This window comes from Panthera pardus, unplaced genomic scaffold (assembly GCF_024362965.1).
Source record: "Panthera pardus isolate Hobbes unplaced genomic scaffold, ASM2436296v1 HiC_scaffold_2, whole genome shotgun sequence".
NCBI classification, from domain to species: Eukaryota; Metazoa; Chordata; class Mammalia; order Carnivora; family Felidae; genus Panthera; species Panthera pardus.
The window spans coordinates 26,070,806-26,359,163 of NW_026526765.1; the positions used below are offsets into that span (position 1 = coordinate 26,070,806).

At 39.5% G+C, this 288,358-nt stretch overlaps 1 protein-coding gene, 1 long non-coding RNA gene and 1 other non-coding gene across 5 annotated transcripts; 1 reads left to right on the plus strand and 2 right to left on the minus strand.

Moving 5' to 3' along the window:
* Positions 1-38,753: 38,753 nt before the first annotated feature.
* Positions 38,754-38,859, minus strand: LOC128778413 (U6 spliceosomal RNA). The gene has a single exon (XR_008424004.1). It is a non-coding gene; the product is annotated as a U6 spliceosomal RNA (small nuclear RNA).
* Positions 38,860-41,272: 2,413 nt separating this feature from the next.
* Positions 41,273-47,492, minus strand: LOC128778351 (uncharacterized). Its single transcript, XR_008423950.1, has 3 exons — positions 47,367-47,492; positions 43,221-43,332; positions 41,273-41,369 (listed from the first exon to the last, which is right to left on the minus strand). It is a non-coding gene; the product is annotated as an uncharacterized LOC128778351 (long non-coding RNA).
* Positions 47,493-52,607: 5,115 nt separating this feature from the next.
* Positions 52,608-145,889, plus strand: NPR3 (natriuretic peptide receptor 3). Of its 3 annotated transcripts, none has more exons than XM_053906910.1 (8): positions 52,608-53,398; positions 66,757-66,879; positions 77,152-77,318; positions 113,975-114,110; positions 119,840-119,934; positions 121,304-121,439; positions 123,338-123,425; positions 145,079-145,889. In XM_053906910.1, the coding sequence occupies exons 1-8, from the start codon at positions 52,642-52,644 to the stop codon at positions 145,137-145,139; spliced, it is 1,563 nt and encodes a 520-aa protein (XP_053762885.1). In that variant the 5' UTR covers positions 52,608-52,641; the 3' UTR covers positions 145,140-145,889. The 3 variants fall into 3 exon arrangements, with proteins under 3 accessions (XP_053762885.1, XP_019306240.2, XP_019306241.2); XM_019450695.2 differs by lacking the exon at positions 145,079-145,889 and adding an exon at positions 124,449-129,963; XM_019450696.2 differs by lacking the exon at positions 145,079-145,889 and adding an exon at positions 124,449-129,963 and having other exon boundaries at positions 123,341-123,425.
* The last annotated feature ends 142,469 nt before the right edge of the window (positions 145,890-288,358 follow it).

Below are 288,358 nucleotides of genomic sequence, written 5' to 3' on the forward strand. Positions count from 1 at the left end.
AGAAGAACCAAACAGATACTTTCCTTGCTTTTTTTCTACCCTGTTCAGGTTATTTTCAACATTTCTTCATTTTCTTTCCCATTGTTGCTTACCTAGTGAATCTTCCAGTTCGCTTGTTCGTTCATTCATTCATTCATTCACTCATTCACTCATTCTTTATTCTTCACTGAGTCTACCATATGCCAGGCATTGTTGTAGATGCTACAGAAATTATGGTGACCGAGAAAAATAAGGACTCTGCTTTGATTATAGTTGTGCTAGTGTCTTACTAGTTTTTAACAGACTGAAAGAGAAAATTTTAAGTCTTTAAGATTTTCAGAGGCTAACCCTGTTACCTAAAACCTTATATGACATGAACTTTTCCCCTCAGGTGTGGAGATGCTTTAATTATCTGGGGTTCTGAGAAAAAAAGAGCCCAAGATGTTAATATTCTGTAATTTTATTTCCACCAAACAAAATTCCAGACTCTCCTGGCAATTTCCAACGTCTCACAAGTCTCAGACTCAGAAAAGAAGTTATAATCCAGGGCGCACTTCTGAGCCATGCATATGGCAAGGTTTCCTTAACATATGAGGATGTGGGCCGTGACCAGAGCCAAGAATTAAAGGGTGCTTCTCTGCATCTGTGAACTTCTTACATGTGAATTCTCAACTCGGAAACTGGAAATGTTTTCAGGGAAGGATGAAAACCTCTGAAACCCAAACTCAAGTTTCTGCATGTGCTCTGCCCCAGAGTTGCAGGGGCTCCCTGGCATCTGCGATGGGGAGACTTGACCTGCAGGGACTTAGGGCGAAGTATGAGTGCTCACTGGTTAGTGCACAAGTCACGTGTTGACCTCAGTGCATCACGTGGGCCAAACCTGCCTTTCAAAACACTAGCGTGTACTAGAATGCCTTGTAATCCATCCAGATAGCTTCAGTGGTGTTTACTTTCAGAAATGGCTCCATGTTTTGCAAGAGGATGATCCTTGTTTGCTTGGATCCTTGTTTGATTGTCTTCTTTATAATGTCCTCACCATGGCATTAATATAGATGTTGGAGTCAGGTGATGTGGATTACAGTCTTAGATCTGGAAAGATTTGTTAGCATTTGGACCTTTATTAAGTTGCTTAATTTTTCAGAGCCTCAATTTTCTCATCTGTGAAAGGGGATAATATTAGCAATGGTATTGTTGGAGTGAAATGAATATTTTATCATATATGGGCATGCATAGTAAACACTGCATAAGGGTTTATTCTTGCTTTTCTCCCCTGGGAGTTTAGGACAAGACAAGTGGCTCATCAGACTAGCTCATTATGTGATGCAACCAGCCGTACTCACACGCGTACCAGCCTTCACAACCCACTCCTCCTAGTCCATGTTGGTTGCAGGTTGTCTTATAACCGCCCAGAAGGGTTGGAGAGGAGACCGTCCTATTTTAGGAGCAGAAGGAGGCAGTAGGAAAGAGCTCTGGTTGTAAGCATTTTGCTGGAGCCCAAGGACCACAGCCTTCAGAAGACCGCGGCTGCTCAGGTGGAGGAAAAGTAGGCCTGCCTTTGTCGTTTTTCCTCTCTAAGGACCTCTCTCTGCCTAGCGGCTGTCGCCTCTACTGCCATGGCTCCCTGAGCGGTCCCGTCATCCACAGCATCCTAATTAGGCCCTGGACTCTCTCGGGAAAAGCCTTGAGATCAACCTATCGCCCCCCTCTTAGGAATATCGTTTGGCCCTTTCTTTCAAGGGTTTAGTGTGTTTTCTAAGCTGCTCCTGAATACATCCGAGTGCAGTTCAGCTCAGCAAGTGAGGAGGGGACACTGCATCATGTACTAATTACCTTCCATGTTTCCTGACAGATGTCTCCTCTGGTCTGGGCGAAAGCAAGGGGGCCAACAAGTAGAGGAAGAAGGCCCTGAAGATGGGGCACTTCGGTCTGCTTTTACATTCAACATGTGAAGGGCATCTTCGTGACTTTCTGTGTGTTGCTCAGGGGGAGCAGGAGAGACAGGACAAGGGCTTGGGGGCTTGGGCACATTGGGCCTGCTTGGCTTCTCTGCTCAGAAAGGGGAGCGCTTGTGGGAGAGGTGCTAAGGCAAGAGCACCCAGGATGAAGATGCCAGCTCTGACCCCAAGGAAAGGCATGGAGCCACATTTCTCTGTGAGTGACAGGATCTTTCAGTCTTCTCATCTCTCTTGGTCTAGACCAGCACTGTCCAGTTGAACTTTATGCTATTATTTTAAACAATTATGAAAAATTAAATTAAAGAAAAATTTGAAGTCTGTTTTGTGGCCACATGAGCCACATTTCAGGTATTCAGTAGCCACACATGGCTAGTGGCTACCATTTTGGGAGCACAGGTTCTGACCAGCAGCCCTGTGGGGGTGGGATGGGCATTACTGTTGAGCTGCTGGTTGATGTCCTGATGCAGAGAAGAGACCAGAGACTCAGAGACCCTCAGGAGCCCAGCGGGTAAAGAAAGCGAGAGTGGTGGGTGGGTGAGGGGTGGCAGTGGTGGGCGCCAGGCCAAACTGAAGAGTGTGCGTGCACCTTGCCCTGACAGCAGCTGTTACTCGGCTCGGGCTAATTGTTGCCGTTTGGGGATGTGGGTCCAGGGGTGCCACATCTTCCTTTTTTCTTTTTGACATGGAAAATAATGATTTTTAAAAATTCAACATTATTCAGGTTAAAAACAAAAAATCCGAAAAGCCAAAACCTAATCACATTGGAGCCTTGACACAGTCCATGAACCATCAATCTCCAGTTCTACAGATGGATCAAACCCCTGTACCCGAAGCAGATTCCGTGGAGGCAGCTTCATGTAGAGAGACAACACTGTGGGACTGTTGGCTGTGGGAGGCCAGAACTCGGCTGTGAGCTCCTAGAAATGGACAGACTAAAGGAAGGAAATTGTGCCAGGAGTAAAAAGAAAACAAAAAACAAAGCACAAGCTGGTTTTTTTTTTTTTTAAGTTTATTTATTTATTTTGAGAGATTGAGAGAGAGAGAGAGAGAGAGAGAGAGCATGTGTGCACAGGGGAGGGGCAGAGAGAAAGAGAAAGAGACAATCTCAAGCAGGCTCTGTGCTGTCAGTGCAGAGCCCCACATGGGACTTGATCTCAGGAACTGAGAGAACATGACCTGAGCCGAAGTCTGATGCTTAATCAACTGAGCCACCCAAGTGCCCTGATTTTTTTTTTTAAAGGTCAAAAGTCAGAGAAGCCTCCAATATGTCACAGGCTGGGAGAGAAGAATGCTAGGGGTTGGCATCCAGTGATGAAGGATCTCTAATAAGAGGCTGTGATTCCCCCCAGTGATCATAGTGTTCCCCACATCAGCGTGCTGCGGCTCATTCACAGGCAAGGAGGAGAAAAGTGTTTCTGTGCCTCAGTGCACACAGCTGTTTAATTGCCCCCAAATCTTCATCGTAAGGCTCCAAAGTCATAGTATAGGAAAGCATCTCAAAACAACAATACTAACATTTAAGTAAAAGGAATAGATGGTGGGGTGGGGGGAATATTTATTAGTTATAGAGATGTCAATTAATGAATAATTGTCCTGCTCTGTGATGAATGCTATCCATATTCAATTCAATCAGTTGTTTTAACTTATAAGGGTTAGAGATAGCTTTCAAATTATCAAAAGTAAAGAGTATAATACAGAAAGCGTCTGTTTTACAAATTCAACACTGCAAAAAAATTGCTGTCTCTTAAAGTTCCAGTCTCTTCAACCATCTATTTTACTAGATTGTATTTACCATGCATTTTGGTTCAGATACTTCAAGAAAAATGGTTTGTTTGCATTTCAAATTCCTGGATTATGTCTTAGTTATGATTCAAATGTTCTGCTGATTGTATTAACACTGCTGTTTTATAATGCTCTTCTGACATGATGCCAGGAATGTTGCAAAAACCAGATTGAGAAACCTGAGTCAAACTGAGGCAAACATGAACAAACTTCATCCAAACGGAAGTAGGACTAGCAGTTTTCAAACAGCTATTTAAAAGGGCTGCGTTTGGTGGTGGCTGGGTGGCTCAGTCAGTTGAGTGCCCTGTTCTTGGTTTTGGCTCAGGTCATGATCTCACAGTTTGTGGGTTCGAGTCCTGTGTGGGGCTCTGTGCTGATGATGTGGAACCTGCTTGGTATTCTCTCTCTCCATCTCTCTCTGCCCCTCTCTTACTCTCTCTCTCAAAATAAATAAATAAACTTAAAAAAATGGCTGAGTTTTGTTTTGTTAAATTTCACTGTAGCCAACATTTATTGAGTGACTAATTTTTTTTAATGTTTCTTTATTTTTTGAGAGACAGAGAGAGAGAGACAGAGTGCAAGATGGGGAGGGGCAGAGAGAGAGGGAGACACAGAATCTGAAGCAGGTTCCAGGCTCTGAGCTCTCAGCACAGAGCTCAACATGGGGCTTGAACTCACAAACTGTGAGATCATGACCTGAGCTGAAGTTGGGTGCTTAACCCACTGAGGCACCCAGGCACCCCTTGAGTGACTATTGTATACCCTCTCTTAAGTGCTCTAGGGTTGGGATATAAGGATAAATTCAACACTTTCATTCTTGCCCTTAGCAAATTTGAAATTCAGAAATGCAGTCATTGAGGGGCACCTGGGTGGCTCAGTAGGTTAAGCATCCAACGCTTGATTTTGGCTCAGGTCATGATCTCACAATTTGTGAGACTGAGCCTGGCCTTGGGCCCTGCGCTGAGTGTGGAGCCTGCTTGGGATTCTCTCTCTCCCTCTCTCTCTGTCCCTCCCTCTCTCACAAGCGCGCACACACACACACTCTCTCTCTCTCTCTCTCAAAATAAATAAATAAACATTAAAAAAAGAAAAATGCAGTCATTGATATCTTCTTCTGAAGTTCAATGGAAGTTGACCAATGACGACTGAAGGCTTAAGGTATTCCAGGCAACATGCTAAGCATTTGAGTCACTACATGATACAAACAGGAATAAGGAACTTACTGAGTAATGTAAAATACCATCAAGGTGTTTATAGATACAAGAATTAAATTCTCTCTCAGGATGTGGATGTTTCTGGAAAAGGAAATGCTATTAAGTGACAAAGAGGTTATTGCCTTCAGATCATGGAGTCATTTTCTCCTTGGAGCCTTGGACCTTGTACTTTACTGAAGCCCTTAGCAAGTTTGTTGAGATAACCTCTTTCCCCGGAGGCAAAGTCCTCAGAGAACTTGCATCCACGAATACAGTATTTTGACAGGCACTTCAGCAAAGGGCAAAACTGTTCTGGGAGCTAGGGGCCTTGCCTTCTCTATTTGTCTTCTTAGGCTGCCATGGCCAAATACCACAGACCGGGTGGCTTAAGCAACAGATTTTTTTTTCCCCCCACAGTTCTGGAGGCTAGACGTCCAAGGTGAGGTGCTGATGGGGTTGGTTTCTGGTGAATCCTCTCTCCCTGGCTTGTAGACTGCCACTAGGGTGGGCTCACTGGAGACAGATCTCTGGTGTTTCTTCTCCTTCTTGTTCTTCTTGTTCTTAAGTTTATTTATTTATTTTGAGAGAGAAAGAGAAAGAGCAGGGGAGGGGCAGACGGAGAGAGGGAGTGAAGGAGAATCCCAAGCAGGCTCCACATTGTCAGCACAGAGCCCAACACAGGGCTCCAACCCACGAACTGTGAGATCGTGACCTGAGTCAAAATCAAGAGTCGGACTCAACTGACTGAGCCACCAGGCACCCCTCTTCCTCTTCTTATAATGACACCAGTCCTTCCTATAGGATTAGGGTCCCACCCTTATGACTTCATTTGATTATAATTACCTTTTTAAAGGGACTCTCTCCAAATACAGTCAAAATGGGGGTTAGGGTTTTAACATATGAATTTGGGGGGGATAGAAATTAAGCCCATAACAACTTCTTTCGTTTTAGATATCAGATCATTTCATTTAGGAAACAGTAGTGCCTGAAAGTAATGACCCCCACCCCAATTTTATTATAAATAAATAAATAACAACCAGGTCCTTCGAGGTTAACCCTGGAAAGAGAATCTCCCGGAGGGGAGGAATGGCTAGATCCCACAGCCCTGTTTGTCTCCCAAGTTCCACCGACCTGCAGGGGGGATGTCTTGTGCACCCCAGCCACCAGCTCCATGCTGGCTGGGGGTAGTGGTGAGAGTAGCCAGCATCATTTCCCTTTTAACAAAACTGGCCTAACCAGGGAAGCATGGCCTTCCCACACATGACTACAGCACAGCTGAGCCGAGATTACGAGATTATGTCACTTAAGAGAGTTTTCAGAAGAGCTAGGAAGTGACAAAAGGCAGAGAATTACTGACTGCCAACAGGAAGCATAATCATCCCTTTGGCCAAGTGTTCTCTGGGGTCCACTGGAGCGAGCTGTCTTGCATCCTAGTTCCTGGGGTATTAAAGATACCTAACCTTCCAAATTCTATCCCAAGAGACAATTCCTAAGCAACTTTTTTTTTTTTTTTTTTAATTTCCCATTTTCCCCGCTAGCTGGTTACTCCAGCAGTGACCACCCTTCTCCAGGAGAAGTCATGAAGGCAGAACCCCGACACCATAACCGTGCCAGTGTGCCTCTCAGCATTTTGTAACAGGTCAGCCCTTTGTATCCATGCTTGTGGCTAAATGATGAGTCATCTTTATCTTTCTAGTGTTCCAACTTAAGCACCGAGCTGTGCTGGGCACCCTTGGTGGAATAAATTGCTCACATAACATCTTTCTGTTGGGGTGCTAGATGATCTCTATTTCATCCCACCTATTCACCCTTGCAGCTTTCTTCCTTCCAAATGACAGACGTCCAGTGCCCCCGCAAAAAGGAGTTAAATGGGATGAGAAAAAATAATTCTACTGAATCTTGCTGGCAGAGTTTAATTTTCATAATTACTCAACAAGCTCAGACAATATGAAAATCCACCCGAAAATCTCCATAGGCTGGCCCATAGTTGCACAGAAATAATGAAAGGACTAAAGCAACATATTTACATCTAGACATTCTGAGCATCTCATGTTTGTGACAACATTTAAAAAATACTGTTTCCCATACATGCATTTTATCTACCAAGTAAAAATTGATGGCAAATGCTTTCATGTAGTAAATTAGCAGTAAAAACCAAGGTTATTTTCCTAAATCAGTCGAAGCTATAATTCTCAGCCTTCTGCTGTCATTCTTCAAAGCAGGCCCCCAGTCTAAGGTCTGGGAGGCGATGCCAGTTCCCAAATCAGCTCCTGACTCTCAGTGCACAGGATTCCTCTTTGAGCATTCTCTTGAAGAACTAAACCTACTTCCTTAAAGACAACATTATAGAAACTTAGAGCACTGTGTTGTGATCTTAGTTGAGACAAATGTTCGAAAGGATTTCCCTTTTCCTTTAAAAATTTTAAACATGTTTATTTATTTTTGAGAGAGAGAGAGAGAGAGAGAGAGGGAGAGAGAGAGAGAGAAAATATGAGCGGGGGAGGGGCAGAGAGAGAGGGAGACAGAATCCGAAGCAGGCTCCAGGCTCTGAGTTGTCAGTACAGACCCCGATGCAGGGCTTGAACCCATGAACCATGAGATCATGACCTGGACTGAAGTTGGATGCTTAAACAACTGAGCCACCCAGATGCCCCAAAAGGAGTTCCTTTTTTAAAAATTTATTTTAATAATAAAAAAATAGACAATGATAGAAATGACCAGGAAGCCAGACTCAATTTTTCTTTGAGAATGTTTAATTTCCATGTTTCCAATTTTGAGTATTTGGGCAGGATGATAGCCATGAACAGGACCTTTTCAATCCACTGATGACCCTGAATTAAAACAGGTCTCCCAATCATTCATTCATACAGTAAGCATTTAAAGGCCACCAGGTAGGTCTGAGGGGTGCCCAAGTGGGATGTGACACTCTCTTTGCTTTCAAGGGTATATAGTCAGGACCCACAGCGGGGTGAGCGGTCCCCTCAAGCAGGCCACTCAGTAGCACAAGCAGCTTGGTGGCGTTTGTGGGAAGAAGAGTGACTGGGAGGTTTAGGGCAGTTTGGAACAAAATGGAGTCATGTGTCTTTCCACATACACAGTAGGACGTGAGGGGAGACTGTGGCTGCCTGGCTCCCTGGGCTCAGCAGATGTCAGAAAAAAAGTTATGTAGATGACTCAATAAAACGAAAAGATAGGAACCAGGCTTTTGGTCAAATACAGCTTATTTGCAGGAGGATGGGCAGGGAGAGGAGAAAGTGAGGAGAAAACATGCCTACGTGCAGCAGTGCAAATGCCGAAGAGTCTAACGGGCAAGTGCAATTGACTGACCAGAGAACCCCAGGTAAATGGCATGGGGATGAGCTGATGGATGCAGAGGGCGTTAGGACGGTGATCAACATGCTTGCAGCAGCTCTTCTGGAAAAGACTCAAAGGACTTTGTGATAGTTAGAAATTCATTTTCATTGTCTGTAACCCTCTACGATGCTTTTTAATATCTGTGCTCTTCCTTCTCTATTAATCTCGCTCTAGACCATCCATGGGAATTCCCCGCCACCCCTCATTTTGCCTTCCTCTGAGCCTTCAAAGCTTAGCTAATTCCTATTTTATCTGTAAGGTGGCAGTGTCTAACACAGTCAGTAGATGTCACTGTCAAATAGTTAAGGTGTCTACCCAACCAAGCCCTTAGGTCAGAAGCTTCAGGTTCCCTTTGATGGTTTTACTCCCTACTTGGTTGGCTCTGTAAGGTCTAAAATCTGAGCATAGTATTTACTTAAGAGAGTGATGTAGCCACCTCTCCATTTCAGATATGACGTTTGAGACTTGGTGTGCCTGGGGTCTGTGATCACAGGCTGTCACCGGCCTCCAGCCACAGCACATTGCCTCATGCTCTAAGAAGCCACAGTTGCCCTTCAAGGCTGATTCAATGGCATTTAATGGTATCTAACCCTGGCCCATTGCCCTCTGGACTTAGATCTTTAAGTTGTGGCCAAAATCTTAGCTCTGAAGATGGAGACAGGATCAGGTACCACATGGTCCTGAGCGTAGGAGCCAGTCTGAATGTGTCCTGTCACTTGATAGCAGACAGACACTCTTCACCAGCTACTCAGGACTCCAGGCGCCAGGAAGTAAGTTGAGGTCAGGGAGTTTGTTTTATCTACTGATTTGGAAAAATATTTAGCCTCCCTGGAACAGGGATGTGCATTCCGTGTGCCTGAAGCCATGAAATTTGGCAAGTCCTATATCAGATGCCTAAAACCATTATACAACTCAGTCTAATTTTGATTGTAAGGCTGCCAGAAGGAGTCAGGTCTCTTGTTTGGTCCAAAAGTCCCCTGTGACAATTCTTAGGGCCCAACAATCAATACCAACCCACAACAACAACAATAATAATCTTCGTTGCCTAGATTCGATAACATGGCTTTGGATAATCAGAAGCTAGAGTTTGGGCCAGAAGGACATGTGAGAGCTTATGCAATAATTTGGCCCTCCTGCAAATGAAGACAAAGGTATCTGACAGCGTGGATTAGAATGAAAACATCTCCCAAGCTAATGTTTCTTCCAAAATTGGCTCTGGCGACCCAAAAAGAAAAGCCATCTTTCTTATAATTTTTCAAAGAAGAGGCTGTTGCATGTCCGAGATAATTTTTATTCAAAATTGTCTTAAAATTTCATTTCTACTTAATTTTGCATAGTATATATGAATCTGCAAGAGCAAACACTTAAAACTTCATTCCCTGGCAAAGTAACAGAACAGAAAAGCAAACTCAAAACCAGTATGCCTAACACTTACCTTCCAAATGACTGATGACACTTAATGTTGTGTTTGTGATGTGCACGAAACTGTGGAAAGAGCGTACGTTTTAGTTTCAAATAGATCTGGGTTCAACTCATCCCTCAGCATATTCCTCGTCTTCCTCAGCTTTATGTTCTATTCATCACACCAAAGTGTATCCTATGGAATGCTTTTCTATAGGATAAGCATTTGTAGAATAGAAAACAAGGATCTCAGGAAAGAAGAAAAGAAACCCAAGTTAAAAATTAAGTTTGGGGGGGCGCCTGGGTGGCTCAGTCGGTTAAGCGTCCGACTTCAGCCCGGGTCACGATCTCGCGGTCCGTGAGTTCGAGCCCCGCGTCGGACTCTGGGCTGATGGCTCAGAGCCTGGAGCCTGCTTCTGATTCTGTGTCTCCCTCTTTCTCTGCCCTTCCCCCATTCATGCTCTGTCTCTCTCTGTCTCAAAAATAAATAAACGTTAAAAAAAAAATTAAAAAAAAAAATTAAGTTTGGGAAGGCCTAGGTTGAATGAAGTTCAACTGGCTTTTTAGTTGTAGGGTCACTCAGAGCCTTTACTATATTAACACAAAACCAGACTATCAAAGAGGGGAGCTATATAAATGAAAACACAATGGACATCCAATGGTCGCCCAAACTTAGCTATGGAAACTTTTTCTCTTAGAGCATCTCATGGAATCCATGAATTTAGAAAAATCAGGACTACATATCTCAGGACTCTTCAGGTTGCAAATTATAGAGACCAAACACCAGCTGCAATATTTGCTTGAGTAACCAAACCAATGGCAGGACGAGGGTGACAATAGTGTCATGGGCAGCTGGAGTAGCTTATAATAGTTAATATTTATTGTGGGAGGGCCATGTGCCAAGCCAAACACTGTTCAACATGCTTCACATGCGTTAATTCATTCAATCCTCACAACAGCCCCATGAGTTAAATACTATTATTATCTTTTTACAAAAGTGAAACTCAGGTTCAGAGAGGTTCTTTCCCAAGGTTACCCAGGCAGTCTGACTCTGAGCGCACACTTGGAAACACTGTGTGTTGTGCATCTCCAGAGACTTAAATGCTGTCAAAGTTTATTTTCTCAGTGTGATTCTTGTGTCCTTGGGTCTGTTTCATTCTCTTCAACCAGCTTTCCCCATGAGATTGGTGACCTGGCTCTCACCTCTTAGCTTGCCCCTCACCTATTTCCCAGGAAAGGCATCCTCCCATGTAATGCTCTATTGAAAACATTCTGGAGAAGGGCTTTGATTAGCCCGACTTGAGGTCACACTTCCAGTCTTGATGGGCAGGAGGGTGACGTGTGCTAATGAGCTCAGCTCACGGACTGCTACCGTGGCTGGCAGAGTGGAGAACACGATTAGCCACCTCCATTAGATCAACATGGTCTTCATGATAGCATGATGGGGAGCAGGTCTCTGAAAGGAGAAAGCTGTGTTTTCCAGAAGAAAAGGCTTGGGGCATTGGTATTCTGAACTCTGACACACCCTGGGATCTTTTAGGATCGAATGGGATATGTATATAGAGATGCCAGCACAGTTCCTGGCACTGGAATAGGTTGTCAGTTTCTTGTGGCTACTCTTCTATTCAGGTTGCAGGAGAGAAAGACCCTCGTTTTAACAGGGACACTAAACTAAGTAGAGGCAGAACTAGCTGGGAAGTGTGCTTTGAATAAAAATCACAGTTAGTCAGGTCAAGATCTAGGCCTCAGAGGTCAGGCCAACCTGGAGGACAAACAAAACCAGGTCACAAGTCCAGGGAAAGACACACAACAACAAGATCCAGATTTGTCACAGAGCACAGACATGCTCAGATGGGACAGGTCAGGAGTCAACGTCTGGAGGTTTCCCATCTAAGTGAGAGGGTGCAGGCAGGAGTCCAGCCAGGCAGGAGGTCCAGCTCAAAGTGAGGTTAGAGTGTAGGATCCCAGATGGGTGGGGGGAGGGGGGAGGTCAGGGAGCAGCCCTCAGACCTAGAATAGACAGACAAGGCTTCAGATTCCAAAATCAGGGGTTGACTAGGAAGCAAGTGATACCAGAGAGTTTCCTCCAGATCCGGGATGGGAAAGATCACACAAACAACACACTGATTTACCGCAACCCACCGCATCCGCTAAATTGCAGAGGCCATCACTGGCTACTTGCAGGGATGGGCTGCCAAATCCCAAATCCCAATGGGGATATGCACGGAGCTCTTGTGTTGCCTGCCAATGGCTGCAGTCCTGAAGGATGACGGTCTTCTTCAAGTTAGCCTTTGCACTGGCGGCTCTGTTCTCGGATGGGTAGGGTGAGGTGTGCCTCCTTTTCTGTGAGGATCCACAAGGTGGGTCCTCCTCCACCTTTGCTGTTGTTCATTTCATGCCACTGCTGTAATAAATTACCACAAACTCAGCGACTTAACACAAATGTATTACCTCACATTTCTGGAGGCCAGAAGTAAAAGCTGGGCCAAGATCACTGGGTTAAAATCAAGGTGCTGGGAAGGCTGTGTTCCTTCTGGAGGCTCTAAGGGAGGATCCCTTTCCTTGCCCTTTCCAGCTTCTAGAGGCTGCCACATTCCTTGGTTGGTGGCCCCTCCTCCATCTTCAAAGGCTTAGCATCTTCCAGCGTCCAACTCTGACCCTCCTGTCTTCCTCCTTAAGGACCCTTGTGATTACATTGGACCCCATTTCCTTCCAGATAATCCAGGATAGTCACCTCTTCTCAAGGTCCTTAACTTACTCATACCTGCACAGTCCCTTCTGCCAGGTGCGGAAACATATTCACAGGTTTCAGGGATTAGATGTGGAAATCTTTGGTGGGGGGAGGGGGGGCACCATTAATCCGCCCACCACAGCTGTCATTTTCACTGTTAAACCTCCAAACAGCTTTGGCTGTTTGCCACATACATACATCATTTCCACAGTGCTTCCATTGGTCTGTTCCAGGTTTTATAAGCACTAGCCTGGGTACCTTCAGGAGGAAAGCTGCATGCCCTGATGTATTACTAGCTCTCCCCATGGAGGAGGGTGAGGCGGGAAGGTTCCTGCTGTTCGCTGAGGGAGGGGGCTTCTGTAAGAGCCATTGTATATGGTAGAGGCCCAGGTCACCCAGAGAGCCCTCCCTGGCCATTATGTTTTCCTCTGCGAAGGGAAGAATTTCTTGGCAACCTGTAGCTAGCTGCAGCCATATAAATCTGCTATATTTAAGCAACCTTTATGGAAAAGCAAATGGAATGGATAGGCCTCTGGAAAAACTCTCATGCCTGTGCTCCAGGAAAAATGCATGAGACTATTCATCAGAGTCTTGTTTGTAATGGTGAAAAACTGCAAACAACTCAGATTTCCTTCAGTAGCAGAACGGATACATAAACTACTGATACAACCTACAGTAACCAGCACAAATGACTTAGAAGTATGCATATTAACATGGAAGAAATATTAAAAATCTAGTGTTAAGTGAAAAAACCCAAGTTATAGAATTATATGCTTAGGAGGTTAAAGTTTAAAAATATGCTTGGGATAGAAACACTTTGGCTTCAGAGTAGTGGGCTTCTCCGGGCAGGAGGGAGGGAACGACATCGGTAAGGGCTACATAGGCAGCAGCAACCTCACGGAAGGGGTTCATGTCTTTAACAAAAAAATGGGAAGTGAATATGGCAAGGCAAAAATATTTGTTATAGCTAAGTGGTAGGGACCATGTGTTTATTGTATCATTCTCTATACTCCCTTGTGTATTTTGAAATATTTAATAATAAAACAATAATTAATAAAAAAATCTAAGCATAAGACATAACAGAGTTAGATTTTATTTTTTAAAGCAATCTTTTTTTTTTTAAGCAACAATTTTTCTTTTTGTTTTTAATGCTTATTTATATTTGAGATACAGCGCGAGACAGGTAGGGGCAGAGAGAGGGAGACACAGAATCCGAAGCAGGCTCCAGGCTCTGAGCTGACAGCACAGAGCCTGACACGGGGCTCAAACCCACAAACAGTAAGATCATGACCTGAGCTGAAGTTGGACGCTTAACTGACTGAGCCACCCAGGCGCCCCAAAAGCAACATTTAAAAATGTATAATATAATGTTAAAAAGAAATTTGAACTAGTTCCATCATGGGGTCAAACTACATACTAAGCCAGTGAATGATGTGTAGATTTTCAACACTGTACCCTGACTTAGGACTTGAGCTGCAGTTCTTTAATTATAATACAGCTAGTAATCTGCTTGTCTGTCTAAATAGCATGGCCAGGGAGAGTGTATCCTCTTGTTTTACTCTTATACAAAATCCCACTTGAAAAGGGGATAAGGTGTTTGTGTGTGTGTGTGTGTGTGTGTGTGTGTGTGTTTTCTAACACTAACTCTTGCTAAAAAACCTCCAGTATGGTAATTTCAGCATGAACTTGCTTTAGCGGGGTAAAATTAATGTTCCAGATTCGCGCCCCCCCCCAGGGACTTAGGCAGTAGACATGAGTTTTCTCTATGGAACTATGTGCTAGGTAAATATTTTATAATGAACACAGGATTATCTCTTCACCATGATCATATTGAATATTGAATATGACATCATCCAAATGTAAGAAGGCCACTTTACCAGTTCTACATTTCTGCCTTATACGAATGTTACAGGTGAGTTTAAGTGACCACTATTTAGAAATTTGCTGCAATCCTCCTGTGGCCATTCTTTTTCACTCACCTAGTACTTTGTACAGTCTTTACTCTGCAAGTACCATGTTGTCCTATTTCTCCAGTTTTCTCAAATTGCAAGGAGAGGTTCCTGACACTCTGTAATGAAGGAGAATTTATAGCTGAAAAATAAGATTTTAAGGAGTTGAGGTAGTGGAGTCAGAAGTGAACATATAAAAGTTTTTACACCATTTTTTGTTGTTGTTCACTAAGAGAAGTAAAAATAATACATTCATGGATGCTGCTAGGCCATACAGTTCCTCTGTGGAAAACTTAAAATGCATCTCTTTTTCTGGATGGACACAGCCTTAATCAGCCAGGTGCCCTTGTGCACAACTTGACCAACCTACGTGGCAGCTCTGAGAGGGATTATTCATAGCATTTTACACATCTTAAAATAGTCATATGGATATGCTACAAATAATTTAAACGTGCTTGATAGAAACTTTTTTTCTTTAAGTTTACTTATTTATTTCGAGAGACGGAGAGAGGCAGAGAGAGAATCCCAAGCAGGCTCCATGCTATCAGGACAGAACTGTGAGATCATGACCTGAGCTGAAATCAAGAGTCAGATGCTTAACTGGCTGAGCCACCCAGGCTCAGTCTCGACAGAAACTTTATAGGGTCTTTCTTCTGTACTTGAAGCAATATGCATGCAGATAATCTTTGCTGAGATGGCACGTAAGCAATAAGAAACATTTTTCTTCCTCTGCCTCTGTGTGTCCATCCCAAATAGTCAGCAAGTCGGGCTGTTGAGTCATTTCCCACACTCACTGTGGTTCCAAATGTGATGACCCCAGCAGAGCCCAGGGTGGGTGGTGGGAGCAGGCATCTGGAATGCAGTAATGCAGAGGTAAGTTGTTTCAGACACACGGTACCTATGAGGAGAAATAAAATAACTTGAGTGCCAAGCTCTGTCTCCTGTTTTTGCGATGCCCACATGCAGTCCCATCCAGTCAGTTAAAAGTGAGCAGTCCCAGGCAACTGGAATTCTGAAACCGAGGAAAGCATGGCACAGGGAACTTTGTGTGGATGGAAGAAATGATGGATTTCTTTTATTATTTAGTACACCTCCCGATAACTGGCTAGGATTAGAAAATTCCAAAAGGAAAGAACTACAGAAAAGCTGGAAATGTTCTGTTGACTTTTTTTCAGACCACTGACTCTGTTTCAATCAGAATCAAATTAGCATTTCTCATATACTTTTAAAATATATAATTTTGACCAATGACACGGGAAAGTTGCAAGTACAACACAGAACATTTTTACCTCTGAGACGTCTCTATTCCTCTTTGTAATTAGTATTTTGTGGGGAAAGCCTCTAAAACTGTATACACATCCTGTACCTCATTAAACTGACAATTCATTGATTGCTTTTCCAATATGAATATGGGTTCATGTGTTTGGGTAATAATCTGTGACGACTGTAATTTATCTTGATAAACTGTCCCTGTTTTGGCCCCTGCGCAGGCTGGCTTGTGTCCTTTTTGGCATGTCCCCTCATTCTTTGAGTGCTTTTTGCTTTCTGGCATAAGATTCTCCGGGTTCATCTTCTACTTTCCCTGCCCCAGCCTGGGGCGGGTCAGCCATTTCCTCAGGGAGCCCTGGTTCCTTTAATGGCCGGTGGTGTTTAGGATTCAAATCTGGGTGCTGGGTGTATTCACTGTTATCAGAACATTGTTGCTTCCAGGCCCTTTTAGTAGGTAGATTCTTTCTCTGTCTCTCTTCTCTCTTCATATATGCATGTACAGAAACACACACTTAAGTTTATAATAAGTTCTGTATCGGCTATTTATTGAAGCTCTTGACCTCATGCCAATACCTTCAGTCTGAATCCATCACCATGAAAGTTCTTTCCTTCCTTTCTGTATTTGTACCTCTCTTCTGCATGAGAAACCTGGCTCCATTAGCTTTATAGTTGTCTCCCCTTTTGAGAGTTTTCGTTTTCCTTGGTTTCAGTCCAGAAGTAGACGACCTTCCTTCTAACCTATTGTCTGGTCACTAGTAGCCTAATGCTAGGTCACCACACCTCTGTCATTCACCTCACTTCCTCTCATCACCTAGGCATTGTATCATCTCACGTCATTACAAGAAATAGAAGCGTGAGTCCAGTAAGATCTTTTGAGAGAGAGACCACATGCATACAACTATTATTATTACAGTATATTGTTATAATTGTCCTACTTTATTAAAAAAATTTTTTTTAATGTTTATTTATTTTTGAGACAGAGAGAGACAGAGCATGAATGGGAGAGGGTCAGAGAGAGAGGGAGACACAGAATCTGAAGCAGGCTCCAGGCTCTGAGCTGTCAGCACAGAGCCCTACGCGGGGCTCGAACTCACGGACTGTGAGATCATGACCTGAGCCGAAGTCGGCCGCTTGACCGACTGAGCCACCCAGGCGCCCCATAATTGTCCTACTTTATTATTATTGTTGTTAATCTCTTACTGTGCGCAATTTATAAATTAAAGTTTATCATAGATATGTATGTCCAGGAGAAAATATGGTATATATAGGATTGATACTCTCTGTGGTTTCAGGCCTCCACTGGGGGTCTTGGAATGTATCCTCTGCGGATAAAGGAGGGCAACCATAGTTTACTTCTTTGATCACCCAATCTTCCATCTCCGCTGCCAACCCTTCCCCTGCCCAGGTGCTCTCTTCACTCCAGAGTGCTGGTGCCCTTTGCCCCGCTCCCCTCCACAGAGACACCCTTCTCCAGCTTGCCCCAGCACCCCCACCTGGTGCCTCCCAGGTAAGGACACACTCCTCTTGTGCAGAGCTCTGACAAACCCCACCGGGGCACCCCAGTGTGTAGATGGATGCTGCACTCTCCCTGCTTGGCTGACATCCTGTTCTGGGCCACTGTGGCCTCTTCCCTCTTCCTCCCTTTTCCTGCCTCATCTGGTAGCTTTAGGACTGAATGGTTTGAGAAGGAAAGAGGAAAGCAGAAGGAGGAGGAGTTAGACGCACTTTTTAAGAATGAAAGGACCCTAACCTTAACCTCACTAAATAAATGTTGAACCATTTAAAAAAATAGCGTTGATCCGAAGACGTGCCAAATTGTTGGCCTTCTCGGGGCGCCCCGTGTCTCTGCTTGGCCCTGGCTGTCAAGTCTTCTTATCTATGTCTTAGTTCCTTCCTTCTGTACAGTCCCAGAGTACAATCCCAAGGAAGTAGGCTTCTCTCAGTTTCCTTTATCTTCCTGAGTTTTCATTGGAGAAATGCTCTGTGGTTTACCTTCATTTTCTATTTTCAGGCATTCTATTTCCACTTCCATTCTTTCTTTTCTAGAAATGCCCATCAGGGGCGACTTGGGTTTGCTGGCATCAGAGTTCTCAGGCTTGCCAAAGAGATGTATAGCAGTAGGTTTTTTGCTAGAATTGGTTTATCAGGAACTGGTCACTGAATTTCTATACATGTTTATTCCTGAGTCTAGAGCTGTTTTTCTTCTTTGGCTTGTTTGTGTTTTTAAGACTTGGCATTGCACCTGACACCCAAGAGGCAATCATTGCATGTTTGTTGGATTGTAACAAGGGATCCTGACTGATATGTACCCCACAGTGTTTGAACACTTGATGAGCCAAACTTTTCATTTATTTGGTCAGCTGTCCCCTTGTTCTGGGGAAACTAGTCAAGACAGGCCTTTAGTAATGAAAGGAGACGCAAAGGCCTTCTTTTGGAACTGACAGGTATTAGCTAAATGACTTGTCTATGTGCACAGGGACCCACAGGGACAGAGCCGCCTTGCTATCCATTATTTTTGTATTAGTGGGGTTTTTCTAGGGGCGGATCCAGGCCATGATGTTTTGTATGTTAGTGCTCCAAATATTGGTGCAATGTGTATTCTTGCTCCCATATCAGAAGCAGAGACCCTGAAGAGTCTGGGAACACACGCAGTCCCCAGTCTTCTCTTATGCTGGAGGAGAAGCTGTGCCAAGAAACTTTGCTTGGAGCAAAGGGACATGGGTGGGATTTGGCTGACCCCACGTGGTGTTGTTAAAGATTGAATACGTATTTGGGAAACGTATTGATATAGAAATGCGTTCTGATGTCTTTTGGGGCTAAAGAACAATAGTACAGTCCTGGGAGTGGAGGCTGGGAGTTTCCTGTGAAACCACCATCAGTTGTCCTGGAAAGGGGTCTGTCTTGAGGAAGGAGGTGGGAGCATAAGGGGTGGGTCTTTGCAGAGGCAGAGAAGAACTCTTCTTTTGTCTAAGGCCTAAGGTTGGTTAGCCTGGAGTGCTTTGGGAATGATTTCCAGGAAAGCTTTTATTTCACATGCTCTTAGGCTTGCTTTGAGCACTTCATTCCAACTAAAAAACAAAACAAAAACAAAGCCCATTCTTTACCCCACAAGTCTTCATTTTGATCAACATGCTCATGTGTATCATGGTGGCTCACAGCATTTAATTATCTGGCTCATCCAACATGATTGTAAAGAAACAATGAAACTAAAATAAAAGCTAAAATGTCAAAGTGAAAAGGTCAGGGATGATCTAGTTAGTTTCACAAAAGGGCTATGTTGATTTCCTGATGGAACAATTCTTTGTTGTATGGGACTGTCATCCCCACTACAGGGTATTCAGCATTCTTGATTCCCTTAATTTTGGGGACAACCAGAAACCACTCCACACATTTCCAAATGCCCCTGTGGAGAGGAAAGTAACCTTTCCTGTTGAGAACCACTAAAACATTCATTTTTTAGAAGATAGGAGGCTGGACTGGTCATGTGACTGTCCAAATGACAGCGTGAATTAGAGAGCGGGGAAAGAAACCAAGTTCTCTCACTCCTCCAGGTAAGTCTTATCACCCTCTTCCCCTCAAATTATGAAACGAAAGTTCAGAGTGGTTAAGGGCATGCTTTGGATCACACAATTCATAAATGGCAAAGCCTGTAGTCAGACCCAGATTCAAAGTCTAGTTTCAAAGCCCACCCATTACACTTTATCACGCGATGCTCGTAAGCTAGCTCATATCCAGTTTGAAAATGAAGACACTAGCATGATTGACACTTTCTGCAGGATAGTTCCTCCTCCCCCAACTCACAACTAATAAAGGGAGAATCCTAAATTTTTCTGATATTTCTAAAGTGTTCTAATTTTTCTTATAAAACATACTGTAAAAGGTGACATTTTAAAGTGACAGATGATGCAAAAATCTCTAAATTTTTTTTGTTATTTCTCAACAATCAACTCACTTTGAATTGTGCAAATAATTAAACTTGCTCAACCCTGCATTCTTTCAATGTGACCAATTTTATCATGGGAGTTTTCATACAGATAGATGTAAAATGTTGATAAAACATGCTGCTATTAATGTATTACTATTAAAAGCAAATTCTTTGGATTTCTAACTGTGGAGATTAGGGATTATATAGTATAATTTGTGTAAAATGAAACTAAATATTAAGAACATGTTTCTGTATAGCCTCTCTTCGTAAACCTAGCCCATTAACTAGTTCTGTTGATCTATGTAATCAGAATCATTCAGATGATTTGGCATTTGGAACTGGCACACATGAGATTACTTTTTTCCTATATGGACAATATGAGAGCTATTCTTTACTGAAATATTCTCAGTGCTAGTTGTTCATGTTTCCAAGACACTTGTAAAGCAAGGCATAATTATAAATTAAAGAGACCTATGCCACCGGTGATAATTAAATCCTTCTCATTGTTGTAGATGGTCACCCAGATAATCATAACATGCTGATATTAAGCTTTCTGAGATTATTTTATAAATGTAAACGCAAAATTCAAACATTCTTGGAGGACTCTATCTTACATATGAAAGCATTTCCTTTTAGCTATCAGTGCTTTGTTCCTTATTAGGGGGCTGTAATTCTGAGTCTAACTCAGCCATATAATTTAGAATAATTAAAAAAATGTATTTAGAAAGTCAATGCTTGCAAAATTTGGTTGAGTTGATCTTTTTAAATAGAGCAGAATGTCGCTCAGCCTTACTGGATCAGAAACATTTTAAAATAAAGTGCTGTGTTTCACAATCACTGGAAAGCAAAATTCTCCACATGTGCATTTACTCAAAATAGCTAGATAATTATTAGCCATTTCATAACTAGAGGAATGGTCAGAATCTCAACCTCTGCTCAATTAACATGATTTTTTATGCAATTTGACAGACATGTATTACTGTATTCTTAGAAATTGGAGTTTTCACCCACTCCATAGAGATTATCAAGAGGCTGTTAAGTATTTTTTTCTCTTTATATACAGTATGCAGAATATCAAGGGCATAAGAACTATCAGAAGGCATATGGAAATTTTATACAAATACATATCTAGGAATTTATAGCAGCAAATCATTGTAATACCCTTTTCTTTTTTTTTTTTTAACTTTTTTTTTTTTTTTTTTTTTTTTTTTGAGACAGGGAGAGACAGAGCATGAACAGGGGAGGGTCAGAGAGAGGGAGACACTGAATCTGAAACAGGCTCCAGGCTCTGAGCTGTCAGCACAGAGCCTGACGCGGGGCTCAAACCCACGGACCCCAAGATCATGACCTGAGTCGAAGTCGGCCGCTTAACCGACTGAGCCACCCAGGAGCCCCTGTAATACCCTTTTCAAAGGGTTCCTCACACATTTATTCTAAGGATGATGCCATGGCTCTAAACACTGTTTCTCAAACTGGGGTTCACGATCCCTGGGTGCCAAAGGATGCAGTCTCAGATATCCATGAGTTCTCCATAAGAAAGTTTAAAAGTTGCACTTATGTGTCTAAGGTACTCGAAAAACTTTTAATATCAGCATGTTATGGATCACCTGAGCGACCATCTCATAACAGCACTGCCAGGAATTTTTGTGCCTCTACATGCGTTTTTGTTTCTGACTCGTTCACATCAGAGAACAGTACTCTATCCTGGGTTAATAAGAAAAAAGCACAGATATTTTCATGCCAAATGAAGGCCAAGTAAGGACCTGGCCATGCTGTCCCGAGGTTTCCCCGTGGATTGAAGGGATAAAGTGGCGGGAGAATTGAGTCATCAGCAGGCATGCGATAGCACAGCAGTGCTGAACTCCAAAATGCCTGCAGTATAGCTGTCACTACCACCTGCACATCGGGAGCAGAGCAGCTCAGGTTCAGAAAAATGTCCTTTGTCAAGTTCAACTTATGTAAGTAACTTGAATGATAGTGGTTTTGTCATTTTTGTTTGCATTGAATTTTAAAATGTGTTGTGCTTCTCTCAACAATAGCCAAATTATGGAAAGAGCCTAAATGTCCATCAACTGATGAATGGATAAGGAAATTGTGGTTTATATACACAATGGAGTACTACGTGGCAATGAGAAAGAATGAAATATGGCCCTTTGTAGCAACATGGATGGAACTGGAGAGTGTGATGCTAGGTGAATAAGCCATACAGAGAAAGACAGATACTATATGGTTTCACTCTTATGTGGATCCTGAGAAACTTAACAGAAACCCATGGGGGAGGGGAAGGAAAAAAAAAGAGGTTAGAGTGGGAGAGAGCCAAAGCATAAGAGACTTTTAAAAACTGAGAACAAACTGAGGGTTGATGGGGGGTGGGAGGGAGGAGAGGTGGGTGATGGGTATTGAGGAGGGCACCTTTTGGGATGACCACTGGGTGTTGTATGGAAACCAAATTGACAATAAATTTCATATATTGAAAAAAAAATAAAATAAAAAACACCAGGGGGACACCAGGGTGGCTCAGTGGTTAAGCATGGACTTCAACTCAGGAGTGCAGAGCCTGCTTAGGATCCGGTCTCTCTTTCTCAAAAATAAACAAACATTAAAAAAAAATAAATAAATAAAATTTGTTGTGCTTTATAATTTCATAAGTGCTACAAATCCAAGGATTTTTACTCCTGTTTTGATATTTGTACACATCTAAGTAACATTGCAGTAAAAAGTAACTTAAGACGACATTAGATGGTCCATAAAATCTTTTATTTATTTTGGGGCACCTGGATGGCTCAATTGGTTGAGTGTCTGACTCTTGATTTCAGCTCAAGTCATGATCCTAGGGTCGTGGGACCGAGCCCTGCATCGGGCCTCCGTGCTAAGTGTGGAGCCTGCTTGGGATTCTCTCTCCCTCTGCCCCTCTCCCCTGCTCTCTCTCTCTCTCTCTGAAAAATAAAAAAAAATTAAAAAATCTTTTTTTTTTAATTTTGTTAAAAGCGGTCCTTTTGATACATGGTGCTCTAAACATTTTGAACCTTTTCTCTAGGAATAGCCTTTGTTGTGCATTTCTTTGGATATTTTCAGTAGTCCACGTCTTTCTCCTCTGGTCTTGGATGTGTTAAGGTCATTGCAGCAGACATTTTGTTGCCTGCCCAGCACCCACGAAGCCAACCTCTGGTTACTGCCCCTTGATTTTCCTTTCTGGAATGCAGTCTTGGTGGAACTGCCAGTCACAGTGCCCCCTCCCGCCTCCACTCCCATTCCCTGGCCTGGGGCTGGACAGGGGATCCAGATGATGTCAGGCAGACTCTCCCTGGAATCTGAGGCTTGAAGCACAGTGACACAAAGACTGAAAATAGTTGACGCTGATTCATTCCAATGGTGGAGGCCCCAAACAGCCTCCTGCTTATTAATTCCTGCTACTTTATTCCCTGGGTTTGCCTAGATTCTGTCCCTCCCCAAAGTTGCTGATCAGCCATTACTTTAATTCTGTAGGCTAACCTTACCTTTCAATGAATCCCTCTATTTTTGATAAGGTTAGCCAGAGTTGGTTTGTTATATATACACAACCATTGATGGGGCCATAAGGGTAAAGTCTGGTAGAAAGGGTTAGCGATAATGCTAGGAAGTTTTGTCTGGGGTCAACAAAATAATGTGGAAATAAAGCCATATGGATAGCATTTACTGGGGCTCCTCATCTGGCTATTCATTCTATAAACACTACTGAAAGAAACTGTGGAGCTTAGCGGCTTTAGCATCAAATAGAGCTGGTTCTCTGACTTACCAGCTGTGTGTGACCTTGAGCATACTACTTTAACTCTCCAGGCCTGTTTCCTCAGAGGTAAGTTGCAGATAGTAATAGTATAAACCACATGGTATTGTTGTGAAGATTAAATGAGACAAGATACATAAAACTTACAGTAAATACTTACAATATAATGTGCTGTTATTACAGTTTTGATATGTATTATGAGACAGTCATTGAACTACGTGCTGGGGGCGCAGAAGTAGTAAGAGAAAAGAAATTAAATCCACCCATATTTTTCTTGGAAAAAACATTGACTTTGAAGAAGTACATTGATAATCTGCTTCAAGTGCAAAGCAAGGAATTAAGCATCTCCAGGGAAATGCTTAATTAAAAGCCAAGTGAGGATGAGAAAAGAAATTAGCCAAAGAATGACAGATCGGAGATTTTAGAGTAAAAAGTGATGTAATATGACACAGCCTGTGTGAAGTTAGGGGACAGTTGTTATCTGTGGTTTATTTCTGGAGTTCTCTATGGGATTATGGAACTAAGGGATGGCACCCAGCCTATAATTTATATTATACTCCAAAAACAGACCCTTGAAATGGGATTTTGGGATTGGGTTGTGTATATATTCAAGAAGCACAGAGATCACTTGCTTGGTAGGGGAGAAAGCGACATAGATAATTCATGGCATGCAGTGGCATCATGCCTACCCAAATTATCACTGCCTGACAGCAAGAAGTGAAGTGCAGGTGAAGGGCACAGCGTGGAGAGATCAAGTGGCTGTGGGACTTAATTGCTATAGCGATAGTAGTGTTTGTAAGGATCATGGAGTCACCTGGCTCCTTCTGAGAACCCTAGACAGTCCAAGAGAAATGAAAAGCTTTAAAGATAAACTTAAGAATACACACAAGGAGCCAGAAGGCCTCCATGACAGCTTTGAGGGAATCCTTCTTTTTTTGTGACTGCAGGGTTGATATGGCTGAGGGGTAAAGGGTGAAGAGGTACGAAAACGATCAAATGCTTATACCTGCTAGGCTTACCTGGGGTAAGGGCAGTGGTGGGCCTGGAGCGGGACATGAGACGAGGTTGGTTTGAAGACATTTGGGCAGACATGGACAAGGCTGAGAACTTTCAGTCTGTAAATTCCCCTTAACTCCCTTGCCAACTGAGGAAACCCCACCCCTCTTCGAGGGAACAAGCCTTCCTCTTCTATAAAAGTCTTTTATACCTGGCAATTGTCTCCCAAACTAATGTCATCACTCATTGCCTCCAGGCCCATAACAAGAGTTAAAGCCTAGAGAGCCCTGATAGAGAGGCACAAAGGCTGGTCTGGGAAGAGAGAGTTTATACAAAGCCACAAGATGTCACTGATCTGTATTGACAAGAGTCTGGGGAGCAACTGTGAGAGCAGGCTGTAAAGGTGTTAGACAAAAAGGGACACTATTTAAGGCTCTTTTGGTCTGAATTATTAACATTGGAGTGCTCTTCAGGGATTCTACATTTAGTGTATTGACTTTAGTGCCTTAGATTGGCTAACCAAAATCTGTACTCAGCGGCCATGTTGTGACAGATTGTATTTTCCGAAGCTTTTGGAATATATATCCCATCTCATATGCTTAGCCTTAGGCTAAGTCAGTTCTCTTGCTATCACAGTATAGTTTGGAGGAAAATGGTCATTTTGATATCCCGTAGAGGATGGAATTATGCTAATGGGAACTGGTGGTCAGGAGGTAGCAAACCCCTTTGATGTCTTACCAAGAAATGAGTATGCCTTAGGACAAATAGGATCTGGAATAAGAAATGGTTGTGCGGTAAGTCTGGCTGAGATCCCAACTGCCCTGCCCCTTGAACCTTATGACCAGCCGAACCGGCAGTAGGAGAAAATTTCTTTGGGAAAAGAAACTCCAATATAATAAAAATAAAATTTTTATTTTCTCATTTTTATAAAATAATATATGCTTCTTACGAAAAAATTAAAAATTTTAAAAATGTTTATTTAGAAAGAGAGGGGCGCCTGGGTGGCTCAGTCGGTTAAGCGTCCGACTTCAGCTCAGGTCATGATCTCATTGTTCGTGGGTTCGAGCCCCACGTCAGGCTCTGTGCTGACAGCTCGGAGCCTGGAGCCTGCTTCAGATTCTGTGTCTCCCTCTCTCTCTGACCCTCCCCTGCTCATGCTCTCTCTCTGTCTCAAAAATAAATAAAACATTAAAAAAAAAAAAATTAAAAAAAAAAAGAAAGAGAGAGAGAGAGAGAGAGATTGTAAGTGGGGGAGGGACAGAGAGAGAGGGAGACACAGAATCCGAAACAGGCTTCAGGCTGTCGGAACAGAGCCTGATGCACAGCTCGAACTCACAAACTGTTAGGTCATGACCTGAGCCAAAGCCAGATGCTTAACCAACTGAGCCACCCAAGCGCTCCCCCTGCCCTGCTTCTTATGAAAATGTTAAGAATACAAGAAAAAAGAAGAAAATAAGTAAACTATAACCCCACAACCCATATAACTGTGGATTCTATTTTGATGCATCTCCTCTCAGTGTTTTTTTTGTTGCTATTGTTTTTTAAATGCGTATGTCTTTTTCCTCAGAAGAGCAAATTATATAGGACACAGAATTTTATAACTTATTCCATTAAGTATGTTAAAAGCACTTCTTTATTATTCAGTTAAATAATATTTAAACATTATAAAATTTTTTTAATGCTTATTTATTTTTGAGAGAGACAGAGAATGAGAATGGGTTAGGGGCAGAGAGAGAGGGAGACAGAATCTGAAGCAGGCTCCAGGATCTGAGCTGTCAACACAGAGCCCGACGTGGGGCTCAAACTCACAGAGCTGTGAGATCATGACCTGAGCCGAAGTCAGACGCTCAACCCACTGAGCCACCCAGGCTCCTCTAAACATTATTTTAAATACCTGTTTCATGGTTCGTTGTATGGATAGCTCATAATTTACTTAATTTCTTAGCTGTGGATAGTTAGATTGTTTTCAATCTTTAGCTGTTATGACAGGTTTTGCTGATCAACACATTAAAAATTTTATTCTATTAAACTAAAACCACAACCTATAAAAGAAAGAAAGCTATGACCTGAAAAGTAATATTTCTTTAAATAAAAAAATTTATGTGGAAATAATATACATGCATTTGAAATTGGGGAGGAGGAGGGTAAAGCATGCATGTGTCCTTACAACAATGTAAAACTTACTGAACGTAATGCTTTTGTGATTTAGGTGATTAGTTCAGCTCCATATCCTACCGCTTGGAGTGATGTCTGGTACAGAATTATGTGTAAAAGCCACAGTTTGTATACATTTCCTTTTTTTTTTTTTCCATAAGAGCTGATAAATATCAAATAGCACTTCTACATGACATTTCGGTTTTGGTTAATTCCGCCTAAGAACGACTTGCCTAATAGGGGCCTGTATTAATCATGATTTCTATTTTCCATATTTTATGACGTTTGACATCTTGGGAGGCCCTGGCTGGGGAGAGACTGCCCCTCCCAGGGCTGGCTGGTTCCTGGAGCCCCAACAGCTCCCTGGTGAGTGTCATTTTCATACGCACATTAACCCATCCAAAGTCTGACTCTCCAAAGTCTGACTCGCCAGCTACTTCCTTTATTTCACTCACACGCCAAGCCAATGTTTCCCCTGCCCTAAATCAGGTATTGGGCAACTGGAGACCACCCCTCTAGCTTAGAGCCCTGCAAAATTATTCAAACTACTCAATCTTAAACTTGCTCAAATCTGTCAGTCCTGCCTCACCCCTCCCTTCCCCCAGGAACCACAATAAAGACTCTGGGTCATCCTTTCTCCTTTGCTGCTTCTGCCTCCTGGCTTTCCCTTGGGGCCCTGGCCCTGTGTGGTGTGGTGGCCGCATCCACGCCCCCACCTTGGGAAATGTAAGGAATAAACTCTTCTTTCAAAGGCAATTGTCTCTCTGTCACCACCATACTTAACTAAAACAAATCCCTAGTACATCTTAGAACACCTACCTTTTCTCCTTAACCATAAACATTCTAAAGCTGCCTGGGGTCCCAATCCCTTAGCCTTTCCCGGTTTATGGCAATATCCATGCAGGGCTGGTGGTCATCTGAGGTTTTAGGAATGCCCAAACCCTGAAGTTCTATACACTGTGTGGACAAAGTGGTTCCCCCCATAATACAGAATGCCCTTTGTGTATTACAATCTGGGTTTTGTTTTTTACTTTTAACTGGATCTTCATGGTCTTTCCTTGTTCAAAAGAAGAAAATAATCCATTATTTTGCTTCATAATCTTTGAATAGCTGCATGAAACAAGAGGGCCCCTGGATTTTAAATGACAAAAATTTATCTATAGCAAACGGAAATTTTACCCAGTGCGATTCTTTCCCCAAAGCCCAGTAACTGGGCTTGTAAAAGATGTTAACCAAAGCCTCCATTTGATCTCCATAGCTCTGGCAGCTTAAAAATAACTCCTGCTGAGAAACAGAAAAGTGCCGGCAAACAATGAGATGAGGAAACACAGGCGCTTCTAGGAAAACCTGTGATTCAATAGGAAAGTATAAATCAAACAGAAATAGAACCTGAGGGCTTATGTACATATTAAAAAAGACTTTTTTTCCCCTCTGAAAAATAAGCTTGGTAGATAGATTTTTTTAAAAAACGACTTACTTGATGAAATGCTGAATTGAGAAAATGTATAAAATTAACTCAAACATTAAATGCTCACCGAGTAGCACGTTTACACATTGCAGGCTCAGGACAAAAATTGCAAAAGTTCTTAATAACATAATGTGTGGTAATACAATAAAACCTGTCGTACCGAGGAACGATAGAGTCACCACGCCTTAATTCATGGCTTGTCTTCAGTTGGTGGCAATAAGGTATTCCCTTCACTTTCCAGGCCCTCCTCCATCCATGAAATCAAAGAATTGGACTGGCTGAATTCTCCCCGTTCTAAAATTCTGACATATTAATAATTTACTTGAGACTCTTTCTGTGACAATTCCAAGCCCATCTTTAGATCTTCAAATTAGAAAACCCTCTGGTAAAGACCTTTCCTCTTAATTTATTAGCAGGACCAAACACTTCTGATATATGTCAAAATATAGATGCATGTATTTACAATTTATAATAAAGAAATAAAAAAAAAGATTAATGGCTAAAATGGAAAACTCTTTGACAATGATTTCTCAAAGCAAGGAGGGTAGATGGTGTTCAGCACAGTTATGGAGTCCGGAAGCCCACCACATTGGTAGGCTCTGAATCGTTCTTCACTATGAGAGTGACGGTTGACACTGGCAAGTTCGATCCTAGTTCTGGTTGAATCTAAACCCCTTATTTTGCTTGTGGAACACTCCTTAGGAATATGGGCTTTCAAATTAAATAACTGGGTTCGGATCCCAGCCCTGTCACATACCACCTCTGCTACTGCAGACAAATCATTCCATTTTTTTGAAGGCAGTTTCATCATCTCTGAAATGGAGCTGAAATGCCTACTTTGGAGAGTTACTGTGAGGTTTCAATGAGATAATGTATGTAGAGCACTCAACTGTGCTTTGTTCTTGTGGAGCGAGCACTCAAAAAGGAGTTCCTCTTACGGTTCTTCAAAAAACTAAAAACAGAACTACCCTACCACCCAACAATTGCACTACTAGGCAGTTATCCACGGGATACAGGTTTGCTGTTTCGAAGGGACACATGCACCCCCATGTTTATAGCAGCACTATCAACAATAGCCAAAGTATGGAAACAGCCTAAATGTCCATGGATGGATGAATGGATAAAGAAGATGTGGCATATATACACAATGGAGTATTACTCGGCAATCAAAAAGAATGAAATCTTGCCATCTGCAACTACATGGATGGAATTGGAGGGTATTATGCTAAGTGAAATTAGTCAGTCAGAGAAAGACAAAAATCATATGACTTCACTCATATGAGGACTTTAAGAGACAAAACAGGTGAACATAAGTGAAGGGAAACAAAAATAATATAAAAACAGGGAGGGGGACAAAACAGAAGAGACTCATAAATATGGAGAACAAACTGAGGGTTCTGGAGGGGTTGTGGGAGGGAAGATGGGCTAAATGCGTAAGGGGCAGTAAGGAATCTACTCCCGAAATCATTGTTGCACTATATGCTAACTAATTTGGATGTAAATTTTAAAAAATAAAAAATAAAATTAAAAAAAAAGGAGTTCCTCTTATTATGCTATATTGCCTTCTTGGATCTCAATTCTGTGCCCTTATGATCTTGTGAGATTAGGAAAAAAAAAGAAAAAATGAGACATGATTTATAATAATATAAAGGAAGCTGGGGGGAATGGAACATCTAGTATAAAAGAAAGATGAATTGTTTTGCAAATATAGAGAGTAGATCCTAATAGAGTTTACAAAGGGAAATTAAGAAATGACAGATTAAAAAATTTCAGTATCAGATTGGGAAGGAACATGACATTTTTTTAAAAAAGTTTATTTTTGAGAGAGAGAGCGCACACAAGCAGGGGGAGGGGCAGAGAGAGGGAGACACAGAATCTGAAGCAGGCTCCAGGCTCTGAGCTGTCAGCACAGAGCCCGATGCGGGGCTCAAAACCCACGAACCAAACTGTGAGATCATGACCTGAGCCAAAGTCAGATGCCCAACCCACTAAGCAACCCAGGCGCCCTGGGAAGGAACATGACATTTTGACTGTCATAAAGCTTTCATACCACAGACATGTTGATAAGCAGATGGCAAAGGGTGTGATTACTATTTGGGTGGTAACAGCAGAAAACAACCAGTGGCTTCACATCTTCTTCACCCTGGAGACTGAATGAAATACATTCAAGGCCATTAAGTTTTTTTCTGCTTGGAGTAGACATTTGCCTTTTTTTCCCCTGTCTTTTAAGAGTTCAACTTTTTTTGTAAGAGCACCCAGCTCTTGTTACAAGTCTTGATGGGAGGAGACACCCACCTTCCATGTCAGAAGCCAAAGAGAACATTTTCTCCTTTCCAACCAGGCTAGCCCTGGAACTGAGGTCTGCAGACTGGCTCCTCTCAGAGATATGGAGGCATGTGGGCTGGGCTCTCGCTGGGCCTACCCCTGCTGAGTTCTGTGGATTATCTATTTTACGGCTTGGTTGTGAGCTTTGCATTGCCTCCAGTGGCTTCCCAGTGAAATCCCTTTTTTGCTGAAGAAAACCTGTTTGGTGCCCCAGAAGCGGACTCTGAGGAAAGACTTTGAAAGCAAGTAGCTTATTTGGGGGGTGGCAGAAACATTGGTTAGGAGGGTGGTGAAGTGAGATGGGAAGGGAGGCAGCTGATACAAGGTGTATAATCACAGCTACCACTGTGGGCCCCTGAAATGACCCCCCAGCGGAAGGAACTCTTCGAACCTGTGGAAACATGGATCTTTGAGTTAGCTTGCTCACGTGGGGCGGGCATTGGGATCGCGGGCATTGGGATCGTTATGCACTGACTTCTGTTAGTCCTAGCCTGGGGACCGCTCTGGGGCTGCTCACTGTCCCACCGTTCCAGCTGCCCTTAGCACAGGGAGGGCAGGCTTCTCCTGCTCTGGGGAAAGCCTCCAGTTAGAAATGCAGCCAGTGGCCGTTGACTCTGGGCTGCAGCACACAGAGGGGATATAGGTGAGGTGCTGAGAACAGCCAGTCCGAGTTGCTTGAGAATCAGAACCAGGACTGACACATGCCAGAAGCAAGGCTGCAGCCACGCCGGCCGCTCCCGGGTCAGTAATGCCAAGGTCACCTGCCTCTCTGACACGTCCACATCTTCCTAATAGTCTCAGCCCCCCAGGCGCCCCTCCTTCCAGATGACTGGACCTCGGCAAAAAGAGGCCAGGCAGCTGTGTGCTGGCTGGTAGGGAGTGGAAAGAGGAAAGGCTCTCCTTGACCTGATTTCCACAGTGGGAGGCAGAGCACCGAATCCCACCTAGATTGTCCTAAAATTGGGAGGAGTGGGGGTTGGGGAGGCCGTGGGGGAAAAACCCTGATGAATATGCATTGCAGAGATCACTTCGGCATCTCAATTTTCCCCTTCATTGGCATCCCCAAACCATGCAGCCAAACAAGAAAATCACCTGCCTAACATGATGAATTATTCTTCATGTAACTAATATGAAGCCCCCTCAGGATCTACACCCATCTCCTGATCTGGCTATCAGGCCAAAAAGCAGGGTTAAATCACACAGTAAAACTCGGCTGGGGAAGTGCCAACCTGCTAGGGAGGATAGAGGCTGTATGAGGGAACGCACTGACATGCGCTAGCAGCAGCCGGGAGGATAGAGATGGAACTGGATCCTGAGGGTGCCAACTGAAGGGGGATTAGAGCATAATGAAGTAAGAGTTGATCACGGGAGCATTCTTCCATGATATGTGATTTAACACCTTTGGCAACGACCCTGGGAAATGATAGTTCTTGAAAGTCTGAAGAAAGGCAAGGCCCACACCAAGTGAAGTAGAAATTCCAGAACTGCTGTGGCAGATGGTGGAAAAGTAGGTCAGAAAGCTCAGAGAGGAGTGCATGCTGGAATGGACATATAATCGAAGGCCAGAAAGCCCATTCTGGGGAGGGGCCCAGAGAACAGTCCATTTATCAACATATTAAAGAATGCTCTGGTGAGAGGGCACCAGATTCACTCTTTGGTTGTTGTCCCTGTAGTACAGGGCTGACGATAGAACTGGGTTTCCTGATAAGAAGGGGATAAAAGAACTCCAAAATAATAAAAGACCAGCAGGTCTTTAATCATCAGAAGCAATGAGGCTACAAAATTGAAGGGTCATGGGGGTGGGTGGATCTGATGTCTAAGAAGCCTACAGAGTTGGTTAATAGATGTGCTCCCCGGGAGAAAGACAGATGGGCAGGCAACAAAGGTATTGCTTAATTTAAACCATTGAGAGAAATCAAGGATGGATGATAAAAGGGTTGAATGCAGCCAGACCTAAAAGTCATAATCCTTTGCTCAGTTTTCAGACATGAGCTGTTTTAAGACTCCGATACCTTGAGTTTAGGAGCCATGTCTCCAGAAGGAAAGATACTGCAACAATATGACAAGTAGATATAGTAATGTTTCCTCTAGTCCTTTCCCAGAGAGACCTGTGGCCATTTGCTTAGATAACCAACCACTGGGGAAAAGGAATAACCAAACATTTCAAAAACTGTTGGACATAGGGTACAAGTTGACATTGCTATGTTAGAACCCAAAACAGTTTTATGGATCACTGTTACAGCGGGGGCAAATGGGAGGCCAGGTAATAGAGTCTTGACCCAGGTCTATTTCCTAGCGGGTTAGCTGGGTCTATAGAGTGACCAGTGGCCATTTCCCTGGTCCCTAAATTGGTATATGGCAGAACCTCTACATTTGCTCCTGGGCCTGAAAGATAAGAGCACCACAGTGGGAATCCCTGAAGCTCCTTATCCCCTGCCCACTGCCCCAGCCCAGTTAATATTACATCCTCATGGGAAATAGCACAGGCTCATGTTACCCTAAGTGATGTAGGGGGTAGTGGCCCTCATGCATCCCTGTTTAATTCACCGATTTGGCCCCTACAAAATCTAGACTGATCACGGAGGACTACAGAAGATTACCACCACTCAACCAGGTAATATCTTGAACTGCAGCTGTTGTGCCAGATTTGGGCATGTACACAAAGCCTTAGGCACACAGATAGTGGTTAATGAACACTGATGTGAATGAACACTGAAGAACACTGATGAATGTGTTCCTTTCCATTCCTGAAAGGAGGATTAGAACAGTTTGTATTTCACCAGAGGTGGACAATGGTATACATTTATGGTCTGTGAATGCTCTTACCTCGAGCCCCTGCTCTTTCCACATGAAGTGGATGACTAAGTGTTCGGCCCAAAGCTCTGCTCCTTGTGAATACTTCCCTTCACTGCTGTGTTTCAGGGCTGCCCCTGAATTGACTACAGCATGGCAGCAGTCCATTTTCAGCCCTGTGCCCCTTCATCAGTTGGTCAGAAGGGGGCTCTACTCCATACTGCTTTGGGTGTGAGCTGAAAGAGGGAAACATGATAAACCCACCTAGAATGCATTCCTCTGCATTATATTAATGGATTTCTGTCACCTCAACTTTGTTTAACATTGGTCACCTTAGGTTAATATTGGAGAAACCCAAGCTGCCTGAGGTGTCATACCGTGAATCCAGAATCTTAGGTGAAGTTACCTGTATCAGTCTAGGTTCAACCAGAGAAACAGAACCAATGGGAGATATATATTAAAAGATTTATTCCACAGAATTGGCTTAGGTGATTGTGGGGTGGCAAGGCAAGTCCAAAATTTATAAGGCAGGTTTGCAGGAAAGGCAGGTCAGATTTCTTGAGTAAGAGCCTTATCTGCTATCCACGGGTGGAATTTCTTCCTCATGAAAGACTCAGTTCTACTCTTAAAAGCGTTTCAACTGATTTAATCAGGCCTATCCAGGTTATCTATAGTTTCCTTCAGTTAAAGTCAACAGGATTGTGGACTTTATCTACAAAATACCTAGAAACGCCTAGATTAGTGTTTGATTAAATAACTGTAGGACTACAGCTCAACCAAGTTGATGCATAAAAGTGACCATCACAGTACCTACAACATTAAATCCAATCTCATTAAAAAATCAAATCTTGTAATGTATAGCATGGTGACTATAGTGAATATAACTTTATTGCATTTTTGAAAGTTGCTAAGAGAGTAAAGTTCTCATCACAAGAAAAAAATTCTGTAGCTATGTTTGGTGACAGATGTAATCTACACTTAACGGTGGTGATCATTTCCCAGGGTATGCAAATATCTAATCATTATGTTGTACACCTGGAAATAATACATTGTATGTCATTTATACCTTGATAAAAAATCAAATATGAATGTTTTTCATTTCTTTAAAGAAATACTTCATTTTTTTCTTAAGTTTTTATTTAAATTTTAGTTAGTTAACATATAGTATAATATTAGTTTCAGGTATAGAATTTAATGATTCAACACTTCCATACCTCTTTGACATCGGTCATAGCAACACTGCTTACTAAATGTGTCTCCTGAGGCAAGGGAAACAAAAGCAAATATAAACTATTGGAACTTCATCAAAATAATAAGTTTCTTCAGAGCCAATGAAACAATCAACAAAACTAAAAGGCAACCTATGGAATGGGAGAAGATTATTTGCAAGTGATATATCTGATAAAGAGTTGGAATCCCAAATATATAAAGAAGTTATAAAACTCAACACCCAAAATAGGGCAGTTAAGAAATGGGCAGTTAAGGGGCACCTGAGTAGCACAGTCAGTTAAGCGTCCGACTCTTGATCTCGGCTCAGGTCACGATCTCACGGTTTGTGAGTTTAAGTCCCACGTGGGGCTCTGAGATGATGTTGTGGAGCCTGCTTGGGATTCTGTCTCTACTTCTCTCTTACGCTCCCTGCATGTGCTCTCTCTCTCTTTCTCAAAACCAATACACTTAAAAAAATAAAAAGAAATGGGCAGTTAAGAAATGGGCAGAAGATATAAACAGACATTTTTCCAAAGAAGACATCCAGATGTCCAAGAGACACATGAAAAGATGCTCAACGTCACTCATCATCAGGGAAATACAAATCAAAACCACAATAAGATAGCACCTCACACCGGTCAGAATGACTAAAATTAACACAGGAAACAACAGATGTTGGCGAGGATGTGGAAAAAGGGGAACCGTCTTACACTGTTGGTGGGAATGCAAACTGGTGCAGTGACTATGGAAAATAGTATGGAGGTTCCTCAAAAAGTTAAAAATAGAATTACCATACGACCCAGCAATGGCACTACTAGGTATTTATCCAAGAGATTAAAAAAAAAAAAAAAGACTTCTTTTTTAAGGGCAGTTTTAAGTTCATAGCAAAATTAAGAGGAAGGTATAGAGGTTTCCCATATTCTTCTGCTTTCATATGTGTATAATTTCCTCCTAATTATCAATAGCTGACACCAGAATGGTACATTTGTTACAAATGATGAACCTACATTGACACATCATAATCACTGAAAGCCCATGGTTGACATTAGGATTCATTCATGGTGTACATTCTATGGGTTTGGACAAATGTATAATGACACATATCCATCATTATGGTATTAAAAAGATGATTTTCACATGCTCTGTGTTCTTTGTATTCATTTCTGTCCACTCCCCAAACTCTGGTAACCAGTGATCTTTTACTATTTCCATAGCTTTGTCTTTCCAGAATGTCATATAGTTGGAATCGTACAGTATGCAGCCTTTGCAGATTGATTTCTTTCACTTAGTAATATGCATTTAAGGTTCCTTCATGTCTTTTCATGGCTTGACAGCTCATTTATTTTAGTGCTGAATAATATTCCATTGTCTGATGTGCCACAGTTGATTGATCCATTTACCTACTGAAGGACATCTTGATTGCTTCCAAGTTTTGGCAATTATGAATAAAGCTTCTATAAACATCCATGTGCATGTTTTGTATGGGTATAAGTTTTAAATTTCTTTGGGTAAAAACCAAGGAACATGACTGCTGGATCATATAGTAAGAGTATGTTTAGTTTTGTAAGAAAAAGCCAAACTACTGTACCATTTTTCATTCCCATCAGCAATGAACGAGCGTTCCTGTTTCTTCACATCCTCACCAGTATTTGGTGTTGTTAGTGTTTCAGATTTTGGTCATTCTGGTAGGTGTGTTGTGGTTGAATTGTTTTTTGACCAGCAAGTTTTTAGATCTTTCCATTACTTTGTGAGTTATTTGGGAACACTTTTGAATAAAGAGTTCACCAATACCACAACAAATAAAACTGAGTGTTACTGGGTACTAGGCAGGGCACTTTGGATTTTACCCGTATTGTGTCCTTAAATACCATGAGATCAGTACTATTGTTGCCCTCTTTCATTTGTGAGGAAAGTGAGGTTTAGGGAAATTGCCTAAATTCATTCAGCTGGAGTTCAGTCTAGGTCTGATTGACTTCAAGTTTCTGGCTTTTTATTTTAGAACAGTTTTAGATTTACAGAAAAGTTACAAAGATATACAGAGAGTTCCTGTATTCCCAGTGCTATGGACTGAATGTTCTGTCCCAGAGTTCATACGTTGAACCCCAGTATGATGATATTGGGAGGTGTGACCCTTGGGAGGTGATTAGGTAATGAGGGTGGACCCCTAATGCATGGGATGAGTGCCCTTGTAAAAGAGAACCCAGAGAGCTCCCTCACCGCTTCCACAATCTGAGAACACAGTGAGAGATCGGCTCTCTACGAAACAGGAAGTGGGCCATCACCAGACGCTGATTCTTCCAGCACCTTGATCTTGGACTTCCAAGCCTCCAGAACTGTGAGAAATAAACGTTTTTGTTCAAGCCACCCAGTCTATGGTATTTTTGTTACAGCAGCCTGAATGGGCTAACATACTCAGTTTCCCCTAATAATAACATCTATGTAACTATGGTACATTTGCTCAAACTATGAGTTTAATATTGGTACATTACTACTTACTAAGCTCTAGACTTTTCAGATTTCACCAGTTTTCCCACTAATGTCCTTTTTGTATCTCAGGATCCAGTCCAAAATACCAAACTGCATTTAGCAAAGCTTATAGTTTTGTGGTACCTGGGTGGCTCAGTCAGTTGAATGTCCGACTTCAGCTCAGGTCATGATCTCACAGTTTGTGAGTTCGAGCCCTGCATCAAACTCTCTGCTGTCAGCACAGAGCCATCTTCAGATCCTCTGTCTCCCTCTCTCTGCCCCTCCCCTGCTCATGTTCTCTGTCTCTCTCAAAAATAAATAAACATTAATAAAAAATTATAATAAAAAAAGCTTATGGTTTTAACCATTTCACTTGGATTGCCCTATAGAGAAGTTTATAAATCTACAAAAAGGTATACAGTTCCATAATTGTTCTATGGGTCTGGGTGACACAGCTTAATAATGGGACTGTTCAGGTTGAACATTTTTGTTTTCTTTGACTATGTTTGACTGTTCTGATTTTCAGATATACTTTGACTTTGGTATCTGACCTAAAAACTCAGAAACTTTTCCTTAATGCTTTTTGGAATAGGTCTCAGTAACACTTTTTTAGTTTCTTAGTTTTTCAGAGAAACAAGCTCCCTAATAACCATGATAGTGCTACTTAAAACTTTTAAGTCCTCTTGTCCTGATGACTTCCTTCGATATGCTTTTAGTGACCTCTTCCTCTTCCTTTCCATTCCTGTTGCTATCAATTTAGTCCATCCAGGAAAAGACTGTTTCACATCTGGATTATTATAAGAACCCTCAAAGGCTCTTCTAACCTCTAGACTCCCTTCAGTTCCAAACCCATCTTTAATATCATGACCAGACTGACCTTTTAAAATCTTTAGTTTCACCATATTATCCCCCTACCTAGAAAATCCTCAGGCTCTGCTTGATGATTTGGGGAGAAATAATCAGGCTGTAAAATGTTATTAAAACCTTTCTCTATTCTTTTTCCAAACCATAGTCCTATGATTTTTCCAGATGAACCCTTCACCCTAACAAGTCCATTCCTCTGAGTCCATCCAGAACACTGTCACTGACTCAGAGTTCATGCTTATGAGACTACCCTTGTTTGGAATGTCCATTGTCTTCTCTTTTCTGTGTCCAAATATTTTCTATCTTTTAAAGAATGTTCAAGGTTTATCTGATGGCTCTCTAGGATGTATGAAGAATAATTCTCTTCTCTTAGTAATTCAGAACCTCTACTGTTTAAGTTTATCAATGTGTAAAAGTGATGAAGGAAGCCAATTTGTAGTTCTAATTATGACCTTGATGTGTCTTCTCATTTTGTTATTACCACCACCCACCTGTACACAGTCTCTGTCTGGGCAAAATTCTCTTGTCTTGTGCTCCTGGGTACAACTGGAACAAGAACAGAACTTCTAAAGACTTTCTGTAAAACAGAATAAAATGAAAATAAACACCAAATTTCAAGAAGCCACAAATAGCCCAATTTACAAAATATAAATTACTCAATCTACCTTGAGTAGTACTAGTTAGGATTAAGTTCAGATGTATTGGCCAAAAACTCAAACAAAGAATGGCTTAATAATATAGTTTGTTCATTCTTGTAAAAGAAGCCTACCAGTCTGTCACTGAGGACTCAGATATTGATTTTTCTTTTCTTTTTTCAGTCATCACTATAAACATTTATTTTATTAACAATTTTTTTTTCAATGTCCATTTATTTTTGAGAGACAGAGAGAGACAGAGTGTGAGTAGGGAAGGGGCAGAAAGAGAGGGAGACACAAAATTCAAAGCAGGCTCCAGGCTCTGAGCTGTCAGCACAGAGCCCAATGTGGGGCTCGAACCCACGAACCGGGAGATCATGACCTGGGCCGAAGTCAGACACCCAACCAACTGAGCCACCCAGGCACCCCTAAACATTTATTGACATATATCTAGCCACCATTGTTAAAATCTTTTTTTTTTTAATTTTCTATTTTAATCACCCGGTGCTCATCACAAGTGTACTCCTTAATCCACATCACCTAAAAATGTGGAATGCTCACAAATTTGTGTGTCATCCTTGTTCAGGGACCACACTAATCTTCTTTGTATCATTCAAATTTTAGTATATGTGCTGCCAAAGCGAGTGCAGATACTGATTTTTCTACTCCACCATCGTTGGCACAAGGACTCCATTCCCAAGGTCATTTCACAGTCTAATATTACTGCTGGAACTCCAGCCATCATGTACATATTCCAGGGAGGAAGAAGAGAAAAGACCAAGGAGCTCCATATGCCCCCCCCCTTTAAGAGTCTTCCTGGAAATTTTACCCAACAATTAATTTCCACTTACATTTGATTAGTCATATTTATTATTATTTTATTATTTTTTATCCTTTTGGGTTTTTAATTTTATCTTTAAAAAATGCTTATTTATTTTTTGAGAGAGAGAGAGCGAGAGACAGAGAGAGACCATGAATGGGGGAAGGGTATAGAGAGATGGCGACAGAGGATTGGAAGCCGGTTCTGCACTGACAGCAGTGAGCCCAACGCGTGGCTCGAACTCACGAACTGTGAGATCATGACCCTAGGCAAAATCAGATGCTCAACCAACAGCCACCCAGGCGCTCCTCAAGTTTTTATTTAAATTACAGTTTATTAACCTACAGTGTAATCTTAGTTTCAGGTGTAGAATTTAGTGATTCATCCATCATTTAATAAAACACTCAGGGCTCATCACAAGTGCCTTCCTTAATATTCATTACCCATTTAGTCCACCCATCTGTCCACCTCCCCTCCAGTAACTCTCAGTTTGCTCTCTGTAGTTAAAAGTCTGTTTTTGGGGAGCCTGGGTGGCTCAGTCAGTTAAGCGTCCAACTTCAGCTCAGGTCATGATCTCACAGTCCATGAGTTCGAGCCCCGCGTCCGGCTCTGTGCTGACAGCTCAGAGCCTGGAGCCTGCTTCGGATTCTGTGTCTCCCTCTCTCTCTGCCCCTCCCCTGCTCATGCTCTGTCTCTCTCTGTCTCAAAAACAAATAAAAACATTAAAAAAAAGTCTGTTTTCTGGTTTGCGTCTTTTTTCTTTCCCCTATGTTTATATGTTTTGTTAGTTAAATTCCACATATGAGTGAAATGATATGGTATTTCTCTTTCTCTGACTGACTTATATCACTTAACATAATGCTCTCTAGCTCCATCCACATTCTTGCAAATGGCAAGATTTCATTCTTTTTGATGGCTGAGTAATATTCCATTATATGTACCACATCTTCTTAATCCATTCATCAGTCGATGGGCATTTGGGCTCTTTCCATAATTTGGCTATTGTAGATAATGCTGCTATAAACATTGGGGTGCATGTATCCCTCCAAATCAGTATTTTTGTATCCTTTGGGTGAATACTTAATAGTGCAACTGCTGGATAGTAGGGTAGTTCTATTTTTATCTTTTTGAGGAAACTCCATACTGTTTCCCAGAGTGTGATTGGCCATATTTAGTTTCACACTGCCATACTTAGTTTTGAGGGAGGCTGATCAATATAGTTTTTCATTAGAGAAGGTCGTTGCCTTGAATAAAATGGGGTTATGCTAATAAGCACAAAGGGAAGAATGGGTATTGGGTGGACAATTAGCCCTCTCTACCACACATTGCTTCTATGGCTGAGAATCTCTGTTCAGAAGATGTCCTTGCGCTACAAAGCTCGAAGTCACATTGTCTCTTTTGTACTTTGAACTTCTCCCCAGTCTCCATGTAGGGGTGTTGTCTTAGAGCCCATTATGTCAGCATTTCCTCAATCTCCTGGGCTGGCTCACCCCAGAAGAGCCAAATATTTCTCTAGGTTTGTCTTTCTTGGTTTCAGTTTTTGGCCAGTGAGTCCCACCTCTTTCTAGGTGACTCTCATGAAAACACAAGTTTAGTGTAATATGTTGTGGAACTGTCCTCTAGGATAGTAGACTGTAATTTTAATGGCTCCCAATAAAGCATGGATCTGGTACTTACCCCCTATGTGATGCCTTTCCACGTTGATTTTGGATTTGGCCATGTGACACACTTTGGTCAGTGAGACATCAACAAATGTCAAGCCAGAGACCTGATATGTGCTCTTGCACTGAGGCTTGCCTACTTTTATCAGCTCTGTGTAAGAAATGCAGGCCATCTTGTCAGAGAGGCTGCATGGATAAGAATGGAGACATTCCAGCTGGCAGCCCCAGTTGATCTCCAGGCATGTGAGTGAGGCCCTCTTGGATCTTCCAGCCCCAGATAAGCTGCCAGATGATTATAGTCACGTGAGTAATTCTAGACAAAATACCAGAAGAACCACCCAGTTGAGCTCACGTACAGGATCACGAGTAAATAAATGGGTGCTGTTTTAAGCCATTAAGTTTTGAGGTGGTCTTTTATGCAGAAAGAAACCTGAGCCATCTTGGATATTGCTCAGAGATGTTGTGGCTTGGGCTAGGGTTGTGGATGGGTCATACCTGCTAACCACAAGGCTGTGGTTTCAGGAACATATGCTCTAGTAAGCACTTGTTCTCGTCATTCAACATCCTTTCTCCCTCTTTTGGTAACAATACTGGGGTTTTACTTGGGGCCATCAGTTATTCAGTTCTCACATGTGATTGCTTTGGCCACGGTGTTTGGACAGGAAGAGGTAGGTGATCTAATTCAGACAATTAAAAGTCAGGTTTAGGATTTGTTCAAATTCTCTTTTCATCTAGAAGACAGACTCTGCCGTTATGTAGGGTCTGAGGAAACTGGTTCAGCCTTCTTTTTTGGTAATGAAGACACACTAAACAGGCATTAGGAAGTTTTGCTCTAAAGACGTTCCTAAAGGAAACCCTCGTGTAGAGCTTGTGGGGACGTAAACTGATGCTGCCATACTGCAGAGTAATCTGGCCATAATAAATACAAACACATACACCTCTGACCCAGCAACAAATGCCCTAGGGAAACTCTCTAGGGGACACAGATGACCATCTTCATCAGAGCAGTTTCTGGCAGCAGAGAATTAACACTAGTTGAAAGCTAGGAGGATGAACAAGTGAAATATTGTGGAATACTATGCAACATTCAAAAGTAATAATGTAGTTCAGCACCATGGCTGGCTGGAAGATCTTGGCACTCATCTCCCCCACAAAAACAAACAAAAATCCCAGTAAGTAAACAACTACAAACTGGTGAAAACAGCTCTGGGGAAGCTCTGGACTACAATGAAGGAGCAGCAGAACTCTGCAGAGCTAAGAAACTGAGGATGGCTGCATAGAAAAGAGTAGGAAACATTTTACCTGTGCCATCCCCTCCCCCTGTCCAAAACAACTCAGCTCCAAGAAGGATCCCCTTGGAGGGATCCTTTTTCCATGGAGGAAAAAGAGAGCAGAACCCTAGTAAGCCTCACTGCCCTTGCAGCCTTTGCTATTGAGGACACCTGCAGTCCTCACCAATACAGAAACCATCTGATGGAGCTGCCCAGACTCCCCACTGGTCCCCACTGCTATGCTTCTTCCCCATGGCTGGAGCTGTCACTGCACTGACATAATAAGGGCTATTATATGACAAACCCACAGCTAATATTATACTCAATGGTGCAATGTGAAAAGCCTTTCCTTTAAGATTAGGAAAGGTAAAAGGATGTCCATTCTCACCACTTCTATTTATTGGAAGTCCTAGCCATGGAAATTAGGCAAGGAAAAGAAATGAAAGACATCTAAATTGGAAAGGAAGAAGTAATAGTATCTCTTTTGCAGATCAGATGATCCTATATAAAGAAAACCCTGAGAACTCCACTAAAAAACTATTAGAACTAACAAATGAATTCAGTAAAGTTGCAGGATATGTAATCAACATAAAAATCAGTTATAGGTATCTATACGCTAACAATGAAGTATCTGAAAGAGAAAGAAAGGAATCCCATTTATGGTGGCATAAAGAACAATAAAATACTTAGGAATAAAGTTAACCAGGCAAGTGAAAGACCTGTGCACTGAAAACTATAAGACAAATTGAAGAAGACACAAATAAATGGAAAAGATACCCCATGCACTTGGATTATACGAATATTGTTAAAATGTTCACACTACTGAAAGCAATCTACAGATTCAATGCCATCCGTATTAAAATTCCAATGGAATTTTTCAAAGAACAAATACTATCCTAAACTGTTTATGGAACCCTAGAAGACCCCAAGTAGCCAAAACAACACTGAGAAAGAAGAACAAAGCTGAAGTATCACACTTCCTGATTTCAAACTATATTATAAAACTATAGTCAAAACAGTATGGTTTTGGTATAAGAACAGGCACACAAACCAGTGGTCGGAGCTGAGAGCCCAGAAGACCCATGCATATATAGTCAACTAATCTTTGACAAAGGCAACAAGAATGCACAATGGGGAAAGGGTACTCTCTTTAATATGATATTGGGAAAACTGCATATCTACATGCGAAGGAATGAAATTGAACCTGTATCTTACACCACTCACAAAAAATTAAGTTGAAATGAATTAAAGACTTACATGTAAGACCTGAAATCATAAAAATTATAGACAAAATCAGGGAAGAAGCTCTTTGACATTGGTCTTGGTAATGATTCCTTGGATAAGACACCAAAAGCACAGGTGACAAAAGCTGAAAGAAACAAGTGGGGCACATTAAACTAAAGAACTTCTATACAGCCGAAGAAACCATCAGGAAATTGAAAAGGCAGCCTATGGAAGGGGAGAAAATATTTGTAAACCATATGTCTCTCTCTTTCAAAATAAATAAACTTAAAAAAAATAATAGAGTACTGTATACTTGAGTACTTGCTGAGAGTAGATTTTAAGCATTCTCACCAAACACACAAAAAGAGTTAACTATATGAGGTGATGTATGTACTAATTACCTTGACCTTGGTAACTATTCCACAATATATATGTCTATCTCATTATGGCGTTGTACAATGTAAATAAGTGCACTTACGTTTGGGAATTATTCCTTAATAAAGTTAGGAAAAAAAGAGATCACCAGTTTTAAAAATTAAACAAAATTAAACAAAACAAATTAAGGATGTAAAATTTTCACCTAATAGTTAAGATCTATCCATGTCATTCTCTGTGAAAATGAGAAATAGGACAATACAATTTCTATTTTGGAATAACACATGCATGCATGAGAAACACTCTTTTTCAAGAATATAGATGTATCAATGGCATATATTAAACACAGAAAGATGATCCCATGGAGTAAAAGGAATGTGAAGAGAGCAATGAAGGAGAGAAATTAAGAAACTTTCAGATCGATATGTGCCAGATTGAATGTGCCAGGAATTGAGGTTGTGATTAATTAAAAAATTTGTACCTGAGGTTTAAAAAACCCCATAATGATTTATTACAACATGAATGATTTGCAATTTGAGACAATTCATACCTGTAATATACACTTGAATATGAGAAAGTGCCCACGTAGAAAGTCTTCTCCATGTCATACTTTGAGACTTCCAAGAGTCTGCAACGCAATGGATTCTGTTTAAAATAATCTTTACTATTTCCCCCAGGCAGTTAGTAAAGGAAAAAGAGAATATGGGCTGACAAGAGAATATTTTTGTAGGATGGATGAAGAGGAAAGAAGAACATTTAATGCCAAAGGAGTTGTCAACAATTGAAAAGTAACAATGTCAGCTTGAAGAAACAATTTTCTCCACTAGTGTCAGGGCGAAATTTGATGTCACAACATGATCACCAAAAGTATGAGAGGGCAAATGTCAAGAATTTTCCTGATGTTTTCCTCATGGCATTCTATTCTATTTTAGTCTTATGTATCAGCTATCCAAGATTTAATACCTAGTGGAATGTACTTGCTGGAAAGAAATAAAAAATTGCATCTCACAGCATTGAGCATTAGTGTGACAGAAATGTTCCTCATCGACCTTAAATTCCTGTTCATAGCATTACAAAAGATAATGAGCTGATTTCTTTTAGGGTACTGCATTTTTCTCACTGGCAAGAAAATAATCAAGAATTGAGCACGAGTGATGAGATGCTGGTGTATCAGTGTGTTGAGACCTCTTAAAATTGATATTTAGGATTTGTAGCTTATAAGATTATTTGTATACTCAGAAATCCAATATGGTCATATCTGAATGTTCTGAAAATTATGAATTTAGAAGTTTATATATATATGAGTTTGTATCTATGAGCGAATTTCTCTTTGAATTATCTTTTTTCCTTTCATTACTTTACTATTTCTCTTCTAAATTCTGTTTTATGGGAAATTTGTATTCTTTGGATTTATTAATGGTGCGGGATTAAAGAAAAAAATCGCAGCCCTCATGCAGTTTATATTCTAATAGGTTAATGCTTGTTAATTTAGAGTACAAACTGTTCGATACTGTAATGTAATAACACCAGGAAAATTATATTTATGTTTTTGAAATTTGATATAATTTTGTCCTTATAACGTTTCTCCTAAACATAGCATATTCGGCATTATAATGTGATTGCTAGTGCATAGATTTAAGTATAACTTGGGTCAAATCATATCCCCAAATAAAACAAATGACTGTCTGATATGATAGGTTTAAGCTATAGAACACCATTATCCTTGATACACTATAGGGATTTTGAAAGGTTTGCTGAATTGGACAAGAGCATTAAGCCCTGGGCCTGATACTTTTATTACCTGGGTTTTTAGTACATTAGGATACCATTCTATTCTTTTCTCATTATTTATTATAATGTACACAGTCTATAAGTACGTTCCTTGCAGCACAATCCTCTTTGTACTTCCATATAATCTTTCTATTGCTTCCCCATCCTCAAAGTCCTGCCCCTTTGAGCAGCTGCTTCAATTTTTTTCTCTTTTTAAAGAAATCACTCTGTGATGTATCCCTGTCTCCCTTGTTCCTGTTAGTTCTCTGAGGTTGGAGGCAGCCTGGATTTCTGGAGGCTTTTAGATGTTAAGGGCAGCTGTGGGTGGCAAACATCAGCGCCTGCTCTCTTTGCTCCACTGTGCAGAAGGAAGAATATTGAACTAGCTCTTGTCTCAAGCTTACCAGGAAATATCTGAGGTTGGACATCCAGGGCCAATATCACAGTGATTGCCAAAAGCGTTTCCCCCTAGGGAAGCCACTGTCACCAAATAAACATTATTAAGTGAGGTCTGTTGTGATGAGGCAATAGATAGTTCTAAGCAAGTTACACATAAGCCACACCATTTGGGGTTTTGAATTAATTCCTTCATTCCATAAACATTTATTGAACACTTACTTGGTGTAGTACTTTTTTCTTTTTAATTTTTTTTTTTAACGTTTATTTATTTTTGAGACAGAGAGAGACAGAGCATGAACGGGGGAGGGTCAGAGAGAGAGGGAGACACAGAATCTGAAACAGGCTCCAGGCTCTGAGCCATCAGCCCAGAGCCCGACGCGGGGCTCGAACTCACGGACTGTGAGATCGTGACCTGGGCCGAAGTCGGACACCTAACCGACTGAGCTACCCAGGCACCCCTCTAAATTTTTTTTTAATGTTTATTTATTTTTGAGACAGAGGGAGACAGAACATGAGTTGGGGAGGGGCATAGAGAGAGGGAGACACAGAATCTGAAACAGGCTCTGGGCTCTGAGCCATCAGCACAGAGCCTGACGCGGGGCTTGACCTCACGAACCGCGAGATCATGACCTGAGCCGAAGTTGGACGCTTAACCGACTGAGCCACCCAGGCGCCCCTGGTGTAATACTTTTACCAGGCATTGAAAGGAATTTAATAATGAGAGCTGCCATTTATTAATTTCCTCCTGCATACAAAGGGCTGCATCTATTTTTTCTGATCCTTACTCCTACAACTCTATCTACCTATAGATATATTGTTTATATATAAAAATATAATGTTTATAAATATATATAAATACGTATATATTTACAGTATATATACAATATATATAATATATATATTTTTTATTTTATTTTATTATATATATATATATTTTAATGTTTATTTATTTATTTTGGGGGGGAGGGACAGAGAGAAAGGGGGCGAGAGACTCCCAAGCAGGCTCCGCACTGTCAGCACAGAGCCTGAGGTGGGGCTCAATCTCACTATCTTGAGATCATGACCTGAGCTGAAATCAAGAGTTCAATGGTTAATGGACTGAGCCACCCAGGGACCCCAACACCAGAACAATATTATTTTCTCCATTTTAGAAGCAAGAAAATTGAGGCAAGTGGGGAAACTAGCCAAGGAGGTGAGGTGATAGCCTACTGACGTGCTGTGAGGGTTCTACGCATGTGCTGGCTTCCCAGGACGCCACTCTGAAGCCTGGATCCCAGCCCTGATGTGCCTCCCTGGAAATGGAAGTAAAACTGAGTGTGCTCATAACCCTGAGGAGCACGGTGGAAGCTCAGACGGGAGAGGTGGATGTTGCTGAGGTTTGTGGCTGTTAGTAAAGGCTTAAAGGAATAGCACAATCCAAGAGACGAGGACCCAATGGCTGTGGATTTTGCCCTAAGGACATTTTTCCAAATTTCCACTTTATATTTTTATGTGCTTTCACAAATCCTTTCTGGAATAATTCAATGCAATGTACAAGTAATTATACCAACAGAATATAGTCAGTATTGGTATGCATGAAGCTGAGGCATATACACTGTTTTTTGTGAATGAGATACTCTACATTAAATAATTTACTTCTAAATCAATGATAGGAGAATTCTTCATGTGGCTTGCAAATCCTAGGAAACATGTCAGTACTCAGGTTAAATCAGACCAGTTGTATGTTTTTCAGAAGTCTTTCTAACGTCACTTTGTCTCAGGACATCTTCAAAGAAGTGAAAACAGAATGTAGTTAATGGAAACCTGTAGTTAATGGAAACCTGACAGTAATTTAGAAACAAATCTGACCATAAGGAAGAAAATCTGTTAGAGCTGTGTTTTCAAAAGAATCCCTCAAGGCCACCTTTCACTGCAGTTTCTGATGAAATTGAATCATAAATTTAAATAGAAAAAATATGTAATTGCTATTATTTATAGTGCTGGAAAAAATCCTAGATTTGTATAATAGAAGAAAAAGGGTCAATCAATGAATAGGGTCCCTGCTAAAGAAAGCTAAAACCCAGAGGCAAAGTTTTAATTTAATTTTTTGGCATTCACTGATTTCCCTCCCATGTCTTGAATGGTTTCCTCTAAAACATCAAATATATGTTAAAAATAAAACCTCAATACAATACTCATTAAATTACAGAAATGTTGTGAATTGTGTGTAATATTCTTTCATCTTTTCTGCCTCTAGGGGGAAGTGTGTTTTCAACAATTCTGTCCCCAGAAGGTATCTTCTTTGTGGGCTGAAGGCTTCACAGGAATATTCTTTAATGTGACCTCAGGGCTGGCTTCACAAGGGAGATGTTCTCTGCGAAAATCTGGAAGGGCTCTTGCTTTAGAGATTGCCATGGGGATTGTGAGGGAGAAGATCATACAGACGATTAAAACTGGTGGAGAAAATTTCCTTATAGCATTTCTAACACATTTCAAAGAATTACATGTTGAGGTTCCTTAGATAATGCTGTCTTTCCTGGTAGTAGAGGAATTAACATATAGACACTGCTTTCATTTCAAAGAGCTGGCAACCAAACAATTGAATATAGAAAACTGGCCACTTTATTTTAAAGTTAAAAAAATATAGTTTGTGGATATGGATGAAAACATTTCTAAATCCTATAAAAAGTCTATTAGTTTCTGTAATAATCATGTTTAGAGCTAACATTGCCTTTCATTTGGGTAATTTTCTTTTATTTTCCAGGACTTCCCTGTAACTTTCTTTTGTTTTCATTCAGCAATTGTAGCCATAATGTACTAAGTGAAAAGGTTAGCAATCTTCCTCCCCCCCATATCAGTGTTTTACAGAATTAAAAGGAACAGTATTTAAAAACTGAGTCTGAGGGATGAGTTATTTCTATTTGTTTTCTTTTCCCCTCTCTTCTTGGTTTGATTCACTTTTATGATTATAATGCTGCAAAAAATTCTATTATAATCTATTAATAATTATCTTAGTGTGCTGTATATCCTCAAAACTTAGCCACATATAAAATAAAATTTTTATATAAAGACTGTTATTATTTAATGAAAATTAGCTTTGTTTCCAAACCTTTTTTAGATGGTATAATAGGTGGTAATGCTTATTTCTAATTCAATCTCAGGGATGAAGATATATTTAAGTATGTATTTTCTATTCTTTGGCCTTAATGAATGAAAGGTGTCAGGCTGCATGACTTCTAAAATCTTTTCTAGTCCTAAGATTGGAGAACTTCATGATAGTCAAGATATTCACACAGACTTCCAGCTATTTGGAAGAATTTTAATTTGATGGAAAGTAAACTTGTAATATTACAATTCATATACTTAAATTACTTGATGGGGTTTCCTATGATGTGCATATTTTCAGTTAAAGATTTTTCTTCAAAAATCCTAATTTCAAGGGGGTGCCTGGGTGGTTCATTCAGTTGTATCTGACTTTGGCTCAGGTCATGATATCGTGGTTCATGGGTTTGAACCCCCCATCAGGCTCTGTGCTGACAGCTTGGAGCCTGGAGCCTGCTTCAGATTCTGTGTCTCCCTCTTTCTCTGTCCCTCCCCCGCTCATGCCATCTCTCTCCATCTTTCAAGAGTAAATAAATATTAAAAAAAATAAAAATCCTAATTTCTATAAAATAAGTCCTGGGGAGGTAATGTATAGCATGTTGACTATAGTTAAGACTGCATTGCATATTTGAAAGATGCAAAGAGATCTTAAAAGTTCTCATTACAAGAAAAACACTTTTGCAACTATGCATGGTGATGAAAGTTAACTAGACTTATTGTGGTGACCATTTTCCATTATATATAAATATGGAATCATGTTGTATATAAATTATACAACATAATACATATTACAAGACTAATATAATGTTATGTATTAATTACACCTCAATTAAAAATAATCCTAATTTCTGCTCATTGAAAAATTTTAAGGGGTGCTTTGAACACCAGCATGGGCAGTAATGCTGGTTTTTCTGGTTCTGCTGTCTAGTTTGGGGGCTCTTCATTTACACAGGTTGGTTTCTCGGTGCCCTTGAGTAACAGGCTGGAAGTTGAGAGCTCTGATCCAAAGGCCACTGGGAGACTATGATACTCACCCAAACGCAAACGTACTGCCCTGGGCGTGACCTTCGGTGCCGCTGGGGCAGAGGCCTTCACGCCTGGTGCCACTGAAACCCCAGACTCTCCTAATAAACCCACACCACATAGTGTGCAGAATCATATCGCCATTGGCTGGCGTTCCCCAGACACAGGGCACAGAAAGCAGTAATAGGAAACCTTGGTTCCTTCATGTCTCCTGGCAACCAGTTTCAAAATCCATTTAAGACCCAAGGAATTCGTGATATAGTCGTGTTCTCTTTTTTCTTTCTCTTTCTTCCTTCTTTTCTTTCTTTCTTTCTTTCTTTCTTTCTTTCTTTCTTTCTTTCTTTCTTTTTCTTTCTCTTTCCTCCCTCCCTCCCTCCCTCCCTCTTCCTTCCATCCTCTTTCTTCCCAGGAGTTCAGGGAGGATTTAATTGCTGTGAAGTGCTAAATCTAATTTCCAGTATGTGCGAATTACCTCTTTGTGGAATTAAAATTTTATACAGATGCCTCTTTTGCTGCTGATTAGCAGCTCTGATTAAATAAATGAGAGTTCATGCAGGGGTTGGAAGGTCCTACTTGGAAGTTTTAGGGATCATGGTGCATAATCTGAAATCTAAATGACCCAGAGAGCGAAATGTTATCCATAACCACACTTCCGGTGCCAGAAAGAGCGTTAAGGAGGTGCTTTAAATGGCAACAGGCGCTGTTACTTGAAGTTGCCACGTCTCCTTAAGTCCCAGTTTGCCTTTTCACCGTCACAAATAAGAGCGATTGCTGTTTGGGGCCTCCGTGTTTAAAAGAAAGAAAAAAAAAAAAAAAAAAAAGAAAGGACAAAGAGAGAAAAGAAAAGAACAACCAACAACAAACCAACCAAATGCAGCGCCTGGGACGGTGGCACCGGCGATAGCAGTCAGTCGGCTGCAAGTTTCTGCCGAAAGAGGGCGTTGGTCTAAGACTAATAGAAATTCGTGGACACAGACAGTCTAATGAAAGCCCATTTAAAATAATTTTCACCTTATTTTAATTTGTGGCCTTTAAGTATCAGAATTCCCCAGTCCAATGTAGCACGTTCACACTGCAAATGACCTCGGCGTGTTGTCACTTTCAGCGGGTCAAGTTCCATTTGGACCTGCCCTGTAGCGCAGCGGACTTCCGCGAGGCTCCTCTGGCCGCGGACTTCACGGCCGTTTCCATCCTTGTCCCCCCACTGCCGTTGTGGCTGTGACCAGTGGCAAGCCTAGGTCTCCGACACAGGACCTCTCTCGGCAGTGCAGAACCCGGAGCACAGTGTGTCGCGCGCTGGCGAGGAGAAGCGGTTAGAGCGGAGGGTGGTGCTGCTGCACCCAGGGGACCCTCGAGTGACGATTTAGGGAGGTCTCTTTAGTTACCTGGTTTGGCAAACAAAACCCTGAGGACGCTTCGGAGATGCTCTTCAAACTATTCGCCACTTCGAGAAGCGGAACTCTTCGCTCGCCTTTGCGAGCAACAAGTTTCGCTTTTCTGCTTGCAGGGCGCCGGCTGAGGGACTTTGCGCGGGGACACTGGAATCCTGGAAACGCTACGACTCCAGCGCGAACCCGCGTGGCCCAGGGGGAGGACGCGGGCGCTTAGCAGGGGAAAGCGGGGTAGGGAGGGGTGTAAGTAACGCCTCGGCTAGCTGGGAGTTCTGGGTCCTCGATCGAGCCGTCTACCCTGGGACCTTGGTCCCTGTTCCCTGACCTTGCGCCAAGGGACCAGGAAGGTCGGTGCCCGCCCCGAGTTGGAGCGTCAGGAGGGAATTTGGCCGGAGTGAGAAAGAGGTGAGAGCGAGCGGGACCTACGGAGTTTTGCAACGAAACTACAAATTTCTAGGACCACCCCCTTCCTCTAATCCAGTTATTTTTTGCATGGTGTGTGTGTGCCTGTGCGCACTTCTTTACTATCAAACACATTTCCCTGTGTAAAGCCTGGAGCTGGGGAAAGCGCTGCCGCGTGCGCGGCCAGGGTAAGGCGGGGGACCCCAGGGGTGGTGCGGTGTGGTGGGGGCTCCCGCCGGTGCGGACGAGGGCGACTGCGGCTTTAAGGCCAAGGCCGAGGGGTAGCTGGGAGTTGTTGGGGTTAGGGACCCGGGAACGGTGGGAAGGTAGGGGTGCGGGGAGGAGCCCTGATGTAAGAATGTTAATGAGAGGCTCCCCCAGCCCAGCCCCCATCACTCCCCACCCCCACCCACCCCACCCGCTGGAAATACAAACCCAGCCTCGGAGCGCCTTGTGTGGTAACACGCTCCGCCGCTGCCACGCTATTTAAACGCGGACTATGGATCCAGGAACCGGCGCTAATCAATGAGATCAAATGCGGGGGAGATGCACCGTCAATTACAAGCACTTGGACAAGTCTAACTTTTTTTTTCTTTTCTTTTCTTTCCTTTTTTTGTTTTGTTTTGTTTTTTACAAATACGCTTTCAAAAGCAATCTTAGCAACGCCCAAATAAGAAGCCACCTCTAAGTAAAATAGTATATATAAAGGGAGGGCAAATATATATATATTTATAAGTATATATATATATATAAATATATTACAGGCGTACAGGTTTACACGCGGTGAACTTTTTCTTCCTTCTCTCTCTCTCTCTCCCTTTTTTAAACGAGTGACATTGCAAAGGACTCTTCCTCTCTGTCTTTTGTTAAGTTAGTGAAAGGGATATTCTATTTTCTTAGAGCGCCCAAGGGGGCGCAGGGACCTCGCAGAGAAGAGTGGGGAGGAAAGAGGAAGGGTGGGTGGGGGGCAGAGGGCGAGTCGGCAGCGAGGGCAAGCGCTTTCCTGCGGCACGATGCCGTCCCTGCTGGTGCTCACTTTCTCCGAGTGCGTCTTGCTTGTCTGGGCGTTGCTGGTCGGCAGCACCGGTGGCGGTGGCGGCGAGGGCGCCAGCCCGGGCGGAGGGCGCCAGGAAAGAGAGGCGCTGCCGCCGCAGAAGATCGAGGTGCTGGTATTGTTACCCCAGGACGACTCCTACCTGTTCTCCCTGGCCCGGGTGCGGCCGGCCATCGAATACGCGTTGCGCAGCGTGGAGGGCAACGGGACCGAGAGGCGGCTTCTGCCACCCGGCACTCGCTTCCATGTGGCTTATGAAGACTCGGACTGCGGCAACCGCGCACTTTTCAGCCTGGTGGACCGCGTGGCGGCGGCACGCGGCGCCAAGCCGGATCTCATCTTGGGGCCGGTGTGCGAGTACGCGGCAGCGCCGGTGGCCCGGCTTGCGTCGCACTGGGACCTGCCTATGCTGTCGGCAGGGGCACTGGCCGCCGGCTTCCAGCATAAGGACACGGAATACTCGCACCTCACGCGCGTGGCACCCGCATACGCTAAGATGGGTGAGATGATGCTCGCCCTATTTCGCCACCACCAGTGGAGCCGCGCCGCGCTGGTCTACAGCGATGACAAGCTGGAGCGGAACTGCTACTTCACCCTCGAAGGGGTCCACGAAGTCTTCCAGGAGGAGGGCTTGCATACGTCTGCCTACAATTTCGATGAGACCAAAGACTTGGATCTGGACGACATCGTGCGCTACATCCAGGCCAGTGAGCGAGGTGAGCAGGAGCGCGCCCCGGGCTTCCGGCCCTAACCCTACCGCTCTCGGCGGCTCTCCCTACGTACCCGTCCGCTCCTCTGCGGAGTCCACTACCCACTGCTGCACAGAGGACAGGGGGAGATCGCGCACACGGGGATTCGCCGGGGCGTGCGCTGTTTGGCTGCGACAACCTTTGACTATCGCCCTTCCAGGTCTCGGGGTGAATGTGGAGGGCCTGGGGGAGGGGCGTCTGAGCCTGCAGCTCCCGCTTGACCAGGTCCGACAGGTGCTGTCGAACCGCTTGGGCTTTTCTTCCTCCCTCCCCCTTCACCAGCGCCAGTCTAGTGATTGGGGGCGCACTCCGATGCCCTGCTCCAAACATGGTCTGAAAACGTCTCAAGGCCGAAAGAACTTGTTGCCCAGTCGTTTACCGACGTGTCGCCCCCCCACTAGTGCGGAAGCGTATGCGGACTCACTGCTGGCTCGCCGCTATTTGGCTAGCTTGGTTGTCCGTTTTTCCTGGCTGCTCCTTCCACAAATCCCAGCTTTCTTTTAAAGGGTCATTGTTTCGCCCTTCTCATTTCTTCTGTGGCCCTTATAAACGAGCTCCTGCGGTTTCCACCAAGAATGCCTCGTTGTGTCTGGACTCAGGTTCACTTAACACCCCCACCCCCGGTGCGTTCGAAACCGTGGTCTCTAAAGCGTCCTGACTGAGGCTTTGCGCGAGAGAGCGCTGGAGAAGCGGGCGCTGTGCTGCTTTTCCAAGTGTATCCCCCCCCAAGTTTTCTCCCCGGGTCTGTGGAGGTTTGAACAGCCACCTAACTGAACAAAGCTCAAGGTTGAGGATGGCGGCTATGGCTACAGCGAGCGGGTGGAGAAGCGGGTGGTCGCGGATACCTAATTGCAGATGCCCCCAATAAGGCCCCTTTTACAGCAGCGTAGGCTGCGTGAAGGTGGGCTGAGGTCCCAGTAAAGTGCGGTTCCCTCCTTCCGGGTGTCAGGTTTGGGGTGCACGGTGCTCGGGGAATCCCACCTCTGCTCCCCCTCGGCGCGCACGCGCCTGGATTGTCAGTGGTGCAGTCCGGGCAAAGCTGCCCACGACCCCACAACCCCACGACCCCACGCGGGGAAGCTAAAGGGGAGAAGGGCTGAGCCAAACACAGGGCTAGCCCACGACTTGGCAAGGCCAGGCGCCTGGACGCTGGCCGTGGGACAAAGCGCAACCGGAAGCTGGGGGCCTCAGGAACAGGTGAGAGCGGGCAGAGGCTCCACGGAGGATGGCGCTGTGGCAATCCCTTTTTCCCAGGTTGGCCACTCGGACTCGACTCGGGAGTGAACGCACTCTTTAGAGGGAGGAGACGGGAAGTGTTGACAGTGGGGATGCACCGCCAAGTTTTGAGCGTTGAACTCCAGTCTGTCTGCGCCGAATCCCTGCCAGACAAGCAGGCGGGGCGCCGGTTTCGCTGATTATGAAAAAGGGCACTTGTGTCCAACCGCTGCGGACTCGCCACGCCCGGCGGAGAAACCCACGTTTACTTCTTTCCCCTCTCCCTGTCCGCAGGTTACCGCAGACCCCTGCAGACCTCGGGTTTCTCTGTTCTTCGGAACCTGGTTTTTCAGCTCTTGACTTTCGAGGGCCAGGCGTTTCCAGGGCCTGGCTTTCGAGGCCAGGAAGGGCTGGGAATCGGGGGCGTGTTACCCTGCGGGCGCGGGCCGCGATCCTCCTAGGCGCCTATGCTGCCAAAGCCCTGAAGGTCTAAATGCTGGTGGTGGTGAGCCATGTATACATGGCCTGCGATTCCTGGCCTAGCGGAGCGGTCAGCCCGGAGGAGGACAGGCCCCTCAGCCTCACAATGGTGTGGCTGAGGTGGGGTAGAGAGGAACCAGTGCCCTGGTAGGCCTGGGGGCTCAGAGGCCTTGGGCTATAGTCTGGTGCTGGTGCTTGGGCTGGAGGCCCGGAGCCTCAGAGCTGTTCCCAGGTCTTTTTGCTGCTGCTTCTATGTTTTTCTAACACTTTTGAATTTAGTAGTGGAAGTTTGCTGGGCTGAACTGTATGCTTTACAGGTGATAAGGCCACCATGCTTACTCTGAAATACATTTCCAGCAGTGACCTGGTGGAAATATAAATATTCAGAAATATACAACAAAAGTTTCTCTCCTAAGCCTTCACCCCCACCCCCCATTTCTGTACCCTCAGGAGAGAAAGTTGCTTGATAACAAAGCTCTCTTTGGGCACCTTTTTAAAAAATTAAAAAAAATTTTGTTTATTTAATTAAAAAAAATGTTTATTTTAGAGAGAGATAGAGTGTGAGCAGGGCAGGGGCAGAGAGAGGGGGAGACACAGAACCTGAAGCAGGCTCCAGGCTCTGAGGTGTCAGCACAGAGCATGGTGGGGGGCTTGAACTCACAAACCCTGAGGTCATGACCTGAGCAGAAGTCGGAAGCTTGACTGACTGAGCCACCCAGGTGCCCCCAGAATGGTTATTTATTTATTTTGAGACAGAGAGAGCAAGTGGGGGAGGGGCAGAGAGGTGAGGGGGAGAATCCCAAGCAAGCTCCGAGCCATCAGTACAGAGCCCAACTCAGGGCTTGACCCACAGACTGAGAGTTCATGGCTTGAGCCAAAATCATGGCCTGGGCTGCTCAACTGAGCTACCTGGGCGCCCCTTTCTGGGGACATTTTACTAATCACTCTTACTTCTCCGTAAGTGGTTAAAGTACTAATCACTCTTACTTCTCCCAGAGCACCTGCCCTGGCTCAGGCATTCACTGGCAAAACAGGTGGGCTGCTGCTAAACCTCGGTACCTCGGGCTCCTCAGGTCAAGTAGGGGTGGTTGGGGCACCCCATCTTGGGGATGCTGGGAGGGCTAAATGAGCTAACACACGGGATGTGCTGAAGCAGTGCCAGACACACACGGAATGCTCAGCAAATGCGAGGTTTTATTATAGTTATTACTATTTTATGTATGTGATGATAATTGCCCTTGCAGGGGTGAGGCCCTGCTGTGGGGAAAGAACCCTGGGAGGAGAAGCAGGTGCTCTGGCTTTGGCATCTCCACTCAGCTGCTGTGTGGCCGGGCATGGCACTGACTTTCTCTGAGGTGGAATTTCCTCCCCGAAACGGTGAGGTTGGATGAGAATCAGGCCTCTTCACACTGATCCTGGGTTTGGATTTGTGCTCATTCAGGTATGAAACATATGACGGACCACATTTGTGTCCTTGAAAACTCCATGTTAAACCTCAGAGAACTAGAGAGTCTCCCATTTCCCCCCTCTTTTGGAGGTAACATTTTTGGCAGTTTTTTTGATCTTAAATTAATCTTTATTATTTTTTTTAACGCTTATTTATTTTTGAGAGAGAACATGAGCGGGAGAGGGGCAGAGAGAGACAGAGACACAGAATCCGAAGCAGGCTCCAGGCTCTGAGCTGTCAGTACAAAGCCAGATGCAGGGCTTGAACTCATGGACCATGAGGTCATGACCTGAGCTGAAGTCAGGTGCTTAACCGACTGAGCCACCCAGGCGCCCCTGATCTTAAGTCATCTTTAAGATCATATCACAGATGTCTGAATTTCTTAATGGGTAAAAACTGATAATGCCGCCATCTCAAATAATAATATGACTAAAATTTCATTTGGTCATGTGCTGTACTGTAAAATGAAGGGACATTAATCATTCCTTTTAGGGACTTAGCATTGAAATCAATAGTTAAAAATTTCCCCCCTCTTTTATCTTTAACCAACATATATCATCAGCAAAATACACACACCTGAGTATATATTCATAAAAAATAATGATCCATATTTAAAACTGATTCAATTCTAACGCCTACTGCTGCCCTCAGTATTCTATACTCAGCAATAAATTTAGTTTCAAAAAGGCTAGTTTAAAAATAAAGATTTTTTCAAGCAATAGAGGCTAGCAGTTGTTTTGTCTATACATGTTATGAGATGCAGAACGAGAAGTATTACACACACACATTTTTGTGTGAAGAACTATAGTTTTATCCTTTTAGTTATTAATATGTCATTACTCTGGGCCTGCATAACAACTGTAGAGATAACAGTATTTAATCAGTACAAGAGCCATTTATTTTTAGAATTAGCCTGGGGTAAATGACCAAGTGGTGGGTCAGCAGAATTTTTGAGCAAAGAATGCATGTTAAGTGTAAAATAACTAACACACAGCAGGGGAAGAAAGAAGCATTGTAAGTTGTAGTGTAGAAATTCTGAAAGCCTTTGGAGTAGATGGAACTTTGTGAACAACAAAAATAAAAGTGCAATCTCTGTTTTGCAAATGAAACCCATTGTTGTATAGTGTAGGAACAGCCAGAAAGAAGTATTTTTTAAAAATATTAATCTTATGGGAGTTAGTTACACAGTTACATAGTTTAAAAAGTCAGAAGATTGGACGTTTGGGTGGCTCAGTGGGTTAAGCGTCTGACTTTGGCTCAGGTCGTGATCTCACAGTTTGTGAGCTTGAGCCTTGCATCCGGCTCCAGGCTGACAGTGCAGAGCCTGCTTAGGATTCTCTCTCCTTCCCTCTCTCTGCACTTCTCTCTCTCTCTCAAAATAAATAAATAAACTTAAAAAAAATGTAAGATTACCCAAGCCTTATTAGGAACAAGAATTTCCTATCTTGTATTTCCCATTTCTCACTTCCCAGAGGAAAGCTTTTTTTCTTTTCTTTTCCTTTTTTTTGTTGCTGGCAAGTATATTGTTTGAAGCAAAAACAGTATTTGATCAAATCAGCAGCTTTTTCTATCCCCAAATTCTTTCCCTGAGAAAAGAAACAAGTGGTTGCCTTCCATGATGCTAATTTCAAAAGAAATATTAGCCATAACTTCCCATACTAGTGAACTTTTAATTTCATATTTTTTACAGATGTTACCTGTGAATTTATTTATGTAACCTTCCTCAATCTACATACACACACACACACACACACACACACACACACACACACAATTTATTTATTTATTTTTAATTTAATTTATTTTTAAAAATTTATATCCAAGTTAGTTAGGATATAGTGCAACAATGATTTCAGGAGTAGATTCCTTAATGCCCCTTACTCATTTAGCCCATCCCCTCCCACAACCCCTCCAGTAACCCTTTGTTCTTCATATTTAAGTCTCTTATGTTTTGTCCCCCTCCCTGTTTTTATATTATTTTTGCTTACCTTCCCTTATGTTCATCTGTTTTGTATCTTAAAGTTCTCATATGAAGAAGTCCTATGTCTTTGTCTTTGTCTGACTAATTTCTCTTAGCATAATACCCTCTAGTTCCATCCATGTAGTTGCAAATGGCAAGATTTCATTCTTTTTGATTGCCGAGTAATACTCCATTGTATATATGTACCACATCTTCTTTATCCATTCATCCATTGATGGACATTTGGGCTCTTTCCATACTTTGGATATTGTAGATAGTGCTACAATAAACACTGGGGTGCATGTGTCCCTTTGAAACAGCACACCTGTATCCCATGGATACCTAGTAGTACAATTGCTGGGTCGTGGGGTTGTTCTATTTTTAATTTTTTGAGGAACCTCCCTACTGTTTTCCAGACTGGCTGCACCAGCCAGTGCAAAAGAGATCCTCTTTCTCTGCATCCTCGCCAACATCCGTTGTTGCCCGAGTTGTTAATGTTAGCCATTCTGACAGGTGTGAGGTGGTATCTCATTGTGGTTTTGATTTGTATTTCCCTGATGCTGAGTGATGTTGAGCATTTTTTCATGTGTCTATTGGCCATCTGGATGTCCCCTTTGGAGGAGTATCCATGTCTTTCGCCCATTTCTTCACTGGATTACTTGGTTTTTGGGTGTTGAGTTTGATAAGTGCTTTATAGATTTTGGATACTAACCCTTTATCTATTATGTCATTTGCAAATATCTTCTCCCATTCTGTTGGTTGCCTTTTAGTTTTGCTGATTGTTTCCTTCGTTGTGCAGAAGCTTTTCATTTTGGTTCATTTTTGCTTTTGTTTCCTTTGCTTCTGGAGACGTGTTGAGTAAGAAGTTGCTGCGGCCGAGATCAAAGAGGTTTTTGCCTGCTTTCTCCTCGAGGATTTTGATGGCTTCTTGTCTTACATTTAGGTCTTTCATCCATTTTGAGTTTGTTTTTGTGTATGGTGTAAGAAAGTGGTCCAGGTTCATTCTTCTGCATGTCTCTGTCCAGTTTTCCTAGCACCACTTGCTGAAGAGACTATCTTTATTCCATTGCATATTCTTTCCTGCTTTGGTCAGAGATTAGTTGGCCATACATTTGTGGGTCCATTTCTGGGTTCTCTATTCTGTTCCATTGATCTGAGTGTCTGTTTTTGTGCCAGTACCACACTGTTTTGATGATTATAGCTTTGTAATACAGCTTGAAGTCTGGGATTGTGATGCCTCCTGCTTTGGTTTTCTTTTGCAAGATCGCTTTGGCTATTCGGGGTCTTTTCTGGTTCCATACACATTTTAGGATTGTTTGTTCTAGCTCTGTGAACATGCTGGTGTTATTTTGATACGGATTGCATTGATGTAGATTGCTTTGGTTAGTATTGACATTTTAACAACATTTATTCTTCTTATCCAGGAGCATGGGATATTTTATCATTTTGCTGTGTCTTCTTCAACTTCTTTCATAAGCTTTCTATAGTTTTCAGTGTATAGATTTTTCACCTCTTTGGTTAGATTCATTCCGAGGTGTTTTGTCCAGAGGAAAGTATTTTCAACCCTTGCAGCTATTTCTGTAGGTATTTGGTTTCAGACCTCCAGAAAACAGGTTACTTTGATGATTTCAGTTTTTGTTTTTCTCTCTTGCCATCCCAGTGGAAGATGTTAGTTTGGTTCTCTTCTACTGCGTGTTCACCACACACTCAAGGTTTTCCCCGCAGCCATCCTTTCAAGTGGCTGTGTGAAAATTTTTGGTTAGCTCCGCATTCAGTGTCTATATCATTATTGCCTTCTAAATGCTATTTGTAGTTGACCCATATAGGCTATTACAATGATATTTCCTTTATTGCTCTAGTTTTCCTTGGGCTAAAAAAAAGTCTGTTTTTGATTGTTTGCTTAGTGTCCTACGAGCTTATAACTAAATCATCTATCAACTCTATTTTAAGCCCCTGAAATGTTCCGGTTTGGTTATTATCTAAACAGTTTGCGCAGCTGTCAGTCGGGATTCTCTCCCCAACACCCCCCTGTATCTCCCATTGCCTCCCTATCTCTCTCTGTCTAGATCTCTATGCGTTCGTCTTTCTTGGCTTATGCTCTTGTTTTGGTGAGCACATCCTCCAGGAGTTTCTCAGAAAGGGTGGATGAGAGCTAAAGCTTGATACCTTTCATGACTGAAAATGTCTTCATTCTTCCCTTATACATTATTATGGAATTCTAGGTTGGAAATCGTTTTCCCTCAAGATTTGAAGGATTGTCTTCTAAATTCCACTGCTGCTACTAGGAAGCTGAATTGATTTGGATTCTTGACCTGTTATCTGTTATTTTTTTTCCTGAAAAATTTTAGAATTTTCCTTTTGCTCCCAATATTTTAACATTTTTAAAACTTATTTTATTAAAAAAACCTGTTAATGTTTATTTATTTTTGAGAGAGTGAGAGAGAGAGAGAGAGAGAGAGACAGAGCACAAGCAGGGGAGGGGCAGAGAGAGAGGGAGGCACAGAATCCAAAGCAGGCTCCAGGCTCCGAGCTGTCAGCACAGAGCCTGATACGGGGCTCCATCTCATGAACCATGAGATCATGACCTGAGCCGAAGTTGGACGCTTAACTGACTGAGCCACCCAGGCGCCCCTAGAATTGTATTATTTTGATGTTCAATCTAGGCTTCCTGGATCAAAACGTTACTTTTCTTACTCTTTTTCTCCTATTTGCCACCTGTCATTTATTTATTTATTTATTTATTTATTTATTAAATTGAAGTTAGTTAACATAAAGTGTAGTCTTGGCTTCAGGGGTAGAACCCAGGGATTCATTTCTTACATATGACACCCAGTGCTCATCCCAAAGAGTGCCCTCTAACGCCCATCACCCATTGCCCATTTAATCCATCCCCCCACCCACCTCCCCTCCAGCAGTCCTCAGTTTGTTCTCTGTATTTAAGGGGCTTTTATGGTTTGCCTCCCTCTCTGTTTTTATCATATTTTTCCTTCCCTTCCCCTGTGTTCATCTGTTGAGTTTCTCGAATTCCACATATAAGTGAAATCATATGATATCTGTCTTTCTCTAATTTCGCTTAGCATAATACACTCTAGTTCCATCCACGTTGTTGCAAATGGCAAGATTTCATTCTTTTTCATCACTGAGTAGTATTCCACATATTCTTAATCCATTCATTAGTCTTTGACATTTGGGGTCTTTCCATAATTTGGCTATTGTTGATAGTGCTGCTGTAAACATTGGGGTGTAGGTGCCTCTTGGAATCAGCATTAAAAATTTTTTTTAATGTTCATTTTTTGGGGGGGACAGTGTGCGAGTGGGGGAGGGGCAGAGGGAGATGGAGGCTCAGAATCTGAAGCAGGCTCCAACCTGTGGAGCTTGAACCCACAAGCTGTGAGATCATGACCTGAGCCAAAGTCGGACACTTAACTGACTGAGCCACCCAGGTGTCCCTCGAATTAGCATTTTTGTATCCTTTGAATAAATTCCTAGTAGTGCAGTTGCTGGGTCGTAGGGTAGTTCTGTTTTTAATTTTTTGAGGAACTTCCAGAGTGACTGCACAAGTTCGCATTCCCACCAGCAGTGCAAAAGCGTTCCCCTTTCTCCACACTTTGCCAGTCTCTGTTGTTTCCTGGTTTAATTTTAGCCATTCTGACAGTACCACCTGTCTTTTAAAAAGAAGTTCCTCTTCTTTAGATATTCCTTTGACTATGCCCCAGATTTCTATTAAGTTTTGGTTTCTAATTTCTGCTATCATAGTTTTGATTTTCAGCACATGGCATATCTTGCTTCACTTTCATGACATAACATCTCTTTTCCTTTTTTTTTTTAAAGTTTATTAATTTTGAGAGCGAGTGAGCAGGGGAAGAGCATAGAGAGAGAGAGGGAGAAAGATAGAGTCCCAAGCAGGCTCTGCGCTGGCAGCACAGAGCCCGATGCGGGGCTCAAACTCGTGATCCATGAGATCATGACCTGAGCCGAAACCAAGATTCAGATGCTTAACCGAATGAGCCACCCAGGTGCTCTGAAAATATGTTTTTACTGCTGGTAAAACGTATTAGAAAATATGGATTTAGCTTTGTTGCCAAGAGGGCCTATTTGCTATTATTTCTCCCCTAATATGTGCCCTCCACAAGCAGACATGTCCCAAAAAAGGAAGGAAGAAAAGGCTGGGTCCAGCATGCCATTTTTGGTTTTAGACTCACCAATCCAACAATTTAGTCCTTTTCCTCTGGGGTGGGTGGGGGGAGAGGGATAAATGGAGGTCCATTGAGAGATGAGGAGTGTCACTCTCTCAGAGGTTGCTCCAGATGGAAACTTGAGCCGGGGGAAAAGATAGCCTCCTAACTCAGTTATGCTACCTGCTCTGTTTCTGGTTCTCTGAATTGACCTCTGTAGTCACCCCTCTGCACTTCTCTCTCTGCCCTTCTTAGAGTGATTGCAAGAACATATTGTGATCGTGAGAAGTCACTTAAAGAAGACACTGGGAATCAGATGGCGGAGGATGCCATGGAACATCACAAGTTCTTTGGCAAAGAGAAAAATAGAGCAGAATGAAGAACACCCAGAAACTTAGGATCACACTATCATCCCCTCTTTCAGAAATTTAACAATTTGACCAAAAAACTTAGTATTTATATATTTAACTATACTTAAATACAACACAAATTGTCTTAATTGACCTTCATTTAAGCAGCCTGTAGGATTAGCTGAAGGTCTCTTTTTCTCTGTACACTTTATTGACTGTTGGTGAATGTTGGTAGTTGTATACTTCTCCTGAGTATGCCCACACTCTTCTCACACTTGTCCGTGTCCTTTCCAAGAGTTGTTGCCAAATGTGTTTATACCACTTGTACTTATTATCATAAGTATGTAATTTAATTAGTTATATAAACTGATGAAACATGAGTAGGAAGAGAAAGCTATTTTAGTGAAAACTATTTTAAACCTTCCGACAGATTGTATAAAGGCAAGTTGTTAAAAATAGTTGCTGTGGAGTTAGGCATGAATGAAATAGCCGTAAGAGATTAGGGAACAGCCTACAGATCGAGAAGGATTCTTCATTCTCTCTGCTCTGCTGGTGTCTGTGAGTACTTGTTCCAACTTAAACTGGATGATAATGTACATTATGGGTTTGTTTTATGCAAGAAAAAAACAATATCCTGTCCATGGACTTGGAAATTAAGATTTCCTTTTTGAGAGTTTAACTACATGGTCAACACAAAGTGGATGAGGTATAAAATAATCAAAATCGGGGCACTTAGGTGGCTCAGTCGGTTGAGCATCTGACTTTGGCTCAGGTCACGATCTCACAGTCCGTGGGTTCAAGCCCCACATTGGGCTCATTGCTGTCAGTGCAGAGCCTTCTTGGGATCCTCTGTCTCCGTCTCTTTCTGCCCCTCCCCCGCTTGTGCTCTCTCTCTCTCTCTCTCTCTCTCTCTCTCTCTCTCTCAAAAATAAATAAACCTTAAAAAAAATAATCAAAGTCTGCTTACATAGACACGCTGCTGCTGTGGGTCACTCTTGCCCAGCCCAAGCAGGTACTGACATTTTAAGGAAAGAATATGTCTGTCAGAAGGTTTGGTCTTGGTGGTGATAGGAATAGGGAGGAGATGGGCCAGGACTGTAAAAATAGACAAAGAAGTGATAGAGGGGCAGGTGTCGGGCATAGCCTGTCCAGGACTTGGGGAAGCTTGTGCTCTGGCCTAAGGACACAGCCTGCTCGGTCCTGGGCCAGGTATCGCACTTGTATGGCCTGGTGCCTTTGAGTGCCTGAACCCTCCAACTGACGTCCCTGAGTCTGATTTCATCCTCACTAGCATTCTACTACCTTACAATTTGGCTTATCAGTTGGCATGCCCAGGTATATGCTGACACAAATGTGTTCGTGACCACTCTGGTTATCATTGAAATCAAGCGATCTGCATCTCAGGGTACCTAAACACATCTGAGGTAGGGGGTGCCTGGGTGGCTCAGTCAGTTAAGCGTCTGACTTCGGCTCAGGTCATGATCTCATGGTTCATGGGTTCAAGCCCTGCATCAGGCTCTGTGCTGACAGCCCGGAGCCTGAAGCCTGCTTCAGATTCTGTGTCCCCCTCTCTCCCTGCTCCTGCCCCTGCTCACGCTCTGTCTCTCTCTCTCTCAAAAATGAATAACAATTAAAAAAAACCCCGAAACATCTGAGTTAGGTTATTGGGACTCTGCCTCCAAGCAATGACTCTATTTTTTATGTGCTGACAGAATCATGTTCTATATCCAGGGGTTTAGAGCCAAGCTCCAGACTATGATCAGTTGATCAAAAGCTGATAAGGGCTGCTGGACAGTCAGCCAGAGCCTCCCAGGGCCTTCTGCAGATGCCCACTCTTGGAATCTGTGCTTTTCAAACTTGTCCAGCCTCAGCCTTGTCCTTATTGGCTGCTCTGTAGGACTCTATGACTCTTTTGTCATTCCAGGGTCGAGAACTGAATCAGAGCTAAAACAAAGGTCTAGGTCATAATGAGCGATGAAGAGTTTCTTTGAAAGCTTCCTTGCTAAGGCACCTTGGAATTTGACTATTTATTCCAAATATATAACAATATTTCCAGGCACAGATAACGCCTATCCCCACAGTTATAGACCTTTAGGAGTTTTGTATTGTTAAAACTTGTTTTTCAGAGCTTTTAGCCTGCACACAGAGCCCTTTTGTGGTAAGAAATGTCAGAGTCATGATTGAACACTTTGAATTAACATGCACAGTAAACAATATCAAGTGCGTAAACCTTCACGTAGGTTTGTTTTACGTCTTTCAGCACCCATGCTTTTTCAAAGAACGTGTACATCGCGGAGGGCTGCACGCATGGTTATAGCCCCCAGGCCTCTCCAGGCCTTCTGTTTCCATGTATGCAGCAAAACACAGTGGTCTGTGTTTTGATGGACCAGGGCCATCAACAATGATCAAATTAACTAGATAACGGCCAGGTACCCACTTCACTGTTGGCTGATGTAGCTCTTATGTGGCGGGAAACAATGTTCTGGAGCTGTTTAAAGCTTCTCAAGTTTGACAAGTGTGGGTATAAGCTGAGAGAACATGAGGTGGGGCCTGGAATTCTGTTAACTATTTCCTATATACGTTGAGACAGCTTGAGAAAAATGTTTCAAAATTCAGACAGCAGAAAGCTTATACCCCTCACTGAATCCTGATTTGCCAAATGACTGTTCTCCCTCAAACCATTCAGTTTGCTTCTTCAGGAAAATGTATTTTCCATGCTGTTAAGTATTAAAAGCAGTTGACACACTTGACTGGCTTATATTGGGTAAATCTGATGATACATTTGAGGTATTTTTAAAGAACTTTATTTTGAAGTAATTTTACACTTTTGGAAAAGATGTAAGAAAGTATAAAGAACCTTTGCACAGCCTTCATCCAGATTGTTGCCAATTATTAACATTTTGCCACATATGCTTTCATTCCAAATCTCTCCCCTCCTCCTTCTCCTCCTACTCCTCTTCAAACACACACACACACACACACACACACACACACACACACACACACTCACACAATGATCTTTTTATGGACCACTTGAGAAGTAGGGCCATCATGTTCCCTTACCCCTAAATACTTAAGTCTGTGTTTCCTAAGAACAAGGGCATTCACTTACGTAACCACAGTATAAATATGAAAAGCAAAAACTTGAACACAGACGCAACACTGCTATCTAATTTACAGACTTATTCAGATTTCTCCGGTTGTCTCAATAATGCCCTTTATAGCAAAACTTTTTTATTATTTTTTTTGGGATCCAGAATCACACACGGTATTTAATTTTCTGCTCCTAAAAGTCTTTTTAGTTTAGAACATTTCGTCAGGCTGTCTTTGTTTTCATGAAACTGATCGTTTTCATGAGCAGAGGACAACTATTCTATAGACTGTCCCCCAAAGTTGAGTTTTTGGCCTCTCTCCTGATTAGATTTATGTTGCCCATCTGACATTTGGATCCTGGGTGTAGGCTCATGAATGTGTTCCCATGGTTGATGATATTGGCTTCCATCACTTGGTTATGCCGGTGACCGCTTGCTTTCTCCACTGTAAAGTTACTATTCATTCCCTCTGTAATTAGTAAGTAATGAGTGAGGAGATGCTTTAAGGGCTATATTAGTACCCTGTCTCCCTCCCCTGGTTTCCGCGTCCCCACTATCCTCTGGGAAGGGGTGTTTCATGCATGTTGTTTGTTCCTCCTTCCCCAGTGGTGATCATGTGTGCAAGCAGTGACACGGTCCGGGGCATCATGCTGGCAGCGCACAAGCACGGGATGACCAGTGGAGACTACGCCTTCTTCAACATTGAGCTCTTCAACAGCTCTTCCTACGGTAAATGCTTATACCGCTTCTAGTCTCCCCTCCCTTGAAGGTGTCAAAACGAGGTCATGAGAAAGCCAGTAATTTGAATTACCTCAGTAGATCTGGTTCCATAAAAAGGGTTTTAGAAATCTGTGATATTGAACACTCTGGGGACTTCTTGTAAGTTCTCACGCTTTTCTTCTCTGAGAACTCAGCAAGCAGATACCTCATACTGGTGATGGCAACAGACTTGTTTGGGAGTGAGCATAGCTGTCTCCAGTCCTCCAGATGGTTGTAAATCTAGGCCCTAAAGACCCCTCCTCAGTGTGTTTCCAACTGCAGGTTGCCACCATGATTGACTATTGGAAGAATGTTAGTGAGATTTGGGCATAATTTTTAATAGAATAGACTAGAATATATCAACATAATAGAACATGTCAAAGTGTATTACACATTGCATGTGTATTATTTCATAAAACTTTTATTTTGGAAATATAATTGTATGTGTGTATATATTTATGCATGTTACACATGTGTTTGTAATGGGTTATAGTGTGAAAGTAAAACAACTATTACTGTAAATTGAGGTAAAACATTTTAAAAGCTACTGCTCCCAGCCCCTCTTCCTTCCAGATTACTGCCCATTAAGCTTCTCCTTTGTAGAAGTTTGAGATCCACCAACACATATCAGTGAAAGAATATAATTTCTTAAAATGGATCTGGGGAAGTTCCCAGTGTTCCTGTGATGGAGGGTGTTTAAGAAGGCCATGAAGATCACAGATACAAAACATTTTCTCCATATGTGATTAAGGCCCTCTCTGAAGGAGACAGTATAGAGCAATGGCACATTTTCTTAAATACTGCATCTTGACTGCTCAAAGCTGAGCAGTTATAGGGAATCATAAGTGTGCTTATCGCAAATGGTTTGTTTATGCTGAGCTCGATTTCCCAGTTCTTGCTGTTGAGATATGGTTAGACAGGATCTAAACATTGAAGCATCCACCTCAGTTTCCTGCTCTGATACCCTGGCTTATTCAAGCAACCCAAGCAATAGAGCATTGTGCATAAACAGATAATAAAACATAGTTCTCACAGGGATAAACAAAAGTTGATGAAACACAAGTAGCTACTGCTTCCTGTAGTGGATAAGATTGGAGATTTGAGGCTTGTAGGGTAAACACCATGTTTTTCCTCCTTGCTGCCATGGTTATCTTTCCCCTTCTCTTTGCATAAGCGAAGTGCTGCTTTCACTTTTTGACCACAGATCAGAATGTAATTATGTTATTGGCTATAGCATTGAGTTCACTGAGATAGTAGTAGAGACTGGTGAAAAATGAAAAACATTTATCCTGAGTTTTGTAAGTTGGTAATGCAAACACAGTATTTATTTGGAGAAAATGATGTGAATGCACAGTATAAATGGGCCAGGGCAATGCAAATATTAGGTACCGGAATTTCTTGCATCTGCAGGTAAAGCTTGTATTACTTTTCCTTGCTAATTATAATACATGAGTATTAAGGAAATTTGAGAGAAATAGAAAATCACAGGGCAGAAAGTAAGTTACTATAATTCTGCCACCCAGCTAAAAGTATGTTGATAATATGTAGAAGTATGTACGTCTTGCTTATTTTATAAAAAAACATATTTACGAAAATATTTTTTAATAAAGTGTTGATACTGTTTCAAGTGTGGCTACGTAGTATTTTGTAATGCTGATATGCCATCTTTATGTAAATAGTCTGTCATTTTTCAATATTTATGCTGTTCTCAGCTTTTTACTATTAAGAACAGTCCTATATTGAGTGGCTTTGTATGTGCGTGCACACATGCACATACACATAGTTATACATACATATTATCTGTAGGATAAGTTTCTTGAAGTAGAATTTCTGGGTCAAAAGTTTTAAGTTTTGATAGATATTGCCAAGTTGACCTCTAAAGAGGTTTACCACTTTATGCTTTTGCAACAAGCTATGAGATTGTCTGTTTTTCTGCATCCTTACATCATCTAACTTTTAAATTATTTTATATATTTGAACTTCTTTTTATGTCCATAAGCTAAGTTTTTCAGTTTCTTTATTTATATTCTGCACCATTCTTGTTGAGTTCATTCTTAGAGGTTATGTTTTCTGGTTGTTACTATGATGGTGATCATTTCCCATTACATTTTATAATTGTAGTTGTTATGTAGATAAGCTATGAATTTTTATTTATTTATTTTGCAAGAATTCCACATATTAAATCCTCTGTTCCAGTAGTTTTTATATCATTTTCATATAGGAACAAGAGTTTTTCCTTCATTTTGAAGTTGAATATATATTTTTCTTTTCTTATTGCATTGGCAAGAACCTCCAGAATAATATTATTATATATATAATATAATATATATATATATAATATATATATTATATTAATTTTTGACTTCTTGAACTGAAGTACATGTTAAGGTATCCTTTTATTTCTAGTTTCTTAAGTGTGGTTTTAAAAATTGGAAATGAGCAGTGAATGTTATCAAATACACTTGACATATACTTTTAATAAATTTCCTAATATTGAGTCCTTGTAGTATTCTTGGAATTAAGTACATTTTATCATGATGACTTTTTTAGATGCACTGCTGATTTTATGTTTTTAGAATCTTATTTAGGATTTTTGAGTCTATATTCATGAGTGAGATTGGACAGTAGTTTTCTTGCCTTGAGGTGGTATTGCCAGTTTTAATATCAGGTTTATATTAGCTTTATAAAATTAATCGGGACACTTTCCATTGTTTTTGTGCTCTAGAACAGTTTATATACCATAAGAATATTCCTTGAAAGATGGAAACAATTCAACTCTGTATCTGGACCTAACTTCTTTTTAGAGGTAATTTTTGAAAAACTTAAAAAAATAGTTTTGAAATAATTTTAGACTTAAAGAAAATCTGCAAAAATAATATAGAGAGTTCATGTATATCTTTTACCCAGATCCCTCTAATGTTAACAACTTAAATAACCATAGTACAATTATCAAAATAAGAATATTAACATTGGTACAATACTGCTAACTAAACTACAAGTCTTATTTGAAATTTACTACCTTTCCTCCTAATGATCTTTTTCTGTTCCAGGATCCAAACCATTTAGTTGTTGTATCTCCTTAATCTTTACCAATCTGTGATATTTTCTTAATCTTTGTCACTTATGACCTGACACTTCTGATGAGTTTGTTATTTTGTAGAATGTCTCCCAGTTTGGATTTATCTGTTGTTTTCACATGGTAAGATTGAGTTTAAACTTATTTGGCAAGAGTACTACAAAAGCGATGCTGTGTCCTTCTCATTGCATTATATTAGTGTATAATCAGTGTAATTTTGGGTCAACTTTTTAAAACATATTTTTTCCATGAATTCAGTTTTTCTGCTTCTTGAAAATTTAATTGCAGAGTTACACAGTGTACTCTATATAACCTACAAAGTATCCTTGGTGTTTCTGATTAGGTACCCTTTCTTTTTCACCTGATGGTTGTCAGGTTTTGGGCTCTGGCATCAGTCTCTCTGAGGGGCTGTGCTCTTGGCAAGTTGATGCAACCCTGCCCTCCCCTGCAAGTCTTAGTTTCTTCTAATGATAATAATAGTACTTACTTCTTTGTATCAGGCTGAGTAATAAATGAGATAATGTATGTGAGATACATAGCAAACTTCTTGAAATATAATGAATGTTTAATAAATATTAGGTTTATTATTAGTGTTAGTTTGCTTTGATGATTATATATAGTACTCAAAAAATGGTAAGTTCATAAACTTTTCTTGGTATAGTTTTATAGATAAGTTCAGGCCATACATTCCATTAACAAATTAACCAACTTTATCTAATACAGCCTAGGAATGGATGTAGGTGCATTAAGAATTACATCTGCATGCAAGACTCCCACCTATACTGATTTAAACAAATGTAGAGGTTTATCCTTTACAGAGGTGGCAGTTGAGAGCAGAGGTGGTCGTTCCATAATGTCATCAAGGATGCAAACTTCTGTTTTTTGGCACCTTTAATCTTAGTGAACAGTGTCCACCCTCAAGATCACAAGATGGTGGCTAGGACTCCAGGGATTGTGTCTTCAATCTAGGCAAGATGAAGGGGGAAAGAGACCATCTCCGTTGACTCAGTTCTGTTTGAAGGCTCTCTGGAAGCCCCTCTCATTAACTTCTTACATATCATTTGCTACCCCTAGTTGTGAGGGAGGGCAGTAAATGTGTGCTTTCAGCTGGACTCATTGTTGTCCCAAATCAATTTAGGAATTTGTTACTAATGGAGAAAGAAGAATGGATGATGGGAAACAAATGTCCATGTTTGCCACAGACCCTGAAGCCCTTTCCTCCTCAGAGTAGAAGCAGTAGACAGAATCTTATGGCAGGCAGGGGGACCTGGACCAAGATTCTGGTGTCCATTATCAGTAAAGGGTCCTCTCTGAGATTTTGTGCCTGAAGAATCAGATATATGTTCAGGAAAAGTTTTTCAACATCCTCCTCTCCCTGTGCTTCCTCCATACAAGTTCTAGGAAAAGGCTCTCTTTTAATTAATACTTAACTTGCCATTGGATTAAAAAAACATATGGACACTGTGTTCATATTTACTGATTACTGGATTGTTTGGTCTTGATGAGTACTCAAAAAAAATGATCAGATTTGCCCAAATTATATTGTTACAGGAATTCAGAATATACTATGGGGGGTGGGGGATTCAAGTGATGGAAAATAAGACCGAAAGGATAGGTTTAACAAAATCTAGAGAGAAGATGATATATATTGCCTTGTAGAGTTTTTTTTTTTTTGTTTTTTTTTTTTTGAGACAGAGAGAGACAGAGCATGAACGGGGAAGGGTCAGAGAGAGAGGGAGACACAGAATCTGAAACAGGCTCCAGGCTCTGAGCCTGTCAGCACAGAGCCCAACGTGGGGCTTGAACTCACAGACCGTGAGATCATGACCTGAGCCGAAGTCGGATGCTTAACCGACTGAGCCACCCAGGCGCCCCGCCTTGTAGAGTTTTTAATAGCACCTCTTGGCATTCTTATTCATTGGCATTATTGTCTTTGGATGTAAGTTAGGTGGCAGGTTATTTAGGTGATCCTGTCCAGGACTGTAAGATTACTGTAGAGCTTTCTTGACTTCCTGATTAACTCAGAGAGCACCAATTAAGGTGAAGATGAAAGTGAAGTAGAGCTAGGTGATGCACATAAATTGACTTGTTAAAAGTGGAAAAATAGAAACATTGAGGAGAGATTAGATTTATTATGTCTTGCTATAAAAATAGTATATGCCCATTAAAGTCAGTTTGTGACCATGAGAAAAGAAAAAGAACTTTCATACAGTCTTTGAACTGTAACATTTAGACGCTTCCTCCTCTGATCTTTCTCTCTGTGTTACTTTGTTTTTAACATTTTTGTCATCCCATCGCATTGCTCAGTTTTAAAGCTTGGAACACCCCAAACTCTGATGAAATGAAGGCAGAGCAGGTATGGCATGGCACCAGTGTTTGGAGTCTGGCTTGCATTTGAATCCTGCCACTGTTGTTTATTAGCTAAGTGGCTTGGGGCACATTAATTTCCTTGAGCCGCAGTTTCCTTGTCTGGAAGGTGGCAATCATACTTAGATCTTCTTCATGGAGTTTTTATGAAGAATAAAGAATGAAATGCTATAGGAAATGCCATTCACAGTGGAATCACGCAGTAAGTGGTGCTGTTATTACTGATGGGAGGAAGAGTGGACCAGCCTAGCTCATGACAAGCATTTAACACCTAGACATTCGGAGAGGGTAGAGTGAGGCAAGGTCAGTCCAGGTGAACTCCAGGTGAACTCCAGGCATTCATTTCTTGGATGTGATGTTTCAGCTTGTTATCCCAGTGTGGGTACCTTTTGCCAGTTCCAGCTCCCTGGCCACAGGAGGGCTTGATGGTGAGCAGGTTACTTCCTCTTTCACAAATATTCTGTGCTCTTACTCTAAATGCTAGCTTGGTACTCCATGATGTTTAAAACAAAACAAAGCAACACTTTCCTCACTCCTGAACCAACTTCAAAGAATCACCTTCCCTGCCCTACTTTTCACTAGCAGACTTCTTTTTCATCTTCTTGATCCCTTGCTCAGGAGCATTGAAAGAATATGACATTAGTGCTCACCACTCTGAAAGTGCCATCATCAAGGTCACCAATGACCTCACTACCAAAGCCATTGGCCTACCTCAGAACAAGTCTCTGTGCCTCTAAAGCAGTGCTGTCCAGTGAAACTTCTGTGACGCTGCCTCTGTTCTGTTCTGGGTTGCCCAGTATGGTGGCTACTAGCCACACGGAGCCATTGAGCACCTGAAATGTGGCCAAGTGTGACCGAGGAACCAAATTTAAAATTTTATTTAATTTTAATTAATTTAAATGTAAATGGGCACACATGTGGCTGGTGGCTGCTCTATTAGGCAGCACAGCTCTAGAGAATTCTGTATTGTTTCCACCCATTTGTTTCTGGAAATCCTGTTTTTCTTTCTTTCTTTTTTTTTTTTTAAATATAATTTATTGTCAAATTGGTTTCCATACAACACCCAGTGCTCATCCCAACAAGTGCCCTCTTCAATGCCCATCACCCACCTTCTCCTCTTCCCCACTCCCTAACCCTGCTTTTCTTAGTTTTTGTGGCACAGCATTCTTTGGTTCTCTGTTAGCTGTTCTCTGTCTCCTCTTCCTCCTCCTGCCCACTAGAAACAACATCCACAAGGTGTCTGTGCTCAACCCTTCTCCTTCTCTTTCTTATCCAATGTGGTAACTCCCTGGTTTCACTTGAAGCCATTTGGAAATGGCATCCAATACTCTCTAGTGCTCACTCCTTTTTCTGGCTTCAGACTGCTATTTCCAACTCTAGCCTGGTGTTGTCATTTGGGCATTCTGTAGTTAGTCACCTTGGGTTGACCGTGACCCTAACTGAAGTCATTACCATTTCCACCTCATATATCCCTCTTCCGCCATCTGGCTCTGCGCTTTCCTTTAATAACATCCCATTTTCCTTTCCTCTTTGGCGTCATCAGCGACATGCCTCTCTTTTTGTTGTCCCTCACTCCCTAACTCTTCAGAGTCTTGAGATTCCTCTTGCACTGTCCTCTGCTTTTATTCTCAAGGACTCTCCCTCTTACGATTGTAAAAGCAGTAAATATTTTGTATTTATAATTTACTAGATTCAGAAAAATGCAAAGAAAAGAAAAGAAAAGAAAAGAAAATTTTCCTGTAATTCTAACTACCCAAAGAACGATGTTTAGTTTTTTGGTGTGTGACTTCCCATTAGAGCCTCTTGTAACCTCTTGCCTGGATTACTGTGGCTGTGAACCCTCCGTGTCTCCCCATTCTAATCTCATTGCTATTTCCCAAGGCATGATTCTGATCATGTCATTCTTCTGTTACACTCGTAAATCTCTGGAGGCACCCAGTTGTCTACTGAATTAAATTTGTCCTCGCTGATGGGGCATCATGCCAAGCTAACTCTGCTTTTCCAGGGTTCAACACCCTGTGTATGGGAAATGTTACTGACATATTACAATAAGAAATGCCCACAAAAGTGAGAAGTTACAGTACCGATTATGGTTGTGACAAGGGAACTATTTAGTTTGGCTCAGATTTATTTAAGCATTATTGTTTCCATTTTTTTTTTTTTCTAGAAGACAAAACTCTACAGTTATTCCTCTTTGGATTGTGGTAGACAGATTTATTACATTGGATTTCACTTCTTTCAGGAAAGAGTGTTTTCCTATTTCATAACAGAGATAGTTACTGTTTCCAGTTGTATATGTATTTTCTAATTCCACAGAATAAAACCATTTAGGGTTAAGTATTTTCTTTCTTATGTGTCTGGAGAATACTCTTTCCCGGAGCTTAGAAACTCTGACCCTCTTTGCCTACAAAATACCATTCCTGTTGAGTCTTGGTATCTCAAATCAATTATAAATGAATCAATAAGTATTGATTGCATGCTTATAAGAAATGGGTTCCTCCTTGGGATGAAGAATGTTCTGGACATTCTTAGAATTGGGGGTCTTCCTGGCAAATGGATCTGGCTCCTTAACAGAGACTGTGTTGCCTGGGTCTTGAGCACCCCGCTGGGTCCCCTGGCTGGTGGCAGTGGCTGTAACTCACTCACTACGGGCACAGCTGCCGTGCATGTTGCAGCTTCCTTGGTGTTTGGGAGGTTTCATATGAAGGAGGAGGACTTTGTCAAGTTTTGTTTGGTGGCTTGAAATTTAATCTGTGCTCATTGAGAGCGGATCTAGTCCTTAATGAATTCTGTCCTCAGCTCTGTCTTATTTATCTTTTAACAGCTCCCTGGCACAGAGTAAGCAATTAATAAATGGTTGCTATTAATAGGATTATGGTTATACAGATGCCCCCACAAATAAATTCTTTGCCTCTGCCTTTTCTCATGCTCTAGACTGAGGCTCCCAGCTGCCTACTTGATGTCATACACATTTGCACCTTTGCCTGTGCCACAGGCTCTGCCAAGCACGCCTTTCCATCCTGTTCTCCTTCTATTAAAATCCTATTCACACATTTAGGACCAGCCGATACCTGCTCCTCCACCTCCCTCGAAACCATCCCCCTTAAGAGTGTGGGAGCCTCTTGCCTCTTCCTCTACCCTCTGCATTGTTTCTTTGTATTCCCCCACCTCCTGCTATAGTAAGCTAACTGTTACCCTGTAATAACTTCAGTTATTTACGTGTCTATTTCTGAATCCCTCTTTTTTTTTTTTTTTTTTTTTGAGAGAGAGAGAGAGCGAGAGCGAGCGAGCATGGGTTGGGGAGGGGCAGAGAGAGAGAGAGAGAGAAGGGGAGAGAGGATCCCAAGCAGGTGCCACACCCAGTGTGGAGCTTAACGGGGGGCTTAATCTTATAGCTGTGAGATCATGACCTGAGCTGAAACCAAGAGTCAGATGCCCAGCTGACTGAGCCACCCAGGTGCCCCTCTAAACCCCTCTGTGATGGTGGTGGAGACTGTTCAAGACATTCATGATGTGTCCTGTGCTGGCTATCACAGAACCTTGTGTGTGGTATACAGTTAGTTAATGTTTGTCTGATTTAAGCTGTGGTAGAAGTTCCAGAGCCACCGACTCTTTATGGAGCTTTGTCTATAAGAGCAGAGTGAGTGGCCCGAGCCCTGGCTGCACACTCCCCAGGCATCCTCACTGCTTAGCTGCTGGGCTCCACGTGTCCACTGTGGACTAGGGGCTTGGTGTGAACAACTGACTTTGATGTTGAACTCTAGCGGGCTGAATTCCTTGTTGTATTTCCAGAGATCTGTAGGGGTCATAATGGTAATTCATAGAAACAACAGTTTATTGCCACATGTTGGAAGCCCATGTTTCCTTTTGGGGTCCTGCAGGCCACATATTTCCTCAAAAATGAAATCATAACGAGAAGAGTAATGATTCTTATCCATGTAATCTGCCTTTGCTTTTGTGAGAGGGAGTGCTGTGAAGCAGGGAGGACCCAGTTTCTCAATGCCTCAGTTTCCTCATCTGCAACATAGGATAATGTGCCCGAATCACAGAGAGTCTTGTAAAGATTCAATGAGTTTATATGTATAAAGTGCTCAATAAACAGAGCTTTTATTGTTATATATGTCCAATAAATGTTAGCAATTTTAATTTTGTTACTATTGATGCACTGACGAATATTGTCCAAAAAATAATTGTTATGGTGCTCCCAACACTACAGAGATATAAACCCTCGTGTTCACTTGAGCTACTTTTATTCTGAAGAGATTCCAGAAATATTTCAAAGAATATCAATAATGTCAAACTTTTCCCTGTGAATGGTGCCAGCTTTATCATACTTGTGCATAAGTCTTGTGCACAAGACTTGTGTTGTCACACATAGACTTTCCTGTCATTCCACATCTACATAACATCAGGCTTGTTGCACAGTAGTAACAACTCGGTTGACCTCCACGGTTGATTGTAGGTATTAAAAAAATGTGAATGGAAAGGAAGACAAATTTACTTCTTACTCCTCCAGTGCTGGATTCTCAGGTGCTGAAAGTACAGTTATGTGGTTGAGGCAGTGAAGTCCACAGTGCTTTTATATTCCTCTCCCATTTCAAAGGAACACGTGTCCAAAAGGCCTTCTTCTCCTTTGAGGATCTTGATGTGGTCATGTTATATCCAAGTGCAGAACTGTGACAATACCGCTTGCCCCAGCTGCCAAAAGTAACATGTAGTGACACGCTGCAGCTGAAGAGGGAGAATGGCCCCTTTATGGTGACTGCCTTGGAATTATAAATATTTTTCTTTCTCTGTAGGAGATGGCTCGTGGAAGAGAGGAGACAAGCATGACTTTGAAGCTAAGCAAGCATACTCATCCCTCCAAACAATCACTCTACTGAGGACAGTGAAACCTGAGTTTGAGAAGTTTTCCATGGAGGTGAAAAGTTCTGTTGAGAAACAAGGACTCAATGAGGAGGATTATGTAAGTGCTTGATTATGAGCCGAGACCTTCAGCATCCCGAAAACAGTCTTCTAATTAAATCAGAGGTGACAGTGTCCTATTCTGAACCATTCAAAAATCCCTAGGTTCACGTCTGAATGTCACTGAACTTTTTGTCTTTTTTTTTCTGACCAGTTCCCCCCTCCTCCATGTCCGTCACCCCAGTTTTCCAACTGCTGCAGGAAGGAGAATTGCTTTTTGTGGGTACTTGTGGCCATGCTGAGCAGATGTCTATAGACTTCCAAGGCTTATTCGACTGGGAGCATGGTGGGGGAGAAGATGGATGAAGGAATGCCACAGTTTTGCATGCCTAATTTTTCCAAAGCTTGATGGCATAAGATATTTTGGGTTTTAGAAGGCTCTTTCTTTCGGCCATCTTTTTGGCGACTCTGCTTTTCTCTCCTATGGTAGCGTCACTTCCCCTTGGGTATTCTCGAGCTTCCCACTCCATTAGTGGTGTCTTACTGATGCATTTTCCGAGAGTGGACTAGGGTCAGAAGCTTTGGCCACACTAAGGATTGAGCAGAGAACTCATCTGAGAGGTGGCACCAAAGACAGCCGGCCACACCTCACTTGGTGCCATTGTTTTGCTGCTTCTGGCGTACTTTGCTATGCGGGCCCTCAAACTCTGTGTCCTTCCAGCAAATTCTTTCTCAGAGCAGGGTGAGCAGTGCACTCCTCAGGCTGGTTGGGGGGTTGTGTGTGTGCCGGTTTTCAAAACTGTTCATTCCACAGTGTCCAAAGTGGAAAAGGAGCACCTTCTTAATCATAGATATATGGCTTTGGATAGTCCTTGCCCAAAGTGGATAATGACCATCTTCGTAAGACGAGCTTCATTTGGTCACTTCCAAACAGGGCCTCTCTCGATTTCCTTATTTGAAGGAGTACAGGGTGCAGACATTGTCCTCAGACAGACCTACATTCAGAGCTTGAGTTGAACACTTTTTAGCAGTGTGATCTGGGGCAAATTGCACAGTCTTTGTCCAAACTACTGCTCCCTGTTGGAAGGATTACAGATAATCTATCTGAAGCTTTTAGTGCTATCCGCATCACAAAGTTGGAGCTCAATAAATGAGGCCTCTTTTATGTTATTATCACATTATACCTGTCTTTGTAAGAATGATTTGCTATCAAATGATGTACAAAAGTTCTCATAAATATATTTATTCATGGCTTAAATGTTATATATGTGTATAATATACATATCATTTAAAGTATATACATATGCATACATACTGGATGGTTCTGATTTAGAAAGCCAAAAGGTGTGTGTGTATGCAAATGTGAGCCATGTATGTAATTTAAAATTTCTAGTAGCTACATTTTTTAAATGATTTCAGGAATAGGATTTAGCGATTTATCACTTACATATAACAGCCAGTGCTCATCCCAACAAGTGCCCTCCTTTTAATGCCTCTTGCCCATTTAGCACGTCCCCCCACCCCACATTCCTCCAGCAGCCGGCAGTTTGGTCTCTGCATTTAAGAGCCTCTTATGGTTTGTCTCCCTCTCTGTTTTTATATTATTTTTGCTTCCCTTCCCTTCCCTTATGTTCATCTGTTTTGTATTTTAAATTCCACATAGAAGTGAAATCATGTGATATTTGTCTTTCTCTGATTTATTTTGCTTAGCATTAATACACTCTAGTTCCATCTGTGTTGTTGCAAATAGCAAGATTTCATTCTTTTTGATCACTGAGTAATATTCCATTGTAAATATATACCGCATCTTCTCTATCCATTTATCAGTCAATGGACATTTGGGCTCTTTCTATAATTTGGCTATTGTTGATAGTGCTGCTATAAACATTGGGGTGCATGTTCCCCTTCAAAACTAGTAGCTACATTTTTAAAAAGTTAAAATAACCAGGTCAAATTAATTTGAATAATACATTTTATTTAACTCACATATAAAATGTTCTTTCAACATTTAATCAATATAAAAATTATGGATGAGATTATATATTCTTTTTTATTATATAAAGTCTTTGAAATTCAGTGTGTGTTTTACCCTAATAGCATATCTAAATTCAGTTCAAATGCTCAGTAGTCATGCGACTAGTGGCTACCATATTGGAGAGTGGGTTCTGAATAATGAAAGAAGTAGAACTTTTGCAATAGAGACCAAGTTGAAGGAAACCTATGATAGTATTGTCATTATCCAAATCCTTTGCCTCAGGAATAGGAAAGAATGTAAAGGTCACTGAGCACATTTTGTTTGGCCTCCTACCTGAGGCTGTTGAAGTTAAGTATTACAGTAGAGGCTGTCCAACATAATGATACTTCTTGGGCAAAAGAAGTATGTATCTTTGTACCTGCTACAAAGATCCATAACATATTCCAAACCATGTGTCAGTGCTTTAGAGATTAGTTGTAGTTGTGGATTTTAATACTGCTTCCCTCTGATGATGGGATCATTAAAACTGACTTTATAAATAAATAAAAATTATGAGTAGAAATTAGAGCTCGTTATAGTAATTTATTCCAGTTCTGAAAATATGTCTACTTTTCATGCTTACGTGTGTTTTAGTTGGGCTCTTTTGAGTTCATCAGGTTAGTTTAGACAGGAGGTTGTGGGGGCTATTGTGGGAGAGGGAGCTGTGGGAGCCAAAGACCCAGGAGCTGGTGCAGCTGGGACTTACAGGTGCGAGACTTTGCTCTAATGCAGCAGGAGATGCTTAGCACAACTAGAAAGACTTAGTGGTCTTCATTCTAGGGCTCAGCTCCTTTCTAGGTCATTCTGCTTCTCTTCTTTGTACTAATGGGTTGTCTTATCTCTTTACTTAGAATTTCAGTTCATGACACTCATCATGGGCTCTTCGGCCTCTACTATCGATTTCAAATCCAGCAACTTTGGTGGAATCTCTTATTAGTTCTAAAATTTACCACTTATTCTTTGAACAATCACATGGCTTGTGGATAGAGACAATTTTCTTTCTTTTCAATTCTTCTCCTAAGTATGCTTGATTGAAGGTATACTTCATTAAATTAAGCATATTAAATTAAGTATATTTTATTAAAAATTTTAATGGCACTGGCTAGGATTCCAGCGCAGAATTGAATATAAGCAGTGATAATGGACATCCCTGCCTTGTTCTTAACTTTACTACAAAGAACATATAACACATTTCATATCTGTTCATATCACTGTTTAAATATAATGTTGAGTGTGAAGTTTTTGGGAGAGTCCTTAGATTATGGAAGTTCCCTTCTATTCTTTGTTGGTGAAGTTTTGTTTTGTTTTGAAAGAATTACATATTTTGTTGGAATAACTGAAACGAAAATAGCATAGCAAGCATCGAAGTTTATATAATGTAGGTTTAAGTTTATATAATATAGGTTAGGGGAAAGGCTTTGGACACAGGTTAAAAAAATTTTTTTTAACGTTTATTTATTTTGAGAGAGAGAGAGAGAGAGAGAGCAAGCAGGGGAGGGGCAGAGAGAGGGAAACAGAATCCCAAGCAGGCTGCACGCTGTCAGTGCAGAGCCCGATGTGAGGCTGGATCTCACAAACTGTGAGATCATGACCTGAGCCGAAATCAAGAGTCAGACACTTAACTGACAGCCACTGGCACCCCCATAACTGACAGCCACTGGCACCCCCAGACACAGTTTTTATTGTAGGCACTGTAAATTGTAATATATCGTTGACACTATGTCATATATGTTAGTGTTGTATTCATCATATTTAGCATGTTGGCAGCATCCCTGGAAGGGTTGTGATATTCTCAAAATGCAAAAATTTGAGGGGCGCCTGAGTAGCTGAGTCAGTTGAACAGTCGATTTCAGGTCAGGTCACGATCTTATAGGTTTGTGAGTTTAAGCATTGTGTCAGGCTCTGTGCTGACAGCTCAGAGCCTGGAGCCTGCTTCAGATTTTGAGTCTCGCTCTTTGTCGCTCCCCCACTGGCTTTCTCTCTGTCTCTCTCAAAAATAAATAAACATTAAAAAAATGAGAAAAATGCAAAAATCTGAAACTTTAAATTTTTATAAGGCTATACTAAAACATTGGGAGGTTGGAATGGCTATGATTTTTTAAGTAAAATTACTATCCTATATTTTTAACTTAACAAATTTTGATGGATTAATGCAATTTTGTTTCCAAAAAATTGATCTCCTTTCTCTTCCTCTCTCCCTTTTCCCCTCCATTTTCACCCTTTGTCCTCTCTTTTTAAATTTGAGCTGTTATTGAGATAATTGCAGAGGTACATGCAGTTTTAAGATGCAATACAGAGAGATCACTTGTATACATTGCCCAATTTCCTCCATTGGTAACATTTTGGAAGATTATATATATATAATCACAATACAGATATTGACACTGACCTTACTCAGCTTTCCTCAGTTTTATTTGTACTCCTGTGTGTGTGTGTGTGTGTGTGTGTGTGTGTGTGTAACATAGTATATGCATATTAAGTTCTATGCAGTTTTATCACCTGTGTAGGTTGGGGGTGTTTGAATTTTATCAAATGCCTTTTCTGTATCTGCTGAGATAATCAGATGGTTTCCTCTTTATTCTATTATAATGTAATGAGTTACATTACTAAATTTTCCTCTTTTCCAGTTTTATTGAGCTATAATTGATATATAACATTGTATAAATTCAATGTTTGATATATGCACATACTGCAAAATGCTTACCACAGTAAGTTTAGTTAATATCCATCACCTTGCATAGTTACAAACTTTTTTCTTGTGATGTGTTTAAAAAAAATTTTTTTAATGTTTATTTATTTTTGAGAGAGAGAGAGAGAGAGAGAGAGAGAGCAAGTGCTAGCGGGGGAGGGGCAGAAAGAGAGGGAGACACAGAATCTGAACTTGGGAATGGCGAGATCATGACCTAAGCCAAAGTTGGACGCTTAAGACTGAGCCACTCAGGCGCCCCTCTTGCGATGAGTTTTAGGGTCTAGTATCTTTGTAACTTTCAAATATACAATACAGGATTGCTAACTATAGTCATCATACTGTACATTAGATTCCCAGAACTTATTTATCCTATAACTGCAAATTTTTGTACCTTTTAATCACCTGCATTACTAGATTTTTCTAATTTTAATAATGTCTGCACTCCTGGCATAACTCTGGTCGCTCTACACTTCAAGACTTTGAGCTTTTCTACTGCCCAGGTCATATAGTGGAGAATAAGAGGCTATTTGCTGCCTGTACATTAGCATCTCTGGGTCAAATACCTACTCTTGTTTCCCTTGTCTTTGGTGGGTGGTTTGGTGGGTGCATGTGTGTGGTATATAGAAAATCAGATTGCTGGGGCACCTGGGTGGCTTAGTCAGTTGTGTCCAGCTTTGGCTCAGGTCATGATCTCTTGGTTCGTGAGTTCAAGCTCCGCATCAGACTCTGTGCTGACAGCTCAGACCCTGGAGCTTGCTTCAAAATCTATGTCTCCCTTTCTCTCAGGTCTTCCCCTGCTCATGCTCTGTCTTTCTCTATCTCAAAAATAAATAAAAACATTTAAAAAGTTAAAAAAGAGGATTATTAAAAAAAAAAGAAAATCAGATTACTTAGGGCTCTTCTATCATTGGGGCTGTGGGTGTTGCATGTACTGTAATGGTCATTAGTACAAGTGTCTTATGATGATATTTCTACCATTCCTATAGGTAATATAAAAATATTTTTAAAAGTACATTTGTTTTCTTACTATTGAACCTACTGGAGACCTGTTCCATTCTGATACATCATGTTTTAGTAGGGCCCCACGGGCACCACTGGAGATGGTGTAACCTGATGGTTAAATATGCAGGCTGGGGGTGTCATAGACCTGGCTCTGTCTCTTACAGTTCTTATCTTGGGCACATTTCTGAAACTCTGTGCATTAGTTTACTGACTCTAAAATGGGGATAATAATTTTTAACTGACAAGGCTGTTGAAAGAACTCAAGGATTGTATATAAATAATACTTAACACAATGTCAGGCATTTAGTAAATATTCAATGGATGATAGCTATTATTTCTCTTACTCTTGTTTCTTATACTCCAGACCAAAGTGTATGATGCTCCTGCATGCCTACCGTAACTAGTACTTGTACTTAACCTTCAGATCTCAGCTCAGATACCATCATCTCCGTATGTGTCTTTCCTGACAGTCCAAACTATCTTATGGCACTCTGATCCTTACCATCATAGCCTCTCAGCTAGGTGGGGAATTTTCTTTTTAAAATTTTTTTGGAATGTTTATTTATTTTTGAAGGAGAGAGAGAGACAGAGCGTAAGCAGAGGAGGAGCAGAGAGACAGGGAGACACAGAAAGTGGGCTCCAGGCTCTGAGCTGTCGGCACAGAGCCCAATGCAGGGCTCGAACCCACAAACCGTGAGATCATGACCTGAACCGAAGTTGGACACCTAACCAACCGACTGAGCCACCCAGGTGCCCCATCAGCTATGTGTGGGATTTTATAATTAAATCTTGTCTCTTCTACCAGACTGTCACCTCTGTGAGAGCAGGAACTATGTCTGTTTCTGTTTATTCTTACATCCTCTTGCTGTATACTTGGCACAAAGGAAGCAGCCAATACACTTAAGCTTTTATTATTATGCTTATTAGTTTAGTTATTATTAAACCAGAAGGACATCAAATTCAACCTACTCCTTGCATGGTGACGGAAAGGTAGAAACTGAGGTCCAGTCAGGTGAGGTGGCCTTTCCAAATGTAACCTGTATGCTGCAATCAACATAGCAATGGTGAGTGTTGAATAAATCCTATGCCTAGACCTTGTTAGGTCCACAAAACCAGGAGTTCAGTTTCACTTGTCCTGTGGGAGATGGTATTGGGAGACAGTAATGGGTTTTCACAATGGGGATTCTGAAGACCCTCTAGCAGTCATTAGAAATCTAAAGTTAGAAGTAAAGCTCTGCTGGAGAGGCCCTCAAGTAGCAAAGGGGCTCCCAGCGTGGCTCAGACAAGTGTTTGCAGAGTGCCTGCCTGGCTTTCTCTAGTGGTTTTATTGTGTTGCCCACATGGGCAGTGGCTCTGACTCAAGGATATCTTAATGGGTGTTTGGCCTTTGCCATGTGAGTGGTTCCAATTCTAGGGCACTGGTATTTGGTTTTAGAATGCACTGTGTGGTGGCCAAGCCAAGATTAGTTGCATCGCCTGAATCCTGGTTCAGTGACTTTCTTTTTCCACTACATCAGTCTGACCCTTTTATTAACAACATGCCCACTATGGGGAGTGAACCCGTGACTTGAAGATTAAGTGTCTCAAGCCCGACAAGTGAGTCTGGCAGGCAACACAGGCTGAAGGACTTCTTTTCTTGCACACTGCCTCCCCAAATATACACTTTTAAAATACCAATTTCTCCTTACTCTTTCACACACTTCACAAAATCTGCTGGGACTCTGTCTCTTCTTCATCAGCAGCAACCTGTATTTCTTGTTTTCTTCTGGAGTGTAAATCATTATTTCTTAGATCATGAGATGTTGTTTACTGAGTGCTCCAGAGAACATGGCTGTGAGCTTGATCTGTGACCATGCGGTGGTCCCATCTGGGGTGAGATCCTCATCACCTACAAATTCTTAAGCAGGTATATAAATATCCATGGCCACGAGCTCTGGAAGCCCACAAGATCTGCATTTCTATGCCAGGATGGATATTAAACATTACGCGCCTCAGTGTAAAGCATTCTCATACACTGATGGTACTCACAGAGATGTGGACCATTTATCTTGTAGCAGACCATATGTGGTGCATATGTGAAAATATCCATGTTTCTAGAGAAATGACATTAAACACAGTGGAGTGGGTTCATTTAGTTCTTTAGTGAGAAGTTCCTTCCAAATTCATCCAAGTTTCCATGACCTCTTTAAGTGGATAATGGTCTCTTGACTTAGTGTGCATTAACTCTATACCTATGTACAAACTTTTGTAAGTGAACATGTGCGTATTTCTAGAGAGAGGGGCCAGTACCCCCCACTTGATTCTTAATGGGTTCAGTGTCACAAAAAAGTAAGAATCATTGAACTAGACGATGGCTAGTCAGCATGCCATTTGCCCAATTATTGTCTGAAGCCCCTTTTATTCTCATGGATAGGGCACAGCATGGTGTATGCACTGCTGCACTGAGAAATCACTCCCCTGGAAGAAAATGAAGAAACACTTAAATGCTTGAATATTTACTAATCTTAAATTTGAAAAACATTAGTTTTATTGCTGAGATGAAAGAGATACCAAGTCATTCCTTCCTTCCTTCATTCTGGGCTAGGGAGTCAGTCTAGTCTTTCCAATTCCTAGTGTTTTCACAGTCTTTAAGAGGTAGACTCAAATTTGTCCTTGCTACTATTTCTCAGTTTAGGCTGAGCCAGTGTTGGAGACATCTCTTCCCCTCTGGCAGCCTGTCTGACTTCTCAGTCGTGTAAATCCCACTCTTGGCCTTGCCCCTTTCTCCCTATTGTGTTTGGCACTTCTGAAGCCCATTCACTGGCTGGCTTCACGAGCTGTTGGCTCTGCCTTTGGGTGAAGCTCACCTTCTTTCCCTGATGTTGTTGTTGTTTAAATCAAAATAATATATGCCATTCTAGATTGACTATAACAAGTGAAAAAAAGAAACAGACTGAATTAAAAATAAATTTATGGTACTGTATGAGTTGTAGACAAACAGGAGTGTCCTGTTCCTCTCTATTCCTGACTTCCATTCCTTAGAGGCAATAATCCTTAATGTTTCTATTGGCTTTTTTCTAGTGTTGCCCTCTGTATTTCTAAAATAGCTTCTTGATATTGCTGTTTTTGATATGAGAAATTTGATATAGCTCATCATTTCCTAAAATGGAAAAAGATTTAGCTCCTTTGCACACTTTCTCTACAAATACGTACTTTTCCTCCCATCCTCCTAATATTTTGTAGCATAGTTTTTACTTACAGGTACATTCATAAAATAAAATTTGAATAATAGCTATCCCCCCTTATTAAGAGCTATTGTTATTATGACCATATATATTGAACCATGTAGCAGAACTGTGTAGTGTTCTATGATTACATTTCCTTTCATGTGTAGCTTTTTTTCTCTGAAGTTAATAATTTCCTTCCTTTTAAAAAATTTGCTTCCATGTAGTTCTGTTTCATTCTCATTCCCTAGAATGATGTTAGTGATTTTTTTTAGCCCTTTGTTTTCCTGCTCTTGTTTAGAGTAATTACTTCCTTTAGTATAAACCTGGAAATTCCTTCAGTTTTCTCCTGTATCAGTTTCCCTTTTTAGTGGATATTAAATCTCCTTCTTAGTTGAATTTTACCTTAGTTTTGAAGAACAAGATGATATGAGTAGAAAATCTTTTGAGACTTTGAATACAGAAAACATTTTGTTTTATTTTTATATATAGTCAGTTATTTAGCTGGGTATAAAATTTTAGTTTGAAGATTAATTTTCCCTCAAATTTTGATGACATTGCTCTATTGTTTTGCAGCTTTTGGTGTTACCATTCTGATTATTTATCTTTTTCATGTTATTTTCTTTTTCTCTATCCCGAAGACTTTAGTATTTTCTTTACATAATGGTGATTGCTTAATCAGAGTCTAGTCTGGAAAAATTAAATACTTCAACAGAAGGAATTTAATTGGAGAAACTAAAGTGTAGAAAGAGCCAAAACACCAAATAGAATAGTAAGGCAAGCCAGAAATTAGCAACAGCAAAAAGCCATTACCACCTCCAGAGCTAGAAAGACCAGGGAAGAAAGAGTTTTACGGGATCAAAGACTTAGAGCTGCTCATAGGAGCTAGCAGCATGGAAGAAATACAACCTCTCCCAGAGATGGTACCTAAGGCGAGGTGAGAGAGAGGAAGACATATCCTGGCTTTCCCCTTACTTCCTGACTCTTCCACCAGTGCTTCTTTTGGCTGAACCAACCAGAAGTCAACTGATAGGGAAATGCAGCCTGGAAGAATCATCTTCCTATGATTTAGAGCAAAGCAAAGCAGGTGTAGGGAGGGAAATGAATTGGAGACCATAAGGCAGACAAGTGGCTCACTGGTGCTCTGATGTTTCACAATGATTTCACCTTGGTGTGTGTCTTTTAAAATCTTTGTGCTGGTCACTTTGCTTGCTCTTTCCAGAAATTTTAAAGTTGGATGTTGGCTCTTGTCAGTCAATTATCTAATTTTTTCTCCCATTTTCCAACTCTGCATTTTTCTTTTCCTTTCTGAGAGATTGCCTCACCTTTATCTTCCAAAGATATTTGGAATTTTTAATTTCTGCTATCATATGTTAAATTTCTAAGAGTTCTCTCTTGTTCTCTGAGTGCCTCTCTTTCTAAAAAGTAGTACCCTGACATTGTTTCCTGGATTCAATATCTTATCTTTCTGCATATATCCTTTCATCAGTTCTAGAACACATTTAACTTACCTGAAGTCGGGATCCATTTCATAACTGGTAGACTGTCATAATTTAGTAAGTAGAATTTTTTTCTAAGGGAACATAAAACAAAGGTGCATTTTATAATTCTGGTATCTTACTTTTGCTGACACAAGGTGTTTTTTGTAAGTTTTCTTTAACTTACATTGCATTTTACTTACATCAGATTCCTTATAAAAATATTGTGATTTCTTTCATATTACAAGGTTTTCTTAAACTGTTGGTAATCCTTAGCTGTCTGTTTATATTTAAGGGTGAGCCATGAAAGAGGCTATCTAGAAGCTCTGTGTGCATGGGAATGTGTCTAGAAGTAGACTTTATTGTAGGGTAATAACATGTTGAGCTAGCTTTTTCAAAGGGTTATCCCAAATATGGTTAGCTGGAGGTTGTATCTCCTAGGCTTATCGGTTTCATTAAAGAATTCTCCTCCAACTGGGCGCCTGGGTGGCTCAGTCGGTTAAGCATCTGACTTCGGCTCAGGACATGATCTCATGGTTTGTTTGTTTGAGCCCTGCAGAGCCCAGCTCTGCACTGACAGTGTGGAACCTGCCTGGGATTCTCTCTCTCTCTCTCTCTCTCTCTCTCTCTCCCCCCCCCCCCGCCCCTCTCCCACCCCTCTCCCACTTGCACACATACTCTTTCTCTCTCTCTCAAAATAAATAAATAAATAAACTTAAAATTTTTTTTGTATATAAGAAAAAAGAATTCTCCAAATCTCTTCTTGAGAATCATAAGCCTTTCCTACATTCTGGGAGCCCATGGTGGGGAAACTTCACCTTTAGGATTGCCGACTTTCCACTCAAACCTGATTTTCAGTTTTATGCTTCACCTGAGCTCCAGATGTGCTTGGTACCTTCCTGTTCAGACCTTTTTTTGTGTCAACACCTTCAGCCAATAAACCTCCTTTTTTCTGCCTGGTTGGGAAGGGGCAATTTTTTTTCTGGGAAAGGTTTGGTGATGGCTGGAAGGTGGGGTGCACTTGAGTTGAAGTGATCCATTATTAGACTTTCAATGAATCCCGCCATTTTCATCTGCAGGGCATCCCTACCTCCAGAGGTAACTAGTGTTTCCAATTCTAGAACCTCTGTACAGGAGTTTTTTGTTTCTTACTGGAGCTGCCTGCCCTGTTCCTGTGCACACTCTAGTTTTAGTTTTTCAGGTCTGTTGAATTGGTTACCCCTTTCCAGCTTCCAAAATTTTGTTGACATTTCTCATCTATTTCCTTCCTGTACTCTTTCCACTTATAAGTTTATACCTTAAAAGATATTTTTATTGTTGTTTTGGTAGGGATTTTGGAGGGAATGTACGTTTTACCAGAGTGGTTTACCAGAAGTCACCCTGGATTGTTGACTCTCAGTACCGTGTAAATGTTCAGAGATGGTGATGGCATCTTGGGTTTTTGTTGTTGTTGTTGTTGTTGTTGTTGTTTGTTTGTTTGTTAGTGCAGGGGTAGGAGGGTAATCTTATATTCAAAGCAAGGAAGAAAGAGAGTGTGTGTGTTGGAGAGAGGGATCTATCATGTTTCTTTTGGCCTCAAATGCTGTAGCTCCTTTAGAAATTCCTATTCAGTTATAGTTTCCCTTCTAGTGGCTACTTTTTCTTGATTTACCAACTTAGTGCTCACTCTTTCCCCCTCACAGACATACCTGCCTTCTGTGATTCTTTAAAAGCAATTATATACAAGTGACATACATTGACAGTAATACTAAGAAAGCGGTTGTCTTTTACAGGTTTGTCATACTGGTGTATGAAGACCTTTTTCTATTTTATGTCTAGGGCTAAACTCCTCTAATACAGCTTATGGACCAGCTTCACTTGTAAGTGATTCCTTTGTATATACACAGGAACATCATCTAGGGATCCTGTTGCCAGTATAAGTAGAAGTTTAGGTTTTAAAGTAGATTTTTTAAAAAGCCAAGTCGACTCAGTTAAAAGTTTGAAGATGGGTTATTTAAATAAAAATAGTGGGAGCTATTTGTATTCTGATATGTTATTTGTAATTTATCACAACGCAGTGGTAGCAATTTAAAACCCTTTCTAGAATCTGCTAGGACTCTTTTATTGTAAAACAAAATATTTCAGAAAAAAAGTTAAAAGACATTTGAAGATGTAAAACATGTTAAGAGGGCCCCATTGTGGGGCTCAGTTACCTTCCTATGCAGGGACTGTCTCCTCTGAATGTGATCCAACCTTTAGTTATCTCCGGGGTTGCAGACAGCATTACTCTAGAGCCAAAGGCAGCCCAGCTGGGAAAGAGCTATAGAAGAGAAGGCAGAGTTCCTGACTGTGAACTAGGGCAGTGAACTTGGGCTGAGAAAGCCTTTGGCCAGGTCCCTTTACCTCTTGGGGCTTCCTCTGTTGTAAAACCAGATATTTGGGCCACCACCTCGAGAAGCATTCCCATTTCCGGGTTTCTGTTATTAACATGTGGAAAGTGTTTTTCTAATTTAGAATTGTCCTTCTCTGGGTATGGAATGTACATATCCCTTACTGAAAAATCACAGTGTAACAATCATCACAAGTGCTCCCCAACCCCCCCACCCCCATTTTTAGGAGACTTTTATGACAATGTACTATTCTGCTGCTTGTAACATTACGTGAGGAAAGTCTCTTGGAAATTTTCATTACTCCAGCTTTAAAAAAACAAAGGACCAACTTTTCTTCAGCTTTGAACTGGTCACTATTCTATGATGTGTAACTGTTTATATATGCATAATTCACCTTTGTATACATGAATTCAGTAATTGTAGTGTTCTGTCTTCAGTTTGCATTAGCAAAGATACAGCTACAAGTGTACTTTTGCAAGCACAAAATTACAGCGTAGTTTTTAAGAATGAATCAGAACTGTTTTTTACTATTTCTCCAGCTAATTTCAGAAATGGCTTTTTGTTGTTGTTAAAGAAAGGTGTTCTAGTTATAAAGAATATGTAGAGTCTTTTTTCTATGAAATAATGCTTCATCCTTAGTGTTTTGGCTTTCAAATTCAGTTTCATGCTTCTTAATGCCACCTCTGTTCTTGACTTGGGGTAGAATTTGGTAACTGCTGTTTTTATTTCTAACCAGGTATTCTGAGCAGGGGGTGATTTTATAACCTTGAATATTTGCTCGTTTGAGGTTACAGGCCACCCATAGCTTGTTTTTTCTCCTTATTTAAAAGTTGGAAATTTAACTAATTAAACAAATATTCCGGCAGTGTTTGGTGCACAACGGTATTGTTAGGGAGGTGGGATATGTATTTGGGCATTTCCTCTCTTCCAGGTTTCCCTCTGACACTCAAAAATGAAAAGGGAAGCTGGAGAGCAGCTGATGTATCTAGCCAAGGTATTTGAACAGAGACAAGTTTAATAAATCATTGTTTAGATAGGCAGACATTACATTTTGGAAAGTCCGAAATGTTGAAAAACAACTCTCAATTCCTTCAATGAGGGGACAGCCTAGCAGTAAAGCTGTCTAAACCAGCTTGTATTTTGACACTGGTTTTGCACAGGAACAGTGTGGGAAGTGACATCAGTTGAAAAGTTATCAGATCATCAATAAAATCTTTGCCAGACACTTCACCCCCTCTTGTCTTAAAATAGTATCATTTAATTGACTCTGCACTCTGATTGAGATTTTTAAAAATTAGCTCTTTGGTGAAAGTAATGTAAGAAAAAACCCACAGTTGATGGATGCAAGCCGTGTTGGCCCCTCTTCTGGTGAGACTGTGCACAGGCAAGTTTTCGTGTCTTCCAGAGATACGTCAGAATGGAGGAGACTCTCCCCCGTGCACCAGCCATCACCCCTTTTTGTCCTCACCCCCTTTCTTTAAAGCCAGCCCGGGAATAATTTGTCCGAATGAAAAGACCCTTTCAGGCACTGGAGAGTTTTGCTAATTGTATTTGAAAGAGTAAAAGCAAACCACAAGTTGGCTTTTAACACCAGAAAAATAATGAGTTCACATGCCAACATATTAATAAGATTAGTTTTATTAGGAAAATGTAATCAGCAGACAGTGGCACTGCAAGAGGAATGGCTTATTAAAAGCCATTCTTTTTTCCAGCTAAAGAAATACCAATTGGCTTTCAGAACACATTTAAATAAAGATGTACTGAAATCTAAAATATAGTTACTTCCCTTGTCTTGAAATACAGAGGAAAAATCCTTTGAAATAGATTATTCTTACAACTTTTAACTCAATTAGTTGTGCCAAATTGGAATGTTTTAAAAAATTGGGAATCTCCCGGTTAAAGTACATTGTTTGATTGTAAATAATTGTCCATTTGCTTGTGATTTTCACATGTTGGCAGGTGTGGATTGCTTAATTGCAAAAAATACTATTTTTTTGCAGAATAGGTGCAATCTGAAAATGTTTAAAGAAGAGCCACAGTACCTATGAGAAAGGACTTTTCCAGGCAGTAGGTTTCATTTTGACCTTTTGAAAGACAATTATTGTTTTTTCCATTTCCATTGTGTACAGTGATGTAATTTCAGTTAGAAAGATATTTTGCAGTAAGGGTGACAATATACTCAAATATGCATGACTAAAATAGCAATGCAGTGTGGAAATGTATTTCACAATTGAAAGGCTAAGCTGTTTTACTTTTTTTTCACATCTATTGTCACTTAATGGAGTAGAGGGCATTTTAGTACATTTGGCCAAATTCTTCACAATGAAAACACAACTTAACTTCTTTTTTTTTGGTGTTTATTTATTTTTGAGAGAGAGAGAGAGAGAGAGAGAGAGAGAGAGAACAAGCAGAGGAGGGCAGAGAGAAGAGGGAGACACAGAATCTGAAGCAGACTCCAGACTCTGAGCTGTTAGCACAGAGCCTGACGCGGGGCTCGAACCCACAAACTGTGAGATCATGACCTGAGCTGAAGTTGGATGCTTACCAGACTGAGCCACCCAGGCGCCCCTTAACTTCTTTTTAGAATTATCAGATCACATAAAATATGGACTGTGGATACATGACCAGTCTAGCTTGCAGAAAGAACATGCATTAGCTCCCACAATTATACTCCTTAGCATAAGTGAAGGAGCACATGGCAAAATTGTAGAGGATGAAAGCTCTGATTTTTTTTTTTTTTTTGCTTTCTCCCCTGGTTCTCCTGGGCGCTCAGGGTCTCAGCATCCGTCTTTTTCTACTTGGTGAAGAACTCATTTACACAAAGATACTGGGGTTCAGCAGATGGGCCTTACCAGGATATCACATTTAAAGGAAGGATCTAGAAAAGGAAGACTCACATAAATGAACCTAAAGGTGGTATTTTGCTGTCAGGAGGAGCCTGACATATGAAAGAGCCTCAGGTGAAAGAACCTCCCATATGTCAGGATTCATTCTTTCTCGGAGAGCTCTGCTCGGGAGACATTGCTTTAGTCAGATCACCCCACGGTTAGAGCAACACAGTGATTTCAGAAACTTCAACTCCGTTACACGAAGCCTTGCTCTATTTCACAAGTAGAGCAAGCAGCAAAAGGACTCTGCATCTCACATAATTTGACAGGAGCCAGAAGAGAATGCCCGGGTGTTCAGCCTTCCAGCTTGGGAGAAGGGAGGCAGAAAGGGTCTGGCCAGCTTTGTTGGCCACTGCGCTAACACAGGACTCTGGTGTTCGATGCTGACAGCAGCCACAGGTTTTTAAAGTCCAAGGGTAGATTTCTAGTTCATGAGGCCTGGCCATTGATGCTGCTGCCCGTGTGGGTGGATGTGGTGGAGGAGCCCAAGGTAGTGGTTCAATAAATATGAATTAATGGGCATTAAAACAATTGGTGACCTTGGGGCATGCCACCTTGTGTGCCAGAGACTTTAATCTGTGAAATGGAGAAAACCGCACTGAGTTGCTCTTGGGAGTTATGAAAAATGATTGTAAAGGGGTTTTATAAGCTTAAGCACTTTGAGTGATAGTGTCCAAGGAAAATAGCCCCAGTAGCTGAGAGCAGAAGATCCCATAGCCCTGCAAGCAGCAGGCAGTAGCAGTTTTAAATGACACCCTTCCTGGGGCCCAGCCAATTGTTAAAAGAGAGGAACTAGAATAATATATTGCTAGGGACTCAGTCCTCTTCCCAGTTGTGAAATTTGAAAGTAGCTCAAGCTGTAAGAAATTATTTTGGATTAGTGTTTATTTTCTGATTCTTTCCCCCCTGGAGTGAATTTGCTTCATTTCGTAAATTTCTGAAAAAAATCTTGCTCCCACGGGCTGTGATTGGAGGCAGGGAGGAGATGAACAGGGGATATCTTTTTTTTTTTGTATAATAAACAATTTGACAATTGGTCTAAATTTGGAGATCTTTATTAATTATTTCCTTTATTCTATCCTTTTCCTGTAATCTCTGTGTGAGGTAATTACCCACTCACCGAAGTCAGATGGCTGTGTTTCTATCCTGTCATAAAGATCTTGAAGATTTGATTTCATTAGCAAATGGCCCTGTGTCAGATTTGCCCAGTGTTGCCATACAAGTTACATGCATTTCAGTTTTAGGACATTTTTCCTTCTCTCTGCTCAGCAGTGACATGTATTTATGTCAACCCTATGTCCAAGAATTTCTTGGGTAGAACAGATTTCAGGTGTAGTTCATATGCTCTCTAGGTGCACATGTATTTTTATTGACCACTTGACCCAGTTTATCACCATGTGTATAGTTAAGCCTGAAGATGGTTATTGTTTGAATCTGTGTGGATACCATCAAGCATTTATCGAGGCCTTCCTTTGGTCAAGGCATTGTGCTGGGTCCAATGAGGACAATTTAGCGTCTGTGTGGGTGTCTCTGGAAGGATAGGTAAGAAGAGATGGGGACAGATGAGCCTCCTAAGTGAAGCTAAGTGACTCCAAGCTTAGAAGTTGGAATGCCATTAGACACATTTAGGGAATAGTGAGCAAAATAACCTGGCTTGACCAGAAGGATTTCACAGGGGAGTAGTTTGGAAAGGTCTCCTTCTGTTTTGAAATTTGCCCCTCCCTTGGCTTCCAAGACACCACCGTCTCCAAGTTCTCTGCCCACTGCGGTCCCCCCTAGTGTCCTTTCATGAATCCTCTTTTCCACCTGCTCCACAAATACTGGTGTTTCCCAGGGTTCTTCCCTTGGCCCTTTTCTCTCTAAACACTACTTCTGGGCAGCACATCCACTTGTCTAGGTGCGATGTTCATCTCTGTGGATAGCACCTAAATTTGTATCTCCAATTGCAACCTCTCTCCTGAGTGGCAGGCCCCGCTTCCAGTTTCCCACTGGCTCCTCCACCTGGATAACACGGTATCTGCCTACCTCATCCTTTTTTTGGGAATTGCTCCATTTCAGCACTTCACTGGAATAAGCATAAAGGGGGTGAGTGAGGATGGAAATTTGAATTCAATGAACTTGTTCTATCCCCAGAAGGAAGTAGGAAGTAGGAGACTATAGTCAATAAGAGATTTTCAAGGATTTTGAAAGTAGAGCAGCTCCAGGTGATGACAAGGTCTAGGGTCTTACTCCTCAAACAGTGGTCATGGAGTAGCTGCATTAGTATCAACTAGGAGATTGTAGAAATGAGGAATGTTGGTGCCCCATTCCTCAAACCTACTGAATCAGAATCTGCATTTGAACAAGATTCCTAGGTGAATTGTATGCACGTTAAAGTCTGAGAAGCATTGGTCTAGGGCATGTGCATGAGAGTGAGTTGAAATTGAGTGCAGATGAAATTTGTCAGATAATGGCAGTCAGGGAACCAAGAGGCTATGGTGTTGGATGAATGAATAATGCACAGGGACATTGAAATCTCCCAGTATGAAGGCAAGAACGTGGGTGGAGAGGAAGAATGTGAGCTGACTGCCAACCTCCTTAATGCATTCATTATGCCCGGGGAGTGGGGGAGGGTCCCTGCATCAGATGACAGTGATATTTGACAGAGAATTTTTGACATCTCAGTTCTTTGAGAACACAGTCTCTAATTAGGACTTTCCCCCTTTAAGTTCCCTGTCTCAGCTCTTAAAATAACATAGCAGGTTCTTAAATGATGATGAATTGGCTTTATGAGCAGTGGACTTAATGAGGCTAAGCCCTTTTTTTCTAGCTTATTTCAATTTACAATTTTTCTTTTCTTTTTCTTCTTCTTTTTTAAAAATTTAAAAATTTATTTTTATTTTTTTAGCAGCCCTAGAGCTCTCTTTAACAATTGAAGAATCTGGTATCCAATATTATTGCCCCCCCTTCCGCCTTGATCCTATTTCCCTGACAATTAAAAACGTGTTTGCTAGGATAAACTTTTGCATTCTTTTTTTTCTTCCTCCTGATATGCAGATAAGGTCTTGGAAATCTTATGTTAGAGAAGTCATGTTAGTCTTTGAAAGAGGCTGATATCCTTGGTGTTCTATCCCTGCGTGTGAATTTGGTCCTTAGGGAAGTGCCTTGCTTGATAAGCAAGTTAACACTGATGATGGTGCTGGTTTGGAGTCTGGAGTCTTTAGTTCTGGTTGTAGCTCCTGATATCTGCGTGACTTCAAGTGAATCAGGCAACAGTTGTGGGCTTCAGTTTCTCATTTACATAATACGCTGGTTGGACTGAAGGAGCTCTAAATTCCCTCATGTTGTGGAATTTTGTAATTCTGTAATTCTTTTGGGCTATACCGGGAATTTCTTCTTTTGTGGCCAATATATTTATTGAGCTTAGTCTTATTCTACCTTTTAAAATATTGGAACTACCGCCATGATTCAAAATCATGACACATCTGCATCTAGAATACTGTCACTGTTTTGGTAACTTTCTTAAGAGTAATGAGTCTCCTCACATTAGCAGAGTGTATGTTAGCTGTACAGATTTTAAGAAAGAAATGGAGTATCTTTTAATTGCTCAAGGGGATAAAAAACTTTTCTTAATGAGATAGACTTAAAAAGACCAGTCTCTTCAAAATGTAAAATAATATGTAGCATGATCCAACCTTGTGAAAACTATGGGCATTTCTTGAAATTTGAAGACTTAACTGAATTCTCAAACTGTAGACCTGAAGGCATACTTTCAGGATAATTACAAGGAATGACTATTTTTCCTGGTAGTTAGTAAGCATATGAAACTCATTATTTGCATAGTTTTCAAAGGCTGTCTTAAAATGTGTTCCAGAATGATTCAGATAAGTTCATTATGATGGATTCCAAATGGGACTGAGAGTGTGGTGATCATTTGGTATGTTGCTCTATTCTTTTAGCATGATATTTAAGATCTATAAATGTCTTTAAAAAAATTATTGATTTAAAATTAAAAAAAATTTTGATTGATGATAGAAGACAAAGAACTAGACTGAACAAAACATGAATGTTGACCTGATTGTTAGTATTTTCATACGTTTTAATCGCACCAACTGTGGAAAATTTCCACTATTTTCCAGGCTGGAGTTGTTCATTAGGGAACTGATTAGTAAAGAAAACTTTTTTTTAAGAGAGAGAGAGGGAGGGAGGGAGAGAGGATCTTAAGCAAGCCCCATCAGTGTGGAGCCTGACACAGGGCTCAACCCCGTGACGCTGGGATCATGACCTGAGTCAAAATTAAGAGTCAGATACTCAACCAGCTGAGCCACCCAGGCACCCCAATAAAGAAAAATTTTTATGTGGGAAATTTAAAATATATATAAAAAGAGGGAGCACGGTGTAGTGAAGCTCCATGCCCCCATCACTCAGCTTCAACAACTCAGTGTAATTTAATCTATAAACTTTCCCCCACCTTCATCCCCAACTCCTGATAATTTTGAAGCAAATCCAAGGTGTCCTCTACTTAATCTGTAAATATTTTAGTTTGTATCTAAAAGATAAGACTCTTTATTATTTTATACAAGTATACAATACAGTATTGGTAACTATAGTCACCATGCTATATATTAGATACCCAGAACATATTCATCTTATAACTGAAAGTTTGTACCTTTTGACCAACATCTCCCCATCCATTTCTCCCATCCTCAGCCCCTGGCAATCACCATTCAACTCAGTTTCGATGAATTTGACTTTCTTAGATTCCACTTAGAGGTGAGATCATAGAGCATTTGTCTTTCTCTGACTTATTTTGCTAGCATAATGCCCTCTAGGTTCACCTATATTGTCACAAATGGCAGGATTTCCTTCTTCTTTATGATTGGATAATATTTCATTGTATATCTACCAGTTTCTTTATTCATTCATCGATGGATACTTAGGTGTTTTTTGTGTCTTGGCTATTGTGAATAATGCTGCAATGAACATGGGTTGGCAGATGTCTCTTCAAGATATTCCTTCAGACATATACCCAAGAAGTGAGATTGCTGGATCATATGGTAGTCATAGTTTTAATTTTTGAGGAATTTCCATACTGTTTCCCATAATGACTGTACTATTTTACAATCCCACATACAGTGCACAAGTGTTCCCTTTTCTCCACATCCTTGACAATATTTATCTCTTGATTTTTGTTTCATTTTTTTACTTTTTATTAAAAAATTAAAAAAAACTTTTAAAATTTATTCTTGAGAGAGAGAGAGAGACAGAGAGCGGAAGAGGGGCAGAGTGAGAGAGGGACACAGAATCCAAAGCAGGCTCCAGGCTCCAAGCTGTCAGCACAGAGCCCGATGCAGGGCCCAAATCCACAAGCGGTGAGATCATGACCTGAGCTGAAGTCGGACACTCAACTGAGTGAGCCACCCAGGTGCCCCATTTACTTTTTATTTTTTAAATGTTTATTTATTTTGAGAGAGAGAGAGAGAGAGAGAGCTCAAGCAGGGGAGGGGCAGAGAAGCCCAAGCAGGCCCCATGCTGTTATCTCAGAGCTCAGTGCAGGGCTTGATCTTAAGAACCATGAGCTGAAACCAAGAGTTGGAGACTTAACTGACTAAGCCACTCAGGCATCCCTTGTTTTGTTTTGTTTTGTTTTATTTGATTTTAATTTTAATTTTACAGTTTATTTATTTTGAGAGAGCGATAGAGAAAAAGAGAGAGAGAGATAGCAAGAACGGGAGAGGGGCTGAGAGAGAGGGAGAGAGAGAATCCCAAGCAGACCCCATGCTGTCAGCACAGAGCCTGAAGTGGGGCTTGATCTCACGAACCATGAGATCATGACCTGAGCCAAAATTAAGAGTCAGGTGCTTAATCCACTGAGCCATGGAGACACCCCTTGTTTTTTAAATAATAACCATTCTAAGAATTGTGAAGTAATATCTCATTGTGGTTTTGATTTACATTTCCCTGATGATTAGTGATGTCGAGTACCTTTTCATTGTACCTGTTGGCCATCTGTATGAACTGTTTGGGAAAAATGTCTATTTGGGTCCTTTGCTCATTTCTAAATTAGATTATTATTATTCTTCTCTGTTGACTTGTATGAGTTCCTTATGTATTTTGAATAGTAACCCCTTAACAGAAAAATGGTTTGCAAATATTTTCTCCAATTCTATATGTTGCCTTTTCATTTTGTCGCTGTTTCCTTTGCTGTGCGGAAGCTTTTTGATGTGATATAGTCTCACTTGTTTGTTTTTGCTTTTGCTGCTTGGGCTTTTGATATTATTGTCATATCCAAAAAAACATTGCCAGGACTAATGTCTACGAACCTTTTTCCTATGTTTTCATCTGGTAGTTTTATGGTTTCAGCCTCACATTTTGAGTTAATCTATTTTGAGTTAATTTTTGTGAGTGTTGTAAGATAGAAACCAATTTCATTTTTTTACATGTGGATATCTGGTTTTCCCAACACCATTTATTAAAGAGACTATCCTTTCTCCATTGTGTATTCTTGGTTCCTTTGCCAAAGATTAGTTGATCATATATGTGTGGGTTTATTTTTAGGCTCTTGATTCTATTGTATTGACTTCTGTGTCTATTTTTATGCTAATACCATACTGTTTTGATTACTATAGTTTTGTAATATGGTTTGAAATCAGGAAGTATGATGCTTCTTGCTTTGTTCCTTTTTCTGAAGACTGCTTTTGCTGTTTGTGATCTTTTCTGGTTCTATACAAATTTTAGGATTTTTTTTTTATTTCTATGAACATTGCCATTGGAATTTTAGTAGACATTGCATTGAATCTATAGCTTGCTTTGGGCAGTATGGGCATTTTAACAATATTGTTTCTTCCTAACCATGAATGGACAGGATATTTTCCATTTATTTGTGTCTTCTTCAGCTTCTTTTTATCAATCTCTTAAAGTGTCCAGTGCACAGATATTTCAGTTCCTTGGTTAAATTTATTCATTCCTAAGTAGTTTATTGTTTTTGATGCAAATACTCTTATTTCTATTATCATAAATTTGTTTTACCTGCTCTTAAACTCATATAGCACATACTATATGAATGGAACCATACAGTGTATACTCTGTGCCTGGCTTCTTTCACTAATATGCCATTTTGGAGATTTTTCATGTTTTATGTATTCACTTTTCTCTTTTTAAAAGTGCTGAGTAATATTTTATTATATAAATATGCCATAATTTTACAATCTATTCTCCTGTTGATGGACCCTTTTTTTCAGGTTGGGACTATTATGACTAAGGCTGCAGTGAGCATTCTTGTACAAGTCTTTTTATGGACATATGCTTTCATTTTCATTGGGTAAATATGTAAGAAAGAAATTGCTGGGTCACAGCATAGGTCTATGTTTAACTTTCTAAAAATCTGCCAAAGTAATATTGTTTTAAATCCCCACTAGCAATGTATGAGAGTTACAGTTGTTTTAAAATCTCATCTACGTTTGGGGTTGTCAACTTTTTACTTTTAGCTATTCTGATGGGTGTAGGATGGTACCTCATTGTGGTTTTTAAACTGTATTCCCGTGGTGACTAGTGATTTTGAGCCTCTTTACATGTGCTTGTTGGCTTACTTTACTTTTGTAACTTGTTTGATGAAGTGTTTTGCCCAGTTTTAAATTGGGTTATTTATTACTTTTGTTATTGAATTTAAAAGCTCTTTTTAAATATTCTGAATGTAAATCAGAAATATGTATAATGAACATTTTCTTTCAACTTTTCACTTCTTGGTATTTTTAATGATACTTTTTGATGGCAGAGGTTTTTTTTTTTTTATATTGATGAAGTCTTTTTTTAATGTGTGTTGCTTTTTTGTATTCTCTTTAATAAAACTTGCTAATCCCAAAGATAAAAAGATATCCTGTTTTCTTTCACAGCTTTATATAGCTTAAAAAAATTTTTTTTAATGTTTATTTATTTTTGAGACAAAGACAGAGTGTGAGCATGGGAGGGGCAGAGATAGAGGGAGACACAGAATCCAAAGCAGGATCCAGGCTCTGAGCTGTCAGCACAGAGCCTGACGTGGGGCTCAAACTCACGAATTGTGAGATCATGACCTGAGCTGAAGTCGGACACTTAACTGACTGAGCCACCCAGGCACCCCTATAGTTTTAGCTTTTATGTTTAGGTCTGTGATCCTTATCAAATGAATTTTTGTATATGCTGAGAGATAGGAATCAAGTTTTAGTTTTTTCCCATATTTTAAAAGTAAATTTGTCCCATTACCGTGTGTTGAAAAAATTCTGTTTTTCCCACTGTGAATGAAATGCCTTGGTCAAAACTCAGATAACGATATTAGTGTGGATTTTGGATTCTATTCTGTTCCTTTAATCTATTTATTTGTATATATACCAATTCTATACTGTCTTGAATACTGTGGCTTTACAGTAAATCTTGAAATCTGATAACACAAGTCCTCTAATTTGCTTTTCTTTTTCAGAGAAGTTTTGCATGTCCTAAGTTCTTTCTTTTTTCTGTATAAATTTTAGAATCAACTTGCCAATTTCTAAAAAAAAGAAAACTTGCTGGGATTTTTTATTTGGATTGTATTGATCTGTAGACCAATTTGGGGAAAAACTGACATCTTAAAAACACTAAATCTTCCAATCTGTGAACATATATCTCTCCATTTATTTGAGTCATCTTTAATTTTTCTCAATAATGTTTGTAGTTTTCTGTGTGGCGGTTTTGCATGTCTTTGGTTAAATTTAGTGCTAATAATTTTATGTCTTCTGATACTGTTGTAAGTAGAATAAAAAATTCATCTTCAGTTTTTTGTTGGTAGAATATACAGTAGAATATACAGAAAGTACAGTTGGGGTCTGTATGTTCACTTTATATAGTTTCTGTTCTTTAGATTGAGATATTTACTATTGATATATCTTTTTTAAAATTAATTAATTTTTATTTATTTGCTTATTTTAATTTTTAATTTTTTTAACATTTATTCATTTTTGAGAGACAGAGATAGAGCACAAGGAGAGGGGTACAGAGAGAGAGGGAGACACAGGACCCGAAGCAAGCTCCAGGCTTTGAGCTGTCAGCACAGAGCCTGAAGCAGGGCTTAAACTCACAAACTGTGAGATCATGACCTGAGCCAAAGTTGGCCGCTTAACTGACTGAGTCACCCAGGAGCCCCACTATTGATATCTTTAAGATCATGGACTCAATTTGCTTTTAAACTTATCCAGTGAATATTTCTTTTTTCAATATTGTACTTTTTAGTTCTAGAATATCCACTTGTTCTTTTTTAAACCTTACATTTCTCCACTGATTTCTCATTTGGTCCTTCTTTTTGGTCATCTTTTTCTTTAAATCTTTGAACATATATAAAGCTGCTTTAAAGTTCTTATCTGCTGATTTCAACATTTGGATCATTTCAGGGTCACTTTTTACTCACTATTTTCTTGACTATAGATGATCTCTCATGCCCCTGAATGTTTACTTTTTTTGAGTTTGTAATGGATGTTGTGGATGATGTTATAGAGAGTGTATTCAGTTATGTTCCCCTGAAGAGTGATTTTTGTTCTAGCAGGCAGTTAAATTACTGACCACCCACTTTGAACTTTTGGAAGCTTGGTTTTATTTTTTATTAAGGTGATTCTGTTTTGGGTTACTTTCAGTTTTAGGATGAATCCTTAGTCTCTTGGTATAGACTTTACTTCTAAGGTGTGGCCCATATGGGGTTTTACCAGAAAGCCTGAGATATTTCTCAAGTTACAAACTCTAGAAGGCAGCAATTTAAATGTTCTTTAGCTTCTTCAGCTTTCCAGCTGTTGCTTTCTACTGGATTCCTTGGTGTCTTTCTTGTATATGTGCAGTTTAGAAATCAATTAAGGACTCGGGGCGCCTGGGTGGCTCAGTCAGTTGAGCATCTGACTCTTGATTTTGGCTCAGGTCATGATCTCACAGTTTGTGAGTTCGAGCCCCACGTCAGGCTCTGTGCTGACTGCATAGGTCCTGCTTGGGATTCTCTTCCTCCATCTCTCTCTTTCTGTCCCTCCTCGGCTTCCTTTCTCTCTCTCTCTTCCAATTTCAAAATAAATAAACATTAAAAAAATCAACTAAGGACAGAAGTTTATGAAACAGGTTGGAATGCTCCCTTCTCTGTGGCTCTCTTCTGCCCGGGATTTACTCCCTCATTGTATGTCCTCAATATCAGCTCTGAACTACACCCTCTGACCTCTAAAGCCAAGAAGGCTGTGACTTTCTGCTTGAGTCCTAGATACCCCAAGACAAGGAGTACCCTTAGAGGAAAACCATATACATTTAGTTTTTATGAAATGTGGTCCATTTTTTCAAGGATCAAATTTCCTCTGTTTTTGGCCTCTTTTTTGGTCACTTCCCATTGTCTTCAATTAGTCCTTTTTAAAACTTTTTGTTTAGAGAGTTTAATTTCTTTTTGAAAAATTAATCTAATACAAATTACTCTGCCAGTACTGGAACTCTTTTTAAAAACACAGCTATAATACTATTATCACACCTGAAATCTTCCAATAATTCCTTAATTTCCTTTAATAAACAGTGTTCAAAATGTGTAGGGAATTAAGCTTCTTGTAGGGGAGATAATATTTAGTTTTATTGTGTGTGTGTGTCTGTGTGTGTGTTTAGCAAACTTGATGGCAAAAAATTTATTAAAAGAAAAAATGTTCGGCAGTGTCCAACTCTTGATTTCGGCTTACATCATGATCTCACAGTTCATGAGTTCAAGCCCTGCATCGGGCTCTGTTCTGACAGTCTGGAGCCTGCTTTGGATTCTCTGTTTCGCTCTCTGTCTGCCCCTCCTGCTCATGCTCTCTCTCTGAAAAGTAAATAAACATAAAAAAAAAAGAAAAGAAAAAAGTTCATTCATTTACTGGCTGAGAATTATTTGTTAGTTTCAGCATGAGAATCCTGTATTGGGTGTCAAAATCTGGAAGTCTTTCTCTTAGAAGTACCTGCTGAATCAATTTTATGGCAATCTCAACTACATTAGACCCAGTCAAAAGCAAAGAGTGTGTGAAAAAGGCTTTTGAGCAGCTAAAGCAAACATCTAATTTATTAATTTTATTATAGGAGAATCTCTCAAATCCTCACTCAGAAACTGTTTACCCCCATTTTAAGTACAGTTATAATGAGCTTTGTGATTTCTTTCTCCAGCTTACAGAACATTAATAGTAGTAAGCCTGAGAGAAGAAGATGGCATCTAGAAGTAGGCACAGTGAAAGTAACAGGTAGTGACAGGTGACAGTGGAGTCAACTCAAGTGAGTACAGTCTCTGTGTTAGATGCAGGGCTAGATTCTAGGAAAACTAAGGTACCTAACATATGGTTTGTGCATTAAGGGGCTTGTGGAATGTCAGGGTATGGAGGCATGCAAAAGAGTAAAATAGACTGGTGAGTGAGATAATATGTGCACTAAGTGTACTTGTGGAAGAAAGGAGGAATTGGGTGGTTCAGGGAAGGATGCAGCAAGAACAAGTTTGAGTGGCTCACAGAAAGTTGATGTGTCCATTAGGATCCTGGGAGGAAATAAAAGACACACTGAAAGGAAATGAAAGAGAACTCAGTAAAGGGACTATTACAAAGGTAAGTGTGGAATTAAGGAAAATCAACAAACAATGGCAAAGAACCTCATGGCCTGCAAATGTGGGAAGCTGTTACAGCCCCTAGACTAGAAGGGGCAAGAGGAGGGAGAGGTTTCTAGCACCCATGAGGTCTGTGGCTGTTGGGGAGAACCACCTGTGGCATCTGGTGGAGGAGTGCAGCCTCTCACATCCTGACCATTATCTCCTTCTACCCTCTCATCTGCTGAACCAACCAGAAACCAGAGGGCAAGGGGACCCAGTTGATGTTGTCCATATATGCCAGCCTCCCAGGGCACAGAGCTGGTTGAAGAAGGGTAGAAGGTGGATCTGGAGAGGGTAATCTGAGAATGTCCAGTAAAGTTGAGTAGGAGTTTGCTTTGGATGAGACAAGACTTATGTGGAGGGCATTCCAAGCCCAGGGGCTAATGTGTAAAGGTACTTCATGGCATGCTCAGAGAATCTAAGAGATTTTGTAAAGAGTAAGGCATAAAGTTCTTTTGGGAGTGTGGCTAATAATAAAGAGTGTTTTTCACCACCCTGAAACATTTAGACTTAGTTCTTTAGCTGTTGAAAACCCTGGAGTCACCAACAGGAATGGCTAGATAAGGAGATGCAGAACAATCAGTAGCCAAGGGAAGGAAGCATTTCAGAAAAGGAAGTGGGTCCCAGCTCATGTTCTATCAGAATGGAAGAAGTGAGAATATCTAGAAACATAGAAGTCTGGTGTCAGCATTGTGTAAAGAGCCCAATACACTTTCCTTTTTTCTTTTCTTTTCTTTTCTTTTCTTTTCTTTTCTTTTCTTTTCTTTTCTTTTCGTTTCTTTTCTTTTCTTTTCGTTTCTCTTCTCTTCTCTTCTCTTCTCTTCTCTTCTCTTCTCTTCTCTTCTCTTCCCTTTAGAGAGAGAAAGTGCACATGTGCACATGGGGACAGGGCAGAGGGAGAGGGAGAATCCCAAGCAGGATTCACACTCTGTGCAGAGCCTGCTGCAAGGGCTCGATCTCATGACCATGAGATCATGACCTGAGCTGAAATCAAGAGCTGGACACTTAAGCGACTGAGCCACCGCCCCCCAGTACACTTTTCAATAGCAATGAAGCCTACTGGACTGGCTATTGTCATAGCCTTACATATGGAGAATTGTAATAAGTTAATATCACATTCAGCATACTTATGCTACCAAGGCAGGAATGTATGTGGCTAATTTTACAGGCACTTCCATCAAAAGTGTTTGTATTATTCAAAAACTTTGATACTTAGAGAAATAATGTTTAAGAACCTGGAAACTTTGCTGATATGAGACGTCTTTTTTTATTTGATGAAACTGGGTAGATGAAGCTTTGCTACATTTATTACTATTACTTATCAAAGTCATCATATTTTGTGTTGTGTGCTAGTTAAAAAAACATCACATTAGTAGATCTTTTATTACATGGTTTGGCTGCTGATGTGCTTGGAACAGACTGGTCTTTGGAGTAGGACCCTCATCCTTAACATCCAGCTTGTTTAGATGCTCCTTTGGCCTTTTTATTGATTGCTGGAACACAGTTAACTTTATCTGAGTCAATGACTTATCAGAACTCCTGATCCACTTGATCTGAGTCATGTTGTATTAGCTCTGGCTTAAAGACTGAATTAAGAAACGAGGGAAAGTTAGCTTGTTGCCTCATGTACCTTCTCCTCCTTTCTTCTTTCATCTTCTGCCATCTCATTCCCTCTCTAGGTGTGGGTTCTATTCTTCCATCACCCTGAAGAACATTGTCTTAGTCTTCTCATTCATAGTCTCTCATTGCTCTTTCCAGTCTATGTACTCAACTTGTAGAGCTACCAAGTCAATTAAAAACACAAAGTAGAGCACAAAGCTTTTTTTCCAGGATTAGTTGGCTGAACATATCAGTAAGATAAATGTCATAACTAGGCAGTTCTGGTTTGGACCCCTACTAAGAGCTTGTCTGCCCCAACATTTTCTGGAATTTTGACCTAATCCATTGACCAAGATATCTCCATTCTGTTAAAGGGTTAGTCAGAGTCTCTTTCAGGGGATAATAACAGGACTTATCTATGAAAGTTTTGTAAGGACTAAATGCAGTAGAACTTAAGTGTTTACATATCTCTTAGCATGTAGGAGATGTTCAGTAAAAGTTAGCTGTTATGATAATTATCTGGCAGTAAAGAGAACTGCTTGACTTTATTCAACCTAGCATTTTATAAACTTATTAGACACATTACTGCTATTTCTAGAGTCATCCATTACATTTTAAAGAATGCTGCCTCTGTGGAATACAGCTTGGGAAACTCTGAATTAAAAATTGAACAAAATTAAGGTGCTGACTGTTCACAGTGATTGAATAAATCAAAAATGCTAGAACTAGGAATTAGGGTTCTGGATCTTAGCTCAGTCCTTACCACATCTTGAAATTGGTTAAAGAAAAAGGGACCGGCTTTATTTTAAGATACAAGACAGAAATGAAAAGAAGTAACTACCACCCCTCCCCCCCAAAAAAAAACCCATCTAAACTTGGATTTTTGCTCATCTCTTCCTTGCCATCGTATCTATAGATGACTCAAGAAATTCAGGAGAAGTGATCTGAAGTTCTCAGGTTGTCTAAAAGGATGTCATCAAGTTGGAGAAATTAGAATTTACATGTTCTTTCTGATTTTGGCCTTTTGGAAATAATGAAGCCAGAAATTGTCCTCTCATGTTTCCTTGTCTCCATCTCCCTTTGACTTGGTCACCCCTTGTACTGGCTTGGGCCTACCTCACTACCTGCTGCATGCCCCAGCCCTTCTCTCATTAGATTTTGGTATACACATTTACCCACTTCAACATTGAGCCTGACAGGACCACAGACCCCTGGGAAGAGAGGCCAGAGAGTGTCTAGAGCAGTCTTGGGGGTTTGGTCACCAAGCCTTCCAGAGGTACATCTGGTCAGGTACTGGTGGAAATCAAGGCCAAGGGCAGACATTGCTCACTTGATCATCTGAAAGCCAGGGACAATTATGTCATTATGTATGTGTATTTCTCAACTAAGCCATCAAGGGTAAGGGTGATGAGAAGCATCTGGATATGACGTGTGTGTGACACATTCAGAGGGTAGATATATCATATGACTGAATTCTCTGCATGAGCAAGGGGAGAGTTTTTAAGTCATTATCATTTGCTTGTGCTCCACATCCACCAATTCCAACAGGCCAATTCCATGGAGTCCTCCTCTACCTTGTTGCTCCCCACCAGCAGGCCCCGCATGCCTTCCTTGCTGAGGTTTGCTTGTGTAAATAAATGAGTGCCACGTATCAGCACTGTGGTGCCTGCATTTAGCCTCCACTGCTGCTGCAGTCATTAAAAGGGCAGCCAGTTGCTGTGGTATGGAAGACAAATGAGGGGTCATAAGTTGACTTAACAATCTTCTCAGGACTGCTTTTGTTTAATGATACATTATGTGTTAGGTGATGAGAGAGAGAAAAAAATCTACCTCTGTTTGTCGGCAGCCACACTCTAGGCTATAAGATCTGAGTTAATCCTAGTAGGTATTGCTATAGGGGTGGAGCTGAGCCCAGGATAGAGATAGTTATTTGGAAAACTTAGGGCAAACCTCAGCACAGGGAGAAAGAAATATGTCAGATATTATGGCAATGCTTCAGCCTAGCACATAACTGGGTTCTGGCTCTCTCCCTGATGTGCTGCCTCACTGTTGTTAATAAGCCACTTGACCTTTGCATTTCCTCAGATTTCAACTAGGATAAGGATTTAGATTTTCAACTTAACTTTCCTCAAGGCTAAAATAAGCAAGTGACCAAGTGTGAATTCCATGAAGGCAGGCCCAGTACAGAAGAGCAGACATTGGGAATGTCTGCCAGTAAGAATGAGAACTCTGCCTTTTGGTGTTGAAGAGGTTGTGATGTCCATTGGCTTATGGAAGTTCTTGCTGTTATCCTAAATTATAGAGTAAAAAAAAAATTAATGTTTATATTTGAGAGGTGAGAGAGGGGCAGAGAGAGAGGAGGCACAGAATCCAAAGCAGGCTCCAGGCTCTGAGCTGTTAGCACAGAGCCCGATGTGAAGATTGAACTCCCGAACCATGAGATCATGACCTGAGCCGAAGTCAGAGACTTAACTGACTGGGCCACCCAGGTGCCCCCTAAATTATAGATTTTTAATTTTTTAATTCAACAGAAAGTTGAATTAAAACAAATAGTATCTCTGTTTTTATTGCATGTAGATCACTTGTAAAGTGTTCATCAAATGTATAATGTTCTCTGACCTTTGGCCTACCCATGTGGCATGCCCAGGCAATTTCTTTCCCCTGTCCATGATCAACAGGGGCCCAGCTGGATAAGTTTCATTTGAGGGTCTTATTACTAATTAGACAAGTTGCCATTGTTCCTGCTATGATGGACCCGTCTCTGGGTGTCCTGGACCCTTCTCTCTTCTTACCTTTTCAGAAAGCCATCAAAATTTCCCTTTACTCCATCTCCCCTTCAACTGAGTGAGAGGTTAAGGGTCATGTCTTTTTCAAAAGACTTTTGAGAAATGTTGCCCAACACTCTCAGCTTTCCTCATTTGCATTACGAACCATTGGTTTGTGGCAAGGAAGATAGAACCACTGTGTGATATGCTTGAGTTATGTGGATACCACAAGCAAAATCCCAGGGCAGCCTAGTCTTAGCATTTAACTTTGGTAGCTTTCTCCCAGTAGCCTCGGTCTGAGAGCTTTAGAGTCTTTCTCAGATATCCAGACATCCCAGGAGCTAGATTACTGCTGTGTTACTCATTCTCACTTTACAGAACAGCTGAGGCATGCAGCATACTTTGCTTACTTGTTTGGAACTCAGGCATTGAAGAATTCATCTATCAATCTCAACTTGCCCCTCCAAAGAGAAATAAGAAAGACTTTGCTCACTGTCACAGATAAGAGCCATGTTATGAATGGCAACTCTATATGCTCAGTTAAAATATAACAAGATTTCTATCCAGCTTTCCCCATGATAGAGGATTAAAAAAAAAATTAAAAAACACTAATGGACATGGCTGACAGGCACTATCAGAGAGGAAGGCCAGTGGCAAAATGGCTATATTTCATTTGGAATATCTGATGCTGGCCAACTAAAAGGGCAAGATCAGGAGGATGGAGATGAAATGATGAGAGAGTTAGTGCCAGCATGCTACCTTGTTCTGGAAAACTTCCCAGAGTGAGTGGAAGATGATGAATGACTTCCATCTTTTTTAAATGATAGATACTTTATTTGATGATACCCAGCACAAATAATTATTACTCTGACTCTTGTCCCTCATTGGTTCATAACTTTCTGCTTCATAACTTTCTAGTATGGAGTTCATCTATGTGTTTTGTGGAACTGTGGGGCTATTTGGTTGAGATTGTAAACTCCCAAGGCTCAAGAACTACATTGTTCTCTCTTTAAAAAAATTTTTTTTAACACTTATTATTGAGAAAGAGACACAGAGCATGAGCAGGGGAGGGGTAGAGAGAGGGGGAGACACAATCTGAAGCAGGCCCCAGGCTCTGAGCTATCAGCACGGAGCCCGATGCGGGGCTCGAACTCACAAACTGCAAGATCATGACCTGAGCCAAGTTGGTCACCTAACCAACTGAGCCACCCAGGCGCCCCAAGAACTACATTGTTCTCTTAACTCTGTTCGGTATCTAGCAGGGGAATGGCTGCATTTAGGAATTTAATTAAGACTTATGCTTAATGACGGTACGGAAGAGCTTTTTGGCTAGAAATGATGCTAAATACTGGAATACTCAGGTAAGGGTATCCTATTTTCTTTGATTAGTAACTATAGCATGATCTGTCATGGATCATGGATTTCGAGGTTCAAATTTTGTTATGACCACAGGCAGGGGGACAGAGCAGATGATCTTGTTCCTTTCAGCCTGGAGGTCGAGTGAAAAATGTTTCAAAGGCAACTTAATACTCTGGCTCTTTTTCTTCCTCATTAAAAAAAATGTTTGCACTTGTGATTTTTAGTGTCTATAATGTGCTGATGGGCTTTCCTCCCATTAAAAAACACATGTGGATGTGAGAATGTTCTCCTCGAGAAAAGACGGTCTCTGGGGTTTTGCTTCTGGCTTGAAGTCCTATGAGGTAGGTGTTATGAAACCTCCTCCGCAGCAGCCCAGGGTGCCAGTGAGCCTCGGAGCAGGTCAGCAGCTCTCCTGCTAATTTTGGCAGGAGAGGGAAACACTCAGCCACTTTGAGAGGAAAGAAGGTAAATTTTGCGATCCATTTGCAAATCAAGATAGAATGAGTTTTCAGACCTGGCCATGTGTTCAGAACCTATCTATTCTCTTCTACCATCAAACCTGTTAGGAAAAGGGTAATCCAAATTCATGTTTCTCAGCCAGATAATCTGCAATTGTAGAAGGGGCAATTTAGAGGGCACAGCAAGAAGGAAGGAAGAGGAGGGGCCAGAAGGTGGTTGATGCTGGGGCGCATGTCCAGTGCTTTGGGTGCCCAATGTCAGCATGGTGGCCCTAGGTTTTGAGCAGGAATCAGGAGGGGGAGGAAGATAAGTGGAGAGCTGATACCCAGTGGCTGGTAATTTACAATTTAACAGGGCTCAGACTAGGCTCCCCAGGAACAAGGAGAGGGAAAACCTTCAATTAGAGAGTGCAGAAAGACTAATGGGGAGTGATGCTCTTTTGGTTCTCAGAGTGCTGAGAGGATTAGACCAGAGTTTTTCTGAGCCACTTTATATTTCCCATAGTCCAGGGCTGTATGACTTCCCTGTGTAGCGATGAGTTTTTTTTTTTTTAATTTTTTTAACGTTTATTTATTTTTGAGACAGAGAGAGACAGAGCATGAACAGGGGAGGGGCAGAGAGAGAGGGAGACACAGAATCTGAAACAGGCTCCAGGCTCTGAGCTGTCAGCACAGAGCCCGATGCGGGGCTCGAACTCACGGACCGTGAGATCATGACCTGAGCCGAAGTCGGACACTTAACCAATCAAGCCACCCAGGCACCCCTGTAGCAGAATGAGTTTTATATAATTATCCCAGGGAAGATAGATTTTTTTGAAAAATGTTTTTACCATGGCCTAAGAAATTACACAGCTAAAGACCACTATGTTATTTTTTTTAAGTTTATTTATTTATTATGAGAGAGAGAGTGCAAGCAGGGGAGGGGCAGAGAGAGAGGGAGAGAAAATCCCAAGCAGGCTCCATGCTGTCACTGCAGAGCCCAATTCAGGGCTCAATCTCATGAACTGTGAGAATGGAGCCAAAATCAAGAGTAGGACACTTAACTGATTGAGTCACCCAGGTGCCCCTAAAGTCCACTTATTAAAATTCATTAACTCATCAGCATGCACACTTTCTTAAGCCATGATGACTTCATGGCTTAAGTGAAAATTTCATATTCCTTTGGAAAATTGAATTAGCATAGCCAAATCAGCAGAAAATCATCTTTGACTAGATGTTATTTGTACATCATTCTTCTTTGCCTAGGAAAATAATGACTCTCTGAGACTTAAGCTGATGGTTAAGAGTGAAAGCCAATGTCTACCATTTGCTTTCTTAGTCCCAGAAACTGTTTCTGATGTTTTATATGCAATCACTAATTCAGTCCCCTGAAGAGCTCTGTGGGATGAGCAGGCACTAAACCCCCATTCAGCCAGTGAGGAAATTTAAGATTAGGGAGATTAAGTAATGTGTCAGGGCTAGGATTAGACTTTGGGCCCTGCAACTAATTCTGAGCTTTTCTGCGATCAGACACCTCTCTTCTCCCAGATGGTCCGTGGAACTGACCAGTGCGGGCTGCACACCTTATGCTTGGGCAGAATTAAGGGTGTGACATTCTGGAAGTAAGAACACTGCTTGGCATGTTAAAGCATGAACAAGGAGCCTTAGTTTCCATTAAGTGTAAAATGGGTCCATAAGATATGTTATACCATAAGTAGAATGCTTATTTTCTGAATACTGCTGTTAGGAATTAAAGGCTAAGCAGGATCCCTAGGTTTATAATTCTCTATATGTAGACAATAACAACAATAAAACCCAACAGTGAGTGCCAACTCTGTTAGGCACTGTTGGAAGTCTTTTACATCTATTAGTTCATTTAAACCTAAGAGCAACTCCACGAGATAAGTACTACTATTTTCCTCATTTTCCAGATAGGGAAAACTGAGGCCCAGAGTTGTGGAGAAACACATCCAGGAAGTGGCAGCTCTGGGTAGTGAGCCCAGGCTCTAGCCATTATTCTAAACAGCCTCTCAGCACTGGACTTTGGCAAATGCAAAACATTTGCTTCTATGACAAAAAACAGGACTCACCATCCTTAAGGATGAGATGAGGCCAAGTAGCACTGGACATTGAGCTGTGTTTTCTATGGATGTTTGTGTATTTGAACTAGGTGATGCAGGTCAGTTGTGGCTCTCTTCCTATGGGAACTTTTTCTAGGAACGAGGCATAGAATGCCTCCTCACAAAGACTTAATGGTGGTCATCTGTGGAATGCTGAATTCATTCTGCTCCACGGCATTCCATTCTTGACAATTTCTCCTGAAATAAAAAGACTTGCTTTTGTGTGTGTGTGGTGTTTTTTTTTTTTTGTACTTTTATACAGAATTTGTAAGCTACTAAATTTCAAGATTGTATTTTCTCATTTCATGTTCAATGGGTTTAAATATGGTACCTGAACTTTCAAATGATGCTTATTGAATGAAACAATGCTCAAAGAAATTAAATGACTTCCCCAAATTCTCATGGAGCTTAAGTTTTTTGAGGGGAAGGGCTATCTTACTTAAGCCAGGACCTGGCTGGGATAAACCAATGGCCCAGCATATTTCCATTCCTGTCCTTAGAACTTGGGGTGGGGAGGGGTAGTCCAGAGGGTGGGTAGAGATGGTCAGATCCACAGGAACAAGTACAAACACAAACTGGAAAGAGAAACTGAGATGCCATTGCTGATGGAAGAGAGGACACAGATGCCAGGCAGGTAGGAATGGCAGTGCCCACAGATGCCAGGCAGGTAGGAATAGCACTCCTCTTTGAATCCTTAACACCAGCACTAGAGTAGGCTTTCAATAGTATCCAAACATGAATGAGTGGATCCCTACTGTTCTTTTAGTCAGTTTTATATTCAGAGCATGGAGAGATCATGGTGACTGATGGAGATGAAAACCTAAAGGGGGAGGTTGGACTTAGGCTGGCTTGAGGTAGAGAGTAGACGTGAGGAAGAAAGAAGGCACCCGTATAGAGGGAACTATGGGCAAGTGTGATGCACCTGGAATACTTAACCTCGTCAACAGGTACAATTTCCTTGACTTGTGTAATATCTTTACTGCTCTCCAAATTCCTAAACCTGGGAAGGATTTTCCTCACTAAGCCAGTACCAGGAAAATCTTGGCATGATTCTTGTTGGCTACACTTTGCCCATCTCTGCCATTGCTTGTGAACCTTGAGTCTAACTTGTTAACCATTTGATTTGCTTACATTATTCATGAACGTTGAGTCATTGGTGTTTGGGCTCACCCAACTGGGGTTTCCTTTTCAGGTTAACATGTTTGTTGAAGGATTCCACGATGCCATCCTCCTCTATGTTCTGGCTTTACATGAAGTACTCAGAGCTGGTTACAGCAAGAAGGATGGAGGGAAAATTATCCAACAGACTTGGAACAGAACATTTGAAGGTGAGGATTTAGTCTATAAGATGACAACACTCTGTAGATGATCAAGCTGCTTCTTCCCTGGTTCTGTTTTTCTTTCTTACGCCTATGGGACTTTGTCAGTTTCCTGTTTTCCTCAGCTGTAAAGTAAGGATAATATGTCAAGTTCAAACTACCTCACAGGCTTGTTGTGAAAATTAAATGAGATAAAGCTTGTGAAAGTGCTTTGAAAGAATCCCACTGAAACAGGAAGTACCTTGTCTCCTTTTGATTGTTAGATAACAACTCTATGCTTCAAATTAAATTTGTCACAAGCCTTATTCACAACAAATAATTAGTTTGTGAAGAGTTCTGTGATCAGTTTTAAATGAAATAATCCCAGATACACATTCATCAATTTAATCATGGGTAGTTTGAGATTATAAGCAAGTCTAATCAAGCCCTCTGTTTTTATTTTATTTCTAAAATGGTGAATATCAGCTGTGGCTTTCTTTAGAACAGAGAAGTATATGAACCACAGCAAAAAAAATGGCCCATAATCTCATCACTCAAGCAACCTCTGTTGACATTTAAAAATTGTACAAGAATGAGACTATTCTTGGCTGGAAAATTTAAACAGTACAAAAATGTACAAAATTAAAAGTGAAAGTTTTCCTTCCCACCCTAGTCTCCTCTCCCTAATGTAACCACTATTAACAATTTCCTATGATTTAGTCTAAAAATATTTTGTGCCTTCTGCCAGCACATATGCATTTATATATCTTATCAAAAAAATTTATACAAAAGGAACCATACAATGAATGTCACTCTTCCATCTCATCTTTTTTTAAAACTTGTATGTCAAGTAAAAAATTTTTCCACATGAGCACTCATGATTCAGCACAGTTTAAAATGATGGTTCTATATTTTTCTACTATATGGTTGTACAAGGATTTCTTTAATCAGTTTCCTATTGACGGATACTTCAGTTGTTTACAGTTTTTGCTGTTATGCAAAATGCTATCTCAAGCATCTTACACATCTTGATGAATTTTTGTGAGTACATCCAATGGGGAATATTTCTAGTCGTGAGATATCCGGGTCCAAAAGTATGTTAGTGCCTTTTAAGGTGCATTAAATATTGCCAAATATCTTCCCAAAAGGTCTCCTGGTCTGAATTCTTGCTAATAGTGTATAGAATTCTGGTTTCCTTTCACTTCACTGACAGTCTCAAAGAAGATTAACATGGGACTCAATGAGAATGACCCAGCTGCTGGAGCCTTGCAGATGTCAATTTTATATTCATGCACCCATTCATTCATCAAATATTCTTGAGCACCTGCTATATGCTAGGCACTGTTCAAAGTGCTGAGGATTCAGCAGTGAGCTAAAGACCCTCCCTGCAATCAGTTGAGCTTTCCAGGTAGTGGAGGGAACTGGTGATAAACAAACAAATACACCATTTCAGGGGCAATAAAATAAAGCAGGGTAGGGAGATAGACAGTGACAGGAGGGGGTGGTGGGAGGACTGCTAATTTAAAGAGTGGCTGGGGAAGGTCTCTGGTACGTTGAAGTTGAGTAGAGACCTGAGTAAAGTGAAAGAAATTATGTAGATGTTTAGGAGGGAACATTCCAGACAGAGCAGCAAACACAGAGACCTTGAGTGTATCTGGCCAGAGAGTGCTGAGTGGCCCCCCTGAAGAGCAAAGAGGCCTGTTGGGCTCAAGCACAGCACGTGAAGGGCAGTGTGATAGGAGCCACAGTCAGAGAGGGAGTGGGGGACAAATCACATGCATCTGGAAGCTGTGCTGGTGACTTTAGTTTCCACCCAGAGTGAGATAGAAAGCCACCAGAAAGTTTTGAGGGACATGATCTTTCTGAAGTCTTTAAAAGGAGTCCTTACGGGGACTATGTGGAAAATAAAGTATAGTATACTGATGGGTATCATTTAAAAACCACTGATATGGAGTACAGATTGCTGGACCAGGAGTTCAGGGAACCTGCATCCTAGCCACTGTCACACTATTTTGGGCTTCTCTGTCATCACCTGTATGAAGGAGTTGGACTAGCTGATGACCGACAAGAGCCCTTTCAGTCCTACATCACACTAACCCCTCCTGTGAGCCCTTTCATACACTGGGCTATGCTTACATCTATTTGCAATTCAATTAATGAAATTTTTCAGTGATGGGAACAAGTACTGCCAAGTCTAGATTTGGAGCGCGCACGCTCACACACACACACAGACATACACACACAGACACACACACACACACACACACACACACACACACACACACATATTCATTTGGGATTTCAATGCACTCCATTGCCTCATCCTGCCCTTGTTTATTAGGAATGGTAGGACAGTGCTGAGAGGTCAAGTTCCAGTTGTCTGGGCAGCAAATATGGTGACAATTGGCTTTAGTTTCTCTGTGGTGGTTTTAGTGAATGTCATGTCTTACTTGACACTAGAGTAGCATCTACGTTAAGTTTAGACAGATTGTAGGACATGACAAACAAATAAGCCTCCAGGATTGTCTTGCTCAACTTGTGACTGCTTCAGTTGAGGAGCTGGAATCCAATCAGATAATTCAGGGGGCATATTAGGACAGAGTCAGATTTCCCAGAAGTTGTGCCCAATACACTGAGAAACTAGTGTGTGTGTGGACACAACCTTGGTAGGCCACATCCCATTTTTAGCTGTTCCTTACTACATGGTGTGGTCATTTGTTCTTGGTCTTCTGAAGGAGGTTGTTAAGGGAAGGGCAGGTGCCCACAAGGGCTGGAATTCAGCATTGTATAGAGGGCATGGACTAAATTTTCCCATAGGTCATCCTGATGCTTCCATTCTAGGGCCAGGTCTACACAGACAATATGAAATGAGTCCTAAAACAATCAACTATATAGTCGAGTCTAAACTTAGACTCTTATTTGTCCAGATATAAAGATAATTGAAGCGAATGTAAGTTTTGGGCTTGAATTATTTGGAAAGCCGATTTTATTTGCTAAACAATGATCAGTCTGAGGGTAGCTCCCAAAAGAACTCTGAGAAATGGTCATTCTGTAAGTGACCATTAAATTGTTAAGGGAAAAATACTCTGGATGTTATTTGACAAATTTGGATTTTATTACTGTGAAACCAATGACCGTCTTTCAAGGCTCTCAATAAATGGCCTGGGAAGAAGCTGAATTTCCTCTCTGTGGGAGAGGTCAGAGTGACAAGGTAAATAGGACTGTGGCTCAAACCTTGAAGTCCACTACAGGCCAATGGAAATGAGGGTGGAAAGTCTCATTACTTATGTACAGGAAAATTCTGCTGTCAGCTTGACAATCTCACCTTATACACAATACTCTCAGGTGAAGTCTCACTTGCTAATTGGCCACCCTGAGGGTTCTCACCCCATTTCTTGGCAGAATTGTAATAGCTTAAAGTGTAATGAGGTCTTGGATTACTAGGGCCACCTTGTCTTATAAAATACTCTACAAAACCCTTAGCAGAACACATCTTTCTTTATAAACACCTCTGAACAGGATAACAAATGGTTTTGGATAGACAATATGTTTGGAGATAAATATGATGTTTTCAAAAGATTTTAAAAAATGTTTATTTACATTTGAGAGAGAGAGAGACTGAGCACGAGCAGGAGAGGGGCAGAGAGAGAGGGAGACACAGAATCTGAAGAGGGCTCCAGGCTCCAAGCTGTCAGCACAGAGCCTGATTTCGGGCTTGAGCCCATGAACTGCGGGATCATGACCTGAGCCGAAGTCGGATGTTTGAGTGAGTGAGCCACCCAGGTGCCCCAAGATAAATATGATGTTTAAAAATGACATATGTGACTTAAACGTTGTATAGGCTGTCAAGAATAAACAAGTTTAAGATAGGTGTATCCTCTGTAACCGGCATATATTAGAAAGACAAAAAAATCAAGATGAATGGTAGCTCCATTCTGTTTGCGGCAAAATAGACCGAAGTCTGGAAAAATCAGTGGGCCCTCAAACCATAACCAAAAGGACAGTAAACCCAAATACTTGCCCTCTCCAAACCACACTAGAGGATGGAACTTTCCCTTGGGATCCCTTTTCCCAGACATTCATTTTACTTCCAGAGAGAATCAAATCAATAGAAACACTAAGAATTACACTGAACTTTAACACAGTTTAAAATGAAAGAAAACAAATTGCCTTAGTTAATTAGAATGTGGCTGACCTATGCATTCTCTTGCTTAGTTAATGAAAATTACAGTATAGACATTTGATATCAACTAATGATACATATTCTCTTTTACTGATTAGCTGTCTAAGCCACTGTTGCTAGCCAAAGCAAATTGAAATCCTTTGTGTGGGCACTCAGGCTTTCCATGCTCTGGCCATCCTATGCCAGCCTTACATCTCACTGCTTCCTTCCACATGCATGGGCTACCTACCCCAGAATGTCATGGTCCCTCTGGTTCCTTTCAGCTTCCATGACTTTGTAAATATGAACAAGTCTGGCCTTTCTGCTTAGAATACTGCTACTTCCTGATGGCTGCTTGTCTAAATCATGGATTTTACTAGTATTCCTATGAAAGATCTGCTCTTTTACTGAATCCTCCTTGAGTCTCCAACTGGATGTGCCAGCTCCTTTTCTGAGTGGTGTGGGCATGGTCAGATGCCCTCTCCCAGATTCCGGGCACAGTAGTGGTGGTATTCCAGGCACAGTAACAGTAGAAGAAAACAACTAACTTCTTTTATACTTGTGGTGGAAGTGTTTTACCTGTTGTAGCTCATTTAATCTTCTCAACAGTCTCTTGGCTGAGAGGTACTATTGTACCTCTTTTACAGTCCTGAAGGTGGAGACCCAGAGGGCTAAGTCCTTACCCAGGGTCACAGAGCTAGTAAATGTGAAAGCTAGGATTAAAATACATGCAGTCAGATTCCAGTGCGAACAAGTGAAATCCTTAGTCCAGGCTGCCCCTGTCTTGAGTGGGGAATGTGTCCAGTTCAGCACCTAGTAACGACCCAGAACTCATGTGGATAAACAACAAGTGACTTCATGTATCTATATGAGATGACAGATGTCAACTAAACTTACTGTAGTGATCATTTCACAATATACCCGAGTCAGACCTTTATGCTGGATGCTTGAAACTCATACAGTGAGGTATGTCAATTATAGCTCAATAAAACTGGGAAAACACCCCCAAAACAAAACACAATAAAAATGAATTAATGAACACAAGTAGGGTGAAGACTAGCTCTTCTTTAGCTCTTGGCTCCCATGGCCTGTGAAGCAGGCCCTCTGCTCTCCTGTACATTGAGTGTGCCTATAGTGATGCACATTCACTGAGTCCTGGGCCTGGAATGACTTCTCTTCTATAATGTTTGGCCAGTGATAACATGAACTCATGACAGGTCTAGGAGTGCACCACACCTCCAGCCTCTCTCTCTTTGCAGTTTTTGTTTGTTTTTAATTAATACAAGACTCTGGGATAAGCATGCTGCTTTCAGGATTAGCCTTAACCTTTTTTTTTCCTAAACATATTCCCCAAAGAGGGTCATTTATTTCTTTTTCTTTTCATTTTTAAATGGAGAAATGTTAAGAATTTAGGAATGCAGACACAGATGAAATTACAATGTCTTTCCAAATGCCAACGAAAATGCTCAGAGTCTGATGAGCTTCCCTGTGGCATGAGTTTGTTTAAAAAATCCTGTCAATTCATTTTCTTGTTTTTGGTGGCAGACAGAGGCCTTTGAAGTCACTAACTTGGAGTTCTTCCCGTCTCATCCTCTAGGTATTGCCGGGCAGGTGTCCATAGATGCCAATGGAGACCGGTACGGGGACTTCTCTGTGATTGCAATGACAGACCCAGAGGCGGGCACCCAGGAGGTGAGCGAATGAGACTGCCTCGGCTGCTCCTTCTGCTTGTTGAGGTTCCAAGGAATGCATTTGTTCTGGTGTCCAAATAGCTGTCCCCAGAGCAGCCTCCAAATAAAAATGAGCTGGAAATCTAGGAGTTTCCAAGTAGAGAGGGCTCCCTTCTGGTTGAGGGGATCCTGGAAGATTTCAAGAAACGGTTCCATGTTTATCCTGAGCGGGGAAATCCTGTTTCCAGTGGCCAAATGTGCTTCTTTGATGGCTCTCATCCAGGGTTGATGTTTCCATAGCACTTGATGTGACCCTGGCCTAAAGGGCTTGCTGCTTTTCTCTTAGTACACATATATGTGGCCTTTGTGGGAGGAGCAGAGCCAGCTGGACCTGACACTTGCTACATGTACTGCATGATTTTTCACCCTTGGAGTGGCCTGAGTCTCATGTGCATTCTAGTCTCTCCCTCTGTAAAGGGAGGATAGTAATAGTCTATTATGGGCTCGTTGTGAGGTTAAAGTACTTGGGACATGCTCCGTACATGCCAGTGATTGTTGTATTTTGGTGATTATCTAGAATTCTTTTTACTATGACATGAGCTAGCCTGTGAGAGCTTGCTGGCCCTCCTTCAGAAGACAGAGGGGGAGATGTCACAGGCCACTCAGGAGCAGTGTGCTGGTGCCCAGGAAAAAAAGAGAAACAGATCCTGAGAACCTGGGTGGGAAGGTACTTCTAGATCAGGGCCCAGGTAGCTGATGGAACATCTGTTTGAACCAGAAACCGTGGGTGAACCTTGAAGTGAGCATCAAAGAAAACTGAACCAAGTGAAAAAAAAGTTGTCTGGAAATGGGGTGCAAATGGGATAAATTCAGCAGAGAGGAGAATGTAACTCTCGAAATCAGGGGATAATCTTCCAAACAGAGGAGGGTGAAACAGGATGTTCCTAAAAGATACTTTTGACCCTTTATGTGCCCAGCTAATTGAGTGGCATGAGGCTGTGTACCTGGACTGGCTTAATCTGGGTATGAGATGCCGGACTCTCTCCCACATCCCTAAAAGTAACTGGGGCCTTACAAATGGCTGCCTGTGTGTGGGCTGCTCTGTGGCAGACGGCAGACGGGTCAAGCAGCACCTCCTCGGATGAGTGAGGGAGGAGCCATGAGTTCCAAGATTATTGTTTTCTGTGTAACCACTTTCCTGCCATGGGGAGCCACAGTTCTCCCTCAATTATGCCTCCTTTGAAAGCACCATCAGTGACCACAAATCCTGACTTACAAAGTCCTCAAAAACACATCACTATAGTCAGTGTCACAGGGGAGCCCACCCTATGCCTCCTTTGGAAACAGATAACTTCGACCTTTCAGTTTGCATGTTTTCTGCTTTTACGTAGGTTATCGGTGATTACTTTGGAAAAGAAGGTCGTTTTGAAATGCGGCCGAATGTCAAATATCCTTGGGGACCTTTAAAACTGAGAATAGATGAAACCAGAATCGTGGAGCACACAAACAGCTCCCCTTGCAAATCATGTAAGTTTAGAGACTTAACTTGTGCTGTGTTTCACCATCTTTAATGTCAGTGTTATGCAAGTTTAAAAGACAGATGTTCTCTAGGAGCTCATGTTCTGAACGTTCAGCTTTCTTTTTCCGATGTGGTAAAACCCAGGGGAACAGTTCACGAACTGGCACCCCACCTTCACCAGAGGTTTCTAGGTCTTTCTTCTCTTTCATCTTTTCCCAAAATGCTAGATGACTTCTTCCTATTACTCCATCTCTTACTATGTATCATCTCTTAGCATCTGGCATTACTAGTTGGGGAAAATAAAAAGATCAAATAGGAAATGTGTAGCAAGTGTCAGTCTGATCTTCAGAGTTTGTTGGTACCTTCCTACCCCTCAGACTTAAACACTCCCAAATTTGCAAATTAGCAAATAAGTGTAAAATATATTATTCATGAGAAGCCTTGTCATAAATATAGAAGCAAGTGGACATTCTTTTATTTTTAATTAAAATTTTTTAGTGTTTATTTATTTTTGAGAGAGAGAGAGAGAGCACGAGTGGGTGAAGGGCAGAGAGAGAAGGAGACACAGAGCACAGAGCCTGGTGTGGGGCTTGAACCCATGAATCATGAGATCATGACCTGAACCAAAGTCAGATGCTTAACTGACTGAGCCACCCAGGTGCCCCAGCAAATGGACATTCTTTTTTTTTTTTTTTAATTTTTTAACATTTATTCATTTTTTGAGAGACAGAGAGCACAAGCCGGGGAGGGGCAGAGAGAGGGGGAGACACAGAATCCAAAGCAGGCTCCCGGCTCTGAGCTGTCAGCACAGAGCCCGATGCAGGGCTTAAACTCATGAAATGCGAGATCATGACCTGAGCTGAAGTCGGACACTTAATGGACTGAGCCACCCAGGCGCCCCACAAGTGGACATTCTTATAAGGAGCTTACAAATAGGAGTCTGTTGGAAATCATTGCTTTAGAGAGACCCTTTGATAAGCTAGTGAGGGAGAACCAAGTGAATATTGATCTTTCGGGCCAGTTGGTCACTTTAGGCTAATGTATTTATGCTTATTATTTTGGGTCCAGCCTTCAAACCATGTTATTTATGTATATGCAATAACTACGGGGAGGAGTAGGGCAGAAGTGTGTTAAGAACATTCTCTGGAGTTACTGGGCATGGGTTTGAAATCCCACCCTTGTCACTTACTGGTTTTGTGACCCTAGGAATATTCCTTTACCTCTTTAAACCTCTGTGTTCCCATATGTAAAATGAAAAAAATGCACCCAACTCTTAGAGCTGTTCTGAGGATTAAATGAGATAATGCATTAAAGGCTGACACTATGCTGTTTATATAAAGCTAGCTTTTTGTCATGTTTATATAATAACTGGGACACTACTGAATTTGATTGTTTCAAGTTGTTATTCCCATCTTTGCAAAGCTATATAGGACATTTTGACATGAAACTCTGGCTCTGGTGAGAGAACATCTAAAAACAGAATATTAACCCAGTGCATTTTTCACCAAATCTTCTAGCACTTTGAAGTGTCATCATCCATCTGTGAAAGTAAGATGTGCTGGGTCAGTCCCATGGTCTGTCCAGTTGTCTTCTCTGACTATGAACTCAGTGTGGATGTGTCTAAAACTTCAGTCCTTGTGCTCCTCAGATACTTTTGGAACCTGCTTTTTCTCATTGTTCTCACTCTCTTCGAGTGGTATGTTCGTCCATCTGGTCCTTTCTTAAATGCTTCTGAAGCTTTGTGCTTAGCAAACAAATGAAGGTGCAGGATCCCCTAGAAAATCTTTCTTAAAAAAAAGGAAAATTTGCCTCAAGTGGGAAATTGAGATACACCTTCCAGTGAATGAAACTTGAGATATTTCTGTTTCTCAAAATGAACTCTGATTATCTATGTTTCTTTTTTAAGCAGGTGGTCTAGAAGAATCGGCAGTGACAGGAATTGTTGTGGGGGCCTTACTAGGAGCTGGTTTGTTAATGGCCTTCTACTTTTTCAGGTGAGAACTGTTTTTATCAAGTTTTAAAATTCACTCTCCTTTATTGCCCTTGTCACTTGCCTTTGCACAGTCCTCCCTATGACTTGTCTATATCTTGGTCTTACCCCCAAAGCATGGTGGTTAAAAGAACTAAGCTGTTCTTCTGTGATGGTCTTTGTGACCCTGGTGGTTTGGTGGTCAGTGGGTTAGCATACTGGGTAGTGGGTCAGGCTTTCTGTTGCATCCCCCTGTCGGCCACAGAGCCACTGCTATCCTTTGATCACAAATATTCTGGCACAAATTCCTACTACCCACCAAATGTGTAAGTAGACAAAGGAGAAACAACTTACCTATTCTTAAGCTTCCTCCAATTCAGAAATAGGTGTCTGAGTTCACCTTCTGAAGAGGAGGAGGTGGCCCTTAATCTACACTCTCAGGCTGGTGTGTGCTCAGTTTGGAGAATCCATGTGCTTAATTATCACTGTGGTTAAGCCCCAAAGCTTGTAAACTTGTAATATTTATGTGTGTTCAAGATACTAATAGTCCCAAATGATGAGGGCGATTCATTCCTTTGTAATCTTTGGTGATTGAGTTTGTGGCTTATTCTCATGTCATTAGACCAAGATTTCTTCATTTCTGTATGGAAATTTAACTCTGGGTGTATGTGATTCTTTGTGGGAACAATTGTATTCCTGTTCCTTTGGTCACAGTATACTTAGTCTGATCTTTATCTAGGGCACATCCTGGGAGTTAGGGAGAGCTTCTGTGGCAGAACAGACAAGACTTAACCCACAAGGCACCCAGGGAAAAAGGGGGAGGTTTGTTCTATGGCATTTCAGAAAGCATGCCAATTTTCCTCCTTGAAGAAGTGCATAATGCCTTGGGGCACACAGCTTTAATCTCTGACCAGGGTTTCATATTCTGTCACTTCTCATTTATCAACCCAAACCCAGATGTCCCTTGAGGGCATTCTTTGTAAGAGAAACCATAGTATTTTGTAGCCAACTGAGGTTTTATTACTGCATTCACTTTCCCTTTACCCAGGAAGAAATACAGAATAACCATTGAGAGGCGAAGCCAGCAAGAAGAAAGTAATGTTGGAAAACATCGAGAGTTACGGGAAGATTCCATCAGATCCCATTTTTCAGTGGCTTAAAAGAAAGCCTTTTCTTTTGCCCTGAGATTCTTTAAGGAGATAGATGGGATGAAAGACATCAACGGAACAGAAGGGGCGCTCTTGAAGAACTCATTCTTTTAAGCAGTTAGTCATTTTGTTGTATAATTTCTTTAGAAGCTCAGGAACTATTATTAATCACCATATGCCTCCTGGCCTTTCATCTCATGACAAGCAAATATGAGAATATAACATCACTCTGTTTAAATAGTCACACTGTTTCAGGGCCTATGATTAGATTTATGTTTTGAAAATGCGATGTCTCCATATCTTGATGGCTTTTGGGGACATTTCACATAAGGCTACAACGTGTGGTTTTCCTAAATGAAATGTTTTATAGCTAGAATAAAATCATTTTTAAAGTAGAATATTCTTGGAAAGAATTTAAGATCCAAAAAGAAGAAAATGTAATGAAAAATCTCAAGGTTGGAAATACAGCATTCCTTTTTCTAGTGCTGCTGGATGGATTTGAGGTTGAGGAATGCTCTGTCCAATGTATATATTCAGGTCCTGATGTCATATCTTGAAAAAGGGTTTCCTGCCTGTCTCCTTCAGTGTCTCATAAAAGCTATTCTGGAAAGTTGTAACTATTAATAAGATAAGAGGATTTATATAAGAAAGGCAAATCTAAAATGTTTCATTTTTTAATGTAAAAAAACCCTATTTCACACTAACATTTTATTTTTAGGTATTTTTAATCTTATATTTTGCTATTAGAAAATGTGTCTATTTTTTCATTTTGAAGATTGAATTTCACTTATATTTTAAAAGCATGGGTAAAGTGTACCACAAAACAACGATGATGAAAGATGCTTCTCTTTTTCTCTGTTTCCCTCTTGCCCTTGGTTATAGCCAAATGCCAATTGCTGCTTTAATTACAGAGACCTAGAATTGTATTCAGATCACAGACTCTACAGGAGTATAACAATTTACCTGTTTTATTTTTTTATTATTATTATTTTTTTAATATGAAATTTATTGTCAAATTGGTTTCCATACAACAACAATTTACCTGTTTTAAATGCAAGTTATTTTCAGGATGGACCTCTTCCAGTTCTGGTCAAATGATGAGTTTCAAGATAAAGGGTGGAATTTATTGGAATTAAGTATGGTTTAAGGCAGCCTTTTCCCTCAACAACTTTATAAAGAGTATTAGAATTTAACAGTAAGCACAGAGATGATAAATTTAAAAAATGCATACATGACGTTTTACTAAAATTCAGTGATGTTTTGGTTAAAAGAGGGAATCTAGATAGCTTTTATATTCCTTTTTAGTTGATTCCACAAAGCTTAATAGTTATCCGCTAATAATCCGTGTAATGGTGGGTTATGGGTGTATATGTAAGGGATTTGAACAGAGTTGGATAGGTATTTGCCGAATACCTACTTTGCACCCAATACTCTGCACAGAGGTTTAAACTCAGGTTGCCATTTTTGCTTATAATTTATGGAGAAAACAGAGAAGAATAGGAAGTTGCCAGATTAGTGTACTATCTTGTAATTATGTCACTAGGGGCTTTCCTCAATAACATTTTGAACATCTGGAAAATAGTTTTAAAAATTATCTTAATGACTATAAAAGACCATGTATAGGGAGGAAAATAGAGGAGTTAGAATAATTCCTTGGTAGTGATGGAGGTCGTAGTTGACACAGGTAATAGTGGAGGCAGAGAGAGTGAAAGCTGTGTGTCTTGGAAGCTGGCCTGAGGTTGCTTCCCAGGAGGAGTCTGCCTCTGTCACTCCTACTTCAACTGGCCAATGGATTATTTCAGTGAATGAATTATTTCTGTGTAAGGCATATTTTCCCTCCACGTTTAAAAAATAGGATTCAGGCAGCTGGAGAGCACATAACAGAATGAGCTATGATCAACCGAAATGACCATACTGTAGTTCTCCATAGTGGATGTGAAGGAAAAAGTGCTGACTTCAAAAAAAGATGGAAAAAGAAAGCAAGAAATGCAAGCTCCAGAAATTCCAATGTAGGAAGAGAGTTTGGGAGGTATAATCTAGAAAAGCAAAACATTTAACAGCTCAGGCTCCTTAAAGTGAAAACATAATGGAAGGTTTGCGTCCATCCTATTTTCGTGAATTGAGAGCTTATTTCTCTCTAATTTTTATTTTTCAATGATATTTTCAATGTGTTTTAGAGATATTCATTTTATACCATCTCGTGTTTGTAAAAAAAAATTAAATTTCAAGCCTATGTGCTTATTACAGGGGAAAAATCACTCTACCTGGTTGTAGTCTTTGGGTATAAATGTTTCTAACCTTTCTGGAATTTATATAGGGGCCCATTAACTCTAACATTTTTAAAGCAAATATCTTTTATTTCTACTTCAAGTAGTAGAATAGTTCTAAACTTAATATTTTACACCCAGATAAAATGGTAGAATTGAGATTTTGAGTCTTTTAAATGTGGTGGAACAAATCATGAGGTTTCTCGTATGTGCATGCCATTCTTTTCCAATCTTAAAGCAGTTCTGATTGCTTCTTTACATGTCTGGTTTCACTTCTTTCCTCCTTGAAATCATCCATGTGTTGCCAAAACTCTGTTAAGTTTTGAAAACTCTATTACATTGGAAAACTTTGCTAAAAGTATAGATGTTTGGCCCAAGCTTACCCTGGGTTAAGACCTCTGGAAATTATAATTTGGGATTTAAGTTCCTAAGTGCTAAACAGCACCTTTGACAACTAGTCATTCATACTCCACCAGAAGCCACATATCATACAGTAAAATGAGTAAGGCTTTAGTTCTTAAATCACCCTATAAATTTTTACCCTGAAATCTAGGGTGTTCAGATTTCAAAAGGGAAACTTCATCAGTATTTTTCATCTGGACAAACAAGCTGATGTTTATATAGGTCAGAATGAGTATATACTTTCTGTATATACTTATGGTGTTGGAAATAAGTATAGGTTTTATGGTCATCATTGTCACCTTCTTAGGGTTTTTTCCCCCCTGGACTCAAAAATAAAAGCCTTCTCCAGATGATCATTTCTATCCAGAAAGAAATTTCTGTATAGAGTGCATATTTTCCCCCAGGCTGATCACAGGTTCCATGAGGAAGCCCCTACAGCATTACATTTCTCCGAACTGTCAGCTTGTCCTTTCCTGAACTACATACATGGTTCCATAGGCTTTAAAATAGTTTATGTATTTTTTTTTTTTTTTTTTTTTTACATTTCAGATGCTATATTTAGTGGAGGGAGAAGAGAAAGGCATGGGAAGATAATGCCCGTTTCTCCTCTTCTCTAAAATTCAGATTTTTACTTTACTCACAGGCTTCTAGAGTTAGCTTATTCCAGGTACCTGTGTCCCCTTTGTACCTAATTTACCACTTTCCTTCTGGTTGGTACTGATTTTGGAAGTGTAAGATATGCCATTGGCAGGGAAATTAAAGCTATTGTATAGACCTCATACAGTGACAATTCAGAAAGTCATTTCCGTGGCATCACCACCTTCTTGTGAGTGAGTATACTGGGCTATTTGTGGAAGTCTGTTTAGGACGCCAAGTAAAATATTATACCACCAGTATTAAGGGGGTGTTTATAAATTGAAAGGAATGCGGACCTATGTTTCTTGGGACACAAAGAACCCAGATCCTGAGTGGGTACAGGATAAAGCCAAACACCAACCAAAATCAGGCCTCTCGATCTGTATTTCATGGGTTTTGTTTAGTTATGCCCTGTTGGTTAGTGCTTCATGGAGAAGCTGAAAATGGGCTGAATTTCTTCTTCACTGGAACAAACTGAAACTGTCTGAAAACATGGAATATATTTTGGGGGCAGTGCAGAAGCATAGAAAATGTGAACGTGCTGTTCAGAAGGATCTGTTTCCTTTTCAGTTGATCTTTAAACTACAGAATACCCAGTAGCTTAGCCCATCTTCAATAGCCAGACTCAGCAAGAAGCTTGGGACACACCCAGCAAGAAAAGTCAAGAGTTTGATCCTCCGAAAGAAACAGAAGAGGGTGGCATTGCAAGCTGCCACTGTCTTTACCACCCCTTTCTCCCCTACTCCCTCTGCCCACCCCTCCAGCATCCATCATGGCTCCAAAGATGCATCGACATCTTGCCCATGCAGGTAGAGACTTGAGTAGGACCTCTGCACTTCCTCAGAGGGAAAGAAGAGAAAACAGTGCTGCCTATAAGAATGTAGCTGGCTTTGGATCAGAACGCTATGCTGACTTGACCACACATGCTCTCGGGGCAGTTCAAGCCTGTGATGTGCGTATATTCCAACAAGCCTGGCTTTGGTTTTCAGCATGTAGATCTCACAAATGTCTCTTGCAGGCATATCCCACAGCTAGACTCTAGGATTAAAATGACTTTCAAAGGGTGCTGGATTGGAGTTTGTTCAAATTTTTCATTAACCACTAACGTTAATTCATACCAAAGGGAAAGCAATTCTAAACCAGCTGATGCTGTTAATGTTCATGTTGTAAACTACTTCAAACACGGTGAAAGGGTTTCAATGGGAGCTGAGTCTCAGAAGTAAAAATCTGTATGTTATAATAGCTCTTTGATGTATCAGGTGTGGAATGATTTCTAGGGGAAAGATTTGAACAAGCAAAATTAAGAGTTAGCAAAGATGCTGTTGCTTTGATTCACATGTTTAAAGATCTAAATTTTATGCACAGGAATAAAGGGCCCTTCCACCAAGGGTGTAAATCATAACATAGACTACCAAATTTTATTTGCTTGGGGAACAAAGCTGTCATGCAATAATTGGGCAGAAAATGTTGAGAAAGAGGAAAATTTGGATTTCAAAACCAGATACTCTATTTATTATTTAATGCCGACATCTGACAAAGTTCAGTGTGGTGTGTCTTACTTATAAGACAGTGATAAGGCGCTCCCAATAACATGCAGATGCTGTGAGTTTGCAGACCTTTTTGCTGGGTCCTGGGAATCTGAGCTTTGTGTCCTGTGTGTGGTGAATGGTTGAAACCAAGAGGACATGGAACAGACACTGTGGAGGATTGCTTTTGTAGCCTTTGTCTTCTGGGCCATTTATTACTCATTGTTATCTTAAATATAGGACTACCAACCAATATTAATCTACCATGAGGATGGTAGAAAAGTAAAATAAGAGCTGCACAAGCTATATACAATTTATTATTCTAATGTAAGTAGAACTATCTGCATATAATGTGATTTAATTTATTGTTTTGTGTGGAAAATGAAAGTTAATGACTGTGGATATAACCCCTGTTTTGTATAATATATTTTTATTTCTGGTGCAAACTGATCATTTAAAGTATCTACTTCATTTGGTGTTTGGATATAAATATGTATGTTCTTGTAAATGTTTCTATTAAGCAAGAATGCCACATGCTCACACTATAACAATGGTGTTCTCATTAAAAATACATCCCAAAGAAACTTTTTCCTGTTTATAATTCAACCAACATACACTGCACATACCCATATTCTCTGGGGACTTTGTTTTCCTAGGGTGAGTTTAAGTAAAGATCAATTAGTAGATGTGATGAATTGTACTGCTTGAATGGTACCCATGAAAGAACTCAAGAATTTCTGCCCAGCAAAGGGAAATTCATAGAAATAAGAAAAAAAATTACTATTATTTTACTTTTTTATATTTTATTATATATAGAAAGAGAGATAGCATGAGTCGGGGAGAGGGGCAGAGGGAGAGAGTGTCCCAAGAAGTCTCCATGCTCAGCATGCAGCCTGACACAGGGCTTGATCCCACAACACAGGGATCATGACCCAAGCCAAAATCAAGAGTTGGATGCTCAACCAAGTCACCCAGGTGCCCTAAGGAAACAATATATTATAATGAGTGGTGAACCTTGAATTGGAGGGTAAGGGAAGAACTCTTCAGAAATCCTATTACCTGCATCTCTACAGCTTGAGAACACTGCACAGCTACACAGTTGGCCTCACTGACTCCTATTGCCCAGTTTGAAGAGGTCCCAAGTCAGTTTTGTCACTAGAGAGTTCTTCAGGTTCTGGTGTACTCATTAGACTGATGAGATTTAAGCATCTCTAGTTTCCTCAAGGTTGTAAAAAGCTGCTTCATTACCTGGAAAATTACTTATGGTTTGTTTTAAGCCAGAGCACCACATAGCGATTTCCCTGGTCTTCCTGCTCCTACCACTGCCATGGAGTCCCCTGACAGCACCACGAATGCCACTCATACTGGGGGCTCCTGTTTGAGAGGATTCTGAGCCGGATGCTGATTCTGGGCTGGAGGTTGGAGTGGGGGCTGGGGGAAGGGTGTGGAAGGGCAAGCCAGAAATGAAGGGCGGGGCCAGGAAACGTCCAGGAAACACAGGCTGTCTTAGTCCACTCAGGCTGTCATACCAAAAATACCAAAGACTGGGGGTCTGAACCAACAAATTTATTTCTCACAGTTATGGAGGCTGCAAGGCCAAGATCAAGATATCTCCCAATTTGGTTCCTGGCGAGGGCTTCTCGGCTTATAGATGGCCGTCTTCTTGCCGTATCCTCACATGTCCTTTCCTGGGTGCATGTGTGCACAGGGAGATAGGCAGATAGAAATGTTGGGAAGCTGGAGCTAGTGTACTGAACTGACAACATGCAGAATCTGATCTGATGAATGAGGAGGCACAAGGCACCTACACAGGGTTGGCAGCTAGCTCCCTTAGCATCAGAGCTCGCACTTTGGGGAAGTAAGAACCCTGGGGTTATTTTGATTGAAGGCACAGTTTCAATATACTCACAGAGAGGAAGTAAAGTCACATTTATTACTTACCAATCCCAGAAATGGCTGTGTGGGGCAGGTAATGCAATGATAGAGATAGAAATAGAGAGAGAGGTAGACAAGTAGAGAGGGAGAGGGACTCTCTCATGTCTCTTCTTTTTAAAATTATTTTTTAATGTTTATTTATTTTTGAGACAGAGACAGAGTGTGAGCAAGGGAGGGGCAGAGAGAGAGGGAGACACAGAATCTGAAACAGGCTCCAGGCTCTGAGCTGTTAGCACAGAACCCAATGTGGGGCTCGAACCCACGAACCATGAGATCACGACCTGAGCCGAAGTCAGGTGCTTAACCGACCGAGCCACCCAGGCGCCTCTCTGGTGTCTCTTCTTATAAGGACACTAATCCTATTAGATCAGACCCCCACCCTTGTGACCTCATTTCCAAATAGAGCCACACTGGGGGATTTGAACTTCAACATATGAATTTTAGGGGGAATACAAATATTCAGTCCATAATGTACAGAGTATTCCTAGTGTTTTCCCATATCACCCTGGGGACCACCCTGGGGACCTGGGCCTTCTTGAATCTCCATCTTGTGTATTACCTCCTCATCCCTCTATGAACTTCTTCATGCATACGCAACATCCCACGAATGGCCAAATATGCTTCATCACTGTGGCTAGTGGGGGCTATGTTCCCCAGAGGAGCTCTACGGAGCTCCAAATACCATTGATTTAGTACCACACTCCTTCCCTAATGCTAAATCATGGGCTTCTGGAGTTGACAGAAATAGGACTACTAATAGGAGAGGTACCAATGGCTGTGTTTTTTTTAAAGAATAGCAATTTAAAAAATCATCTATTAACACCAAACTAGAAGTAAGGAAAAGAATTCCATTTGCAGGCTTTGTGCATCCCTGAGCATCGTTAGCTGCTGAAGCTCTATCATTCCCATTTCATAGATGAGGACACTGTTGGAGCCAGGTTATAACCCGGCTCCATTCTTGTGACTTGCACCCTGTGGTGAGTGGGATTGTCATAGTCCCAACCTCACAACTGCTGTGAAGACTTCAAACTTAGAACCCTGCCTGGCATAGAGTGAGGCATTCAGTAGGACAATTACGATACTCTCCTGTTGCCCTGGATAAGGGGACAAAGCCCCCAGCTTGTCATTTTTGAGGCCTTTCAAGACAATTTGGCTTGGTGACAAGTAGCCCTGCCCTGCTGTAGGAAGAGATGACAGTAAGGAGGAAGAGGTCCCTCTTCTGTACATTGGCCCCCATCCAAAGGGGCCAGACAAGGGCCAGTGTGGGCCAGTGACAGCCCTCAGAGGGTCAGAGAAGTTTCATTCAAATCTGCTTTCTCCTTGGGGTGGAGGCGCCTGCTGGCCTAGAGCATCAGCACTGTCACACACCTGCTTTCTTGCCCTGGCTTATCAGAACCTCTAAGAACTGAAGAACCTAGCATCCCTAAGAACTGCTCCCTGGACGTCATTACCCTGGGGCAATCATGCTAGCAGCTGTCATCTGTCAGAGCAATGACTGCCCTCCCCCCAATATAAAAGACCCTCATGGGTCCCGAAGAACATCTTTCCCACCAGTGCCTGACCTCAGTCCAAGTCTCTCCTGGGAATTCTGGGATTTTTGCAGCACCTCATAAAGGTGTTAGTGGGTGGGTGGGGAGATTGCATAGTGTAGACAAAAGGGATTCTTATTCCACTGCTACCCCAGTGGGCCAAGAGAGACCAGGCATCAGACAGGCTGGTAGAAGATGATTGCATCAAAGCCCTGAAGTTCTTAATACCTATAGGGGTACCTCCCAGGCCCAGGGACACCAGAGACCAGAATAGAGACAACACCTCTCTTCCAGAAGGGCCTCCGATAGTTCAGAATGAGGGTCAAGTAAGACAGGTCTGGGAGACTGCATTCCAGGCTGTGTCACCCCCTCCTTATCCTGTAGTGTGGTGGCCAGTGCTGGGTGCTCTCCATGGAGGGTTTGAAAAAGAACCAGCTATGCAGGAGAGATCTGTGCTCCTCCAGCAGGAGCGTCCTGGGTGGTGTCAAAGGTATTTTATGCTTTTAGGAAAAAATCCAACAAAAGACTAACTAAATGAAACTTGTCACCTGGTGTCTTAACTGTATACCCCTCATGACTGTTCTCAGTATTTAATGAAGAATGAGCAAGAGTGTGTGCCCTTCTCAGTTCAGTAACAGTAGCAAGCTATTGAGAGCTCTTTGCATGCCAAGAGACCTACGCACCTTAAATGGGTTAAGCACCATAAATGGGCTAAGCACCTTAAATAGGTTCATTTTCTGAACAATGTGTCAGTGTCACTCCTATGAAATTCCTATGACACACTATCCATGTGTCACTCTTATGAAGTTCGACTATGGTCACTTTAAAAGTGTGTAAATGGAGGCACAGAAAGTTTGCCCAAGTCCTCCCAGCTACCAAGTAGCAGAGCTGGGGTTTGAAGTCAGGCTGCTGTTTCTAGACAATGACCATGCCAAACGACTTAGTCCAGTAGAGTGGTCATTTTTCATCTTCTGTAAGTAGACCTGGCTTCTTTTTTATCACCTTTCACATCCAGTCAGATTCTCATCCATCTCTCCCTGTCCATCTTCTCTGCCACCAAACAAGGCCTTTATCACCTCAGCCTCAAAGTAGTAGAGAGCAGCCTCCCAACTCCTCAACTCCCCTCTTTTCCTCCTTCTTTTCACTGCCGCCATGTTGGTCTTCCTAAGATGCTGCTTTGACAATGTCACTGTCTTGCTCAGTAACCTCTAATGAGCTCCCCTCTTCCCCATCAGATTCCACACCTGCCTCTGGTGTTCACAGCCCTACGCCCTCAGTCTGGCTTTACTGTCTTACTAGTGGCAAGTCCTTAGGTTCAAATTGTGCTGAATTTGACTTCCTCAAACTGATTTCCTTGTCACACACAAAACATTCCTCACACTTTCCTGACTGCAACTTTTTATCCCTTTTGTTCCTCCTGCCGGGAAAACCCTTGGCTTTCTAGTCGGGTCTGTTTTTCACCACAGGTTCACACCTGCTGCTCTGCAGACCTCCCTGGCCACCCTGGCTTCAGGTGAGCTCTCCCTCATTCTGGGGCATTTATTGTCTCAGTGATTATGATTGGAGCCTCTGCAGATGCATTCTGTTTGGACAGCTAGTGTTTGCAGAAAGAAAAAAAAGGAATTTTAATGCCTTTGATGGGGCAAATACTCTCTAATTTGCTGGGAGCCCTCCACTCCCAATGTTTTTACATCCAGCGTTCTTCACTAATTTACATCAGGTTTTAGGGCTTGCACTCTGTTTTGAACAACCTTGTAGCTTTGTCCCATCTCTTCAGTTGCCACCTTATTTATCCTTTTAACATTATAACCTCCACACTGCTGGTCTTCAAAGAATTCCCTGAAACTTTTCTTTCCTTTTATCTTCTTTGTCAAGTACTAAGTATTCCAAAATAAAACATTTCCTGCACCAGGGGAATTATTACCCAAAGAAACTCTGTATAGTTTTTGTAAGGTTAATACTCCATGATGTTTCTGCTTTGTGAAATTTTGTTAAAACTTAGATTTTCTCAAATGGCCTGCTTAAATCTCTGTGTTTTTGTAAACTAGCTGTGGGGGTCTCAGAAAACCACAGGCCTTTGTTTGCCTCAGTTTGCCCCTTGGTACAATTAGGAGAATAATAAGTCATTTGAAGGGTTCAAGTGGTTCCTGATATGCAGTGGCAGGTCAACAAACGGGGTTGCTACTATTTTAGCACCTCAAGTTCTTGGGCTCCTAGTGTCAAGATTGACCCATAACTGTGGCCCTGGGATCTTTCTTGTATGTGACCTTGTGTGCGGTAGATTCTATCTACTCCTTAACTTCATTTCATAGATGAGGACCCTGAGGTGTGCACAACGTTGTGGGTGGGAGGTTCCCAGCAGAGAGAAGCAATGATGGCTCACACTGGTGGCATCAAACTTCCCAGGACCCTCCAGGGCTAAACTATCTCATGCAGTCCCTGCCACAGCCCTGTGAGGCAGGCACTGCGATCATCTCTGAGACAGAGTCTTACACCTTGCCCTGGTCACCCAGCCAGGAGATGACAAAGCCAGGGCGTGAAATACGGCAGTGGCCACAGTAACAACATGAGATTAGTGTTGTTCACACTCTAAGTATACCTAGATGACCCTCAAAGACCCTCTCACCTTTAATCCTCTGTCGCATACTGCCCTATCAGACATTGATCGTGATGATAAGAAAAAGATGCTACTTTTACAGCAGAATTTAGGACTGCTGCTCAGAGGTTTCCATGTCACATCTTTAGGATGGTTGTCTGTCCAGGAAGCGTTAGCAGTTTGTGCTTTAATAAGAAAAATAAGGACAATAATAGGGAAATGTTTATAAACACTAATTGACTGAATATATAAAGCTTTGTTTGGCTTTTTTTTCCCGTGAGATTACAACTATGATTTTGTGTCTGAGCTGTGAGAATACCTTTTCTATCATCAAATGGTAGTGATAACAGTGGTCCCCCCACCCCCCGCTTTTATGTCTTTACTTGACAGAATTAAACATTGGTAAATGATAGTTGAAATTATGAAATCCATCAGTCTGGAGACATTAGTCTGTTGTTTGATGGGATTACATAATGTCTGCTTGTTTATTCACTGTAACCTGAGAATAGATCCTGGGCCACGCTTCCCCCTTGTTGTATCTCAGTGTCTTAGAGATATCCATCTGTTTAGTAAATCTTTGCTGGCTGATTCTATTAGAGGCCACACAAACCTGTGTCCACCCCAGATTCCTAATAGTTTATCTTTGTCTTCCTTGAGAGATCTCTCACATTCTGACTAGTTGAGTGATTAACAGGCTATTTTTAAACCAAAACTACTGGCAAAATAAACATCTCATGCCTCTGCTCTTTCCTTCAAAGGTTTTCATAACTGTTTCTTAAAACCAGCCTCCAGTGTTAAACTTTTAGTTACATTTACAGGCAGCTCCTATAGTGAAACAGAGCACTAATTATCGGTTTATTATAATAACAACAATAGTGATAGTGATAATAATGCAACAATACACTTGCAAACGATCATGCTGAAACATTTTTTTCTTACTCTATTAAGCATTTTCTATCTGCTTAAAATTTTTTTCTTGAAAAATTTGAGTATAGTTGACACACAATGTTGCATTAGTTTCAGGCCTACTGCATACTGATTCAACCTTTCTATATCTTATGCTGTGTTCACCCCAAGTAGTCCCCGTTTGTCTCCATACAACACTGCCACAGTATCATTGACTATATTCTCTGTGCTGTGCCTTTTATTCCTGTGACTCATTCCATAACTGGAAGCTGGTGTTTCCCACTCCTCTTCACCCATTTTGCCCATCCCTTTACCCCCATTTCCTGTGACAACCATCAGTTTGTTCTCTGTATTTACAGGTCAGATAACGCTTTTTGTCTGTTTATTCATTTGTTTTGTTTTTTAGATTATGAGTGAAATCACATGGTATTTGTGTTTCTTACTTAGTGTATCCTCCAGAAAAGCACATTGAAACATCTTTTTTCTTTTTTGAAACATTTTTTTTCTTACTTTAAGCTTTTTCTAGCTGCTTTGACTTAAGAGAAAAAAAGAAAACCCCCCAAAGCCAAAACCCTGTATATTAGTCTGGATGCTTTTTTTGCATTTTATTCTTAATGTCTACCCATCCAAGATCCTATATCTTCTCATTCAAGTAAGCCTTGGCCCAAAAGATTTCTTAGATCTTATTTAAGAATTAATTGTCATTCTCTGGTTCATCTCTGTCATATAAAGAAAATATGTGTAGAGTTGTGCTGGAGTTGTTTGTACTAGCTTGTGAAAACAATTTATTATAGTTTCAGAAACTTTGTGAGCTGGTTAACAAAGTCATTCTTCAAAGCTAAGTTATATAAGCTTACAATTAAATTCATTTCATTAAAAACAATGGTAATAAATACTCAAAATTTCACTTCAAATTATTTTGCTATTTTCTATGCATTTGAGAGTATTTACATCTATTCTATCTGTAAGGTATCTGTATGGAAATATAAAATAATCATGTAACACACTGTATATATTTTCTTAGCTCCACATTCAGTGACATCAGCTTGAAATTGGTCATGTTTTTCCATTTCTTTGTATATTTTTCAATTTCCTTCATAAGCTTTCTATGGTTTTCAGCATACAGATTTTTACATCTTTGGTTAAGTTCATTCCTAGGTATTTTATGATTCTTGATGCAATTGTGAATGAGATCAGTTTCTTTATTTGTCTTTCTGTTGCTTCATTATTAGTGTATAAAAATACAACTGATTTCTGTACATTGATTTTGTATCCTGCGACTGTGCTAAATTCATGTATCAGTTCTAGGAGACTTTTGGTGGAGTCTATCGGGTTTTCCATAATAATGTCATGTCATCTGCAAAAAGTGAAAGCTTGACTTCATCTTTGCCAATTTTGATGCCTTTGGTTTTCTTTTGTTGTCTGATTGCTGATGCTAGAACTTCCAACACTATGTTAAACAACAGCAATGAGAGTGGACAGCCCTGTCGTGTCCCTGATCTCAGGGGGAAAGCTCTCAGTTTTTCCCCTTTGAGGATGATATTAGCTGTGGGCTTTTCATAAATGGCTTTTATGATGTTTAAGTATGTTCCTTCTATCCCGACTTTATCGAGGGTTTCTTTTTCTTTTAAGAAAGGATGTTGAATTTTGTCAAATGCTTTTTCTGCATTGATTGACAGGATCATATGGTTCTTATCTTTTCTTTTACTAATGTGATATATCACATTGATTGATTTGCAAATACTGAACCAGCCCTGCAGTCTAAGAATGAATCCCACTTGGTCATGGTGAATAATTCTTTTCACATGCTGTTGAATTCGATTTGCTAGTATCTTGTTGAGAATTTTTGCATCCATATTCATCAGGGATATTGGCCTGTAGTTCTCTTCTTTTGCTGGGTCTCTCTCTGGTTTAGGAATCAAAGTAATGCTGGCTTCACAGAATGAGTCTGGAAGTTTTCCTTCCCTTTCTATCTTTTGGAAAAGCTTGAGAAGGATAGGTATTATCTCTGCTTTAAGTGTCTGGTAGAATTCCCCAGGGAAGCCATCACGTCCTGGATTCTTATTTATTTGGATTTTTGATAACTGATTCAATTTCTTCACTCGTTATGGGTCTGTTAAAATTTTCTATTTCTTCCTGTTTGAGTTTTGGAAGGTGTGTGGGTGCTTAGGAATTTGTCCATTTCTTCCAGGTTGTCCAGTTTGTTGGCATATAATTTTCATAGTATTCCCTGATAATTGCTTGTATTTCTGAGGGGTTGGTTGTAATAATTCCATTTTCATTTGTGACTTTATCTATTTGAGTCCTCTCCCTTTTCTTTTTGAGAAGCCTGGCTAGAGGTTTATAAATTTTATTTTTTCAAAACACCAACTCTTGGTTACATTGATCTGCTCTACTTTTTTTTTTAGATTCTATATTGTTTATTTCTGCTTTGATCTTTATTATTTCTCTTCTGGTGGGTTTGGGGTGTTTTTGCTGTTCTGCTTCTATTTCCTTTAGGTGTGCTGTTAGATTCTGTATTTGGGATTTTTCTGTTTCTTGAGATAGGCCTGGATTGCAATGTATTTTCCTCTCAGGACTGCTTTTGCTGCATCCCAAAGCATTTGGATTGTTGTATTTTCATTTTCATTTGTTTCCATATATTTTTTAATGTCTTCTCTAACTGGCTAGTTGACCCACTCATTCTTTAGTAGGTTGTTCTTTAACCTCCATGCTTTTGGAGGTTTTCCAGACTTTTTCCTGTGATTGATTTCAAGTTTCATAGCGTTGTGATCTGAAAATGTGCATTCCATGAACATTGGAAAAATAAATATTGTTAAAATGTCAATACTACCCAAAGCTATCTACACATTCAATGCAATCCCAATCAAAATTGCACCAGCATTCTTCTCAAAACTAGAACAAGCAATCTTAAAATTTGTATGTAACCACAAAACACCCCAAATAGCCAAAGTAATATTGAAGAAGAAGACCAAAGTGGAAGGCATCACAACACCAGACTTTAGCCTCTACTATAAAGCTGTAATCATCAAAACAGCATGGTATTGGCACAAAAACAGACACATAGACCAATGGAATAGAATACAGACACCAGAATTGGACCCACAAATGTATGGCCAACTAATCTTTGACAAAGCAGAAAAGAACATCCAATGGAAAAAAGACAGTCTCTAACAAATGGTGCTGGTAGAACTGGACAGCAACATGCAGAAGAATGAAACTAGACCACTTTCTTACACGATTCACAAAAAATAAACTCAAAATGGATGAAGAACCTGAATGTGAGACAGGAAACCATCAAAACCCTTGAGGAGAAAGCAGGAAAAAACCTCTCTGACCTCAGCCACATCAATTTCTTAATTGACACATCTCCAAAGGCAAGGGGATTAAAAGCAAAAATGAACTATTGGGACCTCATGAAGATAAAAAGCTTCAGCACTGCAAAAGAAACAATCAACAAAACTAAAAGGCAATTGATGGAATGGGAAAAGATATTTTCTTTTTTTTTTCAATATATGAAATTTATTGTCAAATTGGTTTCCATATAACACCCAGTGCTCATCCCAAAAGGTGCCCTCCTCAATACCCATCCCCCACCCTCCCTTCCCTCCCACCCCCCATCAACCCTGTTTGTTCTCAGTTTTTAACAGTCTCTTATGCTTTGGCTGTCTCCCACTCTAACCTCTTTTTTTTTTTTTTTGTTTTCCTTCCCCTCCCCCATGGGTTTCTGTTAAGTTTCTCAGGATCCACATAAGAGTGAAAACATATGGCATCTGTCTTTCTCTGTATGGCTTATTTCACTTAGCATCACACTCTCCAGTTCCATCCACGTTGCTACAAAGGGCCATATTTCGTTCTTTCTCATTGCCATGTAGTACTCCATTGTGTATATAAACCACAATTTCTTTATCCATTCATCAGTTGATGGACATTTAGGCTCTTTCCACATTTTTGGCTATTGTTGAGAGTGCTGCTATAAACATTGGGGTACAAGTGCCCCTATGCATCAGTACTCCTGTATCCCTTGGGTAAATTCCTAGCAGTGCTATTGCTGGGTCAGAGGGTAGGTCTATTTTTAATTTTCTGAGGAACCTCCACACTGTTTTCCAGAGTGGCTGCACCAGTTTGCATTCCCACCAACAGTGCAAGAGGGTTCCCGTTTCTCCACATCCTCTCCAGCATCTATAGTCTCCTGATTTGTTCATTTTGGCCACTCTGACTGGCGTGAGGTGATATCTGAGTGTGGTTTTGATTTGTATTTCCCTGATGAGGAGCGATGTTGAACATCTTTTCATGTGCCTGTTGGCCGTCCGGATGTCTTCTTTAGAGAAGTGTCTATTCATGTTTTCTGCCCATTTCTTCACTGGGTTGTTTTTCGGGTGTGGAGTTTGGTGAGCTCTTTATAGATTTTGGATACTAGCCCTTTGTCCGATATGTCATTTGCAAATATCTTTTCCCATTCCGTTGGTTGCCTTTTAGTTTTGTTGGTTGTTTGCTGTGCAGAAGATTTTTATCTTCATAAGGTCCCAGTAATTCATTTTTGCTTTTAATTCCCTTGCCTTTGGGGATGTGTCGAGTAAGAGATTGCTACAGCTGAGGTCAGAGAGGACTTTTCCTGCTTTCTCCTCTAGGGTTTTGATGGTTTCCTGTCTCACATTCAGGTCCTTTATTCATTTTGAGTTTATTTTTGTGAATGGTGTGAGAAAGTGGTCTAGTTTCAACCTTCTGCATGTTGCTGTCCAGTTCTCCCAGCACCATTTGTTAAAGAGACTGTCTTTTTTCCATTGGATGTTCTTTCCTGCTTTGTCAAAGATGAGTTGGCCATACGTTTGTGGGTCTAGTTCTGGGGTTTCTATTCTATTCCATTGGTCTATGTGTCTGTTTTTGTGCCAATACCATGCTGTCTTGATGATTACAGCTTTATAGTAGAGGCTAAAGTCTGGGACTGTGATGCCTCCTGCTTTGGTCTTCTTCTTCAAAATTACTTTGGCTATTCGGGGCCTTTTGTGGTTCCATATGAATTTTAGAATTGCTTGTTCTAGCTTCGAGAAGAATGCTGGTGCAATTTTGATTGGGATTGCATTGAATGTGTAGATAGCTTTGGGTAGTATTGACATTTTGACAATATTTATTCTTCCAATCCATGAGCAGGGAATGTCTTTCCATTTCTTTATATCTTCTTCAATTACCTTCATAAGCTTTCTATAATTTTCAGCATACAGATCTTTTACATCTTTGGTTAGATTTATTCCTAGGTATTTTATGCTTCTTGGTGCAATTGTGAATGGGATCCGTTTCTTTATTTGTCTTTCTGTTGCTTCATTGTTATTGTATAAGAATGCAACTGATTTCTGTACATTGATTTTGTATCCTGCGACTTTGCGGAATTCATGTATCAGTTCTAGCAGACTTTTGCTGGAGTCTATCGGATTTTCCATGTATAATATCATGTCATCTGCAAAAAGTGAAAGCTTGACTTCATCTTTGCCAATTTGGATGCCTTTGATGGGAAAAGATATTTTCAAATGACATATCGGACGAAGGGATAGTATCCAAAATCTATAAAGAACTCACCAAACTCCACACTCAAAAAACAAATAATCCAGTGAAGAAATGGGCAGAAAACACCAATAGACACTTCTCTAAAGAAGACATCTGGATGGCCAACAGGCACATGAAAAGATGCTCAACATCGCTCCTCATCAGGGAAATACAAATCAAAACCACACTCACCTATCACCTCACGCCGGTCAGAGTGGCTAAAATGAACAAATCAGGAGACTATAGATGCTGGAGAGGATGTGGAGAAACGGGAACCCTTTTGCACTGTTGGTGGGAATGCAAATTGGTGCAGCCACTCTGGAAAACAGTGTGGAGGTTCCTCAAAAAATTAAAAATAGATCTACCCTATGACCCAGCAAAAGCACTGCTAGGAATTTACCCAAGGGATACGGGAGTGCTGATGCATAGGGACACTTGTACCTCAATGTTTATAGCAGCACTCTCAACAATAGCCAAATTGTGGAAAGAGCCTAAATGTCCATCAACTGATGAATGGGTAAAGAAGAAGTGGTTTATATATACAATGGAATACTACGTGGCAATCAGAAAGAATGAAATCTGGCCCTTTGTAGCAACGTGGATGGAACTGGAGAGTGTTATGCTAAGTAAAATGAGTCAGGCAGAGAAAGACAGGCAGAGAACGATACCCTATGTTTTCACTCATATGTTGATCCGGAGAAACTTAACAAAAGACCAAGGGGGAGGGGAAAGGGGAAAAAAAGTTACAGAGAGGGAAGGAGACAAACCATAAGAGACTCTTAAAAACTGAGAACAAACTGAGGGTTGATGGGGGGTGGGGAAGAGGGGAAAATGGGTGATGAACATTGAGGAGGGCACCTGTTGCAATGAGCACTGGGTGTTGTATGGAAACCAATTTGACAATAAATTTCATAAAAATAATAATAAAGAAATTGGTCATGTTATGAGTATTTCCACCACAGAAATCAACAAATGCTATAAATCATGGCACATTCCCTCCGGAGACTTGGCTGTTAAATGCTCACCAACATACCAACTGTTTACCATTCTCCCCTTCCTACTAAGTGAACCCAGAATGCAACCTGTCAATGATGCTTCTCTTTCACAGAAAAAGAAATTGATATTCTGAGAAGTTACATGATCTGTTCAAAGTCTCACGGTTGATAAACAGTAAGCTCAGCACTAGAGCCTAGGGTTTCAAAAGCCTCTAGCCTATGCTAGAGAATGAAGGACCTCAGACTCTAAAAAGAACATCGAATATTAGTATAAACCTCCCAGCTTAATGGCTCTGGAGAAAGTGCTGCCCTGAGGGTCTCCCAAGAGATCAAAGATTTGATTCCTGTGACAGAAATCCCTAAGAGACAAAAATGCTTTTATGGCCACAGCTAGGAGTCCCAAATTGCTTTACAAGAAGCCGTAGATATTTTAGTGAGGTTTGTATGTACATTGGAATTTGGGTGATGGGAAGGGGAGGTCCAAAAGATTGAGAGCCCTTAGGAATATGATAATTGGAAGCCTTGCTTTTGTTGAACTTCTTAGACCCCCCATCTCCTCCTAAATTTACAACTCCCACCCTCACACACCACATACCCATACATAGCACACATAGGGAAGTTGGCAACATGATGAAAAATATAGAAAATAATAGGCTTTCCAAGTAAGATCTCAGTCCATGCTTTTGTATAATACTTTAACTTGTGGCATTTTCAATATTATATTTATGATGTAAAACCAATTAAGCACACTCATAGTACAGCAGAGAAATTTTACAGGCTTCCTCAAGAGTAATGAATATAATTTTCTAAATAGAAGGGGGAATCCAGCATCAGCCTCCTATATAAACTCTCAGAGACCCACCACAATTTTTTAAATTCTCTTATAGGGCAGTGCTTTTAATATTTTTAATTTTATTCCATAAAATCAATAAAATGAATGTAATAATTGAAAGTAAATTAATGGATTGCTTCATCTTTTCAGGTTGTTATTTGCATGGCCCAGCTACTGCCCTTAAAGGACTAGTGTTTTCTTTTTCTACCCTCACTGGCCAAGCATGTTCAATTCCTCTGTAGGCATCGTATCTATGCTTCTGTGATGGTATTTCTGACTCAATATTTGACTTTCAATTTCACACCCAATTTCCCACCACTCAAATTTTATCTTATTTTCTATCTTAGAAACTTAGGTACATTGTAAATACTTCCCTTGACAACCACAATATGTAGTGTTAATAATAGAGTATTTGTCTAGAGACAATGTTATGCTAAATAAAAATGGGCTGGGAATAGTCTCCTTGTCAAGCCATAGACTTAGGTATTCAAATTGCAATGACCCCCTGAAATTTTCAAGTCTGAGTGATGCTTTCTGATATATAAATGAAGGACTGTGAATAAGCAAGAAATGGACACTGAGTGCATCTACTGGCCCTCTAGAGGGTTGGGGATCATTTAGATGTTCACATGATTCTCCTCTTCACTATTATTACATTCAGACAGGATACTGAGAAGTGTAGGAAGCTTATGCTGTTTAGTTTAACATAGAACTTTCAATGGCAAAGAGAGATCTGGGTAACCTTGATAGATTTTTATATCGCTGTGTTTGTATATCATGTAGAAGATACAGAGTCCAGCCATGTCCTATCTCAATTAAAGCCACTCTCTCATTACTTCACTACATTTGGTGAAGAAGATTCCTGATGTGATCTGGGCTTCTCACCCTTTGCTTGAGAAGCCCATGATAACTCAGCTTTACTGTTAAGTCCCCAAGAGCTTCATTCCTTTCAAACATGTACAAGAGACATTCCTGCAGCCTACTTAGGAAACTATTTCTTGAGGTACAGTCATCACATTTCTGAAAAATTATGGTGGCAGCTGATCCAAAATCTTGGCCTTGAACTCCAGCCAATGTTTTCTTGAATCCAAAGTGTCCTGCCAAAACAAAGTAATTGCACAGCTGACAGAACCTCTCTTGTTACCTCTTAGGAATGACCATAATTTACAGCCTGCAATGCCAATGGGGGTCTCCTAGTGAACATGCCACTCTGGGTGCATTTCAGTGAGTCACCTCAAAGCTAATGATCTTCTCATATTTATCTTCTCAGGAAAACACAAAATTCCTCATTTCTTTGAGGAGAATGACATCACTGATAAGGAGCTCTGTTTTTACTGTAACTGTATACTTCTTTTTTCCTTCTAGATGTCTACTGGTTTCCCTACCCAACAGTTTGGTATCATTTCCTGGGACCTCCAATACTTGAGGTGCTGGTTCCAGGCTTGAAGTGGCCATGACCAAAGCTGTCACTACAGAGACTTCTTAAAGGAAAGACATCCCATTTGGCTTTAAAAACAGGCAGGCAGGTGAGGTGGTTCCCAGTGGGGAGGTGGTTAAGGGGTGGGCAGAAGAGATGAAGAAGATTAAGAGGTACAAACTTCAAGTTATAAAATAAATAAGTCACAGAGATGAAAAGTACAGCATAGGGAATAAAGTCGATACTATTGTAATATAATTGTATGGCAACAGATGGTGAATATGGTTATCATGGTGAGTACTGAGTAATGTATAGAACTGTGGAATCAGTAGTTTCAGTACACCTGAAACTAATGTAACATTGTATGTCAATTATACTTCAAAAATGGACTAAAAAAAAAACTAAGCTCCTACAAAATTCAACTTGGGTATGTGACTTGAAGGTTGTTAAAGCAGGAGGAAGCCAGAAAGAGAAGAAAAAAGAAAGTGAGAAAGGCAATGAAGCAGAGAAAGACCATGAGACTGGTCTGTAGGACAGGAAAAAGCCATCCTCTTAGCATGGGATTCCCAATGCAGCACAAAAAATCAATCAATCAATCAATCAATCAATCACCCAGGCTGTTAATGTTCTAAGTACAATTGAGATCACAATTCAGAAAAGACCCCCTTCTGTGCTGAAAGATTGATTATGTGATGTTGTATAAAGGGTTGCAATCATTCATTGTTAATTCAATAAATGTTTTAAGTACTTGTTGCTAGATGTTGGGGACATAATGATTTTTTTAAAAAAGAATGAGATGGCAGAATAGCATGGAAGTTTTTTTTGCATCTCACATCCATGAAATACAGCCAGATCAACACTAAACCATCTGCACACCTAGAAAACTGATTTGATGATTAACACAACAATCTGCACAACATGAACCACAGAATTCAGCAGGTACATGATGTGGAGAGGTGAACTGGGGGAGAGAGAAGCTGCGGAGGGCAGGGAGCTGTTTTTGCTTGTGGAGAGAGGACAGAGATGGGGTGGGGGGGGAGAGTATGGGAAAAGCACCCCCCCCAAAGCAGCTGGAGAGAAAGTGGAAAAGTGGAAACAGCTACAAGGACTGAACTAAAAAGGGAGAAAGGAGAGTGTTTAAATTCCATTAAGAATGTATAAAAGGGGGAGCGCAGAGTCTGAAACTCCACACCTCAATACCTGGCGGTGCTCTTGTGGGAAGGGCGAATCCCCAGAAGCAGAGTGGGGTCTGGAAGGTTCTCCGTCCACATGGGGAAAAGCAGTTCCACTGCCGGAAGGGCATTTGGTAGAGTCTGTGCAGCCACCTAGTCCCAGCAGGTCCCAGAGAACAACCACATTCACTGGTGCTGGAACAAGGTCATTAAGGGTGAAGCCTAGTGCCAAATGTATGTTGTGGTTTTCCATAACCCCTGAAACACTGCTGCTACATGATTGCGTGAACTTTTTCTGGGGCAGGGTGGTGCCCAGCCGTAGTCTCTGGGTGTTGATAGCAGCATGGTCCTGTGAACATTTGTGGGTGCAGCCAGCACCTGGCCATTGCTTGGTGAGACCCTCCCCCAGCAGATCTGAGTGGGTCAAAGCTGCAGTCCCTCAGAAATGAGGGATTGGGAAATACAGTCACATCCGAGAAAAAATTCAGGAGGGAGGTGCTGCTTGGCAACCTGATGGCTTGGTCACAGATAGTATAAAAGCGGGGAGTGGACAGAAGCCAGAGACAAAGGATGGGTGTGTGATTGCTGGTCAGGGAGAGCACAGAGTTCTGATACTAGAGACTGGGTAGCTGGGTGACACCATTTTCACTCCTCCAGCGCATGTGCACACACACCTACAAGCGCCACAAACAATCCACCCCTTTAAGCTAAGCAGCGCCATCTAGTGGAGAGTGGAGCTGTTACACTAAGTCCCGCCCGACCGGGCCAACCTTGCTCTTCAGGAACACCACAAATCTCTCCACCTGCTTAGTTTATGGACTATAAAGTTCTTCACAGTTTGACTCCTAGGGGAAACTAATGTAATTTCAATTGTATTTCAGTCTTTTCTCTGGGTCCATCTATTCAATTTTCTTTCTTTCTCTTTTATTTTTTCTTTTTTGTTTCTTTTCTTTTTCTTGAATACAGAAAGAGAAAAATTATTTTTATTTTCAATTTTCATTAAAAACAATTTTCTTTATTTTTTCTACTATATTTTTTACTTTTTTTGTAAATTTTTCAAATTCTATTTTACTTCCATCATTTCATTTTATTCTATTTCATTGTATTCATTTTCTCAAATTTTCAACCTTTTTCCTTTTTTTTTTCTTCCCCCCCTTTTTTTCTCTAATCTATCAAGCTCTTTTCAATAGCTAGACCAAAACACTCCTAGAATATAACATCATTTATTTGATTTGTGTGTATGTGTGTTTTTAATTTTTTAATTTTAATTTTTTTTACCTTATCAATTCCTTTTCTTCCTTCAAAATGATGAAATGAAGGAATTCACCCCAAAAGAAAGACCAGGAAGAAACGACAGCCAGGGGCTTAATCAACACAGATACAAGCAAGATATCTGAACCAGAATTTAGAATCACAATAATAAGAATACGAGCTGGGGTTGAAAATAGTTTAGAATCCCTCTCTTCAGGGATAAAAGAAGTAAAAGCGTCAGGATGAAATAAAAAATGTTATAACTGAGCTGCAATCTTGAATGGATGCCACGGCAGCAAGGATAGATGAAGCAGAGCAGTAAATCTGCAATATAGAGTACAAACTTATGGAGAATAATGAAGCAGAAAAAAAAGAATGAGACTAAGGCAAAAGAGCACGATTTAAGAATTAGAGAAATCAGTGGCTCCTTAAAAAGGAACACCATCAGAATCATAAGGGTCTCAGAAGATGAAGAGAGATAAATGGGGTAGAAGGGTTTTGTGAATAAATCATAGTGGAAAACTTTCCTAACCTGGGGAAAGACACAGACGTCAAAATCCAGGAAGCACAGAGGATTCCCAATAGATTCAACAAAAACCAACCATCAACAAGGCATAGCCATAGTCAAATTCACAAAATACTCAGGAAAAGAAAGAATCATGAAAGCAACAAGGGAAAAAAAGTCCTTAACCTATAAGGGAGGACAGATCAGGTTTGCAGCAGACTTATCCACAGAAGCTTGGCAGGCCAGAAGGGAGTGGTAGGATATATTCAATGTGCTGAATTGGAAAAATGTGCAGCCAGGAATACTTTACCCAGCAAGGCTGTCATTCAAAATAGAAGGAGAGATGAAAAGTTTCCCAGACAAACAAAAATTAAAGGAGTTCATGACCACTAAACCAGCCCTGCAAGAAATTTTAAGGGGGACTCTCTGAGGGGAGAAAAGACAAAAAAAAAAAAAAAAAAAAAAAAAAGACCAAAAGCAACAAAGACTAGAAAGGACCAGAAAACACTACCAGAACCTCCAACTCTACAAGAAACATAATGGTAATAAACTCATATCTTTCAGTACTCCCTCTAAACATCAATGAACTAAATGCTCCAATCAAAAAACATAGGGTAACAGAATGGATAAGAAAACAATATCCATCAATATGCTGTTCACAAGAGACCAACTTAGATCTAAAGGCACCTTCAGATTGAAAGTAAGGGGATGGAGAATCATCTATCACGCTAATGGTTGACAAAAGAAAGATGGAGTAGCCCATACTTATATCAGACAATCTAGACTTTAAAATAAAGACTGTAACAAGAGATGAAGAAGGGCATTATATCATAATTAAGGGGTATATCCACCAAGAAGACCTAACAATTGTAAACATTTATGCTCCAAATGTGAAGCACCCAAATATATAAATCAATTAATAAGAAACATAAAGAAACTCATTGATTCTAATACCATAATAGTGGGGGACTTCAACACCCACTTACAGCAATGGACAGATCATATAATCAGAAAATCAACAAGGAAACAATGGCTTTGAATGACACACTGGACCAGATGGACTTCACAGATATATTCAGAACATTTCATCCTAAAGCAGCAGAATATACATTCTTCTCCAGTGCACATGGAACATTCTCCAGAATAGATCACATATTGGGACACAAACCAGCCTTCAACAAGTACAAGATCGAGATCATACCATGCATATTTTCAGACCACAATGTCATGAAACTCGAAATCAACCACATGAAAAAATTTGGAAAGAGAACAAATACTTAAAGACTCAAGAACATCCTACTACAGAATGAATGGGCTAACCAAGAGGTTAAAGAGGAAATTAAAAAGTACATGGAAGCCAATGAAAATGATAACACCACAGCCCAAAGCCTCTGGGACACAGCAAAGGCAGTCATAAGAGGGAAGTATATAGCAATCCAGGCCTTCCTAAAGAAGGAAGAAAGGTCTCAGATACACAACCTAACCTTACACCTTAAAGAGCTGGAAAAAGAACAGCAAATAAAACCCAAAACCAGCAGAAGGTAGAAAATAATAAAGATTAGAGCAGAAATCAATGCTTTCGAAATAAAAAAAACCAGATCAATGAAATGAGAAGCTGGTTCTTTGAAAGAATTAACAAAATTGATAAACCACTAGCCAGTTTGATCAAAAAAGAAAAAGGAAAGGACCCAAATAAATAAAATCAAGAATGAAAGAGGAGAGATCACAACCAACACAGAAGAAATAAACACAATAATAAGAGTATATTAGGAGCAATTATACACCAATAAAAAGGGGAATCTGGAAGAAATGGACAAATTCCTAGAAACGTATAAACTACCAAAACTGAAACGGAAGAAATAGAAAATTTGAACAGACCTATAATGAGTAAAGAAATCAAATTAGTAATCAAACATCTCCCCAAAAACAAGAGTCCAGGGCCAGATGGCTTTCCAGTGGAATACTACCAAACATTTAAGGAAGAGTTAACACCTCTTCTCTTGAAGCTGTTCCAAAAAATAGAAACGGAAGGAAAACTTCCAAACTCTTTCATGAAGTCAGCATTACCTTGATTCTAAAACCAGACAAAGACCCCACTAAAAAGGAGAATTATAGACCATTGTCCCTGATGAACATGGATGAAAAAATCTCAATAAGGTATTAGCCAACCAGATCCAACAATACATTAAAAAAATTATTCACCACGACCAAGTGGGATTTATACCTGGGATGCAAGTCTGGTTCAATATCCACAAAACAATCAGTGTGATACATCACATCAATAAAAGAAAGGACAAGAACCACATGATCCTCTCAATAGATGCAGAGAAAGCATTTGACAAAATATAGCATCCTTTCTTGATAAAAAACCCTCAAGAAAGTAGGGATATAAGGATCATACCTTGAGATCATAAAAATCATATATGAAAGACCCAATGCTAATATCAGCCTCAATGGGGAAAAACTGAGAGCTTTCCCCCTAAGGTCAGGAACAAGACAGGGATGTCCACTCTCACCATTGTTATTAAACAAAATATTGGAAGTCTTAGCCTCAGCCATCAGACAACACAGAGATAAAAGGCATCCAAATCAGCAAGGAGGAGGTCAAACTTTCATTCTTCACACATGACATGATACTCCATATGGAAAACCCAAAAAGTTCCACAAAAAAACTTCTAGAACTGATCCATGAATTCAGCAAAGTGGCAGGATATAAAATCAATGCACAGAAATCAGTTGTGTTCCTATACACCAACAATGAAGCAACTGAAAGAGAAATCAAGGAATCGATTCCATTTACAGTTGCATCAAAAACCTAAGATACCTAGGAATAAATCTAACCAAAGAGGTGAAAAATGTATACACTGAAAACTATAGAAATCTTGTGAAAGAAATTGAAGAAGACACACACAAAAAAATGGAAAAAGATTCCATGCTCCTGGATAGGAAGAACAAATATTGTTAAAATGTCAATACTACCCAAAGCAATCTACATATTCAATGCAATCCCTATCAAAATAACACCAGCATTCTTCACAGAGCTAGAACAAACAATCCTAAAATTTGTATGGAACCAGAAAAGATCCTGAATAGCCAAAGCGATCTTGAAGAAGAAAACCAAAACAGGGGACATCACAATCCCAGACTTCAAGCTGTATTACAAAGCTGTAATTATCAAGACAGTATGGTACTGGCACAAGAACAGACACTCAGATCAATGGAAAAGAATAGAGAACCCAGAAGTGGACCCACAAACGTATGGCCAACTAATCTCTGGCAAAGCAGGAAAGAATGTCCAATGGAATAAAGACAGTCTCTTCAGCAAGTGGTGCTGGGAAAACTGGACGGCGACATGCAGAAGAACGAAACTGGACCACTTTCTCACACCATACAAAAATAAACTCAAAATGGATGAAGTGTATGGATAAATGTAAGACAGGAAGCCATCAAAATCCTCAAGTAGAAAGCAGGCAGAAACCTCTTTGGCCTCGGCTGCAGCAACTTCTTACTCAACACATCTCTGGAAGCAAGGGAAACAAAAGCAAAAATGAACTACTGGGACCTCATCAAAATAAAAATCGTCCGCACAGTGAAGGAAACAATCAGCAAAAATAAAAGGCAACTGACAGAATGGGAGAAGATATTTGCAAATGACACATCAGATAAAGGGTTAGTATCCAAAATCTATAAAGCACTTCTCAAACTCAATGCCCAAAAACCAAATAATCCAGTGAAGAAATGGGCAAAAGACATGAATAGACACTTCTCCAAAGAAGACATCCAGATGGCCAACTGACACATGAAAAAATGTTCAACATTACTCAGAATCAGGGAAATACAAATCAAAACCACAATGAGATACCACCTCACACCTGTCAGAATGGCTAACATTAACAACTCAGGCAACAACAGATGTTGGTGAGGATGTGGAGAAAGAGGATCCCTTTTGCACTGCTTGTGGGAATGCAAGCTTGTGCAGCCACTCTGGAAAACAGTATGGGGATTCCTCAAAAAATTAAAAATAGAACTACCCTACGACCCAGCAATTGCACTACTAGGTATTTATCCAAGGGATATAGGTATGCTGTTTTGAAGGGACATATGCACCCCAATGTTTATAGCAGCACTATCTACAACAGCCAAAGTATGGAAAGAGCCCAAACGTCCACTGACAGATGAATGGATAGATGTGGCATTTTTATACAATGGAGTATTACTCAGCAATCAAAAAGAATGAAATCTTGCCATTTGCAGCTACGTGGATGGAACTAGAGGGTATTATGCTAAGCAAAATTGGTCAGTCAGAGAAAGACAAATATCATATGACTTCACTCATATGAGGACTTTAAGATACAAAACAGATGAACATAAGGGAAGGGAAGCAAAAATAACAAAAAATAGAGAGGGGGACAAAAACATAAGAGACTCAGATATGGAGAACAAACAGAGGGTTGCTGGAGGGGTTGTGGGAGGGAGGATGGGCTAAATGTGTAAGGGACATTAAGGAATCTACTCCTGAAATCATTGTTGCACTATATGCTAACTAACTTGGATGTAAATTAAAAAAATGTGTTAAATAAAAATTTAAAAAACCCCAAAACCTAGCTTCCAATGCAAAAAAAAAAAAGAAAGAAACAAAGGAATAAACAAAGAAAGAAAGAAAGAAAAATAAAGAAAGAAAACCTAACTAAACAAACAAACAAAAAACCGGCAAGCTCCCTTCTTCTAAAAGGAATAACTGTTGAATTTTTCTGAAAAAACATTCTAGGCTTCACTGTTCATTTTAAGCCAAGGTAGGTTCTAGGCTCAGGATCCTCTGGGCTATAGATTCTAGAATCCAGGAACCTTGCAATGGGGCAGGCGGGAAGATGGATCCCTCAACTTTGTAAATCTCGGTGAGAAGATTAGAAGCCGAAGGCCTTGGATGACTAAATGCTGCCCATGCTAGAAGACTCTGAGTGTCTCCAGGGTTTGTTACTATACTTAAGAGTCTTCAATGTCTTCTGCTTTCTGATAAAAATATACCCAGAAGAAGCACTGAAGAAAGATCACTATGTCCATCTTTAGGACCAGCCAGTGGGAAGAAAGATTTGGGGGCTGGTTCTGACAAGGAGGCTAGAAGTCCACCAAAGGTCATCCAAGCGAGATACCTAGTCATGGAAAAATTTCTCTAGAACATTCATTCTCTGTTCCTGCATGACTGTTAAAGCCCAAGTCCTGGTTTCTGCAAACTCCCCATCACCCCTTCATGCAAAGGGCAGTGGCGCTTTGGCTTATGCTCTTACTGCTCTGGAGTTTATTCAGTTCCTTCTGCATTTTGGGACCCTGGAGCTTTCCCTTATTTTTTTTTGTGAGCTCAGTTATACATTTACAAGAATGTTTGATACTTTCTCTCTCTCTCTCTCTCTCTCTCTCTCTCTCTCTCTCTCTCTCTCTCCCTCTCTCCAGTATTTCTATCTGCTCAACAGTGTGCAGTGTCCAGGCAATCATATCCCCCATACTGCCAGAAATAAAGTCTTTGCAATCTGATTAAAGGGAATGAAAAGAGATTAAGAAAGAAACAGTGGGTGCCTTTTCTTACTCTTAGTTGGAAGGGTCAAGCACTGGCAAAGTCCTAAATCTGGTTCTTTAGGTGAGATGAGTTTCTGTACAGAATGGTCTGTATTATTCCTGGGAATAGCTCTGTAACAGGGGCATTGGTTACATTTTGCTGCAGGTTTCCTGGGTGTGGCTCCTGGACAACCTAACTGAGTCCCTAAACCTCTGTTAGTCATACTTACTACCTGGGGGATGGAGGCTCCTATTTATGCCTATGGACTGGACTACTGGTCTCTGCTTCTTAAGTTCTGACCCACTGGCTGGTCTTGTTTTTAGTTATTTCTGATCCTGTGGTTTCTCACAGGAATGAGATAAGCCTGAATGTTTTGAATTAATGTCTTGCTCCAACCTAAAGAACTATGTATGCATATCTGCTGGCTTACTTGATCCCCAGGTTTCCCCCCAAGCCCAATCCACTCTTGTGTTTTAGCTCTCAGGATATAAGTACTTTCTTTTAGTCTTCCCCGAACGGATAGGGGCAAATCATATGAAGACTCTTCCTTGACAGTTCAGGCAGTATTTGTTCTAAGAAGAGACTGGGTGGGTCTGTGGTATCAAAAGATACGGATCTATCAAGACATTCAGAATTGAGGAGCCTCAAAGTTGGCAGAAGGGAGGTCTTGCATACATCTCTTCAATCCCTTTTGTATTCTGAGGTTATTATCTCGACTCTATCCTCATTACACTCAATACTTCCCAAGTCACCGGGAAGGACAGGCAAGTCCAGACCCCTTAAAACTTCATTCTTTCTCCCAAACATCTCCTTGTTTTCTGTGAAGAAGTCTCTCACCAAGTTTCTTCTCTAGTTTATTGCCAATGAGATAATTGGAAGTTCTTTTTTTTTTATTGTGATAAAAAGCACATAACACAAAATTTGCCATCTTAGCCATTTTTAAGTTCAGTAGTGTTAAATATATTCACAGTGTTGTGAAACAGATCTTCAGAACTTTTTACTCTTGCCATTCTAAAACTCTATACCCATTAAAAAACAACTCTCCCTCTCCCAGGTAACCACAATTCTTCTATTTCTGTGAATTTGACAAATAGATACCTCATATAAGTGGAATCATACAATATTTGTTTTTCATGACTGGTTTATTTCACTTAGCATAATGTCCTCAGGGTTCATCCATGTTATAGCATGTGGAAAGATCTCCTCCCTTTTTAAGGCCAAATAATATTCTACTGTATGTGTATACATTTTGTTTGCATTCATCTGTCAATGGACATTTGGGTTTCTTACATCTCTTGGCTATTGTTAATAATGCTGCTATAAACATGGATATGCAAATATGGTGCATATTTGCATAAATCAGGTGCATAAATCAGGTCTTTGAGACCCTGATTTAAATTCTTTTGGGTATTGTGAGTGAGATTGCTGGATCATAGGGTAGTTCTATTTTTAATTTTTTAAGGAAACTTCATACTGTTTTCCATAGCAGCTGCAGCATTTTGCATTCCAACAGTGCATAAGGGTTCCAATTTCTCCACATCCTCGCTAATACTCATTTTCTGTTTTTTTATGATAGTAGCCATCCTAATGGGTGTGAGGTGGCAATGTCTTTCTTATACTTCTTCATGAGATACCTGGAATTATGGGTGTTTTGAAAAAATCTGATCAGCTAACCTCTGGTTGCTCAATTCAACTTTCAATGGCAGATGGGGATTCAAATGATCTTCAAAATTCAAAGAAACTGTGACAAATTAAGCATTTTCTGATCAAGAGTGGAAAACATCCAGAACATTTATGTTTGCTTTCCATCCAAAATTATCACTCAATTAATGTTCACCACCAAATTCCACCTGGTTTCGTTACATAAACTTTATAGAGCTCCCCTTACAAGACTTCTGTGTGTTTTCCTAATGATGGAAAGACCACTTCATCTTGGCTTCTGCTTTTCTTCTGTGAGCTCATGCTAGGGTCATTGTGCCGTGTCTTTTATATGTTTGGACTAGACTAGAACTCCAATCCCTCCTGATTCTAAGTCTTGGTCTCTCTTCAAACTGGGGTGGTTGGCTTCTTTTGGAGGTCACAAAGGTCACCTTGGCTACCTCTAAGTAATGACCACAAGCAACATATTTTCACTGTAAATGGCTTTCTTGTTCATCAAATTTTATTTGAGGTTGATATTGGATCAAAACCTGGTGTATTCAGCTTGGCAGCCTGCGTTCCTAAGAGCATCATGCCATTCCCAAGGAGGGTATCTCATGGTGCCTTTCTGCCTGGTGTGCCTCTCTTCTCATGCATGGCTCTAAAACAGTAAATCATATATCTTATATTGCCTTTTATTTCCTAATTATCTCTTGAGTTACAGCCCTGCACCCATTCAGCACAGCAAAGTACATGGCAAGGAGAGAATTTATGACTCACAATTGCTGAATATTTCATCTCATTGCCTGAAGGCAACACAGTGTGCCAACCTATGCTTGACCAAACACTATTAAACATTTCAGTCCAATACAACCGAATGCTTCTGCCCTTGAAACTCACTGACTTTTGGTGCTTTGCAAATAAGTTGGTATGGGACCATAAGTTTTTTGGTCATGTGAACAAAGTGGTGTTTCTCAAACTGTGCACCCTGTTGAGGCAACAGATCCTATGAACCCTATCTACTCTCACTTGAAAATACCTTGCAAAAGTACCCTCATCATAATTAAAGGACACAATAAACTATGTGAAGGATTGATATGGAAAGGAAATTTTTTTCATGACCAAAACTATGGTGAGGATAAATCAGAAATCTCAAAAAAAATTCAATGGTAGAGAAGAAAGATTGAAAGGAAACTGGGTCCCTGATGATGTTAATGATCTATCTGGAGCCAATATTTAAAAGACTTACTGTTAAGTGACATAATTATTACTTAAGCTAGTTGAGTGGGAGTTCTCGGTTATTTGCAATCCAAGGCATCCAAAACCATGAAGCCATGTGTAGGGTTTTAACAATGGGAAGCTGCTAGAGGGTTTTAGCAAAAATATTACGTGGTCATATATGAATTGCAAAAAGATGGTACAGTTTCACTGTTGATAATGGTGTTGTAGGGGTTTAAGGATGAGTGCAGGGGGGAAGTATAAAAGAGGACCAAGTTTGAGAGGGAAAATTATGAGGTACATTTCAGACATGATGGATTTAATAAGCCTTTAAGTTTTCTTAGTGAAGATGCCAAGTGGGCAGTAAAATATATGGAACTTAAGAGTTCCATATTTACCTCTGGAGATAAATTTAAGAGTCAATGATATATATATCAATATATCAATATATATCTATAACTATTGAAGTCCCAGAGACGGATAGATGGTCTTGGGATGAATTCTTGAGGCACTTAAATATTTAAAAATTTTTTAAATGTTTATTTATTTTTGAGAGAGAGAGACAGAGAGTGAATGGGTGAAGGGCAGAGAGAGAGGGAGACAGAATTTGAAGCAGGCTCAGAGCCTGATGCGGGGCTCGAACCCACAAACCATGAGATCATGACCTGAACCAAAGTCAAACGCTCAACTGACTGAGCCATCCAGGTGCCTGGAGGCACTTCAATATTTAATGCCATGATAGGAGAGGATGAATCTCCAAAGGAGACAAAGAAGGATATGAAATGTAGGTCTGAATACCTTAAAGTCAGTCCATGAATTTCTACCTCCCAAGAAACCATCGGGCAGAGGACTGGACTTGATGATTTCTCAGAATTTTTCTTCTTCTGAGATCCTTGATTCTAATATAATTATGATTGCTCCATATTGTGGCATCAATGATAAATACTGTTGAATCTTTTTTTGAATCCTGTCAATTTCAAATAATCCTTCTGCCTTTGAATTTAGATTGCATATTATCTGTATTCCTGTTAGGGCATAATCCTACTTTGTATGGTAGTTGTCTGTGACTATGCCTCATTTCTCTTGCTAGAGAAGGCATTCTTAAAGTCTAGAAACATCTTATTTATGTATTTATCCTTCTCCCCAAACTGCTCTACTGAACAGGCAAGGTGTTTTGAATATAGTAGGACACCAATACATTCTTTGGTGAATTAGTATTTGAGAAGTATTTAAAAATACTGAGTGAAATTGCCAATTTTTAAAACTGAATTCTTGAACACAAACTAGAAAGTCTGACTGAACATAAAGATAAATAAAGATCTCATCCCGGAGAGATCTAAGGGTCATGGAACATTTCTCTGAAGTCCTCTACCTAGTGAGCAGCCAGCTGTCTACTTAAGGTGGTAAGATTATTACCAATCACTGACTTCCAGATTTCTGATTCAATCTAATCATCAAAACATACAGAAGATAAAATAATCCTTACCCTGGCCAGCATTCTTATGCTCCCAAAGCTGATAATTTTTCTATTTTCTATAGTACTACCAAACTGGATCCTTCCTTAGTTGAGGAAGAAAGGAATGCCACATTTAACCAAAGCAGTCTTCAAAAATGGATTTAGCATCAGAGATCGGTATAACCTGCAAGATAGTCAATGTTGTCAGCTTGGTCTTACTATAGTACAGTTCTGTGACTGTGTATTTAACTGGTGTCCACCCAAAATAACACACTTCACATTCAGCTGAGTTCATTACAAAATCTAAAAGTTGGCAAAAAATTGATCTCTTATTATAGGGAAATTGGGTAAAGCATAGAATGGAAGATTAAATGAAACTTACGTTTATTTATATCTTCTATTTGCTGGGATCTTTAACACCGTAATTTCATTTGATAAGAAAAATGAAAGTATATGTGCACTTGTTTTCAGGTCTTACCCATATGTTCCTAAGTAAGTAGAATTTTGAGTATTCTTACACCATTCACAATTATCAATTTGAGATAAAAATTAATTAAATGACTTCTATGTCCGAGGTCTTAAAAAAATCTAGATAGGTACTTTTGCTTTCACATATCTAATAGTCCCTCAAAATTCCCTCTTTTTAAAGCCAGCAACCATTAAGTTACTCTTAAACCCACACTAAGTACTATTTAATACAGGGGACAGAAAGCCAGATAGGTCTGGTTTTTGGTATCAGTAGTGTCTTTGTTGTGGAGAGATGTCAGTTTCCAAATTCTCACTACACTGTACAGACCTGTGTACCTCAGGCAACTTTATAGCTCAAACCCCACTCCCTGGGGACTTATAGCAACTTGTAAATCCATGAGGAATTTTTCAGCAAAGTTCTATTTCTTAGTTTATTCATGGATTAGACTTATAAGGGTAGATTCATTCTAAGGCTCTAATGAGCAGGGTTTTTTTTCACACTGAAAAGAACACTTGCTTCTCTTTTTCCAACATTCAGCTTATGATGGTTTTAGAATTTATGTTCTCAGTTATATCCCCCATTGACTTTGAAATCTTAGAAAATACTCACCGTGGTTCTTCCCAGAATCCAGCACTATTCAAAGCCTTTCTTTATGTAGCATTAGAAAATGGAGACCTACAAAACTATTTCACATGAGTTTGTTGCTCTGGTTTACTTCTAAGAACATTGGCTGTGCTCTTCCGACTAACCAGAACTCATGACAGTGGTCTAATAACTGAGCGATGTCTGTTATTAGGGGTGGAGAACACGAAGCGGATTTCCATATTAAGTTTCTCAGAGTTGGGCTGAGGGTAAGTTCTTTTTTCTTCCACTTGAAAAGATTTGAGCTAGATTTTTTTTTTAAACAAAGAGATGTCTCCAGAATGAAGTCCATAAAACCAATCTGAGAACTACTAATGGTCCCATTGCCCATTTGGTTATATGTGTGAGCACCACATCTGTGACTGGTCTGGATTGTCTCATTTCGTTGACTTCTATGGGGCTAACAGTATATGGGCTTTTAAAAACAGAGCTGAATTTCTTTTATTCTTCAATACTTGCTCATTTCTGTTTTACTATTTCTAAACTTCATTCTTTTCTGTTTCACCTAACTCCAAACGCATTTCAAGGGTATCTTTCTCTTTTTTGGATGATAAGACATAACATTTTTGAGATGAAAGGTCCTTTAGAGTTCACCCACTATAATGTCCTTATTTTACAGATGAGAAAAATGAGTCACAGAGAAGGGAAGGAAATTGCTTGCCATAATTTAATGGGATTTGTCTTAGATCCTAGTTCTTCTGAGTACTGATTCAGGCAGCTGCCTAAAGAGGCAATATAATCTGAATCAGGGATCAGAACTAAGGCACATATCTGAACAGTTTGTTCCCTCACTATATGACTCTGTATTAGTTTTCTACCCTATGTAACAAATTGCCACAAACATAGTGTTTTAAAACAATATACATCTATCTCTTTATTATACCATACTATATGCCCTCAGCTCTCAGAGGCCACCCTCACTCTCTTGACATGTGGGCCTTCTAACATGCTCATTTACTTCTATAAAGCCAGCAAGTCTCTAACAAGATTGAGTCTTATACAACTTAACATAATCAAGGAGAGACATTGAATCACCATTGCCATATTCTATTGGTTAGAAGCAACTCACAAGTACTGCCCAGACTCAAGGGGATGATATTATAGAAAGGCATGACCACCAGAAGATGAGGATCTCTGGGGGTCACTTTAGGGTTTGCACACTACAGCCCCCAAAAATTATTGACTTGGGCTAACATCAGAATGAATTCTAGGCAAGCAATATTTTCACTGTGGATCACCACAAATTTGCAAATATATTTCTAAAGGTATATCTCCAAGATCTATCCTCTACCTTATTCAATAATTTTATCCTTTTTACCAATGACTCCATGAAGATACAAAAGATGAGTTTTTCACATTTATAGGCGAATGAGATCAGGCTAACAAATAATCTGGATGACACAATTAGGTTCTATTTTTATTTCCATGCTAATGTTATGGGGATATTTTTTTGACTTAAAGAAAATGATCTTCATATTTGAATTTCCTTGTATGTGACCTCCTATTCAGCCAGAGACACCCATTTGCTTTGTGGAATATTAGGACTTTTGCAGCAGAAATGCAAGGAAAAAGACAATGCTAAACTTTAAACTCCAAAATGGAAGTTTGGAGTTCACAGACTGACAATATTTTGAAAGACAGACTTTGGTGGTGGAGAATAGATTTTCTAAACTTCTTTAGCTCTTAGTAACAGTTTTGATCATGGAGTTTTAATATAGGTAAAGGGCAGAGGGGACTTAGGTATGATGTCACAGAAGTCATTAAGGAAGGAAGGAAAACTCATCCCTTGCAATCTCAGAGGGCTGTGAGAAGGAGAAAGAAAGCAGAATAGGATATGGAGCTCTGATGTTAGGGCCCTTTGGGTCCTTATTCAAGACCTCCAAATTTAAAGGTGGAGAAGTATTCAGATATGTATATGGAAACCCAGTCATATTGAGATGATTGGTCAGTTTCCCTAGGCATAGCCTGTGGTAACCTGCAAACTTCTGGAATTAGTCTCACAATGGGATGGGCATCCATAGCTTCTAATATGGTGTATTACTGACAGAGAGCCAGCTTGATCAAAGGACTCAAGGCACCACTTCAGCTTCCTGTAATCCATCTGTGTCATTCTCAGAGCCCAGAAATTTTCACATGCCGCAGAGAGGGCACATGAGATGCCTAGAGGGCTTGGATTGGACTGAAAACCAAGGTTCACAGTGACAATGTAGGACCTTACCTGAGCTCTGTGATCCTGGAAGACAAAAGACAGGAAGAAATCCCCCATCTTTTTGTGTTCCAGGAAAGAGCTCATTGCAAAGAACCACCCACCCTCACCCATATGACCTAGATAAGATTCTCCCACACTGCCTGGTTTATCTACAACAAGGCCAGACACACACCTGCTAAATTCCCATTTTGCCTCATAAATCATTAGGTGAACTGCTTTTGTCTATTGACGAATCTGAAAAAAAAAAACTTTTTAATTGAACTTTAGCTAGTTAGGATTCTCTCCTAACTTCAGGTCTCTGAACTTTGGCCTACCCTCAGCCTCAGCCAGCATACAACCCCTCCTAAGAATAGGCTGGCCTCAGAGTAAAATATTCTCTGGTAACTATTCCATCATACCACCCTTTCATCCCACCTCCCCACATCCAGTTATTTTTACTCTTGTTTACTCCTCTCTATAAAAGAACAATTCTTTTTGCTGAACTCTTGAGAAGCGTGCAGACTTCATGCTCAAGACATTCTCCCTATAACAATAGTCCCTAATCCTACTGTTTTTCCCTCTTTTGCAACAATCCTTTTGAATAAAGTCTCCCCTTAGTAAGTCTGGATTTGTTTTTATTTGATAACAGCATACAGCAAGTTTGTAACCAGAGTCAAATGACCAGAGCCACTGATCCAGCTGTGAATGACCCAAGGCTCAGGTGAGGTCATGGACACCTCTGGGATGAGACCAGTTGAGTTATTCCACTGTACAGACCAGCAGGACTAGAGGAAGTCACTTGGATATGAGGTCCATTTGCATCATCATGAAATCTCATGATTCTTTCCTTCAAGTAGTCAACATCTTGGAGAAGAGAGGCTGGAGTGTTCCAAAGGACTAAAAATTTACTGAAAAGAATCAAGTCAGTTTCTTCTGGCCTAAAAGTCTTTTTCTGAGACACTGTTACTGGAAAATTTTTTTTTTCTTGCCACTCAGCAGGGTCTTATGAGGGTGACTAGTTCTGTTACCAAAAGTTTACAGAAGCCACTTTTTCTTAGCACAACTGACAGTAGTGAATACAAATTTGTGACCAGCTACACTAGAATTATGAATCAAATAAAACAAGATGATGTTCCACAGCAGTAAATGTAAGATCCTGCCTTTGAGTTCAAAAACATGTAAGTACAGGATGCGAATATTTGGTTTAGGAACAGCATGGCAACACTCAGGAAGAAAAAATTAGAGGTTGTATTAGTCAGGAATATTTTGGTTGCAACTTACAGAAACCCAACTGAAATTAGGCAAAAGGGCAAAAAGGGAATTTATTGGCTCTCAGAATCCAAGAACAACCAGACTGAGGGAAGCAATGGAGCTGTTGGGTTTCAGGGATAAATGGGGCAAGGGACACAAAAGCCCTGGGGGCTCTCTATTCTAGTCTTGGCTTCTCTTTGGGTGGCATTCTCTCCTTTGGGTTTTCTTCTCTCTCACTACTGATGATCTTTCCACACTAGGCAGTGTTATGCTCCTTAAATGCTTGTGAGTCTTAACCTCTTCTGACTTTTGCTACTGAACTTAAAAGAGGCTCAGAAAATTCTGTGGAAGAATTCTGATAGGGCACCTGGTAAAGGGCTTTCCTGTAGCCAGGGAAACACAATCATGCAAAAAAGGGCGGTTTTCAAAATAGCAATTCAAATGTGCTTATGGGGAGGGGGAAAGAAGAGGGCCATTCCAAAATTTCATGAAGTAAAGAGGGCTTCTGGATAAATAGCCCTAAAGAGTTCAAGTATAAGTGTGTGCCTACATTAATACTAAGTCAGTGAGAGAATGTGTTTCTCAAAGCTTTATGGTAGGAGGCTGCATCTGTAGATGTGAAGTTTAGGGTGCAGCAGTTAACACACCTGAGGCTGAGGTTTTATCATGGTGGTCCTGCTTATAGGAGATTACAGACCACATGGAAGGGACTTCTGGGGAAGCAAGTAGCCTGGTGAAGCAACTCAAACCATTCCATGTTATTGCTGATGCAGCTATCTCGAGGACCCCATGAAAGCACTGAGGATGTTTAGGTTGGAGGAAAAAGCCTAGGAACATGCAGTTGTTGTCAGCTGCTCTTATTCTTTATAAATTGATGCATAGAGACTTCGGGACAACAGACTGATTCAGTATAAGGACTTCCTCATAATGAAAGCTGTCCTGGGGTTGGATGGGTGTGTATGATGAAGTGGTGAGGTAACAATAAATGGCATTATAGGGTTCATTTATTCACTCTTCCATCTCTTCATTCATTCAGCAAGTATTTATTCAGTAACAAATAGACAACAGGGACAAATAGACAACACATTCAATAAGAGCAGCTCATCACTGCACTACATACACCTGGCCCAGTGTACTAGCACTATATTAGTATTTGTTAAATGAATGAAAGATATGAACGAGCGAGGGGGCATGGTCACTGTGCAGGGTACTAGAGATGACCATAGGTTCCTCAAGGAACTGACAATCCAACACTTGATTAACAGGGACGATGCTCTGCATGCATTGTTGCTCTGATGGATGATGTGCAGGTTGCTTTGAAAGGACAAAGGAGTGGTATTGAAAGTGCTCCTGGAGCTCAGAGCAGGGCTGGCAGAGTTGGAAACACTCCTATTGGAAAAGGTGACGAAGGTGGAGGGTAATGGGAAGGACATTCCCAGAGGAAGAAAGAGTGTAGAGAAGGGAAAGAGGTAGGGCCAGATGGTGCTTCTTGCTCCTGGGTTGTTCCCTGGACTGATGGAAGCCCTGCTGCAGGCCCTATGGTGCTGTGGTTCTGTTCCTTCCATTTCTGCGTTGCATTTCCTATTCCTGCCCCATTATATGTGCTGGACTGGAGGGGGGCAGCCAGGGAACTCTAGGTGTGCTTAGGAGGTTTTGGGGTGGGGAGAAAGAAGGAATTGGCTATCTTAGAAAGTGGGTAAAAAGCAGTTTAGGGCATGTGTTCACCTTGGAAATGTTCTATTTAACAACTGGGTCATGCACATCTGGTGTAGAAACTTTTTTCTACCATAAGTGACACCAATAAATGTTTTAAAAAAATGTTAAAAATGTTATTAAAAAAAAGCACCTAGGTTCTCTCCACCTTCATAAGGGAAGAGGGCAAATGTCTAGGATGACCAAGGTACCCTAACCTCCTCAGAAGAAGCCCTTCACTCAGTCCTTCCTCAGAGCATTCTCATTTTCACTGTCACCCCGCCACTCCCTTAACCAAGCTGAACTCTTTTCTCCATTGTGATGTGATGTGATGTAATGTGATGTCATGTAATACTTTCAGTCTCATAAAGGTGTACATGATAGACCAAGTTTAATCTCTTTTACCCATTCATGGTTCATTTACATTTTAATACCAGAGAACATTTTTAGCCAAAGCAATGCCATCCTCAGTGAGAAATTTGAGCATCTTCAATAGAAGTGGGAGGATTTAGAGGAGTTATGACAAAATTAACTTCTTCCCCCACCAACCCCCAGGATTTTTTTTCACACTGGGGGTCATGCATGGGGAAACCAATTTTGTGAGTTGCAGCTAGTCTTTTAAAAAGAATGAAAGAGAATTGAATAGGATGAAATAGAAGAGATAAAAATATCAGAGTTCATAGCATGTAGTAAGAATAAGTGATGCTTCACAAAATGTATTTCAGGTAAATATAAATATGTGTGTATGTGTAAATAATGTAAATTGTATTTTTTGCTGTGGGTTGTAGTAAAGACAAATGTTTGAAAATGCTGCCTTAAACTTATTGTCTAGAAAAGTACAATTTGATGTTGCCTAAATGATTTGGCTTTTTCTTAGATAGAAATAATCTTGGCTAGTCCATCTTGTTTGGTGGTGGGTTCTAAGCAAAATATTTTAATTTACTTTTTTAAGTCTCATATCAGAGGAGTGGAAGTCTCTCAGTTTTTCCAAGTCCCCTCAAGAAAAGATACAAAGTGAAATACCTAACAATTGTTTCCTGCCTACTTAAGCAAATGATTCTTTGCCTGAGATTATAATGCTCCTGGGGGAGCGATGGGAGAGATGAAAACTTAGTGTTTCTAAGAGCCCTTGAGGATTTGAGTCATTGATAATGTGTATCTGCTCTCCATAAGAGTAAATGTGGATTTCCTATTGGACTTTTCTATTTGTTGAAGGCAGAAGAGCCAACGTGGCTTGTTTAAATTAAATAAGGTCACTGTTTGAATAACTAATCTTGAGGAAGAAAAACTAGATCTACTCCTGGTATTGAAATGTTCCTCTGTTCCCAAAGGCCAGCTGTATCCTTGAGTCTACAGCCCCAGGTGATGGGGCAGAAGAAGGCACACAGAAGTGTTTTTAAAGATGATTCCATTTTATGGTAACAGTATATGAAAATGATAGTCTATACAAACATTTTTTCCCCCAGAAAAGTCTCCTGAGCTCTGCAGAGATACATGGAGGGTTCCATTTTATCAAGTCAAAAGGATGACTGAAAGTGCCAAGTCTATTAAGGTGAAATAGATCCCACTGGAAATTCAGGACGTGTGTGAGAGCTTCTGCTCCAGGGAAACCACCCAGAATTGTAACCTAGCTGTTTATGTGATAAAGTTTGCTTAGAGTCTGTGCCACCCAGATACATTAAAAAAAAATGAAAAGAAAAATAAACCTACAATTCTTTGGCTAGATTGATAATGAGTAATGATTAACAAAATGTTCTTTTCCTTGGCCAGACTCCCAGGAGAGAGATTCTGCTTCTCCCAGGTGGTTTAGAGAGGAGCCTGCCTTTGTGTGTTCATCAAGTTACAGAAGGGGAGGCAGACCTAATGCCTCTCCTACAGGTGAAGTTCCTTGCCTTAGGTGGTCTTTATGGGTCAGGCTGCCTTCTCATTACATCGTGATCATTTTACAAGTGAAACTCCAGGAAGCAATGGGCCAGTGAGCAATCCCTCTGACTTCTCAGAACTCTCAGACACACAGGAGTAAGTGGTTACCTTAATGCTATATGCTTCACAAGTTTCAGAACATAGCCTGGATGCTCCCTCCCTGAAACCCCATATGACACTATCCCTGAGGAAAATACAATGTGCTGAGAGAAGTCACCTCCAAGCCTCATATATTATCTAATTTTAGCATGAAAAATTTTTTACTTAAAAGGAATAATAGCTTGGGGAAGGCTGGGAATATCAAATGCTATTAGTATTTCTCTCACATTTGTCCCCAAGCAATTTGAACAGACTTGTTTGTAGTTTAATAAAAAATGTCTATAAAGAAGTGGTGAAATTAAAAGTGGCATGCTGGGTCCTGGTAAGCACAATTTTAGGGAGATATGGATCACCATGATTATCAGAATGAGGGAGGATGGTGCTATTGACAATGCTGCCTGAGAAATGGCAAACGTGATCTTTTAAATAGAGAGCTTTGCTTAGAAATGAATGGTCTGTCTCACGTTCTTGCAAAGTTACAGGAATTATGCCAAATATGATCCAAATTTCACTAGAAATGGCTTATGGACCAGAGAACTATGTTTGGAGAGACAGTTGAAGAAAATTCAGTAAAAGCCATGAAATGTAAATGAAATGTAAGAGGTAGGAGCCTTCTATGAATGCCTGTAAGGAGCCTTTCCCAAGAAGAGTTCTTTTGGGATGAACTTCTCAATTCCCGTTTTCATCACTTGCAGCCTACTATATGTACTTCTCCTCTGAGCGAGCTGGGCATGTGTATACTTGACATCTCCCCTAATCCTCCATATTACTTAGCAGAATGCAAGAGTTTCACAGATAAAGGTTGAAAGGAAGGATGAAAGAAAAGAAAACAGAAAGCTTATAATGAGGAAAATGGAATGAGGGAAAAGAAAGAAAGAAGGAAGAAGAAGCAAATCCTACTAGAGCCTAGAAAACAGAATGCAGACAGAAATAGAGGCAGGCTTCACATATCTTGTTTCTTTTTGTTTTAATGCATTTTTTTAATTTTTGAGAGACAGAGAGAGACAGCGTGAGCAGGGGAGGGGCAGAGAGAGAGGGAGACACAGAATCAGAAGCAGGCTCCAGGCTCCAAGCTGTCAGCACAGAGCCCGATGTGGGGCTTGAACCCATGAACCGTGAGATCATGACCTGAGCTGAAGTTGGACGCCCAGCTGAGCCACTCAGGTGCCCCATCACCTATTTCATAGTCATGCAGTCTCGCTGCAGCCAGGACTGATGTCTGCTTCCTTATTCTGGGAGAAGGGGGGAGTCTTGTCCATTTGGGCTTGGGATATGACCAGGAGTGGGATTCTAGAATAAGCAGCACCCACAAGGCCTCCTAGGAAAGCCAGTCAGATTGAATTGACTTTAGACAAGAGAAAGAGCAAAAGAGAAGAGAAGGAGGGGGCCCAGACGCAGTATACGGGAAAGAACTGGGCAAGTGAGTTTATTTCTGACATACAGCAGAAGCTTTGTATGTTGTGCAAACTAACAGTAGATACATGAGGTTAGTCTTGGCATGGAGTAGGTTCTCAATAAATAGTCACGGGGTGAGGTCTGATAATGGAATCTGGGGGTGGGCAGAGAAGTAGGTGCTAAAAGACTGAAGGGAACAAATGATTTTCAAGCATATTGGAAAGATTTATGTTTCAAATTGATGTGCCAATTATACATCATTTTATTTATTTATTTTTTGGTGAAGCAATTGCCCTAAGGATATCGTTGGCAACATGTGTTGTGTTGTGTTGTGTGTGTGTTTGTTCGTGGTCGTCAAATGGACCACTTCTTAATTCAAGACTCTGAACTATTTTGTTGTGAACTGGAGGCCAAGCCAGAAGCTTATCTCTCTGCAGGCATCACTGTTCCTGTGAGGGGCCACCTTTTCCTCCTCCTGTTTCCTTACTCCTTGTTTCCACCATCATTGCCACTTGGCAAGGACTGGGACCCCCATGTGAACTGTGCACACCTGCTGCTGCTTGCTGATGTTCACTGAAGGCTTAGATTCTGTTGCTGCCAGCACCTCATGTCCCCCACAGAACCCCCTCTCCTTTTTCTGGGATTCCCATATCACTGCTGGGGCTTCTGCAGAGTCCCACAGCTGGACCAGAAGGGAGTGAAGGAGAGTGCTGGCACAGCTTCTGCAGTCCTGAGCTGGAATTTGGGATGTTTTCATTTCAAAAGCAGCTAGCTGCAAGTGGTGATGAGATTTCAAGGCACTATATACATAGTACTGTACTTCGGGAGAAAAATGAGTTAAGGAAGCATCTGGGGGTTGGCTCAGAATCTAACCACAATGTTTCTACAGCAAATTGGCTACTAATTTGCCAATTATCAACTTAGAAATGGCTATTAGAATCAAGACATTCACTGAGAACTAATAGAACTAATATGGTCTAACTATTTTAGATTTAGTACAAAACTCAGATGGACCTAACTTGTTTGAACTAGGGCCTTCAAATAGAGTAGATTGAATACATCCTACTCCAGCAGGCTTGCCTTCATTACAGGCTGATTTTGCCCATAGAGGAAAGTGGCAATAAACTCTGATATTCTGGTGGTACTAACACCTTCTGGATGTTTGTAGAGGGAACAACCTTAGGCCAAGTCAACATGAAAAGAGGAAGTTCCTGAACCACTTGCAAAGGGTTGAGGCTGAAGAACAGATGTCTCTGGGCTGCCCAGACATCTACCACATGACCCAGCAGTGCTACCACTGCCGAAACCCCAAGTCTACAACTCAGGGTGGTCTGGAAGTGAAGGATTGTTTTCTTGAAAGTGGTTTCAAGAATGTAGCTCCTCACCTAATAAAAGGAATGTGCAATGATTAACTGAATCTAATATTAGCATCTGCAAAATAAAGAGCAATTGGGCATGCTATGAAAGAGAACAAGCCTTGCACGCACCCACTGCCAGGTAAAATCTGTTCTTTTTCAGTCATAAATCTTTTTTGGATGCCAGAGAAGAATTTCACTTCCGTCAGAAATACTGGATGAACCAAAGAGAAAGAACATGCTGTTTTGGAGATGAAAGCATCTTGAGTTTAAAGCCCTTGGTGTCTTTTCTGTCTGTTTTGCTGGCTTCTTTCTAATGGTGTCCTTGACTTGACCATGCTTTGCATTATTTTTCATAGGACGAGGCAGCAGTGGGGAAAGGTAAGGATGGGTCATTTGCTTCAGGCATTAGCTTCAGTCAGAGAACTAGCATCTGACATTGACTCTCATTATTCTCCAGAGTAGACCCTTGGTTAAACTTCTTTGAACACCAAACCTTGATAATTCTAAAGAATACATTGATTTTATAGTTTTCCTAAACTCAAGAACACCACTAATTGAGATGCAGAAGTTGAATTAACTCGTTCATCAAATAAGGTTACCACTCTTGCTGAACCAGAGATTCAAATTAGAAGTAGCCACTTTACTTACATGATCTACTTTGTCTTCATGAAATCCTTTGATGTGGGGCAGTGGTTTTCAAAGTATGATCCTCAAAACATCAGCATAACTTGGGAACTTCCTAAAAACATACACTCTTGGGTCCCACCCCAGATTTACTGGGCCAGTAATCCATGTTTTAGTTATGTTTCCCAAGTGTTCTTTTTTTATTTTTATTTTTATTTTAGAGAGAGTGTGAGCAGGGGAGAGGGGCAGAGGGAGAGAGAGAGAATCCTAAGCAGGTTCCAAGCTCAGAACAGAGCTGATGTGGGACTTGATCCTACGATCCTGGGATCATGATCTCAGGTGAAGTCAAGAGTCAGACACCCAACCAATTGAGCCAACCAGGCACTCCTCAAGTGCTTCTAATGCACAATAAAGTTTGGGATCCACTGATGTAGGAAACATTATCACTATGGAATTTATTATATGCCATCTTATCTTGGATCTTTGAAGCCCCTTATAGCTAAAATTTTCAATGTTAAATCCTAGTTTTCTAAAGATCTTTGGTATCAACATTGCAGTTGGTAGTTAATAAATATTTCCTATAGATGGAGCATCTCTAAGGTAGTAAGTCATTTTTACTTTATTCCTTTCCTCCCTCCCTCCCTCTCTTCCTCTGTCCTTCCTTCCTTCCTGCTTTCTTTCCTTCTCCTTCTTTTGTTTTTTGTATGTATGTATGTATATATGTATGTATGTATGTATGTATGTATGTATGTATGTATTTTTTGGACTGGCCCTATACCACTTTAGGAAACATCCTCTTCCCTTTTACATATATTTTAGATGGGGCTGACAATCAAGCAGATCTTATATCACCTGCCACTTGGTGAGCCACTAAGTGGCCAAGCCACTTAACCTAGGCTTACCAGTCATAGTCCTCCACCCTTTGGACACAGTGATTGGTCCAGAGATCCTAGCAGGGCCACTGAGAATCTTTGGAGAGGGAGAGATCACTGTAAACTCTATGAAGGAGAGACTCTCTTTATTTCTGACGTTGTGAGGACCAAGAAACCAGGTAAACTTAAAGCTTTTGGGAGGCATATTTGCTTCCACATGGAGATAGTCTGCCCAGGATTGAAGCCAACTCAGAGGAAGACAAAGCCAAGTTTTGGAGGGAGAGAGGGCAGGGAGCTGATGTCATCTTTTGAAACTTCATGTCTTGAAGCTGGAGTCTGTTTTCTTCCCAAGGAGAGATTCATAATCAACTCAACATTCTTTGTGAATACCTTAAGTTAGGATTTTGGGGACATTCATATTAGTGATTTTTTTCCTTATCACAAAAGTAAGAAATACATATACAAATTTGAATTTAGCAGAACTGTGTCATGTAGAAAGTTAAAGTCCCTTGTGATTACCTCCACTTCATGAAAATCACTGTATATAGTTTTGGGTACATTCCTTTAGATGTTTCTATCAACATACTAACAAAATGGGATGTTAATTTGAGAATTTTCTTAATGTCTATTTTGCTAGAGGCCCATAAAATCAAGAGTAAAAAAATAGGTGTCAACACCTACATTCTAGAGTGAGGTTATCAGACTGTTTATGTAGGATTTGCAAAGTGATTGATCCAGGTCTGCCATTATTAGCTCATATAAGAGGTTATATTTTTCAGAAGGCTATGATTTAATGAGATTGACAAGGCAGATAGGAGCACATTTCTGGAGAATAATTTTGGTGTGGTGGGGATAGCCCCCATCCTGGGGTGGAGTCAGAGACTGACTTCCTTTCACCCTAAGTCAAGTTAAGGAGAAGACTTCAATAAAATAATTCAGAAGACCTTTTATGCATCCCTGAAATTTGGGGGACACGGTATTTGGTGGCTCATTCATCCCTCATTCCTACCTGCAGGGCAGCAGAGGGAAGAGATGAGACTGAACTCATAATGTGATTTGATTTGATTGCTTGCCAACTGTTTCTAATTTGGAACCATTGCAAAACATGAAATCATCCAGGCAGAATGCAACTATTTGTTTTGGTTGACAGTTGAGAAACTTCCCTCCATCACAGCCAATCACAGATTTCTCTTCCAAAGCTATAACCCTTTTTTTTTTTTTTAACGCTTTCCTGAGTCACTGCTTCTATCTTGGGTTGTCTCCACTCAGTAGACTCAGGCACAGCACAAATGAGGTTGTTCTTGTGTGAAGAGATTTTGTAGGGCCAGTTATATGTATAATGACTTTAGTTACGAATGTACAGACAATAGAAGTCTTTACAATAATTTCCAGGTCTATGTCCAAATTAACATCAGAACTTTCTGGAACTATAATTCATTTTCTTGAGGCTGTATCTACCTTTCCAACCCCAGTTTCTTCTTCCTATACCCAAATGAACGCCACTGTATGAAGTTCTTGAATTCTGCCTATGATATCTCCCCTCATTGAATCCCCTCTTTCCTGAGCATCTAGCCTTTAGGTTCTACTGCTTATAAATACTGTAAGAATGTTGTTTATAACAACCACTTATTAACTTTAAATAAGCGTAATTTTTTTGCCACATTACCTCATTTTCACATTATAATATCCCTGTGACATATTATTGTCTTTGTTTTAAAAAGAAAACAGAGGCTCAGAGGGATTGAGTGATTTGCCCAATGTTATAGCAAGTTAGTAGTGGAAGGAGGACAGGAATTCATGTTTTCCTCTTGCAAGGTCTATATTCTTTTCCTTTCAACCCCATCTCCTCAGCTGCCTGCTGTCTGAAGCCACAAAGATTATGCTCAGTTTCACCAGCTTCAGCTTGCTTTCTCTGCTGTGTATCTCCATCATTTCTCTTCAAACTCCCTAAAGCTTCTTCAAACTATTTTAGAAGTTTCTAGTAGTAGAGTTATAGTTCACATATTCTGACCCTGGTCAGATTGATGCTGCTAGTTTACAAAGGAATTTGGGGGAACAAACTGCTCCAGTTAATCAATCCAATGTGAATATTTGAGATTTCTATTCAATTAAGTTTTCTTCAGTGGTGTTTTCTCTTTCTTTCTTTCTTTCTTTCTTTCTTTCTTTCTTTCTTTCTTACTTTTTATTTTTTTTTTTAAGTAAAATGTTTCCCTCCGAACAGAAAAGAATGAAATCCTCATTTGGAAAGACTTCTGAAAAAAAAAAAAAACCCAAGACTTTTCTAAAAAGACAAGGATTTGAGCAAATATCTGAAAAATGTTGGTAAGTTAAAAATTCACTAAAAAATCATTTGTTTCATTATTATCCTGTAGGTATATAACATTTATTTTTACTCTTCCCATATTACTCTTGGCTATCAGCAATTTTTATTAAATCTTTGTTCCGTGTAACAGTGTCTTGGTAACTTTTTGGCTAAAAAGAGAAAAAAGTATAATCTTTAATAATATAATTTGCTTTTGGTATCACATCATTTAAAAATAGTTGACACTGAATAATAATGGAAATAAAGAATTAAACAGATTATTTTTACTTGTATATGGCTGCTTGAACAGACACTAAGTGACTTTTATAACTGATGTCAAAATTTACATCTTCCTTTTTTTAAAAAAAATACTTTCAAGTGTGTTAGGTTTTATCTTAATCTGTTTAAATATTAGGCTTCCTGGTTTATATGTACACTGAAAGTGGCTTGGATTAACAGCATTTATTCTTGGTTCTTGGGAAAAAATGACATAACTTCTTAATTTTATATGTCCCCAAACACAAGTCCCCAAGCAGCATTTACAGTAAATGTTTACATACATAACCTCACTTGACCTTCAAAACAAGCCAGTGAAATGTTATCATTATTTACAAGGTGAGAAGTATAAAGGTCAGAGGCCCCTATTCTATAAATATTAAGGTTTACAGGGCCTATAGGAGGAGAGGTTCACTGGGGCTGTTTGGCCCAATCTGTGATCTTAAGAGGGATTTTTGTTTTGGCTGCTAAGAAGTAGAGATTTTATCTATGGAAACAGGGTTTGCCCTTGTCTCTGATGCCAACTTCAACCTAGATTTATTCTTCTTTTTCAAAAAGCCACATTGCTATCATTTAAGAAACTGTGATGGTCACTTAGGGGTATTAGGAAATGGCAAGCCAGTAGGGTTGCAAGATAAAATACAGGACACTTAGTTAAATTTGAATTACGGGTAAATAATGAATCAATTATTTTTTTATTAAAAATTTTTAAATATTTATTAATTTTTGAGAGAGAGAGACAGAGAGACAGAGCATGAGCGGGGGAGGGGCAGAGAGAGAGGGAGACACAGAGAGAGGGAGAGGGAGAGGGAAAAGGAGAGGGAGAGGCTCCTAAACAGGCTCCAGGCTCTGAGCTGTCAGCACAGAGCCTGATGTGGAGCTCAAACTCATGAGCCGTGAGATCATGACCTGAGCCAAAGTCCGAAGCTTAACTGACTGAGCCACCCAGGTACCCTGATGAATCATATTTTAACATAAGTATGTCCCATGCAATATTGGGACATTGTTATACTAAAAAAAATGTATATTTATCTGAAGTTCAATTTTTAAAAAATTTATTTATTATTTTGAAAGAGAGAGAGAGTGTGTGCATGTGTGAGTCAGGGAGGGGCAGAAAGAGAGGGAGGGAGAGAATCCCAAGCAGGCTCTGCATTGTCAGCACAGAGCCCAGTAAAGGGCTTGAATTCATGAACCATGAGACCATGACCCGAGCCAAAATCAAGAGTCAGCTGCTTAACCAACTGAGCCACCCAGGCACCCCCCGAAGTTCAATTTTAACTGGGCATCCTGTATTTTTAATTTGCTAAATCTGGCAATCCTACGAACTGGCTTCCTAGGCAAGGAGAAGTTGCTGGCCTGGTCCAGGCTTTAAAGAGAGTGAATCCACTAATAACACCATGAGAGGCAGACAAACAGAATTTAAAGCTGGATTGTTTGTTGCTTGGGTTCATATTCTGATTCCACTGTTTACTACCTTACTTCGTCTTCCTGAGTCTTGGTGCCCTCCTCGGCAAGACAGCAGGTAACAGTCTCTATCTCCTTAGGATTGTTGTGAGAATGAAATAAAATAACTCAGAATACTTTTCACATACGAAATGCTTTATAAACTTTGTTTTTATGTTAGTATTCTATATAGTATCTTCTCTTCTCCAAGAACACAGTGATGAAAATACTTTGAATTATCCAGTATATATATCTTTCTGTCTGTCTATGTCTATATCTACATCTATATCTATATGTAGAGTTTCTTACTGGCCAGAATGCTTATATTTAGTATCTGCACTGCCTGGTGAATCTCCTTTAAAAATATATTTTTTTCCCATTTGTAGTGTGTTTTGTGTTAAGTTGCCTATATTTATTATTATTGGTTTCAACTTTGGCTAAGAAAAAGATTAGTATTCAGTTTTAACACGTTTGAAGATATGTTTGACTTCATCTTTTTATTAGCTTCATTTTAATATTTGTAAACTTTTAATGTATAATGTATTGTAAACTCTCTTTCTCTATATATACACAGTTTTATTGCAATTTAAAAACTATTTTTCCATTACATCCTAAATTTCCTGAATTCAGATATTAATTAGGGAACAATTTAGGGGAAAGTGCAACTACTGTATGCTCTGAATAGTGCAGGCATTGCAGTTTTACCAAATGTCATTTTCCTGTATGCATGTGTCTACATAAATATGCCTACACATGTATGCATGTATGTACATATGTAAATAAAACAAATGTTTTTGGATTTAATTAGTTATCTTTTAATTTATGGTTACCATATGATTCTCCCTAAAACTGATAAATCTAGTAATAGCTACACATGATGGATGAGGGACCTGAGCATGTATAAGTTGAATGAATTTTTCTGACGTTTTTAGAAAGTGTGATGACTATGTACCTATCATTGTGCTAGTAAGCATTGTGGGATTACACAAAGCTGCACCAAACCCTAGGGGCTTATGCTTGTTTGAGGACGGAAGAATGGGGAATAAAACACACGTAAAAGTAACCAAGTAAAAGCAGCAAGTGATGAAGGACTTATGATGAATGCTGATAATGCCATGGAACCAGATGTGTGTTTGTCCTATTGCAAGGACAGGTGATGGATCCATCTGGTGCATTTTACGACAATGACTTTAGGTAAGACACTTCCCCACTGAGGTTTAACTTTCCCTTTCCTTTTCTTTTTCTCTTCTTTTCTGCTAGATAGAAACTTGCCCATTAAGATTAACATGAAAGGTGACATTTTATAATACTGTCTGTTGCATCACTAAATAGCATGCTTTAATTTTTAAAACTTTTGATGGGGGCGCCTGGGTGGCTCAGTCGGTTAAGCGGCCGACTTCAGCTCAGGTCATGATCTCGCGGTCCGTGAGTTCCAGCCCCGCATCGGGCTCTGTGCTGACAGCTCAGAGCCTGCACAGCCTGTTTCAGATTCTGTGTCTCCCTCTCTATGACCCTCCCCCGTTCATGCTCTGTCTCTCTCTCTCTCAAAAATAAATAAACGTTAAAAAAAAATTATAAAAAAAAAATAAAAAAAAATAAAACTTTTGATGGTTTTCAAAGTTTCAAAATATTTCAGACATAAAGTACATAAAATAATATTTTAATGAAAATGAAAATAAAAGTAGGTTAACTTTTTTATATTAAATGAACAAAACTATTTACCAACATACTGTGCCCCCCAGTGCCTAAACGGAGGTAGTCAACTTGCTCTGCTAGGGTTTGTGGTGGCACTGGAAGTGACCACAGCCTTCAGCAAAGTAATCCATCAATGTGCATCAAGTGCCCCGACAATGTCTATACTTTCTATACTTTTGTCTCAGTAAATCTGTATCTGAGCAACTAACTTAAGAAATACAGGGAAGAGTCGGTTACACACATATAAATGCACGTGTGTATGTATTCTGTTTATCTAAATCTATATATTTGAGGAAACTCTCACAGTTTTGACCTTCATATCCATATCTCCTGTTTTAGAAGAAAACTGGGCTGGCTTCCTGAGTGGGCAATCGGCACAACTGCACAGGGTCTTATGCTCAGAAAGGGCTTCATACTTGGGGTTTAATGCTCTGTAGTTGTCATCCTGAAATTCTAGATAATTTTATCTTTGAATTTGTGTTTTGTAAGTGAAGTCTGAAGGTTCAATGAAGCTTGCACAGGGGTTTGGAGCCTTGATTTACCTGTGCTCTTATCCACCACCATCTCTTTTGGATGGGTTCTCTGTCTCCCATTCCCTGAGAGTGTTCAGTTATTGTTGCTCTCTTCTACCCCTGGTGGGGCATGGGCATGGATGGGAAGAGGATTGGGGTCAAGCATATGCACCCTACACTGTGGGGTGAGGCCCCAGACACCTGTGAATTCACCTGGAAGCTCCCTGTTGCACTCAAGGGAATGCAACATTAAATAGCAAACAACTCCCCACCTCCACACCACATTTGACAGACTGAAAGACCACAAAAGAAAGGAAAAACTTTATTTCTTGCTTTTGTGGACCAGGATATCACATTTGCGTTTTTCATAGGGTCCCATAAGTTATATAGCTGGCTCTGGAAGAAAAATGCTTGGAAGAAATTCTCTGGAAGAAATTTAGAAGCCTTGGGATTCCAATGCAACTCTAGCAAGAAGTTATTCTAGATAAAATGGGACAAAGACAAACTCTTCCCTTTAGTTTCAGACCCAGGCTGCAGGAATTGAAGCCAGGAAGGGAGAGAATGCAAACAGAGCCCATGTCATTCCTGTGGGCAGAGCTTATGGCTTTTCCCACACTAGTAAGAAAGTGTCTTCAACTCTTGGCCCTGAGAATTATTGCCCTTCTGGGGTGTGTGTGTGTGTGTGTGTGTGTGTGTGTGTGTGTAGGAGGGAGGTGTGGAAGTCATTGCTTCCTGAGTTACTTTCTGCAATATTTTTTGTGACTTTCTTCTTTGTTTCCTTTTTCCCTCCATTTAAAGAAATCATCCCATTATTTGAGATGAAATTTGCCCCAGAGCTTTAATTCTTGTGTGTGAAGATTTGTTTTCAAAGTGAAAAAAAGGAACTAAGGTAGATTCAGCACTGCAGGCAGACTCATCAATCTTGTCTGTAATTGGGTCTGCCATTGGTGAGTAGCCACTTGAGAGGAAATTGCTCACCCATGTGGAGTGAATGAACTCTTTCAGGGCGCTGGGCCTCTACAGAGGGCCGCACCATGGCCTCCTGCCAGACAGTATCCTCGTGTTGCCTGGCTCCGCTGCAGACTCAGTTCAGACCGGGGAGCAGTTTGTTCCTCTGGTCCTGCAGATAAGCATCTGTTTGCTCTAGCTCTTCCTGGTTCAGCAGGGCCGAGGTCCCTTTAGAGAGGCATTGACATTTAAATGCATGAGGGCTTTTGGTGATAGGAATAGGGAAATGGACTCACCAAGATCTTTGAGTCCCTTTGTTTGAAAGAGGGAAGAGCAAGCAATAGTAGTTTCCTGACGTCAAGGTGAAAGCTGATGAGGTCATTTCTGCTTCCAGTCCATTAATCTCTGGCTCATTTGAAGCCAACTGTTTATAAAGAAATGCCAGCTTCATTGGCAGTTTCTCCATAATTGTTCTAAAGAACTGGCATTACTTTTTCTTTCCTCCAACATATTCCAAATAATGCCTTGTTGCAAGAACTCAAGTAAGATAGTTACCCATCCAAATTAACAATGTGAGATCACCTCTTTTAGCCATCAGAGGCATTGGAGATAAATAAATTAAGGCAGTGGAATTCTCGTGTTTATGCTTTCAGATGATTTTACTGAAAGAACATTTAGCTGCCACTCCTTCCTGTTTTGAAAGAACCCTCTGCTTGGGAGGTCAGTGACTGAATTCACATCTTTAATATTTTGCATAGAATCCTTCAAAAAGAAGACCTCTCTTCCTCTTGAATGAATTTCAGGGCACAAAAGCCCATGTGATTCTTAGCTATTATTTGGAATGGCATGGTACCTTAGAGGAGAGGGTAAAAAAAATCTCCCAATGACCTTTATGTTATAGGGACTATACGAGAGCTATAACAGAATAAAGAATTAATGGCTTTGTGTAAAACAGACCTTCTAGGCTCATCCATTAGAAAAAGTAAAGAATAATGTTCTTCTAGAAAGAACCAAACTAAATGAGAGATATTTATAGTTGGGGTATAGTAAGAGTCTAAGAAGATAAAATCACTGAGATGAGCCCATAATTTAGTTGAGGACAAGATTGTTGAAAAATATTCCAAAAGCACTTCGTTCTAAATCTCTTAGCAATAATCACCTTGGATTATGGTTTTGTGTTGGCTTGTTGATCTCTCCCACTTGCCTAAGTTCTCTAGCTTAGTGTCTGGAACAAATACAATCCTTAAAGGCTTAGTGAATGAAACAATGGATGAAAAGACTCATTTCTATATGTTATGAGGTATAGAATAAGGAGGAGCAGTCAGGGTGTGGTGATACCCAGAGAAAAATACTTGATGTGTTGTTAAAGCCTTTGCCTCAAACAAGCCAAAATGAAAACTTACAAGGGGAAAAATGTTCCCTGAAGGGAAGACTGTATTGGCAACACCCATAGTGTCTTAAGCAACATTAAACACTTACAGGTCTTGATAGATGAGCTAGGAATTTGGAGCATATATGCCCATGGGAAATCAGCCAAAAACACTGCATGGCTATATATTTTAAATCTATAGTAACAGCTCAGACAAATTGTTCTCAACTCAGGTTGTTCTCAACTCTGACCCTCACAGGGCTCCTTCCTGGACAAAGCTGCTTTCCTTTCCCCTTGCTGTTCTCATTTTGCTCCCTAGAAGAGAGCAAAATGTTCTTCATGGGATTTTATCTTTAAATTTCTGTGGCCAATGAGGAGAACCCAAGGGCATGTCTCGGGAAAATGGAAGGACCCAGGAGTGCAGCCTCATCTTTTTCACAGTGTGATAAATTTAACACTTTAATAGTCTAAATCAAACGAAGTAAACTTGGAGCCTTTATGTAACTTGGGGAAAAATCATGTTTTGACAAATTTCATACAGTTTAACTGAAATCAAGCCTGCTAACCAGAATCAAAGGCTACCATGCAACTGTCCATAGTATTTCTAAACTGTTGTCTAAATAGACTCGTAAGAAGACAAGGTTATCCAGAGTAACGTTCTTCCACAGGCCAACCTGACATGACAGGAACGTTTATCAAGGAATGAAATTCATGTCAGGCATGAACATGTTCAGCTGTCTCCTTCATTGCTATGATTGAATTTGTCATAGCACAGGACTGTGCTTGCATACCTGGTTTACCCAGATATCTTTTTTGTGTTTGACAGTTACTACTGTGGGATCCTAACGTCCTGCTTCCTCAGAGAAAGGTTAATTGTCTTACGCCAGTTTTACAACATATAGAGTAGAGTATAACTTGTTGGGCTTGGGAAGTGTGGTGGAAGGGCAAAAGCATGAGAATCAGGAATCCTTTCCTCTGGGCATCTTTGATCAGTCTGATTTGCAACCATTACACTGAACAGAATGGAATGGTGGCTTCTTTAGTTCCTCTGAGCTTCCACTAGTCTATATTTGTGCCTCATTCTGAATCCACCCCATAGCGCTGAAACTAGATCTGCCTCTGAAGATAGGATATTTAGTGAACAGCCTTCTGTTGAGCAGACACCTTCTCAATGAGGACATCCTTCAAAGCAGAGAAGAAGGAGCTAAGCAGGGGGAAGGGTTGTATGTGAGCATTGCATAAACAAGGACCAGGCTGAGGAGAACTTGAAACTCACCTTAACCAGGGCCTTCTCAGCCAGGAAAAACCTCAGAAGGAAGGAAATGTTCTGGGAAGTGTTTTATCTTCCTCTACAGTGACTCCCCTTAGCCTCTAGTCTAAAGCTCCAGTCCCTTGACACAGCCTTCCAAGCCTCCCTGATATGGTCTTGCTTACTTTTCCAGCTTAATTTCTTGCCTCTCCAGCCTCAAACTTTATGAACTGACAATCCTTTTTCTTCTTTATGTACCATGCCATACTCAGGCTCTGCCCTTGCATGCTGCATCTCTTCTGTTTGGCTAATTTCTTCTTTAGCCTTTATGATTCAAGTTAAGCATCATCTTATTCAAAATATTTCTTCAAGACTCACAAGACTGGATTAAGGTCCTTTTTTGGGCATCCATAATATTCAGTGCATATCTTCATGGGTGACCTAATGGCATTGTTGTATAATTATTTGTCTCTTCTTTCCCTACCATGAGAGACACTGATCCCTCTTCAGGAATGAAGAACATATTCCCTCAGATGCTGAAAGTGCCACTGGAGACAGCCCTTTGATGTCAGCTCCCCATGGTGATTGCCTTTGTTGCAAAGAGCTGCCTAAGCCAAGTCAGGTCCCTTTTTCTGGGTGGTCAGCATCCAATGATTAACCAGCACAGAGGTTAAAGGCTCAGCCCTTACACCTAGGTGGGTTAAAGTCTGATGCTTACAAGAACTTCAGAACTCTCTGCAGGGTCAACTGCGGCCTCCATTGATACTACATCCTAGCTCAACTTCTCCCTGTGCCTAATCCTGCTTCCTTCCTGCCTTTCTATGGGTGTTGGTTCCAAGAACTCCCTAATTAATTCCCTGCATGTTGTTCTCCACCTCAGAATTGGCTTTTAGTGATCCCAAGGTATGACACCTACCTTCACTTGATCTGAGAAAGTTGAGGACAGAGACAGTGCCTTATTCATCTTTGTATTTCTAGCACTCAGCAAGGTGTCTGGCACAGAGCGTGCTTTCAACCAGTGCTGGTGGGTATGTCTAATAAATGAAATTCAAAGTAAGAGGGGCATTTGGTATAGTTCAAAAAATGAAGGGGATGTCAGGTTTCCTCTAGAAGGCATATAGCTTTATCATACTGATAGCTTTCACAATTAAATAGGGGAAGAGGCCTGCAGTTGGAGTTAACATATCTGGGTGCAAGTCTTGTTCTTCCCCTTACTTGTGAAGTGTGTGCGTTGCTGGGTTCCAGCACCAAACAGAGGGCACACTCAAATGAGATGATCTGGGAATTTAATAAATAAAAGGACTACTTACAATGTGAAGGCCAAGTTCAAGGAAACAAACAGTGCAGTATTTGGGGCTATGAACATGTTACCATCTCTAGGTCTAAAGGGGAATGGTGAAGAGGGCTGAGTCTAGAAGGGAACTGTGGTTTGCTAGGGGAATACAGCTTGTTCACTGAGACTTGGTAAGAAGGGAGTAGGGGAAATAAAGGCCCAGGGCTTATTCTCCACTGGCCTCCCCTCTCCTGCCAGTGTCTACCATTGGCCAAGCCCAGTGAGAAGCCAGAAGCCCAGGGGCTTCTCGCTGCAGGCCAGTGGCTTCACAGGAACAGAGGACAGAGAAGGGGGAGAGGGTGAAGGGAGGATCATGGGTCTGGAGTGACAAACAGAAGATACCCAGCACAGGGACCACACAGGCTCAAGAGTTTAACTAATTTGCCTTTTAATTAGGGAAGGGAGCTCCAGCTAGACCACTGGATGTGTAAGATACATAAACATGTCTTGTTAACTGTAAACTGAAATACCTATATTACATATGGTTTAATTGAAAATATTCACTTAATGTTTCCAAGACTAGGTCTTCATACAATCCAAATCTAGGAAGAGTTGCATCACACAGTGCTACTGATTCAGTAGCAGGAAATCACTCCAATGCCTGCTGGCTATACTGCATTTTAATTCATGGGGACTGGGGTTTGGAAAGGCCAATTTTCTGAATCATGACCTTGTGCCCTGAAATTTTAGTTCTTCTTCGGTTCATACATAAGCATGTAGCACATTTTCTTCTGTGAGGGGCTTCAGAATTATGAGCCACTAAATGCTGCTGGTAGAGTTCAGCATTATTTGGGAGAATGGTGTCTTTGATTTATTTGCTCAATATTCATTAAAATAATCTATATCATAACTTCTCTAACTCCTGCCATAGCTTTCATCCCCATCCAGTGGAAAATGGCAGGATTTCAAATCTTCTGGAGTAAAGAAAATGTGTCCAGACTCAATATCATTTGTGGGAAATGAATTCATAACAGTTGAATTTCGTTTTTAAAAACTACAATTCTTTCATTAAAATTTTTTTTTATTATTTAAAAAATTTTATTGTATTATTTTGTTTGTGTATATATGTGTGTGTATGAAACTGGAGAGTTTGAATTTCCTGTGTCCAAAGCAAAGGGCATTATGGAATGTGTGCTCGTAAAGCAGCTTCAGTGTCACTGTTTAATTTCCTTCTCTCTGTCTCTCTCCCCTCTCTCCTTCTCTCCTTATTTCTTGCACACATTCATGCATGCAGTCACTTCATACATGTTTACTGAATACCTGCTGTGGACCAGTCACTCTTCTAGGCAGTACAGACACAGAAATGAACAAACTGTGAAAAACTGCTGCTTATATTCTAGTGGGGGACAGACAATAAACAAGATATGTAAGTAAAATATATAGTATTTTAGATATTGGCTTGGGAGATGTTGCTTGGGAGAAAAATCAATTAAGAAAGGAAATAGGGGGAGTTGAACTGCAATTTTCAAAGAGTGATCAACATAAAATGAAGTTATACTTTGTATCACAAGCAAACAATTTTGGCTCTAATCCTCTAACGTAAAGACTGGAAAATTCAGTGAGATTCTCTGTGTCCTACGTTTTTCACCTGTGAAGTAACGGAGATGGAATGGGGGCAGAGAACATAGAAATGTTCTAACTTTAGGGAAACTATTTGGTATAATGGCTCCCCTGCTACCACCTTGGTCTGAACCACCATCATGTCTTGTCTGGTTTATTGCAATAAACACCTCATGGCCTCCCAGCTCCTAACTCTACACACATTAGCTAGAGTGAGGTTTTAAAAAGTCAGATCTTGTCACTCTTTTGTTCAAACCCTGCATTGGCTCCCAATCCATACAGGTCCCAATCCATACAGAGAAACTGCTAAAGTCCTTACAGCGGCCTTCAAGGCCCACTTTGATCTTTCCTATAGTTTCTTCCCTCACTCACCCTCCTCTGGCCACAATGGCATCTTCATTCTTTCTTTAATATCAAGAATTTTCTGCCTTTTAGGTCTTTGCTTTATCTTCCTCTCTCTGGAATGCTTTCCCCAACTTATCCACTTTACCAACTCCCTCAAGTCTGCTCAGTTCTCTTCTCAGTGAGGCCTATGTCAACTCCCTAATGAAACTTCTCAACCTCTCTCCTTTACCATTGGCACCCCTGACCCCCATCTCTTGCCCTACTTTCTTATTTCCATGGTACTCATCACTTTTACACATTCGATAACATTTACTAAACAATTGACTTATTATATTTATGTGTGTCTCCAACTGCTAGAAATAACTCCATGAGGGCAGCCCATGTGCCAAGAACAATGCCTGGTCTAGAGCAGAAACTCAATAAGCATTTGTTTAGAAATAATAGCTTCTCATGTACATGTCTGTGCACATACATGTGCACCCCCCCCCCCAATATATACTTTTCCTATATTCTCATTTTCTCTCACACTGTCCTTGGTCTAAAACACTTTCCCACACACTTTTTGGTCATATATCTTGCTGCTATGGGCTGAATGCTTGTGTCTCTCTGCCAGATTCATATGCTGAAGCCCTAACACCCAGGGTGGCTATATTTGGAGATGGGGCCTGGAAGGAAGTATTTAAGGTAATTATTAGTAATTACATACTTAAATGAGGTACTAAAGGTGGGACACTGATCCTATAGTATTAGTCCTTTTAAGAAGAGATGAGAGAGAACTTGCTCTCTTTCTCTATCCTTGCTCATGTACTGAGGAAAGTCCATGTGAGCACACACTGAGAAGGCAGTTATGTATAAGTCAGGAAGAGAGTTCTCACCAGGAACTAAGTCAGCCAGCACCTTGATCTTAGACTTCTAGCTTTCAGATCAGTGAGAAATAAATTCTTGTTATTTAAGCCTCCCAGTAGCTGGTGTTTTGTTATGGCAGTCCTAACAGAATAATACACCTACCCATGTGTTTAGACTCATCTTAAATCTCTCCTCCTCCATTAAGTCATTGCCAAACATATTAGTGCATAAGGACATCCATTTACTGACTTTTGATAGCATTTTTAGGTAAATGACAGTTTTTAGAGTTTGATTATAGTTTGCATTGACTTGTTCTTTGTTTTATGTAGGTGCTTCTGGTCTCCCACATCAAGTATAAGCTACTTTATGAGGGCAGAGGCTGAAGCAAATACAGGTCCCTGGTGCCAGGTTCCCTCTGAGGAAAGCAACTGCATCTTATTCGCAGAGAGGATTATAGCATTATTTTATTGCCCAAGGTCACACAAATGGTTCTGAAACAGAACTGGATTCAGTTCTCATAAAACCCAGATCAGCATTCATTTTTGATAGGTGTTGAATTCATAGATAAATGAAGGCTTTATAAAATATGTTTATGACAAAATGTAGTTTCTAAGGACACCAAAGCATGTCTTCCTGACACCAAACTAAGGAATAAGAAGCAGGGTGCCAGAAATGAAATCTTGGATCTCATCTCAGCTCTCAATTATCTGTAACATTGTGTACCCTCACCTTCATGCTGTGTGGGCAAGCTAGTCAGTGACAGTGGGGCTGAAATAATGAGGAATAATAGGAAACTAAGGGAAGGGGCATGAACTATGTATTCAATGATCAAGCAGGCAGGCAACTGAAAGGGATAAGAGGATAAACACATTTAGATAATTATCCTTGTGGAAAAAAATAAGCAACAACTCTTTGGTGTATCAGATTATGGGAAAGAGGAGGCTGCTATACTGACTTAAATAGGAGCTTCCACAGACTTTGGAGACATTATACGTATACTTTCCCATGTTATACATTTCTACAAACTAACAAACTATTTCTAATTAAAATGGGATTTCAAAAATTCCTTCTCCTAATTACCATAGCATGTTTGGTGGTTGGGTTCTCAGATCAGCCTGCAAAGGTCTTTTTGACATGAAATATTGCAACTTTTGTGTAAAAATGACAAATTGAAAATAACATAATTTACTGCTGATGGTTAAGTTAAAGATATTTAATTTGAGAAGGAGGAGAAAGTGGATACACATTCCTGTAGAATTCTGGAGGAATTTTGGGGGTCTTTCAATCTTTACACTTGATCTTAGCCAAAAGGCTGAGAAGCGATGGGGGTCTTTCAATCTTTGAATAGAGCTGTTTATTCTGTTTATTTTTACTTGTAAAGGCACAACTTTTGTTTTCTTTAATAGGCATCTGCTTAAGTACTACTTTTTTCACATTTAGAACAGGAAAAATAAGAACGAATAAAAAATAAGCCAGACATTTTTATCGGGAAAGCAAGAAGAAGCAAAGAAAAGGGGTTAGAAAAAGTGTGACAGAATGTTCAAAAGACAGCATGCTTGATGAGTGGGCTGGAGGTGTGTAAAAGAAAGGCAGGGGTTGGGTGTGTGGATAATCTAGTGCAAGTTGATGGAAAGAGTGAGGTTTTGGAGTACACCTTGATGTGGACTCGCATTCTGGACAAACTGAATTCTGGATAAATTTCTCCCTAATTTCCTCATATGTAAAATGAGGAAAGTCTTTGCCTCCTAAAATCGGTGTGAGGATTAAATGAGAGAGTGTAGCTAAGACCAAGAGTAAAGGAATCCAAAAATAAGAGTCATCGGTAAGAGTGCTGCTGCAGCCCAGTGGGGTGGCAGTGTGCACATAGGCAATAGGGACAGAGCACTGGCTGTTATTGTCTGGAATGCACTAGAGCAGGAAGGTAAGATGGGAAAGGGCACGGTAGGAGCACTAAGGGAGGAGCAAAGTGTGTGCATGTTCAGCCTATTCTTCTATGCCCCCAGTGGAGGGAATAAATGCATAATGTAATGTATTATACTGTGCTCTGTTCTGCAGTGGAATTTTGTATAGCCTCAATTCTTTTTTTTTCATGGAGAAAGTAGCACAATATCTCTGGGGTCTTTATCTGTAAGCACTATTGGGTTGCTTGTGAATGTTAAAAAGAAATGAAGGTTATAGCCTCAGGGCACTATCTCTGAGTAGCCTTGTGCTGTAGAGGAACAATAGGAGCATTGCTCTGTAAAGCACTGTGTCTATTTATTATTTCCCTTGGAGACTGTTAGAAGGCAACCAAGTCACAGTGAGGTTGCAATAAACAGTAAGGACCTTTTCACATCTTTCTTAGGACTGACTTCCCTCTTTGCTTTGTGTCTAGCTTGGCCAATCCACAGCCTTGTTTTCCCAGGATGACTTTTTCATCTCTCTTTTCTTTTACCACAGGGATTCTCTGTTCGGCTTTAGTGGGCTTTTAGTCCGGGTAGGCTTCCATACCTGGTGCCCCCTTGAGTCCAATCTCTCATTTAGGTGGCTCTTTTCTTACACCTGTACCTGTGGAAACCTCTTTGTAGTCCTCTTCACCTCATACTGCCCAAATTCCCTAAATAATCTCAGGGAGCCAGTTGCATTCAAGGAAGGATGGGCTTATTGGTTAGCTACTTAGATTTTCAAGAAGTAATTGTAGGTAACTGTGCAATTGTTTTAAAACTTCATTAAAAAAAAACCCTGCAAATTAACTATACAAGTCAATCTTCCAATTTCCTGCAGAAGCCAAAATTTATGGGAAAGAATGGAGAATTGGTTTGAGATTTGGTGGTGTTACCAGCACTCTCTGTCCTGAGAAGGGAAAAACAAATCAAAGGATTAGGGACCTGAAGGGACTTTCCAGGCCCTAGGAAACTGCCTAGGGGCCTAGAGTCATGACAATCTTCCCACTCTTATGGATGCCCCACAGTCCAAGACATGACCTAGATATATTGTTTCCAGGCAAAGAAAACTCCACTGGGGTATTGAACAGAATATTCTAAGAATCTTTTAAATCAACAGCTCTGCTGCTTGACCATGAGGAATGTGCCCTCCCTGGGGATGCCTGGAGGAGACGGAATGTGCACCAACAGTGATGCCTTACCTCATCCTCCTCCAGTCTCTGTGGGCCCTTGTTCTGCAACATGATAGCTAGACCTCCCTGCCCTATGCATCTGCACTCTGGGCAAAACTGTGAAGTGGATTAGACTTGCCTTTCTGTTCATCCATTTCATCCTTATGACACTTTATACCCTCATGCTGCCCCCTGGCTGTTCAAAACTTATTTGGGGCGATGCAGTATGTATTGAGGTTTGCAAAAATAGATAGCCTATTTATAGATGTTTTATCTCAAGAGTTTTTTAAATTTTTATTTAGAACTAATTACCAACATTTGGAATTTGAAAAACAAAATCCCAGATTCTCAGCTTTTCATGAAATAATTCCAAATTTCTAGTCTCAACAGACCACATTTCCTCATGTCATAAAGGTATCCCCTTTAGATGGAGTTTGGGCTCTTAATTTTGCTACAGTCTTCACCTCTCCCTTTTAATTTAAATTGATTTGTTTCACTCAATTTAAAAAATGTATAGGCTCATAAATATTGTGGTTTGCTACTTTCCAGTGTAGGAATATGGGTAAGCAATACAGGCATTCATTAGATTTGAACCCCAGCCTGTGTGATGGAGGGCACATTACTTAACTCTAGACATCTTTTTCTCATCTGTGAAATGGGGATAATAATGCTTCTTTCATAATTATCATGGGGAGTATATAAAATGATTTCTACTGTATGCCTACTACATGCCTACTCATAGAAAACTCCCAATTAAGGATGGCTATTTGGGGGAATTCCTCTCAAAAAGTATTTACTGTATGACACTTTCCCTAACCTTTTACCTCAATTCTCCTCTCTCTATGCTTGTTTCCAACTCTTACAAACAAACAAGGAAGCAAGCAAGCAAACAAACAAACACACAAACATTTTTGCCACTCATTCATCAAATATGGATTTAAATATCAACTAAGTGCCAGCCAACATGTCAGGTACTGGAAAAAGCAGGGTGCAGGAAGATATATTTCCAAAATAAGACACAGTCCTATGTCCCAAGGAATTCATGGCCTATTATACAATAATGTCCCACTGTAATTAGTGCTACAATTGAGCTATACATTAGGCCATGATAACATCAAAGAAGGCACAGCAGTAAACACAATTGAAATAATCACTTCCATTTGCAGTCTTACAAATGGCAATGCTCATAACCAGGCTCTCCCAAAAACAGAGAAATAAAAGCCCCTTGTAGTATTTGCCAATTTCCATGGTGTAAATACTCCCACCATGGCTGATCTCAAGCTATCAATAACTAGCAACTAGCTCTTGTGAGCCAGTGGGAGTAGGTCCCAGGACTTGTTTATACAGAACTTTCACCATACAAAGCCCCTTCTTGTGTATCCTCTAAGCAGGCACAGTTTGGATTATTACCCAGTTCAGAAAGAGAAATGAGGCCCAGAGAGTCCTGTAATTTTCCCAAGATCATAGAGGTAGTAAATACAGTATCAAAGAAGAAGGTTTTTGACTCATGTCCAGAATTTTTGCTAACATAGTGTCTTGCACAGTATCCCTTCAACTTTTTCAGACATTCAAAGATTAAAAAAAAATTTACTACTTATCCACCATGTCAGGAAGTTAAAACAGAATGTATTCCACTAAAATGTAGGAGTAACTAAGAGGAAGAACATTATTCAGGGAATAGGGATCCTACACAAGAAAGAGGTGAAGGTAATCCCAAGGATGGTGAAGGGAGTGATGTACCAAGAAGTCATCTTATAGGAATAGCCTTGTAGCAGGCCTAATGTTCAACAATCCAGATTAGAGCATGTCAGAGGCTTTGAGGGAGATTTTTTCTTTTTTTAATATGAAATTTATTATCAAATTGGTTTCCATACAACACCCAGTGCTCATTCCAGCAGGTGCCCTCCTCAATACCCATCATCCACCCTCCTCTCCTTCCCACCCCTCATCAACCCTGTTTGTTCTCAGTTTTTTTTTTAATTTTTTTTAACGTTTATTTATTTTTGAGACAGAGAGAGACAGAGCATGAATGGGGGAGGGGCAGAGAGAGAGGGAGACACAGAATCGGAAGCAGGCTCCAGGCTCTGAGCCATCAGCCCAGAGCCCGACACGGGGCTCGAACCCACGGACCGCGAGATTGTGACCTGAGCTGAAGTCGGACGCTCAACCGACTGAGCCACCCAGGCGCCCCTGTTCTCAGTTTTTAAGAGTCTCTTATAGTTTGGCTCCCTCCCTCTCAAACTTTTTTTTCCCTTCCCCTCCCCCATGGTCTTCTGTTAAGTATCTCAGGATCCACATAAGAGTGACAACGTATGGTATCTGTCGTTCTCTGTCTGCCTGACTGATTTTACTTCACATAATACTCTCCAAGTTCCATCCACGTTGCTACAAATGGCCAGATTTCATTCTTTCTCATTGCCAAGTAGTATTCCATTGTATACTTCCAAGTAGTATTCCATTGGCTGAGGTCAGAGAGGTTTTTTCCTGCTTTCTCCTCAAGGGTTTTGAAGGTTTCCTATCTCACATTCAGGTCCTTTATCCATTTTGAGTTTATTTTTGTGAATGGTGTGAGAAAGTGGTCTAGTTTCAATCTTTTGCATGTTGCTGTCCAGTTCTCCCAGCACCATTTGTTAAAGAGACTGTCTTTTTTCCATTGGATATTCTTTCCTGCTTTGTCAAAGATTAGTTGGCCATACTTTTGTGGGTCTAATTTTGGAGTCTATATTCTATTCCATTGGTCTATGTGTCTGTTTTTGTGCCAGTACCATGCTGTCTTGATGATTACAGCTTTGTAGTAGAGGCTAAAGTCTGGGATTGTGATGCCTCCTGCTTTGGTCTTCTTCTTCAATATTACTTTGGCTATTTGGTGTCTTTTGTGGTTCCATACACATTTTAGGATTGCTTGTTCTAGCTTCGAGAAGAATGCTGGTGCAATTTTGATTGGGATTGCATTGAATGTGTAGATAGCTTTGGGTAGTATTGACATTTTAACAATATTTGTTCTTCTAATCCATGAGCATGGAATGTTTTTCCATTTCTTTATATCTTCTCCAATTTCCTTCATAAGCTTTCTATAGTTTTTAGCATACAGATCTTTTACATCTTTGGTTAGGTTTATTCCTAGGTATTTTATGATTCTTGGTGCAATTGTAAATGGGATCAGTTTCTTTATTTGTCTTTCTGTTGCTTCATTATAAGTGTATAAAAATGCAACTGATTTCTGTACATTGATTTTGCATCCTGCGACTGTGCTAAATTCATGTACCAGTTCTAGGAGACTTTTGGTGGAGTCTATCGGGTTTTCCATGCATAATATCATGTCATCTGCAAAAAGTGAAAGCTTGACTTCATCTTTGCCAATTTTGATGCTTTTGATTTCCTTTTGTTGTCTGATTGCTGAACTTCCAACCCTATGTTAAACAACAGTGGTGACAGTGGACATCCTCTCAGTTTTTCCCCTTTGAGGATGATATTAGCTGTGGGCTTTTCATAAATGGCTTTTATGATGTTTAAGTATGTTCCTTCTATCCCGACTTTATTGAGGGTTTTTTTTTCTCAAGAAAGGATGCTGAATTTTGTCAAATGCTTTTTCTGCATTGATTGACAGGATCATATGGTTCTTATCTTTTCTTTTATTAATGTGATGTATCAAGTTGATTGATTTGCAAATACTGACAGTCCTGCAGCCCAGGAATGAATCCCACTTGGTCATGGTGAATAATTCTTTTTATATGCTGTTGAATTCAATTTGGTAGTATCTTGTTGAGAATTTTTGCATCCATATTCATCAGGGATATTGGCCTATAGTTCTCTTTTTTTGCTGGGTCTCTGTCTGGTTTAGGAATCAAAGTAATGCTGGCTTCACAGAATGAGTCTGGAAGTTTTCCTTCCCTTTCTATTTTTTGGAACAGCTTGAGAAGAATAGGTATTATCTCTGCTTTAAATGTCTGGTAGAATTCCCCAGGGAAGCCATCAGGTCCTGGACTCTTATTTGTTGGGAGATTTTTGATAACTGATTCAATTTCTTCGCTGGTTATGGGTCTGTTCAAGTTTTCTATTTCTTCCTGTTTGAGTTTTGGAAGGTGTGTGGGTGCTTAGGCAGTTGTCCATTTCTTCCAGGTTGTCCAGTTTGTTGGCATATAATTTTTCATAGTATTCCCTGATAATTGCTTGTTTTTCTGAGGGATTGGTTGTAATAATTCCATTTTCATTCATGATTTTATCTGCTTGGGTCCTCTCTCTTTTCTTTTTGAGAAGCCTGGCTAGAGGTTTATCAATTTTGTTTATTTCTTCAAAAAACCAATTCTTGGTTTCACTGATCTGCTGTACAGTTTTTTTAGATTCTATATTTATTTCTGCTCTGATCTTTATTATTTCTCTTCTTCTGCCGGGTTTGGGCTGCCTTTGCTGTTCTGCTTCTATTTCCTTTAGGTGTGCTGTTAGATTTTGTATTTGGGATTTTTCTTTTTTCTTGAGATAGGCCTGGATTGCAATGTATTTTCCTCTCAGGACTGCTTTCGCTGCATCCCAAAGCGTTTGGATTGTTGTATTTTCATTTTCATTTGTTTCCATATATATTTTTAATATCTTCTCTAATTGCCTGGTTGACCCACTCATTCGTTAGTAGGGTGTTCTTTAACCTTCATGCTTTTGGAGGTTTTCCAGACTTTTTCCTGTGGTTGATTTCAAGCTTCATAGCATTGTGGTCTGAAAGTATGCATGGTATGATCTCAATTCTTGTATACTTATGAAGGGCTGTTTTGTGATCCAGTATGTGATCTATCTTGGAGAATGCTCCATTTGCACTCGAGAAGAAAGTATATTCTGTTGCTTTGGGATGCAGAGTTCTAAATATATCTGTCAAGTCCAACTGATCCAATGTATCATTCAGGGCCCTTGTTTCTTTATTGATCCTGTGTCTAGATGATCTATCCATTGTTGTAATTGGGGTATTAAAGTCCCCTGCAATTACCACATTCTTATCAATAAGGTTGCTTATGTTTGTAATTAATCCTTTTTTTATTTGGGGGCTTCCGTGTTCGGTGCATAGACATTTATAATTGTTAGCTCTTCCTGATGGATAGACCCTGTAATTATTATATAATGCCCTTCTTCATCTCTTGTTACAGCCTTTAATTTAAACTCTAGTTTGTCTGATATAAGTATGGCTACTCCAGCTTTCTTTTGACTTCCAGTAGCATGATAGATAGTTCTCCATCCCCTCACTTTCAGTCTGAAGGTGTCCTCAGGTCTAAAATGAGTCTCTTGTAGACAGCAAATAGATGGGTCTTGTTTTTTCATCCATTCTGATACCCTAAGTCTTTTGGCTGGAGCATTTAGTCCATTTACATTTAGTGTTATTATAGAAAGATATGGGTTTAGAGTCATTGTGATGTCTGTAGTTTTCATGCTTGTAGTGATGTCTCTGGTACTTTGTGGTCCTTGCAACATTTCACTCACAGAATCCCCTTTAGGATCTCTTGTAGGGCTGGTTTAGTGGCGGTGAATTCCTTCAGTTTTTGTTTTTTGGGAAGACCTTTATCTCTCCTTCTATTTTGAATGACAGACTTCTGGGTAAAGGATTCTCGGCTGCATATTTTTCTGTTCATCACATTGAAGATTTCCTGCCATTCCTTTCTGGGCTGCCACGTTTCAGTAGATAGGTGCTACTATCCTTATGTGTCTACCTTTGTATGTTAGGGCCTGTTTATCCCTAGTTGCTTTCAGAATTCTCTCTTTATCCTTGTATTTCGCCAGTTTCACTATGATATGTCATGCAGAAGATCAATTCAAGTTACGTCTGAAGGGAGTTCTCTGTGCCTCTTGGATTTCAATGCCTTTTTCCTTCCCCAGATCAGGGAAGTTCTCAGCTATGATTTGTTCAAGTACACCTTCAGCCCCTTTCTCTCGCTCTTCTTCCTCTGGAATTCCTATGATATGGATATTGTTCCGTTTGATTTCATCACCTAGTTCTCTAATTCTCCCCTCATACTCTGGGATTTTTTTTTTATCTCTCTTTTTCTCAGCTTCCTTTTTTTCCATAATTTTATCTTCTAATTCACCTATTCTCTCCTTTGCCTCTTCAGTCTGTGCTATGGCCACCTCCATTTTATTTTGCACCTCATTTATAGCATTTTTTTTAGCTCCTCATGACTATTTTTTAGTCCCTTGATCACTGTAGCAATAGATTATTTGCTGTCCTCTATGCTTTTTTCAAGTCCAGCAATTAATTTTATGACTATTATTCTAAATTCTTGTTCTGTTATATTGCTTAAATCATTTTTGATCAATTTGTTAGCTGTCGCTACCTCCTGGAGTTTCTTTTGAGGAGAGTTCTTCTGTTTCGTCATTTTGGGTAGTCCTTGAGGTGGCTCCAAACTATAGGGCACTTCCCCTGTGCTGTCTGGAGTAACTTGTGTTGCAGGGTGGGGCCACAGTCAGACCCGATGTCTGCCCCCAGCCCTGTGCTGTCTGGAGTAACTTGTGTTGCAGGGTGGGGCCACAGTCAGACCCGATGTCTGCCCCCAGCCCACTGCTGGGACCACAATCAGACTGGTGTGTACCTTATCTTCCCCTGTTCCAGGGGCAGAACTCACTGTGGAGTTGTGTGGCTCCTGTCTGGGCTACTTGCACACTGCCAGGCTTGTGGTGCTTCCGCAGGGTGCAGGGGTGGTAGGGGCAGGCTTAGTTCACTTTGTGGTTGGTGGTCCCCTGTGGGAGGGGCCCTGCAGCACCGGGAGGGAGGTAGACCCATTGGAGGGATGGATCCACAGAAGCACAGTGTTGAGTGTTTGCACGGTGGAAGCAAATTCAGTGACAGGAACTGGTTCCCTTTGGGATTTTGGCTGGGGGATGGGAGAGGGATATAGTGCTTGTCAGCACCTTTGTTCCCTGCTGAGGTGAACTCTGTCTTCCGGGGCTCAGCAACTCTCCTTCCTGGTGTCCTCTTGCCCTCCCCCACTCTCCGAGAACAGAGCTGTTGACTTTTAACATTCCAGATGTTAAGTCCCGCTGGCTGTGAGAACTCATGCAGTCTGGCCCCTCTGCTTTTGCAAGCCAGACTGGGGGGCTCTGCCTTGCTGGGTGGGTTTCCCCTCCACCTCTCAGCTCCCTTCCACCAGTCCCTGTAGCACACACTGCCTCTCTGCCCTTCCTACCCTCTTCCATGGGCCTCTTGTCTATGCTTGGCTATGGAGAGTCCATTCTGCTAGTCTTCTGGCAGTTTTCTGGGTTATTTAGGCAGATGTGGGTGGAATCTAAGCAATCAGCAGAGCGAGGTGAGCCCAGTGTCCTCCTATGCCACCATCTTCCCTCAGCATCTTATCAAACATTTAAAAAGAATTAATACCAACCCTTGTCAAGATCTTCCAAAAAATCAAAAAGAAGGGAACATTCCCAAACTCATTTTATGAGTCAGCATTATTCTTATGCTAAAGCCAGAAAAGACAGTAGTAGAAAAGTCTATAAACTAATATCTTTGATGAATATAGATACAAAAATTCTCAATAAAATACTAGCAAACTGGATTTAGCAGCACATTAAAAGGATCATTCACCATGAGCCAGTGAGATTTATCTTGGGGATGTAGGGGATGGTTCAACATACTCAAATCAATCAATGTGGTATATCACATTAATAGAATGAAAGAAAAAAATCGTGTGATCATCTCAAAAGATGAAGAAAAAACATTTGACAAAATTCAATAGCTATTCATGATAAAAACTCTTAGCAAATTATGTGTAGAAAGAACATATCTCAACAGAATAATGGCCATATATGACAAACACACAGCTGACATCACACTGAATGGTGAAAGGTTGAAAGTTTTTCCTCCCAAATCAGGAAGAAGATAAGAATGGCCACTCTCCCCACTCACATTCAAAATAGTACTGAAAGTCCTAGCTAGAGAAACCGGGCAAAAAAGAAAAATAAAAGGTATCAGAATTGGAAAGGAAGAAGTAATATTGTTAAAATGTCAATACTACCAAAAGCCATCTATAGATTCAATGTAATCTCTATCAAGATTCCAGTGGCATTTTTACAGAAGTAGAAAAAACACTCCTAAAATTTGTGTGGAACACAAAAGACCCTGAATAGACAAAGAAATCCTGAGAAAGAAGAACAAAGCATCACACTTCCTGATTGCAAACTATATTAAAGCTATGGTCATGAAAACAGTATGGTAGTGGAATAAAAAACAGACATATAGACCAGTGGAACAGAACTGGGAGCCCAAAATAAACTCATGCATAGATGGTCAACTAATTATTTGAATACTCAATGGAGAAAAAACAATATATTCAATAAATGGTGTTGGGATAATCAGATATTTACTTGTAAAAGAATAAAACTGGATCATATCTCGTACCACTTACAAAAGTTAACTCAAAATGTATTGAGAACTTAACTGTAACACCTGAAACTATGAAACTCCTAGAAGAAAACATAAGAACAAAGCTCCTTGATGTGGGTCTCTTGGTAATAATTTTTTGAATATAATACCTCAAGCACAAGCAAAAAAATAAAAAATGAACAAGTGGGACTACATTAAACTAAAAAGCTTCTGCACAGCAAAAGAAACTATCAACAAAGTGAAGACAACTTGTTCAGTGGGAAAAAAATATCTGTAAACTATGTATCTTATAAGGGGTTAATATCCAAAATATAGAAGGAACTCATATAACTCAATAGCAACCCCCCCCCCCCCCCAAATAACCCAGTTAAAAATGGGAAAAGAGGGGTGCCTGGGTGGTTCAGTCAGTTAAGTGTCTGACTCTTGATTTCAGTCCAGGTCATGAATTTATGGTTTGTGAGATTGAGCCCTGCATAGGGCTCTGTGCTGACAGCATGAAGCCTGAATGGGATTCTCTCTCTCTCTCTGCACCTCCTCCACTTGTTTGCATTCTCTCTCTCTTTCTCTCTCCCTCTCTCTCTCTCTCTCAAAATAAATAAATAAACATTAAAAAAAATGCAGGCAAAGGACCTGAATAAACATTTCTACAAAGAAGATATACAAAAGGTATATGAAGAGATGATCAACATCACTAATCATTAGAAAAATGCAAATTTAAACCACAATGAGATTACCTCACACCTGTTAGTCTGGCCATCGTCAAAAAGACAAAAGATAATAAATGTTGGTGTGGATATGGAGAAAAGGGAACAATTGTGCACTGTTGGTATAATTGGTAGAGCCACAATATAAAACAGTATAGAGGATCCTCAAAAAATTAAAAATAGAACTAACATATGATCCAGCAATTCCACTTCTGGGGATATATCCAAAAGTAACAAAACCACTAACTTGAAAAGATATCTGCACTTCCATGTTCATCACAGCATCCTTTACAATTGCCAAGATACAGAAACAAGTGTCCATCAATGGAGGAATGGATCAAGAAGTTGTGATATGTATATCACATATATATGATATATATAAAAAATGAGGAAATCCTACCATTTGCAACAACATGGACAGTCCTTGAAGGCATTATGCTAAATGAAAAAAGCCAGACAAAAACAAGTACTGTATTATCTCACTTATATGTGGAATCATAAAACAAAAACAAAAAAAACAAAATTAGTAAAAGAGATCAGACTTGTGGTTATCAAAGGCAGAGGGTGGGTAAAGGGAGAATTGGAGGAAGGTGGTCATAAGGTACAAACTTCCAGTTATAAGATAAGTAAGTATGAGGGATGTAATGTACAACACGATAACTATAGCTAATACTGCTGTATTATATATGGGAATGTTATTAAGAGAGTTCGCATCACAAGAGGAAAAATTTTTACTTTTTTTCTCTTATTATTGTACTTATCTGAGAAGATAGATATTAGCTGAATCTATTGTGGTAATCATTTCACAGTATATGAAAATCAAACTATTATGTTGTATTCTGTAAAACTATACAGTGATATATGTTAATTATTTCTCAATAAAACTGGAAAAATTAAAAGGCCAAGAAAAAAAAAAGAATAAGACATAGGAGAGTAAGATAGCAGTGGACCAGGAGAACTCTTAAAAACAGCTAGATAATCATCAAATCATTCTAAATACCCCAGAAATTGATATGAAGACTGACAGCACAAACTCCACAACTAAAGGGAGACAAGAGGCCACACCAAGAAGGTAGGAAGTGCAGAGATGTGGTTTAGGGAAAAAATGGATCATGGGTGCTGCAGAGGGGAGAGGGCTGTGGTCTTGGAGAAGGAAGTGAGAGAGAGGGAGAGAGGGAGATAGAGGGATAGAGGGAGAGAGAGAGACAAAGAGACAGAGAGAGACAGAGAGAAGCACATTGGGGGAATGCACAAGGAGAATGTTTCCCCAAAGCCATTGGTTTGGAAAATTACAGCGGATGAATTTTGTGAGTTCTTGCAATGAGTGGGGCTTTAAGCCTGGAGTTTTAAAGATCAGCAGGGGTGGCTGGCATAGAGCCTGGAGGGCACTGCACTGTGCCTGGAGAGAAGGCAGGCAAAAATCCTGGGAACAGACAGCATGGAAACAGTGATGTTTCCATGAGGCACACTATGGGGAGATTACAGCTCTTCTTAGAGTACATCTCTGAGAGGCAGTGTTCATGGAGAAGTTTCTCTGGGAACAAAGGCACTGGCCAGAGCCATTTCCCTCCTCCACCCCTCATTATAAATACATAGCCACTTGTGGGAAGCAGCTCAGTGCAGATACTGACTGCCTAACTTGCTAAGTCCCATCTTTCTGTACTCTGGCAGGACTGTCCTTCTGAGTCAAGGGTACTTCAGTCTAAGTGCAGCAGTCTCCTCCCCCAGAAGACCAGCACAAAACCTTTTCTATACCACATCTCCCAAGTAAAGAATTCTACAGGGCCTCAGTTCTGGTGGAGTTGGTGTCAGGTCTCATTTCACAGACCAGAGAATACCTAGTTAAAAGTCACCACATTCAGGCCAGGGACCAAACACTGCCCACAGCAGGCAAGGAGAACCTCTGCAGACGACTGGCCTGAAGGATGGAGCAGCCACAAGACAAAAGCATAGCACATGCAACACACACCAGAGACACTCCCTGAAGCTCCAGGTCCTGGGAACTACATGACTTCTTCTTCATAAGGACATTACTTTTAGGAGCAAGAGACATAACTGGCTTTTCTAACACGAAGAAGAAAACAGAGACTTAGACAAAATTTCAAGATGGAGGAATTTATCCTAAATGAAAGAACAAGATAAGGCCATAGCCAGAGGTCTAAGTGAAACAGATATAAGTAACATTCCTGATGGAGAATTTAAAGCAACAATCATAAGAAAAGAAGACAACTGGATTTGAGAAATGAATAGAAGACATCAGAGAGACCCTTACCACAGAGTTAAAAGAGTTAAAAAAGAATTAAAAGAATCAATGAGAAATGAAGAATGCAACAAATGAGATTGTAAACAGGCTTTATGCAACGGACAGAAGGCTGGAAGAAGGAGAGCAATGAATTAGTGATATGGAACACAAAATGAAGGAACATAATGAAGCTGAAAAAAGAGAGAAAGAAAAATTATGGAACATGAGAACAGACTCATGACTCATGAGGGGACTCAGTGACTCCATCAAAAGTAATAACATTAATATAGGAGTCCCAGAAGAAGGAGAAAAGGAAAAGGGGGCAGAAAATTTATTTCAAGGAATAATAGCAGAAAACTTCCCTAATCTGGGAAAGGAAACAGACATCCAGATCCAGGAGACACAGAGAAGTCCCATCAAAATCAATAAAAGCAGGCCAACACCAAGATATATCGCAATTAAATTTGCAAAAGATAGTGATAAACAATCTTAAAAGCAACAAGAAAAAAAGAAGTTATAAGGGAAAACCCATAAGTCTAGCTGCACTTTTCTCAACAGAAGTTTGTCAAGCCAGAGGGAGTGGCATCATGTATTCAAAGTGCTAAAGGGGAAAAATTTGCAACCAAGAATACTCTATTCAGCAAGGCTATTATTCAGAATAGAAAGAGAGAGAAAGAATTTCCCAGACAAACAAAAACTAAAAGAGTTTGTGATCACTAAAGCAGCCCTGCAAGAAATATGAAAGGGACTCTTTAGATGCAAAGGAGAAACTAAAAGTGACAAAGATGAGAAAGGATCAGAGAGGATCTCCAGAAACAGTGACAAAGAAAGGAATAAAATGGCAATAAATACATAGCTATCAATAGTTACTTTGAATGTAAATGGACTAAATGCACCATCAAAAGACATTGGGTGTCAGAATGGATAAAAAACCAAGACCCATCTATATGCTGCCTACAAGAGACTTATTTTAGACCTAAAGACACCTGAAGATTGAAAGTGAGGGGGTGTAGAAACATGTCAAAAGGAAGCCAGAGTAGCAATAGTTATATTGGACAAATTAGACTCTAAAACAAAGACTGTGGGGTGCCTGAGTGGCTCAGCTGGTTAAGTGTCCAACTCTTGATTTCAGCTCAGGTCATGATCTCATGGTTTGTAAGACTGAGCCCCACATCAGGCTTTGTGCTGACAGGTTTTGTGCAGAGCCTGCTTGGTATTCTATCTCTCTCTCCTCCCACCTTTGCTCTCTCTTTCTCAAAAATAAATAAACATTAAAAAATATGTACCAGGCACATCTTAAACTGTTTAAAAATAAAACAAAGACTGTAAAAAGACAGAGGATGGCATTATATAATCATAAGGGGACAATGCAACAAGAATATATAACAATTGTAAATATTTATGCACCCAACATGGAAGAACCCAAATATATAACACAATTAATAAGTAACATAAAAGAACTAATTGATAAAACAATAATAGTAGGGGGCCTTAACATCCCACTTATATCAATGGACAGATTGTCTAAACAAAAAATAAACAAGGAAACAATGGTTTTGAATGACACACTGGACCAGACAGACTTAACAGATATATTCAGAACATTCCATCCTAAAACAGCAGAATATACATTCTTTGCAAGTGCACATGGAATATTGTCCAGAAAAGATCACATAATTAGGTCACAAAGTAGTCATCCACAAATACAAAAGGACTGAAATCATACCATGCAACTTTTCTGACCACAATGCTATGAAACTAGAAGTCAACCACAATAAAAAAAAAAAAAAATGGGGGGCGCCTGGGTGGCTCAGTCGGTTAAGCGGCCGACTTCGGCTCAGGTCACGATCTCGCGGTCCGTGAGTTCGAGCCCCGCGTCGGGCTCTGTGCTGACAGCTCAGAGCCTGGAGCCTGTTTCAGATTCTGTGTCTCCCTCTCTCTCTGCCCCTCCCCTGTTCATGCTCTGTCTCTCTCTGTCTCAAAAATAAATAAACGTTAAAAAAAAAAAATGGAAATCCTTCAAACACATAGAAGCTAAACAACATGCAACTAAACAATGAATACATAAAAGAAAGTGGTCCAGTTTTATTCTTCTGTATGTTGCTGTACAGTTTTCCCAACACCATTTGCTGAAGAGACTGTCTTTTTTTCATTAGATATTCTTTGCTGCTTTGTCCAAGATGAGTTGACTATATAGATGTGGGTCCAATTCTGGGTTTTCTATTCTGTTCCATTGATCTATGTGCCTGTTTTTGTGCCAATACTACACTGCCTTGATGACTACAGCTTTGTAATATAGCTTGAAATGTGGAATTGTGATGCCTCCACAATTACTTTGGCTATTTGGGATATTTTGTGGTTCCATACAACTTTTAGGATTATTCTACTTCCCTGAAAAATGCTGGTGTTATTTTGATAGAGATTGCATTGAATGTGTAGATTGCTTTGGACAGTATAGACATTTTGACAATATATGTTCTTCCAATCCATGAGTATAAATGCTTTTCCATCTCTTTGTGTCCTCTTCAATTTCTGTCGTAAGTGTTTTATCATTTTCAGAGTACAGATCTTTTACCTATTTGGTTGGACTTATTCCAGGGTATCTTATTGTTTCTGGTACAATTGCAAATGGGATCAATTCTTTGATTTTTTTCCTGCTGCTTCATTATTGGTATATAGGAATGCAACAGAATTATTTTATATACTGTGACTTTTCTGAATTCATGTATTATTTTTAGCAATTTTTTGGTGGAGTATTTTGGGTTTTCTACATAGAGTAATCATGTCCACTGCAAATAGTGAAAGGTTGACTTCTTCCTTGCTAATTTGGATGCCTTTTATTTCTTTTTGTGGTCTTACTTCTGAGGCTAAGACTTTAGTACTATGTCAAATAGTAATGGTGAGAGTGGATATCCTCATCTTATTCCTGACCATAGGGGAAAGGCTCTCAGTTTTTCCCCATTGAGGATGATGTTAGCTGTGAGTCTTTTGTGGCCTTTATGATGCTGAGGTATGTTCCATCTATCCCTAGTTTTTTGAGGGTTTTTATCAAGAATGGATGTGGTATTTTGTTAAATGTTTTTTTTTTCTGTGTCTATAGAGAGGGTCATATGTTTCTTATCCTTTCTTTTATTAATGTGGTGTATCACGTTGATTGACTTGTGAATACTGAACTATGCCTGCAGCCAAGGAATAAATTCAATTTGATTGTGGTGAATAATTCTTTTTCTAAAAATGTTTATGTATTTTTAAGAGAGAGAGACAGAGCATGAGTTGGGGGAGGGCAGAGAGAGGGAGACATAATCTGAAGCAGGCCCTAGGCTCTGAGCTGTCAACATAGAGCCCAGCATGGGGCTCGAACTCCTGAACCGTGAGATCATGACCGAAGCCAAAGTCAGATGCTTAACCGACTGAGCTACCCAGGCACTCTGTGAATAATTCTTTTAATGTACTGTTGGATTTAATTTGCTAGTATCTTGAGATTTTTTGCATCCATGTTCATCAGAGATATTGGCCTGTAATTTTCCTTTTTAGTGGGGTCTTTGCTTGGTTTTGGAATCAAGATAATGCTGGCCTCATAAAAGAAGTTTGGAAGTTTTCCCTCCTTTTATATTTTTTGGAGCAGTTTGTGAAGAATAGGTATTAACTCTTCTTTAAATGTCTGGCAGAATTCCCTTGGGAATCCATGTGGCCCTGGACTTTGTTGTGATATTTTTGATAACTGATTCAATTTCTTTGCTGGTTATGGGTCTATTCAAATTTTTTTATTTCTTCATGTTTCAGTTTTGGTAGTTTCTATGTTTCTAGGAATTTATCCATTCCAGTTTGCCCAAATTGTTGGCATATAATTGCTCATAATATTCTCTTAAAATTGTTGGTATTTCTGAAGTTTTGGCTATATCTCTCCTATTTCAGTAATGAGTTTATTTATTTGAGTCTTTTCTCTTTTCTTTTTGATAAGTCTAGGGGTTTATCAATTTTATTAATTCTTTCAAAGAACCAGCTCTTAGTTTTGTTGCTCTGTTCTGGATTGTTGTTTCTATATCACTTATTTCTGCTCTAATCATAATTATTTCTCTTCTTCTGCTGGCTTTAGGCTTTATTTTCTGTTCCTTTTCTAGCTTCTTTAGGTGCAAGGTGAGGTTGTATATTAGAGACTTTTATTGCTTCTTGAGGTAGGCCTATATTTCTTTCTTTCTTTTTTTAAAGCTTATTTATTTATTTTGGAGAGTGGAGAGAGAGAGAGAGAGAGAGAGAGAGAGAGAGAGAGAGAGAGAGGCGAGAGGGAGAGGCGAGAGAGAGAGAGAGAGGGGGGAGAGAGAGAGAGAGAGAGAATCCCAAGCAGTCTCTGCCCTGTCAGCACATAGCCTGATGTGGGCCTCAAACTCACAAACTGTGAGATCATGACTTGAGCAAAATCAAGAGTCATATGCTTAGCCAACTGAGCCACCCAGGCACCCCAGGCCTGTATTTCTATGTACACCCCTCTTAAGACTGCGTTGTTTTCATTTTCATTTGCTTCCATGTATTTTTAAATTTCTTCTTTAATTTCAGAGCTTTCCAAATTTTTGTCATTGACTTCAAGTTTCATAGCGGTGTGGTCTGAAAATATCCATGGTATGATTTCAATCTTTTTGTACTTGTTGAGGTCAGATTTGTGACCCAGTATGTGATCTATTCTGGACAGTGTTTAATATGTACTCAAAAAGAATGTGTATTCTGATGCTTTAGGATAAAATGTTCTGAATATACCTATTAAGCCCATCTAGTCCAGTATGTCATTCAAAGCCATTTTTTCCTTATTGACTTTCTGCTTAGATGATCTATCCATTGCTGTCAGTGGAGTGTTAAAGTCCCCTACTATTATCATATTATCAATGAATCTCTTTATGTTTGTTATTCATTGATTGATATATTTGGGTTTTCAAGTTGGGGGCATAAATATTTATAATTGTTTGATCTTGATGTATACCCCTTAATTATGATATAATGCCTTTCTTCATCTTTTGTTACAGACTTTGTTTTAAAATCTAGTTTGTCTGATATAAGTATGGTTGCTCCGGCTTTCTTTTGATTTCTGTTAGCATGATAGATGGTTCTCCATCCCCTCACTTTCAATAATCAGGTGTCCTTAGGTCTAAAATGAGTCTCTTTTAGGCGGCATATAGATGGATCTTGTTTTTTTTATCCATTCTGATACCTCTCTTGGATTTCTATACACCATTAATGAAGCAGCAGAAAGAGAGATTAAGGTATGAATCATATTTGCAATTGCACCACAAATAAGATGTCTAGGAATAAACCTAACTAAAGAGTTGAAAGACATGTATTTTGAAAACTATGAAACACTGATGAAAGAAGTGAAGGGGATACAAAGAAATGGGGAAACATTTCATGCTCATGGATTGGAAGAACAAATATTGTTAAAATGTCTATACCAAAGAAATCTACACATTTAATGCAATCACTATCAAAATACCACCAGCATTTTTCACAGAGCTAGAACAAACAATCCTAAAATTTGTATGGGACCACAAAAGACACCGAATAGCCAAAGCAACCCTGAAGAAGAAAAGCAACGCTGGAGGAATCACAATTCCAGACTTCAAGTTATAGTACAAAGCTGTAGTGATCAAAACAGTATGGTATTAGCACAAAAATAGAAATGTAGATTAATAGAACAAAATAGAGAGCCCAGAAATGAACCCACAACTATATGGTTAATTTGTTTTTGACAAAGCAGGAAAGCATATCTGACAGGAAATACAGTCTCTTCAACAAATGGTGCTGGGAAAACTGTACAGCTACACACACAAAAGACAGTGGATCACTTTCTTACACCATGCACAAAAATGAATTCAAATGGATTAAAGATTTAAGTGTGAGATTTGAAACCATAAAAGTACTAGAAGAAAACAGGCAGCAACCTCTTTGACATCAGCCAGAGCAACTTCTTCTAGACATGCTCCAGAAGTTAGGGAAACAAAAGCAGAAATAAAGTATTGGGACAACATCAAAATAAAAAGCCTCTGCATAGCAGAGGAAACATTCTACAAAACTAAAAGGCAACCTATGGAATGGGAGAAGATATTTGCAAATGACATATCTGATAAAGGGTTATTTTCCAAAATATATAAAGGACTTGTAAAACTCAACAGCCAAAAAGCAAATAATCCAATTAAGAAATGGGCAGAAGGCATGAATAGACATTTCTCTAAAGAAAACATCTAGATGGTCAACAGACACATGAAAAGATGCTCAATATCAATTATCACCAGGGAAATACAAATCAAAACTACAATGAGATATCACCTCACACCTGTCAGATAGGCTAAAATCAGCAACACAAGAAAGAACAGGTGCTAGCAAGGATGTGGAGAAAGGGGAACCCTCATACACTGTTGGCTGGAATGGACACTGGTGAAGCCACTTTGGAAAACAATATGGAGGTTCCTCAAAAAGTTATAAGAGAACTACCCTATGATCCAGAAATTGCACTACTCAGGATTTACCTCAAGAATACAAAAATACTAATTCAAAGGGATACATGTACCCTGATGTTTATAGCAGCATTATCTACAATAATCACACTATGGAAGCAGCCCAAATGTCCATCGACTGATGAATGGATAAAGAAGAGGTAGTTTATATACACAATGGAATATTACTCAGCCATAAAAGAGAATGAAATCTTGCCATTTGCAATGACATGGATAGAGCCAGGGAGTACTATGCTAAGTGGAATAAGTCAGAGAAAGACTAACACCATATGATTTCACTCGTATGTGCAATTTAAGATACAAAACAAACAAAGGGGAAAAAAAGAGAGAGGGAAACAAGGCAAGAAAAAGACTTTTAACTGTGGAGAAAAAATTAATGGTTACCAGAGGGGTTGGTGGGGGATGGATAAATTAGGTGATGGCGATAACAGAGTGCACTTGCTGTTATGAGCACTGGGTGTTTTATGGAGGTTTTGAATCACTATATTGTACATCTGAAACTAATGTTGCACTGTATATTAACTAACTGGAATTTAATTAAAAACTTAAAAAAACACACAATTAAAGAAAAAAATAAACACATAAATAAAAAATAAACATTTTGTTTACGTGCTAGAAAAGGACAGAATAAAGAACATAAAAAAAAGAAATGTTAAAAAAAAAAAGAATGTAAGATACCAAGAAGGGTCAGTAAAAAAATAGTTGAGTCTGTGGGTAGGAATACAGGAAGCCATCATACTGTTTGAGAAGATATTGTAACAGATCTGTTCAGTGCTTTGTTAAAACTCTGATTCCTTCTAGGTTAAATAAAGATACTTGTGTATTGTGGGCTGACTAAACACTGCTTTTATATGGGCCATTGACACGTGAGATTGATAAAGATTAGGATTTTCCTGAAAGATATAGTAAATGTAGAAGACAGCAGAATTTACAAAAGCTAACATCTAGAATCTGAATCCTTCTCAAAGAAAGGCAATTCTATTTCTCATTGGGATTAAAATCACCCTGAAAGGTATGGTAAACATTGACAGAAGAAGCAGTTTTGAAAATATGTGAATTCACCAGAGATAAGAAATGCCTTGAATGCCAATTGCTGAAGATATAAGGAGATAGCAGCAGAAACATTTTATTCAAAGATTCAAGAGTTTAACTTATACTGCAGGGTAATTATTGATAGCACTTACAGAGGAGTCTATCACAAAGTCTGATCATTGATAGGAAGAATCTTTCTTTGGTCTTTTGCTTTTTAAACCTGGAAATTTGAATTATAAAAGCATGAACAGATGTAAAAAAGCAATTTCTTTTGTAATCTCTTTTAGTCATTAATTCAGACTTTTCTAAAAGGAACAAAAATATAACATGGTATTGAACACTTGTAAAGTTCTTATATCCCTTCTCTAATTTGCAGAACCCACCAGGAAGGAAAAATACAATTTCTACTTTTCCCATGAGAAAATATACTAAGAGATCAGTTGCAGGCAAAATATCATATAGGAATTCATAAACACTGAATGAAAAAAAGTCCCCTATCTATAGGAATCACTGCAATGATCATTAGACCATATAATTCAATTAATATATTCAATTAATATATCATTACTGAATGGTAATTTAGGGATAGTCCCTAGAAATAAGAAGTAAATTTAGATTTATTCATGTGATTTCCCTACTTTTCTCTTTCATATAAAAGCTGCATTTTGAATTTTAAGGATGAAATAGCATATGTTTGCAATGCATTCACTCATTCATTTAGTCACTCATTCAATTGATTAACCAAGAGATTAATCTGGTATCTATCATAGGCCAGACACTGTTCTAGAACAGTGTCTAGATTTAAAAAGAGATAGATAAGAACTTTACCTATTGTAGCTCAGAGCTGATGATATTAGACAATTAAATCAGAACAATAGGGTGGAGTAAAGGCTGTGGTAGGACAGATCTGTGAAACATATAAGCATGTTTCAGAGCTTTTTGGAAATAGTTGTGGAGAGGGCTAAACTTTCGAAATCACACAGGAAGATGATTTAGACTTGGTTACTGGTCATTCATATGAGGACTGTTTCTGAAGATAGAAATTGAAAATATCAATTACACTTATTTTAGAAGAAGTAAACATTTCTATCAATTCAGGTTAACCTCTGATTTAAAAGAAGAGAATTGAGATAGCTTCAAACTTGCACCATGCTGGTCCAAACCTATGACACTAACTCAACATCAAGGAATTTCACATGTTAGATTTAAAATATCCCTGTTCAATACATGAATGGTGGGGTGCCCAGGTGGATTAGTCCATTAAGTGTCTGACTCTTGGATCTCGGCTCAGGTCATGATCCCGTGGTTTGTGAGATGGAGCCCTGCATCAGGCTCTGCACTGACAGTGGGGAGCCTGCTTGGGATTCTCTTTCTCCCTCTCCCTCCCTCTCTCTCTCCTCCTCCCTGCCTTCTCTCAAAATAAATGAATAAACTTAAAATAAAAATACATGAATGGTTATGAGCATTTAATATCAATCAACGGGCATTTAAAAATATATTATAAAGAAGGCTGGAAAATCCTATTAAAATTTAACTATCAGTTACACACCTTTTAAAAATCTTGTGACTTTACAATTATATTTAACTTGGAACCAACAGACTCCTAACTCTTCTTAAAGATGAATGTCTTAACTCTGCTCTCTTATATTGGCCAAGCGCAGTGACAAAATAACATATAAAGAAACCACTGACTGTCAAAAAACTAAGGGACACTAATTGCAAAATACTTACAGATTGAGCAATGATGAAGAATTCTATTGACTTTATCTCCCCAGATTGCTTTTGTATAAAATCTAGAAATTCTTTAAATTCAAAACTGGAGAAGAAAAATGGAGACATGGAATACCATGTAAAAATAGAGACCATTACAAAATTCCCTTTAAACTTGGTCATCCTTTTCTTCAAATACACGTGTTGAAAACAAATCTGCATCATACCTAGGCAGGATAAAGCCAAATTTCAGGATTCGTGTCTTTAATGTTTTTAACCCCAACCCCCCAACAGCCATATTAATTTAAATCTCCAAGATGCCAATAGCTAGGTTTAGAGACATCATCACACTGAAAAGGTGGACTCTGTTGTAACCGCTTATTAAAAACAAACCAAGCCAAACTTGTGGTTTAAAAATTGGGACCAGATGATGCTTAATAAGCATGAAATGCTTTCGGTGTTACAAACGAGAACCAGGTGTGGAGAAAAGCAGCTTGAAGCTGAGCATGGCTACCTATAAGCAGGGCTCATCTTCCTCTCAGAGGGTGACAGTCAGTAAACTACATAGCTTGGTTACCACCTTGTCTTCTTTAGGTGAGCTGTCCAACTGCACAGAAAAAACTGGGCATTCAAAAGTGGAGAATATGAAGGCTGTTTCTTAAAAAAATGTGTGTGTTCTACCTAAAAGTACCTAAAAGTAGACAGGGAGGAAATGAATGCTCAACATCAAGGCAATTAATAGAGATTCTGGATAGGGTGGCTGCCTCTCTAAGTGCCCAGCCATGAGGGGCACCAAACAATCAGCAAGGTGATTCTGACTTTTAACTTAATAAACCTTTCTCTTTTAGTGAATGTCTGATAGCTGAGTGATCTCTGTAAAGTTATTTTACTCTCTGGGCCTTGATTTTCTCATTTGTAAAATGTGACAGTGGGGTCTTAAGATCTAGTATCAGTCTTCTGCAATAGCACTCTATGGTGTTGTCTCCAAAATGTGTCTGTTCAAGAGAGCAATTAAAAGAAGGCTTCTTTATTTCACTCAGACGTCAAGCTGTAGCCACCAAACCCTTCTATATTATTGGTTCTGACTTCAAAGGAGCAGGATAAACAAATTCTTTGCCAAGAGAAAAAAATCAGTTTTGCTGTTTTCCCCTCTATTCATACAAACTCATTAAATCAAAGTTTCTAAGCCCAAATATCTGCCAGTTGTCCTTCAGTGGGTCTATATTAAATAATCTCCACCTGGCTGAGACACAGTAGGAGACAGACTTGTGCTCTCAAGAGGATGACAATGCCATAACTCAGTGGTTGCCAAATTTCAGCATACACCAGAGTCATCTAAAGGGCCTAAAACACAGATAACTGGGTTCTGCCTTTAGAATGTCTAATTCAGTTACTTTGGGATGAAGTCCAAGCATTTGCGCTTCTAAGAAGTTCCCAGGTGATGCTCATGCCCTTGGTGGGGTCTCACCTTTTAAGACCCATTGCCATACTGAACGTAAAGATGCGTAGTCTAGGTGAACAAACATGATATTATTATATTAGAGCCATTGTTATTTCTATTGGATCTTAAGACATAGCACTGTTAGGCACAACAGAATATAAATAACTTCAAATATAAAGATATCTTTCAAACTATGCCCCTATTTTTCTGCTATTTTTCTGCATTTGAGCAGGAGTAAAGGCATACTGAAGAGGAGTCTATTGGCAAACTGATGGTGTTGACATTAAAGCTATGTTGGCTACTATCCCCAACTAGGTTTTCAGGACAGATTACATAACTGGGGGGCTCCTTGTTAAAAAAAATATTAAGAATTTCAAGATGGTAACAGCAGAGCATTACACCAAGCACAGGGCCCTTCTAAGCACAGGTCCCTGTGTGACTGCATGTGTGACACCCATGAAGCTGGCCCTACCTATTCTTGTCCTGAGGATTAGGAACTCTAGTTCTATAAAAAAACAAGATGCTAGGAGTAAGAGAGAGGTTTTGAAGGGAAGTAGAGAAGGCAGGGACAACTACCACTTCCACCTGGGATAATTGGAGCATTTGTCACCAATAACAAAAATTAAGCACCTACTGAATAATAACATCCGTTGAATAATCATACTCAGCTCCTGCCCTATAGGGCTTTGTAATTTTATGAAATAACAATATACATTTAAGGACAAATATATTTTAAGCCCCATGAGGACAAGGAAATATTGGGTTTATTTACTACTGTATGCCAGGATCTAGCATGATGCTTAAAGTGGATGTTCGTTATGTATTAAGTGAAGGAGAGAATTTATCTACAGTGGATGTCCTCTGTCTATGGGCAGGGTATGCAATCAAAGAATGAGAATTCTCAATAATCAGAATGTTTATTACCAGGTTAGAAAGCAGTGGGTTCCTTTAACATATTTAGTATTACAATAAATATTTGCTGAATTAAGTTGGATTGAATTGTAGAATCCTTTACCAGCATAAGCTTGTAAAGAACGAACTCATGAAAGAAAAAAACCAAAATCTATTATCATAAGACTTGGGTTTGAATACCAGTTCTGTCAATCACTATTTGTAAGAATTAATACCATTGGTCACTTTTTCTGGAAGCTTACTCTTAACCTTCCTTACGTGAAGAAATGAAGAATGAGAAAAGTGAGAGAGTACAATGTTGATATATTGTAATTTCTAGGCAGCTTATTTTAACAGAAATAGAGAAATTTTTTTTGTGCTACAGAAAACAAGAAATGGAGGGATAAGGTATTTCTGGCTGTGGTAGTTGGTGAATTCTTCCTGGTATAAGCAGGGAAAAATTAAGAGATATAGAAAATAAATATTTTTTACAGAGCTGAGGGAGAGTAGGAAAATAAAGAGAACATAATTATCAAACTCAAATGGTTATATAACATCCAAGAAATTAACATAAACTAGCTGTGGCTGTAACTGAAAGAGTACAAGCCCTATCTAGAAATGGCAGCCAATTGTCATTAAAGATTCACCATTGCCTCAAATCCATATTTTAATATTGAATCTCCCAATTTTTAAATACTGGAAACTAAGTCAAAATTTGAAAAACACTTTGATGTTGAAAAGAAAAAGTAATTGTGGGCAATATCTGGCCTCTGGGTTTTCAGTTTACCGTTTCTGGCTTAGAAGGAGAGTTGACTTGTACTGGTTGCACTGAGGTGAAGGTAGGGCAGGAGTGTGGCAGAAGCAGTGGAAAGCAGTCAAAATATAGAGAAGCTTAAGCAGCAGACCTGGCTGAATATCAGAGAGCTCACTAGCTTTATTTTTATCTATCTATCTATCTATCTATCATCTATCTACCTTTAATGTTTATTTTGTGTGATAGAGATTGAGTGTGTAAGCAGGGGAGGGGCAGCAGAGAGAGGGAGAGAGGGACAATCCTAAGCAGGCTCTGTGCTAATGCAGAGTCAGACTCAGGGCTCAAACTCATGAACTGTGAGATCGTGACTTGATCTGAAATCAAGAGCTGGACACTTACCCAACTGAGCCACCCATGCACCTTATCACTAGCTTTATTTGATCAAAGATAATTTCGGAGACATATTCACTCATTTACTTGACAAATATTTAGGAGTTTCTCTGATGCTCCAGGCACTGTGCAAAGCAATAGGGATGCACATGAGTGTCTTAGGTTAGGCTTCCAAAACAAAATACATAGACTGGATGGGTCAAATAACACATTTATTTTCTCAACTGCTCTGGAGGCTGGAAGTCTGAGATCAGGATTACATGGATGGGTTTTGGTGAGGGCTCTTTTTCTGGCTTGCAGATGGCTGCCTTGTTGCTGTGTGCTCATACGATCTCTACTTGGTGCACATGCACAAGGCTGGGGAGGAAGAGAGAGAGAGAGAGGGAGAGAGAGACAGAGAGATGATAGAGTGAGAAAGCTTTCTGGTATCTCTTCTTTAAAGGGTACTAATCCCTTTAAAAGGGCCCCACCCTCATGATCTCATCTAACCCTAATTATCTCCTAAAGGCCAAATACCATCACTTTGGGGGTTGGGGCTTTAACACTGAATTTGAGGAGGGGACACATTCAGTCTATAATGAATAAGTTGTGAACCCTACTCTGAAGGAATGTTTAGTCAAATAGGAAGACTAGATTATATTTGTGTGTGTATGTGTTTGAATCTTTAGTAGAACATCCATAGAAAGCTACCAATAAACATTAAGAATCTAGGTTAAGTAATCTCTGTGTTGTGCTGGGCTATGGGAAGTAGATATCTGAAGAATATTCAAGTAGAGTTGGTTTTTACACCAAATCTCAAAAAGTCTGTGAATTTGAACACAAAGGGATGGGTGAGGTATTGCAGACAGTTGGAATAACATGAACAAAGACATAAATGATAATAGAAAATATTTATAGGAAATATTGAAAATTCTATTTGGTTGAATACAGGATAGCCAGTGGTCAGGTCCTGGAGTGATCTTAATTTTGGGATAAGGAGTTTTGGACTTTATTGTATCAGCAGTGGGTGCATTGATTTTGGGGGTGAGGAGTAACATAATAAAAACTGTTGTGAAATAATAAATTTCAATGTAATGCATAGGATGAAATAGAAGATAGGGTGAAGGGGGCCATGAGATTCTTAGAGTCTAGTAATACTCTTGGTGAGAATAATAAAAGCTTGATCAGTGTAATGGCAGAGGGAATGGAGAAGGAAAAATTACACAAGATATCTAGGGCACCAGATAGATTCATTAACTGTTCCTTATGAGGGATCAGTGGGAGAGAGAATCAAAGATGATTCTGGGGTTTTAAACTTGGCTGGTTACACGGATGCTGGTGATCCAAACCAAATAGGGAATGCAAGAGCAGAAGCAGGATGCCGGAATTAGGAGAGTTGGGTGGACATGTTAAATTCTATTGTGCAGCTGTTGACTTTGAGGTGCCAGTATGTTTCTAGATTGAGCTTAGAAAGAAATAAGATTTGAGAGTAGAGGAAGGGTCAGATATGTATACTTGGGAGTCATTCATATAGTGACAACATTTATAGTTTTGGAAGGGAATAGAGGTCCTCAAGAGAGACCAGAAAAAGAAAAGAAGATTGATGAAGACATGTCCATACTGAGTGGGGAATTCTGCTATTTTGTGATCAAAAGAGAATGAGGACCAGGGAAAGGAGTGGTCAGAGAGATCAGGAAGAATCATGATGGTGCAGTGTTTTATATGTCTTCACAAAAAAGAATTTCAAGAAAGAGGGGCAGGTGATCAATGGTATCAAATTCTACCAGGACATCAAAAAGAATGATTGAGAAGTGGCCACTGGATTTGGCAATTAGGAGATTAGTGATTATCAGCAGAGACTGAATTGTAGTATTTTCCTTAAGTTACAAGAATATCCTGCTTTAACCACCTCCTACTTTCATGGGTATGGACATGTGCATTCACATAACAAAACCAATTCATACACATAACAAGTTCAATATTAACGCACAATGTAGATAGACTTGCAAATGTTTTTTAATACAATTTTATTCTTATCATAGGCAAGAAGGACACACAGTGCTCTTGAATTGAGTCAAAAGGCTGAATTATGGCATTTAAAACTTTAATAAACAGTTAAAAATTCTTTCAGTTCCATTCCAATTGAAAAGGCCTATACATCTGAAAGAGGGATGCAAACTGCTAGGAAGAAGCTGCCTTAAATGTAGGACCCTCAGTTTGAACAGTCACTCAGTGAGCAGCCTCTTTTCTGTGAGCTGTCTGGCAGCCAAACATGCTTATGAGATTTTAAAAAAGGACTGTGAAGGCATAAAGGCTGAGGGCATACAGAGAGGATGTGTACTTGCTCTGTAATGCCATCATGGAGATCTCACTCATGTCCTAGGCTGCACTGCTATGGGATAGGAAAATCCTAACCAATGATAGTTGCAAACACAATTGCTGAGCTTTTCTGAACAAAGCTTTGTGTTCAGGCACCACTGAAAGTGTCCGCATAGTCAAAGGCTGCCAACTTCACCCTTCAACTGGGTGAAATCTGTGCCAGGAGAAAGGGGTTGGAGGGCCTTTTATTCACTTGGTAATTATACAGAAATGGGTATTTCATGCATTTTTAGAAATGGAGAGTGGGGTGAGGATAGAAAGGCAGGCACTTAGTGCAGTGACAGCTCTGGTCATGTGGCTTGGCCTCATAGGCACCACCGCAGTCTCTTTGGGGGCAGCCTGTCCAGCACTGGCCCGGGCTGGCACCAAGTATGAGAAGAAATGAGAGGGCAATCTGGCATTTTCTTATTTGTTTATTTTTACCTCTCAGGCCTGCTGAAAACAACTGGAATCTTCTGAGTTGCTGAAAGCACATAGGCTTCTTTGATGGAGCTCTTGGCCTCTGCCACTCTAAAGCCAAAGAGGCTCATTGATTAAGTTGTCGGGTGACCATGCCCTCTGTAAATTCAGGTCAGACCAGAGGCAATGGTTAATAGCTGGCAGGTAACTGTCCCTAATACAATCTTGCTATAACCTTCAAAGCTTAACATAAAATAGTATTCCACTGAAATCCAAACTGAAAATTGGGAAATGTTTTGAGCCTGGGCATCTGCCTGTGTTATTTAGCAAAGGAAATTCTGGGAAAGCAAAGATAAAGAAGTAGAAAAGAATGATTGAACACAGCTGTAGAGAAGCCATGTAGATAGCCAAGGACAAGGGTCAAAGGTAAACTCAGACCCTTTTTTTCTTTCTTTTTTAAGGATTAGGGGTGAATCAGGTTAGGGGATGGTAGACTGTGAGGACCGGTTTACATCACACTCAGGCTACTGATTGTTACCCTTGGTTATGGTCCCATCAAATGAGCTCAGAGTCCAGTTAGCCTTTACTGGATTGCCTTTTATTTCAGGGGAAAGGGATCCTAGGGCAGACTGTTAACTTGTAGGCTCAATAGTTTGGTGTGGCTCTGACTGAGTCCAAGGACCAAGTGGAAGTTTATGAGCAGGTCTGCACCCTTTAGCTCCATAAGTTTTTTATGATTTTCATTGAAGAATTCCCATTGAAGAATTCCTCAGACTCTGATTTACTCTAAATCAAATCAAGTTTATCACTATTGGGAAAATTTACTGGGCTTGGATTTGGGGAAAATCTAAGAATTTTAGTACCCAAAGCCCTGGAAATCTGGGTTTATCAACAATTAGCAATGTGAGCCACACCAGACCAAGGTACTTGGCTTTTCTCAGTGATAAGGAGCTATATTATACTGAGCACTTGCTACCTACTACGCATTGTGCTAAGTGCTCTACTGGCATTACCCAAGTTTTTCTTTACAATATCTCTGTGACAAAGGTATTGAGTTATCCTCCAGTTCTCTCTTTTACAGAAGTGGCTAATTGTGTGAACTTGAGACTCAATTTCCTGTCTGTAAAATAAGAGCTTAGACTAGAATGATTAAAAAATACCTTTCATTTCTGATATTTAATGGGTTTCAGGTTTTAGACGATTAGAAACAAATTACTTTCTGGAAGTTGGAAAGAATCAACCAGGAGGAAAAAAGAGTGTGATATCAATAACTTGAAACCATTTTCCAAATTAGATAAAATTTACCCTACCCTTAAAAGCAATTTCTTATACATCTAGTAACTAATAGTTTTAATAGTGGGCTTTGACACTGTATTGAGAAATTAATTTTCTCATAGCTCTGGAGGTGGGAGTCCAAGATCATTGGCAGGTTTGGTTTCTCCTGAGGTCTCTCTCCTTAACTTATACAGATGGCCACCTTCTCACTCTGTCTCCATATGGTTTTTCCTCTGTGTGTATTCCTAGTATCTCTCACATGTTCAAATTTCATCTTCTTAAGGACACCAGTCAGATAGGATCAGGGCTCACCCTAATGACCCCATTTTAACTTAATCATCCTTTTAAAGACTCTATCTCCAGAGACAGTCACATTTTGAAGTAGTAGTAATAATGTTTCAACATATGAATTTTGAGGGATACAATCCAAACTATAACAGACATTTTGATCATCAAAACAATACCATGTATTAGCAACCCAAAAAGTACTTTTGTGCTTTTTACAGTTGAGAAAATTGAAACTCAGAAATGTTAAGTAACATGTCTAAAGTTATATGGCTAGTAAGCGGCAGAGCTGAGATTGGACCAGGTTTTCAGACCCATTCCTAGTGGTCTTTGCATCACATTGCTTCTTGAATATTATTTAGGGGTCTCTCTTACTTAGTAAGATGGCTGAGAATTTCTCCTCCTGAGTATGAAGTGACAAACTTCTGGTTGTTTAGAGGTCACTTGTAGCTTGGACACTAATGAAGTTAAATAGAATCTGCTTCTCATAGATTGGACTCACTGTTAACCCAAAAGCCTTATAAAGTGAGATCAAGAGAGTAATATTTATCCCTATTTTCCCCTGGTATCAATGATACCCTGTGTTTTATATGAGTACAAAAATATTTTGCCCAAACCATTGAAAGTTGTCTCAATTCTGGCTGCTAAATGTGGCCAGATATATAGTCCAACTCACATCTTGGTTTTTGGACACTCCTGTGAAGGAAAGTAACTCAGGTAAAAATTTACACCTAAAGAAGTGGTAGGAGAAGAAAATAAAATGCTCATTTGGAGATACAAGATCATTTCCCCCTACAACATAAGTAGATTGCACTACGTTTTAACTTTTGGGGGATTATGGAATCCCTTTAAGAGTATTTTTTCAGAAAAATGCACATACACATTTTACTGATAATTTCTGGAAGTTCATGGACTTCTAAAGCTCATCAATGGATCTTGTATTTGAAATTTGGTGATTATTTTTCTCAGTTTAAAAATAACAAAAATTTGGAGTAAAAAAAAAAACCTATAGTAGTAGAAAGGCAAGAAAACTAGGTTTCAGTTCAAGTTTTGCTAGAATGATTATATTGTATGATACTTAACATTTTGGTTTTCACTTTTTCATTAATAAAAGAAGAAAGAATGATTTCTAAAGTCATGACAATTAAAACTTGCATGAATCTAAGCTAAATATATTTCAAAGTTAAAAGCTTTGAATGCCAAGTGGTAATCCTATTCCAACCCCCACTTCTACCATATATCATTCCCTTAGAGAATGCTAGAGACTATTTCTTTCTTTTTCTCGATAAAAGAGAAAGAATCTTGCTAATTCCCATCTAAGGGAAGCTAGATCTAGGAAATTTCAATATTTTTGGCCAGGTTAAATCCTGAGAGGACTGTGGCCCCGGATGCAGATCTATGAAGTTGAAACTGGTGAGGCCCCTAATTAGTGAACATTTGAGATCTTTTTCTGAATCACACAAAATCCCTCTTCCCAAATAACCCAGAAAACAACCCCTGAAGTCTATTAAGCACCAAGTGTTCTCTACTGAGTCTGGGGTAAATTGACTCACCAAATTGATCCCTGCTGCTTCTCTCAAGCTATAAAATACGTCCGTCTATGTCTGAGCCATAGAACCTGCCTCCTACTTAAGTGAAATTTGTCTCTAAATCTCACAAACCTGATCCTATTAGCTCTTCCATAGAAAGTACCATAGACTAAGTGACTTCAGAAATTTCTGACAGTTCTAGAGGCTAGGAAGTCCAAGATCAAGGTGCTGCCATTATTCATTTCTGGTGAGAGTTTTTTACCTGACTTAAAGACAGTTGCATTCTCATTGTATCCTAAGCTTGACTGGTTCTCAAATGGCAAGACATTAAGACAGAGTGCTTGGGTATCTTTTCTTATAAGGGTACTAATGCCATCATGAAGGACTCACCCTTATGACCTCATCCAAACCTAATCAGCTTCCAAAGTCTCCATCACCAAATACATCTCATTGGGATTATGTCATCAACATATGGATTTTGTGGGGGATACAAACATTAAATCTTTATCAATGTTTGCACATGGTTTGAGTTATGGGTTCAACTTCATTCTTTTGGCATGCTGATATCCAGTTGCCATTTCAACCATTTGTTGAAGAGACTCTTCTTTCCCCCATTGAATGGCCTCAGCACTCTTACTATAGTTTGATTTTTTTTCCGTACTCAAATTCTATTCTATTGATTTATATGGCCAGTTAGTTGTATGCTAGTACCACACTGTTTATGGAGCTTTGTAGTTAGTTTTGCAATTGGGAAGTATGAGTCCTCTGACTTTGTTCATCTCTTTCAAGATTTTTTGGCTAGAGTTCCTGGCAATTCCATATGAATTTTAGGATCAGCTTTTCCATTTTTGAGAATAAAAGCCATTGAGATTTTTACAGGGGTTGTGTTGAATCTGTAAATTGCTTTGGGGAGTATTGGCATCTTAACAATTTTGTCTTCCAATTCATGAACATGAAGTGTTTTTCTATTTATGTAAGTTTTAAATTTCTTTCAGCATTGTTTTGTAGTTTTTAGTGTGCAAATCTTGCATCTCTCTAGTTAAATTTATTCCTAAATATTTTATTCTTTTTGATGCTATTGTACATGGATTTTTTTGTCTAAGTTTCCTTTTTGTTTTTGTTTTTCCAGCTTTACTGTTAATTTCCTTTTTGGGTTGTTCATTATTAGTGCATAGGAACTCCTTTAAAAAGGCTTTGGACATAGATGAAAAGATTTGTAAATGATTATTCATTATACATTAGTTAAAATAAATGTTTAAGGTAAGTAAATATAATGTTAAATGAGTATCTGTTCTAAATTGATTTTCAATTAACCAATCAACTACCCTAAATGATCACATTGGATAAGAGAATTCTAAGTTTTAAAAACTTACATTTTTATAATACATTTTTATATTCCAAAAGTATCACCAATACATTATTTGCAAATGTTATGTTTACTACTATTTCTATGAGTAGACAATGAATACTTAAATGGGCTAAGTAGCATTTACTCTGCTAAGAGCTCACAAGGTAAATGACTGGGGAAGCAGTTTTTACACTGCATTTGTTGCCTTTGATATTCAAAGAAGATACCTTTGGATATTAACTGTGTGTCCCTCCCTTCCAGGCTTTGAGAAGCAATAAATATAAAGGGAAGAAGCTCAGGATCTGGGTTCAGGTTCTAACTCTGAACTACCACTCAGCTAAGTAGGTAATTTCATGATTCTGAATTTTAGTTTTTCTCATCTAGTAAATGGGAAAAACAAAAACTGCTTAATGTAGCTGTGAAAATTAAATGTGGGCAATCTTTTATGAAATTGCCTGGTATATAGGATGCCCTCAATATTAAAGGAGAGATTTTGAAATATTTACTCAGTTATTATATATTATATTATATATTTATTTCACCTATTCATTCTGTCAGGTCCAACTTTGGGGCCAATAGCAACTGTGCAAAATGCCTATGCTATGCATTAAATACATGCTGAACAAATATTGTCTTTTATATGATTAATGAGGGGTCAGTGTTACTGTTTTTGGCCATGAAACCTAGCAAAGTTAATGCTCCAAAAGAGATTAGGGCTTCATTATTACTGCCCTCACAAACTAGAAGTTTGATGGTTTGTTCTTTTTTTTTTAAGTTTATTTATTTATTTTGAGAGAGAGAGAGAGAGAGAGAGAGAGAGAGAGAGAGGCAGAGGAAGAGAGAGAATATCCCAAGCAGGCTCCACACTGTCAGCACAGAGCCTGATGTTGGGCTCAAACTCACGAACCATGAGGTCATGACCCAAGCCGAAATCGAGTCAGAAGCTCAACAGACTGAGCCACCCAGGTGCCCCTGATGGTTTGTTCTAATTATGAGGGAGCCCCTCTAGGGTTCTGAGAAATTTTCTTAAAAGCACATGGCTAATTTGGTACATCAAAAGCCTCTCATGTATTTCCCATTTGTGAGTGATTCTAAGTTGGCTTTACCTGAAACTTAATAACTGGTACCCTCTAGTTTATGAAACCCAAACTGGAAGAGGAAGAAAAGAAGGCATCCTTGCTTTATGTCCATGTCATGGATGTAGAACTTTTTGAACTGTTCTGCCAAAGTATGAGATTTTGAGTTTTTCAAATATGAAAATGTCATTGAAGAGATCATGGATGATTGGGCAAATTCCTTCAATAAGATGGCCAGAACATGGTTCAGAGGGTGAATTACATACCATATGGCATGTGATCCTCATTAAATAGAAGAAATCCAGGAGCTTTAACAGATGTTTTGCTGAAGCAGATCTCTTAAATGGAGTCAAAATCCCAAGGTAATGTTAGTCCAGTTTGTTTGATCAGAGGAATTGGGAACTGCTTAAAGAATGCCATGCCTGGATGAAGTGGTGTGAGCCAAGGACATTTGAAAGAAATTAGGTCTTTCTAAGCTTCTTTGTGTTGCTTGGACATATTGAGGGTCCCATTTACAATATGCCTTGGCGGAAGCATCAAGCTGCCATGTAACATAGGTGGAGAAAATTTTCTTTTCTGACAGAGACTTTCTAAAGAAATGTAGTGAATGTAAGGAACTTGAGGGAGTTATCAAAAATTTAAGTGTTTCCTATAATGGATGGTTTTCAGAGTGAAAATATAAATAAATGGTAAGCAACTCTGTTTTCTGCTGTTCTGTCTTAAATATAAAAATGGAGTTGGCATCTCAATGCCTTTGTTTCCCTTCTGAAATTCTTCCCAACATCTGGAGGGCAGCAGCTTGTGAACAAGGTTCTCCTCACTAAACTTTAGTAATTAACTCCATTCCTTTCTCTAAACAAAAAAATGTAGGCCTTATAAATGTTAATGTCATGATTTATTAACAAGTGGTGACAATACCTTGTGCCTCCTAATGAATAAAAGTAGGAGCAGAAATGGAGAATAAAGGGAACTGTTTGGAGAAGATGAGGATCAGAATCAGTGATGATTTAATTTATATTGAGTGAACTGTCAGCAGTGGCTACAAAAAAAATGATTTGGGCTGACTGGCAACAACCCAGTTTAGAACTTATTTTTTAATGAAGAACATTTTGGAGGCATATTAATCAGACAAATTTAGGCTATGTTCTGTTAATTAAGAACTTCCAAATGTCTGTGGTTTAAGATACAAAAATTTTGGTTTTTGTTCCCATTATATATCAGTGGGTCAGAGGGGGTTCTGCATTACATAATCGCTCAAGGCCCCAGTCTGATAGACACCCTACCACTTTACCTTCTGGTACAAGCTGTGGCACGTCACCTTCTAGGTTGTTACAACAGAAGAGAGAACTGTGGAACTTTTATTGACAAAGGCCTTAACTGAGAAGGGACATGTCATTTCTATTCACAATTCACTGGTCATTTCTAGTCATGTGGCCTCACCTACAAATGAGGGAGTAAAGAAATGTAATTCTGTGTTTCTAAAAGGAGAGGAGAAATTGATATAAAGAAACTCCACTGCAGGAAAGAAGGGAATAAGAACAAAAAGAAGGAAAGAAACAAGCATTTATTATAAAAGAATGGACCTTGGAAAGTAAATGTCAACAATCATTCTGGGGATAATATCCAAACCCCTTAACCTGATCTATAGGTCTGTATAAGATCTGGCCCTTGCCCACTTATATTACCTCCTGTCACACCTCTCTGCTCAGTGCTCCAGCCTTTAGATCTTCTTCTGTTCCTCCTATATGTCAACTTTTCCTTACCTCAGGGACCTTGCATCAACTGTTACTTCTGTCTGACACGCTCTTCCCTAAAATATTTACACCCTTGTCATCCAGAACTCTGCTAATATCTACTCAGAAAACTTTATTGATCTTGCAATCTAAATAAGCCACCCTTCCTAGTCATTCCATATCTATGCCTATATAAACAGATAAGCTATTTTATTTCTGCCCCAGCATTTTTCATTACCTGATATTTTCATATTTATTTCTTTTTTATTGTTTGTTCGCCTTCACTAGAATATATTCCAAGAGATTAGGGACCTTGCTTGTGTTGTGTTGTTCAACACTGTATCTCTTTTACACAGTAGGCATTTAACAAATGTTAAATGAATAAATTCAAAAGAAGCTGAACAGAATCCTTTGGAGGCTAAAGTCACCAATGGTGCTCAGTATTTGTAAAAATAGGCATTTTCAACATGAACCTAAGTCATACCTGGAAATGAGGAACAGAAGACATGGTATCCACAAGACCAAGGAGAAGAAAGAGCCACCCAGCTTCTTTGAATAAGAATGGGGGAGAAATACAGAGGTGAGGGATGGAAGTAATATGAGCTTAGCTAGTCAGATGAGCCAAATCAACTCTGTCCATTAATGGAATGAAACAGATTTCAGAAAGATATCATATACCCTAACATTTTGTGGCTCTAAAAAAAACCATAAAACTGTATTAAAAGTAATAAGTTGATTCAGTAAAATATATCAAATTGTTAGGAGCTCTGTCAATACAAGTGGCTAACAATGAAATTTTCATTTTAGAGCTGATTGGCCAATGTGAAGGAAGTTCTTGTGTTCAAATTTTAAAGCTCAAACATATAAGCTAGATTTTCTGGTGTGGGGTAGGGAGATCCCAGTTTCATATTTTATGGTTACGTTTTTAGAAGTGCAGTTTGTAATGAGTTCTGTTGACTTGAATGAGACATATAAGATTATGGGATCTGGTAATAAACACAATGTATCACTTTTAGGAGGTAAATTTCAGATGTCTTTCTTGAAGATCTTCCTGTTACTGGAAAAGCTGACTATGTATGTATGTATAAAAATCCTGACTTTTGGCATTCCTATGAAGTGTTTATAAAATCTCATTCTTCTCCCAGATTTCAGGGAATTAAAAGTGTATGTGTTCATCTGTTTGAAAGTCTCTGAAGTTCTGAACTTCATGCACACCTTTGACTTTTCCTTCTCTGACCTGACATGCTTATCTTCGCGGATTTCTGAAAGACTTTTTGGATGAGGGTATGAAGGAAGAGATTCTTCAGTCTCTATAGTTTTCATTAGTAGAGTGTCATTCTTCTTTATTGTGTTTCCCTATGGCCTTGCACATAGCTTGCTATTGAGTGGTCCAGCTCTAGGATCAGATGCCTCTGCTGGCATTTTTCAAGCCATTTCTTATATTCCAATAACATCTTAATAAAACCGTTATTTTTTGCACAGGAGCTCCTTTGACCTCTTTTGGGAATCTACTCTAATACTCTGTGGCTCTTGTTCATAAGAACATTCTTTTTCCTAATATCTAGTCTAAACTTTTCCTTCCTTAGCTGAAGGCCTGTCTCCCATTTTTTGAAATTACAAGTGATTCCCTTTCCTCACTGAAGACTAAACTTTATACCTAATGGCTAGAATGTCAAACAAACATTAATCTTGTCTCCTGCCTCTTTACAGATGGAGTAATGCCCAAAAGCAATTTAGCTTTAGACAGCAGAAGTATTTGTGTAGTGTTCTTTAACCTCTGATTCATCTCAAATCATTTTGGATTAAGCTTTATTTCTCAAAGATGCCAACAACATAAGAATCTACCTTGAAACTTAATAATCACTCCATACTCCTACATTTCATTTTAAATTATGTCTCTCCCTTACATAAGGTACCTACTGTAAAAAGGATACTTATACATTTGCAAAGAACCATTTATATGCCTCAGCAATACATGTATCATTTGAAATTTTCTCTTCATAGATAGGGCCTACTCTAAGACCACTTAATATGCAAAAAATTCATACTTTCCAAAGGGCTATGTATGGGGCAATTGTTCACATCCAGGCAAACCTCCCCACTTCCCCCACCACTCTAAACACACATACACATGGGCCAGTCACACTGAAATTCCACCTTTGGGAATGTAGCCCTTAGGGATAACTAGTTTAGGATTTTCATGTTGATCCCCTACGAGGAGGAGGACACTGACATTTCTTGATATTCTCTTTATGCTTTTATTTCCAAACTAAAAGGGAAGGGATTTCAATATAACGAGCTGAAAAGAGAAGAGCTAGTGCCCTGAGGCAGTAGTTACTTATTTCTTTTAGTGTGAACTAGTTTGATCTATTCTTCACTCTTAAGATATTTCATTTAGATCCTATTTTGAGCTAATGGAATTTTAATGGAGAGGGCATAATGGTGGAAGACATGGGCAAGGGGTAGTGATGATAACCAAAAGAAAATTTTCAAGTGAGTGGGAGGACAGACTAGTGAAAAATGTTTTAATAAGGAGTTGGGGATGTTTAGAAGAGCAGAAGAATTCCATGGAAGAGCATCTTCTCTCTATCCCAAGTTGAATTTTTCTTCTACTACATGCACTAGAAAAATTTGCAAATCTATGTTCAGGTTACTGGTTTGCTTGTCTGTCACCCTCATAGGACTCCTTGAGGACAGGAAACCAGAAGACATGGGAGGATGCAAGTGCTATGGGGAATACAATATGGAATGGGGTAACAGGAACATAGAGGCCTGGAGGAATAAAACTATAAATAATTTCATAATAACAGCTGCATAAACTAAAGCCAAATAAAATTTAAAATAAATAGTCCATTAGCTAAGAAGATTTCCAATGATTTATGGTAGGCTATCAGAATGTGGAGTGTATTGCATGCAGTTTTATGCTTATAGAAGTGGAAATTAAAGGGGGTTGAGAAACATTGCATCAGATTTTGGGATGCAAACCTTATGGAAGAAAAAAAAAAGGAGTAAATGGTCCAGAAAAGACATTAAATTCAAATAGTCTGTTGAAATAAATGGTGATGATGGCAATGACAGAAGTGACAGTCAATATTTACTAATAAGCATTTGTTGTGTGCCAGGGACTGTGTTGAATCCTGTTCATGAATTTTTTTTTTAATTTAGGTTTATTTATTTTAAAAGAGAGAGAGCAGAGAGAGAAGGAGAGAGAGAATCCCAAACAGCGTCCATGTGGTCAGCACAGAGCCTGATGTGGGGCTCAAACTGATGAACCATGAGATCATGACCTGAGCTGAAATCAAAAGTTGGACGCTAAACCAACTAAGCCACCCAGGTGTCCCCAAATCCTGTTCGTAAATTATTATTTAATCCTTACAACAGTCTTTGAGATAGGTACTATTATTATTCCCACTTTTCAGAAAACAAAAACAAACAAACAGACAAACAAAAAACCCAACAAAACCCTAAGGTTTAGAGAGGTGAAGTAAGCTAGGAAATAATGGAGGCAGAACCTGGCATCTTAACTTGAAGAAAGGACTCAATTCCCCATGTAGGTGAAAATGAACCCATGCAGGTTGGAAAATGCACCACCAGAAGAACTGGTTTTTTTGGCTGTTTTTCTAATTTTTTTTAATATTTATTTATTTTTGAGAGAGAGAGAGACAAAATGCAAGCAGGGGAGGGGCAGAGAGAGGGAGACACAGAATCCAAAGCAGGCTCCAGGCTCTGAGCTGTCAGGACAAAGCCCAATGTGGGGCTCAAACCCAGGAACCACAAGATCAAGACCCTAGCTGAAGTCAGACGCTTAACTGACTGTGTCAAACAGGTGCCCCATTTTGGCTGTTTTTCTAATAGTAATACCATCAATACTCCTCTGTGAAGTCTCTTGTGGACAACATCAAATATTGTGAAATGGCTGCCTATGGTTACAAATGTATAGATTACAAGTATTTTTTTTTTAAGTTTTATTGATTTTGCAAGACACAGAGACAGTACAAGTGGGGGAGGGAAAGAAAGAGAGGGAGACAGAAAATCCCAAGCAAGCTCCATGCTGTCAGCATTGAGCCTGATGTGGGGCTCAAAACCAGGAACCTGTGAGAACATGACCGGAGCTGAAACCAAGAGTCCCGCGCTCAACCGACGGAGCCACCCAGGTGTCCTGCAACAATTGATGTTTTTAATGTTTGCTTGCAACAGCAGGCTACCACACTGGGACTTCACCTCATGGTCTTCATTTTATTACAGTGATCTAAGTTAGTGAATTTCATATTCTCAGCTCTTTATATCTGACAGATATAGCCATGTTACCACTTGTCAAAGTCATGGCAGGTAAACACGGACAATTTTGAGGAAAAACTTTAAAATACTGGAGGTAGCAGTATTTTAGTAGTTGTATTTAAGAACTGATTCTCAAGCCGTTGTTGCCACACAAAAACATGGGGAAAAAACAGCACAACAGCAGGAATCCTAACATTCCTGGATCAAGTTTCAACTGCCATTAAAAATGGTTTGAAAAAAAAAATGGTTTGGTATTTCCTAATGAATATCTGTCAAAATGTCCTCACATTAGATAGTCTTCCAATATGTTGAATAAAGTTAATGGAGGAGTCACAAAAATAAGAATTTTGTAGTTTGATAAACGAAGTTGTTATATGAAATAATGTTTTATATTTTGTTTACTATTTTGGCCAGGGCTATAATGTTTGTTTAAAATACTTTCTGTGGAAGAAAAAAATGGTATCTGGTCCTTGAAACTAAAGGGCTAGTACTACATTGTTTCTTAGAAAAGTCAGGTTTGGTTCAAATAATTTTATCTTTGGTATATTTTTCTGTAAAATGGCCTATTGTGAGATTAAGGATGATTTGTACTTACTATCAGGAATCAAATAGTATTTGACCTACAGTAAGAATGCAATCATGCTTTCTAGAATCATGGCATAGCCTGGGTTCCTCTGAAAGCAGAGCCTGAGACTAAGGCTTGCATGCAGGTAGTTTATTTATTTATTTGGTTCTGAAGACAAACAGGGAATATGAAACAGGGAAGTAGGGAAAACCAATACAAGGATGCATTATTGATTTGAAAACCACTGTAGGAAAAGTAATGTAGGTGCTTCATCCAGCTGGGAACTTCTGATGAGCCTTTTGAAGTGTCTCTTGTACTGTTGCCTAGAGTAGGAGTTGGCTAATTATGACCTCTGGGGAAAATCTTCCCCAAATCAGCTATTTTTGTAAATAAAGTTTTATTGGAACACAGCTGCATCATTCATTTATATATTTTCTATGGTTGTATTCAGGTTATGGTGGCAAAGTCAAGTAGTTGTGAGACTGTATGGCTTGCAAAGCCTAAATTATTTTCTATCTAGCCATTTACAAAAAAAAAAAAAAAAAGAGTTTGCCTACCTTTGCCTTAGAGGATGAAAAGAGGAAGCATTTATCCATTAGCTTTCCTCCCCAGTGGTCAAGGGTCTTTTCAATGGGGTTATTAATTCTCCAGCCTCTGGGTTGCCCTCATGTAGTAAGCAGATTCCCACACTTTGGCATTAAAGGAAGCCTCAGTGCAAGAAGTGAAAGATCCATTACATGGTCTAAGATAAGTCGCTATCATATTAAAGCCAGGACAATTTGGTCAAAGTCTGTATGGAATTGCTATAGGATTGGAGTAAGAAACTGGGTGAGAGAATATGAAGTGTGCACAAAAGGTGCCCAATATTTATTGAAAATGTCATGACATCTTACATTCATTCATTACAAAATATTTATTGAGCACCTATCTATCATATGTCAGACTCTTCTAGATGCTAGGGATATGATGAGGAACAAAATTGACACAAATGTCTGCTCTCATAAAGCTTACAATCAGGTGTAGGAGACTGATAATAAATAATCCATAAAATACATGGTGTGTTAAATAGCAATGAGTGTGCAAAGAGCTTCTGATGGAAGAGCAATGACCCTGAGACAGAAGAATGCCTGGTGTATTTCAGAAATAGAGAGGTGGAGCGTGATTGGAACTGGTGGGGAGGCAGATCACATAGGCCATGTTAAATAGAAAGAACTTGGACTTTTATGAAGAATGAGATGGGAAGCCAGCCATTGGAAGGTTTAAACAGAGATGGACTTTTTTTTTCCTTCTAAAGAATTTTAAAAAATTGATATGTAACTTAACTTACACATAGGTAAACTTAAACACAAGTGCACAAATATTAAGTGTGCAACTCAGTAAAATTTTACATATATATTCACCCATGTAACCAACATCTAGATTAAGGTATAGAATATTGCCATCAATTGAGAAGATTCCTTTCTCCTTTCAGTCCATATCCTATCTCCTCAATGAGGTAATCACTCTTGTGTCTTCTAATACCACAGATTAGTTTTTTTTGTCCTTGAATCACATTTACGGGGAATCATACAATATGTACTTTTTATCTGGCTTTTTGTGCTCCATTTTATATTTTGAGATTCATTCATGTTATTGCATGATCAGAAGTTCTCTCTCTTTCATTGTGGAGTAATGTTCCATTGTATGAATGAATATACTATTGTTTATCTATTCTCCTACTGATGGGCAAAAGCCCATTATGAATAAAGATGTTATGAACATTCTTGTTTATTTCTTTTGGTGGCTATATGCACTTGTTTATCTTAGGTATACCTAGGAGCAGAAATGCTGAGTCATTGGGTGGGCATTTGTTTAGCTTTAGTACAGGCGGCCAAAAAATTTTGCTAAGTGGTTCAACAAATTTACATTCCATTAGCAATATATGAGTGTTCCAGTTGCTAGACATCCTCTCCAACTCTTGATATTGTCAGTCTTTTACTTACTTACTTACTTACTTACTTACTTAATTAATTAATTTTTAAAATATAATTTATTGTTGAGTTGGCTAACATACAGTGTATATAGTGTACTCTTGGTTTTGGGCATCTATTCCCGTGATTCATCACTTACATACAACACCCAGTGCTCATCCCAACAAGTACCCTCCTTAATGCCCATCACCCATTTTCCTCTCTCCCCCACCCCCCATCCATTCTCAGTTTGTTCTCTGTATTTAAGAGTCTCTTGTGGTTTGCCTCCCTCCCTCTCTGTTTGTAACTATTTTTTTTTCCTTCCCTTCCCCCATGGTCTTCTGCTAAGTTTCTCAAGTTCCACATATGAGTGAAAACATATGATATCTATCTTTCTCTGACTGACTTATTGCAGCAACATGGATGGAACTGGAGGGTATTAAGCTAAGTGAAATAAGTCTATCAGTCTTTTTAAAAGACACTCCAGCAGGTGTGTAATGGTACCACAAAGTGGTTTTAATTTTCATTTTCCTGGTAGGTAATAATATTGAGCATTTTTATTTATTTTATTTTATTTTTTTTTAAGATTTTATTTTATTTTATTTATTTATTTTCCATACAACACCCAGTGCTCATCCCAAAAGGTGCCCTCCTCAATACCCATCACCCACCCTCCCCTCCCTCCCACCCCCCATCAACCCTCAGTTTGTTCTCAGTTTTTAACAGTCTCTTATGCTTTGGCTCTCTCCCACTCTAACCTCTTTTTTTTTTTTTTCCTTCCCCTCCCCCATGGGTTTCTGTTAAGTTTCTCAGGATCCACATAAGAGTGAAAACATATGGTATCTGTCTTTCTCTGTATGGCTTATTTCACTTAGCATAACACTCTCCAGTTCCATCCACGTTGCTACAAAAGGCCATATTTCATTCTTTCTCATTGCCACGTAGTATTACATTGTGTATATAAACCACAATTTCTTTATCCGTTCATCAGTTGATGGACATTTAGGCTCTTTCCATAATTTGGCTATTGTTGAGAGTGCTGCTATAAACATTGGGGTACAAGTGCCCCTATGCATCAGTACTCCTGTATCCCTTTGATAAATTCCTAGCAGTGCTATTGCTGGGTCATAGGGTAGGTCTATTTTTAATTTTCCGAGGAACCTCCACACTGCTTAATATTGAGCATTTTTAAATATGCTTTTTGAGGGATGCCTGGTGGCTCAGTCCATTAAGTGTCCAACTTTGGCTTAGGTCATGATTTCCCAGTTTGTGGGTTTGAGTCCCACGTCGGGCTCTGTGCTGACAGCTTGGAGGCTGAAGTCTTCTTTAGATTCTGTGTCTCCCTCTCTCTGTCCCTCTTGCACTCATGCTCTGTGTCTTACTCTCTCAAAAATAAATAAACATTAAAAAATTCTTAAAAAATATGATTTTTGGCCATCTGGAAATGAAGTAGCTGTTCAAGTTTTGTTCATTAAAATTTTTTTTTTTTTACTTACTGATTTGTAGTTCTTAATATATTCTACATCCAAGACATTTCTTAGCTACATGTATCCCAAGTGTAGTTTTCTAGTTTGGAGCTTGCCAATTTACTTCCCTAATGATTCATTTCAATGAACAGAAGTTCTTTATTTAATGAAATCCAATTATTATTATTATTATTATTATTATTATTATTATTATTATTTGAGACAGTGTGCATGTGAGCAGGGGAGAGTGACAGAGGGACAGAATCTTTTTTTTTAAGCTTATTTTTTTTTTTATTTTGAGGGAGACAGAGTATGTGAGTGGGGAGGGGCAGAGAAAGAATCCCAAGCAGGCTCTGTGCTGTCAGTGCAGAGCCCCAGGCAGGGCTTGATCCCACGACTCTGGAATCGTGACCTGAGCTGAAGTCCAGAGTCAGACACTCAACTGCCTGAGCCACCCACGTACCTCAAATTTATCATTTTTAAAAATGGTTACTTTTTTTTGTGTCCTGATAAGGAAATCTTTTTCTAGCCCAGAAGCAAATGTCTGTTTTCTTCTAGAAACTTGACTGGTTTAGCTTTTATAGTTCAGTTTATGATCCATCTTGAATTAACTGGTTTGTGGTGGGGGATATACATATTTCCCCCCATTTTGATATCTTATTGTTCTAACACTATTTATTAAACATATTATTCTTCCTTCATTGAATTGCAATGGTCCCTTTGCTATACATCAAGTGGTAATGTATATGAGTTAATTTCCAGACTATTCTGTTCCATTGTTCTGTTTATCTCATCTTTCTCTCATACCATATTCTTTTAATTTTGTAGAGTTAGAAGTAAACTTGAAATGTGATCATGTAAGTTCTTCAACTTCATTTTTTTTCAAAATTGTCTTATTCTTGGTTCTTTGCATGTCCTTAAAATTTTTAGAATCAAGTTGTCCATATTTTTCAATATTGTTCTTTTAGTGATTATTCTAGAAAATTTAAAATTTATCCCTTCTAGCTCATGATCTTTTTGTGATCTCAACATAGGGTATTCAGCAAAACCTCTCCTCTCTGGCTGAGCCAGGTATCTACCTTCTCCCAAGCACTGTGACTTTGGAAATCTTTTTCCAACTTTCAGCATCCTAGAAGCTGTTCTCTGATAGGCCTCCTGGAATCTCTCCTTGCACACATGTGCCTCAACACTCAGGTAAAGGTCCCACAGAGAATTTCCATGCAGCTGTTGGGGGTTCCTTTTCTGTGATTCCTTTGTTTCTGGTACCCTGACCATGCCCTCCCCCAAATCCTAGCCACTTTAGTGTTCCTGAACTTTCATCTTGGTTTCATCTGCCCACTAAACTGCTGTTCTTTGAAAAGTGTCAGGGAAAAGGTGGAAACCACCTCATATGAGTCCCTTCTCTTAAAGTTTGTAGCACTGTGTTGATCTATGTACAATTTCTTATGGCAAAGTATAATGATAAATATTTTATCCAGTTTTATGGCTGCTTATAGCAGCAAGAATAGGTTCAATACCAGCTACTTTGTCATGGCCCAAACAAGAAGTCCTGATTTGGGTTTTGAAGAGATTGCTCTGGCTTCTTTCTGCAGAAAAGACTGGCAGTGGTGGTGCCAGGAAAGAATCAGTGAGATAAGTAAGGTGACTATTGCAGTAATCCAGGTGAAAGATGAGAGTGGCTTGTCTAGAGTGTTAGTTAGCAGTGATGTGTTAAGAAGTGGTCAAATTTGGAATATATTTTGAAGATAAAGATGGCAAGGATTTTCTGATAAATCTGATGAAGAGTGTCAGAGAAATAATGGGGTCCATGACAGCTCAAAGGATTTTAGCCTGTGGTATTGGAGGAAAAAAGCTTCCATTTACTGAGCTAGGAAGACTGCAGTAGTTGGAAATTTGGGAAAAATACTAGAAGCTTAATTTGGACCTATTATTTGAGATACCATGTAAGAGTCAAATGGACAGTTGCATATATGGCTCAGTAGTTTAAGAGACAGAGGAGGAACTGGTGACATAAATTTGGGAGTCATAAGCATATATATTGTATTTAGTCATGAGATTAGATACAACCACCAAGGAATCAAGTAGAGATATAAAAAGAAGTTCAAACATTATGTCTTGATGATACACTTATTAAGAACTTAATTATATCTTTATAAGCCTAATTTATAGGCAGCCTAATGGGGAATTATGGTAGGAAGAATCCCTCTTTACTGAGAATCCATTAAATTTTATATAAATTTAGGCACTACATGCTAATCAGGTGTTTGAAAAAATTATTCCCTGGTTCTTGGTCTCCATACATGCATGAGAATAAAATTAGAATTTAGTTCTAATATATTTACAAGACTTTTTTTGTAGAAATTTTTTTGTGAATCAGAAGGATACACGTGTGAAAAAGAGTAAAAATCACTTATGTTTACTGATGACAGTGGGGCATATAATATTATGTTAAGACTTAAGAGACTTCATGAATTGCCCTTCAGACCAATTTTTAACGAGCTGCCATACTAGTCATATGCACAATTTGGTCTTTCTGAATATTAAGACACTTTTTCTTTTGGAAGGGCATTTATGGCTCAGCTCAACTATATATGTATATATATTTATTTTTGTTATTTTATTTTATTTTTTTTTTATTTTTTATTTTTTTTATTTTTTTTATTTTTTAATATATGAAATTTACTGTCAAATTGGTTTCCATACAACACCCAGTGCTCATCCCAAAAGGTGCCCTCCTCAATACCCATCACCCACCCTGCCCTCCCTCCCACCCCCCATCAACCCTCAATTTGTTCTCAGTTTTTAACAGTCTCTTATGCTTTGGCTCTCTCCCACTCTAACCTCTTTTTTTTTTTTTTTTTTTTTCCTTCCCCTCCCCCATGGGTTTCTGTTATGTTTCTCAGGATCCACATAAGAGTGAAACCATGTGGTATCTGTCTTTCTCTGTATGGCTTATTTCACTTAGCATCACACTCTCCAGTTCCATCCATGTTGCTACAAAAGGCCATATTTCATTTTTTCTCATTGCCACGTAGTATTCCATTGTGTATATATGTATATATATTTAAAGATTTTTTAAAAAATGTTTTTTATTTATGTTGAGAGAGAGAGTGAGGGAGAGGGGCAGAGAAAGAGGGAGAGAGATGGGGAGTCTCTCAGAGCCCAATGCAGAGCTTGATCCCACCAACTGTGAGATCATGATCTGGGCTAAAATCAAGAGTTGGACGCTTGCTTAACCAACTGAGCCACCCAAGTGTCCCATCAGCTCAACTGTATTTTTAAAAACAATATATAAAGTGAGAAAGGCTATTTTAATAATTTGAAAAGTTGAGCTTTAGCCTTTTAATTTAAGAAATCAATCAAGTTCCCTGCATATTTCAGAGTGTAACTTCTTCCATTCTTTCTTCTGTCTTTTATCTCTGTCTCTTAAGAGACAATAATCTAAAACTGTAGACAAAAGCCTGACACAGCCCATAATAAAAATGACTAGATTTTTTTCCTCAAATACATTATCTTATTTTTCTCTAATGATAACAGGATGAATTTCAGATGAAATGCTTTAATTTGGCCCATGAAGTAAAAACTTTTAGTGACCACTCCATGCTCCGTATTAGCACAGCCCAGTTATTAGAGGTGGTCTGGTAGAGGGGACAAAGTGAACACAGCTGAGCCAAGAGCTTGTAGGAAAAATCTGGTGTAATACCGAAGCGTTTTTACTCATAACTGTAAATCACAGTGAAAAATGCCTATGAGTCAGAATATGAGAACAACACTAAAGATATTAATCAAATAGGAAGTGGTCATCTTAATGGTGAAACAAGGCTAAGATGGATGTGATCACTATGAAAAATTAGGAAGTTTAAAGTTATAGCAACTGTGGTTACATAAAAGAATGTTCATATTCTTAAAAATACACACTGAGGGGCACCTGGGTGGCTCAGTCAGTTAGGCGTTCGACTTTAGCTTGGGTCATGATCTCACGGTTTGTGAGTTCGAGCCCCGCGTCGGGCTCTGTGCTGACAGCTCAGAGCCTGGAGCCTGCTTCAGATTCTGCATCTCTCTCTCTCTACCTCTCCCCTGCTCATGCTCTCTCTCTCAAGAATAAATAAACATTAAAATTTTTTTTTTAAAATACACACTGAAGTATATAGAGGTAAAGGGGCTTGATGTATGCAGCTTACTTTCAAATGGCTCAAAATATAATATTATATACATACATACATATATATATATATATATATATATATATATATATATATATATATGAGTGTGTGTGTGTGTGTGTGTGCGCGCACATACACAGAGAAAGAGGGAGAAAGAAAAAGAGAGAGAAACCTATAATTGGTAAAGTAAAGAGGGGCAATATGTTAACAATAGGTGACATTCTTGCAGCTTTTTAAAATGTTTGAAATTATTTCCATATCCAAAGGTTAAAAAATATATACACATACCCATGCACAAACACACAAGTGCACACACACAAAGGGAAATTAATCGTGAACATTGCTGCCTAAGCCATATTCACTATCATTCCTCCTCATGCATAACCACCTCAAGAATGTCTTTGGAATCTTTCAAATGACCAAGCTCCTCATGCTTCATTTCAGGCATTGTCACTTCCTGTTCTTTTCTCTAAAGGACACAACTCCTATGACAGAGAAGATGAATCTGGAAGACAGAGGCCACATAACTCAGCTGCTCAATGTGCTAGTTTTCAAAGCTTTGTTGAGGACTAGGCCCTTATGGATTGAAACCTCCAAACTCTTCGCGTCTGGCTGTGGGTTTTCTTTAGCCCAGCCCACGTGGCTAATGGTCTAGAGAATAGAAGCAGCTCTTCTGCCTCCTATATTTAAGTGGCAGCTTTAAATGCCATGTGATGAGACCTATTCTGTGTTTTCTAGCAGGAGAAAATTTGTCAGATATTAAGTTCTAAGGCTCATTTCCTAGTACATGGATGTTGAAATTATATTTGTTTTTTTAACATCGTCACATGATTTTGTTTTTTAAAAATTTATTTATTTAAATTCAAGATAGATAACATACAGTGTAGTGTTGGTTTCAGTAGTAAAACCCAGTGATTCATCACTTCCATATAACACCCAGTGCTCATACCACCAAGTGCCCTCCTTACCCATTTATTAGCCATCACCCATTTAGCCCACACTCCCCACCTCCCCTCCAGAAACCCTGTTCGTTCTTGGTATTTAAGAATCTCTTATAGTTTGCCTCTCTCACTGTTTTTATATTATTTTCCCTTCCCTTCCCCTATGTTCCTCTGGACTGTTTCTTAAATTCCACATATAAGTGAAACCATATATTTGTCTTTCTCTGACTGACTTATTTTGCTTAGCATAATACACTCTAGTTCCATTCATGTTGTTGCAAATAGCATGATTTCATTCTTTTTGATGGCTGAGTAGTATTTTATTGTATCTTCTTTATTCATTCATCAGTCAATGGACATTTGGGCTCTTTCCATAATTTGCCTATTGTTGATAGCACTGCTATAAACATTGGGGTGCATGTGCCCCTTTGAATCAGCATTTTTGTATCCTTTGGATAAATACCTAGTAGTGCAATTGCTGGGTCACAGGGTTATTCTATTTCTAATTTTTTGAGGAACCTCCATACTGTTTTCCAGAGTGGCTGCACCAGTTTGCATTCCCACCAACAGTGCAAGTGTTCCCCTTTCTCTGTATCTTTGCCAACATTGTTGTTTCTTGAGTTGTTAATTTTAACCATTCTAACAAGTGTAAGGTGGTATCTCATTGTGGTTTTGATTTGTATTTCTCTGATGATGAGTGATGTTGAACATCTTTTCATGTGTCTGTTAGGCATCTGGATATCTTCTTTGGAAAGGTATCTATTCATGTGTTTTCCTCATTGCTTCACTGGATTGTTTTTTGGCTATTGAGTTTGATAAGTTCTTCATAGATTTTGGATACTAACCCTTTATCAGATGTGTCATTTCCAAACATCTTCTCCAATTCTGTTGGTTGTCTTTTAGTTTTGTTGATTGTTTCCTTCATTGTGCAGAAGTTTTTTTATCTTGATGAGGTCCCAATTGTTCATTTTTGCTTTTATTTCCCTTGCCTCCAGAGATGTATCTGGTAAGAAATTGTTGTGGCCTAGGTCAAAGAGTTTGCTCCCTATTGTCTCCTTTAGGATTTTGATGGCTTCCTACCTCACATTTAGTTCTTTCATCCATTTTGAATTTATTTTTGTGTATGGTGTAAGAAAGTGGTCCAGTTTTATTTTTCTGCATGTCGCTGTCCAGTTTTCCCAACACCATTTGCTGAAGAGACTGTTTTTTTTCCACTGGATATTCCTTCCTGCCCTATTGAAGATTAGTTGGCCATCCACTGTGGGTCCATTTCTGGGTTCTCTATTCTGTTTTATTGATATATGTGTCTGTTTTTGTGCCAGTACCATACTGTCTTGAAGGTTACAGCTTTGTATACAGCTTGAAGTCCAGAATTGTGATGTTTCCAGCTTTGGTTTTCTTTTTCAAGATTACTTTGGCTATCCAGGGTCTTTTCTATACAAATTTTAGAATTGTTTATTCTATCTCTGAAGAATGCTGGTGTTATTTTGATAGGAATTGCATTGAATGTATAGATTGCTTTGGATAGTATAGGCATTTTAACAATATTTATTCTTCCAATCCATGGGCATGGAATGTCTTTGCATTTCTTTGTGTCTTCTTCAATTTCTTTCTTAAGCTTTCTACAGTTTTCAGCGTACAAATCTTTTACCTCTTTGGTTAGGTTTATTCCTAGGTATCTTATGGTTGGTGCAATTGTAAATGTAAATTCCTTGATTTCTCTTTCTGCTGCTTCCTTATTGGTGCATAGAAATGCAACCGATTTCTGTATGTTGATTTTATTTCCTGTGCCTTTTCTAAATTCATGTATCAGTTCTGGCAGCTTTTTGGTGGAGTCTTTTGGGTTTTCCATGTAGAATGTCATGCCATCTACGTAGAGTGAAAGTTTGACTTCTTTGTCAATTTGAGTGCCTTTTTTTTTTCTTTTGGTTGTCTGATTGTTGAGGCTAGGACTTCCAGTACTGTGTTGAACAACAGTGGTGAGAGTGGACATTCTTGTCATATTCCTGACCTTAGGGGAAAGCTCTCAGTTTTTCCCCATCAAGGATATTACCTGTGGGTCTTTCATATATGGCCTTTGTGATGTAGAAGTATGTCTATCTATCCCTAGTTTCTTGAGGGTTTTTATCAAGAAAGCATGCTGCATTTTTGTCAAATGCTTTTTCTGCATCTATTGAGAGGATCATATGGTTCTTATCATCTTTTATTAATGTGGTATATCATATTGATGATTTGAAAATATTGAACCAGCCCTGTAGCCCAGGAATAAATCCCACTTGATTGTGGTGAATAATTATTTTAATGTACTGTTGGGATTCAATTTGCTAGTATTTTGTTGAGATTTTTTGCATCCATGTTCATCAGGGATATTGGCCTGTAATTTTCCTTTTTGTGGTATCTTTGGTTTTGGAATAAAAGTAATGCTGGCTTCATAGTATGAGTTTAAAGGTTTCCTTCCATTTCTATTTTTTGGAATAGTTTGAGAAGAATAGGTATTAACTCTTCCTTAAATATCTGGTAGAATTCCCATGGGAAGCCATCTTGCTTAGGACCCTTGTTTGTTGGGAGATTTTTGATAACTGATTCAACTTCTTTGCTGGTTATGGGCCTGTTCAAATATCCTATTTTTTCCTGTTTCAGTTTTGGTTGTATGTGAGTTTCTAAGAATTTGTCTGTTTTTTCCTTATTGCCCAGTTTGCTGGCATATAATTTTTCATAGTATTCTCTTATAATTGTTTGTATTTCTCTGGTGTTGGTTGTGATCTCTCCTCTTTCATGTGTGATTTTATCTCTTTGCATTCTCTCTCCTTTGTTTTTGATAAGTCTGGTTAGGGGTTTATCAGTATTGTTTATTCCTTCAAAGAATCAGCTTTTAGTTTCATTGATCTGTTCTGTTTGTTTGTTTCTATATCTTTTATTTCTGCTCTAGTTGTTATTATTTCCCTTCTGCTGTCTTTAGGCTTTATTTGCTGTTCCTTTTCTACCTCCTTTCAGTGTAAGGTTAGGTTGTATATTAGGGCCGTTTCTTGCTTCTTGAGATAGGCCTGAATTGGAATGTACTTTCCTCTTAGGAATGCCTTTGTTGCATCCCAAAGGGTCTGGGCTGTCATGTTTCCATTTTCATTTGCTTCCATGTATTTTTTAATTTCTTCTTTAATTTCCTGGTGACCCCTTCATTCTGTAATAGGGTGTTCTTTAACTTCCATGTTTTTGAGGACTTTCTAAATTTTTTCTTACAGTTGATTTCAAATTCCATAGTGTTGTGATCTGAAAATATTGGTATGATCTCAATCATTTTGTACTTGTTGAGGGCTGATTTATGACCCAGTATGTGATCTTTTCTGTACAGTATTCCATGTGCACTGGAGAAGAATGTGTATTCTGCTGCTTTAGGATAAAATGTTCTGAATATATCTGTTAAGTCCATCTGGCCCAGTGTGTCATTCAAAGCTATTGTTTTCTTGTTGATTTTCTGCCTTGGCTGTCTGTCCATTGTTGTAAGTGAGATATTCCTGACTCCTACTGTTATGGTATTATTATCAATGAGTTTCTTTATGTTTGTTATTCATTGATTAATATATTTTGGTGTCTTAAGTTGGGGGGCATAAATATTTATAATTGTTAGATCTTCTTGATGGGTAGACCCTTAATTATGATATAATTCCCTTCTTCATCTCTTGTTACAGTGTTTATTTCAATTTTCTCTAAGTTTTTTTTTTTTTTTTTGAGAGAGTGCACGTGGGTTGGGGAGAGGGGCAGACAGAGAGAGAGAAAGAGAATCTTCAGCAGGTTCCATGCTCAGTGCAGAGCCTCATGCGGGGCTCGATCCCACGACACTGGGATCATGACCTGAGCTGAAATCAAAAGTCAGACGCTCAGCTGACCAAGTCATATAGGCACCCTGACAGTCTTTATTTCAAAATCTAGTTTGATATAAGTATGACTACTCTGGGTTTCTTTTGATCTCCATTAGCATGATAGATGGTTCTCCATTCCCTCACTTTCAATAATCAGTTGTCTATAGGTCTAAAATGAGTCTCTTGTAGGCAGCATATAGATGGCTCTTGTTTTCTTATCCATTGTGATACCCTATGTCTTTTGTTGGAGCATTTAGTCCATTTACAATTCAGAGTGATTATGGAAAGATATGAATTTAGTGTCTTTGTGTTACCTGTAGAGTTGGTGTTCCTGGTCATGTTCACTGGTATTTTGTAGTCTTTGTTGCTTTGGTCTTTTTTTTTCCCCCTCACTCAGAGTTCCCCTTAAAATTTCTTGCAGGGCTGGTTTCATGGTCATGAACTCCTTCAGTTTTTGTTTATCTGGGCAACACTTCCATTCTGAATGTCCTTCCATTCTGAATGACAGCCTTGCTGGATAAGAATTCTTGGTGCATATTTTCCCCATTCAGCACATTGACTATTTCCTGCCACTACCTTCCAGCCTGCCGAATTTCAGTGGACAGGTCTGCTACTAACTTTATGTGTCTACCCTTGTAAGTTAAGGAAATTTTGTCCCTAGCTACTTTCAGAATTCTCTCTTGATTTTATTTTGCAAGTTTTACTATGATATGTCATGGTGTTGACCTATTTTTGTTGATTTTGAGGGGAATTCTCTGTGCCTCTTGGACTTGAATGCCTCTTTCCTTCCCCACATTAGGGAAGTTCTCAGGTATAATTTGTTCAAATAAACCTTCTGCACCCTTTTCCCAGTCTTCTTCTTCTGGGACTCCTATGATATGGATTTTGTTTTTCCTTTCATGGAATCAGTTAGTTCTCTAAGTCTCCCCTCATGATCTAATAATTTCCTTTTCCTCTTTTTCTCAGCTCCACTATTTTCCATAATTTTATCATCTATTTCACCTATTCTCTCCTCTGTTTCCTCAATCCTCATTGTCCCTGCATCCAGTTTGTTCTGAATCTCAGTTTTAGAATTTTTTATTTCATCCTGACTAGTTCTTAGGTCTTTGATCTCTGCAGAAAGGGTTTCTCTGGTGTCTTCTATGCCTTTTTAAAGCCCAAATAGTGTGACTTATGACATGACTGCTGTTCTAAAGTCTTGTTCAGATATATTGCTTATATCTGTTTTAGCAAGACCCTGACCGTGATTTCTTCTTGACCTTTCTTTTGGGGAAAATTCCTCTTTCTTGTCATTTTGGCTAAGTTTCTGTCTTTTGTATGTGTGTGTGTTTTTAATTTTAATTTTTTTATTTAAAACTTTTTTTTAGGTTTATTTATTTATTTTGAGAGAGACAGAGACAGCGCAAGTGGGGGAGGGGCAGAGATAGGGGGAGAGAGAGAGAGAGAGAGATAGAGAATCCCAAGTAGGCTCCACACTGTCAGTATGAAGCCCAATGTGGGGCTCAAACTCATGAAACCATGAGATCATGACCTGAGCTGAAACCAAGAGCTAGACACTTAAGCGACTGAGCCACCTAAGTGCCTCTGTCTTTTGTGTGTTTTAAAAGCTTGTTATGTTTCCTGAACCTGAGTATGAAGTACTAGCAGTATCAAGTACTGCTATTTTAAAAAGGGGTCATACATTGTCCAGGGCCTAGAACTTCAGGAAGTGTTTCTGTTGTATGCTGTGTGCACTCTGCTGTTGCGTTTTGGCTGCTCTTTCCCACTGGTCAGTCCTATGCAGAGCTTCTCCTTGCTTGCAGTGGTGGAGTGTTTTGACCTTTCACTAGGTGTATTTGGATTTGTTTATTGAAGTAACTCTGGAAAAAAAAGCGTGTGTGTGGGTGGGGGTGGGGGGAAGCTTCATCCCAAAGAAAAAGGAAAGGGAAGAAAAACAATAAAAAAGAAACAGAATAAAAAAAAAGTATAAGGCTGATTCCAAAGAAGGGGAAAAAAGAAGAAAAGAAAACAGAATGAAAAAGAAGAGTAAAAAAGCCTGATCCGAGAGAGAGAGAGAGAGAGAGAGAGAGAAAATGAACAAACAAACAAATAAGAAACTATGACTCTGATTCCAAAAAAAAAAAAAAAAAAAAGAAGAAGAAGAAAGAAAAAACGGAAAAAGAATTGTCGATGTCATTTTGAGGCACTGGATTTTTAGTGTACTTGGTACATGGGGGTTGCTGGCTGTGCTGGTCTTCTGGAGGAGAGGCCTGCTGTGTTGGCTGAGAGTCAGTCTTGCCTCAGTAAGTAATAGTTGCCAGGCATGGGGATGGGGGGTTTGGTGTAAGCAGATCCTGCCTCCACTGGAGTCCCACCATGTTGGTGTCAGGGAGAAAATGGTGCCACTCCAATATCTCATCCCAGGATTGGGGATCTCACTCCCCTCCTCACTGTTCAGGCAGCCCTCAAAGAATAGTGAGGGCAGTCAGCACACCCTGCACAACTCTCCTGAGTTCTTTCTTCGGTGCATGGCTGGGATTCAAAACTCAAAGTCTTAAAGGACCTGGCACCATGTGGATCCACTCCCCTCCTCTAGAGCAGAGACTCTCCACCCTGCTGATGAAAGGCCTTTTGCTGGCACCTTCAGGGTCTTTTGTCCTTGGGAAGGCAATAAGCCCTCTTCTAAAAGTACTCCAGGAAGGGGAATGGTCTCTCCCAGTGTGCTCTGGAGATCCCTACACTATCCTATGCACTCTGGGGTCAGCTCCCTCCTCCACAGGAGTGCTCCCCCCAGCTCCACTCCATAGAAAGTCACACACTTCCAAAGCCTCCGAGTTCGAGCTCCAAATGCTGTTTGCAAAAAAGAACTGGGACACTCGGTACTACTCATCCCCCAGTCCGTGGTCCAGAGGTTTTCCTCTTGTGCTAATTCAATGTTGTACTTTCTTAACCCCTCTTTTTTCTCTTTTTTTGTGTCTCCACAGAAAGGGTTCCCTCTCCTCCACAGCACTGCCATTTTTATTTCCCCCAATTCACTTCCATGCACCTTGCACCTTCCAAAATGTCTCCTTCCAACTGTGGAGATCCTTCTGCCAGTCTGCAGATATATTTCCTGTGTGTTCCAAGTGATCTGACTTCAATACAGCTGCATTTGAGGGATGAGGAAAGCCTAGTGTCCCCCTACTTCTCAACCATCTTTACTCCTCTCCTCAAACTATTTTTGTTAATTGACTCCAAATTTGCTTTGAAAGAGGCTGAAGAACTATAAATATATTTACACAAGGTATAATGTCCATTTGGAAATCAAACAGTTGAATGTAATAAAGTAAGCAATGCCATTAAGGTAGATCTGGGGATCTTGCTAAAACACAGCTTCTAATTGGTATTCTGAGTGGGGTTTCTGCACTTCCAAACAGCTCCCAGGAGATGCTGGTCTATGGATTGTACTGAGTAGTGAAGTGCTATGAGGACACAGAAGGAGGAAGGGCTCATGGTGGCCTGGAAATCTTCATGAAGAGGAAGGTTCTAGAAGGGCTGTAGAAGGAAAGTAAGCAGAATTTAGGTAGATCAGGAGGGAAGAGAGCATTTCAGGTACAGAGACTGGCTTGAAGACACAAGGATGGGAATGCACTTAACTTGGTAGGCAAGCTCCCAGCATGAGTTTGTGAGTGAGTGTTTGTAGTGGAGAGGAGGAAGTAAGTTTAGAATGGAGATTTTGAATATTGGGCTAAAGAACATGGGCTTTAAATTCTAGACAATAGACAAAGAAGGTGTTAGAGAAGAGGAGGATGTGACAAAAGTCTGTTTGGACAGGCTACCCCAGACGTTTCCACTTTCATGGGACAGAATCATTGTAATCCTCTTTCTATGGGACTTCTATGGGAGTATTTGAAAAACACAAGAAGCTATAGAAAAATCATCAAAGGAGATGTCTTGCCTAAATAGTTTTTGACTCTAAACTCTTTTTCTCAGAATCTGCCAGATAAATTAATTGTTGGGGCCAGTGTTTAAATTGAGTACACTCAGAGTAAATTAGGGAAGTGATCAACATTTAGTTGTGTGATGTGGGGAATAAGTTTAGAAATTCCCTGGGTTTACACCAATGGGTTAACAAGGCTTAAAGAATTAGAAAGCCATAGGATGTTCACATCCAAGTTTGGGTAAACAAGATTAGGTAAATAGGTATAGAAAGGGCAGGGCCAAGGCCTCAGTATAGAGAGGGTGGGGCTAAGGCCCCAGTATAGATAAAGTTAAGGCAAAGGCCCCAATATAGAACAAAGGTATATGAGGTAAACAAGATTAGGTATTTAGGGCAAAAACGCCCCCAATTTAGTACTATAGCAGAAAGATGCTTTCACAGGAAGGAAGGAGCAAGTTAGGTAAGCAGGTAAATAGGGCTATAGACCCCTGCAGGGTGAAGTTGCCCAGAATGGAGCTACTTAGCAAAAGAAAGGTGCTTTGTTGACCCTGAGGTAGCATGCTCTGTCTTTCTTATCCCCTGGACCAGTTTAGGTAAACAGAGGTGGTGCCTCACATCTGCTGTAAACAACCTCTGCCAGCACCAGGATTTTGTTTTGTATTAACCCAAACCCCTAACCCCACATATCTTCAAAACTCCCTTTCCCTCACGTCCATGAGTTAATGTTCACAGTTTCATTGTCTCTTTGTGCACGTCCATCACCATGTTTGTAAGACTTCTACAAAGTCTTTTATTAGATCCTAATAAAAACGGAGGAAGTACCCTTAATCGGGGCTCTTGTCTTCTCCCGGACATTAGCCATCTCTCACATTTTTAATTCTGTGTCCCACTTTCTTGCTGGACAAGAAAGAACTCCAGACCCTGAGTCTAAGACAGTGTGAAACTGAATTCATATCAGAGATAGACTGAATATTATAGTTTGAGATGGAAAAGGAAAGCTCCAAGATCCTTTATAACTATAAGATTAATAGGAATTAGTAATGCAGAGTTGCTTATTTAAAAATAATAAAGTCTGTCACTTAGGTATATAAACAGGAATATGATATAAAAGTTTGTAAAGTGTCCTCATAGCTCTTTAACTGCTATTGGAGACTGAGGCTTTCAAGTAAATAACATAGCTATGTAACACAGTACTGACTCCTTAGTTTTAGCTGTGAAAATAGAGGTTTATATGAATATTTTCTGTTTCTCAATTGTCTCCTTATCTTCTAATGATAAATTAGAGCAAAGGATATTTATATGCAGTCTTCCTGTGAAATGATAAGTCTTCTTTACTGGTTTCCACCAAAGATATAATATTTTTCTTTCTCTCCCCACTTCCCTGGGTGTTTTCCTCCTTTAAGTTTAGCACCCACATGATCCTCTTGGGAACATAGGCAGAGAACAATTATTCATGTGCTGCAAAGGTAGATTGCAGAGCACTCTACTTCAGATAGCATCTGTTAAAAGCTGAATTGTGTCTTCTAAAAATTCATATGTTGAATCCTTAAACCCCAGTACCTCAAAATGGGATTACATTTGGAGATTGGGTCTTCCAAAAAATGATTAATTTAAAATGAGGTCATTAGGGTAGGCCCTAATATAATATGACGGGTACCCTTATAAGAAAAGGAAATTTGGACATAGTTAGCTATAAATGGGAGATGATTTGAAGACACAGAAAACATATACAAGCCAAGGAAAGAGGCCTCATAAGAAACTTTGGTACCTTAATCTTAGATTTCTAGCCACTATAACAGTGAAAAATTAAATTTTTGCTGTTTAACCACTCAGTCTGTGGTATTTTGTTATGGCAGCTGCAGCAAACTAATATAGCATCATTTTCTCTTCATCTCTCACCTTAATCAATCAACTAAATAAATGTATGAAACATCTTCCATAAATAAGATACTGTGCTGGGCACAGAGGGAGATAGAGAAAAATACAGGATAAAGAGAAATGTAAGACATATATTCGTTCTTAAGAAGGTGCCATTCCTAGGGGACTTCTAGGGAAGATGGCAGAGTAAAAGGCCCCTGAGCTCACCTTGTCCCATGGATACAACTAGATAACACTCACATCAGTGTTTACAACCCAGAAACAACTAGAAGACTGGCAGAATAAACTCCACAACTAAATATAGAGAAGAGGCAACATCAAAGAGGGTAGGAAAGACAGAGACAAGGTCAGAAACAAAGGGGACTCAATGGACTGTTGTAGGAGGGAGGGACACTGTGAGAACAGAGAAGGGAGAGAAACAAACCCCCACACTGGGGAGCCTGTATGGGGAAGGTGAATCCCCATAACATTTGGCTCTGAAAACCAATGGGGCTGAATTTTGTGAGTTGTTACAACCAGTGGGACTCAAAACCTAGAATTCTAAAAAAATCAGTGGCTCAGCTCTGGGAAAGTCAGTAGGCTAGAGGAAACTGAGTCCCTGTCCTTAAGGAGACAACACAACAAATAGCCTGTGGAGATACAACCATAGAAGCAGCAGTCTGAAAGGCAATTGTCACGTCTGGGAGGGAGAGTTATTTACTAATCTCAGTGTGTCCCAGAGGGACAGAAATCTCTGGGGAACTCCTCTGGGCACAAAGGAACTGGCTGGTGTCATCTTCCTGCCCTGCTGCCCAGCATAAACACACAGACACCTGCAGGATTTGCTACCTAACTTGGTAGCACTGTCACTACACACTCCCGTCCTGTGCTTCCACTAATTCACCCTTCCAGAGAGCCTGCCTCAGTCCAGGTGCTGTAAGGTTCCTCTTGCAGAGGAACAGGGACAGGCAAAGCTTGCTAGCACTGCTTCACTTCTACCCCCACCCTCAACTTGTGCTTGGGTGGATCTGTCCTCTCCAATAGTCTCTTGGCCAGAGCCCATACAGGGCAGTGCCACAGGCGTGAAAGTGTGCAAGCAACTCCTACAGTGGCCAGCACCACTCCAAAGTGATTCCTGCCCTGGAGAAAGGGAAAGATAACCCTATACACAAGTCAGGCAGAGGGCCTAGCAGTGGGCGGGAGGCAGACAACTGGTCTGACTGCAGCCCTTGCCCACCAAATGAAAGCTTCGTAGGGGACAACACAAGGAAAACACTCTGGAGCTTGGTGCTATTGCATCTCTGGCAAATGCCTGGTCTGACTCAACTCAAGCCCAAGGTGACCCCAGCCTGGCCCACTAATACCACAAGAACTAAACACTGCCCACATTAGGAAAAGAGAGCCATTGCAGATGACTGGACTGAAGGAAAAGGCAGCTAGCCGTAACAGTAGGGTGTTAGTATCACACATAGGAGATACCCCTGAAGCACCTGGTTCTGGTAAAGAGGGAATACTGCATGCAGGGTACTACAGGACTTCTTCTTTATAAGGCCATTCCTTTCAAGTACAGGAAATTTAGCCTGCCTTTCCTAACACAGAGAAACCAAAACCGAGAATTAGACAAAATAAGGAGACAGAGGAATATGTCACAAATGAAAGAACAGGACAAAATCACAGTAAGAGACTTAAATGAAATGGCATTAAGTAATATGCCTGATAGAGAATTTAAGGTAATGGTCATAAAAATACTCACTGGACTTGGGAAAAGAGTGGAAGACATCAGTGAGACCCTTAACAATGAGATAAAAAAGAACAAGTCAGAGATGAAGAACACAATAAATGAAATTAAAAATATACTAGATGTAATAAATAGTACATAAATAGTATGTCTAGTCATAGATTAGATGAAACAGAAGAATGAATCAGTGGCCTGGAGGACAGTAATTGGAAGTAATCAAGCTGAGCAGATGAGATGAGAAAAAATATGCAAAGTGACAATAGACTTAAGAACTCAGTGATACCATCAAGTGTAATAATATTCACATTATAGGGATCGCAGAAGGAGATGAAAAAGAAAAGGGAGCAGAAAATTTATTTGAAGAAATAATAGCTGAAAACTTGCTGAATTTGGGGAAGGGAAAGAATCCAGATCCAGGAGGCACAGAGATCCCCTAACAAAATCACACCAATGAGGTCTACACCAAGACACATAGTAATTAAGATGGCCAAAAATTAGTGATATAGAGAGAATTTTTAAAATTTTTTTAATGTTTTATTTATTTTTGAGACAGGGAGAGACAGAGCATGAACAGGGGAGGGTCAGAGAGAGGGAGACACAGAATCTGAAGCAGGCTCCAGGCTCTGAGCTGTCAGCACAGAGCCCGATGCGGGGCTCAAACTCACGGACCGCGAGATCATGACCTGAGCTGAAGTCGGCCGCTCAACTGACTGAGCCACCCAGGCGCTTCTAGAGAGAATTTTTAAAGCAGCAAAAGAAAACAAAGGTAGTTACATACAAGGGAACCCCATAAGGTCATCAGCTGATTTTTCAGCAGAAACTTTGCAGGCCTGAAGAGAGTGGCAAAATAATTCAAGTGCTAAAAGGAAAAAAAAAAAAACCTGCAGCCAAGAATACTCTATCCTGCAAGGCTATCATTCAGAATAAAAGGAGAGCTAAAGAGTTTCCCAAACAAAAATTTAAAAATTCACAATTACTAAACTCTACAAGAAATGTTAAAGGGAACTCTTTGAGTAGAAAGGAAAGACCATATGCAAGAGTAAGGAAAGTAGGAAGCACAAAAGCAATACAAATGAATATATTTATAAAAATCAGTCAAGGGACTCACAAAACAATAGGATGTAAATTAAGATACCATATATCTACAATGTGGGGAGGAGAGGAGTAAAGAATGGGTTCAAATTTAAGCGACCATCAACCTAACATAGACTGCTATATATAGGCGATGTTATATACAAACCATATGGTAACAACAAATCAAAACCCAGTAATAGATATGCAAAAAATAAAGAGAAAGGAATCCAAGTATTTTACTAATGCAAGTCAGCAAACTGTGAGAGAAGACAGCAAGAGAAGAAAGGAATGGAGAAAAAACTACAAAACAACCATAAAACAAATAACAAAATGGCAATAATTACATACCTATCAATAATTACTTTTGGGGTGCTTGGCTGGCTCATTCAGTAGAGCATACAGCTCTTGATCTCAGAGTCATGAGTTCAAACTCCATGTTGAATGTAGAGATTACTTAAAACAAAAACAACAACAAAAAAACCCTCAAGGAACTGGGAGGCAAGGACATGTCTTAAAAAATAAATTACATTGAGTGTAAATGGACTAAACTCTCCAATCAAAAGACACAGGATGACAGAGTGGATAAAAAAAAAAAAAAAAAAGACTGATATATATGCTGCCTACAAGAGACTCATTTCAGACCTAAGGACACATGCAGACTGAAAGTGAGGGGATAGAGAAATATTTATCATGCAAATGAATGTCAAAGGAAAGCCAGAGTAGCAATACTTATATTGGACAAAATAGACTTTAAAACTAAGACTGTAACAAGAGACAGAGAAGAACACTATATAATAATAAAGGGGACAATCCAATATAAAGATATAATAATTGTAAATATTTATGTGCCCAACATGGAAGTACCCAAATACATAAAGCAACTATTAACAAACATAAAGGAAATATTCAATAGTAATACAATAATAGTAGGGGAATTTAACAGCCCACTTACATCGATAGACAGATCATCCAAAAAGGGAATTAATAGGGAAACAGTGGCTTTGAATAACATACTGCACCATATGGATCTAACAGATATATGTATAACTTTCCCTCCTAAAACAGCAGAATACACATTCTTTTCAAGTGCACATGGAACATTCTCCAGAATAGATTACATGTTAGGCCACAAAACAAGTCTCAACAAATTAAAAAAGGTTGGTTGAAGTCATACCATTCATCTTTTCTAACCACAATGCCATGAAACTAGAAATCAACTATAAGAAAAAATCAAGAAAGACCATGAATACATAGAGGTTAACATGCTACTAGCCAATGAATGGGTCAACTAAGATCAAAGAGGAAATAAAAAAACATGGAGACAAATTAAAATGAAATCACAGTGATCCAAAATCTTTGGGATGCAGCAAAAGCTGTTCTAGGATAAAAGTTTAGAGCAATACAGGCCTACCTCAAGAAGCAAGAAAAATCTCAAATAAACAACCTAACCTTACACCTAAATGAGCTAGAAAAATAAGAACAAACAAAGCAAAACTCCAAACCCATGGAAGGAGGAAAATAATATGAATTAGAGCAGAAATAAATGAAAAAAATACTGAAAAATAATAGAACAGGCCAAAGAAATCAGAAGTTATTTCCTTTAAAGATCAAAAAAACTGATAAACCTTCTGCCAGATTCATTAAAAAAAAAAAAAAGACTCAAATACAATTAGAAGTGAAAGAGGAGAAATTACAAAAAAACCCACAAAAATATAAAGAATTATAAGAGAATGTTATGAAAAATTATAGGCCAACAAATTGGACAACTAGAAGAAATTGATAAATTCTTAGAAATATATAACATTCCAAAACTCAATCAGGAAGAAACAGAAAATTTGAACAGACAAGTTACCAGCAGCAAAATTGAATCAGTAATCAAAAACTCCAAACAAACAAAAGTCCAGGGCCATATGACTTCACAGATGAATTCTACCAAATATTTAAAGAAGAGTTAATACTTACTCTCAAATATTCCAAAAATTAGAAGAGAAAGAAAAGCTTCCACATTCATTCTGAGGCCCACAATACCCTGATACCAAAACCAGATTAAAAAAAAAACACAAAAAAAAAACCATAAAAAAAGAGAACTATAGGCCAATTTCCCTGATGAACATGGATGCAAAAATCCTCAACAAATTATTAGTAAATTGAGTCCAACAATACATTTAAAAAAGTCATTCACCAAGACCAAGTGGGATTTATTCATGGGATACAGGAGTTGTTCAAAATTTGCATATCAATCAACATGACATATCACATCAACAAGAGAAAGGATAAGAACCAGATGATCATTTCATTAGATGCAGAAAAGCATTTGACAAAGTACAACATCCATTCATGATACAAACCCTCAACAAAGTAGGTTTAGAGGGAACATACCTCAACATAATAAAACCACATATGAAAAACCCACACCTAACATCGTACTCAAAGGTGAAAAATAGAGCTTTTCCTCTAAGATAAGGAAGAAGACAAGGATGTCCACTCTCACCACTGTTATTCCACTTAGTATTGAAACTCCCAACTATAGCAATCAGGCAAGAAAAAGAAATAAAAGGCATCCAAATTAATAAGGAAGAAGTAAAACTGACACTATTTGCAGATGACATGATACTATCCCTAAAGACTCCTAAAGACTCCACCAAAAAATGGCTAGAACTGATAAATGCATTTAGTAAGGTCACAGGACACAAAATCAATATACAGAAATCCACTGAATTTCTATATGCTAATAATGAAACAGTACAAAAAGAAATTAGGAAAACAATCCCATTTACAACAGCACCAAAAATTAATAAAATATCTAGGAATGAACTTTTAAACTTGGTTGAAAAATATAAGACGTTGAAAGAAATTGAAGACGTCACAAGCAAATGGAAAGATATTCCATGCTTATGGATTGGAAGAACAAATGTTAAAATGTCCATACCTCCAAGGCAATTGACATACTTAAAGCAATCCCTATCAAAATAGCAACAGCATTTTTCACAGAACTAGAATAAATGATCCTAAGATTTGAATGGAACCACAAAAGACCCTGAATAGACGAAGCAATCTTGAAAAGGAATAAAAACTACACGTGTCAGAATTCTAGGTTTTAAGATATACTACAAAGCTGTAGTAATCAAAATAACATGGTACTGGCACACAAACAGACACATAGAGCAATGGAACAGGAAAGAGAGTCCCAAAACGAACCCATGATTATATGGTCAATTAATCTTTGACAAAGGAGACAAGAATATGCAATGGGAAAAAGACGGTCTCTTCAAAAAATAGTGTTGGGAAAACTGAATAGCTAACATGCAAAAGAATGACGCTGGACCACTTTCTCACATACACAATAGTAAACTTAAAATGAATTACAGACCTAAATGTGAGACCGGATACCATAAAAATCGTAGAAGAGAGCACAGGGAGTAATTTCTTGGACATCAGCTATAGCAACATTCTTCTAGATATATCTCCTGAGGCAAGGGAAACAAAAGCAAAAATAAACTATTGGGATACATCAAAATAAAATGGCTCTGTACAGCAAAGGAAACAATCAACAAAATTAAAGGGAACCTATTGAATGAGAGAAGATATATAAATGACATATCAGATAAAGGGTTAGTTTCCAAAATATGTAAAGAACTTACACAACTCAACACACAAAAAAACAAATAATATAATTAAAAAATGGGTGAAAGACAGGAATAGACATTTCTCCAAAGAAGACATCCAGATGGCCAACACACACATGAAAAGATGCTCAACATCTCTCATTATCAGGGAAATGCAAATCAAAACCAGAGTGAGATACTACCTCACATCTGTTATAAAGGCAAACATCAAAAACACACAAAAAACAGGTTTGGTGAGGATGTGGAGAAAAAGGAATGCAAACTGCTGCAGCCTCTGGGTAAGACAGTACAGAGGTTCCTCAAAAAATTAAAAATAGAACTATCCTATGACTCACTAATCAGACTACTGGGTATTTACCCAAAGAAAACAAAAACACTAATTCAGAAGGATATATGTACCCCTATGTTTACTGCAGCATTATTTACAAACTATGGAGCCAAACTATGGAGGTGGTCTAAGTGTGCATGTATTGATGAATGGATTAAAAAGATTTGGTATATACAATGGAATTATTCAGCCACAAAAAATAAATCTTGCTATTTACAACAATATGGATAGAGCTAGGGGGTATAATGCTAACTGAAATAAGTCAGTCAAAGAAAGATGAATACCACATGATTTCACTCATATGTGGAATTTAGGAAACAAATCAAATGAACAAAGAAAAACAGAGATAGACCAAGAAACAGACTGTTAATTATGGAGAACAAACCAATGGTTGCCAGAGGGGAGGTGGGTGTGTGTGGGTGTGTGTGGGGGTAGGTGCTGGGGGTTAAAGAGTACCCTTATCATGATAGTTACTGAATAATGTATAGAATTAGTGAATCACTATATTGTTCACCTGAAACTAATTTAACACTATATGTTAACCATACTGGAATTAAAATTAAAAACTTAAAAAAATAAATAAAATTTAAAAAAGAAGTGTATAAAAGATGAAGATGTGGTACCCAACATCAGTACTGAAACCTGGGTGTTGTGTATTCAATGCTATTTCATCTTTGTGGTAGTGGCAGTGATAGATAGAAAGACCGGATGAACACCATAATAATCTCCATAGATCACAGTCAACCACAACTTCGTTTTCCTTTGTAGGCTTCTAGTAGTTAGAGGAAACAATGAATCTACAACAGGAACATTTGTTTTGTGAATTACTCATGCTTTCTTTCAGTTACAAAAACAAGTTATATAAAATTGAATTGTTGAGGGGTGCCTGGGTGGCTCAGTCAGTTAAGCATCCAACTTCGGCTCAGGTCATGATCTCATGGTTCATGGGTTTAAGCCGTGTGTCCGAATCTGTGCTGAAAGCTCAGAGCCTGGATCCTTCTTTGGATTCTGTGTCACCCTCTCTGCCCTTCCCCCACTCGTGCTCTGTCTCTCAAAAATAAATAAACGTAAAAAAAACTGAATTGTTGAGAAAACATTAATGTAAATAAAAGGAAAACATAGGCACCCTAAGACTTTTACAGCCAACGGTAAAATAACAAGATTATTTAAAGTTGAAATGTGTCAGTTTTTGTGGTTCAGTAATTTAGAAGATACCCTTCCCCTGCCATTATCTTTAGAGTTAGAAAATAGGAGACAAAAAGATCATTTTGGAAAAGCCTGTACTAAACTTTAAAGTTAGTTGAAAATATTTGAGAAGTGGGCCTAGGACCATGGTTATGCCTTCAGTGAATTTGGGCAATTTCCTGAGAAAAGGATTAGTCAAACCACAATTAAAATTTAAACTTTTCAGTATAATGTAATGGTTTCATACATTTTGGATGTAAATTCCTTGTAGCTATGGATAATTTGTTGTCTTTTTCCCTAGTAGGATTCATTACGGATTTTAGTACCTATATTGGATTGAAGAATGAGTACAAATATAATTGTTTCAGCCTAAGAAGAATGACAAGTATTGTGGAATGATATTTTAAAATGTATACTACAAGTGATCATAACTTTTCTTTATAATAAAGAAAAACAATAACAACATTAGTAATTGTTACAGGATGTAGTACATATGAATAATGCAGAGTTAGGTTGAATACAATTTAGTGATCTTTGTGTTTTTATAGTATTTGTAAAATTGCTATTTTCTTTCCAGTAACCATGAATCTAGTTTTTTTTTTTTTTTTTTAACATTTTTTATTTATTTTTGGGACAGAGAGAGACAGAGCATGAACGGGGGAGGGGCAGAGAGAGAGGGAGACACAGAATCAGAAACAGGCTCCAGGCTCCGAGCCATCAGCCCAGAGCCTGACGCGGGGCTCGAACTCACGGACCGCGAGATCGTGACCTGGCTGAAGTCGGCCGCTTAACCGACTGCGCCACCCAGGCGCCCCACCATGAATCTAGTTTTTAAACACCAGACAAATTGCTTCTAATTTTAGTGATGATCAGAGGAAATTAATGAGAAGCATTTGATTTTGTACATCAGGCAAACCACGTTGGTTTTGATATCTGTTGTATTCTAGGAAATACAATTGTTCAATTACCTAAATTGTACTTTACCATGCTTAAGTGGGCTTAACCAAGGGATGGAGTAGATGAAAAGAGGTGAGGAAGAGGGAAATCCCAAAGGGATATTTTGATTTCTACAATGAAATAGCAGATTACTATGGCTTTACTTTAAAAAAGATAAGACTAAATGATAGCCAAGAAGCATGGGTATCATCTGAGAGCTTTGTAGAAATGCAGTATCTCAGATATCACCCCAGACCAAATTAATCAGAATGTGCATTTTAACAAGATCATATGATTCTTATGCATATTTAAGTCTGAGTAGCTTTTGTTAAGGTACCCCTCCTCTACAGTACTTACAAGTACTTTCTATTTTCATGGTATTTTGCTAGGTAGAGAATTCTACTCAGTTTAAAGCCTAATAACCCAGTGGTTGCATTTAGGTAAAAGGCTTTAAACTACAAAAACAAAGGGCTTCTATGTAATCTAAAGCATTATTATTTTTTAAGTTTATTATTTTGAGAGAGAGACACACACACACACACACACACACACACACACACAGAGAGAGAGAGAGAGAGAGAGAGAGAGAGAGAGAGAGAGAGAGAGCAGGGGAGGGGCAGAGAGAGAGGGACAGAGATAATACCAAATGGGCTCTGTGTTGTCAGTGCAGAGCCCAAGGCAGGGCTCTTTCTCAGAAACCATGAGATCATGACCTGAGCTGAAATCAAGATTCATATGCTTAACCAATTTAGCCACTCTAGCATCCCTGATCTAAGGCCTTATTGAATAAAAGGGAAAATGTATGCACCAGAACCTGTATTTCCTCTAAAACTGAGCCATAGAAGTGACAATTACTCTACATATAAGTCAGTCAATTTCTTCAGTAATATAGAACAAAGTAATTTACATTTGTTGGATCTTGGTTTTAGCTTATTGTTAGAAATTCTGGGCATAAAAGTCATTATGCATAAGAGCTTGAATGGCTCTTATGGGTGATGTCAGTTTTTACAGACACATGTCTCCTAAGAATGAATATGCTATCTGCTCAGAGCGAGAGGGTATACTTCTGAAATCCTGGCTGCTTTGGGTGAAAGGAATGTTTGTGGTATGATTATGTTTATTCAGATTGCCTGAGGTCACTCTGCTAATTCTTTGTTTTAAACTTATGATAGAAAAGATGAATTTTAAGGAAGATCTTTGAATTATGCATATATGGGCTTGAGAATTAAGTATTTCATTATCATTGCCTGAAGACATTTGAAGAACTGTTGATATGTTGAAAGGGTCTTACAGTCACTAAATGCAAGACAATAGAGGGTGTATTAACTTAAATATTCTAGACAAATATTAGCAGATCAAATTATGTTACTGTGAGCCAGCTGAGAACTTGACATCTATTGATGCAATTTGTGGTTACATTAAATAGTTGGTTTTATTAATTAAGTGGGAACTTCATCCTTCCAAATTCCATCTCCTCTGTAGTGTATATCTTGCAAAGTTGGTACTTCAAGTGCCAAGGTGTTAGTCTTAATAGTACAATTTATTTATTATTTGTTTATTAATTAGATGCAGTCATTCTTTTTATTTAAAATATTTTGATAAATCTTTTACTGAAAAATACTCAGGCTGACTTTAGGAGTTTGTATTTATTTACATCAGCTCAAAATTGGATTTTTAAAATTATATTAAATATAACTTATTGTCAAATTGGTTTCCATACAATACCCAGTGCTCATCCCAACAGGTGCCTTCCTCCATGCCCATCACCCACTTTTCCCTCTCCCCCACCCCCCATCAACCCTCAGTTGTTCTCAGTATTATAGAGTTTCTTATGGTTTGCCTCCCTCCCTGTCTGTAATTTTTCCCCCCTTCCCCTCCCATATGGTTCTCTGTTAAGTTTCTCAGGATCCACATATGAGTGAAAACATAGGATATCTGTCTTTCTCTGCCTGACTTATTTCACTTAGCATAATACCCTCCAGTTCCATCCACATTGCTACAAATGGCCAGATTTCATTCATTCTCATTGCCAAGTAGTATTCCATTGTGTATATAAACCATGTCTTCTTTATCCATTCTTCAGTTGATGGACATTTAGGTTCTTTGCATAATTTGGCTATTGTTGAAAGTGCAAATAAACATTGGGGTACAAGTGCCCCTATGCATCAGCACTCCCGTATCCCTGGGAGTGCTATTGCTGGGTCATAGAGTAGATCTATTTTTAATTTTTTTGAGGAACCTCCACACTGTTTTCCAGAGCGGCTGCACCAGTTTGCATTCCCACCAATAGTGCAAGAGGGTTCCCATTTCTCCACATACTCTCCAGCATCTATAGTCTCCTGATTTGTTCATTTTAGCCACTCTGACTGGCATGAGGTGGTATCTCACTGTGGTTTTGATTTGTATTTCCCTGATGAGGAGCGACGTTGAACATCTTTTCATGTGTCTGTTGGCCATCTGGATATCTTCTTTAGAAAGTGTCTTAATAGTGCAATTTAAACAATTTTCTCAACTGAAACCTATACTTCTAACTACTAAATGATTGAAAATTATATTTCAACGTATATTTTCTGGTTGTAAAGATAATGCATTTCATTATAGAAAAAATTAGAAATGGTAAGAAAAAATAAACAATTTTCTCAATACTTTGGTTTAATTTCCTTCAAGGAATATCAACTTTCTGCTAAAAATCTTTCTACTTGCCTAATCTCAATGAAATAAATTGGCAGTAGTTTTTGTAAAAAGCAGTATTTTCTAATACAAATACCATCCAGCTAAAGACCACCAGGAATATGTCTTTAATTGAACAAGTTTGCTTTATTACTTGATACAGTAAGAAAAGATGCACACTGTGGAACCACTGGGTGTCTCAGTAAGAAGGCTGTTATGGACTGAATGTTTGTATCCCCCCACCAAATTCGTGTGTGGAAATCCTAACCCCCAACGTGATCATGATTGTATTTGAAGATGAAGTGTTCAGGAGGTAATTAGGGTTAGATGAAGTCATGAGGGTGGGATCTTCATGATGGGATTAGTGCCCTTATAAGAAGAGACACCAGAAAGCTTGCTGTGTCTCTCCACTATGTAAAGACACAGTAAGAAGGCAGCCATCTACAAGTCAGGAAGAGAGTTCTCAGTAGAAAGTAACCATGCTGACACCCTATTCTTAGACTTCTAGTCTCTAGAACCATAAATAAATAAATTTCTGTTGTTTAGGCTGTCCACTGCATGGTATTTTGTTATGGTAGCCTAAGCAGAATAATAGGGTGTTGGAAAGAATCTATTATATACGGTATTTTGGCTTTGGTTGAGTGATTTGAGGAGGGAATGTAAAAAGCAGGAGGTTTGCTCTACTTAGGATGCTGTCAGAAGGTGGAGATAATTCCATAATTGGTTTTCTCAATAAATGGATAGGTCAGACAAAAAGAGTAGATAAGGCTATAACTGGCAAAGAAGGAGCAATCATTTGAAATAACTAAGGGAGAGAGATGTTTGGTATTTTGTGGGTGGCACAGTAGCCTTGATTTTGTCTATGTTTAGATTGAATTATAAAGTGACACTGTTTTGTCTCACACTGTCATGGTCTCAGAGTGACCTTGTCTGATATTGGTATCATGTGAGATTTTTTTTTTAAATATTTTTTTAACGTTTTTTAATTTTTGAGACAGAGAGAGACAAAGCATGAACGGGGGAGGGTCAGAGAGAGGGAGACACAGAATCCGAAACAGGCTCCAGGCTCTGAGCTGTCAGCACAGAGCCTGACGCGGGGCTTGAACTCACGGACCGCGAGATCATGACCTGAGCCGAAGTCGGCCGCTTAACCGACTGAGCCACCCAGGCGCCCCATCATGTGAGATTTTTTTATGTCCAGCAGGGGAATACATGGCCTAGCTGTGAACACAGGGCCAGTTTCTTAACAACAAGCTTATTAGCTGTACATGCCAACCAGTTCCCAGATTCTGATTCCCAGTTTCTTCTTTTTTACTAAGTATAAAGTTGGTTTCTAGATGTTTTAGAAGAATTATATTTTCTAATAATAAAAGATGTAAAAATCCTCAACAAAATATTAGCAAATTGAATCTAACAATAGAGGGAAAAAATCATTCACCTTGATCAAGCAGTATTTATTCCAGGTATGCAAGGGTGGTTCAATACTCTCAAATCACTCAATGTGATACATCACATTAATACAAGCATAAAAACTATATGATCATTTCAATAGATGGTAAAAGCATTTGAAAAAGTACAATATCCATTCATGATAAAAACCCTCAACAAAGTAGGTTTAAAGGAAACATACTTCAATGTAATAAAGACCATCTATAAAAAACCTACAACTACCATCATACTCAATGGTGAATAATTGAGAGCTTTCCCCTAAGATGAGGAACAAGAAAGACAAAGGTGTCCACTCTCACCACTTTTTTCAACATAATACTGGAAGTCCTAACCATAGCCAAAGGCACCTAATTGGTAAGGAAAAGTAAAACTGTCACTATTTGCAGATGACATGATAATATATATAAAAAACCCAAAAGACTCCACCAAAAAACTACTATTATTGACAAGTGAATTCAATAAGGTCACAGGATACAAAATCAATGTATAGACATATGTTGCACTTTTATACACTAATAATAAAGGAACATAAAGAGAAATTATGAAGGCAGTCCTATTTATGATTATACCAAAAATAACAAAATACCTAGAAATAAACTTAACCGAAGAGGTGAAAGTTCTGTATTCTAAATGTGAAACCTGAAACCATAAATATCCTAGAAGAGAGCACAGGCAGTAATTTCTCAGATATCAGCTATAGCAACACTTTTCTAGATATGTTTCCTGAGGCAAGGGAAACAAAAGCAAAAATAAACTATTTGGTAGTAAAAAAAAAAAAAAAGCTTCTGTACAGCAGAGGAAACAATCAATAAAACTAAAAGATAACCTTCTGAATGGGAGAAGATATTTTCTTTAAAAAAAATTTTTTTAATGTTTACTTTTGAGAGAGAGAGACAGAGAGTGAGTGGGGGAGGGACAGAAAGAGGGAGACACAGAATCTTAAGCAGGCTCCAGACTCTGATCTGTCAGCACAGAGCCCGACATGGGGCTCAAACTCATGAACAGCAAGATCATGACCTGAGCTGAAGTCAGACGCTCAACTGATTGAGCCAGCCAGGCACCCCAAGGGAGAAGATATTTTCAAATGACATAGCCAATAAAGGTTTAGTATCCAAAATATATAAAAAAACTTATACAACTTAACACACAAACCCCCAAAAATACAATTAAAAAAAGGGCAGAAGACATGAACTGAATTTCTCCAAAAAAGACATCCAGATGGCCAACACACACATGAAAAGATTCTCAACATCACTCATCATGAGGGAAATGAAAATCAAAGCCCTATCAGGGAGATGAAAATCAAAGCTACAATGAGGTATCACCTCAAGTCTGTCAGAATAGCTAAAACCAAAACCACAAGAAACAATAGGCGTTGGTGAGGATGTTGAGAAAAAGGAACCCTCATGCACTGTTGGTAGGAATGCAAAGTGGTGCAGCCATTGGGGAAGACAGTATAGAGGTTCCTCAAAAAATTAAAAATAGAGCTACCCTATGATCCAGTAATCACACTACTGGGTATTTACCCAAAGTATACAACAACACTAATTCAAAAGGATATATGCACCCTTTTGTTTATTGCAGCATTATTTACTATAGCTAAACTATGGAAGCAGTCCAAGTGTCCATGTATTGATGAATGGATAAAGAAGATGTGGTATGTATATATATATATATATATATATATATGTATATATATATACATACATATGTATGTATGTATATATATATGTATATATATACATACATACATATGTATGTATATATATATATATATAATAAAATATATATATATATACACACACACACACACACACACACACACAATGGAATTATTCGGCCACCAAAAAGAATGAAATCTTGTCATTTGCAACAACATGGATAGAGCTAGAGAGTATAATGCTAAGCAAAATAAGTCAGTCAGAGCAGGAGAAATACCATATGATTTTATTCATATGTGGAATTTAAGAAACCAAACGAACAAGCAAAGACAAGACAGAGAGAGAGAGCGAGAGCGAGAGAGAAACTTAGAACAGATTCTTAACTATAGAGAACAAATGGATGGTCACCAGAGGGGAGGTGGGTGGGGGGATGAATGAAATAGTTGACAGGGATTAAAGAGTATACTTAGCATGGGGCACCTGGGTGGCTCAGTTGGTTAAGTGTCCGACTTTGGCTCAGGTCATGATCTCACAGTTTGTGAGTTCAAGCCCTGCTTTGGGCTCTCTGCTGACAGTTCAGAGCCTGGAGCCTGTTTCAGATTCTGTGTCTCCTTCTCTCTCTCTGCCCCTCCCCAGCTCGTGCTCTGTCTCTCTCTCTCTCTTTCTCAAAAACAAATAAACATTAAAAAAAAGAGTATACTGGGGCGCCTGGGTGGCTCAGTCGGTTAAGCGGCCGACTTCGGCTCAGGTCATGATCTCGCGGTCCGTGGGTTCGAGCCCCGCGTCGGGCTCTGTGCTGACAGCTCAGAGCCTGGAGCCTGTTTCGGATTCTGTGTCTCCCTCTCTCTCTGCCCCTCCCCCGTTCATGCTCTGTATCTGTCTGTCTCAAAAATAAACGTTAAAAAAAAAAAAAAAAGAGTATACTTAGCATGATTAGCACTGATAATGTATAGAATTGTTGAATCACTATGTTGTATACCAGAAAATAATAAACACTGTATACGAAAAAAGAAAAAACTTAATAAAATTAAAAAATAAAAAATGATATATTTGCAAAAAAAGAGAGAAAGACCAGGATATAGATCAACTTCCATTTATAGGAAAAATTAAAATATAGAACCATTAAGCATTCTCTTTAGTCCTGAAATTATACTTCTTCAGACACACTGTCATCATAGGGAAGCATGAAGGTAGACTGGCTAAATTTAAAGCATGCTAAATAATTAAATAACAAAGCAAAGTTAAAAAAAAAAAGGTGCCATTCCAGTGAGGGACATAAGTTACACATACATTTTAACATGAATATCTTTTTAAAGCTAATAATATATAGTCATATTTACTTGCTTTATTTATTCATCCACCCCTTCAACAAATATTTAATGAGTACCAATTTAAGTGTCCAGCACTGTTCTAAATGCTAAGGATGTAACCGTGAATAAAAAAAGGGCCTATATTCTGGAGGGATATATATATATATGTGTGTGTGTGTGTGTGTATAGACATTTTATGTATACTTTATATATACATTATACATATATAATTTATATATATACAATTTATCTGGTGTCTTGGGAAAAATATAAAGCAGCTTGGCCTACAGAGGGAGAGAGGGTGAAATAGGTATGATTTGAGGTTGGATAGTCAGCCAGGACCTCTTTAATAATGTGGCATTTGAGCAGAGACTTGTGGATTTATGGGAAAATCAGGAATGTATTATGTTAATTTCCATGTAGGATCAGAGTATCCAAGGAAGAATCCACAGTCTATAGGGAAGCAGACATTTAAACTGAGAATTCCAACATAATTAGATAAGTGTTATAAGCAGGCCATACATAATTAAATGCCAGATATTCACAGCTTGTACTCAATAAAAATTTATTGAATGAATACATAAATAAATGAATATTAGAAACAGTGAATAAAATAGCAGCCCAGAGGAAGGGAGGAAATATTTTTGAGTAGGATGGCAGTTTTCAAATTGAGTTCTGCACACCCTGGGAGTTCCATGAGTCCCCTTCATGGGCAGCTGGGAGGTGATGGGGAGAAGTGAAGATAGATCAAGAGGGGCTCTGGGCCCTCTCCCTGTATTTCAACAGACATTTTATCTGCTTTACCTATTGGGTGCCCATGAAAGATTATGTCTGAGTAAAGAGCACTGCAATTTGTAAACATTTGAAAATCTCTGGGCTGGCAAGTCAGTAAATACTTTCTCAGAACATTGAAAGGGGATAGAGTTTGAGTGAAAACTGCCAGAGGAGATTTAACCAAAGCAGAACCTAAAAAGAGCAAGGCTTTAGGAAGGATGGGAGCAGAAAAGAGTTAAACTGCACTTTGTTTACTTGTCTAAAACCTCACAAACCCAACAAGCCCTGACCACAATTTAGGGTTAGAAGAGGCTCGGTGAGCTTAAGGTTACCTTGCTTTCCTGCCATAACCCATTAAGATTTCTATTGGGGTTGCAGAGAATGTAAATTATTGAAGGCCTGTAAACATTCCTTCCATAACTTTTCATTTTATTTTATTTTTTTATAGCTAACTGATCTTTTCAATTTTTTTATTTGGAAATTTTATTCTTTTTATTGCAGAATTCTGGTAAAGAAAAGAACATGGAAGCTGATCCTCATTTAAACCTTTGGTCATAAGAGTACGCTGTAAGTCAGTGGCTTACCAACCTCAGTGGCCTTTAAATCACCTGGGGAGCTTTGGTACCTACTAATGCCTGCATCCTACCTCCCAGAGGTTCAGGCTTAATTGGTCTAGGGGACAGCTTAGGCATCAGTAGCTTTTTGAACTCCTCAGGTGATTCCAACATGTTGATGCACTCTATCCTATAAAAGTTTTACAGACAAAATAGAAGGCAGGATAATACATCAGAATTATGAAGTAAAAATGGGATCCTATATAATTTTTACACATTCTAAAAATTTTATCACTGTTAAGACATTAATCATTCAGTATTATTAATGGGATAGAAATTCATACTTTTGTAGGGACAGAGAATCTAATTTAATTTAATTCCAGCATAGTTAACATATAGAGTTATATTACTTTCAGGTGTATAATATAGTGATCCAACAGTTCCATACATTACTCAGTGCTCATCAAGACAAGTGCACTCCTGATGCCCTTCACCTATTTTGCCTACACATATATATCACATCTTTTTTTTTCATCTTTTTCCTTCTTTTTTTTTTATCATATGAAATTTATTGTCAAATTAGTTTCCATACAACACCCAGTGCTCATCCCAAAAGATGCCCTCTTCAATACCCATCACCTACTCTCCCCTTCCTCCCACCCCCCATCAACCCTCAGTTTGTTCTCAGTTTTTAAGAGTCTCTTATGCTTTGGCTCTCTCTCCCACTCTAACCTCTTTTTTTTTTCTTTTTTTTCCTTCCCCTCCCCCATGGTTTTCTGTTAAGTTTCTCAGGATCCACATAAGAGTGAAACCATATGGTATCTGTCTTTCTCTGTATGGCTTATTTCACTTAGCATCACACTCTCCAGTTCCATCCACGTTGCTACAAAGGGCCATATTTCATTCTTTCTCATTGCCACGTAGTACTCCATTGTGTATATAAACCACAATTTCTTTATCCATTCATCAGTTGACGGACATTTAGGTATTTTCCACAATGTGGCTATTGTTGAGAGTGCTGCTATAAACATTGGGGTACAAGTGCCCTATGCATCAGTACTCCTGTATCCCTTGGGTAAATTCCTAGCAGTGCTACTGCTGGGTCATAGGGTAGGTCTATTTTTAATTTTCTGAGGAACCTCCACACTGTTTTCCAGAGTGGCTGCACCAATTTGCATTCCCACCAACAGTGCAAGAGGGTTCCCGTTTCTCCACATCCTCTCCAGCATCTATAGTCTCCTGAGTTGTTCATTTTGGCCACTCTGACTGGCGTGAGGTGATATCTGAGTGTGGTTTTGATTTGTATTTCCCTGATGAGGAGCGACGTTGAGCGTCTTTTCATGTACCTCTTGGCCATCTAGATGTCTTCTTTAGAGAAGTGTCTATGCATGTTTTCTGCCCATTTCTTCACTGGGTTATTTGTTTTTTGGGTGTGAAGTTTGGTGAGCTCTTTATAGATTTTGGATACTAGCCCTTTGTCCGATATGTCATTTGCAAATATCTTTTCCCATTCTGTTGGTTGCCTTTTAGTTTTGTTGATTGTTTCCTTTGCTGATATCACATCTTCTTTCTTCGTTCTTCTATCGATGGATACTTGGGCTGTTTCCGTAGTTTGGCTATTGTAAATAATGCTACAATAAACATAGGGAGGTATATATCCTTTCAAATTCGTGTTTTTGTATTCTTTGGGTAAATACTCAGTAGTCTCATTACTGGGACATAGGGTAGTTTTATTTTTTAATTTTTTGAGGAACCTCCATACCATCTTTCCCAGTGGCTGCACCAGTTTGCATTCCTACCGGCAATGTACGAGGGTTCCTCTTCTCCATAGCCTCACAAACACCTGTTCTTTCTTGAGTTTTTAATTTTAGCCAAAACAGACACATACATAGATCAATGGAACAGAACAGAAAGCCCAGAATTAAACCTGCTATTATGTGGTCAATTAATCTTGGACAAAGGAGGCAAGAATATGCAATGGGAAAATGACAGTCTCTTCAACAAACAGTGTTGGGAAAACTGGAGAGCTACATGCAAAAGACTGAAACAAGACCACTTTCTTACACCATACACAAAAATAAATTCAAAATGGATTAAGGAGTTAAATGTGAGAAACTATAAAAATCCTAGAAGAGAGCACAGACAATAATTTCTCTGACACTAGTTGTAACATTTTTTAGACATAACTTTTCATCTTAATGGAAAATGGTTTATTTTGCAAAATAGAAAAAAGGGCCCAATCAGGAAGTTGAATGTGGCAGTGTTAGTATGTGAATTCTGAGAAACCTGGAATGAACCCATTATCCAAGCAATGACAGTTTACATATCCCTTTAGTTTTACTTTATCAGTGCAATTTTTAGATTCTGTCAAATATCTTTTTAGTATAGTGTCTGCAAGAAAGAGGTGCCTTACAATTCTTATCAGATAGTCATTAACAACATATCTTGAGTCACTTGTGCTCATGTGAATGGTCTGCTTTTCAGATATATCAGTATCCAACCATATTTGGATCAAATCCTTTGGCTAAATGTGGACTTCTGAAAGTCAGAACAGAATTATATCTTTTGCCTGCCGATCTTCTCATTAAATAAAAAATAAATTAGGCAGGATGCACATTAATCAACATTAGTCAGGGACCTCATGGTTCCTGAGAGCACAAAGCCAAGTGGCAGGGGGCAAATATATTATGCCACTATGAACAGGATGATGTCAATTACCCAGGATAAAACTCTGAGATATGTATGCTCCCTTATTTAGGATGAATACTGTTTTGTGATCAACTCAAAACCTCTACAGACACAAAAATTTCTCCTATAAAGAAAACACAACCACATACAAAGTACAGCTTGTGTTAGCTTAGCATTGTACTATCCAAGACTAATGAATATATGGCAAAATAAAACAAAACAAAACACTTTTGCTACCAATGAAACATGTACCTTCACTTTCCCTGTGAGTTCTTATCATTCTTACCTGAGTTGGGTGGTAGGACCTTGCATGACATTCATTCATGGGACTGACATTCATTCCCAGTCTATTCTAACCCTGTTTTCTCTTTGTCTGCAAAAACTAGGAGCTAACAATAGAGTTCTGGATAGTCATGGAAATGGTGAGTATTTAAGGAAGATGCACTGTGAAATATAACAGCTCCATGGACATTGCTGGTCAATGATTAGGTTTTACATACTGCAACAGTGTGTTACAGTGGCCTTGAAATACTATGGAGAAAAGCCACAGAGAAAGTCAAGGTGGGCAGGTACTTCTAACTAACCTGGTGTTTTTCCATACAGATTTTAGTTTTAGGATAAATTGTTTTGAGGAAGCAACTCTGGCTAGAAGCAATTTCAGGTGGAGGAACATTTACTCACAAAGAGAGTTTCAAAAGCATTATGGCTAGATTAATCCAGTTGAAGTTATTTGTTTTACAGAGAAGGAAATTGGGGGTACAGAAAAGTTAAGTGGCTTACACAAATTGCATAATCTGATAGAGACCAGGGAAGAAGTAGAAACCAATGTCTCCACCACCAATGTTTTGGTATGTTTTGCTATAGTTCCCATTTGAAATCCTTTCTTTGTAGCTTTACTGAGGAATCCCCAAATAGAAATATTCAGAAATGCTATTTATTTTATTTATAGGCCATGATGTAATAATATATTTGGTTGATAAACAAGACTAGTGCTCATTGTTCCAGGACCACTTGACAGCCTGAGGTGGTCTCCTTGTAATTTAGATCCATTTCCATATTTGAGTCTTATGTTTTAGAAACACATAGAAAAATAAAAATGCTTATTTGCAAGGCATGTGTCCAAAAGCACCTATGATATAGTCAGAGAATTTCTTATCTTAACGAGGAAAACTTCCAAGTGAGAGTCTAGCATGGTCATGCAGCTGTGTCTTTATCATCTAGCGTCTTTGCTCACACAGTACAGGTCTCCAGAGAACTTTATCATCAACTTGCTATGTGACCTTGCCTATCTTTATGCTTTTTTTTCGTCCTGTCCATAAAATTGGGCACCATGTAAAGTAACAGAATGGGGAAGTTTATATAGTTTTTGAGAATGACAGAAACTGACTTATGTGTTTGTGGCTACAATATACATAATTTAGGATATAAACTATCTAATCCAATCATTTTTAAGACTGCCTTAAAAAACTAGAGTAGCTCTCCCAGCTCCATCCCTGAGTGCTCCATCCACAGGCTACATTCCATTTATAGTTCCAATTCCTTTCTTTTTTTCTTTTCTTGCTCACATATTATTACATCCTTGTTAAGGCAATGTATTGCAAAGGAATGGTCTTCCAGGAAGCTTTGTTTTAATAGACCCAATAATAGGCAGCCAAGTGTTCCTCCTCTCTTCAATTTACCTCTTAAGAGTTCCTCCTATTTTAGGGAGACAAGCTGAATGCTGCCCCACAAAATAAGGCAGAAAGAGCACCAGTGCCACCACCTGGATGAAGGGAGAATGAGGCACCACATAGAAAAGAGAAGTCACTACATGTCAGAAGGTGAGCAAGCTGCCTTGCTTGATTCTTTGCCCTTTTCAGTTCCTTGTTGCAATATCTTCTTCTATTTTTCTTCACTTGTTTTTACCCTTCCTACACATATTTGTTAATGCTTTCTCAGTTTCACCACCACCCTGGTTTAGGAAGAGGTCCAGGGAATGATGAGGGGCCTACCTTAAATTGGGAGATGAGAGAAACCAGAATAAGATTACTCTTCCTTTGGAGAACTTACCCAACAGGTTTTATGCCTGGATGCAGGTTATATGTTCTGAATATAGAGGAAATGCCTCCTTGTAAAGGTCTTCTTCATGCTGTCCTAGGTTTAGTTACACTCTATCAAATCATTAGCCCTGAAATCAGGGGGATAGGGTCAGAAATTTTCTTATTCTGTAAAGAAAGACCATATAAAGTTTAGTTCCTGTCTGCCTTGTGACATGTGAGTTATGTAATGATACGAAGTTCTATTCTGTCTGATATGGTTTTATAGACTACTCTAACCAGGGATTTAGGATGACTGACTATAGATGCTCCTTAGAGTAAGAAATAGGCAGAGAGACAAAAGTCTTCCCAAGTGGACCGTCTTGATTTCCTTATTTTCTCTAGATAGTTTCTAGTTCTACTGTAGAACTAGGAGTCATGTGCTGTTCTCAGCACCAATTTAGAAGCAAAATAGAAGAACCAACTCAATTTTATAAATCAAGGTTAGTTTTTATTTTAGTAGTTTAGATAATCATTACTGATGCAAAATATTCACTTTTAGTAATCCATTTTAGGTATCCATGGATCCCAAGGGTGTGCTGGAGATGACTCAGAGGCTATAGGTTCTGGTAGAGAGAGGATGGGGAAGATTGGAGGGGAGGTCTTACTGATCAATCAGAGGAGCTTTACTTCCATCTGCTTTCTGCATCAATATTCTGGGATACATTTATTTTTAAAGAAAAATTTTCTAAAGATTTAAAAAGATTAAGTATAGATAATTATGCCTGTTAGAATCAGTCCTAAGAATGACTGAGATATCCACCAAAAGTTGTGTGATTGATTTAATGCTTCAGCTTTGACAAACAGTGGTGATCCATTTTCAGTGTTGGACAACGTACATGACTCCTGTATTCTTTAAATATTTTCAGTGGTTTGTTGGGACAGATCTTTTGTTTTCCTTTTTGTATTTGTTCAGGTTTTTTGTTTTAAATTCCCGATTGGATTAAGGGTTAACTTCTGTTAGACCTAAGGTATTTAAAGGAATTTAGTTGTCTTTTCTGGAGAAATTATAGTAAAATCTGAAATTCAGTGCTCTTTTTAATCCTCATAGTTCAAAGCTTAAAAATAAAAATAATGAATAAATAAGTTCTGAATATTTTGATTTTGATTTAGACTTGTCTTCTCAACCCTTCACAACCTACTAAAAGGTTGGGTGCATAGTAGATGTTCAACAAATACTACTGGGTTGAGTTGAATTTTTTAGATTCTAAAATTAACAAGTGCTGAACTCAAGATTTCAGAAGTAGTACTACATAAACTAACAATGTCTACCTTCATAAATCTTTTTAGAGCATTTCTGATAATGGGATGGAGATGGCAGAGTTAGTTATGCGGGAATCTATTCCTCCCTCCCTTCCTTCCATGTTTCCTCCCTCCCTCCTTCCCTCTTTCCCAACCTCTCCTTCCTTCCTTCCTTCCTTCCTTCCTTCCTTCCTTCCTTCCTTCCTTCCTCTCCCTTTCTCCTCCCTCCCTTTCTCCCTCTATCTCCTTCCTTCCTTCCTTCCTTCCTTCCTTCCTTCCTTCCTTCCCTCTCTCCTTCTCCCTTGCCCCCTCTCTCTCTTTTTCTCTGTTACTCCATCATGACCAGAAAACTAATGAATTTTTGGAGAAGAAAGCCAGGAAGTTAAGACTTATTTTACCATTACTGAAGCTGTATCTGTCAGTGTATTATTGTCAGAAGAGATAAACAGATCATAAGAGACCCAGGTAAAGAGATTTAACTTATGCAAAAGGTAGTATTGCAAAGCACTGAGGAAAGCACAATCTTCACTACTGGTGTTGAGACTGAATGTTCATATGGAAAAGAAGAAATCTGATCTTGTACCATACCATATACAAAAACGAAACCAGGTGATAAGCAAAACAATAAAGATTTTAGAAATTAATTCCAGCAAACATTTTCAGAGTAGGAAGAGATTTCTTAAATAGTATGCAAAAAATAATAACCCTAAAGGGAAAACTGCTCATGGGAAATCTCATATATAACGAGTGAGAGTGCAAACTGATACAACCAATTTGGAAAATTAATCACGATCTACTAAAATTGAGGATGCAGATACATTATGATCCTAGAAGCAGAACTGATAGGTCATAATGTATGTGTGTCTTCAACAGAAATGGATATATAGGATGCATGAAAAAAAACCCAGCCATTATTCATAATAGCCTTAATTTAGAATTAATAATGTTTTATTTCTTGATCTGGTTGGTGGTTACACACATCTCTATTTTATAATAACCCATTATGCTACACCTTTATGCTTTATGCATATTTATGCACCCGTATTATTTCTCACGAGGTCAAGAAATAAAACGAATCATTAAAAAATGTTACTTGTCTGGGATTGCATTGAATGTGTAGATAGCTTTGGGTAGTATTGACATTTTGACAATATTTATTCTTCCAATCCATGAGCACGGAAAATTTTTCCATTTCTTTATATCTTCTTCAATTTCCTTCATAAGCTTTCTATAGTTTTCAGCATACAGATCTTTTACATCTTTGGTTAGATTTATTCCTAGGTATTTTATGCTTCTTGGTGCAATTGTGAATGGGATCAGTTTCTTTTTTTGTCTTTCTGTTGCTTCATTATTAGTGTATAAGAATGCAACTGATTTCTGTACATTGATTTTGTATCCTGCAACTTTGCTGAATTCATGTATCAGTTCTAGCAGACTTCTGGTGGAGTCTATCAGATTTTCCAAGTATAATATCATGTCATCTGCAAAAAGTGAAAGCTTAACTTCATCTTTGCCAATTTTGATGCCTTTGATTTCCTTTTGTTGTCTGATTGCTGATGCTAGAACTTCTAACACTATGTTAAACAACAGCGGTGAGAGTGGACATCCCTGTCGTGTTCCTGATCTCAGGGAAAAAGCTCTCAGTTTTTCCCCATTGAGGATGATGTTAGCTGTGGGCTTTTCATAAATTTCTTTTAGCCTCTACTACAAAGCTGTAATCATCAAGACAGCATGGTATTGGCACAAAAACAGACACATAGACCAATAGAATAGAATAGAAACCCCAGAACTAGACCCACAAACGTATGGCCAACTCATCTTTGACAAAGCAGGAAAGAACATCCAATGGAAAAAAGGCAGTCTCTTTAACAAATGGTGCTGGGAGAACTGGACAGCAACATGCAGAAGGTTGAAACTAGACCACTTTCTCACACCATTCACAAAAATAAACTCAAAATGGATAAAGGACCTGAATGTGAGACAGGAAACCATCAAAACCTTAGAGGAGAAAGCAGGAAAAGACCTCTCTGACCTCAGCCGTAGCAATCTCTTACTCGACACATCCCCAAAGGCAAGGGAATTAAAAGCGAAAACGAATTACTGGGACCTTATGAAGATAAAAAGCTTCTGCACAGCAAAGGAAACAACCAACAAAACTTAAAGGCAACCAATGGAATGGGAAAAGATATTTGCAAATGACATATCGGACAAAGGGCTAGTATCCCAAATCTATAAAGAGCTCACCAAACTCCACACCGGAAAAACAAATAACCCAGTGAAGAAATGGGCAGAAAACATGAATAGACACTTCTCTAAAGAAGACATCCGGATGGCCAACAGGCACATGAAAAGATGTTCAACGTCGCTCCTTATCAGGGAAATACAAATCAAAACCACACTCAGATACCACCTCACGCCAGTCAGAGTGGCCAAAATGAACAACTCAGGAGACTATAGATGCTGGAGAGGATGTGGAGAAACAGGAACCCTCTTGCACTGTTGGTGGGAATGCAAATTGGTGCAGCCACTCTGGAAAACAGTGTGGAGGTTCCTCAGAAAATTAAAAATAGACCTACCCTATGACCCAGCAGTAGCACTGCTAGGAATTTACCCAAGGGATACAGGAGTACTGATGCATAGGGCACTTGTACCCCAATGTTTATAGCAGCACTCTCAACAATAGCCACATTGTGGAAAATACCTAAATGTCCATCAACTGATGAATGGATAAAGAAATTGTGGTTTATATACACAATGGAGTACTACGTGACAATGAGAAAGAATGAAATATGGCCCTTTGTAGCAACGTGGATGGAACTGGAGAGTGTGATGCTAAGTGAAATAAGCCATACAGAGAAAGACAGATACCATATGTTTTCACTCTTATGTGGATCCTGAGAAACTTAACAGAAAACCATGGGGGAGGGGAAGGGGAAAAAAAAAGAGGTTAGAGTGGAAGAGAACCAAAGCATAAGAGACTCTTAAAAACTGAGAACAAACTGAGGGTTGATGGGGGGTGGGAGGGAGGGGAGGGTGGGTGATGGGTATTGAGGAGGACACCTTTTGTGATGAGCACTGGGTGTTGTATGGAAACCAATTTGACAATAAACTTCATATATTGAAAAAAAAATGTTAATTGTCCCAGCATCCAGTTTATACCATTCTTATATAAGCACAAAGATAAATACTTTGTCAAATGTTTTGCTTAAGTCTAGATACATAACATATATACATAGTATCCTGATCTCCTTAGTAATTTTGTCAAAAATGGAAATATTTCCTCAACATGCGTTGCTCTTAATGAACCGCAGAATAGAACCACATGAGGCAGTATATTGTCACATAAAGAACATAAAAATGGAAGTCAAAATGCTGCTACATCAGTTTGGTTAGCTGGAACACCTTGGAAAATCAGTTGGTTACCTTCCTCTTTTCTGAAAAGAGATCTTGAAATAGATGATCACTCGGGTCTTCTCTGGCTCTAAATGTTTTAAGGTTTAGTAACTGCATGAATAAAGAATCTCTAAAATATCTTGAATTCTTGTTCTAAAAGGCTTCCATGATATTGAATCAATAACCAATTGGCATAATACAAAGGCACATCACAAGTCATGCATTCCAAATTATATTCAGTAATAACTAGTTAAAAAACTAGAAAATTTGTGGCTAGAACCTGTAAAATCTTTAAGCAAAATTTGTTGAGCAGTGTCAATGTATATACAGTCCATGCTGGTGTTAAAAGGTGGCTTACAAATTCAGAGCAGGAGAGAACTAGCCTAAAAATTATTCTACTTTTGCTTGAGGGTCCTCAGCACAGTCCATGCTATTTCCAGAAGGCAAGGTCTAGCCACCTACCTCTCAAGTCTTGATTCCTGGAAATATTATCTAAAGGCCATAATTCATTCATTCAATCTGCAAGTGTCTATTCAATTCCTATTATATGTTGGCACTGTGGATAATTCAAAGATGGAGGAAATATTATTCTTGCCCTCAAGTTACTCATAATCTGCTTATTATTTTGAACAAATGTTATCCAACGTTGATTAACATGAAACTTGAAAAAAAGCTCTTGACAGACATTGATTTATTAATTGATGTAACAGGAAAATAATTATCAGCAGAAAGTTGATAGAATTATTTGACAAATTAAAAAATAAAGTAGTAATAATTACCAAGAATATCCTGCATTAGAAAGTGGTTCAAATAATGTCAGAAAATGCTTGTGCTATAATGTTATGTTTAAAAGGGTGAAGAAAACTTGAGTATGCAGCATGATCTCAACTATGGAACACAACAAAAGAAAAGCACATTTAAAAGTGAATAGTGGTTATCTCACATTAAATTTAATTATGCCAAGGGACATATTTCCTTTATAATCAGAAAAATATATGTATTTATTAAAAAAAAAATGAGTAGTGTAAACTTTTCAAAAAATAGAGTAAAAACCCTAAATCTGTACTAGTTTACTTGGAATTAATCCTACTGAATTAGAACAGTGAAGAACAGAAATATACAGCACTTATAATTAAAGGCCATACTAGAGTTTATTTAAAAAATAAAAAATAAAAAAACCCCACAACCTGCAGCAGAGAGATTGGAGTATCAGAGAATAGGAGGAAAGGAAATGCGACTCTATGATTGGGAAGGGATTTTGCGGAAAACAACTTGCCAATTTTTCCAGTAATAATATTATTGTTTGCCTGATAATCATACTGTGTCTGCCAATGACATTGTTCTCCAGTGACAGTGAAAGATAAAAAGGAGATATGTGACATGTTGCTACGTGGGGAAACATTTTCCCTTGCAACAGGAAGAACAGAGAATCTTACCTCCCTAAGCCTTCAGAATCCTTACTCATGTCTCTGAGGAGTAACAGAGTTTTAATTTAATTTTTAGTTTTATGGGTGTTTTGGTTAGTCTTATTGATTTTATATATTTATTGAGGTTTAACTAATGTACAATGACATACACAATTATTACGTATTCAATTTTGAGTTTTGATGACTGTAATAAGACATAGATGGAACAAGAAAGTTCCCTCATGCCCTCTTTCCCATCAATCAATGCCCCTGACCTCCTCTTCAACCACTTTCTGATTGCTATCACTACAGATTAGTTTTGCCTGCTTTTGGATTTCTTAAAAATGGAATCAGACAGTGGATACACACTAACAGAGCATTGAAACTCCTACTCAAACAAGAATCCTGGATGTTATCAAGCTGTTCATACAAACAGGTAAGGAACTCACTACAAAAGCAACCAAAATCAGCTTAAAGTTGCCTTTTCCTTTTTGTTCAGTTTTCCTAGATGGGAACCTCTGAACCTCAAGGTACCACTTTCAGGATGGTGGAAACTGACCATGAAATCAAAAGACTTGGGCTCCATTCCTGTTAATTCCACACACTAGCTTCACAGTTTTAAGTCATTTGTTTCATTTGTTCTCTTTAGTTTCTTACTCTCTAAAATGAATATAACTCCAATAGCCCCTATGTACATAAATAGTAGGATTAAGTTTTCTTTCAAGGCTTCTTTCCCTCTAAAAAGGTGGGAGTGGTGGTAAGCATGTTTGGTCTTAGGTACACTCCTGCACTGGCCCACAGTCATTCCTTAGACCACTGTTCCACTTTCTACTGGTCAACTACCACACCTCATAACTGACTTCTCCAGGATATTGCCACAACCCTGCACAATTTTGCCCCAAGTATAGACCCAGTACTCTTTAATTCCTTCAAAGAATAGTCAAGACAAGGCTGCAATATTTAACAGAACTTTACTGAAGGCTTGGAGATAACAGAAGTTCAACACAGATTATCTTAGAATCAGGACAGATTCAGATTCTGTGGGGAATGAAATTGACATAATTTTGGGGTTTCCTATAAGAAAAATAATACAAAAATATTTTGCTTTGCAAGTTTGAAAACCTATGAGCATGTATACACATTGCCAGGGCTCCTATTAAGACCTCTGAAGAGGCCCTGCAAAGTGAAAAACCCTGATCATTAAGCTTCTTTCTCTTCATGGTGAATTCACCTTTGCTTATAACCGCTCCCAGCAGTTCCCACACCCAAACTGATTACTGCATAACTCCTGCCAAGCTTCCATGAGATGTGAATCCAGTTCAACTCTTATCAGTGGGCATATTGGAGAATCATCACCACAGGCTCTATTTTCTTTCCCAGGATGCATCATGATAGGAAGATCCATTTCCGTCAAGGAAATACTAATCCCTATCTCCAAGATGTGGCCTGGACCACTTGTCATGGACATGGCAATCACAGTGATTCATAGTATATGTGTCAAAGCCTGAAGCATACAGTATTAAAGCCCTTTATGACACCAGGTTTAAGAAATCACTGATTTCGCTGGTGTACTTCACAGTCAGGTCTGATGCATTTCTCAATCTGTTGTTTAGATGATGTGAAAGAGAAGGTCAACCTTGCTTGTTCCTCTTGACCATCAGCCAACTGACCCTTTTCTATGAGCCAGTCAGTGTTTAGGCAAGGATATAGACACATTTACCAAGAACAAAAAGTATTTTCCAGCAAAAGGGAACTTAAAACAAATTTTAAAAATTGTCCAAATCTTTGGTGTCATGCTCTTGTTAATAGACTAATTTTACATTAGGAAACCAAATTCTTAACATTTCAATCTAACAGGTTTTCTAAGAATTGCCTATAAGGTACTGCCTTATAACTGCTTGACAACAACAATCTCTCCTGGAACAAAAGGAGAACTTACCCTAAAGATAAAATCCATTTTCTCTTGAAATGCACTGGCTGCTTTAAATGTCCTAAAAGACAGTTCTCTAGCCTCAAAAGAAGCTAGTTCTTTAGCTTCAAACTTCCCAAGGGCACCCTCACACTTTGTATAACAACACTCTACCTACTTCACAAGGTTGGGTGAAGATTATTTTTATTTTTATTTATTTTTTGGTGAAGATTAATTTAATCAGTGTCTGTGAAAGTGCTTTGTAGCCTTTAAAGACTATAAAGACATAAGCTATGCTACTATTAGAGAATTGTAGCCAAAGTTTCTTCAGTTTAAATTATTGGACTATTGACAATGTTGTATTACTTGTGTCAGTGGCCTTAGGAAGGGCAAATTAACATCCACAAATGATGGAAAACCACAACTTCAACTAACCCCTTTACTTTTTTGGTCCACCAAAAGCTGGTGAAACAGCCCAACAGCCAGAAGTAAAGGGCACAAGTCAACCTAAGATCAACAATCTAAACTTGGTGGCGTCAGCCAAACAATTAAATAAGTAAAGCAAGACTTTTTAACATGTAAATATATTCAAGGTAAATATCATCTCTTGAAAAAGCACAATTAATTATACCTAGATAATACTTGAAATAGTTTCTGCATAAAAGTTGGGTATAAATAAGTCAAAATCTTTAAAATTGTAATTAGTTTACAATGCTGGCATTAGTCTCAGACCTTAGTATAAGGAGGCATAACTATATTTACTGTGTGCCCACAATATGCAGAGCAGTTCAGCAATTTAAAAACATGTCTCTTGTTGTGTTAACAGGTTTTTCATTAATTTATTATCTAGTTCAAGGTCTTTCAAACCTCAATCATTTGTGAACTAGCTTCAAGATATTTGCCATATTCTAGTGTAATCTGTAACCTTATACAAGAAATATTTTTCTTTAAGTCGACTCCTTAAAAACTTAATTAAGTCTGGTTTCATTTTAAGCAATTAATCCATGAAATATTGAGTTTGATGTGCTAGTTTTCTATTTTTTTCCTAATCCACATTAAATAGTGAACAGTTTATTAGAATTTGTTTTTGAACTTCAACCATGTGACATCTAAAATAACCATTGTTACTATCATTAATTTATGGGCCATAGTGTAGACAAAACTAAACCAGTTAATTTATGAGGAGGTAGAAGTAGACTTTGAATTACCTGTAAAGGTAATTGTAAATTACCATTTAGTCTAGCCTCCACCAAAACTGACAAAACAAACAAGGAGAGATAGAAGAATCAATAATCATAGTGGAAAATTCTAATATACTGCTCTTCATGATTGATAGAAGAAGCAAAAAAACTCAGTAGAGTAACAGAGACTTGAACAACACATTTTTTAAAAAAATATATTTTTAAATGTTTATTTGAGAGAGAGAGACAGAGAGAGAGAGACAGAGGGAGAGGGAGGGGAGGGGCAGAGAGAGAGAGGGAGACACAGAATCTAAAGTAGGCTGCAGGTTCTGAACTGTCAGCACAGAGCCCAATGTGGGGCTTGAACTCTGAACTGCAATATCATGACCTGAGCTGAAGTCAGATGCTTAACTGACTGAGCCACCCAGGCGCCCCTGAACAACACATTAAAAAAATGTTTTATTTGTTGGGAGAGAGAAAGAGAGTGCATGCATAAGAGAGCAGGGAAGGGGGAGGGGCAGAGGCAGAGGGAGAGAAAATCTCAAGCAGGCTCCATGCTCAGTGTGGAGCCCAACATGGGGCTCAAACTCACGAACCACGAAATCATGACCTGAGCTGAAATCAAGAGTCGGATGCTTAACCAACTGAGCCACACAGGAGCCCATGAATAACACATTTTTAAAAATTGCTTTATGGCTATATAAAAAACGTATCCACAACTGCAGAATATGCAACCTTTCAAAACACACATGGAACTCTGGCTATATAATGTGCGCAAAGTAATAATCATTTCAAAGTATAGAAGTCATATAGAGCATAGTCCTTGACACATAGCAAGTAAGCAAGAAATCAATGAAAAAATACACAAACATACTTTTTGAAGCACTATTAAAAATGATGAAACATTCTACAGAAACTAAAGGGATGATTTAAGCAGAAAAGAATACGTTTGCTCCCTAGACATTGCTGATATTTTAGTTGGTATCCACCTGCTGTTTTTGCCTGGCATCTCCTCTGATTGTTCAGTATCTTCTTCCTGACTGCTCAATGTCTGGGCCAGACTGTTAGTATTCTGAACATTAACCCATCTTTAAAAACGAACAGGGGGGAAATCTTTTGGTGATGGCAGACGGTTGGGTGAAAAGTCACTTTGCAAAACTCAAAATAGGATCACTTGAAATGACCCTATTCTGTAAAATAAACTTCTGTATATATTCCTAAAAACTATAGTTTATGTTTATTTAACTGTACAGAATAGGAATCTTATTTAATATTTAAATTACATTACATGAAAGAAACATGAAAGAAATGTTTCTGAAAGAAACATAATTATTTTCATTTTGCAAATGAGCAAACTGAAGCTCAAGAGAGGTGAATGAACTTGACCAAGATTGTATAGCTAGGAAATCATGGAGTTGGCAATCAGACTACACAGCCTCCGAAATATTATTACTAATGCTGTCTGTGATTGCTTGGGAGGACAGAGAAGAAAGTGGGCAGTGTTTAGCACTGGGAAATTTGATTGGGGTTGTTAGGGATGGGTATAGGACAAAGGTTGAGGAAGTATTATTATATCTATGTAATTTTTGATTCCTAAAGCTTTTTTTTTCAAGGAATATGTTGTGATTTTTTGAAGAGAAAAAATTACAACTAAAATGAAGGAGTAATAATTCAATCTAGTTTTAACAGTCTGTCCTGTGACAGTCTCTAGTGGAGAGGAGATGACCAGGAAGGAGCTCTGCCCAATGAGCTAAGGGTTCAGCAATATTAGTGTGGTTTTATGAAAATAAAGCCCCCATCTGTATTAGAATTGCTTTGTATTTCTTTAGCACCTAATCTGAGTTGCCTGAAAGGTTGAATAAATAACTCATTAATCCTCAAATCACCCTGTGAGTTCCCTGGTGTGGTCTGCCAGGGTGTGGGGTTGAGTGGTGATAGCCCAAGATTAGCTCTTACCCACACTTAGGGATTCTAACCCCTGGAGGGAAATCATTTAAACTCTGTGTGTCTCCAATCACTGTCAACTAGAAGTATCATCATGTTCATAATAGTAACTTCCAGTCTCAAAGGGATACTATTAATTAGTCTAAATTTTTAAAGGGCTTGAGAATGCCAGATGCCAAGTGTTGACTGAATGGGAAACATTACCCAAATCATCTAGCTGGGAGTTCTGAGGAGGAAGGAGGTAGGTGACTTGCAGCCAGTCACATGAGGAGGCTAAGGGCAGAGAGAACAGAATGGTCACTGTCCTGGTGTTGAGCGCCCTCCTTTAACCACACCAGACCACGTTCCCAGCCTCCAGTAATTAGAAATTACTTTAGCACATAAACAGGCACTTTATAATGTTTTCTTTTTACACCGGGCACACACTTCTCCTTTCCACAGGGAGAGGGGAACCAGTTTTGGCTTTCCACCGTCCCCACCTTCTTCATATCCCAGCCTAATATTCATCCACAGAGAATGCAGCAGTCACATAGGAACATCTGCTCCGAACATGGCCATGGCTCAAAAGGAGCTGGTACAATGGCCTCCTTCAACATATATTCCTGCTGCCTTAGGGTGTGGCCTTGAGTTCTCAGCCACCAGCCAGTGTCCTCTCCCTCTTCTCTTTCCCATTGCCCATCAACAAGTTTCAGATAGCTCTTCATAGAAAGCCTCACTATTGACATGGACACTCTTGCTCAGAACACACTTCCATACACCACTCCATCTATTGGTGAGTGATAACAACCCTGTTTGTGTTTAATTAGCTCTTGGTTTATGGGGCAGTTTGTGTTGAGGGCACGGCAGTTCTAGTTGGCTCTACAGTTGACAGAAATGTATGTATATTGGTATGGGTTGTCTGTGTATGCCCTCTCAATGTTCCAGTCTGAAAGCTCAACAGTCCCTCATTACACTACCAATGCAGACAAATTGTTGAAACTTTTATACTACGGTTTCGTTCCATAAGACTGGAATGATAAAGCTTATTCTCAGGCTTTAAATATCTGGGTAGGCAAATGTCCACATTGCTTATCACTAGGCAGAACTTCTGGATGAACCACTATTGCTGCTCTATTTCACAGTACTAGAGAAGAGTGTAGCTTTAGAGACGACTCCCCAGGCAGCTGGCTATGTGCCCTGACCCTCAGTGTCATCTACTTATTTCTTGAATGTTTATTTCTCTTATTTTTAAAATCCTGTCCCTCATATGATCCATGTCATGACATATTCATGAAAATATCTAAAATAGAAGCATGATTACAAAGTAGTGGATTATTTTTTTAAACAAACATTACAGAATGTACTCATATAAATGTGTGTTGTCCCTTTCAAAGTAATCACTTCTGAAAGTTGTACACATATTCCCCAAATGGTAATATTATGTAACATATTTGAAAAATTCTCCTTTGGAATTACGTGAAGCATTGTATATAAAAACAAAATAAAATGAAAATTCTTTTAATTTAAAAGTAATACATATTCATATTGAAAGCCTGATTTTGTTTTGTTCTTTACTATTTTCTGAACTTTTACTTTATAATTCTAAAACCTAAAGATAAGCATGGCTAACATATATCACTTTCTAGTCTTTTTTTTCTGAGTTGTGGCCTATTGAATAGACCCAGTGGTAATGAATCTTCATTCTCTAAGGGTCATCTGGAGTTTTGGAATCTAATTCCATCTCATTGAATTTTTCTAATATTTATTAAGTGTCTCTATATGCAAAGAGCTGACTAAATGGAATAAAAAATATTAATAAGATGTATTCAGATGGATTTTTTAAAGAAGCCAATAAATGGTTCACAAGGTGATGCCAAATAGGATTACAAGATATATTTTGAACAATTGCAGCATCATTGGGATAAGCTGTAGTCTCCCAAGAGAATACATTGAAGAGGACAGTACAAATAGTTGTGCAATGCTGAAATGTTAGAAAAATGAACATGGCCCACATGATATGCTGGATAAAACTATTTGTGATAACCGGTAGCAGCCACTAGTTCTCAGAACTAGAGCCAGCCTGATGCTCAGGTGAGAAATAGGTAAGGTGACTCTATATTCCAGTTTGCCTGATGTTACTAGTACAGTGCTCCCTTTCCTCTCTGAAGAGCACTGGCTTCCAGGATAAATTCATGACCACCCTAAAAATAGAGACATTGTTGGTACCTTCCCCCATGCCTTCTAGTCCCTACAAGCAACACTTTGGTTACTTTAGTTAGTTAGTTGGTTAGTTAGCCCTGTTGGTCTACCCTGAAAAGTAGACTTTTTCCTCTTTTTTCCCTTTTTTTCCCCTTTATCTCCATCAATTAAAAATACATGTACTAATTTCCTAAAGAAATACAAGGAGCTAATAAACAATGAAACAATATTAAATCTCAACGTTTTAAATCAGAGAAAAGCAGATTAAAATAATGAGTTACTAATAATAAAAGTTAAGAATGCAGTGAGTTGGGTACTCTGTGAGGGAGTGAAATTATTAAAACCCTAAAAGTAATTTAGTCATAGGTCCCATATTATGTGGTAAAGACTGTGGAATGTGGAGCCAGACTGCCTGAGAGTGAATCCTAGTTCTACCACTTACTAACAGTACAACTCTGGGAAGTATTTTCCCTCCTGGTGCCTCAGTTCTCTCATTAGTGAAATGAAGATAATAATCATGTTTTTCTTATAGGGGGGTTTTAAGGAATAAATGATGTCATACCTGTTACATCCAACATACACACTACATGAGTTCACTCCTGATGAGTAGAATGATAATTTATCAAAAGCTATGAAACAAACAAATAAAGTTATAAAGAAATATTGAAAAATAGCAAAATGCATTCAATAATTTAACAAATGGGATTTGAAGATTGATAATAAATCAGACACTATATTCTAGACACAAAGAATATCAGTAATGAAAGGGACAAATTTATTTCCTATGCTCTTCCTTTCTGAAGGAGAGGAGAAACATTAAATGACTAATTATAACTAGTATAATGAGTAGTAAGTATAATTAGTAAGCTGGGAGACACACACTGGGGAGGTCCACCTTAGTATAGGGGATCAGGAAACCCCCCTGCTGAAATGACATAGAGGTTTTAAATGGGAAGATATATGGAAAACCCAGATTGATAAAAAGACTTTATACCTCTATATTAAAAGAGCATATTCTAGTTTGGCTAAGTGAAGTCAGATTATTGTGAGGATTCTTAATCTAATGCTCCCATAGACATATGCAGTCAAATCCTGTGGAGGTAGGGTGATCTTTAATTCAGGCTGGAGCATGAATTCGGCACCTAACACCGTGGTGTTTGCTTATCTGATTTTCCAAGCTTAAGGATTCAAACAGTGTAGAAACCCAGTCTTTTAGGTCTTATTCTGAGAGTATAATATCTCTCATTTAAAATTTCTCTTATTTGAGTAAATCGACACAGTGTTACATTAGTTTAAGGTAAGAGTATAATCTCTTATGCCTTCTTTTAGGAGCAGAGTTGTGAGATGTAGAGTTCTAGTTAGGTTATCTAAGAGACAGTTTGTTCCTTCTCTAAGCCTTCTATACTCTTCCCCTGGATCAACTGCATTTCCAGGCACTTTCAGAATTGGTCTCAAACTTTAATAATATCACATATTCATCTTCCAAGTTGTTCTTTAATCCTATGCCATGAGTATTTTATTGAAAGTTACCATCAAAAATTGCCATTTGAACCCCACTTAATTTGGTATAAATATATTAAGAAGTTTGTCCATAAATACCTCCATATCTCTAAAGTAAGTCCCTGTGTATCATTCTATTTATAATTTAGTGCTAAAAAAAGTTTTTTCTCTTTTCTGTACACTGGTATACTTCTTCCTCTTTGATGTACATTACAGCCCTGGCTGCCAGGGGATTCATAATTAAATGTGAAGGTCAGTTACAGAAACCACACTGACCCTCATGGCTGGCACGTTTACATTCTCCTTTTTCCTTAGGCCTGGTTTTCTATCTTATAAATTATCATATGTTTTGTTAAAAGAAAACTTAATCCTTTGTGCTAAAAAGGATAGGTACACATAAACAAATATAATACATCATTACCATTAATCAGCATATATGAATAGACTGAGTACATTCTTGAACAGTTTTAGTTATCATTAAGAAAAAATGTAAGGCATAAATCAATGACTGAGAAAATGGAATTCAATAATCTTTGTTATATGTGAGGCAAAGAGGATGACAGAAGCCTTTTAAATCTGCAAGTTTGTGCCCCAAACTCAGGGAGTCCAACAGATTTTGTAGGTATGCCCTACAGAGGATGCTGATCTCCACCCATGTCTTAGAACTCCACTGTCCTAGGAGGAGGTGGGAAAGGTCCCAAACTGAGGAAGACTGAACAAGCAGTACTCATTTCCTTTTACAATGTGTTCTCAGAGCTCACAAATTAAAAATAGCCTTCTGTAAGGCAAAATCCGTAAAGCATGCTGAATCTTGACTCTGCATGTCTTGTGCCTTTTATCTGTTTAGACACCAGTAGAAATAAAATGAACGGCCTGAGGCTATATGAAGCATAGAGACGTTCACTAGGCTTTATTAAAAGCACAGAAGCATAGTAAAGTATGGAGTGGGAATGATTTAGAACTTCCAGGATTCAGAATCATATTGAGGATCATCTAGGAGTCCATTTGTAGAAGGAAGAAAGGAAGGAAGGAGAATCACATTTATCAAACAGCTACCATGTTCCAGGCCCTGTGCTAAGTACTTTTATATATATCTTCCTTTTAATTATCCATTACAGTCTTCTTGAAGATAGGAAATCGTATTCAAATGCCTTCACCCCAAGAAATAAGAAACTACCTTGCCTCCCTTCCCTCCCACCCCCCTTATTTTGCTATCATAGTATAGCAAAGAATTTTTGCCTTCTTGGAAAATAATACAAACTCAAATCATAGGTTTTAAGCATTTGTGATTCTTAACCTACTTCAGTTAATATTTTATAATAAAGTTAAGGAATTAACTCTTATTAATATTAATGAAGAAGGAGGATCTTATGAGGATAATATCGACAGTTTAGTTAGTAAAAAACAAGCCCTTCAATCAGTCTTAGAGATATTGGCTGTATATTGGCTCTAGTAGATCAAGTCTAGGGAATGGGTGAAATTTGGAAAATGTGAGAAATAAAACAAAGATTGTATCCATTGGAATTACTTTTTATCAAAGATGAAATCTGGCTTATGGCCTAAAACTAGTAATCACATTAAACCACATATTCATGTTAGCTACTCCTTCTTTTTTCTGGTGCCCCTATTATAAAATCCCTATCTCATTTTTTATATCTATCTATCTATCTATCTATCTATCTATCTATCCATCCATATTATGAATAATGAAGTAATGTTTTTATCTTCATGAAATTTACTAGGTAGAAAGCTCTTATCAAGGTGAAAGGGTTTTATACCTCTCTCACCCAAATTCCAACTGCCATTTTATAGTTGTCAATTTTCAAAGATGTGAAAATTTGCTTACAGTATGTTAGGGAAATACACTTTGTGTAGTCATAGAAACATAGAATTATAAGACCTTAGAAAAGAAGAGTATTTAGATACATTCTTGTGCAAAATCCTGATTTTACAGGTAAAGGAATGGAAGCTAAAAAAACTTGAAAAGAATTATGAAAAATAATGACACTGAGACTCCAGAGTTCTTTTCACCATACCATAGTCAAAAGAAGACTATGGGGGAAGGGAAGGGGAAAAGTAGTTTCAAACAGAGAGGGAGACAAATTATAAAAGACTCTTAAATACAGAGAACAAACTGAGGGTTGATTGGGGGGGGGCAGAAGGGAAAATGGGTGATGGGCATTGAGGAAGGCACTTGTTGGGATGAGCTACCCTGCCACACACTTCTTCAGGAGTGGCGTCATTGGCAGTGGCCTCTGCGTCTTCTCCAAACATCCAATTCAGGAATTCACCCAGCATGTCTACACCCTCAATGGGTACCCCTACATGATCCATCATGGAGACTGGTTCTGTGGGAAGGCTGTGGGTCTGCTGGTGAATCATGGGAATGTACTGTATGTTAGCTAACTTAACAATAAAATATATTAAAGATAAATACATAAAATAAAAATTTTAAGAAAAAATACTGTTTTTAGTGCCATTTTGGCAAAGAAATCTACACATCTGAGTGCTTTTACTTATTTCCTAGGTTGTACAGAATTTTAAGGCTTGAAATAATTTCAGAGATTATCTAATTCTAAACCTTTCATTTAGAGATGAGGACATCAAGACCTAGAGAGATGGAATGCCCAAGGTCATATAGCTAATGAGTGGTAGAGCTGATACCAGAATCCAGATTTCTTAACTCCTAAGCCAAATCCTTTTCCATTCCACCAATGCATACATTACTTTCACAAAATAGGGAGACTAATGAAGGTGTTTCTAAGCACAAAATACTGTTAAATAAATAATTTAAGTTTACTTCAACAGCATGGATAATCACCAAAGCCTGCAGCAACTAGGGATTAGCAGGGCTAATTTTACTTATTATTTATCAGTCCAGGATTAGAGGCTCCTCTTGAATGTGGAGCTCAGCATTAGCATTGAGCTTTTTGCTTTATATCATGGCTACTTTGGAGCAAGCTAGACCACAAGGTCATATAACCTTCCCCAAGATTATATATTAAGTCATCAGCTCAAAAGAATCCAAACCTCAGGTACTCTTGGTAAAGTACAACCATAGAAAAAATGGCAAAGCAGATGTGTTTTATTTTAGATATCTCCTATTTTTCCCTTATTCAGTCTTCCCTTTCCTTCCATTATTTTAACATGCAATGTGTAGAACATGGGTATATGTAAGAAAGGAAAACCAAACATTGGGGGTCTAAATTAAGTGTTGACAGCAAGTTAAGGGAGAGAACCCAAGACATATACGTGATTTTGTGTCCAGATTAAAACACTGAGACAGAGGCTAGTTAGGAACCTAGACAGACAAATGGGCAAGGCGTAGGTGAAAAGGTCCAGGGAGATATTCAGGAAGCAAAAAACCAATAAGAACTGAAAAAGCAAAAACAAGGTGAACTGGGATAAGTAAACAGCATCATGAGGCCCTTGAAGGTGGTAACCACTGCTTGAGAATCAAAAGTCATTAGATGCTTTCTGCAGAGCATTAAAAAGGGCCTGCTGGTTGTTAGCTTGGGATTTATAGGTAGAAGTAGGTAATGAATACTCTTGATTGAGGTAGTGAGTGTGTAGTGGGGAGAAGGCATATCCAAACACAAGGCTGGGTAGTGTTCTCACATTCATTCATTCATTGAACACATATTTACTGTTACTACTATATTCCAGGTCCAGTGCTAGGTTCTTGACATTTATGATGAATAAAATAAAGCCGTTAATCTCCCAAGGTTTCCTTGGGAAAAAGATGGTAAACAAATAAATGTATAATGTGAAATCCACTATTCATAAATGCCTTGTAGTAAAAGGAAAGACAGTAGTGGTGATGGTGATGGCACTGGTTTAAATAAGGTGATCAGGGAAGGCTCTGGTCTAAATCAAGTGGTCACAGAAGGCAGTAATTTGAATCAAGTGGTCAGGGAAGGCATTAGTCTGGATCAGGTGGTCAGGGAAGGCTTTCCTGAGATGTCATTTAGGCAGACACTTGAATGAAGTGAATAGAAGGCCCCTCAAGTGTCTCTCAATAGGCACTTCATGCTCCCAATCTTGTCTATCTCCTCTGCACATCACAACAATTCTAGCCTATTGTTTATTAGTCATTTTATCTGTTGGAAAGCCTTGCTCACTGATGTGTAGGATGGCAAACAACTATACTTGATGGTACTTTTGAAACCATACATTTAGATAGTGGTAGGTGATTCTTGGTACTTCCCCTCTCTACAGGTCATTAAATTATGATCATAATTATCACATAAAATGAGCAGGTAATGGGCAAGTCAAAATAAGGACTGCAAGTCCTGACTTTGCTTGGATAAAGTAACTCCAAGGCAGGCTCTTTTCCTGACCTTTATATTGCTCCCTCTACTGTCACTGCTTAGGAAAGAGGAAAAGAATTCTATCAGTCAAGATTTCACCAGAAAAACAGAAACTATTTTGAATATTTAAAATAGGGAGCCTAATGCAGGGAAGTAGTTACAGAAGTGATGGAGAAGTGGAGAGTCAAACCAAGCCACATGGACATCACTGGTGAGCTAACCCAAAAGTTAGCCATTACTATCCCTAATCTGGAAGAAGATAGTATTAACGATGCCTAAAGGGCTGAGATCATCTGACCAGAGGGCAATATGGTGAGCCTGTCTGCTAGAAGGTAGAACCATGAAGGACATGTAGCTGCTGCCAGAAAACCGCTAAAGGCTGGGAGTAGGGAAGGGGAAACATACCTTGGATTCCCCCTGTACCACTTGTTGTCTAACATCCATAGTGCTTTACATGAGTGAAACCCAGCCAGGTGATAATAGAAGTCTGAGGAAGATAGCGTACAGGGGTCAGCCCCTCTGCAACATACAGAGGAAGAGCAGAAGAAGGGTGATGAATAGATTTGAGGGCAGGTAGGTTCAGGACTGTCAAAAGAGCTGTAAAAATGTACTCAAATGTTCTTAAATATCCACAGGCCAAGTGATCTATTAGAATCTCCCCAAACATATTCTTATTTAATTATCACAAGAGCTTTCTTTGAAGGTAGGAATGATTATTACATCTTTAAAGAAGAAAAAAAATGCAAGACCAGAAGATTTGTGGAATTTGTTTGTGGTCAGACACTAAGTAGGGTGAAGTCAGAATTCAAATGCTCTTCTTAATCATTATTAACCTCCTGTTCCTTGCACTGTATTCTTGACCCCTCAGGAGAATGGTGGTTAGTGGGAAGGAGGCACATCTCCTTGCTAACTATTCACTTTCCCTTTTCATCTCTGCTATGGTAACCAGGTCACTTCTGAGCCACATAGGCAGGATCTCTGTACCCTATCCTAAGACTAGAATACATGAAAATATGATATTTAATTGAAGTTGAATCTCATTTCAGATATAATTGTTGAGGTTGGAAAAATGGCCATATTGAAACTATATTTCTTGAGTAGATTTAAATACTAACTGCTTTCCTTTTCTGTACTGCAAAGGTGAGCATAGTTGCCTACACCTACATTTTTCAGAGGGCTGCGGTGGTGGTGGTGGTGGTATTTGCCTCAGGTCATGAGGTAACAGACTAAAAGAGTGAGGGTGGGGCTTTTCCTTCCCAGATCTCAGGTGGAGCTTCTAGGTTGACAGCAAAATCCTCCTTTCATTTATAAATGGACTATGTTTGCTCTGGAAGCATCTGAAAAGATAAATATGGGATCCCACAAAAGCCACAATGTTATTTTTAGTGTCTTTTCTCATTATAACTTCAGTCCAAGTCTCTCTCCCTCTTTTTCCCTGACCTCTGCTTTCTGGAGGGGGGAGAATTTGTTTCTCATATATGAATGCATGCATATGTATGACTGTGAATATGAATATACACACACCGAGGTAGTTCTTTCTAGTTGAGAATCCTGAAAAAAATGCAAAGATAGACACTCTGAATAATGTTTACCTGATGTAAAGATGTTTGCAGCATTACTTTTTCAATTTTTCCCCCCTTAGATGAGATGTGAAATGTGGTTCAAATGTGGTCAAATTCTATCTTGGAAAAATATGGAACTCTAAAGAATGTACAAATTAAATAATGACTAAATGGTTAGGTAAATACACTTTTAATTATTTTAAAAGACAGTTAGTAGCAAGTGTCATTTGGTATTTATGGGACATACTGGTTTTTACCCTGAGAGATATCAGAGTATGACTAATCTGGGTGAGGAAGTTCATGCTTAATTTAAGGCTAAATTTTACCTTAATAAGCAATGTTTTAGGTACCCTTCAGTGGTAGGGAGAATAATGTCCCCCTGTCCTCCATTAGTATCTATATCCTAATACCTGCAACCTGTTGGGTTACATGGCAAGGGGGAATTATGGTTTCAGATGGATTTGAGATTGCTAATCAGCTGACCTTAAAATAGGGAGATTATCTAGGATTATCCAGGTGAGCCCACTGTAATCATAAGGGATCTTATATGTGCATGAGGAAGGCAGAAAAGTCAGTGTCAGAATAACATGATGTGGGAAAGTCTGGACTGTCATTATTGGCTTTGAAGATGGAAGGGGGCAACAAGCCAAGGAATGTGGGCAGTTTCTAGAAGCTGCAAAAGGTAAGAAAACAGATTCTCCTCTAGAGCCTCCATAAAGGAATAGAGCTGTGTCAACACCTTAATTTTAGCCTAGTGAGACACAGGTTGGATTTCTGACCTGCAAAACTGTAAGATAATAAATTTGTACTGTTTTAGGCCACTAAGTTTGTGGTAATCTGTTACAGCATCCACAGAAAAGTAATACACCTTCTAACTCAGGCTAGGCATACATAACACCAACAAAGAAAGCTTAAAAAAAATAACAATGTCAGTGTATTAGTTAGGGTAAGTTTATATTAGCTGCAACAACAACAACAACAACAACAACAACAACAACAACAACAACACTTTGAAAATCTCATGGCTTAATATAACTAAAAGTTATTACCAAACCCATAGAATTCAGACAGATGTTCTGGTTTGGTCACCTTCCATATACTCATTGAAGCTTCAGTATTTTTCCATCTTGTGGTCTCAACTTTCTCAGAGACCTTGAAATCCTTTCCATTTACTGGAAGATGTGGAAGGATTTCATGAGCCTGGCCTGGAAATGTCATATCACTTCCATACACATTCCATTGCCATTACTCTAATATGCCAAACT

Excerpts from the sequence above, each read along its gene's own strand:
- NPR3 (XM_019450695.2), top strand. The coding sequence starts at position 52,642 with ATGCCGTCCCTGCTGGTGCTCACTTTCTCCGAGTGCGTCTTGCTTGTC. Across the intron at positions 114,111-119,839 it reads TTGGAACAGAACATTTGAAG|GTATTGCCGGGCAGGTGTCC; the intron begins GTGAGGATTTAG and ends CTCATCCTCTAG. Across the intron at positions 121,440-123,337 it reads CAGCTCCCCTTGCAAATCAT|CAGGTGGTCTAGAAGAATCG; the intron begins GTAAGTTTAGAG and ends TTCTTTTTTAAG.